The 243,793-nt window shown below is 32.7% G+C and overlaps 6 protein-coding genes and 1 long non-coding RNA gene across 61 annotated transcripts; 3 read left to right on the top strand and 4 right to left on the bottom strand.

Annotated features, from left to right (window-relative positions):
• The first annotated feature begins 544 nt into the window (after positions 1-544).
• nAChRa5 (nicotinic acetylcholine receptor alpha 5 subunit) lies at positions 545-124,502 on the top strand. 2 transcript variants are annotated; one of them, XM_076396602.1, is made up of 9 exons: positions 545-788; positions 70,616-70,761; positions 73,956-74,110; positions 82,427-82,610; positions 104,254-104,470; positions 105,703-105,837; positions 117,393-117,583; positions 117,638-117,797; positions 124,149-124,502. In XM_076396602.1, the coding sequence occupies exons 1-9, from the start codon at positions 722-724 to the stop codon at positions 124,367-124,369; spliced, it is 1,476 nt and encodes a 491-aa protein (XP_076252717.1). In that variant the 5' UTR covers positions 545-721; the 3' UTR covers positions 124,370-124,502. The 2 variants fall into 2 exon arrangements, with proteins under 2 accessions (XP_076252717.1, XP_076252716.1); XM_076396601.1 differs by having other exon boundaries at positions 608-788; positions 117,656-117,797.
• LOC143191479 (uncharacterized) lies at positions 57,174-87,539 on the bottom strand. The gene is made up of 4 exons (XR_013004518.1): positions 87,424-87,539; positions 87,253-87,355; positions 73,099-73,279; positions 57,174-60,064 (listed from the first exon to the last, which is right to left on the bottom strand). It is a non-coding gene; the product is annotated as an uncharacterized LOC143191479 (long non-coding RNA).
• A 2,101-nt stretch (positions 124,503-126,603) lies between the features above and the next one.
• Hipk (Homeodomain interacting protein kinase) lies at positions 126,604-191,408 on the top strand. Of its 50 annotated transcripts, none has more exons than XR_013004516.1 (22): positions 126,604-127,475; positions 154,061-154,357; positions 157,317-157,521; positions 166,465-166,658; positions 167,127-167,357; positions 167,595-167,898; positions 167,962-168,245; positions 168,920-169,213; positions 169,288-169,390; positions 169,454-169,608; positions 169,667-169,825; positions 169,927-170,082; positions 170,143-170,316; positions 170,376-170,570; positions 170,631-170,714; positions 171,035-171,197; positions 174,639-174,822; positions 174,902-175,084; positions 176,303-176,488; positions 184,236-184,403; positions 184,466-184,545; positions 187,464-191,408. XR_013004516.1 is itself a non-coding variant. In XM_076396567.1 (22 exons), exons 2-21 carry the CDS (start codon positions 154,073-154,075, stop codon positions 184,541-184,543), a joined length of 3,735 nt encoding a protein of 1,244 aa, XP_076252682.1. In that variant the 5' UTR covers positions 126,604-127,475; positions 154,061-154,072; the 3' UTR covers positions 184,544-184,545; positions 187,464-191,408. The 50 variants fall into 50 exon arrangements, 46 of the variants coding, with proteins under 46 accessions (XP_076252682.1, XP_076252678.1, XP_076252670.1 ...); XR_013004513.1 differs by having other exon boundaries at positions 157,317-157,533; positions 167,962-168,248; positions 170,631-170,759; positions 176,286-176,488; positions 184,295-184,403; XM_076396567.1 differs by having other exon boundaries at positions 157,317-157,533; positions 174,905-175,084; positions 184,295-184,403.
• Positions 191,409-194,615: 3,207 nt separating this feature from the next.
• Nf-YA (Nuclear factor Y-box A) lies at positions 194,616-198,751 on the bottom strand. Of its 5 annotated transcripts, none has more exons than XM_076396615.1 (8): positions 198,609-198,751; positions 198,019-198,232; positions 197,815-197,962; positions 197,596-197,756; positions 197,255-197,428; positions 197,106-197,197; positions 196,889-197,045; positions 194,616-195,216 (listed from the first exon to the last, which is right to left on the bottom strand). In XM_076396615.1, exons 2-8 carry the CDS (start codon positions 198,214-198,216, stop codon positions 195,151-195,153), a joined length of 996 nt encoding a protein of 331 aa, XP_076252730.1. In that variant the 5' UTR covers positions 198,217-198,232; positions 198,609-198,751; the 3' UTR covers positions 194,616-195,150. The 5 variants fall into 5 exon arrangements, with proteins under 5 accessions (XP_076252730.1, XP_076252729.1, XP_076252726.1 ...); XM_076396614.1 differs by having other exon boundaries at positions 196,889-197,063; positions 198,609-198,748; XM_076396611.1 differs by having other exon boundaries at positions 196,889-197,063; positions 197,578-197,756; positions 198,609-198,747.
• Positions 198,752-199,554: 803 nt separating this feature from the next.
• LOC143191473 (mitochondrial 2-oxodicarboxylate carrier) lies at positions 199,555-201,748 on the top strand. The gene is made up of 7 exons (XM_076396616.1): positions 199,555-200,077; positions 200,129-200,340; positions 200,394-200,456; positions 200,513-200,634; positions 200,757-200,907; positions 201,254-201,435; positions 201,491-201,748. Exons 1-7 carry the CDS (start codon positions 200,014-200,016, stop codon positions 201,606-201,608), a joined length of 912 nt encoding a protein of 303 aa, XP_076252731.1. The 5' UTR covers positions 199,555-200,013; the 3' UTR covers positions 201,609-201,748.
• Positions 201,749-204,953: 3,205 nt separating this feature from the next.
• Positions 204,954-207,581, bottom strand: LOC143192027 (uncharacterized). Its single transcript, XM_076397484.1, has 2 exons — positions 207,535-207,581; positions 204,954-207,147 (listed from the first exon to the last, which is right to left on the bottom strand). The coding sequence occupies exons 1-2, from the start codon at positions 207,579-207,581 to the stop codon at positions 205,002-205,004; spliced, it is 2,193 nt and encodes a 730-aa protein (XP_076253599.1). The 3' UTR covers positions 204,954-205,001.
• A 10,540-nt stretch (positions 207,582-218,121) lies between these two features.
• On the bottom strand, positions 218,122-235,562 carry LOC143192026 (uncharacterized). The gene is made up of 5 exons (XM_076397483.1): positions 235,308-235,562; positions 225,826-226,100; positions 223,454-223,610; positions 223,227-223,400; positions 218,122-218,228 (listed from the first exon to the last, which is right to left on the bottom strand). Exons 1-5 carry the CDS (start codon positions 235,511-235,513, stop codon positions 218,192-218,194), a joined length of 849 nt encoding a protein of 282 aa, XP_076253598.1. The 5' UTR covers positions 235,514-235,562; the 3' UTR covers positions 218,122-218,191.
• Positions 235,563-243,793: the final 8,231 nt, after the last annotated feature.

Below are 243,793 nucleotides of genomic sequence, written 5' to 3'. Positions count from 1 at the left end.
TTATAATCAAAAACAACCCCATATTATTAAATGTAAATGTGGTATAATTAAATTTAGTTTTAAGCCCTTCCATAATATGTACATTAGATGTACAATAATCTTAAAATAAATTACTATGGATAACAGTATAACATATTTGTTTGATAGTTTTTTTAATTAAACCAACAAAATGAACTAAAATGCAGTGTTGATGCGACAACATTACGAGGTTTCGACGTCATCAATTCAGATGACGTGAGTTCACTGTTTTATTGTAGGGACTACAGCTTATTAGTGTAAATTTATTATCATAATAATTCATAAATTATCATAATTATTAAGAAAGTATGCGCCAATTTAAGATCTATTTCTATATCCGCTATAGTTTGTGATAGAACCACTCGACCAACGCTAAAAGAAAACCATCATGACTCGTTAAACATACTTAACAGTCACCATGGAGGACTTGTTGACATGCGTTACGTGGGATACAGTTTCCGACTGCCTATCTCGTCTCGAGCAGATGCCGTAGTCCGCTCAGTTGTTGGAGGGTGCCAGCCACCATCGTCAGCGGTCCCGGAAAAGGGTGAAAACGCGCGAGTTCATCGGCCAGGAACACGATCCGGAGGACGAGAAAGTTTTCCCCGAACATGGAGGTCGACGTCGGCTCTTCGGCGGTGCTTTCCCGACCGTATTAGGTCCGGTTTTTTCGGTCGTTTCGTCGGTTAAGACCGCGGGGACAATGAGACTTTCTGATTACAAGTTGCGAGCCTGGTTCCAGCTGCTGTTCGTGGCATCTAGTCTGAAAGGTGAGTTGATGAACAGTCGCTGTGCGACTTTATCCATTGTTATAATCCCGAAATCCCGAAAATATTTATGGACGTGGTAATTAAACCGTAGTTTTATCTAATTAACAATTTGAATAATTTATAAATTAAATACTCAGAGAGGATATCATCTGTTTATTAATAATTTACAATTAATTAGGAGGGCGATTTTGTACGAAACTTTGTTTTAATTAATAATAGTTTTCGTTAATTAAATTTGCCTATATTTTCCTTTGACCTGATTTAATCTGATTTACATCAGGAATAAACTAATTAGTTTTTTAGGATAATTATAAATGTATACTTATTAAATTTATGAATAATTTAATTTGAATCAATTTTTAACTGAATTTTTAACTGATTAATTATATTTCTTCATCGAAATTAACTGACTAAATTATACTAGTTTTTGTTCATTGTTTTTATTGTTTGAAAAAGTTTAAGTAAATATTACTTTAAGAATAGTTTTCATTTGTAGTAATATATCAATTTGTCATTTAATTAGTTCTACATATATTATTACATTAATTAATATATTACATAATTTTTATAATTTATTATTCCCTTATAGATACAATAAATATAGATGAAACCTTACCATAATTAACATTAGTTTTCATCGCATAATTTCATCAAATTTTGTTTGATTTGATATAGCACTCGTATCAAGTCTTACTTTTACAATTGTGAATTTATATTGCAGTAAATATGATTTTTGTTAATTTGCCGTTCATTCGAAGAGGGGTTTTGTTTTGAAATTAAAGTTTGTATTATTAATTAACAATAGTTTTCGGCGAAATACTGTATGCAGAATTTTCTTCAACTGACTTAGAATTTTTACTAATAACTGGTATATTATTTAAACCGCAGTTTCATCTAATTAACTATTTAAATAATTAATAAATTATATACTCAGATAGGATATCGTCTGTTTATTAATAATTTACAATTCATTAGGAGGAAGATTTTATATGAAATTTTGTTTTAATTAATAATAGTTTTCGTTAATTAAATTTGCCTATATTTTCCTTTGACCTGATTTAATCTGATTTACATCAGGAATAAACTAATTGGTTTTTTAGGATAATTATAAATTTATGCTTATTAAATTTATAAATAATTTAATTTGAATCAATTTTTAACTGAGTTTTTAACTGATTAATTATATTGCTTCATCGAAATTAACTGATTAAATTATACTAGTTTTTGTTCATTGTTTTTAGTGTTTGAAAAAGTTTAAGTAAATATTTCTTTAAGAATAGTTTTTATTTGTAGGAATATATCAATTTGTCATTTAATTAGTTCTACATATATAATTACATTAATTAATATATTACATAATTTTTCTTAATTTATTATTCCCTTATAGATACAATAAATATAGATGAAACCTTACCATAATTAACATTAGTTTTCATTGCATAATTTCATCAATTTTTGTTTGATTGGATATAACACTCGTATCAAATCTTACTTTTACAATTGTGAATTTATATTGCAGTAAATATGATTTTTGTTAATTTGCTGTTCATTCAAAGAGGGTTTTGTTTTGAAATTAAAGGTTCTATGATTAATTTACAATAGTTTTCGGTGAAATACTGTATGTAGATTTTTCTTCAACTGACTTGGGATTTTTATTAATAGCTGGTATATTATTTAAACCATTTACTACTTTGACTAAACCATTTATTTAGTTTCATCTAATTAACTATTTAAATAATTAATAAATTAAATATCATGTGTTTATTAATAATTTACAATTCATTTGGAGGCAGATTTTATAAGAAACTTTGTTTTTATTAATAATAGTTTCCGTTAACTAATTTTGCGTATATTTCCCTTTACCTGATTTAATCTGACTTACACCAGAAATAAACTAATTATTTTTTCAAGGTAATTATAAATATATGCTTATTAAGTTTATAAATAATTTAATTTGCATCAATTTTTAATTGTGTTTTAATCATATTTCTTCATCTCAACTAACTTTATAATTTAGAATAGTTTTTGTTAATTAATTTTAGTTCTCGAAAAAGTTTAAGTATAATATAATTACACACATATCTGTACACATAAATCTTTTGCACTATACAATAACATTAACTACAGTTATAATATATTAATTATATACTCACCTTTACTTGTTTGCACTCTCGTCGCCCTGTCTTAGAAATTGGCAGCATTGCAGCTGCATATATTCAAAAATTTCGTTCAAGTGAATAACTAAGCTGTTAATTTCCAATCTAGCTAATATCTGTTTTCATTTCACATTCCAACAATTTCCATCATTTGTTAATTTTTTCTTCAACGTGTCTTCACATAAAACACACAAATTCACATAAAACTTCATTCAAACCGAATATGTTATTAACCATTCCTGTTTCCAGCATGTAGAACAATATATCTGCAATGAATTATTTATAAGTCTTATGACTAATAAAACCTAATTTATTGTTATTGCAACGTTTACATTTTTGCATCAACTTCTGTTGTTATAAAACTATTTTTATTATCATTTTACTGTGGTGTGACCGTTGGGTATATTGGTCCATTCTGAAATATCCATGTCTCAACTAAATACATAAATTGAAACAAAAAGTCTTTGATCATTTTGTTATATGCTTTCACAAATTGTATTCTTTTAAAAGCAATATCCGGAAGCTCCATTAGACCCCTTCCATTCTTCATTATCTCATTCCTGCTCAAAGTAGCTGATTAGAGACGAAATCTGTTCTGTTTGGGATCGAAATTTTCTATCAGAGTAATAATAAGCAACGATTTGAAATTTATAAAGAAAAAGAAAAGCATTAAAATAACATTTTAAAAAATTTAATATATTCTCTAATATATTCTCTAATCCTAAAACGAATTTACAAATTGTTGCAGACAACACATTAAACATCCTGATGACCAAAACAACGGTACAAAACTTCTTTGGATTGAGTATAGGTTCGTCCTTGCAATAACATGTATTAAAAAAGTAGATAGTAGAAAAACTAATAGATGCCCGCCCTATGTAAGTTAGCAGATCGCAATTTAATTAGTTTTATCTGCATAACATAACAAAAAAATATTTAAACAATAGTTTCAGATCAGTGGGAGGATACAATATTGCGATTTCAGATGATTTATCTTTAACCAGGACGGCAATTTAAAAGGAAACTTCGCCTCGATTAATCTTGCATTTTATTAATTGATTTTAGGTATATTTTTGTATTTGATTTACGAGTTTCGTTAAATTGAAACATTGTAGATGGAATATTTAATTATAAGCAGGAGATTCTGTATTAATTAATTTGCGGTCTATTTAGAGATGGTAGTAATAAACTATGCTCGGATTATCTGGATGGTCTGTTAAGCAGCAGCATTCGTTCAGGTTAATGCGATTTTTGTTGGAGTCCTATAGAATAGTTTTCCTTTTGCTCTTACCAATCTTTTAGGTTTTCACATTAAAAAAAAAACCTTTATAGACATCGATTTATTTCCACATTCCTTTAAAATTTCTAAACCTTGTACCAATAAAGTTATGCTGCATCGATTTCAACAAACGGTTATTAAAAGGTGCATTGTTTGAGATCAGAACGTTGAGTATGAATAACTTATTATTCGAGCTGCAAGGAACAGTGTATCCTTCACAACTTTTGTAAGGTATTACCGAGCGTTGTCATGCAAGATAATTACTTTAAGTATTTTAGTCACTACACTCATTAACTTGATCAACGTAGCACTTAACATGTCCTAGAAATTTGGAAAATCTGAAAAAATCACTAAATGAGATAAAAGCCTATACACCTAACTTGCCCTTATCAATTATATCTATGATATTTGAAAACCTCCTGTGGAAAGGAATAAAAACTATTATAGAGAGAAAAAAACTAATACCTATTTACCAGTCTGGGTTTATTAACAAGCTTTCAACAACGACCGAACATAACGGTAGAACACTGTCTAACACATAAATGGCTCTAGTTTTACTGTATTCACTGCTTTTTCAGTACTTTCTAAGCTTCAAAAGAAAGCATTTAAGCTTTTATGCTTCAAAAGACAATTTCATGATATTATACTCATAAGTTTGTGAGTTATTGAACTAAGAGTGACACTATTTTTGTTATTTTCAAAACCATGGTTGAAAAACAATTTCGTGTTTTAATTTTACACTGCTTCTTGATGGGAATAATACCATTCAAGTGAAGCAAGAGTTGAAATGTGTTACAACGACTCCGCTCCATCAGAAACAACAATGAAATGTTGGTTTTCTGACTTTAAACGTGGTTGTAGAGACATCGGTAATGTAGAACGCAGTGGATGTCCAAATGAAGTGGTAAAACCAAAAAACATAAAAAATCCACAAAATCGTTTTGAATGATCGAAAATTGAAGATGCGCGAGTTGGTTAACATCGTTAAGATATTAAAAGAACGTGTTAGTTTTATATTGCATGAATATTTGACTACAAGCTCTGTTCAAAGTGGCTGCTGCGTTTGCCCACTGTTGACCAAAGAACAAGAACGTGTTGATGATTCTGAGCGGTGTTTGGCCATGTTTAGACGTAACAAACCGGAATTTTTGCGTCGATATGTTACAATAGATAAGATTGAAATGTAAACGATCATCATCTGGGTGGACAGACATTAGTAACAGACCTATTTTGAGGCAAAAGGTTAGAGCGGCACTGGATTATTTTGATGAATAAACCCAATTCTGAACAAAAAAATCGCGTTTTCTTTGTTACATGTAACAGATATGCTTATATTTTATATATATATATATATATATATATATATATATATATATATATATATATATATATATTTCATTTGACAACTTATTTTATGTGTACTAAAATTTGTAAAATCAGAGTCGTTTATAAAAAGCATATACTTACGCATTGGAACTTTCTATGATTACTTTAACTATCATGTCATATTATTTAATATTCGTCCATTAGTGTGGAAATTTACAAATAAGAGTAAATTTTTTTTAATAATTCATTCCTTACCGTATTTTCATATTGTCTTCTCTTAATATTTTGTATTGGATAATTATAGTTCTATTATTTTAACAAACTAATTGAAGAACAATGTAAACATAAAATTAACCTAAAAATACCACTACCATTTCTCTCAAACTACGGTATGTCGCACCCTGCTTATGGGCTATTGTTGGATGAACTCACTTTTTATGAATATTACAAAAAATGTGTTTATTCGCTGTCTCGTTGCCTTTACTTTTGGTCCAACGGCCAGATGGAAAAAAAATAGTAACCAGCGACGTAAATATTTTTATTAAAAAAATATTAAAAAAACTTTTTTTATATAAATAATTTCTGAATGTGGTATTTTATTTTGTATTAAGATTTTGTTTTTAATTAGTCCAATACCTATTATCCAAAACTGATACTCAGATATTAAAAAATATTTTTATCTGGTGAGAATATGCATTGCTTTTGTTTATAAGTAAATAGCAGCTAAAGAAGGAAATTTAATGGCAATAACATTGTAAAATCTGCATATTTTGTTTTACAATGTAATCTCTCAATATCATTTATGTGTCTCGATTTATGTCTCGAAATCTTTATGTGCATCTTGGATTACCATTTTCAACTTTTAACATTTTTAATTCTATTTTCCTATTTTTTTTAAATTTAATGTCTGGACCAACAGTTTAACCTTGGCTCCGAACCACGGCCCTCGGCATTAAGTCTACCGAGTTTGGCGAGTGACAAACTTAGAAATCATTCCAGAAAAGATCCGGTCTTACCCAGCCTGGTTACTGGCATGACTCTTGCCTAGAACAGTCAGAAATATTAAAGAATCACAAACATACATTTACGACCATGCCGCAGCAGGATTCGAACCCGCGACTATCGCAACAGCAGATGGACCGTCTTGTCGATTTTACCACCGCGCCAAGCAAGCGGGTTTTTGTACTATTGCAGTAGCTGATATGTGAGAAAATCTAGATCAACTTCTCCTAGGCCTTAATTAAGTTTTAAGCGATGGGAAATGGCTTGTTGGGTAACATCTAATGAGTGAGTAAGTTATTATTGACCTGGTAGGAATTCTTCCAGCACCTCCTCCAATTTTACGTCTTCAAACTTGTTTAATGCTTTCGGGTGTTCTTCGCCGGATTTTAGTCTTTGAAACTATTCTTCTTTCATTCTATACACGAATACAACGACGGTCTACATTGGCTTCAATATTTGTATTTATAATAAAAGTTTATTGTGGAGTATTAATAAGGATTTTTGAGCCTCATATCTATGGATTAGCATAACTTGAAAAGTATTGATATATTGTTACTAGTCATTTCCCACTACAATTACTACAATATTCCTATATAGTGACTTAAAACTAGATGATTACCTCCGAAGACTTATTGGCTTTTACTTAGCGTCCAATAATATAAAAAATAGTATCACTTTCTAGTGTTTCTACCATTTAGTACACTTCACTATACAACTACACAAGATCAACACTTGGTTCTCTTGAGTTCGCATCCTAGGTCAGTGTTATCTAAAAGTTTTAGCACTTCTGTGGTAACATGAGAGTTGAGTCTTTTCTTAAGTCTTGTTACGAAGATATTAGTTTCCTCTATGAGAATTGGAATCTAAATATATAGATTTAAATGATTGTTGCTATGGATTGTATCCACAATACTTCTCAGATCTGTATTCCGAAATATTTTTATTATGTTAATATGACTTCTCGCAGAACATCATTCTAATTGAACTCCATAATTTCATATAGGGTTTAGCATTAGCTAGTTCAGCAGCGACTTATTATGTATGGATAGTTTAGATTTTCATCCAAATAACCAACGCTCATCTTTTGTCTATCTAAATGATGATCGAGTGAGACGAGTTTGTATGTTTTTACCCTAAGTGTCGAGTTGTATCGCCGTTCAACCAATCCCCTCTTCTTTTATTGAATCAGTTTTTAAGTAAAATAATAGTATTTTTGTTTCAAATTATTTAAGGGAGATTATAAGGCTGTCTTCTTTTGAATTCATCCGATTAAACGGAGTCAAATTAATTATCAAGAAGAGTAGACTGGTTGATGTTGGATTGACAATTGTTCTTCAATTACTCGAAGCATTCTTTATTGTAATTAAAGTGAGTTCGGGCTAAAGTATCACAACTGAAGCTGTAAGGTCATAAAAGGTAGATTGAAAGTGCTCAATGATCTCTAGTCAAAAACTATTCCAAGTAAGAAATGAATTTGGATAGAGGTTTACAGTTCAGGGTGAACGGCTTCCAAAGACGGATTGCAGTAGCTCAGTAGACTGAACTTCTTAGACTGTAGACTAATGGAATCTGGAGTCACCAAAATTTGGAAGACCATTCCTTAGAGGGTTACTATAATATGTAGGTAGAAACAGTGCCATTTTTATGAATGGAGGAAAGTACAATCGATGTAATTAAAAATATAATTAGAAAGTACAATTTTTATAATGACTATAAGCTGTCCAGATGAAGTAATGATTACCTACATCCGCGTAGCCATATAATAGAGCACATACTATCCAGCCATTTGCATTTTCTAACTACTGGTGAACGGGTGACACGGTTTTATCCTCAGTGTAAATTTTAGTTGCTTCTTATTTTTTTCGAATAAATACGTTTTGAAAAATGTAAAAATGTAAGTATAAGTAATATAAAGTATAAGAAAAACAATAGATTTTTTAAATCTAAAACCCTTTCATAAAATATAACTTATATTATTTTGTATATTAATTCGAGATCTGTTCTTTTCTTTTGAAGGGCTCTAAAAAATATAAGCGAATTTAAGCTCTTTAATAAAATTTTCTTCGGCTGTAGGTTAAAACATGTGAGATTTTGTCACGTAAAATTTTCCGTCTAATATTGAGCGCCTCTTGTAGAAATTCTTATTTTATATAGAGATCAAATTTTATTGCGCTGTAATATTCCTGAACTAGTCTGGTGAATGGTAGCCATTAACACCTCTAATACATGTCGATAACACGATAACAACATAAATACGTGCCATAAAAGCTTTGTAGAAAAAAAAGTACAATTTAATCTTAGGCCATAACGGTCCCAGCAACATCCACCATCATAATAACACGTCTTATTGTTTTTATTTCCTTTTTTCCCTGAACGGCAAGTATTAAATTTCGGCTTCGTATCATCGCGACCTCTTGTTCTCTGATATCGTAAAATGATTTAATTAATTTATTGGACATGAGACATTGGGTTTAAAATAAGAATCGTAACTCTTGTAGGGCGCGTATATCTTACCGAAATCATCTACTGTTTTTTAAGGTTTGATTGGCGGGGATGGAAACGGTGGAGAATAAAAACGGAAGTTATCTCGTTTTTTCCTGAAATACCACCGGCATATCGACCTTTATTGGCTTCATAAAAACGAGTAGTATACTAAGAGGACCCGATCAATTTTCATTGATATGTTTTGGGGGTTGAAGTGCATTATTGTCGAGACATGAATGCAAATTTAGTAAAATATTATGACACTGAAATTTTTGCTCGTGTTTTTCTTTCCGTTTATTAAAGAAAAACTGGTAAATTTAAGATGACTTACTTATTATTTACAAAAACAAAACTTAAACTACAAATAATAGACAGATATAAACGATTAGTGACGACAACCTTACACTGTCAAAGTGGCACCAACTGCTCCTGTTACTATTAAATGTTCTCTATTTGACGATTTTGTTTGAAGATTCGTATGTTTCATGCGAATGTTTTTTTTTTGATCTGGCCTAAAATGCCTTGGAGTGACAAGTTGAACCGGGAACTTGTGTTAACACATCACTAGATGCTGTCGCTTGGGGGCAAAAGTTATGACTGCAGCGACGGATGAGATCGTTTCAGCATGGAAAAGGGGCGGTTAGCGGTGACGCGGTGCTAGGCTTTCAGCACGTCAGTTCGCGAACAAGCGCGTTTTCAGAAGAACTTGAGCTGAGTTGTTGTTTGTGCAAGGCTTGATTGAAATGAAGTGCTTGATTTCTGGATTGTCAGTTTCCCTGTGAACTTGATTATTTCTGACAAACCATGGAGCATTTAAGATTCTCCTGAGGAGATTATTTTGGAAAACATTTTCTGTTTCACTGGGTGCCATACATCATCATATAGTTTATCACTGCATAGTTTGTCATTGCTATCCATTATTGCTATTATCGATTATATGCTATTTGTTCGATAATTTCCTTCTACGCGTTGCATGCTCATCATAATCGGAGTTAGAAGAAATGAGTATAAATTAGCAAGAGAGTTGAATATTTATTATTCAGTCGTAACTTTTTACCTATGTGACAGCACCCAGTCGTCTGGTAACTCAAGTTCGCGAATCTATAGTTAGTTCCACTATCTGTTTTCGCCGGCTCCTCGCGCCCAATAACGGCTGCGCGGTTAGCGTGCGCCATATCCCCAAATTTAATGCTGTAGCTGTAGAAACCCACAGGGGTTAAGGTTTCGGTTGTTTCCAAGAATATTGTTTCCGAAATGTGAAATGGTATTCAACTTAGTAATGAATCTACTGTATAAATAGCAATTATCAAAAATTTTAAATTGCCATAAATATAAGCATATATGAAAGTTTAGCAAATATTAGAAATAGCAATCCAAAAAAGATTAAAACAATGCAAGCATGCATATGTATAGCAATTCTTGCTTGCAATATTACCACATGTATATTTAGATCTTAGCCTCTTTGATGTTATACTCTTTTGTTCATATCTGCATGAACTTGCAGTTACAATATGAAATACCTAAAAATGTTATAACATTTTGGGAATTTATATATCGCGCTGTATCACTTCATTAGAGACATCTGATAGTTATTTTTGTTTAGCAAGTATGTGCTTCTTTCAGGTCAGCTATCGATCCATATGCATGTCAAGATATTTCCTTGGCCTGGAGAAGTTGACAAGTTGATTGATAATCAGTAGTTGGCATATTCTTCCACGCAGAGTGAATGTTAAATGGGCAGTTTTTGTTTTATTTCCTTTAATACGCAATATCTTCAGCTACAGTTGTATTTTGTCAATGTGTATGTGAGGTTCTTTAACGTTGTTCTTGGTCTTCGTTAGATGGTAAGGTGACACTGCCCTGCGGAACTTTGCTGAATATATTGAATGTAATTTAGTGAGTTCATCGTTTTGTTTTACAGTTAAATAGCTATTTCTAAGATAAGATTTTAGTAACTGAAAATGGAGAACTTTCTTTAATTTAACTTGCAACCCTTCTTATCATACTTAAAGCCTTACATATGTCCAAGGATATAGCCGCACAGTATATTTTGTCATTTAAATATAGTCCGTTATAATTATAGTCCCGTGCTTATTACGTAACCTAAATTAATTTTTTGGTATTTTTTCTATTATACGATTAAGCCTTTTAATGTATAATTTGTTGAATAATTTAGAAATTAATGATAGTAAACCTATAGGCTGGTAGGAGGTAGCATTTTTTGGTATTTTTCTTGGTTTGAGAATCATTATTGCGTTTGCTTTTCGTATATTCGTAGTTTTGCGTGAAATATAAATGTTAATATACCCTACCCTTGAAAAATTTTTCCGGTTATTAAATCATATCCTTTAGTTTGTTATCTTTCTTATTATTGTTTGTTTAACTTATCTGACTGTAGTTTTTTACGTGGTGGGTCTATTTGAAGTAACAAATATAGGAAGCTAGTAATGTCATTCTCTTCATCTTTAGATAGCTCACTTGGAAAATGTTTAAGTACATTTCTTAAGTGATTTAAGTGATAGTGTCCGCTTTCTAACCCAATTATTGTAATTCTTTTAGTAGGTGGGTTTTATCAAAGATAATCGAAAAAAATCGCTTGTTACTGATAAAAAATTATGATATTAATTTAATTTTACTCAAAAGATCTTTCTTTAACGAGCCATATGCATCATTATATTTAAGATCAGTCGAAATCCGCGATTTTCAACGTCGACAATAAACTTCCTCTTCTTGCAAATTCCCATGAGACTATGGAAAGGATATAAATGACGAGACATTTCACGTAGTATTACTGGGAACGCTCCATAAAAGCCCCCTTTCCCATATCAGTGTCTCTTGATGGAATTATCTTTTCGCATTCTTCATTCTAACGTATACTATTTTGTTCAGAAATATTCCAACAAATTACAGCCGCCATTTAACGCTTTACAGCTAAATTTTGAGCAGAAATTAGTTGGATTTAATTAAAAATGTTTCGTAATCTATAACTCGGAGGCAACGTGGCCTCTATTTCCTTTTTCGGGCAAAGAATATTCGAAATATATATATACTGAGATAGAATCGGCGATAGAACGGCTTTTATAGTCGAGAGGAAGGAATTTCAATAATAAAAATGCTGTACAGGCAAATATGAACTATAATATGAAGCGCTGTTATTTTGTTTTTTATTAAAAAGGCCTTTTTTTCGAAAAAAAAGGGAACTGGTGTGTTTTTCATATCGGGAAATGCAGATATTTGAAACTAAATATTTATTGAAACGTGGATTATCAGTAAATTTGGGTTATGAAATCAAATCTCTTTATTAAATTCAATGTTTACTTTTATTATCATAAATATAACTGAGCTAAATATTAAAATATATATTATGTTGAAGACTATCTATTTTTAAATCTTTACTTTGAGATATATTCATTGTAAGTATCGATTATGCAATAACAAATGTTTGCACCCACAAAAACAAACAACACTTAACTAAGCTCAATAGAGTTGTTTGTATTCAAAAACACAAGCACCGTCTCATATAAAGTATTACTAAGATTGATTGTTAATTAAAATGATACTTTCAAATAATTTTTAGTATTCCTCAATGTGAACAGTGTCATCATTTACCGGGATTCTAGGATGCTGTGAAATAAATTATATGAGTTATTAGGGAAATATATTGGATAGATTAGCAAGATATTAATTACACGCCATTTAACGTAATCGTAAAATGAGCAATAAATAAAACTTACTCCATTCTAAACATTTCATTAAAAAATTCCAACAGTTTTACTGAGCACTTGACCTTTTTATTGTTTATTTTGCCCCTAATAATATGATTGTCAGTAAGTTTGTCACAACCTTTAAATTGGCTACTTTTATCGACCATATACAATTGTTTAGATTTAAATAGAAAATTTAACTAAAAAAGAACTATAAAAAATTACTTATGCGTTATACAACTTTTAAGTAATTGTACTGTATTGTATTTTATATTGTATTTTAAGTCTGCTTTGTCAGCTATGTTGAAAAATTCATCATAACTCGCTCAACAGACGCTTTTAACGAAAGCTTTGTAAAAAAAAATTAAACTGGTTCCAAAAAGGTCTAGCTCACACAGTAATTTCTTGATAATTTTCACACAGTATAAACACTCGTACTGTAGGTCTGGTTTTCTAAAATAAATTTCTGAAAGTTAAATATGTTGAATTTGGTTTTCCTGTAAAATGTATTCTTTTAGCCACTCAGCCTCCAAAAAAAACCCATTTAAGATCCCTTTTGATATTTTCTATACTTTGTGGAATGAGCAAGCATACATTAACATTCATCAGTAATTAAAATCACGCGCATTGTCAAATATTTGCGTACCAGCGTCACGTCTTATTATTATTATAATGAAATTAATTCGTTATTAATAATGAAAGTAGCGGTTAGGTAGTATTTTTTAGGTTAGTTTTATGTTTACATTATTCTATATTTAGTTTATACATTTCTTTATCAATTAATAGAGAAAATTAGTAACTGACAAGACGAAAAAACTTATTCAAGGTAAGAATTATTAGTGATATATTTATAATTTGTTATAATGGTACCATTGAGTAAATGTACCATTGAGTGAAATTTGAGTAAAAGCAATGTCACTTAGAAGGTCATTAAAGGCAAATTAGCATCACGTTTGACAAAAAGCAAAACACATTAAAACCAAAATGAAACAACTATACTGGTTAGTTGGAAGATACTCGCAACTTGATCTAAAATCAAAGAGGTTGATCTACAATACAATTATAAAGCCAATTTGGACCTATGGGGTGCAAATATGGGGTTGCACTAAAAATTCAAATCAGTTAGTCATACAGCGCTGTCAAAACAAGGTTCTTCGATTGATTACCAATGCCTATCGCTATGTAACCAATGAAGAACTGTACGATGACCTGGAAATCAAATGGATTTGCGAAGTTGTGCAGGATTTCGCCTTGAAACATGAAAGAAGATTACTAAATTATACTAACGTGGAAGCAATACAACTGCTGGACAGCGAGCAGGATGTCAGGAGATTGAAACGAACAAAACCATACGAACTTGTGTAAACATTTAGTGTGTATTATTAGTGTAAACTATAGCTGTAAGCTAATAATTAATAAATAATTATAATTTTATAATTGAGGAATACATACTGATGTATTTTCTCGCACTCGTCTAGCTTGTGAATTAATCCTAGTACAAATGAAATGTAGTAATAATTTAATTTATATTTAAGATTGTACTAAGCGTATCTAATAAAGATGTTATAAAAAAAATTAAATTAAAGGCAAATTGGCTTACTTAAAACGATTTTGCAATAAATATGGGCTGTCCAGACGGGACAACGACCATAACAATACGAAAAAACGTGTTCAAGGTAAGAATTATTGGTAAAGTGCTATATTTATAATTTGTTATAATGGTACCATTGAGTAAAAGTACCACTGAGTAAAATTTGAGTAAAAGCATTGTCATTTAGAAGGTCATTAAAGGCAAATTGGCTTACTTAAAACGATTTTGCAATAAATATGGGCTGTCCAGACGTGACAACGACCATGTATACCATATCGCTACGGTTGTTTCTTTAGGAGGTTGATGTTATATCGCGCAACTGCTACATCACTAGCTATGAATTGCGCTGCATTCGAAGAATCCCGGCTGTGTGTTTTAACGCTGAATGGTATAACGAGGAAAAGAAGTTTTATGTTTTTCTAATAAATAAAAACCCTCTATGTGGTTTCGCCATTTAATAAGTGGCCCAATTCTTCAATAAAATAAAATAGTTTTATAAGTAAAATAATAATTATTCTAACTTTATCTTTTTCAATTATTACCAGTTCTTAAGCAAGTAACAGTATTTCTTAGTGGTTCTGATTTGAAATTAAAAATTCGATTGACTGATGTTTATGTTATGAATCTGGAAAAGCTGCTTCCGAAAATATTAATACCTTGTAAACAGAGCATATACAATTCTTGTTATTCTGAAATTTTGTTAGTCTATATTAAGATGAAATTTTTGTATATGTCGTGTTGTTCTTTCACAGTCGAGTATACCTTCCGATAAAACAATCACATTAATTTATTGTCCCTACAAATTGTAACTCCATATGATCATACTTTTCTTAGTCGTTAAATCATAACTACTATAACTCTACAATAGTTCCAGCAATATATGGGAATAATCTCAGTAAAAATCTGAAAAAACAGCACTGCTCAAAATCAAATAAAATTACTTAATAATATCTTAACTCACTGACATTCTGCAGGTACAGGACTGCCAAATTTATGTCACAACGTAAATTTGTATAATTTTGTTGATTTACGTACAACAGAAACAGCGAATAATCTACTGTATTAGATTTGGAACTGTTAACGGGCAGCGAGAATGGCCAGGTCTAATGAAAATAGAGCCCAAAATATTTGTTTATATATTATGTGTCACGGGTATTCCTACTTGCTTGATCTAGACGTGTCTCGTCTTATTATAATTTACTAATTTGTAGGGTATATTACACAAATATTTTGGCCTAAAAATTGTTTCTCGATATAAGCTTTAATCGTGCCAAAGCGTTTTCCTGAAATGATATGTAAAGTTTTCGCTAAGCCAACTAAAAATGAAAATTTAGGGTGTTATATGGCTCGGTATAAAACTCACCATGTTGCGCGTACTCTCCATTTACCAGTCTAAACCTAATTTGCGAAAGATTACATCGGGGTAACCACTTTAGGGTATGTTATATGGCTCGATGAATGGAGGTAAGATGAAATGAAATGGTGGTTGTTTACATGATGTGACCATTATAAATTGAAATTATATAAAAAAGTGGAAAATACAAATATATAAAACGGATGGCAGCGTTATGTATGGCTCCAGGTGTTACCTGGAGAAGAGGCTTGGGTAGTTGATGGTGGCACGTCTGAACTGAACTATGGTCAGTGACTGAAAGATCGAAAGTACCGTTCAATAACAACCCAGATGAGCAGTCTTGAGGTTGCCAGATAATCGTTATCGTGTTCCAGTTTGTGCTGCTGGCACCCCGCCCGTGTTCAACATCTGGGATTATATTTCTGGGTATTTTATAGACCGTTATTGAAACAAAACAATTGATCGACGTTGAAAACAAGCTATTTTTCAAGCAGGGCTCCCGTAATCGACGCTGTGGGAGATTCGATGGTTCGACGACGTGGTAATTTATTTCCTTCGACGACGACATGTTGGCAACTTAGGTACCGCGACGAAGACATGACGAGTCTACGGTGACTGCAATCGGTACGTAGCTTCTGGGGCTCCTCTGTGACTAATCCGTAGCCTCACACGTTACAGTAATCGAGAGAAAACAAATAACGACGGTATCCGACCGAAGCTACCAAAAGCCATTCAAATCAAAATGCCAATATGACTGAGACTGTGAGCGAAGGAGGACATTATGATATAAACATAGCGCCGAAAAAATTGTCTACTTGAAATGCTGATTGTTAAAAAGATTGTCAGAAATAATTAAAAAAATTAAATGAGAATAATGTAATGAATTTTAAAATTTATTGTTGCAGCACTAAAATAAAATTTAATGAGTAACAAATTTTTGAAATAATGTATTGTCGAATGAGGAAAAGTAAAATGGGAAAACAGTATTAAAGTTATTGAAAATTTTGTATATAAAAAATATAACGTTCACGTAAAATTCACCAGGTTGCACATGCTCTCTATTTACGAGTCCAAACCCAATTTTGCGAAAGATCACGTCAGGGTCACCACTTTAGGGTATGTTATATGGCTCGGTGAATGGAGGTAGGACGAAATGAAACAGTCGTTGTTTACATGATGTGACCGATATTTATTGAAATTATGAAATTATGAAAAAAAAGTGGGAAGTACAAATATATAAAACGCATGGCAGGGCAAACCATGGTGGCTGAAAGATCGAAATTACCTTTCAATAACATCCCAGATAAACGTCTCGGGGTTGCCAGATAATCGTTATCGGGTTCTAATTGGCGCTGCTGGCACCCCGCCCGTATTCAACATCTAGAATAATATTTCTGGGTACTTTGTTGACCATTATTCCACGATGCATGGATGCATTTACGGCAAGCATTACTTTCTTACTTTTATCAAAAGTAAAAAGTCGCTGGAAACACTATAAGAATAATACTCCAACTATAAGAACATGCGGAACATGGTTTCGAAAATTCAAATTTGGTAATTTGTTCAAGACAAATTACGTCCTGATGGTCTGAAAATGTTTGAAGAGCCAGAATTGCAAGAGGTTTTCGTTGAAGGACCAACACAAACTCAAAAATAATTGACAGAGAAGTTGAATGTGATCTAAGTTCCAATTTATTTACATATTATTCTATAGATATAATAACTCGCTTAACATGGTAAAATCAGAGTTATCAAGAAACGTGCTATGGTAAAAAAGTCATATTCGGATTTATCACATTTAAAAACATAAATATTAGTTCACAGAACCACTAACCAGTTTGTTAACAGCTAGTAGAGTTTATTTGCAGATCTGTGGTATCGGTTTCATCATAGTAAATCCTATCTATGCTAAGATATTAAAAACAATGATAGGCCTATTTTATTTGAGATAAAGTTACTTGAAATAAGTCATTATGGACTCGAAATAAAGTAAATTATATTTAAGCGTGACAGACTTTTTACAAATGTCATTTTTCATCATTTGTTTAAAATTACTACATTTTGCGTAGGAATACCACCTACATAGAATCACGCGCTCTTTCTGATAAGAATTGGATTCGTGAAGTTGTCAGGATGATGGTAAAATATATTCGTATAAAATGGAGAGTATATATTTCGTATAAAATATAAAAAAATGAGCATTTTTACACAACAAGTAACACAATATTTACGACTTCCAATTATGCGAGGCTGTACTGGAAAAAAACGAAAAGTATCCATTTTGTGGGCTATAATTGAAGGGCGTTTATCTTAATGTAAGAAAATTATACTGGTGCGATTCAGTGAATGAGCTCAAGCTAATAATAAGATATTGCCGGAGAAAATATATAAAATGTAAAATTTTAATTAAATCTTGAGTAATTTTGCCGACAAACGATGCATATCAAAATACAGATCGATGAGCTCTTTTGTCTTATTCTGCATAGGTTTCATGCTCCATGATGTGGGTGATATTTTATTAATGATAGTTTGTATTGTTAGCGTTAAAACGTTGTTAACTTTCTAAAGTTTGAATTATGTTGTTTTCAAGTATTCGTAAAATTTTAGTGATAAAACTTGAACTCATAATATAACATAATATATAATATGATTACCATATCTTCTTTTTAAAATTCTGCCAAACTTAATTTGACGTGGACAATTATAAGAGTAGTTTATATGGTTAACGATTTTATAATAAAATTATTTCGTCAACAATTCAAAAAATTTCATAGAAAAGTTTGAACTCATTATAAAAAAGTGAGTTGTGCTTTTCTGTCTATACTTAAGACAAAACTATTCTTGACAATTTTAAGAGCAATTTATATGGTTAAATTTATGGGTTAACACATAATATAAGAAAATACGATTTGCATTTCTCCTTTTCTTTAAAAATTAGTCGTACTGTTAATAGTTATAGTTAAGAGCAGTATATATAGTTAGCCATACATGATTATAATATTAATTTGCGTTTTTTAGTTACTCCTAAAAGAGTAAAGTTTGTATTCATAATATAAGAAACCATGATTCGCATTTCTTCTTTTTGTTTAAATCTTAAAATCTTAATAAAGTATACTTTATATGGTTAACAATTTTATAATATTTATTTGCTATTTTTAAGCATTTCTGTTTATTTAGAGAGGCTTGATGTTCAGTTGGACAAAAGAGTTTGACATACTTTTAAAATGTTTATAAATTTAATTTAATTTTGACAATTATAAGAACATTTTATGTGTTAAATCATTTTGTTATATCGTATGTTAGTCCTCTAATTAAATTGTTTCCTTTCTTTGGTAGTTTTTTAAACTATGTATTTGGTTTGAATAAAATTTTGAGTTTATTGTATAGGTATTTTTTTAAAACAATTTTTTTTTATGGAGTTGTTGCAGTAGGTAATTACAGTAAATAGTTTTCTGAGAAAGGATAAACTGTAGCAAATGAAAAAAAATTAAAACATTTTTGAAATTATTTTTAAAAATTAATTTAAGTAGACGAAGAGTGGAGAAATATCTCTAGTAAACCTCGGGTACAAAATCGTGAACTTGGGGGACGTCTGTTTCTCTATGAATTTGATTGCTCCTGACGAACCAGGGGGCATTGATAATTCTCCTGAGAATTTTGTTTTGAAACACTTGAAGACGTTCCACCTGGCTAGGTGAGACGTATTTTAGATAGACACTGGAGCCGTAGAGAACGACCGATCGAACCAGCATCTTGTACAGGAGAGATTTTATAGATAGAGGAAGCCTGCTGGCCTTGTTGATAAGCGGGAACAGCAAATTAACAATACCTTGACCTTTATGGAGGGACTTTTGAATGTGGGAATTCCACATAAATTTGCGATCGAAGACAAGACCGAGATGGCTTCTTCTGACCATGGGATTTCGGCGTTCTCGATTTTAAGACGCGAAATGCTCGGTGTAAAATGCTTCCTGTGCAAGAAGATGGCCTGGGTTTTCTTGGGATTGACCTGCAACCTCCAGAAATATAACCACTGGACCGCCTCATCGAGTTGTTTTTGGAGTCTGCTTCGGATGTGCGGTGCTACTCTTGAAGAAAGTAAGCAGTGTCGTCTGCGTAAAAAGCAGCCTCAACTTGTGGTCTCCTAGGCATATCTGAAAGAAAGATATTAAATAGAGCGGGTGCCAGGGGGGAGCTTTGTGGAACTACTGCGTCGATAGTTTTCCGGCTAGAGAGGATATCTTTGATCTTCACCTGGAACGATCGTCCTGACAGAAATGATTTGATAAGAGCTGTTAGGTCATCAGGTAGACCTAATCGGATGCATTTCGCCAGTAAGCCTTCGTGCCAAACCTTGTCAAAGGCTTTGGTTAGGTCCAAGAAGACCGCTCCAAGTCTTTCACGCCAGTTAAAAGCACAGTTGATTTTTGCAGCCAGTCGATGGGCCTGATGAACGGCTGAATGTTTAGCGCGGAACCCGAATTGCTCATCTGGAATGATATTGTTTGTTTTCGTAAAATCATTAGGAGCATAAAGAATTGCTCTTTCAGCAAGTTTGGAAATGGAACTTAGTAGGCTGATAGGTCTGTAGTCAGAAGGTGATGACTTAGCTCCTTTTTTGGGGATAACTGCGATAAATGCATGTTTCCATGTGGATGGAAAGTGTTGCAGCCTCAGAATGGCGTTGATGATATTACTTAGTTAGGCGAGCTGCTTGTAGGGAAGATTTTTAAATTGGGCTATCGAAATATTATCGAAACCCGGGGCCTTCTTATTCCGAATCTTGCTGATCATTTGAGTGAGTATTTTAGGAGTGACTAGATGGTTTAAAAGATAACTCGGAGGCACTTGCGAAAGAACGGAGTTGGAATTCCTAATGATTTCGTCTTTCTTAGCAGCGTTTATATTTGTAGCAGGAGGGAGAATTAATTTAAGTAAGTTAAAATTAATTAATCAGAATTTTAATGAAAGTAAACTTAATTAAATATCTGTCACTAATATTCAATACGTTGTAAGTTTTCACCAGTCTGGCATCCTCACCTACATTTCTCACCGTTCGCAGTTAAATTATGCATTTTAGATAGTTCCTGGCTTGTATAGCCAATAGATCCACGCTACATGTCGACATTGTCCTGGTCTGTCTCAACCGTATGTCTTGCGTGAATCGGTTTCTTCTCCGGACCTCTATTCTTTCGTCATTTCTCTCATAATATTTTGCGATGTTCAGTTCAGATACGCTAACAATGATAAGTACCTTGGTGTGAAACTTGTCGCAAAACTTCGTTGGAATGAGCATATCAGAAAGAACATAAACGAATTGGAATTGAAATATAAAAAAAATGATGGGTTATTTGGAATAAAAACTAAATTTCTCGTACGTAATAAGGTGCTGCTATACAAGCAGAACCTAAAACCCATATGGACCTACGGAATTCATCTTGGGGATGTTCTGCGAGAAATAACATCAATGCAATACAAGTATATCACAATAAAGATATGAGAAGCGTTGTGAACGCACTCAGATATGACTTTGTATTTCAACTGTAATAAAGGAAATTAAGAGATTAGCAACAAGATATGAGGAAATACTCCACTCTCGTGTAATCACGGAAGTGATGCATTTTTTGGTCGACACTGAACTAGGACGTAGACTTAAGAGAACCAAACCGTGTGATTATGCGTAGTTGCAGTAGCGTAGAAGTAGTAGTTGTGTAGTGAAGTGCGCTAAATGGTAATACCACTGGTATGTGCTACAATATTTTATTTTGCTAGAGACTAAACAAAGGTCAATGGAGTTTCCTAGAAGAATTACCTAGTTCTGTAGGGACAAATTGTAAGTTATTCGGCTACGTATAGTAATAATATATTAGTTTTAAGGCATCATCCAATTAATAGATCCTTTAATTAACTATTTGTTGATGAAGTTGCTTGGTGATTTCTATTAAATCCCTTCCTTCTGGATTGCTAGGCAAAATTGTATCGATTATAAGTCTATAACAATAATAATTAAATTATTGTTTTATTCTTAGTGTTCTACTATACATTGATTTTAAAATATGGAGGAACAAAGATAATTACGGAATGTAAGATTAAAGTTTTAAAACTTAAAATATCCAAACAGTTTCAATTTTATGTATAGCGTTAATATTAACCGCCAAATTTGTAACAAAAACATTTTCAAGGACATCAAATGGAAGTCAACATATGTTAAAATTCCCCCCCCCCCCATATAGCTGCAAATATCAAAAAGAAAACAAGAAGAAAAGAAGAAAATTAATATTTTTGTTCAGGTAAGGATATGAGAGAAAATATATAAAATTTAATTAGTAGTAAAGGTAAAGGTAATTATAAGTTTTATACACTTTTTGTTGTAATTAACTATCCATTCGCTCTAGGTTAGTAAATGTACAATAGGTCAACTTAAAGCTAGATAGTCAGCTCAATAGCCAATTCATTAATGAGGCCATTCCATCTAAAATAATAGTAAAATCTGCAGTGATAAACAACAACAATAAAAAAAAACAGCATCTGATAAAATTAGATATTTATTTTAATCATTACATATTTTAACAAAGATTTAATTTTTCTTTTATAGGTGAAGTATTACTAGAAACTGTTCAGAGAAAGTTGCATAAATTTAAATTATATTGGAAAAAATTAGATAGGATATTGCAGGATACAAGTATAGTGGAGGACGATACTTTGAAAAGATCAAATTTAATAATAAGAGTTGAATTTTTTTAATTATTATTTAAGTATTACATTGTTACTAATTGTGTCCGACTAACTTACAATTTGTCTTTATGATAACTAAAATATAGGTATATAACTAGGAGGACACATCGGCCCTATCTCAGTCTTTGGTGAAATAATGTTTATAAATATTTGTGTCCTGTTCTGGTGGTATCCAAAAGCTGCAATACTTCAATATTCTCATGAGAATGGAGTCTTTTCTCATGCCTCTTTGTAACTCTAATGATTCCTTGATTGACTGTGGGTATCTGAAGGTCTAGATGTAGGTAATCAGTCCTATAGTATTTGGGTGCGCCCACAATACCTCTCAGGACTTTGCTCTGAAAGATTTGTATTTTATTTATGTTACTCTTTGCAAAACATCTCCATAATTGAACTCCGTATGGTCATATAGGTTTCAGTATTTGCTTATATAATAGCAATTTATTATGTACTGATAATTGTGATTTTCTTCCAATTAGCCAGTAGATTTTCCTATATTTCAATACCAGTTCTTTTCTTTTCTTCATTATATGTTCCTTGAATGATAGTATTATTTAATGTTATTGGTACTTGTACGGTTTGATTGTAGGTGAACTGCATATGCACAGATTTAGTTTAATTAAATTTATATTCTCACATGCCTGTTCTAATTATCGTGAGGCTTCTTCTCTATTGTCTCCTATAGCTATAATCGCAGTATCATCAGCAAATGTAGGCATCGTAATATTCTCCATTTGTGGTATATCACAAGGATAGAGTAGATAAAGCATTGACCCCAGGGCACTTCCTTGTGATACACCTCCTTTAGCTTCTTTTATTGTAGAGAGAGCTTCTTCTTGTTTCACTCTAAACATTCTGGTTGTAATGTACTATTTGACTAGTTCGGTGTGTTGTTTTGGTAACATTTTGTGTAGTTTATGCACAAGGCCTTTATGCCAAAACTATCGAGGGCTTGTGCTACATCTAAGAATATAACTACTTTTTTACTATGTTTCTTAACATTTTTTTGAATTTATTTTATTTCTTAATTTTTTTTTCAATAACATCAGTTATTCTGTGGACCTGGTGAATTGTTGAATGCTTGGTAATAAATCAAAACTGGTGTGTTGGAATTAGGTTTTTTCTCTCTATGATCGATTTTATTCTTTTCAACATGAGATTTTCAAGAACCTTAGATATTACTGGCGGCAGTGATATGGGTCTATAGACTTTTATTTCATTTGGGACCTGAATCGAATAAGCAAAACATATAACATTAACCATCAATCTCATCCTAATGATCTAATGACTATACTCTGGAGTGGAATGAAATAAACAAGCCAAAAATAATATATACATTTTTGAGAGAGCATAGGTAAATAAGTTATTGTTAGGTAAAAATAATGGATGAATATAATTGGAGACCTCTTTCAGGTGAAAGTACGATGGCCAGCGAGATAAAGATTTTGGTTTGAGATAGATGTATGTTATATGCAAATATGGTATCCGTAAAAAATGAATTTTTGCAAATAATATTGGATAATATCAAGTTTTTATGAAGATATGGTTTACGGACTTTCTGTAAAAATATTTCAATAAGATGTTTTTATGTAAATATGCTGCACGGACTTTTTATTTCAATATGATATCTATATGAAAATGGTGTTTTCCACTCCGTCAAAAGAGGACTTGTTCACTCAATCAAATAAATGAAAATGCGCATGTGCTAAACCAAAATTACATTCTCTTCACTGTATGCCTGTTGTATGCATTGGTTACTTAAACTTGTTGCTCGTTATTGATGCCAGTTTTATCCCACTGTACTGTACTGTTATAATTTCCAACGAATAGCTCAGAAGAGTGTCCGTTAATGGCTGCACATAGATTTTCAGTTAACATTATTTAGATTATTATTAGTATTTATAATTAAGAATTTTTATAATTATACTGTTGTCGTTGAATAGATTAGTTTTTTATTATCGCGAACATCAATATGGCGTCGTTGAACGACAAACAGCAAACGCGATCTGACACGAGAAAGAAGGAACTGGCAAGGCATAAAATAAGATTTTTTTCCCCGATGTGATGGGTGCGGAGCGGGGTTTCTTCGTTCATTAGACGCGTTATTATGTAAAATGTGTATTTTTATAAAGGACGGGCGGTTCTTCGTTCGTCTGACGACATATTTTTGTTTCCGACTGCCTGGAGGAAGTTATAATGTATTAATTTACTTGCAATGCTTGTAATATATTCGCACAATCTTTTTATATACTGTAATATAAATTTTAAATCACTACGCTACGTCAATCAGTTTAACATTGAAGGAGAAGGCTTGATAGAAAGTCCCATTATAAAAAATAAGCGTGTTATCTTGCTTAATAGTCGTTATTTAACATATTCATGGTGAATAACCCATCTTTCTCCACGTGATGTAGTTATTGATGCAGTATGAAACCGACAACTAATAAAATATTTTTAAAAAATTTAACCGATTTCAAAAAATCAATAAGGAAGTAAGTAAAAATTAAAAAATAATCAAATTTAGACAAGAATTTTTACACAAGAATAAATATTTTAAAATATTTTTTTTTCTTTTACTCTTTGTGATTCCACAATCTGTCCTATAGGCAATAAGTATTTCTTATGTCTATATTATATTTACATGGCATGCAGAAAATCACATCATTAAGCAATCTTCTGTATAAAATATTATCTTAATTAATTGGTCTTATTCTAAAGCTTATTCTAAAGTTTATATATGTCCAGTAATCAGATCAGGTGGTGTTAAACGTTTTAGTCTACGCACTTCACTATCACGTCGCATATTTAGCTGATTAGCGAGTACATTGGGATGCACCGACACTCTTTCGAAGTACTTCACACAAACACGTTGAATTACACTGGTTACAGGTTCTAGAGGAATATACTCATAGGACTCATGCAGCAACACCTTGTTATCTAATGATAACTTGAATTTGCGCCCGATGAGCCAATACATTTGATATAATTTCAGACTAAGTTGTTTTCGTTTATAAGGTATGTGTTTCTTCCAGGCATCGATCTAAGTACAAACCAAGATATTTAACTTGCTCTGCTTGGGGAAGTTGACGATGATTGATATTCACTGGTGGACATGTTCTTCTACGCAGAGTAAACGTTACATGGGTGGATTTTATTTCATTGAGTTTAATGCGCCATGTCTTCAACCATAATTGTATTTGATCCAGGTGGGTTTGTAGGTGTATTGATGCTGTGACCGGATCTTCATGGAATGCCAAGGTTGCTGTGTCGTCTATATGTTGCCACAATAGTTATTTTTGTGGTGGGAAGATCGGCCGTATATAGAAGATACAGTACTGGACCCACTACACTACCTTGCGAAACTCCTGAATATATGGGATTGAATTTGGTATGTTCAACGCCTTGATTTACAATAAAATGTCTATCAGTGAGATACGATTTTAGTAACTGATAGTTCGGATGAGGGAGAAGTTTCTTTAGGTTAACCTGCAAGCCTGTATGCCATACTTTGTCAAAAGCTTCAGATATATCTAGAAAAGCAGCCGAACAATATCTTTTGGCATTTAGGTCAGCGTTTATTTTGTTTACAAGTCTATGCACTTGTTCTATAGTCCCATGCTTATTGCGAAACCCAAACTGATGTTCTGGAATAGTTTTTCTTCTTTCTATTATATAGTTTAGCTTCTTGATGTACAGTTTCTCGAAAACATTTGAGATTATCGGTAATAAACTTATAGGCCGGTAGGAGGTCACATCTTCTGGTATTTTTCCTGGTTTAAGAATCATTAGTATTTTAGCTACTTTCCACATGCTAGGGTAGTAACTACTAACAGTTATATTAATTTAGAGTTGTTTTGTTGATAATTTAAAATTATATTATTATTTTTGTATTGTTTGGTCTCAGTATTTGTAAGTAAGGTCAAGGTTGAATTACACGATTTACATATTGCATTGAGGGCTTTATCTGTCGAAAATTGTCATGTTAAAATATACAAGAACAGTTTATGTGATTAACAATATTATAATATATATCTACTGCCTTCAAGTATAAAAAAATAAATAAATATAAAAAAGTAGAATTCGCATTTCTTCGTTTTTATAAATCTTCGTAAACTTAATTTTGTTTTATCAATTGCAAGAATGATGGTACACTGAAACACACATTGTACATATTTTCTGAAAAGATTATTTTGGTGGTTAGTTTTTTTCAACCACACAGTTAATACTACACAAATCTTTTTATACACTGTAGTAATATACAATTTAGTATGTAACCTTACGTCAATGCTTCTCTACTTCTACATTGTAGAAGAAGGTCTGATAGTAAATTGATTTTATTAGTAACAAATTGTTGTGAATCATTTTACAGATGAAGATATAATAGATGATAATAGATTATTTAAAGTTCTTAAAATTGTTATATGTTATATAAATTATTAAAATCAGTATAAAAGTATTTACTATTTAGTATAACAGGTGTAGTTTCCTACAGCAAATATTCAGTATTTCAAAAAACTATTCGTTCGAATTTCAACTTCTAGTCTTGACTAGTTATATGGATAGCTTAATGCAAATTATTAAACATTTGAAAGGATGTAGTATAAGTATGGTTTTATTAACTATTTACGAGACGATATACGACATTTATTTGCGAAAGAATACATGATTCGTCATGCCCTTGCTCTTGACGTATTAAGTTGTAAGTAATTAACATATGTAAGAGCAGTAATTTCAAATCATCTTTACGGCATATGGCTATAGTAGTTGTAGATCTTCGAGGGATTAGTTATATAGGATAATAATGTAGCTGATGGCTAAAATAATAACCGTCCAAGTTGCAAGAAATTCTTCAAAATTAAAATTTTACAGTCGGTAGTGAAATCTGGTCTTCTAAACTTTGAATGTTTTAAATACAATTCTAAATACTTAGTTTAGGATAAATTTTAGGTGTTTCTAAACTGAATTACCCCAAGGACCAAAGCTAATCGAGTAATTGAAGAAATGATAATAGTGTCCGTTTACGTTACAGCACACAGTGTGATTTGTCATTAAATAACATGAAAACATCACTTCATCATCTTGGTCGGCCGTGCTTCTGTTTAACAACGTTTGTAAAATTTGATATATAAACATCAGCCAAGATCATGATTAAAACAAATGTTGTACCCTTTACATAATATATAAATGACTGTTTTGCTAGTTGGTAAGTGCTTCATATTGTTGTACATAAAACCTACCGCGAAGTTCTGTTCAGCTTTTGAATTTTCTAGCTAAATCTCTTCCTAGCTCAATCTCGCAAATCTAGCCTTATTAAGTAAATTTTCCAGTAACAATTCCAGTTGTTCGAGTTTTTAATAAAATACACTTGCATTACGTCCAAGATGTTTCAATAAACTATATTCATAAACTAATTTAGTATTTCTAAAAAAAATTAATTGCTGGGGCTTGCGATGAATGTTTTTTTTTTAGTTGTGGATGTTACGATAAAAATAAAGATTTAATAGACATTAGGTTAGAAACTCCGAAAGGTCATCGAAAACAGACGGATTTTGAAAAAAATTTGTCACTTCTTAATGTTGAAAAACTATCTAAACGTTTGAAAGATTAAATAATGAATTACAGTAAGGCTCTTGGGTTAAAAATGGCCACTAAATATGAAAAAGTATGTCGTCCTGGCGACTTTTAGTAATTTGCAAGAAAAAACTACCTTTCTATATAAACAAATCTATTTCCGGTTTATGTAGGAAAGGAAGACCCCAGGTTCTTTTTAAAGAGGCCTCAATTAAAACAAAAAGAAGATTCCCAGCTGAGTTAGCGGACAGAACTCTAGAAAAGCTATAGTTTACTTCACACGTGGTATCGAAAAGTAATCAGGTTCAATCTACAATATCTTATTCAATATAATATTATCAATATTTAATCAATATATTGACATCAAACCTTACTTGTTGCATACTTAAGGCAATTTTTTCAAGCTTATAATTGGAAAAAAATTCTTTAAAACAACAAAACACCAAGAAAATCATTTGAAATGGATCGCGGCCCTCTGGCTGTTGCGAGATATGAGCGCTGCATATCATTTCACGGCCTATAGATTAAGTAAAAAATCATAAATATCTTTAGTAGTATAGTATATTGTTAGATTATGCATTAAATTATTACAAACCGTTTACAGAATTAGAATTGAGGCTTTTATTTTTCGTCATACTATGCAGCGGCTGAAACTTCAAGATGATTAAAGTTCTGCGTCACTAGCAGCAGCGTATTGATGTGATAATATTTCTAGTAACTAAAACTAGGTATAACTACAGATAATGATATTTATAACAAATCAATCATCAACATTCTCAACTTATTGAGGGGTATAATCGTATTTTTCTTATTTAACGACAATATTTATTGAACAACCTAATATATAATAATACTGGACGGCCAATAAACGTATGAAATATTTTTCTATCTGAGAAGTTGCCTTTTACAGCACCCTTTAATAGTTTCACCCTTATAAATTATGAAGTTTTTTCACGTTAGATGAAAAAGACATTTGTCAAAGTCACAAGAGACGCATTGACACGCTTAGCATATTTTGATGGAAATGAAAAATGAGGAGTGATCTATACGCGAAAACTTTCGGAAACTGCTAATGCCTCCAAATCAATGGATTTAGAGGAAAAATAATACAAAATAATGGTTTCCAACAGTCATAGTTATTTTTCGTACAAATATTCCTTTATAATTTTGTGATGTTGTGTCCCTATTTCTGTTATATTTGACCTCGAATTAACCTTAAAGCTTTTCCTTGTTAATCCAAGGTTTTGGTATGAACAAGTGCATACACTGAGTTGTAAGGAACTGGCGCTTAGTTAAGTGGGTCACGAATAAATGGTATTTGGAGGAAAGAATAACAACAAACTGTTAAATATGGTGTGTGAGCTGAACATGCGTGTAATATAATTTTTTGTAATACATATTGAAAGTGACGTTCTAATATACTCTTGTGTGAAGGTGAGACCATATTAGACGCAAAGTTACACTGGAAGGTTCATGTAAAGAAGTAGAAAAATTATATTAAAATATTAATTGGATATTAAAATTGGAAAAATGTATAGACTATAGGCTTTGAGAGCGAGTTTGTGCTATTAAAATACAGTAAAATGCTATATAAATAATTAGTTAAACCATATGTCCACCATACCTATGGACATATGGGATCCAGATATGTGGTTGTTGCAAGAATAACAATCTGGAAATAATTCAGCGTTTTCAAAACAAATTATTGATGAGTGCGGTTAATGCCCAATAGTGTCGCCATACATACAATGAATCTTATCATGAATTAATGAATATTATTGCATGCGCATCCCAAAATACAGACGCCATAACCTTGCCAGCCTACTGTTGCGTATTCCCATGCTTTGGTGCGGGTTCATCGTCATCGTTCATCGTGTACAGTCCACTCGGATGACTATCGATTGGACTTCGGAGTGAATTGATGGAGCCATGTTTCATCCATTGCCACATATCGACGCAAAAGCTTAGGTTTATGATGCTCGATCATCTTCAGACATTGTTTCGAATAATCAACTAGTCGCTGTTTTTGGTCAAAAGTGAGCTCGCGTGGCACCAACTTTGTACAGAGCTTTCTCATACCCAAATATTCGTGAATGATATGATCTACACGTTCAGTTGACATATTTAGAGTGTCTGCTATTTCATTCAATTTTAATTTACGGTCACTCAAAATCATTTTGTGGTTTTTTTAAATGTTTTCTTCGGTAAGAAATTATTTTGGGCATCCACTGTGTTCACCATCTTCGGTACTCATTTCAACACGCCTAAACTTAGCATGCCAACCTTTGATGGTTGATTCTCCTGAAGCAGTGTCCGAAAACTCGACATCAAGTCAAGTTTTTGCTTCAACTGTATTTTTTTCCTTTAAAAAGCAATATTTTATCAACACGCCAATTTCTTTTTTATCCATTTTTTCATAATAACAAAAGTTGTTTTATTTAAAATGTTATAATTCACAAACTAATTATCCGACAGCTGTCAAATCTATATACGCATCTTTTGAGGCTTAGGGCTAACTAAAAACATATGGAATTAATTCTAGTAGCGCCATCTATGTGCCAGCCTGTGGCTTTTCAATTAACCTGTAGCTGAATTTTTTAAAGATTCATACACGACAGTATCCACGGTGATGACAACAAAAACCAAAAATGGTAAAACATCATCGTTGAACTGGAGTTGATGACGAAACCCAAAATTAACTGTTAGAGACTGATGGAAGCGGAAACTCCATAGTGTTAACATCCTTCTATGGTTGCGAAACCCTTTATAACAAAAACTAACGCTAAGCTGTCAAATAAATGGTGTAACGACATAAATCTGGAAAAGGTTGGAATAATGTGGTAAGGTCCGATTAGTTATCAATTACATTGTTTCCTACACTTGATCAGATTTGTGTATAGAGAATCCCAAAAGGGGCATTATCCTACACTCAAGCATGGGGAAGGTTTCGCTTTTGGTTCTAGTGGTCCTTTACTTTACATCACTTGTCAGGTTATTGGAAATGCTTATCTCGACATCCCCAATGATGAATTCGATATAATCAATAGCATCAGCATCATCAAATATCGTCATCACCCACTACAGTCGCTTGACCTTAACATTGTACCGTTATGGAGAATCTTTTAGAGCAGTGTGACGATTTCATTCTCCAACATCATTGATAGAAATTTCGGATATTTTGGTACCAGAATATTCTGCGAAGAAATACATCTGTTTTAAAGCAAATTATAGCTCAAAATCTAATTAATATTGGCTTGGTTGGGGCAGTGGTTAAGGCGACAAGACGGTCCTCCTACTGCTGCGATAGTCGTGGTTTTCAATTCTCCTGGGGCATGGTACTTTATGTTTGTGATTGTAATTATAAAGGTCCAGTCAATGACCGGGTACCCGGGTATCCATTTCAATCCACAGGTAAAATATATTAACTTCTCCTTAATTTTTTTTTATGGCCGTCTGGATCCCCAAAATTAAAGTAATTTGACCCATTTTTCGCCAAATTTTTTAACAATCAATTAATTAATAAAAGTTATTAACTATCAAACTTGATACCTCGCCCGTTCAATATTCAGGTACCCACTAAGATTAATGTATATGACGACGGGTTTATACACACTTCAGAGACTGCTTATTAAAGTATTTAGTTAATTTAACTTTTAATTTGATAATAGATAATATAGTTTGTATTTAAACAATAATTCTTATAATAAACAATAACAAAAATAGTAAGTAAGAAATATATAACTCCGTTTTATTTTATTTTATTAATATCATTTTTCAATTTTTTAATATTTATTTATTTACATTATTTTATTTTTTATGATACAGTGCCATATAAATATTGAAGTACATTAAATTATTTCGTGCATCCTTCACATGTCGTGGTTGTAATACAGTGTTCGTCACAAATAGGGTTCTCACATACAGAACATATTTTTCTAGTTTTGCAACGTTTTTAAATTCACTTTGAAAGCATTCATAGCATACACCAGAAATCTTTTTCCTCCCAGTTGAATCGAGCTGCGTCTGAGGTGTCAATGATACAGATGATATTCGCTGATGCGCATTCGGATTGATAGCTCGACCAAGAAGAGATTCAATCGCCATTTCCGTTCAGAAATGCCTCATAATTTGTGCATTATTCGAACGACTTTCAATGAATGGAGTACATAGCTCTCTGCCCAATTGCCGACAAAATAATCGTCGTTCATACGATTTTTTAACAATCATTTTATTATTCTCATAATACAGAATATATGATGCAAGGTAGGCAATATCGAGAATATTGTAAAAAAATGCTAGAAGCCACCTTTGAGTTGATCTTTTTGTAGTATATCTACCAAGTATTTTATCCATCGTGTCTACTCCAGCTTTAGACCAGTTATAAAACTAAATAATTTCGGGTTTTTTCTTTGCACTATCACAAATTTTAGCTTCATGATGCATTGATGATAGTATAATTACTACCTTGTTTTTTTTTGGCACATAACTACATAGGGGAACTTTTTCATGAAAGCCAAGCACAGTGCATAATTCTTCTCGCGTTTTTGATACAGCCATTGCTGGTTGAATGTATGCTTTATTTTTTTTCAAGGTACCAACAATTGTCAAGTTCCAAAATAGTAAAAATTTTGCCAGTGGAAGAGCAGTGAAGAAATTACCCATTGTAATGTTTCTACCGGATCTTCTATACGGTGCCACCAAGTCTTAGACAACTCTTTCACCAACGTTTCTCTCACGACCATCTTTCGATTTTCCAGTGTAAAGCTGTCCAGTATGTGGATACGAATTGCACCACATATCCACCGTACTTTAATTCCATATTTAGCTGGCTTTGACGGAATATACTGAGTGAATCTAGTTCGACCTCGGTATGGATAAAGTTGCTCGTCAATTGTCAGGTATTCTGTTGGCTTCCGCTATTGTTATTTCTATGAGGACTATAAACTGTGTCCCTATAGCTATTTCATATGCCACATAACCAGTTTAGACAGACTTTTTTTTTATTCAGTACACCAATGACTTATACATAGGTGGGTACCCGACTATCCGGTAATTGAACGAATGGTGAAAGTTTGGTCAGTGACCGGACGGTTAAATGTCTTTATATCGAATGTCTTCAGAGTCCACGTTAAACAGTAGGTACAGTCTAGATAAACCCTCGTAGGTAAAGATAGATAAACATTGTGTATTTCAGGTATTACATATTACTTCATCCATCCCCTAAATATATATATATATATATATATATATATATATATATATATATATATATATATATAATTATAAATAAAATACGTACATCGTTAGAGGACAAATTTTGGGCGTGTAAAAAATTTAAGCCACTATTAACTTTAAAGGTCAATTCATAAAATAAAAATACGTCTCTGAAAATAACGACTAACGGGACGTAGGAAGAACAAAAAGAAAAATGGCATTTGTGCCTCTGTGCATTATCACATAAATCGCCTTAATCCCTTGTGGGATATGAGGCTGTCGTTTTTTACAATGTCATTTTATTATTCCGTTTGTGTCACATGAGCTACATTCGGCGTTCGTTTTTAATGTTTTATTAACGGACATCTTGCCCGGTGTTATAGAAAAAGTGGCTTTTGAAAAGGACGCACCGGCCGAATGTTAGATAAATTTTCTTTCGTTGGTGATGGGACACTGACCCTAAAAAATCCGCAATTTTTAAAAATAATTTGATTAAATGTTCTTCAGATGCTGGACTGTAACTTAATTATGAGGCATTTGCATTGATTGCATTGCATTGATGACAATTCTGTAATTACATACATGATACATAAATGGTACCTTCCATATATATAGTGTTGTAACCAAGTTATGCGCATTTTAATCAACAGAGCGCTTACCAAACATAAATATCATTAGCGGAAACTTAACAAAAATAATTCTAATAAAATAATACCTTTATATATATTTACGAAAATAGTTTAATTTTAAGTTTACGAAAATTGTAATGTTTTTCTTTTCTATAGTTATATTTGTGTAATAGTAATATAACAGGTCAATTGAAAAGTCCCTGGCCAACCATATTAAACACAGTTTTTTGGTAAAATTAGTTTTTTTGTTCAACATAATTCCCTTCAAGGATGACACAGTGATTATAGCTACCCTCAAACTTTTCAATACCATTTTTGTAGCACGATTTGTCATTTGCTTCAAAATAGACCTCAGTTTCGGAGATCACCTCTTCATTCGACGAAAATTTCTTTCCAGCATTCTTTTGGGATCTGAGAACAGGAAATTGTCGCTGGGGGCCAAATCTGGAGAATACGGTGGATGAGGAAGCAATTCTAAGCCTAATTCATGGATTTTTGCCATCGTTTTCACTCACTTGTGATACGGTGCATTGTCTTGGTGAAGCAGCACTTTCTTTTTCTTTAAATGCGGATGTTTTTCGTCGTTGTTGATCCATTCAATAAGAATTTCGGGGAAGGAAAGGCTCTTCCTACTAGGAACCTCTCACGATGATAGAACGTTACGTTACGGAATATTAAGGAATGCTCGAAAATTCCACGATCTCGAGCCTTCTTGATGTTTATGGTTACATCCACCATAAGGGTTCCTCTACCAGGTCTAACTTCTGACACGTTTCGTCTAGCCTCGGTACCTGAACCGCCATTGTCCTACAACATTCCACAACGGGCCGATTGGTTAGTTTTGCTAGACAAAGATTAAAAACTTGTTTTCTGTTTGTTAGGTGCCTTTATTAACATGACCTATCTCTACCGGACATTCGATATAATGGGATAGTTTATGTTATCTCAATTCATAACTTTTCTCCCACGTCACAATTATTACTTACTATAACATGTCTATTGAAAAGTCTCCGGCCTGACATAGAAATGGCGCTACTAGAATTAAATCCATATGTTTTTTAATTAGCTATAACCCTCAAAAAATGGGTATATAAATTTTACAACTGTTGGATCACTAGTTTGTGAATTATGGCATTTTGAGTGAAGCAACTTCCTTAAAAAATCCACAAAATGATTTTGAATGGCCGTAAATTGAAATTGAATGAAATAGCAGATATTCTAAAGATATCAGCTGAATGTGTACATCATATCATTCACGAATATTTGTGTATGAGAAAGCTCTGTGCAAAGTCTCAAACTCTCTTTTGACCAAAAACAACGACGAGTTGATGATTCGGAGCAGTGTTTGAAGGTGATCAAGCGTAATAAACCCGAGTTTTTGCGTCGATATGTGACAATGGATGAAAAAATGGCTCCATTATTTCACTTCGAAGTCAAATCGACAGTCATCCGAGTGAACTGCACACGATTAACCCGCTCCAAAGCGTGGGAAATCGCAACAGTGGGCTGGCAAGGTTATGGCGTCTTTATTTTGGGATGCACATGGAATAATTTTCATTGACTACCTTGAAAAAGGAAGAATCATCAACAGCGACTATTACATAGCGTCATTGGACCGTTTGAAGGACGAAATCGCCGAAAAACGAAGAAAAAGGAAGTGAAACTTCACCAAGACAATGCACCGTGTCCCAAGTCAGTGAAAGCGATGGCAAAAATCCATTAATTGGGTTTCGAATTGCTTCCTCATCGACAGTATTCTCCAGATCTGCCCCCCACCGACTATTTCGTGTTCTCAGATCTCAAAAGAGTAGCGAGCATACTTTTGAGATCTGAGAATGGAAAGACATTTTCGTCGAATGAAAAGGCGATCGCCGATTCTGAGGCCTATTTTGAAGCAAAGGACACATCGTACTACAAAAATGGTATCGAAACGTTGGAGGGTCGCTATAATCAGTGTCTCACCTTTGGAGGGAATTATGTTGAATAAAAAATAACTAATTTTGCCAAAAAATGTATTTTACTATGGTATGCTGGGGTGTTTACAATTGACTTGTTCAGTTCTCATTCTATATTTCTCTGTTTCCTAGTTAAGTACTTTCGAAGAGTACCCATATACACTGATTTGATTAATAGACATATACAATAGTCTTTAGAATAATTTGGAATAGTAATTAAATTAAGTTCTAGTTTATAAGTTTGTACAGGATTGGTTACTGACGCAATTTATTACATGTCATTATATAATTTAAATCACATAAGATGCTTATTACTCATCGGGCAGGTTGTTGAATATTGGAGAAATAAGAAAATATAGTGTTAATATAGAAGAACAAATCGGTAAACATTAAGTTATACAACTTATATGTAAAAATGGTTAAAGGTTTAAACGCGTCTATAAATTCCGTTATGTCGACGGTCATAAATAATCGAAAAACCCATTAATTATAAATCAGGAGTCTCTCGATAATAGTGGTCGAGAAATGGGACTATTCACTGCGAAGGGTCTTCAGTAAATTATCGGAGATTTTCCTAAACGTGTCTCGGCATAGCGTGAGCTCCCGGGTCTTTCATTTGCCAAAATAATTAATCTTAGAACAATCCTGTCATATTTAAATATCCTAATGCGGGCGTTGGTGCGTCGTATATTTGCGTAAATTTACGAGGGACACTTATAGAGTCCAAAGTGACTTATTCTGGACATAAATTGGTGGAGACGTTGAATTTAAAATTGAAGCAGTAATATATGTTTGGGAGCATCTAACCTGTATCAGAACAAATGGCGATAACAACAATCTAACCTGGGCTATCCAAATAATAATATGGCATTCTCCAGGAGACACAAGCTATTTACAGAATTATGGAATTCAAAACACGAACCTCATTCAATAACCCAAAGATGGAGCTTGACCTATAAAAAGCACAACACCGATACTCTATCATAAATCATAAGCAGTCCAGTTAGTTTCTGTTAATAGTCATCACGTGCGCATCCTCAATTCTCATACGTTACATTTTAAATAACTCAATCGTCATTATGTCTTAGTTAATGCTTAACCAGTACTGGTTCCCAAAGGCATACAATGCTAGTAAATGATCACAGTTTTGTAAACCTTTCTTATGATATTTCTGATTACAGATCACAAGGTTCGTGGTTAGATTTTCGGTTCTTCATATAGTCTACAATAGCCGGACAAATGCTTCAAAATCTATCAAGAAAGGAAGTCACAAAATTTACCAACATAATTAATGCTGCATTTCGAGTAAACTATGTCTCAGATGTTTGGAAGGTGGCTGAAATTCATGATTACAGACCTATTTCACCGGTAATATGTTAGTTAAGGAATTTTAAAAACTGTTAAATATACTTAAACTCATTATAAGAATTAAAAAACTAATGCTTGTCCACCAATTTGATTTTATGAACGAACAAACAACAATTGCAGTGGCATAATATAACAGGTGTCATTGAAAAACCCTAGGAAGATAAAGAAGTTTTCTTAGCTATACACTCAAATGTACTCCAACCCTTGGATAAGGCTTGACATGTGGAACTTTCCAACAAGCTTCAAAAAATATTACCAATCAATTCCAGGGATCAAGAACAAATCAATACACTGAACTCCTAAACTCTTTCCTAAACCTACTCTGCTATAAAATAAGCTAAAGCAGTTGTGCCACTGTAAAATAGGAAATTACCTACTTTACAGATATGAAAGCAACCAGAAAATTACTATTAGTTATATATGGAGATACAACAGAAGTTAACCAAATCAAATTGATGCATATCGACGTATGTCGGACAATATGTCCTTCCAAAATAACATTGAACTCACGTTATCAAAATTTATGACGCATCAGCTTTAACTTCTAATTTATTTCACCTTTAAAATATAAATAAATTATAATGAAACAAAAATTATGTTATCAAATATAGTTTATTTTAACATTTTAACAAATGTCTTTTATTTTTATTGTAGAGCATATTTACCTTTTTACGTATTCTTCTTGTTGGCGACCGCCACGGCCCTTTAGGTCACCACGCATTCACGTACAACAAACTCAAAGGTTGGCATCGCCGGTGGATTGGTACCATACAGTTCCAGGCTATAAAAGACCATCACCACGACGTCTCGCTCTCTCCAAACTTGCCGAAAAAACGATATTAAACGCATTAAACAATTTCACATACGCACATCACATAATCCCGAACGAACAATTCGGTTTCCGTGCTAAACATTCATGCCTTCATCAAGCTGCCCGCGTCGCAGCAACTATCCACCAAGCAATGATAGAAGGTCGAAAAACAGGAGCCATATTCTTAGATGTCTTCAAAGCTTTCGACCAAGTATGGTACCACGGTCTAATATTTAAAGCTAAACAACTAGGTCTACCGAATGACCTAACATTTCTGCTAGATTCATACTTGGATGGTAGGTCCTTTCAGGTTATGATGGGTGACGCAGTCTCTTCTCATAAACAAATCTCCGCAGGAGTCGCGCAAGGCACTCCATTAGCCCCAGCCCTATTCAACCTTTATATGGCTGATTTCTCGCTCTACAAACTTTCCTACACAGCATTTTATGCAGATGATACTGCTTTCTTCACAACCGAATACCGTCCCGACGCAATACGCAATAGACTCCAAATACAACTGGACCAAGCGATAGCATGGTACAAATTCTGGCGGCTTCAGATTCACCCGAGCTAAACTCAGGCTATTCTGTTCCACCGCAAGAAGGTGTTTCGCGTCTATCGCCTCCAAATCAATAAAGTCCCCATCACATGGCTTCAGAAAGTCTCGTCGAACTTGAACTGCTCCAAGTGTTCCAATCCAAAAAAGTCCATGTGTTACTCGGAGCCCCATGGTTTATGAGCAATGTTAATACACACCTCGAATCCGGCATCCCGTTTGTGAAAAATTTCATAAACATGCTCAGTGCGAAGTTCTCCATAGGAAGCTTAGAACACGATAAAACCTTAATAAAATCCCTACCCGTCCACAAATCCCGGTAGTAAACAAATTACGACAGTCCCAGTCGTAAGCCAGGGTCTCTGTCGCCCGCAAAATAATCATATCCCGAACCTGAAGCGACATCAGTCGAAGACCATTTGGTTTTAGCTGGTCATTCTAGTAAACGAAAAAAAAAACGTCTCGTTCTGTTTTGTTTTCTCCACCCCTTGTAACAGTACCACTTCCACAGCGCTACCGTACTTCCTTCGCCTTAACCAAATATCCTATCAATTCTCCCGTCGACCACATAGATCATTCAATAACAAAATAAACAAGTATTTCTCCAATCAGAGTTTTTAGTTCTCGTGCAAATTCCTTCCAAATATAGTAGTGAGTGTTCGGACAAACAACCACATCGACAACTGCACATTTCAACCGACCTACCCTACGAACATTCCTACACTTCGTTTTAGAGTTATAGAGTTTTAGAGTTATATCACAGACATTTATTTACATTTCTCTTTTTATGTTAATCGACTGGCAATTTGAAATAGTTCTCCCTCAGAGAGCTGCATATTCCTGAGGTTTTTTTAAATACTACTTAGATTAACAATTTCCTCTGATATAATTGCATTAAATTATGATTATATCGCGAGCATAATATCGAAAAATTAATCTATTTTTTGATACATTTCATGGAATTAAGCCACCGAAGGTGATTTTGATTCCTAATCCGCTTCGTATGTGAACTGTGTCTCGTTGGCCAATTGTCCTTGATTTTTTGAGATATTTTAGTCTAAAATTGAGTGCAGCTGCAACACTCTGCAAGAAAAATATTTACAATAAAATCGCAGCAACTCAATATTTAATAGTATTAATACTGGTCTTCCTAACGCGTTTTATTGGGTTTCCATGATTTCTATCCTTTTGGTATTACCTGATTAGATACGCAATAATGCCTATTAGTTGGTCTTAACCCTAAAAAAATTCGTGTATAAATTTGACAGCTGTCGGATCATTAGTTTGTTAATTATAGCATTTTGAGTGAAGCAACTTTTGCTGTTGTGAAAAAAATGGATAAAAAAATTACGCGTGTTGATAAAATATTACTTTTTGAAGGGAAACAATACGGCTGAAGCAAAAACTTGAAAGAAATTGAATGAAATAGCAGACACTCTAAAGATATCAAGTGAACGTGTAAATCATTTCATTCTAGAATATTTGGCTGTGAGAAAGCTCTGTGCAAAGTGAGTGCCGTGCGAGCTCACTATTGACCAAAAACAACGACAAGTTGATTATTTGGAACAGTGTTTGAAGATGATCGAGCTTAATGAATCCGAGTTTTTGCATCTATATGTGAGAACGGATGAAATATCGCTCCATCATGTCACTCTGAAGTCCAATCGATAGTCATCCGAGTGGTCTGCACACGATGAACCCGCTCCAAAACGTGAGAAAATGTAACAGTCGGCTGGCAAGGTTATGGCTTCTATATTTTGGAATGCGCATGGAATTATTTTCATTGACTAGCTTGGAAAAGGAAGGATCATCAACAGCAACAATTACATAGCTTTATTGGACCGTTTGAAGGACGAAATCGCCGAAAAACGACCGCATTTGATGAAAAAGAAAGTGCTGCTTCACCAAGGCAATGCACCGTGTCAAAAATCCATGAATTGACATTCGAATTACTTCCTCATCCACTGTATTTCCCAGATCTGGCCTCCAGCGACTATTTCCTATTCTCATATTTCAAAAGAATGCTCGCTGGGAAGAAATGTCCATTAAATGAAGAAGTGATCGACGAAACTGAGGTCTATTTTGAAACAAGGTACAAATCGTGCTACAAAAATGATATTGAAAAGCTGGAGGGTCGCCATAATCAGTGTATCACCCTTGAAGGGAATTATGTTGAATAAAAACACTAATTTTGCCAAAAAATGTGTTTTACTATAGTAGGCCGGGGACTTTTCAATTTACCTATTAAATTAGTGGAAAATAAAGTGAATGCTTTATTATTTACATCTAAGTCTAGTTGAAATCGTCAGCTGTGATCAATCAAGGCAAATTGGAGTTAGCGTCAGTCAGTGAATCGTTGGTGACAAAATAAAAGTGCCCCAAAGGCAGTTTACAACGAAAGCTGTCGAAGAGGTTTTCCGATATCGACAGGAGTGTTATATTAACAACCGCTGTTACTTGATCTTCTATTAATTCCCGTTTCATCATAGTGAGAAATATTGTTTTTACTTATTATTACACTTCCTCCTTTTCCGATATTAGCTAGATGTGTCGTATGGTAAAATTTTGGTCCCTTAAATTTAGTGAAATAATCCTTTGTCGGGTAGGTGTCCCATATTAGGCAAACATCTATTTTTTGTAATAATTATATTGATGATTACAACGCCCCTAAAATAAATGAAAACCTAAAGCACAGATACGGAACCTTGAAATTGTGAAATTAGAGTTGTGTTTGCTTATCTAGGTCAAGGTAAAACGTCATCTTATCGATCGGGATGTCCGATCTGCCTTGGTCATCAAACAGTTTTAACTCTTTTGCTTGTACTTGACACTGCGCTTGAAATATTCAGCCCGTCGTCCTGGGGGAAGCCGTAAATGGACGGATTTTCTCCTCGTTTTGGTGTCCGGATGATTCTTTAATGTTTGTGAAATTTTAATGTTTTAATGACGCGTAAAGAAGAATGTTTATTCTTTGTTCTTTCGAAACAATGGTCTTTCTGGTAATTATTTTGTTGCTTTCTTATTAGATTTATTGTTTTACTGTTGAATGAGAGGAAAGTTAGCATCGTTTTATCCTTTGAATACAAATGTAAAAAGTATCAGGTACAATTTTTCGATAAGGATGTCTCGATATCCAAATTAACTTATTTTTTCACCTACTTCAAAAAAGGAGAAGGTTCTATGTTCGAATTTCTTTTTATGTAAGTTCACGGATTTTTTCGTCAATTATGGACCGATTTTCAAAATTCTTTTTTTATTCGAAAGAATGCACTTTCGAGGGGGAAACTGAGGATCTGAAATCTAAGTGTGGTGCCTTACGTCTCCGTTTCGTGATGCAAGGGTGTTCATGAGTTGATATTATGCATGATGGGCTTCTGTGGTTTTCGTCCATCGTGTTAGTCTCTTGGGATAACGTCGACCATGTGAAGTTGCTGGGTTCAGTTCCTCGTGCTATCCTTCTATGCACTTGTCGAGCACTTGTCGAGTGGCATATGTTGAGCTGGTTTACCTGTTCTAGTTCTGTTCTGGTTCTGTTGGGACTTCTATCACGTCGGGGTCATCAGTTGTAGTGAATGTGTGGCTGTCGATACGATTGTTTGTCCAATCACTCACTACTATTTTGTGGAAAGAGTTCACACGAGAACTGAAATCACTAGTTGAATAAAAACTTGTTTATTGCGATTTTAAACGATACACGTGGTCGGCAAGTACGGTAGAGCTATGGAAGTGGTACTGTTACAAGGGAGTAGAGAAAATAAAAGAGAGCGAGATGTCGTCGTGGTGGTCTTTTATTGCCGGGAAACGCATGGCTCCAATCCAACAGAGTTTCCAACCTTTGACTTTAAAGTAGGTGAATGCGTGGTGGCCTAAAGGATTGTAGCGGTCGCTACAACATATTTTGTCCATAAATTTATAAAGATAAGTTTCTCGGCGTTTCTTCTACACGTCCTCTCACAGACCTCTCAATACTTTTTGGCGCGACTTAACAATTTGGCCAAGGGAGACAAATTCAACCCAAAATATTAAAAAAATTACACCCCAACTCAATCTTTTGCTGTTAATTTCCTCTATTAAATAATAAATAACAATATTACCTCAACAACATTTTTGTAAATATAAAAGTAACCTAAAAATTACTTCCTAATCACAACTCTTGCAAAGAACAACGCGTAGCTGTGAAATATGTGAAGCTAGTTTAGAATAAATGCGTATGAGCAGTTCTTAACAATAAACACGCATTCCGCGGGCCTTTTATTTTCGCCTTAAAAAGTAATCATTAGAGACAGACAATATTTTTAATAATATTGTAGTTTACTTTAGTACATATTTTTTCCAAACAAACTTTTACGATAGATAAATAAATATGAAAAGGTCAATACATTTTTTAAGATAGGGTTTTATAATAAATTAACTTCTAGTTTCGAAGATTGAAATATCACAAAAGCGATCATAATGAATTCGTCGACTACAGCATTGTTGGATATTTTCAAATTTTAATTAGATCTAAAAATACCTCCGATATCTTTCAAGCTCGTTAAAATGCTGAATGTTCGCCATCATGATTGTTCTTCCTCCATTCTGTATGATTAATTATTTTCGTTTATAACCGGGATTTTAATGAAATGTTCTAGTAGTTGGAATAACATATTTATAATATATAATATTTTGTTTTCTTTAATTATCTCTAAAATAGAAAACAAAACAAAATTTTCTCGTTGGTATATTTATTATTCGTTATGTGTGTTTTCTTTAGTAAATTTATTAATAAAATGTTTGTTGTAATTAATGTAAACTAATTTAGATGCAATAAGTTGTAATTAGTAGTATAGAAAAAGGGTTAAATATAGTATTAAATTCACTTCATAAGACTACTTCATCAGTTGGCGATTAAAATTTGGCAAAAAGTTATTGTTTATTGTTAAAATTTTTTAAAGATATATTTCAATGTCTCCTTTTACCAACTAGGGGTTTTTCTGGACTGGACCTACCATTTAACGTGGGTTTCGAACTACGGTCCTCGGTATTAAGCCCATCGACTGGCGAGTGACTAACTTAGAAATAATCCCAGGACATCCGGTCTCACCCAGCCTGGCTACTGGCGTTACTGGGATCATTTTCATTGTCAAGCAATAGCAGTAGCAAAAATATAATCTAATATTACATGTAAATATTTAATATCTTCAGCTGATCTTGGACATCGAACCTTGGATATCGAAGACTTAATAAGCTATTTTACAAATTCAATCCAAATAAATGCAAATAATTGTCAGCCCAATGTTTGCCAAATGAAGTTCTGTATTTGTTATTAATATTTTAATGGTATGTTCCAAAGAAACTGTCTAATTATTTACAAAAGAATTACAATTTTCCGAAGCAAACAGCAGCAAACAGCAAAACAAAATAAAATTAAAATTATATATTAAAATAACTTTCAAGAGACATCAATATTCAAACCATTGCAACTTTTGTCTGAACTTATTAGTTTCAACAAGTTTTCTTGAAATAAGCCCGTTTTGACGATAGCGTCTGAGGATCCGAGATATGCAAATCTAATATTAACTGCAGAGTAAGTTTGAAAAATTTTGTCATAGAACTAATAATTGACTATATATTTTTAAGTCAGTTTTTTATAGCCTCCAATAAAATGATCTTACTAAAATATACTTTTAAGTAAAAATATAGCGTGATTTTCCAGATTTTATTTATTTCTGGCTAAATACTTTGCGTGGTCCCACCAATGCAGGCACTGAGACCACTTAGTTCGTTTAAATTGCCCTACAAAAGCTTTTGATTCAATCATTCCTGATAATATAGACGTTCAGTATTTTTGTGACAACCAAAATCATTATTATTTGATGTATCTTCAGCCTCAACAGTGATGTGTATTCAATATATGTACGGAAATAAAAAACCAGACATCGTTTTCATTGGAAGAAACAGCCCAAGTTAGCTAGATTAGGATGTGTTATTAACTTAGCATTGTTGTTACCTGGTGCGTATATGTTTTTTACAGGAATATAAAGGAAGAAATAATGAATATATTATCCAAAATTTAAACCCAAAATGTGTGTGGCACGGACCCCAAAACGAATAGCAAAATTGCATTGAAGGTAAATGTGATATAGTAATAAATAGAAATGAAAAGTTTTAGTGCAAAACCATTCATTATATATATTGCCAAATTTTGTTGCCCTTTAAAAGGTTGTTTATAAAGTGCCATCAATTAAAACCTAATTATTTTGAAGGGGTTAATTAACTTAAAGAAATGTATATTGGTTAAGATACTTATAATTATTATTTTGGCTTAGAGATAGTAGGGGTTTTTTGATCTGATTTTATAGACAAAATAGTATCTCCTAATTGTTTTATTATATTGTTTATAGATCTTTAAGGTGTCTCTTTAACTGTCCGGTTTTAAAATAATAAGAGCACAAATCATACATTTAAATTTTTTTTTGCTGTTCCTTATCATAAAATTTAACCGTTTTAATTGCCGTTCCACAATTTTCATAATAACATTGTAAAATACTTATGACTATAATTAAATATAACACTCAATACATTTTTGTGTTGAATATGTAAATAAAAATCTACTTTCATTATGAAGATGATCGTCTTATTTAAATGGAGATCACTAAAGATACTAAAGAAAAATGGAAAAGATGCTGTAGAAAAATTTGATTATATTTTCCATAAGATATGTTGTGTTCTCAGTTAGGTTGTAGCCCTTTTATATTTACAAGTAATTATTTTTTATACACATATATATTAATAGTTAATTATTTTTTATTTATGTACATTTATACATATATACCTATATATACGTATGTATACAATTTCATTTTAATAAATTTTTGTGAGATATTGCGTTTAGTTTTATTTCAAATTTAATTCAGTAGAATAGGACGCCAGGTGTTAGTCGTGGGATGCATTTGAAATCGTCAACCAATGAAATGGCACAGAGAAATAGCATTATCAGTACCTTCCTGCTAGGACAAAATAATTGAAATTATATGTTTTAAGTTAACACTCTATGATAGTTATATCGTAGATGGCACATATGTCTCACATATTTTCTCATCATATAAACGTTCAACCTGCAGAACAAGTCGAATCTTACAGGCCTATTTCGGTACTACCTGCAATACCAAAGCTATTTGAGAAACTGATATTTTAACGTGTTAAACATTTGGTAACAATACCAGATTTCCAGTTTGGTTTTCGAAATCACCATTTAACAATCAATCAAGTGCACAGAGTAACTGCGGCTATTGAAAGAGCGTTTGAGGAAAAGAAATACTGCCCTGCAATATTCCTGGATGTCACACAAGCTTTTGATCGGGTTTGACATTTGGGATTAATCTGTAACATGAGCAAATTGTTACCGCGTAATTATTGTTAATTGCTGGAGTCATATTTATAATGAAGAAAATTTAGAGTATCGCACGATATGGCGTTCTCGACATTTAAAAATATCTCGGCTGGAGTTCCACAAGGTAGCATCTTAGGACCTCTCCAGTATCTGCTCTACACTCAGTCAACAAAATTTACAAATAGACGAAAGATTGGAAAATTCAACTTAATAGCTCCAAATCTGTTCACGTTAATTTTTCATTGAGGCGAAATAATAAAAATTTAATTATATCGCTCAATGGATGCCCGATTCCTCAAGCAGAATCAGCTAAATACCTTGAAATCCATCTTGGCAGTAGATTAAATTGGAAACATCACGTTAGACAAAAAGCAAAACATATTAGAACCAAAATAAAACAACTATACTGGTTAGTTGGAAGATACTCTCTATAATACAATTTTAAAGCAAATTTGGAAATCAACTAGTCATACAGCGCTGTTAAAACAAAGTTCTTCCATTAATTACCAATGTCTATCGCTATGTAACCAATGAAGACCTGCACGATGACCTGGAAATAAAATGGTTTTGCGATGTTATCCGAGATTTCGCCTTGAAACACGAAAGAAGATTACTAAATTATACTAAAGTGGAAGCATAACAACTGCTGGACAGCACGCAGGATGTCAGGAGATTAAAGTGAATCAAACTATACGAACTTATATAAAGTGTATACCTTTAGTGTTTAAACTTAAGTTATTACAATTTTATAATTGAGGAATACATATTGATGTATTTTCTCGAACTTATCTTGCTTGTAAATTAATCCAAGGCCAAATGAATAGTAGTAACAAATTAATTTTTAATTAAGATTGTACTAATCGTTTCTAATAAAGATGCTATAAGAATATATATAGCATTCCAAAATATAATGGTACCTACTTTTAAAATTAATGCTAATTTTTTTTTTAATCCTTTTTCAAGTCACTTTCCAATATCTCCATTTTTTTAAATCATTTGTATATAAAAAAATATAGAGTTTCACGAACTTATTGAACAAACCAACGTTGTATCGACGAAGAAAACAGTCGCACTTCCACAACAACATCAGCATAAAACTCATCAGAACTAATTGGAGTTGATTAATATTATTTAAATGAAGCGGCAGAGCTAACGGGGCTCCAAAACTGTATTCAGACCGAAAAATTAACTTTAAAATCAATTAGGAACTGGGAAAAGGTCCGACAATACCCCCATTGACGAGTTCGTTATGAATTTGTTCGCACCGGTGGTCTCGCAAACCGGTGCCCGAAAAGAAAATCCGAAAGTTTTTCGGTTTTATTAATAAAAGGAATTCGGTTTTCGGAATTCGGAGGGAGTGTCGGGTGGCGGTTTCAAGCTTCGATAATACCGTGGGTGGTAAACAAAATTGTTTGTCGAGGAAACGTTGAATGATTAATATGATGTGCTTTTTAAACGTTACAAGCCGTAATTGTATAGGGCGAACCATCTGTTGATTTCTCTTTGATAATGCTGTTGAAATAACAACTGCTTTAGTCAAGGAGATACAACTTCTGGATGAAAAATAATATTGTTACCTTTCTGAACTATTTTTGAAATGCAATTTTGTGCCTTCCATGCTTAGCATGCTTAGTAGAAGGGAGAAATATTTTCCTTCTACTTGAGCATGGCATACATTTTCGTACATAAGTAACAATCAACTAAGGTCAATTGAAAAGTCCCCGGCTTACCATAGTAAAACACATTTTTTTGGTAAAATTAGTTTTCATTATTCAACATAATTCCCTTCAAGGGTGATACACTGATTATAGCGACCCTCCAACTTTTCGATACCATTTTTATAGTACGATTGGTCCTTTGCTTCAAAATAGGCCTCAGTTTCGTCGATCACCTCTTTATTTGAAGAAAATATCTTCCCAGCGAGCATTCTTTTGAGATCTGAGAACAGGAAATAGTTGCTGGGGGCCAGATCTAGAGAATACGGTGGATGGATGGTTTTTCCCATCGTTTTCGCTGACTTATGACACGATGCATCGTCTTGGTGAAGCATCACTTTCTATTTCTTCAAATGTGTCAGGTTTTCGACGATTTCCTTCTTCAAACGGTTCAATAACGCTATGTAATAATCGCTGTTGATGATCCTTCCTTTTTTAAGGTAGTCAATGAATTCCATACACATTCCAAAATACAGGCGCCATGGCCTTGCCAGCCGACTGTTCGGATTTATCGTATGCAGTCCGCTCGGGTGACTGTCAATTGGACTTCGGAGTGAAATGATAGAGACACGTTTCGTCCATTGTCACATATTGACGCAAAAGCCCGGGTTTATTATGCTTGATCATCTTCATGCACTGGTCCGAATCATCAACTCGTCGTTGTTTTTGGTCAAAAGTGAGCTCGCGTGGCAATCGCTTTGCACAGAGCTTCCTCATAGCCAAATATTCATGAATGATATGATGTACACGTTCGGTTGAGATCTTTAGAATGTCTGCTATTTCATTCAGTTTCAATTTACGGTCATTCAAAATCATTTTGTGGATTTTTTGTGATGTTTTGGGGATGTATGGGATGTTTTCGGTAGCAACCTCTTTTGGGTCCACTGCGTTCACCGACTTCGGTGCTCATTTCACCACGTCTAAACTTAGCATACCAATCCTTGATGGTTGATATTCCTGGCGCAGTATCCCAAAAACTCGGTATCAAGCCAAGTTTTTGGTTGAACTGTATTTTTTCCCTTCAAAAAGCAATACTTTATCAACACGCGAAATTCCTTTTATTCATTTTTTCATAATAACAAAAGCTTTACACCAAATGCTGTAATTCACAAACTAATGATCCGACAGCTGTCAAATTTATACACGCATCTTTTGAGGGTTAGGGCTGACTAAAAAACGTATCGAATGGGCGGTAATTTTACTCCACGTTGTAGTATACGCGCATAGATAAGTTTAAAACCTGACTATTGGTGGTTGAATTTAATTCTAAAGTGGCGATTAGAAATATAAATTTTGCGTATCTGGATCATATGGCTAAGTAATTTTTACTATGTAAGTTATGCTAAGCTTGGGCAACTGCAATTATAGCTCAAAAATATCCCTTTTTGTAACAAGGTGGACATATATTTCTGCTTTTAAAAATATATTTTTACAAAATTTATAAATATTGTTGTGTCCTTAATATTTTCAATTAGTGTCAATCTGTTCCATTATAGTTTGCATATTAATTAACAGAGAACTAGACGGTAAAATTAGGAAGACGAATGTTCATCATCCACGACCCATAAGATATGAATAATTAATGATGCAGTAATCAATCACAAGTCTGGAGTTCAGGAAGGTGTAGTTTGTTAGAGCAAAGCGTGCAAAATGGTATCTGATTGGTGGTAAGTTGTTAGTTTACATACATAATATTTCATTTTTCATATATAAAGAAATTTACTACTTTACAAAACTTAAGTTATATATTTCTCGATATTTATTTTCCAAATTCTACCAATAGTTACAATTTTGACTGAATTGATGGATACCACTTTTATTTAAACTGGTATAGTTACTTAATTTCCCTTGTAATACTTTTCCTACTATGTTAATGAACCGAACCTCTCACTCTTACTAATCACTGTTTCAAATCATTTGTTGTGACGCAAATTTATTATGAATGGTTGGGACTGCCCTGTAAAATGTAAGTTACGCTGATTGTAAAATACTTTCGGTTCTATTGTTAGAGGATCTAATTTATTAGACCTTTTAACTGAAGTTTTTAATATATATGACATGGAAAAGAATTATGATCTGATAAAAAACATAACGTTCCTAGTATATTGAACGTCTGGTAAATATAGACAAGCAAGAAGATACCAAGTAAACAGAACAGATGTGCTCAACAAGGATGATTCCTATCAGCTCATTGTCGAGTATTTCAGATAACGAGGGTTCATGTACCGAGGCTAGACGAAACGCGTCGGATGTTAGACGTGGTAGAGGATTCTTTATGGCGCCTCACCATAAATATCAAGAAGACCCGAAATCGTGGAATTTTTGGAAATTCCTTAAGAGTCCGAAACGCACATGGTTTATCAGCGAATTGTTTATTGGTTAAATGGCTCTTGTCATAGAATCCATGCAGTTTGTAGTCGCCTATCGCTGTTATTTCCATCGATGGATACCTCAGAGGATAGACTGCCACTATGGCGATTGTCGCATTTGTTGTCGATCTCTCCATGACAAGTCTACCAAGGCAACATTCTGACTATAGCACTATATTAAATGAACATAAAACTGAGAAATATTCTGAATACCTTTTCATATTCTCGGACGACTCAGCAATGACTACGTGGGGGCAGCATTTACAACGGTGATATCGGAAGGGCATTTCAGGCTCCCCGTTTCATCTAGTTCATTGATGGCTGAACTTTTTGCCATGTATAGGGCCCTAATCTCAGAATGGTTACTTATCGCCTTCGATTCGATGAGCTCCTTAAAGTGGCTCCAACCTCTAAATCCGCTAGGTGTGCTTATTCGTGAATCAACCTCCGGCTCCCTTCTCACTCCGGGAAAAAGCGGATTACTTAGCCAAGATATAGGAAGGACCACCTACTGAAAACTTCCTCTTCTGGAGTCGAGATATGAATCATTACTTTACTAGGATCTTTAGACATTCAAAACAAAGTTCTTTGATTGATTACCAATACCTATCTCTATGTAACCAACGAAGAACTGCACGATGAAGAGATTAAAGCGAACAAAACCATACGAACTTATAAAGTGTATACATTTAGTGTAAACTATAGCTATAAGTTAATAATTAATAAATAATTACAATTTTGTAAATGAGGAATACATATTGATGTATTTTCTCGCACTCGTCTTGCTTGTTAATTAATCCAAGTACATAGAAAAAGTAGTAATAAATTAATTGTAAATTAAGATTGTACTAAGCGTATCTAATAAAGATGTCATGAAAGAAAATATTACATATTCTAATCGCGGTTTGATAAGAGGGATGGTAAAAGTTTTGATCTGTTTTCAACATTTTTAGTTTCAAAATAAATTTCTGAGAGAACCCAGAATTGTTTGACAAATAACAAAAATGTCGATACCTTGTGACAGTGACACTTTGCTACTAAGTGAAGTAAAGTGATGGATCCATTTTTCATTCATTGTCACATATCGATGCAAATACTCCGATTTGTTACGTTTAAACATGGCCAAACAGTGCTCAGAAACATAAATACGTTCTTGTTTTTGGTGAAAAGTGAGACATACGAGGCACTTTGAATGGAGCTTTCTCATACAAAAATGATCATGCAATATAAAACCAACACGTTCTTTTGATATCTTTACGATGTTAGCTAACTCACGCAACTTCACTTTTCGATCAATCCAAAGGATTTTGTGAATTTTTTGGTGTTTTCTGCTGTTAGCACCTCATTTGGGCATCAACTGTGTTCTGCATCATCGTTTGAACGACCACGTTCGACCACGTTTGAAGTCAACAAACCAACGTCTAATTGTTGTTTTCGACGGAACGAAGTTCTTATAACACTTGTCAAGCCATTGCTTCGCTTCAACGGTATGTTTTTTCATCAAGCAGAATCCATTGATACATTGTTTCGAAAATAACAAAAGTAGTGTTACTCTTAGCACAATAACTCACAAGCTTATGAGTAGAATATCATGAAATTTTAACAGCTTTCTTTTGAAGGTTAGTGCTAACCGAAAAAGCAGTGAATGAAATAAAAGTAGCGCCATATATGTGTTAGGCCCCGGGCATTTCAGTACATGTGTTAACGAATAGTAATTTGTTCAATAGAAAAAACAATAGTTTGTCAAAAAGCAATATATTATCAACACACAAAATTCCTTTTTATCCATTTTTTTCATAATAACAAAAGTTGCGTCACTCAAAATGCTATAATTGACAAACTAGTGATCCGACAGCTGTCAATTTATAAACGCATTTTTGGAAGGTTATGGCTAACTAAAAAACATTTGTATTTAATTCTAGTATCGCCATCTATATGTCAGGCCGAGAACTTTTCAATGTGACCTGTTATATTGTAGTATATTAAAATTTTACTTGAATAAAACAACTACTTAACTCATTAAATAAAGTTACTTCGATAAAACGGAATCATATTAGAACTCCCACTATATCCGTCCGTCCTTTATATATTCCAACAAACAATTTTTTCTATATTATCTCCTTTCCTTCCTCTCCTGGTTCCGTTCACGCCGTCTACGCGGTAATGGAAGGGTGCACAGTCATAATTCGGTTTCTAGTCGACTCTACCACCGACCACTATAAATAATTTCGCCCGGTTCTCGGAGAATAATGAGATATTGTCGATACCCATTACGCTAACGAGGGTCCACATGGTTAAAGGCGTCTTAAATTCGCTGCCTTATCGCCATCTCGTGTCAATTCGCGTTGACAGTTTGCTATTGCGTAGATCTAAATCAAATTGGGCCCGCTCTATAGGATAACTTTACCGCTAACTAGTTGTTTTGTTCATTTGATATTATCGCCGAATAATGGATGAATAATGGATTTCATTGCTAGATAATAAATATATTAGATGTATGCATAATTTCCCGCTATTTTGCTGAATATATGGCTTTATTTCAGCAATAACTTGAATGAAAATTTATCAATCGGATAATGTAGATTTCTCTCATCTTTCAAACAATTTTTTATTATCTCTTTACAACATCTTGTTTCTTTTTGTTATTAATCTTTGTAGTTTCACAATCTGCAGAGAGGGCAATAAGTGCTTGTTATATTTACATTATATAACCGGTTAATTGAAAAGTTCCCGGCCTGACACATAGATGAAGCTACTAAAATTAAATTCATATGTTTTTAGTTAGCACTAACACGCAAAAGATGTCTGTATAAATTTGACAGCTATCGGATCATTATTTTGTGAATTATAGCATTTTGCGTGAAGTAACTTTGGTCATTGTGAAAAAATGGATAAAACGGAATTGCTTGTTGATAAAATATTGCTTTTTTAAGGGAAAAATACAGTTGAAGCAAAAACTTGGCTTGATGGCGAGTTTCCGGACACTGCCACAGGAAAATTAATCATCAAGGATTAGTATGCTAAGTTTAGACGTGGTGAGTGAGTGAGTGGTAAGTGAGCACCGAAGACGGTGAATGCAATGGTCGTCCAAAAGAGGTTCTTACCGACGAAAACATTTAATAAATCCACAAAATGATTTTGAGTGACCGTAAATTGAATCTAAATGAAATAGCAGACACTCTAATGATATCAACTGAAGATTTATATCATATCATTCACGAATATTTGGGTATGAGAAAGCTCTATGCAAAGTGGGTGCTGCGCGAGCTCACTTTTGACCAAAAACAACGACAAGTAGATGATTCGAAACAGTGTTTGAATATGATCAAGCTTAATAAACCCGAGTTTTTGCATCGATATGTGACAATGGATGAAACATGGCTCCATCATTTCACTCCGAAGTTCAATCGACAGTCATCCGAGTGGACTGCATACGATGAACCTGCTCCAAAACGTGGGAAAACGCAACAGTCGATTGGCAATGTTATGGCGTCTATATTTTGGGATTCGCATGGAAAACTTTTCATTGACTACCTTGAAAAAGAAATGATTATCAACAGCGGCTGTCACATAGGATTATTCGACCGTTTGAAGTGCTACTTCACCAAGACAATGCACTGTGTCATAAGTCAGTGAAAACGATGGCAGAAATCCATGAATTCTCCAGATCTGTCCCACCAGCGACTATTTCTTATTCTGAGATTTCAAAAAAATGCTAGCTGGGAAGAAATTTTAGAATGAAAAGGTGATCGACGAAACTCAGACCTATTTTGAAGCAAAGTACAAATCGTAGTACTAAAATTGTATTCCAAAGTCGGAGGGTCGCTATAATCAGTGTATCACCCTTGAAGGGAATTATGTTGAATAAAAAAAACTAATTTTGCCTAAAAAAAAGTGTTTTACTATAGTAGGCCGAGGACTTTTCAATTGACATGTAGAAAATAACTTAATCACTAAGTTAAGTGATCTCCTGTACATAATTCTACCTTAATTAATTAGTATTATTTTAAAGCTTATTATAAAGCCTATATATGTCCAATAATAAGATCGGATGGTGTTAGATGTTTTAGTCGACGCACTCCACTATCACTTTGCATTTTTAGCAGGTTAGCGAGTACATTGTGATGCACTGACACTTTTTCGAATTATTTCAAACACGTAGAATTACACTCGTAATTGGTCCTAGAGGAATATCGCGTCGTATCACTTCATTTGAAATATAGTACGGAAACATATCGACAATTCCACCCAACACTTTATTTTGGAACCGTTGTATGATGGAAATATTAGACTTGGTAGCTATTCCCCATAGTTGGATTCCATATGACCGAATAGGCTTGGGTATAGATTTTTAGAGTAAATGATGCGGCTCGGTGAATGGAGGCAAAACGAAATGAAACAGTGGTGTTTACATTATGTGACCGTTATTTATTGGCTATATAAAAAAATGTGAATAATACAATTAGATAAAACGGATGGCAGCGGAGTTAATGGTTGACGAGGCTTGGGCAGTCGATGGTGGCACGTCTAAACCAAACGATAGTCGAAATAACCTCCAATAACATCCCAGATAAACGTCTCGGGGTTGCCGCCAGCTATTCGTTATCGGGTTCTAGTTGGCGCTGCTGGCACCCCGCCCGTGTTCAACATCTGGGATTATATTTCTAGGTATTTTGTAGGTCTTTATTCCACGATGTAAAATTCGACATGCCTCAAGGTCGCTACAGATTTATACAATAATATTTTGTTACCTAATGATAACTTGTGTTTGTGCCCGATAAGCCAATACATTTGACTGAGTTTAAATCCAACTCCGTTCCGTTTGGCGAGTATGTGCTTCTTCTAACCTAGGCATGGATCTAGGTGCATATATTTAACATCCTCTGCTTGTGGGAGTTGGCAATTATTGGTATAGCCTGTTGGGCATGTTCTTCCACGGAGGGTAAAAGTTATATGACTGTATTTTGTTTCATTGGCTTTTATGCTTACTTTTTGAAGAAAAGGAATACAGGATGATATTGTAAAATGCAAGTTTATATCTCTTTTCTTTGAGGAAATTAATCTGCACACCATCGAAATTTTAGTTTTGGTTTATTTTTTGGAAATTAACAAAATATTATGTAAATAAAATAATGAAATAAAAATAACGTTATACAATATAATTTATTTTATCCTTATAGTACATCTAATGCATATTGAAGGACTTAATCGACAGTTAATTAAACTGCTAAAATAGCTTGTAGATTAGAGTAATTTTATTATACTTATATTGAAATCTTTTCGATAGCACTTACGAGGTAGAATTATATGCGCTTTTTATGTAGTTGTATAACCTGGAACCCTAATCCGCCTTATTAATTGTGTATCAAACTACACTCATTAGAAAACATATTTATCTTTTTTTTTTCTTCAGGCTTCTCTCTAAAAAAAGTAAATTATATAAAACGTAAACTTACTTTATATTTCTGGAGTGATCAATCACTAATTCAGCAACAGGAATAAAACTAACATATGCGTGTTTCCATCATGAACCATAATATAACTGCGATGAATTATATGATTAACAAAAACCTAATGAAACGTTATACATAAAATGAAATAATAAATATAACTCAATTTTATTACTTGCTTTTAAAATTTGTATTCTTTTAATTCATTAGACCTTAGTTTTCTGTGGATACTTTCCAGACTAACAGTGTTCTATGAAATAATTGTGTTAAATTGTATTTATATCGAAAATTTCATTTCATAAATTTCATCTCGAACAGCGCGATTTTGACTGTAAGTGTGTATTAATATTAAGTGCAGTTGCAACCCACCAAAAATATTTCCAAAACTGTCACAACTTAATATTTACTAGTGTTAATGTTAATAGTCTCTAATGCATGTTACTGGCAATAGAGGGCCCCATTATTTCGTTCCTGCATGAAGTAACTAATGAGTAAAAACTCTACCACCTCCTGACTCTGACTATTTAATGGCTTTGGCATTTTCCATCAGAGTAATGTCGAATATTAAAGAACAATTAGAAATATCAGTGTCGACTCAAATCGAATTTTATAGACTGTTTGGGTTGCATGTTTGGACTCAACAGACAGCGCTCTGTCTCTTTTCAACTAGGGTAACACTACAACAACATCAATAAAATGTTAACAACATTAGTAACAATTAGTAAAATGAGAACTTGGCATTACGTTCGACGTCATCAGTGACGTGCATTGGTTGTTTTATTGAAAGGGCTATCTATATACTAAATGACATCTACTGCCGAACTAATAAGTCCAATCGGCCTAGGTGCAGTAGCTTTTGCCTTGTGTGAATTAGATATTGAATAGAAATTCTTTGTATGATGGAAGCCAATCATCATCATTTCCGTTTTACCATTATCTAACGTTTATATATACGTGATATTAAAAAAATTATGACGCTACTCCATTTTCACTGAATAATTGTTCTTGTTTCTCGAATATTGATTTAGAACTCGAACAAAATACTTCCCCAACAATATAAAACATCGCGTTATATTTTAACCGATATAAATCACGGCCCAGCATTTCCAGAAGTGAACCATCTTAAGGCAATTAATTAAATCCAATTGTTATGTTGATTAATAAATTGAAATTACCTTAGAAATAAAATAATACCTTAAATCCTTTTTGCGTCGAATTATAGCTTTACGAAATAACAGGATATGTAATTAAATTAATTGTATAAGTTTAAAAATCCTTTATTACATTGGGCCATTGCTTTATGATTAATAAATAATTAGCGTTGGAAACTATCAACTGAAAACATTCGAAACAATGGATAGTCACAAATCAGTCGAAAGAGTCGATAGTCAAAAAACTAGCGACTGAAAATAGTAATTACTATTTTACATTCCTGTATAAATTGCGTGAAAATAAAGGACAGAGATAATTGTTTGAAGCAGTTAATTTTATATGTGCTTATATTTTCCAACGGTAGAATAAGCGAGACATAGATGTACATATTCCTTCACGTACTTTAACAGTACTTGTACACGTAAATTTAAAAAAGTAAAGGAGAAAAATAATTAATTAATATTATTAATCTACAATTGATAATTTTATTTTAAACGAAGTAACGAAGTAGAGTTAGTTTTATATTTGAGTGTTCTGTGGATTGGTAAAAAGGAATGGAATTTTTCTATGGAATGGAATAATACCCCACAAATGTTTTATCGTATTTTAATATGTTAATTGCTATTTCCAAATAATATACTATAATAAATATAGACAATACAATGGAACTTAAACAAAACCTAAAATCTAAAGATGTACAGTAACCATAAATACTAAATAAAAACTAAACATATACCTAATCATAGAAAAAAAAACTAATTCATGACATAATTAAAAATGATCGCACAATGACTACTAGAACTTTTTTAAATAAAGTAAATGCTTTATTTATTACGGAACGAAAATATTTTTTAACAAAAATCGAGAGAATAATCAAAATATTACTGCCATAAAAATAGCCAAATATTTTTAACTGTTTATTATTCACTTTTTTAATCTATTTACGCTATTATATTAACAATCTTGAAAAACATCGTGCCAAAATGCAGCTATATTAATGTATAACATATTGTTATTTACAAGCAAACTACCAAAATAATCATAAAACTATATATATATTACTTATAAACGTATGTAAACATAAATTAGATACATTTTTGTCAATGTCGCAGCTAGGACGACAGAGCCAGAATGTTAAAAATCAGTCGAATGAAACTAGTAGAACCAATTTTTTATTATAATATCTTTATTAGATAGGCATACCTTAGGACAACCTTAATTATACCTTAATTTATTGCTAATTTTCATTTGTACTTGCATTAATTCACAAGCAAGACGACTGTGAGAACATACATCAATATGTATTACTCCATAATAAGATTATAATAACTTATAGCTATAGTCTACACTAAAGGTATACACTTTATATATGTTGGTATGGTTTGGTTCGCTTCAATCTTCTGACATCCTGCGCGCTGTCCAGCAGTTGTATTGCTTTCACGTTAGTATGATTTAGTAATATCCTTTCGTGTTTCAAGGCGAAATCTTAGATAACTTCGCAAAACCATTTGATTTCCAGGTCATCGTGCAATTCTTCGTTGGTTACGTAGCGATAGGCATTGGTAATCAATCGAAGAACCTTGTTTTGACAGCGTTGTATGATTAGTTGATTTAAATCTTTAGTGCAACCCAATATTTGTACCCATAGGTCCAAATTGACTTTATAATTGTTTTATAGATCAACTTCTTTGATTTTAGATCAAGTTGAGAGTATCTTCGTATCTTCCGACTAACCAGTATAGTTGTTTTATTTTGGTTCTAATATGTTTTGCTTTTTGTCTAACGTGATATTCCAATTTAATCTACCGTCAAGATAGATTCCGAGGTCTTTAGCTGATTCTGCTTGAGGAATCGGGCATCCATTGAGTGATATAATTTAGTGATATAAGTTTTTATTATTTCGCCTCAATGCAAAATTAACGTGGATAGATTTGGACCTATTAATTGGAGCTCATTTCGTGTGATACTCTAAATTTTCTTCCGAAAATATATGACTCCAGAAATTGACAATAGTTACGCGGTAACAATTTACAGATTCTTACAGATTATACATTTTACAGATTAATCTCAAATGCCAAACAAGATCAAAAGCTTGTGAGATATCCAGGAATATTGCAGGGCAGTATTTCTTTTCCTCAAGCGTTTTTTCAATAGCCGCAGTTACTCTGTGCACTTGATCGATTGTTGAATGGTGATTTCGAAAACCAAACTGGAAATCTGGTATTATTACAAATGTTTAACACGGTTAAATATTAGTTTCTCAAATAGCTTTGATATTGCAGGTAGTAGGCAACGGCAGTGGCAACTTCCAATAAAGAAATTAGATTTAGATCTACATCGGGTTGATAAACACGCGATGTATCCATGGTGGATTCTATATCATTAGGTTAAAACATATTAGCTAAGTATTGTGTGAACAATTCAGCTTTTTCATTGTCGCGTCGAACCCATTCATTTCGATAATTTTTAATTGGCGGTACTCGAATAATTGGTTTTTTAAATGTTCGAGTTGCTTTCCATAGCGAATAATCTTTGTCTGCTTCTGGGCTTAATTCACTTACATATTTTTAAAAGCAATTTTGTTTATATTCTTCGATCTATTGATTCGTCTGATTACTATTTCTACTAAAAGTAGTTTTGTCTGCAGCATTTCTGGTTCTGTACCATACTCCTCTAGCTTTTCGCCTTTCTTTTATTATTTCTCTAATTTCGAAGCGGTAAATTACTTCATACTCTGATTTATCTCTTGCTATTGGGGTAGCATCTTTTGTAACTGACCGAATTTGTTCAATTATATTTTTGGCTTGTTACTCAAGATCATCTATACTTTTAAGTCTTACTTTTAGACTAATTTGTTCCTGCAGTATTAATTTGAATTTGTCCCAGTCAGTATATTTGTTGGTAAGATTAGGTTTTTTTGCTTTTCTTAGGATTGTCGCGCCCAGTGTTAACAATATTGGAGAGTGATCAGATGTTAGATCACACAAGCTTTCTGTACTAATTTAATTTAATGAGATGCTTTTTGAAATGTAGAAATCCAGCAGATCTGGGACTTACTGTCTGTGGGCCAGTAAGTGCGTTCGCGCCCTGAATGATAATTACAATTTGAAAGGTTAATGACTTTTAGTAATTCGTTTCCTTTTCCAGGTGTTATTATTCGTGAACCCCAGGCTTTACGTTTAACTTTGAAGTCTCCACCAATGATAAACCTTGGGTCTAATTTTGAAAAGATATCTTTATATTGTTCTTGTGTCATTTTAGGTCTTGGTGGACAATATATAGCGCCAATATTTATTTCAGCCCCGTTTTTTTTTACTAATTATCGTAGCTTGTATTTCTTCATTTTTAATCTCTTCTTGTTCGAAATGTTTTATATTTTGTTTAATTATTCAAGCTGTTCCGCCTCGAGCCCGTTCGCTGTGGTGCAGTGTCCAGTAAGCATCATAACCTCGTGAACCAAAAATAGTAACGAAAAGTATACGACTGAAACAGTCAATAGTAAATAGTAACAAAATCAGTGTACCGAAATTATCGGAAATAAAAACTCGGCGACTAAAAACAGTCGACTGAAACACTCACTGGTAAAAAGTGGTAAAATCTGTCGAACCAAAAATAGCGACTGAAACAGTCGATAGTAAAAAGTATTCAATTTCTAAACAGTGGATAGTCGATTTCAGTCGATAGTTCCCAACACTATGTTCCACACACTAAAATTTCGACAACATTCAAAAGTCAGAATGAGGACTTTTTATATTACCATTTCCCTTTCATAAAAATCTTTTTTCTCTCGTAAGATTCCATCCATCGTACATGAAGTGAAGAGGCCAGAAAGAAAAGAAAACAGACTCCAAGTTGTAATTAATTTCATTACCGTGCCACTATAACATCAAAAACAATAAAGCGGTCTTTTTTCTTTTGGCCGTTAAGAGTTCATCGATCTTTTTCGGACGCAAATGTAAATATCATTTGTGTTTGTTGGCCTGAGCCAATTTGTCAGCTAACTTGGGAAATCTTTCGGAAGACCCGGGGACACAACGGAACACGTGGAGAAATCTGAGCACGAAAAAAATTTAATTTTCACTATTCGATTTGCGTCATGGGATATATCCATCATTCGGAATGGCTCTAACTTATCTTACTTACATTTTAGATCACTCGTATCATTCAAATTGCCAAATTAGACTCAGAAATAAACATTGATATGAAAAGGGAAAAATCGGGAAAGTTGTAGGGCCTATAAATCAGTTTTAAAGGCTTTTTTTAATTTGAAACTTTTTTGTCGCTTTTACGGATGTCATCAAATATTTGTTAGTGACTATACAATAGCACGGTGTTGATCTAAAGGGGACCGGTACGGACATAAAAATTTTATATAAAATAATATATTAATAAATAATTAAAATTAATAACACAAAGAGGTCAATTGAAAAGTCCCCGGCCTACCATAGTAACACACATTTTTTTGGCAAAATTATTTTTTTATTCAACATAATTCCCTTCAAGTGTAACACACTGATTATAGCGACCCTCCAACTTTTCGATACAATTTTTGTAGTGGGATTTGTCCTTTACTTCAAAATAGGCCTCAGTTTCGGTGATCACCTCTTCATTCGACGAAAATTTCTTCCCAGCGAGCATTCTTTTGAGATCGGAGAACAGGAAATAGTCGCTTGGGGCCAGATTTGGAGAATGCGGTGGATGAAGAAACAATTCGAAAACATTTCGGTGAAGCAGCACTTTCTTAAAATGCGGGCGTTTTTCGGCGATTTCGTCCTTCAAACGGTCTAACAATGCTATGTAATAATCGCTATTCATATTCCTTCCTTTTTCAAGGTAGTCAATGAAAATTATTCCATGTGCATCCCAAAATACAGACGCCATAACCTTGACAGACAACTGTTGCGTTTCCCACGCTTTGGAGTCATTGTGTGAGGTCCACTTGGATGACCGTCAATTGGACTTCGGAGTGAAATGATCCATGTTTCATTCATTGTCGCATATTGACGTAAAAACTCGGGTTTATTGCGCTTTATCATCTTCAAACGCTGCTCCAAATCATCAACTCGTCGTTGTTTTTGGTCAAAAGTGAGCTCGCGCGGCACCCACTTTGCGCAGAGCTTTCACACACCCAAATATTCGTGAATGATATGTGTAGATCATCAACGTTCAATTCGTATATTTAAAATGTCTGCTATTTCATTTAATTTCAATTTCACTCAATTCGAATTATGTTGAATTAAAAAAAACTAAATTTACCAAAAAAATGTGTTTTACTATGGTAGGTCGGGGACTTTTCAATTGATCTGTTAGCTGTATATAACATGCAATAATGCGAATAAATTAATTTGTTCTCTCTACCAAAAATATAAAATGTAACATTACATGATCATAGTATTCTTAACCTTTTTTAACCAAACGTGTCATAACTCTGAAATAGTGCCAACAATATAGGAATAACTGAACAAAAACAATGTTGTTATAATAATAATATATAGATAAAAATGGATATACTAGGATGGATAAAACTTCCATGGACAACATTATACATAATACATTCATTCATTTTGTTACTGGAGTGGAAGAATATTTTTAAGAAAATTATATAAAATTCTCCTTACAATAACAACAGCCAGACCAAAACTTGATGTGTATTTAAATACATTTTTTTGTTGCGGTTTTCTCTCTGTACTGCCAACGGGTGAAATACAAGTATGAAAAAAGACGCAAGTTTTCCAGTCCTTTTCCATCAGCTCGGTATTTTTTATTTGCCTGAAGGTTCAAATTCCATTGAAACGAGTAAAAAGGTCCTGGGTTACTAAAATATAATTTCGTTTTATTTAGAATAAAGTACTATGTTTACATAACATAAGGGAGTAAAATTGCTTGTCGTAATATATCTATCAGTTTGGTGTGTATTTAATTTGTACAACTGGTAAAACTGGATTAGTATAGTGTAGAGCAAAAGTCCCGCTACCATTTTGATTGCGCGGTTATGTAATGATAAGCTCAGTTTCGCTTGAAACATTGTGTTGTCTAGACGTCCAAATTTTATTATGGATAGATATATGCCACAAGAACGAGCAGAAATAGTGACAATATTTATTGAAAATAATCGTTCCATTATTACCACTCAAAATGAAATTGCGTCAATTGCGTTACGAAGCTCATTTTCTTCTCAATGTCCATGTCAATAAACAGAACAGTCGATTTTGAGGAACACAGAATCCTCAGTTAATTCATAAAACATCATTGCATCCAATAAAAGCAATTGCATTGTGAAGGTATTCATGTTGGAAACATCATTGGTCCCTATTTTTTGAAAATGACCATTGTGTCTTTAATATTACTGCTGAACGGTACCCAGACCTGGTTCGAAATTTTCTTATGTCTGAAATGGAAGAGCAAGGATTAGAGGACATGCAGTTTCAGCAAGATAAGGCCACAACACATACAGCTCGTTCAACAATTCAATTATTGAATGGCGTTCTTCCACGAAGACTAACTTCACGAAGTGTCGATTTAGCATGGCCATCCAGATCTCCGGATTTAACAGCACCAGACATTTTCGTACGGTTTTTTTTAAATCTTTATATTTTAAATAAATTTAAATATATATATATATATATATATATATATATATATATATATATATATATATATATATATATATATATATATATATATATATATATATATATATACTTCAAACCAGATAGATTTAACTTGTAATATTTGTTCCCTAAACATACCGACATAAGCAAATAAACGCCCAGGCCTCACTAATTCTGCTTTCAGTAATCCCTCTAAGCCTTTCCTTAGATGTATTTGACTGCCTGCTTGTTGTTGCTTTAACCCCCCCCCCCCCCACCGTTTTCAACCCAAAAGCTAAATTATCGACAGAAAAACAGCAAAAATAACACCACAGCGGCAAAAACATGCTCCAGATCCAGTGTATTGGACAAGATATTTATTTACAGGGCTAAGTGAGATTTATTAGAAGCTAAATTAATACGAATTATTTAATTATATATAACATAAATTTTGGACTCTAGCAGATGAGAATCATTCTTAATGATTGTGTGTGTGTCAAGATTGGTTCTAGTTTTCGAATTCGCGAATGCCGGCAGCACTGAGACACACTCTTATAACCCGTTAACCGACGACTTTACATTAAATGTTATTTGGGACTTCTTTTTGCGTTGAAAGTGTGCTTCGGAAAGCATGAAAACGCCGAGACAACGTTGCAAAGTTAATTAAAGTGTTTTTGTTACCTTTGTGGGTGTTATATGGTAACTATACGCGGCAAAATCATGACAAATGCACTCAAAGAGTGCATACTACTACAACTAACAAGCCATTTTACCTCATCTTATGTCCTAAGTGGAAACTAACAACTACCACCACTTGAGAAATTAGAATTCTGTGAAGCTATTTTATAATTGTTAATATTCTAATACTCATTATAATTTTTGATGCACAAATTACCCAAACTATTTTTTCGAACAATATTCGGTTAATGTTTTGTAGAAAATATATTTACTAATAAAAGCTGAAATGAATCTAAAGTTAATGACACTAAATTTTACAGAAAAAATGTAAGAACCTTTAAAATCAATATAACTTGCGATAAAGCGAACACATAGTACCAACTAGCGTTAAGAACTATCGACTGAAAACAGTCGATTGTCGCAAAAAAGTCGAAACAGTCGATATTCAAAAAAATAGTGACTGAAAATTTTAAATTAAATGAATGAAAATAAAATGAAAATAGTAATTACTATTTACATATTATACGGTTAATTTATGTTTGAACAGGAAAAACTTTAGTAGTATATATATATATATATATATATATATATTTTTTTTTTTTTTTTTTTCAGGATCCAATTTTAATACTAAAAAAGTGTTTATTTGAACTTTTTTGATTAAATATGTCAGCAAGTCAATTCCATCCAAATTATCGCCAGAATTATGCTGCTCCTGAGAGAAGGCGAATTAATTAAAAGGCATAAAAAACAGAACTCCTCGGATCATCAGGAAAAGAGAGCCAGATTAGATATTTTGAAGAAGCCGAGTGGTAAGGGTTGCCATAAATTATGTTAATTCGACATTATAACTTTGAAATAACCCCATTTACATATTATTGAATCCTGGTAAAGATTGGCATTGCCCATAAATCACATCGAGTTTGTTGTTGAAATATAAAATATAAGGGGCCGGGATATTTTGAGGTTTTAGTAAAGGGGGATTAGTGCTAATATTCTTGCGGTGTTAAAACGTTTAGTAATCTTGGATAAAATCTGGCCAAGTTAATAAGTATACCATTTTGTTTCCATTAACCGATTTCACTAGTATAGTCACATATCATAAATATATATTGTTATCATAGATACTTATACTGGTGATCGCCCTGTGTATCACAATGTATCATTTCGTTTTACCTCCATTCACCGAGCCACATCATTTACCCTAAATATAAATATAAATATATATATATATATATATATATATATATATATATATATATATATATATATATATATATATATATATATATATATATATAAAAGAAAGAGTGTTCTGGCAAGATATCGAAGAAGATATCAAAACACAAAATTTTAATATTATGTTGTGTTTTAATATTGTGATTTTTGGTAATCAATTAATTTCATTAAGTATAGTGGTTGTATTTAGTGGGTATACCAAATATATTAACTTCGCCTCTATTTAGAAAACTACTCTATCACAACTTTTATTATATAGTAACGTGTTTGAAGTATAAAGGAATATGTCTACAAGAAAGTTGTAATAAAATGTTAGATATATATATATAAGATATTTGTAGTGTTGTGTATCCAAATATGTGGTAGTTTAGTAAGTGGTTTATGGTATAGTTCATTGTTTTATTTCCTTTAATTTATAATTAAATATTTAATATTATGCATTATATAACAGGTCAATTGAAAAGTTCCCGGCCTACCATAGTAAAACACATTTTTTGGCAAAATTAGTTTTTTTTATTCAACATAATTCCCTCCAATGGTGATACACTGATTATAGCGACACTCCAACTTTTCAATACCATTTTTGTAGTACGATTTGTCCTTTTGCTTCAAAATAGGCCTCAGTTTCGGCGATCACTTCTTCATTCGACGAAAATCTATTCCCACCGAGCATCCTATTGAGATCTCAGAATAGGCTGGGTGCCAGATCTGGTGGATGAAGAACCAATTCGAAGCCCAATTCATGGATTTTTGCCATCGTTTTCACTAACTTGTGATACATCGCATTGTCTTGGTGAAGCAACACTTTCTTCTTCTTCAAATACGGCCATTCTTCGGCGATTTCGTCCTTCAAACGGTCCAATAACGCTATGTAATAGTCGCTGTTGATGGTCCTCCCTTTTTCAAGATGGTCAATGAAAATTATTTCATGCGCATTCCAAAATTCAGACGCCATAACCTTGCCAGCTGGCTGTTGCATTTTCCCACGCTTTGGAGCGAGTTCATCGTGTGCAGTCCACCCGGATGACTGTCGATTGGACTTCGGAGTGAAATGGTGGAGCCATGATTCATTCATTATCACATATACACGCAAAAACTCGGGTTTATTACGCTTGATCATCTTCAAACACTGCTCCGAACCATCAACTCGTCGTTGTTTTTGATCAAAAGTAAGCTCGCGCGGCACCCACTTTGCACAGAGCTTTCTCATACCAAAATATACGTGAATGATATGATGTACATGTTCAGTTGATAACTTTAGAGTGTCTATTTCATTCAATTTTAATTTACGGTCATTCAAAACCATTTTGTGGATTTTTTTAAAAGTTCTCGTCGGTAACCAACTCTTTTGGGTATCCACTTCGTTCGCCGTCTTCGGTGCTCATTTAACCACGTTTAAACTTAGTCCTTGATGGTTAATTTTCTTGAGACAGTGTCCTAAAACTCGGCATCAACTTACGAACATTAATTTTTGTTTTAAAAATAATACAAAATATATTTTACGACTTGAAAGCAAATTAATATAATGCAGATATCAGTAGAAATTTGGTTATAAAAAAGACAGAGAGTTACTCACAGTGTCACAGATAAGAGTGAGAATATTCACATATTTCTAACACTTCGGACGCGCGCGCCGGCGCAGTAATTTTGAAAGAAGGAAGGTTGGAAGTAATTGTTTGATTCTGTGAGCTGTATAGATCACTTCATTTTAAATAATTTTAAAATGGCATACGGTAGTGTGACAAAAGGAATGGAATAATGATCCCGATTTTTTTCTATTTAATTCCAACATCTACTTACGAATATTATTTGTTTCAACTTTGCTATAACTAAGACGGAGAAATACGTACTCTATGTCGCACTTTCTTTGTGAAAGAAAAGGAAAAAGATAATTAAATATTTATTTAAATATTTTTTTAAGTTAATGGTTTTTTTCAAATCTTTCGCCTTTATTACTTTATTTGAATGTTTGTAATTTCTTGAAATATATACTCTGAATAGCCCAAAAGTCTAATGGCACATTGATAAATAAATAAATAAATAGTATTGCTTCCAAGTCTTAGAACACCATTATCAAACATCTCTTAGTGATACAAGTACCTGTTACGAAAAATAAAACCTTCAAGGTTGATGCTTTTTTTTTAATTAAACACCCTTACTGCTGGAGCATTTTAAAGTATAAAGGAGCGAGTTAGGCCTTCCGTCGTCGTACTCTGCAAAAACAAGATAAATGAAAATCGGTCCCGATATAAAATTGACTTTGCCGATTAACAATCTGATCGCTTCATTTGATCTGGGCCCGTACAAAGGCTCGGAAAAAGGGCCAAATACTAATTTTTACAATCGATTATTTGTTCTCCGTCAGAATGATGAATTACTCTTTTTTTTTGTTCAAGTTTATAATTAGCAGTGTTATATTCGGTGTAATTATTTTCGATAGCATTTTTTAATCGCAAACGCCATCAAGATTTTTGAGGATCTGGCAGATCTTAATATAATAATACAAGAAAGAAATATTATTCCTGAAGCATTAAATGATGACCATTGAATGTCAGGGAGAGAAAACAATGTTGTAATAAAATAAACTTATTTCTCTCTTGTTTGTCTAAGTTAATGCACAAAGACGAGATTCCATTATTTTGTTCTTGTTCTAAGTATGTAATCGAAGACTATCTATATCTTTCTATCTAATAGCTTCGGCATTTTCAATCAGAGTAATAATAAGCAGTGATTTTGAATTTACCAAAGCAAAGTAAAGAGTTAAAACAACGGTTACCAATTGTCCAGGTTGCTGTCGCTTCACTTTTGGAAATCCTTGTATAATGGAGAAGGGAGCTGAACACACATTGTTGTCCCGCACTGTTTAAAAAACTAGATCAACTAAACTGGGACTTAATGATCAATAAGAAATTGTGCGTAGTAAAAGGGAAGTTTTACCAAGGTCTCAATTTTTGTAACTTTAGCAGGCGTAAATTTGATATTTTTTCAGACTCAGAATGGGCCACTGCCAGCTGACTATTGATTTTCTAGACAAAGGAGAAAGTCCGCCCATCTGTGATGTATGCATATACCAGCTGAGCATCAAACGCATCCTGTTTGAATTCCAAGGCCACCAAGACGACTCTCTGACCTAAAGGCATCCATGAAACAACTTCTACAATTGGAAAGCCAACCAGATCAAAAAAATAAATAAAAACGTTATATTTCTTGTAATATTTAACTTGGATTTCTATTTTGCAAATGGCAATTATCGAAAATATATATGAAAAATCTATTTCACAACTGGTAAGAGAAAAAAGGTTTAATAATGGTCTCATATAAAAGAATTATTAACAACATAAAAAATTGAGTTTCCAAGGGTTGTTGGAACATTATTTTTAATATATTATTGTTCAGGACATATATGAAAGTTGTGCAAGTACAAGAAAAGGTAATTGGAAAAAGACTGAAGAATTACAATAGTGTTATATTAGTACTAATTTTATTTAATTTATAGAATGATACAAACCTTTTAAAATTTATCAAATACATTGCCATGTAAAAATAGCCACCCATTACGCACTATACCCCACAGTTGGTTTTTAATACTGTAATTGTAGAAGAGACGCTTGTCTATGTTAACTATTCTTTAGACAGCAGATATCATTTCACTGCGGTTTCTAGGCGTCCCCCATTCATCTTTTCAAGATATGTCTCAAGTCTGCAAGTTTATTTTCTAGTATAATTTGAAAATGTGCTTGCATAATATTTACTTATAAGTAATGTGGATATTCCGCCCCCATCAACTGAATTGTTGAGTTTTTATTATTTAATTCTATTTAAGCGGTTATGCCTAACATCATTTAAATACAGTTAACAAATATTTCACCTTCAAAACAGTAGTTAAATTTCTAGATACCAATGTAAATGCAGTAAATATAAATTCCTACATCACTTCTTGTCGCTATCCTGGTGAATGGTCTCCTGGAGATGGTCATACGAACAGATCGAAAAGTCACTTTTCTTAAATACTAAGGGATTTTGTCTATTAACAGTTCTCAAGCGTCAGGAAGTGGCTAGAGCATTATTCCTTGGATACCGCCTGAGTACGTAAATATCGTTATTTATTTAAAGACGTTTAAATGTGTAAAATCACCTGACAGTATTTAATACTTTCTAGGCATTTGTTACATAATTCCAGGTGTACCGGAAAGTTATTACCGGGTGTTTGAGGGAAAACTGCATAATTTTTAAGAAAATAGAAATATATATTCAAATTGTTGGCCGTTTGATTCTATATATTTTGTCCATCTTTCAGGCAATTTATGGGTGACATCCCAAAAGAAACTATTTTTCCGTTGAGCAATACCATTTATCGTGCCATCACTTCTTCGAAATTGGCGAAATGCTGCTCTGTAAGCGTGTGTTCGTATTCATTTCATTCATACGAGCAGTTGATAGTTGATCAGTCGAACGGGGTAAGGTCTGGAGACTATGGCGGGTGTAATATTAATAAGTACTACCCAAGTATTTTCAACGCTTCCTTGCATGGTTCAAATTGATAATTTGTTATTGATAGCAATCACCATTAACTGTATGAACAAGTTTCAACAGTTCGTAATATACCACGCCACTCTGGTCCCACCAAACTCAGACCATTGTCTTGCGACCAAAACGATTTAGTCTTGAAGCTTCGCCAGGTAATAAAATCGCTTATATTTTGATTTTGCGCTTAGGGTTTTCAAAATAAATCCACTTTTCACCACCCGTCAATATTTGATGTAGAAATTACCTTCGATCAAATCTTTTAAGCAGCACTTAAAGCAAAGGCGATTTTTCGATAATCCATTTACCTATCATTCAGTTGATGTAGCACTAATCTTCCCATCTATTGGCTTTTCTCCATTGCTCGTAATCAGTCGCTAACTATTTCTAGGGCCACATTTAATGCTACTGGCAATTGTTTTTGAGTATAGGTTTCGCACCGTCAACCTTTTTCGATCTACCAATACGTTCCTTGCCTTGCACATTAAAATCACTACTTTTTAATTTTGGAAATCACTCACATGTTTTTAAAGTTTCTACAAGCCAGCAGACGATGACTTTCAGTCATTTATTTTGATTAAATTAGAAAATTAATGAATGAATAATGATGGTATTACTTTCTCAAATATAACATATATAGCTTGGCAGGTTGATGTCAGTATAATAAAATGACGTATGTGTAAAATCATAATATTGCACACTTGACTGAGGCCATCTGTTAAACCAGTAACGCTTTTCCGACACACCTAGTAAGTCCTTCAACATAATATGTTGTACTAAGTTTTTCAAAAAATGGTTTTTAAGAGAAAAAATGATCAGATTACCTGCAAGCACCTGTTGCATCCTCGATATATAAATATGAAATTGTCCATATGATGTTTGAAAAGTTCTTCATGCGATAAGGTTGAATTGAACAACATAACACAAAAAAGGAATAATTTAGTGGATATGTCCATGTTTATAAAGTACATTTACATTATGGTTAATCCACTTATTTTCTTTTCAGGTTGGGGATGTTTTGGCGACGACAACGAGGCCAGACTGATGAGACACCTGATGAACAACTATGATGCGGGAGTTAGACCAGTTCAAAATTCATCTCTGCCACTTACAGTCATCTTTGGCGTGTCACTTCACCACATAATCGATGTCGTGAGTATAATTAAATCAATTTAATTAAAATAATTTAAACAAAACAAAAAATTTAAACCCGTAGAGGCGAGTTAATACTGATCGCTACTGATAACAAATTATCAATTTTCAATTATGCATTAGTCAAAAAACGCCCACAATACGTTGAAAGAAATGATATGGTTCAAAATCAGTCAAAGAAGCGCTGAAATCACTCGAATGGGAAGTTGTAGAAAGTTAAAGTACAAATGGATGAAAGGTTTACCTAAAAAAAAAACCTTCTTACGAAAGGGGATTTTCTAAGAGATATTTATTGAATTTATTAAATTTATTAAATTTAATAATCAATATTTTGCATAAATACATTTTAACCATACATTGTAACGTGCTTTCTTAATTTCAAAAGCCAGAAGAAAATAACCGACATTTCACATATTTACCATTATTATCTCTCATTCCGAGGTTAATACTTTTTATTTGGTTATATGACTGGATTATTTTGGTAACTTTGAATGTCTAATTTGTCCATACTATCAATATATAAATGCTCGCAATCTTCACTAAATTCAACAACAGTCTGAGTAAGTTCGTAAAAATTCAAATTCCTCTTTTTGTTTAATTTGAAAAAATCCCGTTAATCATAATTGTAAGATATATTCTAATATATAAGTTTGATATAAATTTAAATAATACGTTATAATAAATCTTGTCAAAATTCAACTACCAATAACAACAGGATATGCAGGACTTGATGAATGGACTGTCGCTACCAATTATGGACACAGTTTTAAATTATCGTCATTATTTTTACGGAAATGGGGTCTGATATAAATAGAAAGCAACACCCAGAAAGGGAAGGACAATTACGCTATTTTGTAAAGAACAATATAGCTTCTGAATTTGGCTGTATGTTAGAACGAATTAATAAAGTTAATAGTGTCCCCTCTGTTCATAAAGTGACCTACACTGTACACCTAGTAGCCCTCCTGTATTTGGTATCTCCTCTCATCTCTTATAAATCAAGACAAAATTCATAAATCGAGAGGAAAACTTGCAGATATGCACAAAATAGAATAATAAAATATTAATCTTAAATATAATGAAACCTATTTGGGATAATTACTCCATTCTTTTTTCATAAATTCAAAGTAACACTGTCAATTGCCCATTTAAAATGAACTGATCCAGACAATTATCTCCGTCCTTTCCTCTCTCACTATTTATATGGAAAGTAATTCGTACATCTTCACCCGTTATCGCGAATGGGAAAAACAGTCGTACCGTGCATTTGAGTTAAAATAGTAATTACTATTAGTTTTTAGACTATTCATTGTGTCCACTGTTTTGTGACAATCGACTGTTTCGACTATTTTCAGTCGATAGATCCCAACGCTAATTTAAAACATTTATGTCGTATCGCTTTGCTTAACAATCGAATACCTCTTAACTTAGTATGATCTCCACAGTATTCAGGCTATGGATTTGTTCACTAGGATTTAGTTTACCCATATTTCAATAGTCCGTAATTAGAGGTATCTTGAATCATTTCAATTAATTTTTTGGTGGCCTCACATCTGTTATATGACAATCCAAATTCCAGTCGACTCTGGTAAGGGACTAGCGGTATTCCATGTTCGAAATCAAATATTTCACGACTAGTGGTGTAACGAGAAAAATTTAATCTGCGTTCGGTGGATTTACACCGTAAACTCCTACCTTAATTCAAGTAATCTATGTTCAGACATATCTTGAATAAGTGCGAAACGATGACATGACTCTTCTTTTCTTGATAATTTTGATTCTGGTGAATTTAAATGAATTCAAAGGAGAATAACCTAATGAATAAACTAGAAATACTACCGACTACTGCCTTTTATGAAATATAAACTTTCTCTATTGACTCTACAGATGATATTGTCGACACAACTTCCTATGATAAACGATGTATTTTATAAAATCTATTTATTAACTAATTTTTATTTTATAAATCAACGATTTTAATCAATAAACCAACTCCTTTTGCACCAATAAAAACATATACATTTAAAATTACGTCAAATTATGTTATAATATAATGACTCATATGTTTAGATTATTTGATAAAATATGAAGTCAACTTAAACAGATTAGTCTTAGGAAGAGACAAACAAGGAACACAAAATATATATAATATTTAAATAAATATATTACCATGTATACTCTTTCGTTTTAGTTGGCATTAATTTAAAAATTATAATGGCTTGGGAGTACAGTAGGCAATGATATTTCTAATTTACGTTTATGATTGTTTGCAATTAACTATAGAATATAGGGAAAAGAGTTACCCTATTCTATTTACGCAAAAATAAACTACATTACATTGTATATCTTCAGAGAGTTTTAGCTCCAATACTAGAGTTTTTATGCTGAATTTTCTATATCTCTCTGATGGATAATTAAATTCATTTAAAGATCTGGTTCCTGGTTTATGTTTATATGCAGTTATATTTATCCTAGATTTATAAAGAGGAATCGAGCATCAAGTATAGCGAAATCCATTCTACGACAAATACGATTTGGTTTTCTAAACACCATTCTTATCAAATCTTATGTTTGCTTCGTGATACGCAATACTTACATTTTAAATCTTTATACAGTTCTGCTTCTATAATAAAATTTATATGTTTTGTTTTTGTATCATGACGAGAATCATTGAATTAGAATATTTAATGTTGTAGTTCCTGTTCCAAGTTTGTATGCATAAAAAACTATAATATTTTATTCAACAATAATATGTATAAATATATATATATATATATATATATATATATCATATATAAATATATATCATATATAAATATATATCATATATAAATATCATTAACCTTTGTTCGCCTGAATATTATTATAAATTTAATAATATCTGAAATACATTGGGTAACATATAATTTATCATTCTTTTGATCCATATCGCACGGCTAATTTTATTGTAATAAATGAAATAATCTAATATATTTAATAGATATGCATTTACTTCTTTAAACCAGCTATACAATGTATATATAAGTCGACTAACAACATTATTAATTGTGATGTTCTATGCATTTATGTGTATGTTTATTAACAAGCTAAAATAGTCAAAATGGTCTATAATAGCCTTTATCTTCAAATATAATTTATATGAATCGATTTAAATTTGAATTTTTGTGGTATTATTCGGTTTTTGTATATTTCAGGACGAGAAAAACCAAATCCTGACGACCAACTGCTGGATCACTCAGATCTGGATCGATCACCATCTCAAATGGAACGCTTCAGATTTCGCGGGAATAAAAGTAATCAGGATTCCTTACCAGAGGGTCTGGAGGCCCGATCTCATCCTCTATAACAAGTAAGTAAATGCGGGCGACGGTATTAAGAATAAAACAGGGGATGAATGTGCAAGACAAAGTGGGGGATAACATCATAATCTCGTCTGGAACTTTGTTACGTTGATTGTCGGTTTTATAGAACGGTCAGTGTTGTATCCGAAAAGGACAGCGCCGCAGTAAAATTGACGTAAATCATTATATTATAGAGTTTTTCAAAGTTTAAGAATGAAAAGCAACTAGGTACCAAGTGGCGCGACTATGTCGATTATTCAGTTTGGCTTTGACATACAACGAAATACTAGTCTAAATAAAATAATTAAACAAAAGTACTGTTATCAAATATAAGTTATGTTTAACATTATAACAAATCTAATACATATATTATCGAAAGACTTAAAACTACAATTAATTGTACAGTTATAATAGTCTATAGGTTAGGGTTGTGTTTGATTATATTTACAATATTCTCTTTTCCATACCACCTATAAGTTCGAAGAGGACGAATCCATTTAATTAACACTTTTATAAGTAATATATTTTACTTTCATTAGAGAACATATTTACTTTTTACGTTTAGTTCTTATATCCTTTGATACCGTGTTTCCTTCTAAAGATATTTTAGTATCATTATATTTTTCCTTAGTTTGTTCTCTTAATAACTGTATACATCTTTCTTGATAAAACTAGATTTAATCACAATTTGTTAAAAATATTTTATTTTTCTCTTTATATTTATCCAATAAATTACGTTATTTACATTATTTAATATTACAGTGGGCAGGCCAAGTAACGCTACAGCTCATATGAAGAAAAATAGAAATAAAGGAACAATGATCGAAAATAAGGGGCACGTCAGGCCAGGAGGTCATCTAGCTAGTTGATTGGACAAATGTTCTAACTAAACAACAACAAAAATATATTGTCCCCGCCGGGAATCGAACCCGCGCTCTCCGTTTGGGAGCTAAACGCTTTAACCACCATAGAAGAAGTTGTCTGCAATACTTCTACGAGGATTTATATGCTATAGTCAGTGGTTAAAATGCAAACTGAATGGTTTTTGTACTGAAAGACTTCCGATTTTTCTTCATATCAGCTCAGCAATAACATTATATCCAAAATCTGATTATTTTAGATAAAAAATATGTGACAACTTTCTACGTGTCTTTAAAATTTGAGCGTTTCCCTTGATTTCCCCTCCCCTTCCGGCAACAGGTACTAATTTGGTTCCAATGGGACTGCCTCGGAAGTGTTCTCTTTCGCATAAAAAAAATTGAAAATCGGCCGACAATTGGGGGAGAAATCATCGAACATATATTAAAAAAAAATTACATACAGCCGAACATAGAACCTCCCCCTTTTTGGAAGTTGGCTAAAAATATCAAAATACTATAACTACTCAGCAACAGTTGACTTCCCAGGAGGTTGAAGAGGCAGGAAACCTTTGAATTAGAATAGCTAAGCTGTGTATGAAAAATGTCATCTTTAAACTTATGTGAACTGGAAGTTTGGGTCTGAAATATGAGATCTGGACTTAAGATAAGATAAGAACATTCCTTAATTGAGGAAAACTTACTGGATAGTGAACAACAAGTTATAATGAGTGTACAATGTACGTTATTTTAAATAAACAAATAGCGACAAATTCATCCAAATTTCGCTCAAGCTTCGCTCAAAACGGCAACCCTTTATTTCTGTCGAAATTCTAATGATAAAAAGGCGAACATAAATCAAAAAAATAAAAGTGGAAAAAGGCGGCATTCTATATTCAGAGTCCCGCAGAGAATAAGCGCCGAAAGGCGCATTGTCTCTGGATTTCCAGAGATAACGCTAAAAAATGCTTTTTTATCGATATTTCGGTCTGTTGTTGTTATTGTTCTTAATTTGTGTTATAAATTCGTAACAAATTGGGGCCCGATGACTTGGTAGAAAGTATTTTCTAAAAGGAATATGTCAGTGTTTGTGTTCTTTTAGCCTTTTTACTGCGCTTATTTTTGCTGCTATATAGTTGCCATTTATCATCCGGATCAAAACAAACTGAATACATATTGTTTGTTAAAAGATTATTTGATTTTATATATGACGATAAATAAAATGTATATAACATGAAAGCCGGAAAGGCCAAATAATAATTAATAATAATATACTTTAAATTTTTTCTCTTAGACTCTCTAGAAATCTCTAAGGGCGATTTTGGTATATCTATAATCTTTAGATTCCCTGTCCGTGCATCACAGTTCAAGGCGTAAGGTTACCAAAAACAGAGCGAAGGTGCTGTGAATTTAAATAGCCTACTAAAATTTAGACAGAGACTCAGATTTCAGTTTCTTAGCTGCAGGCTGTTGGTATATGGAGTCACTAAAATTTAGAAAACCATTCCTCAGAGGGGTACGATTGAAATTTAAGTATAAACAGCGCCATTTCGATGATCTTCCACGGCAAACTGATGGACGAAGGTACAATCAATGCTCAAAAAAAATTTGTATAACAATTGTAAGCTGTCCAGGTGGAATAACGACCGCTTACATTCCTGAGTCTGCTTCTCTAGGAGGGAGGCGTTATGTAACACGGCCAAGGCCACCCGGTGAACGATTGGTCGAGACCGGTTGCCCCCAATGTCAATATGTATCGCCATTCACATCGTTGCCTTATGCTATCTTAAATAAATGTGTTTTGAAGTAAAATAATGAGGAATTTTGACTACTGATTAAAACTAACGGTCCGTATTCTTAAACCGCGATTAGAATAAATAATGTACTAAACCTTGAAGATATATCCTCCCTCATCACAGATTGTTTAATATTTTACCACGATATATATTTCAAATAAATTTATTTATTTCAATACATACATTTATATATAGAACTCACGGTATATCAATTCAATAACGTAAAAATCAAATGAAAAATAATGATTATTTTTATTTGGTATTAAACTCAAATTTAGTGTACAATAATTTTACTTTTACTATTAACAATGTTATTATTAATAATTAAAAGCAGAAGACGACTTAGGTCGTCTAAATCAATCATAACCAGTTAGAGGCAGACAATGAAAATGGTCGTAAAAATAACAATGGTGAAATTATAGTCAACAAGAAGCCGTTACCCCTGTTTCTATTAACTTTTAGAGTGCAAAAACCACTTTTGGTGTCAAAGAATTCTTGGGGTAGAAATAAAAATCGAACCACACAAAAAAAGTTAAAACTACAATCAAGAACATCCGGTAAGTTACAGAGTTACATACATACTGAGTATAACACAGAGTTGGTTGTTAAAACACTACAAGAGAGAATAAACATCACTCAAGTTAAACTGAACGGTGGCTGAAAAAAAATCAATTCCATCGACGAAATCACACTCGAATTGCTGTTAAAACTCATAGCAAACTTGAACACACAGGAAAATATTATTGAATCGTTCTCTGAAAGAATTCAAAAATTAGATACAATAGGCCCGTAGCCTCAAAAAATAGAAATCGCAAATAAAGACAATCGCAATCACAATTTGAAATTCTAATGGAATCCAGCAACCAGAGGAAGGACCATAATAATAAAAAGAACATTTGCTACTATCAAACACCCGGGATCAATTTAGCACAAAATCAGATAACATCAGTAGCGGTTAAATCAAGGAGATACAGTTACAGGTTACATTAGTTACAATTTATTCCCCTCCAAGATATAATCTAAAAAAGGAAAATTGTTTGAATGTCCTAAATAACCTATGTGAAACATTTATAATTCGTGGTGATTTTAATGTAACAAATACAGATTCCAGATAAACCAGCTGCTAAGCTAAGGTATAGTTACATGTACTATTGGAAAGGGAATTATAACTGCTACCTATAAAAAGCTAGTAATATCTAAAGTTTGAATATTGAAAATCTCTTCTTGAAAAGAATAAAACCGATTCAGAGAGAAGAAATTAAAGCATACACATACACAAGCCTATAAGTTAATAAGGTATTGCCAGACGGCCTTGTTCATAAGCTACAGAAAATGTTACCAAAACAACACACTGAGCTATTGAATGTTTAGAATCAAATAACAGTCAATAGAAAATCAACAAAGTGACAATATAAATTATTGGACCCAAACTTGAAAAATAAAAATAGACGAAAGCAAATCTGTGAATGTGCAGTTTAGTTATAATCAAACAGCACCAATAACAATAAATAGTCATTCCATATAGCAACAACGCTAAGTATCTCGGAATGGATCTTGATTCAAAATGTCGTTAGAAGGAACACGTAAACACGAAAAGAAAAAAGCTGGAGTCAAAATATAGCAAAAAGCGTTGCTTAATTGAAATAAAATCACAATTATCAGTATATAATAAATTGCTATTAATAGAAGCAAGTATTAAAACCTATATGGACATATGGAATTCAATAATGGGGATGTTTCACGAAAACTAACATAAATATAATACAAGTTTTCCAGAGGAACGGCCTGAGAAATGTTGTAGTTGCACCGTAATATTAAAGGACTGAATAATTACATCGAGGCCTTCAGATACCGGCTGATACCCAGAAAGTCAAGAGAACTGCTAGAGGATTTGAGAACAAACTCCATTCTCATGTCAATGTCGAAGTACTACAATTCTTTGATAACATCAAAACAGGACACAAACCCAAAAGTATGAAACAATTTGATCTTGTGTAGTATAGTGAGGTGCATTTAATAGAAAAACAGGATTGTTCACATATAAAAATTATTATACCAGAGATTAAGATACGGCCGATGGATCCTACTAGATATATACCTAGATTTGTAGTCATCAACGACTAGTAACAATGTTATAAATAAGTTAAAATAAAAATAAAATAAATTAAAGTAGACACGTTAAAACACTTCAGATTTCCTGCGAAACAACAACTATCTGCGTCTGCGTACGAAAAGCCCTACTCTAATCAACAGAATGATCATCAATTATATTAATCGCCGAAAGAAAATGGGCCACAAACTGTCAAATTAACAGGCCGACAGAACAATTTGCGTCTGTTAACCAAGCATTCGACGATTGACCAGGTGCATAGATAACAGATACAATTAAAAAAGCCTATGAAGGTAAAAAGGTATGTTCAGCTTTTTAGATGTAGCTCAAGTCTTTAATACGGTATAGTATGACGGCCTTGATCATAAGCTACAGAAAATGTTACTGATACAACACACTGGGCTATTGAATGTTGTAGCCAGAATGTTTAGAGTCAAATAACAGGCAATAGGCAAGCGACAGATAAAGTGACAATAAATCCAATAAATTATTGGACCCAAACCTGAAAAATAAAAATAGACGAACGTAAACCTGTGAATATGCAGTTTCCGTATAATCAAACCGCACGAGCTCCAATAACTTTAGTAACAAATATCTCGGAATGGATCTTGATTCAAAACTTCGTTAGAGGGAACATGTAAAAAAGAAAAGAACTGAAGTCCAAATATAGTAAAATTTATAGGTTAATTGGAAGAAAATCACAAGTATCATATATAATAAATTGCTATTTTAGAAACAAGAAACATATGGAATTCAATTTCAGGGATCCAGTAATATTTTATTATATTTATGTTAGGTTCCTCGAAAACTAACATAAATATAACACAAGTTTTCCAGAACAACGTCCTAAGTATACTATCCAAATATTACAGGATTGATTACTTACATAGACACCTTCAGATATCGACTAATACCCAGAAAATCAAGCGAATTGCAAGAAAATTTGAGACTCGGTCCTCATATAAAAATCGATGTACTATAACTCTTAGATAATATCAAAACAGAACACAGATCCAAAAAAATGGAACCACATGATCTTGTGTAGTGTTCTGTAATAAGGTGCATTCAATAGAAAAAAAGCAGTGTTAACACATAAACATTACTATGCCAGGGACTAAGATAGGGCCGATGGGTCCTCCTAAATAAATATCTAGATTTGTGTTAGGTTAGTCATCCATGACTAGGAACAATCTAATCAATAAATTTTTAAAAAAATTAACTAAATTAAAGCAAAGACGTTAAAACTTCAGATTTCCTGCGAAACAACAAATCTCTGCATCCGCGTACAAAAAGCCCTACTCTAATCAACGGAATGGTCATCAATTAAAACAATCGCCGAAAGAAAATGGACCGCAAACTATCAAATTAACAAGCCGATAGAACGGAACCGAGAAAAACTTCAATCTTCGCTCTATACATCGACGAAGGTAAAGCGCGGAGTCGATTTTTCTTTGTCCGTTCCCTTCCAGTTCATCCGACTGCAGATCGAAATAATTTCGCTTCCCCCGGGGAACAGAAAAACAACGGGAAATTATATTTTCATCTTTTCTATCCATGCACAAACGTTCTTGGTTGATAGATAGATGATGGTTAGAAATTCCTGCGGTCTGCGGGAAAATTGGATTATTATAATCAGGGGTCAGGAGAAAGTTCGCTCGGATTTTTAACAGCAAATTTACCTTTTTCCTGCGTTTAAATCTACTTCGATGAATCAGATCTTTTCCTTTTTGATTGATAACTTTTAACCGATTCTTTGAGGATTTTAGGTTATCATGATATGTAGCCTATAAATTTCAAAGAATTTTATAATTAAAAAAGGTTTTAAAGGATTTTAATTTTTTTAAATATATTTTAAAGTTTCCTTTTATGAACTAGGGTTTTATCTGGGCTGGACCTACAGTTTAACGTGGACTCCGAACCACGGTTCTTGGCATTAAACCTACCGAGTGGCGAGTGAGCAACAAAGAAAGCATCACAGAAGACATACGATGCGGCTATCGCAACAGTAGGAGGAGCGTCCTGTTGCCTTTACCACTACGCTACCAAGCCGGCGTTTTGTTAATTTATTAAAGAACGAAGTATTATAATAACGATGAGGCTATCCACCACTTATATGTCGAAAGAAGTAATAATCAGTAATAATAATAACATGTAAGAATTGTCCCTGAAGAATAACATTGTTTTGTATTTGCAGTCGATATCGATCCCTATTGATTGTTTCATTGGGTTTTATCATCTCATTGCATAAAACAACAAGCTCATCCAACAAAACACAGATAACTAGTATGCAGCCATGGATATTCGGCTTCGCCATTAATGTGATGCATGACCAGGCGGTCCTAAGGATTTTCTCGCCTTGGGTTATCTTAATGAATCAACTTTTCGTCACCAATTACAATACGATTCCAAAAACCAAAAGATTCGAAATGTATGACAGTCGACGCGATTGCACGAGAGCTAAAACACTGGTTGAATCAAACTTGTTTATTTTAACTTATAATTTATACATGTGGTCGACGGGAGAATTGACAGAACATTAGGTTAGGTAGAGGAAGTACGATACCGCCCTCGAACTGGTACTGTTACAAGTGGATAGAGAAAAGAAAAGGGATCGAGACGTCGCCGTGATGGTCTTTTCTAGCCTGGAAGCGCATGGTACCAATCCACCGGCGTTGCCAACTTTTGAACTTGTTGTTGATGAATTCGTGGTGGCCTAAAGGGTCGTGGCGGGCGCTATAATTTATATATATATATATATATATATATATATATATATATATATATATATATATATATATATACATATATATATATATATATATGTAAATTTTCCCTTGTAATATAAAAATAGTTTTAAGTTTCCGCTGTAGTATATGTAGTAAACCCGTTTTACATGCCCTCTGGTGTCTCGGACAAACAAAATTTGGTCACAAGTTTAGTTCTAGACACCCAGAGAAATTAGAGCAGTTTTAAAGAAATGTTTCTCGATTTTCATTGTCTAGTGTCACAGTTTCAAACAGAAAGTTCGGAAGTAAACAACAGTGTTTTAGCGTGTTTCTACATTCTTGTGATTAAATTATAACCAAAATTAATTCTTTATAATGCATATATGTTCTAAGAAGTGTAACTTTATATTTATTAGTTTTTTTTTCCTAGAATCTGTCTATTGATATAATGTCACAGAAAATTTACACATACTTTCTTAAAAATATAAATTTCAAACCTTTTTGTTATATAATACACGATAAAATGTTACAATTATTATGTCAAGAATATGAATGAGAAGCATATGATATATCTCTGGACTAAACATATATTAAAATTATAACAGGGAAGGATGCAAGAATGAAGAATTTGTTTTTAATATAATTAAACAAAAGGACAGAACTCCTATAATAATTAAATTAAAGGCACTAATGAATTTCTAAGTGTTTCTTTCTAAGTGACAGATTCAGAGAGAAGTTGTGATATTCTTTGAAAAATGTGTAAATTATTCTCCATCAAAAGTAAAACAAATCTCGGTGTAATAATGGTAATGTTTCAGTCACTTTTCACTTTCAGTGCCGACCCTCAGTACCAGTCGTCGGTGATCAACACCAACGTCATAGTGTCCAGTAATGGAGAGGTAGTCTGGCTTTCTCACGGGATATATCGTTCGTCTTGCGATATAAATGTGGAATATTTCCCCTTCGATCTCCAAAGCTGTCATATGAAATGGAGTTCATGGACATACGATGGATATCAGGTAAATAATGATTGATATTTATTGTGAGAACTTTTCGTTGAGTTCTAGCCTTCGTACGACGAAGTCTTATTTTATTAATATACTCCTAACTCCAAAAATATACCCTTATAAAAAAAGCATGTTTTATTATGGTGATTTAAATAACAACCATAAACGTACTTTCATCTATATTACATGTCATATATTATTACATTTTTTACATATTACGGTGTCTGGAAACTCGGCATGAAGTCAAGTTTTTGCTTCAACTGTATTTTTTCCCTTCAAAAAGCAATATTTTATCCACACGCGAAATTCCTTTTTATCCATTTTTTTCACAATAACAAAAGTTGCTGCACTCAAAATGCTGTAATTTTTTAAGATTTAATTCTAGTAGCGCCATCTATGTATCAGGTCGAGAACTGTCATTTGAACTGTTATAGGTTTTTTTCAAATTAGGGATCGGCCTAGGGATATATAGCACCATCTGCCTGTGAGAGTGGACAGTTATTGTTGACATTTCTCCATTATATTCAGTTTGCTTTAAATCACAATATTCTGAGCCTTAGTTGTATTCATTAGGTATACTTGGAGGTTCTTTGATTCTTCCATTGCAGTTGTTAGATTGGATTCGGGCAATGTTCATTCCACACTCACTTTAATGTTTTTAAGCAAGTGAAGTGAAAGTGAGTTTTTGCCGAGTTTTTGCATCGATATGTGACAATGGTTGAAACATGGCTCCATTATCACTCCGAAGTCCAATCGACAGTCATCCGAGTGGACTGCACATGATGAACCAGCTCCAAAGCGTGCGCAACAGTCGGCTGGCAAGGTTATGGCGTCTGTATTTTGGGATGCGCATGAAATAATTCTTATTGACTACCTTGAAAAAGGAAGTACCATCAACAGCGGCTATTAAATAGCGTTATTGCCGAAAAACGGCTGCATTTGAAGAAAAAGAAAGTGGTGCTTCACCAAAGCAATGCACCGTGTTACAAGTCAGTGGAAACGATGACCAAAATCCATGTATTGGGTTTCGAATTGCTTCCTCATCCACCGTATTCTCATGTTTTCAGATCTCAAAAAATGATCGCTGGGAAGAAATTTATTTCAAATGAAGAGTCGTACTACAAAAATGGTATCGAAAAGTTGAAGGGTCGCTATAATCATTGTATCAACCTTGAAGGGAATTATGTTGTATAAGAAAAACTAATTTTGCCAAAAAAAATATATTTTACTATGGTAGGCCGGGGATTTTTCGATTGACCTGTTAATTATTGGGGTTCACCACCGAATTCAAAGTCATCACTTGGTAGTAGTTAAAAAAAATAACATTGTAAATAGATAAATAGGTTTAGGTAGATATTAAGCTAAATTGGATATATACAACGGAATGTATGATGTGAATTGTGTGTATATGACGAACGTGGTATATGAACAAACTCTCTATGAAACTGTCAAATAAACATATGAAATTCTCAAAACAACTGAATATTTAAAACGCCCCCATACAAAACTGTATATCACTGGTATTTTAATCAATATGAATGGGATCTTAACAAACCGTCAAAACCTACACGTAATTCGTCTATTTTATATAAAAACGCATGTATATCCTTTACTAAGTTAATACATAACGAATGAGTTATTACTTCGTACATTTCTCTCCTGTCTGTATGGAGTAATAAATGATCCACAACTTTTTCGTGAATGCGTCGAGGCTTTATTATTAAAAGTTACATTTCCATATTAAGCTCCAGACTGCTTTTGAGGTTTCACGTGGATATGGCAGCGGCAACCTTTTGCTTTATTACACTATTTATTAGAAATGTAATTACATGTTATTTTTACCAGTACGTTTAGCAATTAAGAAATACGACTATATTGAAACATATTTTTATGACAAGTAATATAGATACTCCTTAATAGATGACTTTAACATCGCATATCTAGTAATAAGGGTTAACAATGCCTATTTATCGAATTTCCCAATAAACCAAGTCAAATTCTCGGAAATTGTGGCGGAAAACCTGGAAATTATTTTAAAAAATGATAAAATTCTCAAGCAAGAAACATACTAAGATATTTTGCATCCTCAGCCTGTGTCAGTGGACCTTTATTGATATTCTCTGGTGAGCACATTCTTCTGTGCAATTTACATGAATAGATGTTATTTTATTTGCTTTAAGTCGCCATGTACTCAGTCATAGTTATATTCTTTTAGAGGTCTAATGGTCTTCTATTTGGAGGTCATTTGATGCTCTTGTTGGGTCTTTGTGTATGATGTCTGATTATGCGTAAAGTGAGAAATCCATGTTCGTTTTACTCTACGCTCATCGAGAGAATCTACGTCACAGCACATAGGGTATTAAATCTCATTGGTCAATCCTCCGCCGTCCGCTCCCCGTGTTCCAGCGGTAGAACAATGTTAATGCTAGCCCGTGTGCACATGAAATCGTTCACTTGGTAGTCGTAACATCTTCGAGAATTTGACTCTAACATGCATTAACAAAATTCGAGAATAATAATAATCGTCTAGTTTCTTTAATCACAAGGAGTGTAGATTTTCCCAAGTAGCTTTTGATTTAATCTGATGTTTGGTGAACGCAAAACAGCTAAAATATTTTTTTCCTGCTTAGTAATTCATATGCTTCTAAGGTATTCAAAAAGCTAGTAAGATTTTAGTTGTATTCATATCAGGTTTCATTAGTAATTGCATTTCCTAACAACACACTAATCTATTATTTTAGGTCATAAATATGTTAATTTATTCATCAAGAGCTATAATTAACTATTATAAGACAGCATCATATAATTTTTATTCCTCATTTGTTGGTGAGTTTTTAAAAGTTCCCATGTGGGAAGTAAGACAAAGTAGAAAACAGTAGATTAAGAGAAGCCATAGAAAGTAATTCAGAGACGGGTCACCTGCAAGGACAAATATAGAAAATAAGAGGTTGAGACAAACACATCTACAGACAGGAAACCAATTACAGCTGCTATTTTAATGATCGATGAGTGGAATAAATAAACAAAGAGTGATACAATTTTATTAAAAAATTTTGGTATTAAGAAATTATACTTCTAGATAGCCTGGTAAAACAAGCCAAGTGAAAAGTCCCCGGAGTGACACATAGATGGTGCTACTAGAATTAAAATCTTACGTTTTTAGTTAGCCCTAAGCCTCAAAAAATAAGCAACTTTTGTTATTGCAAAAAATTGATAAAAAGGAATTTCGCGTATTGATAAAATATTGCTTTTCGAAGGGAAAAAATACAGTTGAAGCAAAAAATTGGCTTGATGCCGACTTTCCGGATACTGCCCCAGAAAACTAACAATCAAGGATTGGTATGCTAAGTTTAGACGTGGTGAAATTAGCACCGAAGATGGTGAAAGCAGTGGACGACCAAAAGAGGTTGTTACCGACGAAGATATTTAAAAAATCCACCAAATGATTTTGAAGAACCATATATTCAAATTGAATGATATAATAGACACTGTAAAGATATCAACTGAATGTGTTCATCATATCATTCACGAATATTTGTGTATGAGAAAGCTCTGTGCAATGTGGGTGATGCACGAGCTCACTTTTGACCAAAACAACGACGAATTGATGATTCGGAGTAATGTCTGAAGATAATCAAGCATAATAATCCCAAGTTTTTACGTCAAAATGTGACAATGAATGAAATATGGTTCCATCATTTCACGCCGAAGTCCAATCGACAGTCATCCGAGTGTACTACACACGATGAACCCGCTCCAAGTCGTGGGAAACGCAACAGTCGGCTGGCAATGTTATGGCGTCTGTATTTTGGGATGCGCATGGAATAATTTTCATTGACTACCTTGAAAAAGAAAGGTTTATCAACAGCGACTATTACATAGGACTATTACATTGGACCGTTTGAAGGACGAATTCGCCAAAAAACGCCTGCATTTTAAGAAAATGAAAGTGTTGCTTCACCAAGACAATGCACCGTGTCACAAGTCAGTGAAAGCCCCCAGCGACTATTTGCTGCTATTTGAAGAATGCTCGCTGGGTAGAAATTTTCGTCGAATGAAAAGGTGATGGACGAAACTGAGGCCTATTTTGAAGCAAAGGACAAATCGTACTACAAAAATGGTATCGAAAAGTTGGAGGGTCGCTATAATCAGTGTATCACCCATAAAGGGAATTATGTTGAATAAAAAAAACTAATTTTGCCAAAACATGTGTTTTACTATGGTAAGCTGGAGACTTTTCATAAGAAAATACGCAGCAGTTAATATAAAACTAATTTGTATAGATGGAACATATACATCGTAATCCATCACTGTGTCTTTAATTAGCAAACCACTGATTTTAATTAAATAAATTGGATGGATAGTACTTAAATTTTGATTTTTTCATATCAAGCTCATTCTCAAACATTTTATTTATTGATTTTTTTATCTAATTAATTTTCGAATGCCAACAATACGCTCGGTATCATTCAGACCGAAAGTTGACAAAACCAAACCAGAGATGTGAGATGCTGCGCGGTTTTACTATCCGTTTCATCGTTTATTTAATTAATTGTCTTTTTTATTTTATTTTTGTAGTATTTGTATATAACCCGTCTTATTGCAAATTAAATTATAAGCCAGCCAGGTAATTAATAATTAAACATTTGCTTACATTCTTCATAACTTTCGATAATTCTTTAAAAATTCCAGATATGATATTCGTCAGATCAATATCCAATATTCATTTCATCCGCATACATGACGCCACACTTTGTCTAATACAAACTGATTTAAATTACCTTAGAGCCAAATCGATAAGTTTGCTATTGAAATGTCTACATACTCTGTTTGCCTAATCACACATTGGTTACAACATATTACAATTTTGAGCTTAGATTCCTAATCAATCGATAACAAAATTTCATGTGATGCCTCCTATCGGTATAATACATCTCTTACCGGCAATGTAAGGATATTCTCTCCTGGGAAAGCTATAAATATCGTAATGGATTTTTCGGTTAATTTTAGAAAGCGAAAACGGATTGGCGATTCCGTAAGTGCGTCGATATAAGTTGAAAAATGTGAAAGAATTTAAAAGAAAGAAGAGGCAACTTGTTGAATGGGGATACAAGACGACACAAATGATTTTTTTTCTACTAGAAAACAAACCAAACTCTTTGACGTATATTTTTAGACATATCATTCGTTACGCCATTCCGAAAATATATGCTCGAATACAATACAGTCCGTAGCCAGTATCATATCAGTCGCATGATATATTATCTCCCTCGAAAAGAAACGGTCAAGAGGATTGTACATGATTACCAGCCAGAACCAAATGGTCTTTTGCTGATGTTGCTTCGAGTTCAGGATAGTTATGTTTTGCGGGCGACGCAGGCCCTGAGTTACATCTGAGATTCTCGTATTTGATTTCACTACCGGGGTTTATGGATGGGTAGAGATTTGATCAGATTATTATCGTGTCGTAAGGAGCCTAAATAACAGGTCAATTGAAAAGTCCCCGGCCTAACATAGTAAGACACATTTTTTTGGCGAAATAAGTTTTTTTATTCAACATAATTCCCTTCCAAGGTGATAAACTGATTATAGTGACCTTCCAACTTTTCGATGCCATTTTTGTAGTACGATTTGTCCTTTGCTTTAAAATAGGCCTCAGTTTCGGCGATCACCTCTTCATTTGACGAAAATTTCTTCCCAGCAAGCATTATTTTCAGATCTGAAAACAGAAAATAGTCACTGCAAATGCCGTCGTTTTTCGGCGATTTCATCCTTCATATGGTCCAATAATGCTATGTAATAGTCTTTCCTTTTTCAAGGTAGCCAATGAAAATTATTCCATGCGTATCCCAAAATACAGATGCCATAACCATAACCTTGACTGTCCATTGGACTTCGAAGTGAAATGATGGAGCCATGTTTCATCCATTGTCACACATCGATGCAAGAACTCGGGTTTATTACGCTTGATCATCTTCAAACACTGCTCCGAATCATCAACTCGTCGTTGTTTTTGGTCAAAAGTGAGCTCGCGCAGCACACACTTTGCACAGAGCTTTCTCATACACAAATATTCGTGAATGATATGATATACAGGTTGAGTTGATATCTTTAGAGTGTCTGCTATTTCATTCAATTTCAATTTATGGTCATTCAAAATTATTTTGGGGATTTTTTAAATGTTTTCGCCGGTAACAACATCTTTTGGTCATCTACTGCGTTCATCATCTTTGCTGCTCATTTCACCACCTCTAAACTTATAGCATATCAATCCTTGATGATTGATTTTCCTGGAGCAGTATCCGCAAACTCGACATCAAGCCAAGTTTTTGCTTCAACTGTACCTCTTCCCTTCAAAAAGCAATATTTTATCAGCACGCGAAATACGTTTTTATCCATTTTTTGTCACAATAACAAAAGTTGCTTCACTCAAAATGCTATAATTCACAAACCAATGATCTGACAGCTGTTAAATTTATACACGCATCTTTTGAGGGTTAGTGCGTAACTAAAAAACATAGGGATTTAATTCTAGTAGCTCCATTTATGTGGCAGGCCGGGTTAATGTTACTTTTTTAAGGATTGAGTGGTGAAAAAATAGGAACATATGGAACAAGTTAGATTATTTTCGTAACTCTAACAACTTCAGAGCATCAGCTATAAGAAAATGTGAGTTTTCTTTACTTTTATGTTATATACATAAATATAGAATATCAAAGGAAGTAGTACATGTTTGTATATTGAAACCATAACGGTAATCACAATTAGGCATTTTATATGCTGTAATTTAGAAATTATATTAAAGTACTGTATTTACAATAATTCAATGAACTATTGAGAATTCAAAACTTTATAAAGTAAATAATTAAACTAATTGATAAAAGACCCAAATAATAAATTGTAGTATAGTTACATGTTTCATAACATTCATCGTAAAATGCCTTAATATTTATTAGCAGTTTACAATATTTACCGAATTACTAATAATAATTCATAATTCCTTCTACTCCTCCCATGTGTTCCATTTATGCAAATTATATATTTATTCTCCTTTAATCTGCATATTTTCATTACATCATTTATGTATTTATTTTAGGTGAAAATAAAAATTATCTTTTATCCATATTTTTTAAAATATATATTGAAAGTCAATAAACACGCCAGGTTTATTTGATAGAAGAATAATTTATCTACCTAGATTTTTAAATAAAATGGCTTCTTTCTTTATTTTCAAATTATATAGTTATTTACTTTATTGATCAGTACCTAATTGTCTTTGTTATTGTTTTAGTTAATATTCAAATATGTATAGCTTCATTTAGTATTCCATGTTTATGAACATAAATGGAAATAAAAATTATAAAATCTAACCAAAGTTATTTTATATACTTCATCAAGATGTTTAATGTATTATTGCCTGTCGCATTTTGTAAATTCATTTTAGAATCAGACAATGTTTACCTTTTTTTGCCAAATTCGTCAAAACAATAGTGATAAAAGGTTATAAACTGGCAAACGTTATTTTAATACTTTGCTTGTTTTGATAAATTTCAAATAGCTTCTTATTATTATATATTGTATTATATATTATTATTATTATTATATATTTATTATATATATTATAATAAATTGTAGTATAGTTACATGTTTCATAACATTCATCGTAAAATGCGTTAATATTTATCAGCAGTTTACAATATTTAGCGAATTATTAATAATAATTCATAATTCCTTCTACTTCTCCCATGTGTTCCATTTATGCAAATTATGTATTTATTCTCCTTTAATCTGCATATTTTCATTTCCTCATTTATTTATTTATTTTAGCTGAAAATATTTTTTAAAATATATATTGAAAGTCAATAAACACACCAGGTTTATTTGATAGAAGAATAATTTATCTACCTAGATTTTTAAATAAAATGGCTTCTTTCTTTATTTCCGAATTATATAGTTATTTACTTTATCGATCAGTACCTAATTGTTTTCGTTATTGTTTTAGTTAATATTTAAATATGTATAGCGTCATTTAGTATTCCATGTTTATGAATATAAATGGAAATAAAAATTATAAAGTCTAACAAAAGTTATTTTATATAGTTCATCAAGATGATTAATGTGTTATTGCCTCTCGCATTTTGTAAATTCGTTTTAGAATCAGACAATGTTTTCTTTTTTTGCCAAATTCGTCAAAACAATAGTGATAGAAGGTTATAAACTGGCGAACGTTATTTTAATACTTTGCTTGTTTTGATAAATTTCAAATAGCTGCTTATTATTACACTGATTGAAAATTTGGAAGCCTGACAGAACAGATTCGGTCTTATGAGTTACTTTGAACAGGAACGAGATAATGGGGCAGCTTCTTGCCAGTAAAATTCGTTAGAGAGGTAAGCAATTTTACTGTTAAATATTAATTTGCTGCAATTTTTGCTGCACTAAATATTAGTATTTTATTAATATAATCCAAATCAGCTCGAAGTTAGCTCTATCAGAGATTGAAATGGTGAACAAATGTTAGATTGGAAATTAACAGCTTAGTGACTAAAATGAATTATATTGTATAACATTTTTGTTTCATTATTTTGTTTAGACTAGAATTTTATTATATCTCAAAACCGAAATAAAATAAAACTCAGAATTGATGAGGCGACATTGCGACGTTTTGACGTCATAAATTGAGATGCCGTATGTTCACTGTTACTTTGTATAATCTAGAGTTTTAATATGTGCGCAAAAAAACATTGTATATTGCTTCTTTAATGTCCATTAAAGTCCAATTATAAAACTATACATCCACAAACGACAACGATTTCCTCAAAAGACGTGTCGTTACTCTTCAACTAATCTATGAAAGGCCACAAAACGACCCCATTACGCTTGGAGGCTCGGCGATGTTCGCAACCGGAGCCTTAGATTTACTAAACCGTATCCGAACTTTTTGTGTGGCAAACACTCCACTCGAAATCCAAGAATGAATGCTGCACGGCCGAAATCACTTCTCGGCTTCGAAAGAAGAGAAAAATTATCCGTTCCAACCGATAATGAACGGCTTGTTTTTTTTTTCTTTCATTGGGTTGATAAGAACGATGGCATCTCTACCGATCCGTTTCTTGTGCTGCTTAACCGAATCCATACTCGATCGATATTAGGTAAAAAACGTTATATATTACTAAAAGGTTTTAGATACACGTTACACTTAAACTGTTTGCTAACAGTTATTCTATGAAAGAGTACCATTCAATCTACAGAAAGCAACTATAAAGAACTACTAAGGAAATCAATTGTTTCCTATTTGGAAAGGGACTCTCAAGTGTAAAAATTCAACTAATTTATTTACATCAGTACTAGTGATAACCCTGTTGTCAATTTACGAGTTAATTTAAAATTTATTAAGTTAATCATGATATGTTAATATTACCATAAATGGTTTCTGATTCTGATGAACTTGATTCTTCAAATACAATCAGCTAAATACCTCGGCAAACATCTCGGCTTAAAACATGAAATAAAGTTGCTAAATCACAGCAAAATGGAAGCAATACAGCTGCTGGACAACACGCAGGAAATCAGAAGATTGAAGCGAACGAAATTGTTTAGAACATAAGTGTATTCTTAACTTTAGCTTAAGTAGTTTAGTTTTATTTTATTTACTCGTCTTGCTTGTGTTTTAACGCAAGTACAACAGAACAGTAGTAATAAATTAATTGGTAGATTAATATTGTACTAAGCATATCTAATAGATCAATTGAAAAGTCCCCGGCCTGATACATAGATGGCCCTACTAGAATTAAATCCATAAGTTTTTTAGTTAGCACTAACCCTCAAAAGATTCGTGTATCAATTCGACAGCTGTCGGATCATTAGTTTGTGAATTATTGCAATTTGAGTGAAGCAACTTTTGTTATTATGAAAAAACAAATGGATAAAATAGAATTTCGCGTGTTGATAAAATATTGCTTTTTGAAGGGAAAAAATACAGTTGAAGCAAGAACTTGTCTTGATGCCGAGTTTTCGGACACTGCTCCAAGAAAATCAACCATCAAGGATTGATATGCTAAGTTTAGAGGTAGTGAAATGAGCACCGACGACGATGAATGCAGTGGACGGCCAAAAAAGGTTGTTACCACAAAATGATTTTGAGTAATTAGAAATTGAATGAAATAGCAGACACTCTAAAGATATCAACTGAATATGTATATCATATCATTCACGAATATTTCGGTATGAGAAAGCTCTGTGTAAAGTGGGTGCCGCACGAGCTCACTCTTGACCAAAAACAAGGACTATTGATGATTCGGAGCAGTTTTTGAAGATGATCAAGCGTAATAATCCCGATTTTTTGCGTCGATATGTGACAATGGATGAAACATGGTCCCATCATTTCACTCCATCAAGTCCAATCGACAGTCATCCGAGTGGACTGCACACGACCCAAAGCGTGGGAACACCCAACAGTCGTCTGGCAATGTTATGGCGTCTGTATTTTGGGATGCGCATGGAATCATTGAAAAGGAAGGACCATGAACAGCGACTATTACATAGCGTTATTGAACCGTGTGAAGGACGAAATCGTCGAGAAACGGCCGCATTTGAAGAAAAAGAAAGTGCTGCTTCTTCACGACAATGTACCCTGTCACAAATCACCGAAAACGATGGCAAAATCTATGAGTTGGGCTTCGAATTACTAATCCAGATTTGGCCCCCATTTCCTGTTCTCAGATCTCAAAAGAATGCTCGCTGGGAATAAATTTTCGTCGAATTTAGAGGTGATCTCCGAAACTGAGGCCTATTTTGAAGCAAAGGACAAATCGTATTACAAAGATGGTATCGAAAAGTTGGAGGGTCGCTATAATTAGTGTATCACCCTTGAATGGAACTATGTTGAAAAAAAAAATTTACCAAAAAAATTATTTTACTATTGTACGACGGGGACTTTTCGATTGACCCGTTAATGTAAGATGTAATTAGTTTAAAAAAAATGAACTAAAAATCGAATTCAGGAAATAGGCACAATTGATCGCTTGCATCTCGCTCCCCAACGGATAAGGTGAAACTAGCGTACGTAAGACCCAAACCGCATCACCTAATCCTAGATAAACCAAATGGGAACCGATACTCGATCCTCCTCATCTGTCTGAGGTTGTGTAATAATTTCTCGTCGAGTTCCTTGCACGGCCGGTTTAACTTCGGCTCGTATCTTTCCCGTTAGTTGTTTCTCGGCTCGTTATTTAAATTTAACGATATCAGCGTGAGCGAAACTTCCGGGGCGTCACGTAGCGCGAAGAGAAAGAAACGAAAATCCCGAAACTCCGACGACGACTTATTTTTTTCGACAAACTCCCGAAAAAATTATACGATTGCTTTCCCGGTCACGCGCCCTCAGGAGCGAGTTTTACGACGAGATATTCGCTGGAAACAATTGAAATTTAACACAACTTATAAGTAGAATGTCATGAAATTTTAACAGATTTCTTTTGAAGTTTATTACTGAAAAAGTGGTAAAGCGGTGGTCTTAGGCTTTTCAGCCCATGTGTTATGTAGAGCTACTGATATATCTAAAAAGATAGATGTTAAAATACTAACCAAAAGTTCTCCAAAGCGGTGTTTGGTGTTCTGGAAGTGGCCAAACGTGAATTCCTGATGATGACTACAAAATGGATTAATGACTAATGAATTGAATGACTAATTAAAGCTTATTAAACAGTTTATAGAGTGCATAGAGTAGCAGCGGTTAATGAAAAGGGGCTTGAAGAAAATAATTATTGTCCTGCAATATTTTTGGACGTCTCTAAAGTATTTGAGCATTTAGGAGTAATCTACAAGTTGAGCAAATTGCTGCAGTGGTACTATTGTCAACTGCTGGAGTCATATATTCTCGAAAAAAAATTTACAGTATCGTATGAAGAGCCATTTCCAATATTAAACGTGTTTCAGCTGGAGTTCCTCAAGATTATATCTTCGGTCCACTCATGTATCTGCTCTACACTGCTAATGATCCAATAACAAAAGAAACAGTACTTTTATAAACATTTATCGACGACAGAGATATTATAACAAAAGAGTGCTGTCAGGAATCAAATATCAATGTTTCTTTTTATTTTAAAAAATATCTATATGACGATTTCGATATTTTTAAAAAATTTCAATTTATCGATATATCAGAGAAAAAAAAACTTTTTTCGCAATATATACAGGTATTTTTAGCGTTGGCAACTATCTACTGAAAACGACTATCGACTGTTTAATAATTGAATACTTTTTACTATCGACTGTTCCAGTCGCTATTTTTGGTTCGACTGAATTTACTTACTACTTTTTACTACTGACTATTTCAGTCAACTGTTTTTAGTTGCTATTTTCGGTCCGACCGATTTTGTTACTATTTACTATCGGCTGTTTCAGTCGTGTACTTCTAGAGACTACCTTTGGTTCTACTAGTTTCATTCGACTAATATTTAACATTCTGGCTCTGTTGTCCTAGCCGCGATCTTGACAAAAATGTACCCAATTTATGCTTACTTATTTACCTTATTTATGTTTATATGTAATATATATACAGTTTTATGATTTTTTGGTAGTTTTCTTGTAAATAACAATATATTGTAAATTAATATTGAAGCATTTTGGAACGATATTTTTCAAGATTGTTAATGTAATAGGGTAAAATGATTAAAATTTTGAATAATGGATAGTAAAATACTTTTGACTGATTTTATGCCAATAATATGTAATATTTCTATTACTCTTTCGATTTTTGTTAAAACATATTTTTGTTTAATAATAAATAAAACATTTACTTTATTTAATTTTAGTTTTTTTTTTCTATTATTACGTATATGTTTATATTTTATTTAGTATTTATAGTTATTGTTCATCTTTAGTTTTTAGATTTTGTTTACGTTCTATTTTATTATCTATATTTATTACAGTATATTATTTAAAAATAGCAATTAACATATTAAAATACGATAAAATATTTGTCGGGTATTATTCCATGCCATAGAAAAACTCCATTCCTTTTTACAGATCCACAGAACATTCAAATATAAAAGTTATGCTACTTCATTTAAAATGAAATTATTAATTGCATCTTAATAGTATACAGTAATTTTTTTCTTACTTTTGTTTTTAAAGTTAGTACGTGAAGGAATATGTACATCGCGATCTAGCTTATGCTACAATTAGAAAATATAAGCACATATAAAATTAAGTTATCCAAACAATTATCTGCGTTCTTTCCTCTCTCTCAGTTTATACATTTATACATCACGTCTGACGTCAAGAATTGAAAAAAACACACGAACCATACATTTGACTGAAAATTGTAACTAATATATTCAGTCGCTAGTTTTTTGACTATAGACAATTTTGACTGTTTTACGACTATCGAGTGTTTCGACTGCTCAGTTCAGTCGATCGTTCCCAACGCTAGCATTTTTAATAAACAATTTTCGATTACGTTTAAGTACCAAAATTACAAAAAACTTTAATATTAGGTACCAATTTAAAAAGTTTGTTAGTAATAACTGTATGATTTTTTATATTGTTGAAGATATATATTCCATAAAAATAAAGCCAGCCAGATGAGCCGGACGTTGGCCAAGAGAGCGAAAGCTTACGTGAAAGTGAAAGATCAGCTTACCTGAAATTCTCCCTCAAAAACTTTGGTAGCCCTTAGACTATAAACACATCGCCATCCATTTCGATAGTAATAAATTGAAAACATCACGTTAGACAAAAAGCACAGCTTAAGAGATCAGACACAAATCAAACAACTGTATTGGTTAACCGGAAGGTATTCCAAACTAGACCTAGTCAATTTATTTTATCTAGACCCATGGAGTGCAAATATAGGGTTGAACTAAAACACCAAACCAACTAGTAATCTAACTTAGTGCAATTCTTATTAAACAATCGAAATTAAATGTACGAGCCAAATTGAAGAACAAAAATAAAACCAAATTCGAGAATTAGACACAATTGATCGTTCCGGAGCGAGTTTTACGACGGGATATTCGCTGGAAACAATTGAAATTAACCAATCGTCCCCTTGTCCCCTCGAAGGGACGAAAGTTGCGGTTCGTAGTAGGAGGGTCTCGGATCAAGAGCGCCTTGTATAAGATTTAAGGACAAATGTACAATGGGTAGTTTGTCTAGGGTATTATTGTTATAACGTCCATACTTATAATTGTAATATTGAGAGGACCCCAGAAATGTATTTATGCTACTTATAAAAGTAATAAAATATACTCAAATATTTTCAATGAAAACCGCAGAAACTTAATAATTAACATTAAAAATACTTACCCCTTTAAATAATTTTATTGGCTATTTCTTATTTTAATTTTTTACTCCATTATCTCGTACCTCTATTTTTTCTAATTTTTTCTCTATTACGGTTTATATCTCTAGTTATTATAATTAATATTTTGAAGAATTGAAGAAGAAACAACCAGACGACCTTTTCAGGCTGTTTCGGTTAGAAGTTCGAACTTGTCAGACAGCACCCTATCTCTTTTTAAATAGAATAAAATGAGAAGGAAAATATTGTATGACTCTAAAACTAATTTATAATTTGCGAGAGGGACATATTTGTGACGTGAGTTCACTGCTGTTCATCGTGAATAGACTATATTTACTATCGACTGTTTCAATCGACTACTTATAAATCGCTAAAAGAAAATATATCGATATATTTTAGTTGCAAAATAAAATATCGACACGGAAAACCTAGGATATTCGAAAGGTATTGAACTTTTGTTTTGGGCTTGCTTCCCCCATCATCAAGCAACTTTTGTAAGTGGAAAAGTTGAAGGTCCGACTAGCTTTTAACATTTTAATTTTGCAGTCCCAATAGCAATAAATATATATATATATATATATATATATATATATATATATATATATATATATATATATATATATATATACAACGTGAATTTGATTGATTAGTTTAAAATAGTTATGTAGAAACCTGTAAGAAAAATACTTTGCTTTGATTGTTCTGCCATTTCGCCTGATTACTTTGTGACGTCACATTTATTGGCCAATAGTATTTAAATGAAAATCAAATATAATTTTTAAAATTAATGAATTAAAATAAAATCCTATACAAATATACATAAGTGTAAATATATATAAACAAAAAGCAAAAAGAAAACAATTATGAACACTATTCTCGGTAAAATTAAAATATTATAGATATATTCTTCTGTTTAGTGCCATCAATTTTATGGGATCTATTAGACTTCTAACTTATCTTGATATATTGAAGGTAAACTTTAAATCCTTGCCTGTTGATATTACATTAACTTCATTAAACCAAAAATACAATCACACCTCATAATTACTTTTAAAGTAGTATTAAGAGTATTTAATCTGTGGAACTACTTAATATAGAATGTAGACAAATATTCCAAGAAAATTCTTTAAGCAATCTTGGTTAAGATTTATTAAACAAATGTAGTTATTTGTAAATTTAGACAAAATAGATTTCTTTAAGGTAATAAATCCCCTAAAAAAAGCAATTAAATTTTTAATTGATGCCACCGTAACAAATATTTTCTTAAAAAGGCAATCAAATTTAAATATACAATAGCTCCACTATAAAATTATTGAACACTGATTGTTCTAAAAAGTTAAAGTATTACAAATATTTTAGGGATATTTTACAATTAAAAGTAGTATTTATTACTACTAATTATCCAGTTATCTTAATTATTACTTTCTTGTAAGACTTCTTTATGTAGAGACATCACACTGACAGCATACGAACAACTTGGTAGATTAATTGAATTTTATTACTACTAACATCTTCATAAGTAGGTTTTGATTTTCTGTAAACAAACAATATATAAACAGACATGTAGTAGATAGATAATTTTATATGTACCTGATAAAAACAATCTTGGATATGCACCCCAATACCTGTTCGTGAAGGAAGGGTAATGGTAAAATTTTCACTAAAATGTCCGTGACAGACACCATAACGTTGATATATTTGCATTGTTGTTTATCCAGGTAACTTACTACTACTTTCTTGATCAACCCATTTTTAGAAAAGAACGAGATCATTCTAAGATTTCTTGATCTAAACAAAAACTAAAACTATAGTTAAATATACAGCCACAATAGTTTGCAGGTTAGGGTTATAACCTCTTATCACTATTGCTTTCAAGAATTTTGCATACGTCTGACAACAGGACGACTTTGACAGGCTCATTCGTTTACATGTTCCGACTAATCACACAGCATTGCGTCTCTTTTTAACTAGAATAAAATAAGAAGGAAACTGGATTCTGAAACTGAAAAGGTCTGATTTTTAAACGAATTTACAAATTGTGGCAGGCAATATATTAAACGTCTTGATGGCGTATGTACAAAAAAACGTTGAATAGTCTATAGATAAAATGTCATATATTATGCGATAATAGCTGTTCATCTCTGCCATATTTCGCTAAAGACTACGCCATTGTCGGAGAAGTAGGAAGTTTGAACTACCTGCGAACTTAGTTTGGTTTAATTTACACGAATTTGAATTAGCCTTTGTTAGCTCCTAGCTGGATATACTGTTATAGGCCTACCGCGACTAAGTTAGACATAATATGGCTCTTGTCAAGCCAAAGTTACACCGCATATCTTGACAAAAAGTTTAGGAATTTCAAAAGGACTCATCGTGCTATTGTTTTTCGGGTTTTCAGTTTAATATGAATAAATAATAAATTCGGAAACATTTCGAACTTATTTTGGGATTTATTTATGCTATTTTACAATCATAATGAAATATTAACGGTATTAATTTAATAGGAACAACAGTTAATATTCTGTTAGTTAATGTGCCTATAATTAAGTGTTATTATTGAAATTTTCCCCGTCCGTGTCATAAATTTTATTATATCCGGTTTGGTTTTGGCGATAGTAAATTTTAACATAAATAAATGAACACTCATACTGTTAATATAGTTATTACTAGTGTTGGGAACTTTTGACTGAAATTGACTACCGACTGTTAAGTAATTGACTACTTTTTACTCTCGACTGTTTCAGTCGTTATTTTCGGTCCGACTGATTTTATTACTATTTGCTATCGACTTTTTCAGTCATGTACTTTTAGTTACTATTTTTGGTTCTACTAGTTTCATTCCACTAATTTTTAACATTCTGGCTCTGTCGTCCTACCAGCGATCTTGACAAAAGTGTATCCAATTTATGCTTACATAGATTTATATGTAATATATGTAGTTTTATGATCATTTTGTGGTTTGCTTGGACATAACAATATATTGTAAATTAATATAGCAGCATTTTGGAATGATATTTTTCAAGATTCTTAATGTAATAGGGTAAAACTACTTTTGATTGTTTGTATGGTAATAATAGGTAATATATTTTTGATTGACTTTTTGGTTTGGATCTAACTCTCTCGATTTTTGTTAAAAAGTATTTGCGTTCAATAATAAATAAAGCATTTGTTTTATTTAAAATGATCTAGTACTTATTGTGCGATCATTTTTCATTATGACATTATTATGTATAATTAACTGTAGTTTAAATTTTTCGATAATATATGCATTAAATGTACTATAATATTAAAATAAACTATATATATTTTATAACATTTTTGTTTCATTATTTTATTTAAAATTACTAGAATTTTGTTATATGTTAAAGCCAAACTGAAGTTAAACTTAGAGATGGTACGGCAACATTGAGACGTTTCGACAGCATAAATTTAGATGACGTATGTTCACTGCTTCCTTGGATAGACTATATATCTCACAGTATCACTATCACAGTTGGTAAGAAAATTAATAAATGCAAGTAATAACACAAAAAAGTACGCAATAATAGCATAATCGCCAACTATGTGAATATTATTATCGACATCAAGCGTGCTAAATTTACTAAGACTATTAAGAATTGTATCGATGACAAAACAAAAGAGGTTTAAATTAATGATGGATGTTTGATTTTCTTATTCTCAGTAAATGAAAGCTGTCCGTCGTATCGGCGTTCTTTCCCCAGCAGGATAACGTAATAAGCTGATCGAAAATTTGCGGGTAAAAGAAAAGCGTCAAAACATCGCACTCTTATTTACATATGTATACGATTTTATCGGCGAAAAATTGCCGGATATTTCAATAGATTGAACAGCTGTCAGTTCCTTTTTGCCATCTGATACATCGGAAATATTCCCTTTTTATTGTATCGTCGCTGTATTTGATCACTTCAAATGACGTGTGTAAAACAGGATATCGTACGACAGATTTCACTGAAGAGTGGAAAAAACACTGATAATCTATAGGCATCAGACTAATGTTTTTATAGTTTAAATTAAGAAGTATTTTTATATAACATAAAACTAGTTTTGCAAATATAAGATGTCCGAAAATATACCCCAAGATTTTTAATAGTTTTTATTATTATTATCTATCGTAGCAATCTAGCAAATTAGCATTAAATAAGCTATTTGTTTTCATCCTAATTTAAAGGAAACTTTTACAAGGTACTTATTTTGCAATTCACACTTTGGGCTTAACATCTATGTCATCGTTTTTAGTATGCATTGAGTTTTACTTAAAACTTTATTGAACTAGATCAAGTGGTTTTACTCTCCTTAATCTTCTGAGGTAGAGAGGAGCTGGAGAACCTCAACATTGATGTGCTGATGGAGCCTTTGGCCATGTCTTTGCGAATAATCCTTGATTACGTTATCGACAATTTCTAACTTCAGATTCTTTAGCAGATTGTTTTTACAAATGAACCATGGAGCATCAGCAGAACCTCGCAATACCTTGTTTTGTAATCTTCGTATGATATATCCATTGCTTTGGCTAAAACAACTCCAAAGTTGAACACCATATAATAGTTCACACTGGTTTCAAGATTTGTTGAAAAATGAAAGAAAAACTTCTTATATACTGACAAGGCTGAATATCCACTACCAGATAATTATTATAATGAGTAACCAGTACATTTTTTTACTCCAACTTGAGCTCTTCACATTTTTCCTTAACATGTGGTTTCCAACTGAATTTAACATCAAGTGCCATGCTAAAATATTTAGCTGTACTTCCGTACATGGACTTCTTACTGATTTACATAAACTAGCTTGTGCTTGATTCTTGTGCTGGTGAAGTCAATACAAACTGCTTTATTTCTATTAATCTTGATACGCAATTTTTCTGTCCCATACTGGAGCGGGTTCATCGTGTGCAGTCCACTCGGATGACTGTTGATATATCAGTTACATTGCCACATATCGACACAAAAACTCGGGTTTATTACGCTTGATCATCTTCAAACTCTGCTCCGAATCATCAACTCGTCATTGTTTTTGGTCAAAAGTGAGCTCGCGCGGCACTCAATCGTGAATGATATGTACACGTTCAGTTCATATCTTTAGAATGTCTGCTACTTCATTCAATTTCAATTTACAGTCATTCAAAATTATTTTGTTGAATATTTTAATGCATTTATCGGTATCAGCCTCTTTTGGGCATGCACTGCTTTCGCCATCTTCGGTGGTGATTTCACCACGCCTAAACTTAGCATGCCAATCCTTGATGGTTGATTTTCCTGGGGCAGTATCCGGAAACTCGGCATCAGCCAAGTTTTTATTTCAACTGTATTTTTTCCCTTCAAAAAGCAATATGTTATCAACACGCGAAATTTCTTTTTATCCATTTTTTTTTCACAATAACAATAGTTGCTTCACTCAAAATGCTATAATTCACAAACTAATGATCCGACAACTGTCAAATTTATACACGCATCTTCTGAGGGTTAGGGTTAACTAAAAAAACATATGGATTTAATTCTAGTAAAGCCATCTATGTGTCACATCGGGGACTTTTCAATTGACCTGTTGTATTTATTTAGTTATTACAACAATTCTTATGTACATATTTTGTTTTAAAAGCTGTTTTTGTGTTATAAATCTAAATTTGATTATTTTTTGCCTTTTAGTAAGTTCCTTATTTATATTTTGCAGTCGGTTAATTTTTTTATTAAATATATTTTTATTATATTAAATATATATATTATATTATGTTATATTTTTGAATATATTTTATTTTATTATGTTAATACAAAAAATTTACTTACTGTTTTTATACATTTCATATATTTTATCTCTGATAGAGCTAACATGAAGCTGATATTAATTCGTCATCCGCCTCCTATGAGAATTTTTTTTTCGGTGAATCCAAGATTATATGTTTCATTTTTTCAAATACTTTAATAACCTTGCCCATACTAATATTCAGTGCAGCTGCAACACGCTAATAAAATATTATCAAAAAAAATCATTGCAACTTAATATTTAATAGTAAAAATGTTTACCATCCTAACGAATTTAACAAGATGAAGAAGCAATGGGACCACCACTATCTCGTTCCTGTCTGAAGTAACTGATAAGAGAGACAATCTGTTCTCTCTGATTTTGGCATTTTCAACCAGCGATTTGAAATTTAACAAAACAAGCTAAATGTTATAACATTTGCCGGTTTATAACTTGTAGTAATAACTAATATTTTGAAGAATTTTGATATTTGACAACAGAAAGACTTTTGTGGGCTCATTCGTTTACGTGTTCGAACATATCAGACAATATTGTATCTCTTTTTAACTAGAATAAAATGAGAAGGAAAGTATTGTCTGATTCTAAAACGAATTTACAAATTGCAGGTAATAAATAAAACATCTTAATGACGTTTTTTCTGTGCTTCTTTGGATAAACGATACAGGACTTAACATATATAAATATATGAGTATAAACAGTGTTTCCAATAAACAAGAGTTACTATATTGCATAGTGCACTTACAAAATAAATTACAAGCGAAATCATCGAAAATATTTTTATTTATATTAGTAACTTAACAATGCCTTTAATAAATGTTTTAAATCATATAATTATAATCTAATCCTCATAACAATGCTTTATATAAAAATATTTGATCCATTTACCATTAGTTTTAACAAGTTAAATTAACCTGTCAGACAGTTGTTATTAATTAACTTCTTTAATATAGCAAAACCAAATTTTGAAGACTACAGACTATAGTATTTCTTTCAACTGAGCAATATTATTAATTACTGTTTTTCTTTATAGTGAACTTCCCTGGACGTAAATTTGCCTTTTTGCGAAATAATTGGATATTCTGACGTAATAAAAAAGTGTTTGCTTTTTCTTTTATCCAAAATGATAAATATAAAAATCTATTATTGGAACTAAAATATAAAAAATGTACTGTTTCGTAAATTTTCTTTTCTAAAACTACTGAATAAATTTACATGAAATTTCCTCACCAAAAACTACAAAGCCAAAAAATTTTGATCTATACAAAGAGAATTCTATCTATCGATCGATTCTATTCTATCGACTGAAAACATAATTCATTCAAAAGGTCGATTTCACTACATTTCACTAAGTCTATAAGGAATTTATTCACTTTTCATTCGACAAACATGTAATCAAGTTCTCTGACTGTGTTCTTCAAGTGTGCACCTAAAAGAATGGCTGCATGTGTAATATGAGAATCATGAACCATTTGACTTATGTTTTACTATTTAAAAACCTCAAGCTTACAGCTTCAGCTAGACACTAGACATAATGATACATTTTATTATCTCACATGTTTTTTCTTTCAGGTGGACATAGTAAAGCAAACTGAGGAAGGCGACGTCAGCAACTATCAAGCAAACGGTGAATTTGATCTGGTCAGTTTCTCCTCGGTAAAACACATCGAGTATTATTCCTGCTGTTCAGAACCTTATCCTGACATAACTTATATAATCAAGCTCAAAAGAAGACCTTTGTTCTATGTGTTCAATCTGATCTTACCGTGTATACTCATAAATGGAATAGGTAAGATCATCTATATATAATTAGTTAATAATAAGGTATTTAAGTGTAAATAAGTGTCACGTGAACACAACTGAAATGTTGCATCTTTAAGAATATGCCTACAAAGTTATAACCAATTTAGTAAGTCAATGTGCTTTCCAATTTTGAGTAAACTGATTTAACGCCAAATTCTGTTTCAACTTCTTCTCTTTGATTTTTAATATTTTCTTCATGAGATAGTATCAAGATTACAGAGTAATATATAGAGTGTTAACTTAATACAAATAACTTCAGTTTTTTTTTAATATATTTTAAAGTCTCCTTTTGCCAACTATGGGTTTATCTGGACTGGGCCTAAAGTTTAACGTGGGCTTCGAACCACGGTCCTCAGTATTAAGCTTACCGACTGGTGAGTGACTAGCCATTTTCTGCGCCAACATTATAGAGAGTATAGAACACGCATATACATATTGCCACTTTTGCTCGATTAATATCGGAATCGCAAAAAATAGCACAGTATAAATATCTCGACGTATCATCAATGTCGAAGCCAGTGCCATGTATGAACAGTGATCCACTGCCAATTTATCCGAGTACAAATTCAAATAATATATAAATGTAAAAAAATCAAGGATGGAATATTTGTCGGATCTAATATTCGAAAACCAATAGCTGATGCAAAATTTACAAAATATTTAGAATCTGATGAAGCAGCAGTATGGGTATCGCTTCAGAGTGTTGTTCACAACTATCTCAGTAGTCATAAATCACTTAATCGTAATCGACAAATGTTGCAAAATTACCACAAGATTGGAGTTTGAATGCCTCTCCAAATACGTTTGCTGCATTTATATCTTGACTGTTTCCCACAAAACTTGATCGAGACGAGCGATGAGTAAGTAGAGCGGCTACACCAAGACATAGTGAAAATCTAAATGCGATATTAAGGATTTGGGACTAAGTAATGACGAGCGATTAGTGCTGGTCCGTAATGCGTGAAACGGAGCTCCTAATGTGCTCAAACCGTATAAAACACTTAGTTCAACCTCTGTTCATTTCTGATTTATACTTTTAAATTCTATGCATGGCCGTTCAAAGTCAGAAATAGTAAATGAATGAATTTATTGAATATTTCGATAACTAGAATGAATTTTAAAGAAGCGCTGCTGATTTGGTATCGCCAATTTACCTTATAAACACCTTTTGTTTGTAAAACTAAACTAAATTAAAACTTGGTAACTCTTCTGTTTCAGCATTACTGGTATTCTACGTTCCATCTGAATCTGGAGAAAAGGTAACTCTTGGAATAAGCGCTCTATTATCTATGACGGTATTTCTGATGACCATCAGAGAAACGTTACCACCAACGGAAAAGACCCCATTAATCAGTAAGATATAAAAACAATATAATTTTAGCTAACACATTAATCAAATATACATATACCAAATATTTATATATATATATATATATATATATATATATATATATATATATATATATATATATTTATAAAATTTAGAAATTTTGTTTTTGTTTATATCTTTAAACAAATACTTTTGTCAGTTGCCAGTCATCAACGCTAAAGAGCTTTGGAGAGAAAAACAAAAAATAATAGCGATAAACCTGTCATTACATCCACAACTTCGAAAAAAACGAAATTTGTTCAGCTATATTTCTAGATGAAGCCCAAGCTTTCAATAAAGTATGACGTAAGAGCCTATAATACAAAATACATGATGACAAACAAATTACCCAGCCAGATGAGCGAGATATCCAAATACTACATTTCTAATCCTTACTTTAGAATACGATTTGAAACTCACCTAGGCTGGTCCACAACAAGTCGGTGTCCATGGACAAATATTGTATTTACGCTACACTAAAGGTGGAGTAACAATTACGAATTTTTGCTTGTGGTACTACTCTACTCGCTACAAGTAACAACATTCAGATAAATGTAAATAGATTGCAAAATATCTATATCAGTTCAGCGAAAATTATGCCTCCATTTTTTAATCAAAAATGATTAAGAATAATTTGATGACATAAAGTTATATTAGATATAGTTTGCAGAGAAAACAAATTACTGTATATACAGCTGTTCAAGAAATCACTAACCGCGAATACTGTAACTAATAAATACGTTAAATTGTTCATTAAAACTTAAAATGATATGTTAAAATAAAAAGATGATAAAATTTAAAAAGAAATTATTCTTTTATCAATAAATACACCTGATTTATTGATTTTGCAATATATGTTTTAGCCGAGAAATATGAATAAAAGATAAGCACTATATAAATAGATAAATGAAGTAGCAAACATATGCAAGAGTTAAATGTAACTAACTCCATAATTTCCATAGATGGAACGCATAGGACAAATATAATCTATCCAAAGTTGGTGCGAACATACGTCATCTAAATTTATGACGTCAAAACGTCTCTATGTTGCCGTATCAACTCTGAGTTTTAGTTCAGTTTGGCCTTGACATGTAACGAAATTCTAGTTTTAGTTTGTTTTCCACACTACCCATAAGGTAGAGTTCTAGGCGCGTGCTTTATGTAGTGGTATCCCCCTGGAGCCCTACTCTACCTAACCAACAATTCTTTCTATGGTGTGCTTCCTTGTCAAATCATTTTGATATCACTGTATATTTTATGTCTTCTGTTACTACCTGTGTACATTTTTTTTGATAAAATTAGATTTAATCATTGAATTCTCCCCAATGCACTTGCCATAGCTGTAAACAGTTGAAATTTTTTCCCTTCTCGCACCTTTTAACCAAATACTCATGTATATTCTGAATAATTACACACCTATCTAATGGATATAAATCTTTCATAATTTTAGAATACGATTACTCGTATTCTAAAATCCTACAATTATCGTATATTAATTACACATACACCTTTAGATGTTTCCACTCTCATCACCCTCTCTTGAAAATAATCAGCATTGAATAATAATCCAATATCGAACGTTTGCCCACGATTTCCAGCATGAAGCATAAAATATCTGCAATGAATTATTAATAAATATTATGACTATTATTATTATTAAATAAATTAAAATATTATTAAATATTATAACAAAATCTAATTAATTGTTATTCCAACATTTACCTTTTTCTATCTACTTTAGTTGCCTTAACACGCCTTTTATTATAATCTTGACATGATTGACCGTAGGGTATACTAAATACACAAATTGAAATAATAATTTTTTTTATTTTGTTAAAAGCTTTTAAAAATTGTATTATTTTAAAAGCAATCTCTGGAAGTTCCATTAGACCTCTTTAATAATTTTCAGACTAACAGTTTCCTCTGAAATAATTGTATTAAATAATGTTTATATTGAAAAAAATAGTCATTGTTTTTATACATTTTATATATTTAATCTCTAATAGAACTAACATCAAGCTGATTCGTCACCCGCTTCGTATGAGAACGGTTTTTTTTTCGGTGAATCCAAGGTGATATTTTTAATTTTTTGAGATATTGTAATGCCCATGCCCATACTAATATTCAGTGCAGCTGCAATAGCTTAACAATATTTACAATAAAAATCACCATCAACTCAATATTTAACATTAAAAATGCTTACCACTCTAACGGATTTTATGGAAAGAGGGGGCCTCCATCTCGTTCCTGTTCCTAAAGTGTACCTAATTAGGCAATCTGTTCTTTTTGACATCGGCATTTAATCGGAATAATAATAAGCAGCGACTAGAAATTTATCAAAACAAACGAAGTGTTAAGACAACTTTTGCCTATTTATAACCTCTTACCACTTATCGTTTTCAAGAAGTTTGTATACGTTTGACAACCGGACGATTTTAACATGCTGGTTCGTTTACGTGTTCGAACACATCAGACAGCATTGTATCTCTTTTTAACTGGAATAAAATGAGAAGGAAATGTTGTCTGATTCTATAACGAATTTACAAATTGCGACAGGCAATACATTAAACATATTAATGACGTGTGTTCACAGTAACTTTGGATAGACTATATACTATTAGGTAAACTACGACTTGAGATACAGTTAAGACTTTTAGATTGCCAGAAATACGGTTTAAAAAGTTGCTTGTTGTTAAGAAAAAAGGAAAAAGTCCCAAAGTTCGGATAACTTTTGCAACTTTTTATATCGAAGGATACGTATACAAGCAATCGATCGCGTGCCCACTCAATTTGGTAGAGTGTAGACTATTAAAAAATAACAAAAAAATGACTAGAAAAAACTACTACAAACGAATAACAGATCATTTAAAAAAATCCCAAAATGTTTATTCAAAACAAATCTTTCATTTACAATAACTCTCAACTCTGATTTACTAACTAATATGTCAACACTAATAATGTTCGTGGGATATTTTTAAAATTTAAAAATTGCATGGTATATATATTACAACTTAAATTAAATCTGTACTAAAACAAATCTATTTTTATAGGATACTAGCGACCCGCCCCGGCTTCGCACGGGTGCAATGCTGATACTAAATTAAATACACTACAGAAAAAATATGAACGTTGTATATAAAAACATAGCGGCCAGCTCCGACTTTGCACGGGCATAAAATATATATGCCTATGTCACTCAATGAAAACATGATTAAAATCGATCCAGTATTTTTGGTTCATTCATTACTGCCCTTGGCCTGCACGCATTAAATTTGGAGTAAAACAATTCCTCTTTCCCTATACTTACTATGAAGATTTCCTGCTATCTTTGGAATATCTAAATTCATACAATTTTTATTACATTACACATTTTTAAACGCAAATTTTAAATTTGCAATATCTCCGAAAATATTTGTTTAATTTACATGCTGTAAGGAACCATATTGATCTATATTAATTGCACACTGTATTTAAGGTACTTAATTCGATAAGGATTAATGCCGTATTGCTTAAAATAGCTTCGTAAATAAGCCATTTTCTCACGTAAAAAGTAAACAATAAAAATGGTTAATGTGGGTTATCCCTAAAAGATAAACATATACCATCGCGGACTTTTTTGTAGACCTTTTTATGGTGTACAATACTGTAGTACATTAATTTGATCTAACTCGTAGGGTTAGGCAGCGTTTTTGCTAATTGCAAAATAAGCCTAAAAAAATAGGTTAATTTACGACATCACGTTAGAAACCTCTAAAATTAGCAATGTTGCCTTAGTATATTACGCATGTATTACACATATAAACCTTCCTCTTGAATCACTCTATCTATTGAAAAAAACCGCATCAAAATCCGTTGCGTAGTTTTAAAGATTTAAGCGCACTAGGGATATAGGGACAGAAAAGGCGACTTTGTTTTATACTATGTAGTGATGATTCAGTTACATGTTCCGGCGTATCAGATGGCATTTTGTCTCTTTTTAATTAGGCTAAAATGAGAACGAAAAATCTATCCCGAGTTTAAAACGAATTTTACATTTTTACAAACTGTGAATTGGTACTTTAATTTAGTGATTTTTCCGATTTTTTAAAAATAGTTTCTTGGACAGCTGCGTAAACTGTTATATTGAATTTTTTCATGATTTTTTTTTGACCTAGTCGGTTCAAAAAGTCGCCGTAACATCACCGTTTTCCAGTTTGGAAATAAGAAACGAGAAAATTCCTTTTACATCCAAAAAACTCAGAGCTCGTTGTGTCTCTTAAATCTTGAAATTAACTTTAAACCCACTCATAAGTTTAGGGATGTTGTTACGGAAGATTAGCTTGTTGTTCCAGTGTCCCTTGAACAAATTTAAAAACGTAGTACAAAAAATTAAGATGTTTAAAGAAAATTAATACTGTCCTGTAATATTCCTGGACGTCTCACAAATTTTTGACCAGTTATAGCACTTGTGACTGTGAACAATTATTAGTGAAGCCGAAAGTAAGGTTAAAGTTTCACATAAAGGGACATCTTTAAACCTGTTCTTTTATTTGCAACATATTCTTTTATTTCTGTTTATTTCCATTTATTTCTATTAAAACCTATTTAAACCTATTCCGGTTGAAGTTTCGCAGGGTAGTTTCTTGGGATAACTTCTGTATCTGCACTATACTGCTGATAAGAATACCTGAAATATTTTCCAACGATACAGTTACGATGGTAAAAGAAATATTTCTATCTAATGCAGTAGAAAAAGTACAAATGGTAGTCAATAAGATCTACACAGGAGCTAGAGACTAGAAAATACAGGTTAAGAGCCCCGAATATGTTCATGTCGATTTTGCGTTACAGTGAAATGATAAAAACCTTAAATTACAGAAATTATATCACCTGGCAGAATCAGCAGAATACCTTGGCATAAATCACAATATCAGGTTAAATTGGACATATCACGTTAAACAAATAACAAAGCAAATCCAAAAAATTATACTGTACAACTTAATCTAAAATCAAAAAGATTGACTTATCAGTAAATTATAAAGCCAATTTATGGGGTACGAATATGGGGTTACACTAAACCAACCAACGCTGTAAAAACAAAGTTCTTCAATTAAATAATAATGTTTATCGCTACATAACCAACGAAAAACGACATGATAACCTCGAAATCTTCAAATTTATTTACAAGAACTGAAGTCATGCAAGATTTCACCATAAAACATGAAATAAGGGTACTAAATAACAGCACTGTGGAAGCAACAAAGCTACCAAACAATCAGACAATTGAAGCGAACCAAACCACACACTTGTAACAGACTTAAAAAAAAACGTGTATACATTTTTTTTTATTATTATTTAATTAATACATTGTTACTAGTCGTTTCCGTCTAACCTACAATTTGTCTTTATGCTAACTGAAATCTAGGTATATAACTAGGAGGACCTGTCGGCCCTATCTTATTATATATCTTATCAGCCCTATATATCTTTAGTGATATAATGTTTATACATGTCACTGCTGAATTTTTTAATAGATGAACCTCACTACACAATACTATACAAGATCAGATGGTTTGATTCTTTTGAGTCTGTGTCCTGTTCTGGTGGTATCCAAAAGTTGCAATATTTCTATATTAGTATAAGAATGGAGTCTTTCCTCATGCCCCCTTGCATTTCTCTTGATTTCTTAACTGACTGTGGGTATCTGAAGATCTCGATGTAGGTAATCAGTCCTATAGTATTTGGGTGCGCCCACAACACCTCTCAGGACTTTGTTCTGAAAAATTTTTATTTTGTTAATGTTACTCTTTGCAGAACATCCCTGTAATTGAACTTTTTATGTCCATATAGATTTCAATATTTGCTTACATAATAGCAATTTATTATGTACTGATAATTGTGATTTCCTTCCAAATAGCCAGTACATTTTCTTATATTTCAATTCCAGTGCTTTTCTTTTCTTCTTTATATGTTCCTTCCAGCGAAGTTTTACATCGAGATTCATTCCGAGATATTTAGCGTTGTTGCTATATGGAATGATAGTGTAATTTAATGTTATTGGTGCTTGTACGGTCCGTCTACTGAACTAATAGGTGAACTGCGCATGTACAGATTTACTTTCATTAATTCTTATTTTCCAAGCTTGTGCCCAATTATTTATATTGTCACTTGTTTGTTGTAATTTTCGTGAGGCTTCTTCACTATTGTCTCCGACTACTATAATCGCAGTATCATCAGCAAATGTGTGCCATCTTGATATTTTCCATGTGTGGTTATCACAAGTGTAAAGTAGATAAAGCATTGGTCCCAGTACACTTCATTGTGGTACAGTTCCTGCTTTAGGTTCTTTTATTGTAGAGTAAGCTTCTTCTTGCTTAACTCCAAACATTCTGGTTGTAACGTATGATTTTAATAGTTCGGTGTGTTGTTTTAGTAGCATTTTCTGTAGTTTATGAACAAGGCCCTCATGCCAAACCTTATCGAAGGCTTGTGCTACATCTAAGAGTATAACTGAGCACACTTTTTGACATTCGTAGGCTTTTTCAATAAGATCTGTTATTCTGCCGACCTGGTCAATTGTTGAGTGTTTGTTAATAAACCCAAACTGGTGCGTTGGTATGAGGTTTTTTCTCTCTATGATTGGTTTTATTCTTTTCAACAGGAGTTTTTCAAAAACCTTAGATATTACTGGCAGCAATGATATAGGTCTATAGGATTTTATTTCGTTTGGTGACTTCCCAGGTTTTGGGATCATTATAATTTCCACGTGTATACATGAATATAAATTATGGTTTAAACATATAAAACATACTGTCTTCATTCTTTTATTCTTTAAGTTAAGACTGCAGCGTATAACAGCATTTGTCTGACGTTAAACAGACTGCAAGAGCTTTACAGTGAGTAATAATTTCCTGCAATATTTCACGCAATCTAGAGTAGAATTTTATACCGCTGCTTAGCTTGAATAAAGCTCCTTATTATACCTGAAGCTTATGTTAGGAACTTTAGACGGTAATTTATTTACTCGATGAAAAGATGGCGAAGATTACATGAAAACGCAGGGAATATTATAATGCCGTTGCTTCTGTGACGTATACAACAAATAACAGGGATTTTTTTATTCTGCGAAAAATAATAAGCAACATTCATAAAATTATGTGATGTAACATGGAAGTTTTTTTTGGTTTTATAAAGACTTCATATTTCCATTTATAAGGTCCCATATTTCCGCGTTAAAAAAAACAGAGGCCAACAAAAAAATTGTTTGTAAAAACTTTTTAAACCAATTTAGCTAAATCTAACGTATTTTTGGGTGCAAAAACCGTATTTGGTATCAGTCTGTTTTAACACCCACAATTCTTTCACAATATAGTATCGATTATGCCTTTCAAAAATGAGGAAAATTTTATAAATTCATTTTTTTTTTATTACATTGTTATAAGCATTAAATTGTGTGTATAAAACAGGTCAATTGAAGAGTCCCCGGCGTGACACATAGATGGCACTACTAGAATTAAATCCATATGTTTTTTAGTTAGCCCTAACCCTCAAAAAATTCGTGTATAAATTTGACAGCAGTCGGATCATTAGTTTGTGAATTATAGCATTTTGAGTGAAGCAACATTTGTTATTGTGAAAAGAAAATGGACAAAAAGGAATTTAGCGTGTTGACAAAATATTGCTTTTGAAGGGAAAAAATACAGTTGAAGCAAAACCTTGGCTTTATGCCGAGTTTCCGGACAGTGCCCCAGGAAAATCAACCGTTAAAGATTGGTATGCTGTTTAGACATGATGAAATAAGCTCCGAAGACCGCGAATGCAGTGGACGCACAAAAGAGGTTGTTACCGACGAAAATATTTAAAAAATCCATAAAATGATTTTGAATGGCCATAAATTGAAATTGAATGAAATAGCAGACACTCTAAAGATATCAACTGAACGTGTACATCATATCATTCACGAATATTTGGGTTGATGGTTCGGAGCAGTGTTTGAAGATGATCAAGCGTAATAAACTCGAGTTTTTGCGTCGATATGTGACAATGGATGAAACATGGCTCCATCATTTCACTCCGAGTTCTAATCGACAGTCATTCGAGTTGACTTCACATGATAAACCCGCTCCAAAGCGTGGGAAAACGCCACAGTCGGCTGGCAAGGTTAGGGCGTCTGTATTTTGGGATGCGCATGTAATAATTTTCATTGACTACCTTGAAAAAGTAAGGACCATCAACAGCGACTATTACATAATGTTATTGGACCGTTTCAAGGACGAATTCGCCGAAAACGGCCGCATTTGAAAAAAAAGAAAGTGCTGCTTCACCAAGACAATACATTATGTCACAAGTCAGTCAAGACGATGGCAAAAATCCATAAATTGGGCTTCGAATTACTTCCTCATCCACCGTATTTTCCAGACCTGTCCGCCAGCGATTATTTCCTGTTCTCAGATCTCAAAAGAATGCTCGCTGGAAAGAAATTTTCGTCCAATGAAGAGGTGATCGCCGAAACTGAAGCCTATTTTGAAGCAAAGGACAAATCGTACCACAAAAATGGTATCGAAAAGTTGGAGGATCGCTATAATCAGTGTATCATCTTTGAATGAAATTATGTTGAATAAAAAAACTAAATTTTCCAAAAAAATGTATTTTAATATGGTACGCTGGGGACTTTTCAATTGACCTTGTTATAAATATGTTTATCTTTCTATATAGAAAGGCTAATTCTCACTCAATATCCCCCTCTGTTAAAAGTGAAAGGTATATGGTTCGAAAAAAAAGTTCGACGTGTTTTTAAAGTTCCCACATGCATTTATTCTCCACATCAAAAGAGAACGAAAAGTGCGAAAGCGGACGGAGACGTGAGGAGTTACATATTGAAATATTTCACTCTAGAATCGCGGTTATAAATATGAATATTGTTTGAAACTCTTCTTTTCTTCTTCGCGCGTATGTTTATATAGAAAGCGAATTGAAAAGAAATACTTTCTTTTCCCGCGCCTTTTTTGTCACTTTTTTTTCTTTATCTCGTTTAATAACGTACGGAACATAACTTTGCTTTCTGTTTATAAAATTATTCAGTTTCCTTATTTACTAACGTCAAATATGTTTAAGATTGTATCCTATAATGTCTATCAACAGCCTAAGCTTTCGATCAATGTTTACTTGATTATTCCGAACCACGTATTTCTAAATTGATCCGCTTTTGGATGATTGCAGTACAATCAGCTTCAATTACGTACTTATTGTGTTTGTAATGCATGACAGGACTCACACAGCATTAAGATTTATTTACAATTATGACTATTTACGAAACCTGACTATATGTGACTATATGAATATATGTCATTGGTCAATGTATCAGATAATGATATCAATGTATTCACAAAAAAGCACAAAAGCAGGTATTGAGAAAAAAGCTTTTTCCCATCATTTTCTAAAACTTTTTCGACAATATAACAGGTCAATTGAAAAGTCCCTGGCCTACCATAGCAAAATATATTTTTTTGGCAAAAATGTTTTTTTAATCAACATAATTCCCTTCAAGGGTGATACACTGATTACAGCGACCCTCCAACTTTTCGATACTATTTTTGTAGTACGATTTGTCCTTTGCTTTAAAATAGGCCTCCGTTTCGGCGATCAACTCTGTATTCGACGAAAATTTCTTCTCAGCGAGCATTCTTTTGAGATCTGGGAACAGGAAATAGTCGCTGGGGTCCAGATCTGGAGAATACGGTGGATAAAAAAGCAATTCGAATCCCAATTCATGGATTTTTGTCATCGTTTTCACTGACTTGAGATACAGTGCATTTTCTTGGTGAAGCATCACTTTCTTTTTCTTAAAATGCGGCCATTTTTCGGCGATTTCATCCTTCAAACGGTCCAATAGCGCTATGAAATAGTCGCTGTTGATGGTCCTTCCTTTTTCAAGGTAGTCAATGAAAATTATTCCATGCGCATCCCAAAATACAGACACCACAAACTTGCCAGCCGACTGTTGCGTCTTCCGACCCTTTGGAGCGGGTTTATCGTGTGCAGTCCACTCGGATGACATTCGATTGGACTTCGGAGTGAAATGATGGAACCATATTTCATCCATTATCACATATCGACGCAAAAACTCAGGTTTATTACGCTTGATCATCTTCAAACACTGCTCCGAATCATCAGGTCGTCGTTATTATGTGAATGAATGTGAAAAATATTATGTGAATTATATTAGAGTGAATTATATATTATACACGTTCAGTTTATATCTTTAGTGTCTGCTATTTCATTCAGTCTCAATTTACGTTAATTCAAAATCATTTTGTGGATTTTTTAAATGTTTTCGTCGGTAACAGCCTCTTTAGAGCGTCCACTGCGTTCACCGTCTTCGGTGCTCATTTCACCACGTCTAAACTTAGCATACCAATCCGTGATGGTTGATTTTCCTGCGGCAGTGTCTGGAAACTCGACATCAAGCCAAGTTTTTGCTTCAACTGTATTTTTCCTATCAAAAAGCAATATTTCATCAACAGGCGAAATTCCTTTTTACCCATTTTTTTCACAATAGCAAAAGTTCGCAAACTAATGATCCGACAGCTGTCAAATTTATACACGAATCTGTTGAGGGTCAGGGCTAACTAAAAAATGGATTTAGATCTAGTAGTGCCATCTATATGTCAGGCCAGAGACTTTTCAATTGATCTGTTATATAGAAGATTATTATTTATTGTGAAATTATAGCCACTCCTCCACTATGATACGCCACTGATTGATTCACAAAAATTAATTTAAAAAAATTAAATTAATTACCATGAATAGAGCATATCAAGACCTTTTGACCATTGAGACTCTGAGTAGCTGGCAGTGGCGTAAAAACTTTCGTGCCCGAAGGCTATCGACAGATTAGTAGAAATGTTGGACAGAATTCTCCTATTTACTTATTCTTGTCCTGAAAATTGATATATAACCGCAAAATATACCTTTTCATTAGGAATACTATAATGAACAAGCTCTTTATAACGAATGTTTAATCATTGCAAAATATAGATAGTAAGTGTTTTTAAATTATTTCACTTTTGTATTATTTAGTGACTCTAAATGTATATTTATTTAATTAGGACTTCGGTATACATAACCTTTTCAAAGTAGCAGTGAACTCACGTCATCTCAATTTATGACGTCAAAACTAGGGCCGTTTTGTTGCCGCTTTCAACGTTGACATTTTACGCAATTTAATTAATTTTACTCGCAAACTAATAATCGGACAGCTGTCAAATTTATACACGCATCTTTTGAGGGTTAGGGCTAACTAAAAAATGGATTTAGTTATGGTAGCGCCATCTATGTGTCAGGCCAGGGACTTTTCATTTGATCTGTTACATAGAAGACTATTATTTATTGTGAAATTATAACAACTCCTCCTCTGCGCTACGCCGCTGGTTGATTCACTAAAATTAATAAAAAAAATTAAATTATTCACTATGAATAGAGCATATCAAGACCTCTTGACCACTGAGACTCTCAATTACCTCTTAAAGAAACCTATTTTTTTAATATAAATATCTTTCAGGTATGTACTATGGTGCTAGTATTTGTCTAGTATCGTTCGCTTCCGGTCTATCGGTAGTAACCCTCAACATCTACCATCGCGGAGTCAGAGGCCAGGCGGTGCCCAACGTCGTCCGCTCCATCGTGCTGAAACGTATCGCTCCGCTCGTCTTCATCAAGTTCGACAACAAACCGAGAGAATCGAAAATGCAGGTAATATAACGTCCGGTCCCCCAGGTCCCCCCGGCGTCCTAATGTAATCGATAGGCGTTTTTACCTTCGCAGGAAATAAATCCCAGGACGGGCACCAGGCTGGATTGCCAATGGCCGTGGCCGGACAAAATGCCTCAGGAGGACGGCTGTTGTTTGCAGCAACGGGCCCAGAGGTCCCCCAGGTTCGCATCGAAATCCAGAGGCGACGACCTAGGTGAGTCGATGATGTAGGCAAAAAATCGAGTTTACAAAAATTGCAAATGAAATTTATCGTCGATAAAGAACACGCCATCAGTAGCCGAGAGTGGCGTAAAAGCTTTCGTGCCCGAAGGCTATCGAGAGATTAGTAGAAATGTTTGACAGAATTCTCCTATTTACTTATTCTTGTCCTGAAAATTGATATACAGTGTAACCTCCAAAACCAAAACCGCAAAATATACCTTTTCATTACGAATACTATAATGAACAAGCTCTTTATAACAAATGTTTAATCATTGCAAAATATAGATAGAAAGTGTTTTTAAATTATTTCACTTTTGTATTATTTAGTGACTCTAAATGTATATTTATTTAATTAGGACTCCGGTATATATAATCTTTTCAAAGTAGCAGTGAACTCACGTCATTTCAATTTATGACGTCAAAACTAGGGCCGTTTTGTTACCGTAACGTTGACATTTTACGCAATTTAATTAATTTTAACTTCGATATATAACAGCATTCCAATATAAATAAAATAATGCAACAGAAATATTATTAAAAATAATGTATTTTAACATTACTATGGTATCCCCTAAAGGCTTAATACATCTAATAAATAAGTGTACATCCGAGTAATGTATTTTATTTTCATTAGAGAGCATATTTATCTTTTATTTAATTCTTGTTTCCTTCGTTGTTGTGTTTTCTCATATATATGTTTTTGATAACATCTTTATTAGATACGCTTAGTACAATCTTAATTATAAATTAAGTTATTACTACATTTCTTTTGTAATGGATTAATTCACAAGCAAGACGAATGCAAGATAAATACATCAATATATTCCTCAATTATAAAATTATAATAACTTAAGCTATACGTTACACTAAAGGTATACACTTTATACAAGTTCGTACGGTTTAGTTTGCTTCAATCTTCTGACATCCTGCGCGCTGTCCAGCAGTTGTATTGCTTCTACTTTAGTATGATTTAGTAATCTTCTTTCGTGTTTCAAGGCGAAGTCTTGGATAATTTCGCAAATGCATTTGATTTCCAGGTCATCGGGCAGTTCTTCGTTGGTTATGTAGCTACAGGCATTGGCAATTAATCGAAGAACCTTGTTTTGTCAGCGTTGAATGGCTAGTTGATTTGAATTTTTAGTACAACCCCATATTTGCGCCCCATAGGTCCAAATTGGCTTTATGATTGTCCTAAAAATCAACCTCTTTGATTTTAGATCATGTTGAGAGTATCTTCCGACTAACCAGTATAGTTGTTTTATTTTGGTTCTAATATGTTTTGCTTTTTGTCTAACATGATGTTTGTTTCATATATATGTTCTGAAGAATTACACACATACCTCCGCTGTTATCGCCCTGTCTTGGTATTACCGGCATTGAATCATTATCCCACATCCAGAAAGTTTCCTTCGCTCACTGTCACATTATGAGTCACTATTCGAGTCTTTCGAGTATTTTTCTGCGTGTCTGATAGGAGTTCATCTATAACGAAAGGTGTTATTGTAGAGATTGTATTACTTGCCACATATCCAAACAGTTCTTGCATATATAACCTTTCTCGGCCTGCATATCTACTACAGTAATTCTTTGCCACATCCCATAACAATTAGATTTTATTGAACATGCAGTGATAGGAAGAAAGACGTTACACTCTCTTTTAAACTCTTTTTATTAGCATGTTACCAAGCGTCTTGTCACCGTTTTATAAACATTTCATAAACTTAATCTTGAGCTAACATCAAGATATGTATAATCTGTTCAAAGTTATTTTGTACGTGTGTCATTTAAATTTGTGACATCAAAACGTCGCAATGTTGCCGCATCAACTCTGAGTTTTAGTTCAGTTTGGCTTTGAAATACAACAAAATTCTAATCTAAATAAAATAATTGAACAAATATGTTATCAAATATAGTTTATTTTAACATTCCATTAGCAGTTAATTATACAGCCACAATAGTTATCATTATAAGTTCCTATCACTACTGCTTTCAAGAAGTTTGCATATATCTGACAACTGGATGATTTTGACAGGCTTATTTTGTTTACTTGTTCGAACTAATCAGCCATCATTGTAACTCCTTCTGACTAGAATAAAATGAGAAGAAAAATATTGTCTGATTCTAAAACGAGTTTACAAATTGCGGCAGGCAATACATTAAACATCTTGAAGTCATATGTACAAAAAAACATTGAATAGACATAGATATAGATACTTTCTCCTCGGTGAATCCTAAATTATATTATTTCTTTTTAATTTGAGAGATTTTAGTTACAGTGGCCATACTAATATTCAGTGCAGCTGCGACACAATAAAAATATTTGTAATAAATCTCCAGTAGCTTAATATGTAATAGTACCAATAATTTGATGTTTATCAAAACAAGCAAAACGCCAAAACAACATGTGTCGGTTAACCTCTTATTACTAATATTTTGAGGACATTTGACAACCGAGCAACTATAGCAGGCTAATTCGGTTACATGTTCGAAATTATCAGACAGTTTTGATCTCTTTTTTACTGGAATGAAATGAGAAGGAAAATATTGTTTGGTATTAAAACGAATTTACAAACAGCAATAAGCAATACAATATACATTTTGATGACGTATGTTCTACTGCTACTTTTTAACTTATGCTTACAGGACAAATACAAAACAGAATACATATTTATAAAATAAATATACTATACAAACATAAATTGTATAAAAAAACGCAATGGTGAAATATAAAAAAATAGACAAAATTTTTAAAAAATAACATAAAGGTAGATATAATATAATAATGATGTAAAAATTATAGTTCATAATACATGATATATTAATATATATAGACAAAATATAACGTAAAGGTTATAAAGATAAAATAGTCTGTTTTATCTAAATTAACATTAGATATGAGATAATTCGAATTAAATAGAATATTGTAAATATATTTTATGTAAATAATATATATTTAGAAAAGTTTGTTAAGGTGATTTGTAGTAAAAAGTCTATCTCGAGTAGACTTTGGAGATTCGCATGATAGCAAAACATGTCGAACCGTATTTACTAGTCCATAATAATCACATAAAGGAGGAAACTCGTCAGCCATAAGATAGGAATCTGATATCATACATTTATTTAACAGGGTCTGCTCATACCTTTTAGTAGACAATATTAAAGAAGCAAAAAATCTTGCTTAATGAACCATAATTTGTTATCGCCACGCAGCAGGGTTCATTCCAGTTGTACAAGATGATTTATTTTAGTTGTAATAATGGGATATAGGTCCATGTAATATGGGAAACTGGAAATATATCTGGCACTTAGAGTGGCTTCTTTAGCTGCGAGGTCGGCTCTCTCATTACCTTCTATATCCACATGACTAGGGTACCCCATACAATTTTTGAATTTTCCAACACCAGACACTTTCGTCCAATAAGAATGTGGTAGATGTTATAGATGCGGACGATATGATACAAAGTATTATTGACCTTCTTTAACAACTTTCACATCTTAAATTCTAACACGTCAATTGAAAAGTCCCCGGCCTGACATATAGATGGCGCTACTAGAAATTATCTTAAATCCATATGTTTTTTAGTTAGCCCTAACGGCCCAGTCTAATCATTAGTTTGTGAATTTATATATAGAATAGCACTTTGCGCGAAGCAACTTTTGCTATTGTGAAGAAAATGGATAAAAACTAATTTTGCGTGTTGATAAAATATTGCTTTTTGAAGGGAAAAAATACAGCTGAAGCAAAAACTTGACTTGATGCCGAGTTTCCGGACACTGCCCCAGGAAAATTGACCATCAAGGATTGGTATGCTAAGTTTAGACGTGGTGAAATGAGCATCGAAGATTTCGATGAACACACTGGACGCCCAAAAGAGGTTGTTATCGACGAAAACATTAAAAAAACCACAAAATGATTTTGAATGGCCGTAAATTGAAATTGAATGAAATAACAAACACTCTAAAAATATCAACTGAACGTATACATCATATCATTCACGAATAGTAGGGTATGAGAAAGCTCTGTGCAAAGTGGGTACCGCGCGAGCTCACTTTTGACCAAAAACAACGATGAGTAGATGATTCTGACCAGTGTTTAAAGATGATCAAGCGTTATAAACCCGATTCTTTGCGTCAATATGTAACAATGGATGAAATATGGCTCCAACATTTCACTCCGAAGTCGAATCGACAGTCATCCGAGTGGACTACACACGATGAACCCGCTCCAAAGCGTAGGAAAACGCAACAGTCGGCTGGCAAGGTTATGACGTCGGTATTTTGGGATGCACATGGAATCATTTTCATTGACTACCTTGAAAAAGGAAGGACTATCAACAGCGACTATTACATAGCGTTATTGGGCCATTTGAAGGACGAAATCGCCGAAAAACAGCCGCATTAGAAGAAAAAGAAAGTGCTGCTTCACCAAGACAATGCACCGTGTCAAAAATCCATGAATTGAGCTTTGAATTGCTTCCTCATCCACCGTATTCTCCAGATCTTGCCCCCAGCGACTATTTCATGTTATCAGATCTCAAAAGAATGCTCGCTGAGAAGAAATTTTCGTCGAAGGAAGAGGTGATCGCCGAAACTCATGCCTATTTTGAAGCAAAGGACAAATCGTAGATCGGGGACTTTTCAATTGACCTGTTACGCAAGAAAGTCCTTGTTGTTTGATGCTAAGTAATATAAAGGCTGCTTATAATTGTTATAAAATTGCAATGACTGAAAAACGAAAAAGATATTTATGTGGAAAGTGTAGTGAAAAGAAAAATAATTAAGTATGTAGACAAAAATTCCACAAAAAAATTCCATAAATACAAACCTAAACCTCCCATCGTTAGAAAATACAGAAAAACACCATCTTTAAAAAATATCAATAATTTGCCAACAGTGTATACATCAAACACTAAAGCTTCAATGACTTGTGATGGTTTTAACAATTGGTTTAAAAATCTTGGTAATAAGATGAAAGAAAGAAAAAGAAAGTTTCTTAGGTTTTTCCAAAATGGTACTGCATATGAAGACCTAATTCCTGATTCTTAATCTAACAGACCTAAAAATACAGTACTTGTCTGTAAAACTCTCTTCAAAACTTCAACCACTAAATCATCATTCAAAACTTCAAAATGCAGTATAGAAAGGAAGTTGTCAGATGTTATCCAGATATTGAACACCAAGCACCAACTACAACTAACGTGTTACAAACCTTGTGTATTATTACAAAAAGCTTGAAGTCAAGCCACTGAAATAACAATGACAAACTATTTTAAGAAGAGAGGATTTAAAGTTCCATGTGATAATGAGAACGACTACTTGCCATTCATCGAACTCTGCTAAGGCCCGGCAAAGAATTAAAGAGGAATTCAAACTTCAAGAGACAAAAAGTTCAAAGAGTTTGTTAGCTTTTATGATGATTTAACCATCTATGGAGAACTTACTGATTGATGCTAAAATTGTCACATCTGTATTTCCAGTTGCCAATGAAGAACCGGAAGAAACCGAGGAAAAAGAAAGTAAAATGAATCAACATGATTTTACCATAAAAAATGTTCTCAAAGCTGTAGATGTAATAAAATATGTAACAAGTACATATTTTAGGTGGTTTTAGGTACATAAAAAAGGTGTTTTAAGTAACCAAGTTTAAGTAAGAGTAGGGGTGTCGACCACCGAGAATAATATCATATTATAAACCTTCAAAAAAACAATTCCAACACACTAATTTATAATTTATTAAGTAAAATTAATTAAATGGTTTTACTTAATGTTTAAGAAACATATTTAATTTTTTTTAGTATCGAAAAATTAAAAAAAAATATCACGGTATATATCAGATATACCTCTATATCGATATTTTTTCGGCATCTCTATAATGGTGCCTTAGCTTTAACAAGGTATGCAGAGAAGAGTATCTACATAATGTTTAGGTAAATAAACAGGTTTTCTTACCTTGTTAAAACGAATCGTAGTTCAACCTAAAGTCTACACATCTCATTGTAACCACATTGTAATAAATAATTTGGTATAAAGAATATTTTCTACTTTCTTTCGGTTTCGCTATATGGAGGTTGAACTGTACATAAAATTTATATTTTGGCGCATTCACCATTTACTTTCACCATTTTTTCTCAAATATATAATAGAACACATGGTTTAGTCTAATATCAAATAAAACTGAATGAAATCTACAATCTATTTTCCGTTTATTGGATTAGCCTAATTATTTTGTGTCAAATATTGTTAATATATTCGAATATAAATTAGTTGGTATACATTACATTCGCCATTTTATCATGACCGACGCCACGCATTCGCCATTTTAGTGATAATTTTATTGTTTTAGATGTATTCGAGAAACATGTCATGAAAATTCTACAACGTGTGCATCAGAATATCGATAAGACAGAACTCAGAGTCATCGAACAAGAACGAAAAGAGTTAACCGAATTGGAATGGAAGCAAACGTCCATCGTCCTTGACAGACTGCTTTTAGCCGTGTTCTTCTGCATTACCATCATTACGTCTACTACAATTTTATGTCGCAGTCCTCAGGAAACAGCCTAAGACAATTCAATAATTAATGAAATACCCACAGTTCAAATTAATGATTTTTTATCAAACAAAATAGACTGGATTTTAGGCTACTAAATATTATATTTATTATATTTCTTCTTATTACATATAGACTATTTGAGAAATATAACTCTTATACCATTTTAAATAATAAAATAAAAGGTTCCTGTATTTTTAACTACAGTCCAGGCAACCAGAAAAACACTACCACTATGGTTGCTCAATAATATATTATATGTAATTTTCTGTTTATAATCGGATGTATAGCATATAAGATATTCAAAATAAATGTAAAATTACAGTTTACTAATAACACAGTGTGTATATATTATTAGGTGATGTAGATTAGTGTTTATATAGACAAAACTTCAAAGGTTGTACCACCTACAGTAGCAATACAAAATTCGTCAATTGACACATTTTATACATTAAAAATAAATGTCTTGTTCAAAAACGATGAAAAATTTGGAAAACTTTTAAACATTTAACGTATATATTAAGAACTAACCTCGATGTCCATATATTCAAAAACCTATAATCATATTAAGTATGATTTTTTTTGTAAAAATGCTGAAAGAACTTTTCAAAAATGTTGTTATAAATAAGATAGTATTTAATTTCGTCTTCCTATAATATATTTTCTTAAAAAAATATGTTCTTCTAACTCAAACATCAGTATCATGTTTTTCCACCTGCAATTTCTTAATTGGTGTTATTTTGTTGTAATTTGTTTAATTTATTTTTCTTATTTTTCTATAATTTTAAGTTGTATTTTTAATATATTTTTTTTGTTTCAATATTAATCACACAATGCTGGATGCACTTTTTTAACTCATAAAAATCGTCAATTTTTCTTTTTAGGCTTATAACAAAAATATATCGCTTAAATATGGAAAGGATTATATCAAGTTTTCAAACCTATAAGATTTCTATTAAAAACTATATTGGTGTTTCTATATTTAAATATTTGGTTGGTGATTGTTAAATAATGCTATAATATTCAATAATCTATAATAATTTTTAACTGTAATTTATTTTTTGTGATCGTTCAATAATGTTCCTGTGATTTGTACATTTCCTGTAAGCATAATATAATTTATTGTACATATATTTTATTTATACGTTATGGTATATATTGTCTATGTTTAATGATAAAATAAATGTCTCATTATGAGAAATATTGTTTTTATATATATTTGTATTTAATGAATTATTCAATAAGGAAACCCTGGACCCATTCTGAAAACGAATAAATGTATTTACTGTAAACTGGCGGAGGTGCGGGTAACAAAAATTTGTTACTATAAATTTCCTTGAACAAAGATATTTCGTACGAAAACTTAAAGCTATTTTGCAAAATTCTGGAACATATAAAATTTGCGTTAATAATTTAAATCAATGTTTATATATTCCCAAAACTGTAATGATATTTATGTAACAAAAACTTTATTGTTTGGTAAAAAAGAAAATTTTTCAATAAATATTTGTTTGTATTGACAGATTAAATATAGAAATTGTAACTTGTATTATAAAAACTAATTCTTTTTTATGTTTTTTATTGCTCAATAGCTCGAAGTTCATTAAATTGGTGAAGGTGTTTTAATGGCTGAAATTCAAATTTTTTCTTTAAAAATATAGATCAAGACTTTGGGTTCGAATCATTCGGATGTACGATTAAACCTGTATTCATTTACTAATTATAACAGGATAATTCGATCTGAAATTAAATTTCGAATCATATCGAATGTAGAAATAGTTTTATTTAACCATTATTATTAGTATCAAATTCGAAGCGTTTATAAATCGAATGTAACTTTTAATACATTGTTTAATTGCTTGTTAATGATATACGCTACTTTACCCGAAAAGCTATAAAAAACATAAAAAAATAGTGTTTCTTTTAATCAAAGTATCAATTTTCCGTTTTGATGCTTGCAGTGACGTTTTTGTGTCTATTAGTTTTACGATTTCATACAAGTTTCAGGCATTACAACATATGTGTTGTTAAAAAATAAAATATTGTTCGATTGAATCGCCCTGTAAAAAGCAGTATTGACTTTTTTAATGTTTCACCCTATTCCAACCGCCTACACGCCAAGAATGAGTCCCTGGGCTGTCTGGGAAAACAGTCATGAATCGGCTGACGTCACTGGGCATTTCCACGACTACGTGATTCATAAAGTTGAGCCCGATTTGCTGGTTGCCCGTGTGCCAGGCGCATTTTCAATATAGCGTCGTCAACAACGGCGGTTAGGTGCGTTTTTACGTTGCGGATTTCGATTCCGAAATAGACCGGTCCCGTTTCGTCCCGGCAACTTGTTGCTGGATTTAGGCGTAATGTAAAAATAGTCCGTGTCGAATTTCACGGCGTTCTTCGTCGAAATCCGATCGGGGAAGGATTCCAGGCAAGCCAACGTTAGCAATACGCCAAGCCCAGGTATATTGAATATAGAATAACGCCCTGTGATAACAATTGTCAGGTGAAATTTCGATTTTCGTCCCATTTTCGACAGCGAGCCGACAACAGTGCGCACACAGGGCGTAATGACAAGTACATCGATGTTGCCACATACACCTCTAATTCCAAAACCATGTGATTTTTGCTAGAGTTTCATCGTGATTGCGTTATAATTATACAAAATTAAGGGTAATTGAACTCATCTAACAAGATTTTATTATAAATGTGTCAACAGAATATTTAATCTTTCTTCACAAAGTGATATATAAATATCGTCCGGTCAATGCGAGTTATAAAAAAAAAGGTGTGACAACAGCGTCGCATATCGAAATCGAACGAATACGTAGACTTATAACGTCGCCGTGAATAGTGCTGAGTAGAAGTGAAGGGAAAAAAACGCAACAAAATGGCAAACAAATAGTGGAAAAAACGGTTTTTAGTGCGTTCAATGTTGTCGCGAAATGTTCGGGATGTGCATTTGATGGGACAACATAAAAATAAGGCGCGGATCCGAGTGGTGTAAACATACTGTTTGTGTGCGGAGGTACGGCAAAGATGGCTGGACGTTAAGACTTGTCTTTGTGCGTTTTATATCAGCATGAGAGAAGATTGGATTCGGAAAGGAGGGCGGATCGAGAGGTAACTGTCAGCTAGAGGGTACAAAAAAAACAATCGAAAACAACGTACTCTTTTAACTCCATAACACAATATGGACAAGAACTTGACGACATATTTACTTTTGGGAGACGACTCCCAAACCTTACTGTTTACTCGTTGCCTTACAAAACTTACAAACTATTTTTATTCCATCGTGAATACGTGTACTTTTAAACATTTCCACCGACCATCTATTAATATTACACCGCAAGTGATTACCATTTCACAATACAAACGCATGGAAAATGTTTAAAACAAAAAGTTTATTTGGCGCTCCCCAACAATATTTCAACAATTAGTAGATGGTATCTGGCAAACATTGAGTCCTGTTCTGAACCCACATTGTGTAATTGATTCATTTAATAATTATTAATATATTTTTATCAGTATTATTTGTCGCACTGTTCCATGTTGTTTTATAGTCAACAGAACACATCAGTTCGTTTGAAAAATGTTCTAAATATACATCATAATGCTTCATAGAACCATATAAGATAAATTAAATAATATTGTATTGTAGTTGATTAGACTTTTTAATAGAAATTTTTATCAAATTATGTTTTGTAATAATAATAATTAATACATTTTATCAGTCTTATCTATTAAGTCGTTTTATAAACAAGATATATATATATATATATATATATATATATATATATATATATATATATTTGTTTCAATTTTAGTTTGAATATATTCCGTATATTTTCATAAATTAAGTACTTAACACATTTCAAGTTATAACACATTTACTGAGATATTCTAAATACGCTTTTATTTTAATATTTTTTGGTGTTAAAATGGTAAACAGAAATTTTTAGGATATCCTGATTAATTTTACCAAATTAAATCCGTTCTAACACACAATTAACTGTAATCATTAACTAATTATACATACTTTATATGTGCATGTATTATTTGGGATTGGTTCATTTAATAATAATTTATATTTATTTCTGACCTTGTTTAACAGTTGAAATCATAGAATAGCTTTCAGCTGTATAAATACAGTAAAACATTATATTGTTTAAAGCAACTAGATCAAATGTAACGAGAAATGGAGATGTAACGGAATTTTTTGGGTAATTAGGCGTCGTCGTTAATACTTTAAATGTTCTTGAGCTCATCACGGAATCTTTTATGCAAATTGGTGTGTTTTGTTGCCTGTAACAGTTTATATTAGCTGTGTCGTAGATAACATACGTGTCAATTATTGGTTTTAATTGAAACAGACAGAGATAATTAAAATCCTTTGTATCGTATGGTTTATTTTTGACTGTGTATATAAAATGAACCGTTAAATGTTATAATGTTTGAACCCATGTTATCTCATTTTTGATATTGAAAATGAATTGGTTTAGAAATCAGCAATAATATTAATAATTATAGAAATCGAATATTTTTACTAAAAATGGCTGTTGGAGCTGAGTAACTAACGGTAATATAAATAAGATACGTTGAAATAAGTTGAATTAAAATTTCATTGAAAATTGAAATTCTTGAAACAATAATTATGGAAATGTATATAATGTTTTCACATTTTTTGGTTTCACATGGTTCTTTTTATATAAATCGCATCTACGTAATAAATACTATAGCAAAACTTGAAGAGCTCTTTGGAGTTTTTAGTTTCTATGGAGATAAATTTCTTCTATGTTGCATCGAAAATGTAAATAAGCACCTTTTTTGTGGTATTCGTGGTCCAGTTATGCTTGTTTATATAACTTTCTAAACGGAAATAAAAACCTTCATTATTCTTTTAGCACATTTTTTTCTTATAACATAATCATTTTCCATTAAGGACTTAGGAATACCCAAAGTAAAGGATTGAGTGAATTAAGTATTTTCAACAAATCACAACAATTTCTATTAGATTTCGATACTCATAAACAATTCTCTCTTCTTCATAAGTAATTCAGTATTATTTGGTTTATTAGAAGTTTATTGCTGACTGAGATCCGGTGTAACTTATTCTTCTGCGAATCCACTTTTATAATTTATTTATAGTTATTCTCATTGTTTCTAGATCTATTTTAACAGTCCTGACTTAATATGGGCGTTTTCAATAACAGCAGGTCGATATTGAAATGGAGTGAAGCAAGCTGTGTATTCGGTATTAACAAAATTCTGTTTTTATTTAATTTATAATGCTCATATATGGTGTTACGTATGGAATATGACGTCATTTAAATGTCCTCTACGACTTCTCAAGGTGGCACCGGCCCGGGTGAACTGATTTTCTTTAATTTGAACCGGGTGAATTTGAGCGATGATCTGGATTATTGTAATTTTAAGGACATCAGTCAAGTTACGGCTGATCACCCTCAAATCGTTCATACATCTACTATGATGTCCATCCAACCAAATGTCATTCACTTTCATGTCGTTCAGTCTGGACCAGAAAAAAATATTTATTATAGTTCTGGAAAAAAACCACTTTACTAACTTTTTGTCGATGCATTGTTCTCGTCTGTAACTTGGCGTTGTTCCATATGCGCCAATTATTCTTATTCCTCTAAGAATGCGCTTCGTTGCTGATGATGATATTTCTATCAAAATCAGTCACTCATTTTGATTGTAAAGTTTTATTATTTGGTGCTGATCAATCGCGTATCTTACCATGGCGACTTGGCATTAGTGACTGAGTAATAAGGAAGAGATCAAACACACGTCGCCAAAATGACATAACCGCAACGGGCTAGAAACGTCCACCCGCCTTTATTAGAAAAAAATGTATTCAGACGAATTTGTATATGACTGGCAATGAACGTTATCAAAATATATGATGTCAACACGTCGCAATGTTGCCGCATCAAATTTGATTCTTACTTGATTTTGACTCCAACATTTAATACAATACTTGCAGATTAGAACAATAAAACCAAGATAATGTTATCAAATATAATTTATTTTAACATTATAATACATGTGTTGTATGTATTGTCGAAGTACTAAAACTACAGTTATTATATTTACAGTTAACTGTCTTCCACACTACCTGTGAAGTAGAGTTCTAGGAACGTTTTTTTATGTAACAGTATCCTCTGGAGGTATAATCCGTATTTCCCTTTAGGTCTTGTTTCTTTCATTGTTTTGTTACTTCCTGTGTATATTTTCTTAATGCATTTATCTTTGGGTCTATAGTCTATTCAAAGTTTTTTTAGTAATGCATCATGGATATTTGTGACGTCGAAATATTGCAAGGTTGCCGAATTAACTCTGAGTTTTAGTTCAGTTTGGCTTTGACATACGACAAAATTCTAATCTAAATAAAATAATTGAACAAAAATATTAAGATATATAATTTATTTTAACATTATAGTAAATCTAATACATATATTATCGAAGGACATAAAACTACAATTGAGACACAGCTATAATAGTTTGTAGGTTAGATTTGTTTTATTTACATTTAACTCTTTTCCACACCATCCATGAGGTAGAGTTTCTAAGCGCGTTTTTTTATGTAGTGGTATCCCTCTGGAGGCCTAATCCACCTAATTAACAGTTGTATATCTGAGGAACGTATTTTACTTTCATTCAAGAGCATATTTACTTTTTTCGTTTAGTTCTCGTTTCCTTCAATGGTGTGTTTACTTGTCAAGTCATCTTGGTATCACTGTATATCTTATTTCTTCTACTTTCTGTGTACACCATTTTTCATAAAATTAATCACTGAATTCTGTCTAATGCATTTACCATATCTACAAAACAGTTAGTATTCATTCTCTCCTCATATGTTGTAACCTAATGCTCATGTTTAATTTTGAACAATTACAATCATATCTGTGCACACAAGTCTTTCACGCCCTACAATACCATTTTCTACAGTTATATTCAATTAATTATGTGCATACCTTTAGTTGTTTCCACTCTCATCACTCTGTCTCAGGAATTTCTAGCATTGCACAGCATTATCACATATCCTGAGAGTTTCCTTCAGTCACTTTAACTTTCCCACTCATTGTCCAATTTAATCACTAAATTGTTAATTTCTAATCTGCCTGAAACATTCCTGATAAATTCCACCATTTATCAATTACTTCCTCTGTATGTCTAATCGATTCCATCCAAACCCAAGGTGTTATGGTTCACAATGCTTCCTTCCACATACCCAAACAGTTTTAGATGGAATATCCTCCCTCGACCAGCAATATATCTGCAATTAATTATTAATAAATATAATGATCAACAAAACCTAATCGAATGCTATTGTAACTTTTACCTTTTTCCATCAATTTTTGTTGTCATTACACTTTTTTTGTTACCGTCTTGCCAAGAGTGCCACAATAAACCATTCTGAAGTTTCATCAAGATACACAAATTCAAATTTATCTTCCTTGGTCTTATTTTATGCCTTTAAAAATTTAATTCTTTTTAAGGTAATGTCTGAAAGTTATATTAAACCTCTCCGAGGGTTATCTTTTCACCATTTAAACCCTATGCCCTGTAAGAGTGTATAAAAGGATGTCTTATATCCCTCAAAAAGCTTCATGTCCCTAATTCTTTTATATATACTTTTCAGACAGACTATTTTCTCTAAAGTAATCTTATTAAATTATGTTTATGTCGATAAAATAGTTTGTGTACTTCTGTTCTTATACATTTCGTACATTTGGTCTCGAAAAGAGCCAATATCAAGATGGTCAAGATTTGTCATCCACTTTGTATGTAGACGGGTTTTCTTGGGTGAATCTAATTTCCAACCAATCTCTAAATTGTTAGTTTTCAATCTATGTAACACTTGTTCACGATTCCACCATTTATTGATTTCTTCTTCCGCTTCTTCTGATGGAATTCATACAGACTGAAGGTGTTATTGTAGACAGTACTTCTTTCTACATATCCAAATAGTTTCATCCCAAACTGTTTCAACGATTCATTTGAAGGCGTGGTAACATTTTTTTCTTTAATCATCTTTAATAAAAGTAAAATTAACTGACTTTCACTTAAGAACTTACGAGTATTGCTATTTATATTTTGAACTTTTGGGAATTAGGCCGGGTGAATGGAGGTAAAACGAAATAAAACAGTGAGGGTTGCATTATGTCACCGTTAGTTATTGATGTTAAATAAAAACAGAGAAGTACAAACGATGAAAGTGAGGGGCGTAATTTTACCTGAAGAGACGCTTTGGCATTTGATGGTGGCACGTCTGAACTGAACGATTGTCAGTGACTAAATGATTTAAAGTACCCTTCAATGATATCCCAGATAAACATCTCGGTGTTAAAAAGGCAGTAAATTATTAACGAACATTGTTTTATTGCTTTTCGAAATATTCTCCATGATGATTTGCATGCCCTTGAAACAATCTTTGTAACTGTTTTTCCACTCTGACTGAGGTCATGATCTCCAAAACATGATTTTTTGAAGCATCACCCCCAAAATAGGTGGTTGTTTCAGCCGATGTATGAGAGCTTGTATTGTCCATATGAATAACAACCATTGTTTCACCATAAACGTCACACAATTTTCGATGAACCTGCTGCCCTAGAAAAAGCAAAATATGGCGAAAATGACTCTCTGAAATCTCCATTTTCAAAGCGCAATAACGTTGGACTGAGTAAACAAATGACGCTGCCTTTATATTTAGAATATTCTATGGAAGGTTACCTTTCAAACGCGCCATGGCGTTTACATGGCCAATTACTTTTTCTCCAATCGCTTTTCTTGTGATTATTCTATATAAACAACATCTCAGCCTTCAAATAATTATTGCAGTAAAAAAATCAATCCAGCCCAATTAAACCTCTTCCAAGGACACCGTAATTCCAAGGAACGAACAAACGTCGATTTTTCTAACCTCTAAAGTGTTTCCTATTTCGATTATAAGATTGAAATATCAGAAAGTGATAAAGTAATTTATGTGATGAGTAATAAGTAATAAAGTATTTAATTAATTCATGTTTTATAAATAGAGCCGTATCTAGCATATATTATGAGCATTTCAAACGCAATACATTATTTTCTACGCAAGTTATCTTACCAAATATGTATATAGAAAACGTTATATTGCATAGATAGAACTTATTTAAAGCAAATTAACATTGTTTTTAATCAGTGAAGGTTTTAAATATTTGGATGTGGGATACGTGCTATTGAAGAATAATTTTTAAGGAAACTAATAAATATATTTCTTATCTTGTGATTGGTAATAGTTATCAGCTAACAATGTTTGACTAGGCTCAGAGCTTTCTCAGTCTTTCTAAGGGAACTATCTATCTAAGGATAGTATGTTCATTTTTTCACCTTAAAAGGGCATTTATTAAATAATTGATACTATATGTATTAATCAGAATATATCATTTTATAAAAAAATCTTTCTGCGACGTGGTCATGCTGAGTCGAAAATGTAAATATAGCCTATTCAAAACAGTAGTGACACGGGAGACCTGTCAGAACGTCACAATGTTGCCGCAGCAACTCGGTGTTTTAATACATTTTGGCTCTGACATATAACAAAATTTTAATATATATAAAATAATGAATCAAATATGTTATGTATTATAATTTATTTTAACATTATACAATTACAATTAATTATACAGCCACAATAATTTATAGGTTAGAGTTGTTTTATTATATATACATTGAACGTTTTTCCACATTAGTATAGGTAGGATTCGGGGCGTTTTTTTTTATGTAGTGGTATCCCCCGAAGGCCTATTCCACCTAATTAACAATTGTATATCTGAGTATTGTATTTTACTTTCATTAGAAAGCCTATTTATGTTTTACGCTTAGTTCTTGTTTCTTTCGATGCGATGTATCCTTGTAAATTCATTATGATATTACTATATTTCTCTTTAGTTTGTCCTCTGAGTACCTGTATAAATTTTTCTTGATAAAACTTCATTTAATCACTGCATTCTCCTTAATGCATTTGCCATATCTGCAAAACAGTTAGTATTATTTCTCTCCTCGTTCATGTTAAACAAATCTTCATGTATATTCTAAACAATAACACACAAGCTCATAAAGCTTTCACACTGTATAATACAATTTCCTACAATTAAGTATATTAATTGTATATTGACCTTAGTTGTTTCCTTTTTCATCACCCTATCTTGGTAATTGTCAGCATTGAATCATAAACCAATATTCATTAAGTTTTATTCAATCATTGTCGCTTTCTGAAACACTAACCAAGTTAACTAAGCTATTTATTTCCAATCTATTAAAAACTTGCTTAAGATTCTACCATTTGTCAATTTCTTCTGCAATATGTCTGATCGAACTCACACAACCGAAGGTGTTATTTTCGAAAATGCCTCTTTCCATAAATCCAGATAGTTCTCGTTTGAATGAATATCCTTCTCAATCTAAATGTCTATTGCAATACCCCATATCAACTTAATTGGATTAAATATGCAGTGATAGGGAGGAAGACATAATAGTCTGTGGTCATAACGTTCAGTAGTCTGATCTACCATGTATCTTTTCTCAGGCTTATTTCTAAAAAAGTAAATTACATAAAATGCGATTAAATAGTTCATATATATTTACCGAGGAACAATTTGAAAGAGTTCATTCTTTAACATAATTTCCTCAAAACTTATTTTATGTACTTTAAGCCATTCCTTAATTGCAGCCTCTGCTGATGCACTTGTTGGGATTTTATTAATTTAAAATTTAAAATAATTTTAAAAAATTATTCCATTAAACCCCTTTGTGGATTATCTTTACACCACTTAGATCCTATATTACTGTTTTTTTTATATTCAACAAGCTGATCTTGATTCGTCACCTATTTCGCATAAACACGGTTTCTTTTTGGTGAATTTAAGGTTATATTTTTTTTTTGGGATATTTTAGTGACCGTGTCCGTACTAATATTCAGAGCATCTGCAACGCGCATAAAATATTTTCAATAAGAACCCCGGAGATTTGCAATTTATTACAACAAAGCGTTAAAACAACGTTTGCCGGTTTATAATCGGTAATTATAATATTTTGAAGAATTTTGCAGACGTTTGAACGGGCAACTTTTGCAGGTTCTTTCGGTTACATGATCGAACTTCTCTAGCAGCATTCTATTTCATTTTAAATAGAATAAAATGAGAAGGATAATATTGTCTGACTGTAAGACCAATTTACAACTTTGGATAGACACATATTGAAGACAGAAGGTCTGGTGGGTCTGCTGGGTGCGGCTGAACCATCCATGATCCAGGTGCAACAATGTATCATTCAGAGCTCTTGCTGAGCGTTGTCATGCAAGATGATTTTGCTTTCATCATCTGCAGTAGTAGTTTAATTAGATTTTTTTAGCAGCTTCTAATACACCACCCCTTGTTGATTCCACAATATACACAGAAATACTTTATACCCATGAATATTCCGTTCCGTTTCAGTATTTAGTTTCATGTAGATGGCCATCTTGGATTAATCTATCGCACATAAACATCTGGAAACAGTCGATTATTCAACTGCTAAGCTGTCTGAAAGTTTTTTGATAGTTTAGACTGGATTTTCATTTTGTATGTCTTGCAACTGTTGTTTATGCATTCTAGTTTTTTTTGCCATCAAACATCTTCGAACATCAATATAACCACTTTTGAATTCTTGAAACAAAAATAATAAATATCGAATATGAAATGTGCGTGTTCCATTTTTGTTTCCATTAACATCTGCATACAGTGAATCATTCAATAATACTAAATAGGAAACTGTTATTTTAACACGTGGGCTGAAAAGTCCCGGGTCTAACATATAGGTGGCGCTAGTTTTTTTTCCATTCACCGCCGTTTCAGTTAGTACTAACCTTCAAAAAAAAACTGTTTCATAATATTCTAGTCATCAATTTGTCAGTTTTTGTGCTAAGAGTGTCACTACTTTTGTTATTTTCAAAACAATGGATCAAAAGTAATTTCGTGTTTAGCGTTCAAGCGAAGCACTGGCTTCAAAAGTGTTATAAAAACTCCGCTTCATCAGAAACAGCAATAAAGCCATGATGCAGAATGCAGTGGTGGTCCAAATGAGGTGGTAACACCAGAAAACATAAAAAAATCCACAAAATCGTTTTGGGTGTAGTTTTTGGCCAAGTTTAAACTTAAAATCTGAGCGGATAGCAACTGGTGACAGACCTATTTTGAGGCAAAAGATAAATCGTTTTACAAAAGTGATATTGAAATGTTAGAGCAGCCTGGAATGATTGAGTGACTCTTGATGGAGAATATGTTGATGAATAAAGCGAATTTTGAACAAAAAAAAAGTATTGTGTGTTATATAGAGAAATGTGAAATCTATCGGATTGATAACAGTTAGGCTAAGTTGTTTAACAGTTGTGAACGTTAATACTTCGCATTTTCAATATATATATATCGATGTTTAAAATATATGCAAGTACCTAATAGATCCTCATTAATAATTGCATTATTGGAATAAAATTAATTAGTGGTCGATATTGGACCTAAATTCATTAAGTTAATTGTGTCAGTTTCGTAAAAAATTAGAGATGAACAAATGAAACACCACTAATGATATTTAGTCAGAATAAATTGAAAAATAGTATGTTAACACTTGACCTATCCCTATCTTAAAATAACTTCAAATTCTGGAAATGTTATGAACAATGTGTTTTTTTTTTCGAAACTTATTTAATTCCCGGTATTTTTACTATCAGAACTAAGTTAAATATCAATTTCTATGAACCACCAAAATCAGAAGGCGCTGATTAAATTATAATAATTAGTAATAGTAAAGAAAAGAAGTTATTTAGCTATATTATTAATATTTTTGACTAACTACATCATACATTAGATATGTTTTGTACAATTTTAATTTATAAAACTAATTTATTATTATTGTCGTATTGTTCTTGCAACAATATATAAACAGGACAAATGTGGGATAAATATCATATATCATCAGGCATTTCTCTCATATTAAAATTAAATTAGACTATTTAATATAATATTTATACACTATAGAATTTCAAGTGGATTCGCTTCAATCTTCCAATTTCCTGAATGTTGTCCAATAGTTTCTACTAGCGTTGGGAACTATCGACTGAAAACACCCGAAACAGCCGATAGTCAAAAATCTAGCGACTAGTAAAATAGTAATTACTATTTTCAGTCAAATGCACTGTTCGACTGTTTTTTCTATTCGTGATGTCAGACGGAGATGTACGAAAGGATTATAAATTGTGAGAGAGGAAAAGACGGAGATAATTACTTGAGGTAGTTTATTTTATATGTGCTTGTGTTTTCCAACGGTAGTATAAGCGAGACGGAGATGTATAAATTCCTTCACGTCTTAACTTTAAAAAAGAAAAGGCAAAAAATAATTACTGAATACTATTATAATAATAATACATAACATGCAATTTATAATTTAAGTTTAATCGAAATAGAATTACTTTTATATTTGAATGTTCTGTGGATCTGTAAAAAGGAATTTTTCCTATGGAATGGAATAATACGGCACAAATGTTTTATTGTATTTTAATATATTAATTGCTATTTTCAAATAGTATACTATAACAAATATAGACAATGCAATAGAACTTAAACAAAACCTAAGCTATTACATTAACAATCTTGAAAAATATCGTACCAAAATGCTATAATATTAATATACAATATATTGTTATTTACAAGCAAACTACCAAAAAAATCATAAAACTAAATATATTACATATAAATCTATGTAAGCATAAATTGGGTACATTTTTGTCAAGGTCGCGACTATGGCGACCGAGCCAGAACGTTAAAAATCAATCGAATGAAACTAGTAGAACCAAAAATCACCAAACACCAAAGTCACTGATAAAGTAGTAAAATCAGTCGAATTAAAAATATCGACTGAAACAGTCGATAGTCAATTACTAAACAGTCGATAGTTCCCAACACTAGTTTCTATATTTCTGTGATTTAGTAACCTTATTTCATATCTTATGGGTAAAATCTTGAATAACTTCGTAAATCCATTTGATTTCGAGGTAATAGAGTAGTTCTTGGTTAGTTATGCAACCATAAGCATTGGTAATTAATCGAAGAAAGCTTTGGTACCGTTAGATTACTAGTTGTTTGGATGATTTAGTGCAACCCCATAAGATCAAATAGGCTTTATAATAGACTGATAGACTACTTATACAATTTAATCTATCATAGGGATGGATATTGAGGTATTTCGCTGATTCTGCTTGTGGAATTGGGATTTTAAATGAAAATGTATTGTTTTTGACTATTTATTATACTTTTCCACCGTTAAGGTAATTGCTATAATTTTTCATTAAGTATCTTCTTCATTAGTTCTACCTTCTTAACAAATTTATTCATTTCAAGCTATTATTGTGGCATCTTGCCCATACAACTAACTGATGATTTATTTTAATAATTAATTAATGTAATGATCATAAAGCAAATAGACTTAGGATGCAATCTCCCTTGTATAAAATTGTTGCGTGTCTTAACCACCTGAGGTCGCGCTAATTATAGGATATAGGGAAATTAATAAATAGAATTTTAATAAAATATTTTATTTAAATACTAGTTAAGATTTGTATAGAACATTTTCAAAATACATTAAAAACCACTATCTAATCGGACAACTGATAATTCATTTAGTTAAACAACTAAACAACAGGTCAATTGAAAAGTCCCTGGCCTACCATAGTAAAACACATTTTTTTGGCAAAATTATTTTTTTTTATTCAACATAATTCCGTTCAAGAGTGATACACTGATTATAGCGACCCTTCAACTTTTCGATACCATTTTTGTAGTACGATTTGTCCTGTGCTTCAAAATAGGCCTCAGTTTCGGCGACGAGGAAGCAATTGGAAGCCCAATTCATCGAGTTTTACCATCGTCTTCACTGACTTGTGACACGGTGCATTATCTTGGTGAAGCAGCACTTTCTTTTTCTTCAAATGCGGTCGTTTTTCGGCGATTTCGTCCTTCAAACGATCCAATAACGCTATGTAATAGTCATTGTTGATGGTTCTTCCTTTTTCAAGGTAGTCAATGAAAATTATTCCATGCGTATACCAAAATACAGATGTCATAACCTTGCCAGCCGACGTACAGTCCACTCGAATGACTATCGATTGGACTTCGGAATGAAATGATGGAGCCATGTTTCATCCATTGTCACATATCGATGCAAAAACTCGGGTTTATTACGCTTGATCATCTTTAAAAACTACTCCGAATCATCAACTCATTGTCATTGTTTTTGGACAAAAGCGAGCTCGCGCGGCATTCACTTTGCACAGAGCTTTCTCATACCCAAATATTCGTGAATGATATGATGCACACGTTCAGTTGATATTCTTAAAGTGTCTGTTATTTCGTTCAATTTCAATTTAGGGTCATTTAAAATTATTTTGTGGAGTTTTTTAATGTTTTCGTCGGTAACCTCTTTTGGGCGTCCACTGCGTTCGACATCTTAGATGCTTATTTCACTACGTCTAAACTTAGCATAGCAATCCTTGATGGTTGATTTTCCTGAGGTAGTGTCCGGAAACTCAGCGTCAAGCCAAGTTTTTGCTTCAACTTTATTTTTCCCTTCAAAAAGCAATATTTTATCAACACGCGAAATATCTTTTTTCCATTTTTTTCTCAATAACAAAAGTTGCTTCACTCAAAATGCTATAATTCACAAAATAAATGATTCGATAGCTGTCAAATTTATACACGCATCTTTTGAGATGAGATACTAATCCACCGGCGTTGCCAACCTTTGTAGTTGTTGATGGTGAATTGGTGGTGGCCTAAAGGGTCGTAGCGGTCGCCACAGATTTAATTCTGGTAGCGCCATCTATGTGTCAGGCCGAGGACTTTTCAATTGACATGTTATTGTTATTATATGATAGTTATAATAATACATTGTTATTGCCTTAAATATTGTAAACTAAAAACTATATATTAAAAACACGTTTTCCAATATAAACTTAAAAATACAAGGTTTAAATTTACTGAATTTAAGAGTTACATATTTGAATTTCGATTACGAAACCTCGTTTTTTTACAGGTACATCATATAATATAAGACAGTATCCATATAATATTGCAGCCAATCAAACTTTTTAAATTTTGCGCTTTGTTATATATATATATATATATATACTTATACTTGTTTTCAACCATCAAAACAAACAACCCCTATTATTACTTATTATATCGTCTTACTCGGGATGTTGCATAGTTTAGATAATATAACATAATAACAATAGCAGAAGAAAAAATATGTAGTCTATCCACAGTAGCAATGAACTCACGTCACCTCAATTTATGACATCAAAACGTCGCAATGTTGCCGCATTTAACTTTTGTCACTTTCTAACTTCTGATCCATTTCAGTCACATTTATTCTTTATGTTTTGTGATAATGATGAGAAAAATAAATGTGAGCAAATGTTTTTCATATCAAATTTTTGTTCCACATTTTTGGCCACCGTTTCCCTCTGGCGCCATCTTTTGTTTGTAATTAGAAAGTCTCTTCAAAACTCCTTCGGGCCATTCCTCTTCATGGATTAAAGGAAATCCCTGCCCAGTATACATTTTACCAATAGAAAAAAATGCAAGCATATTATTATTAGTATAGCATACGTGTCTAAAAAGATGATATTTGCAATTTTTTATTACCCTTAATAGTTCCACAATAAGTATTTGTTATGTTTATATTATATATACATGGCATGTAGAAAATTACTTCATTAAGTGTTCTGCTGTATAAAATACTATTTGAATTAATTAGTCTTATTCTAAAGTCTATATATGTCCAATAATCAGATCGGATAGTGTTAGTCTACGCACTATGAGTACATTGGGATGCACTGACAATCTTTCGATGTACTTCAAACAAACACGTTGTATCGCTTCATTTGAAACTTAGTACGGATCATCGACAATGGCACGCAATACTTTATTTGTAACCGTTGTGTAGTGGATATATTAGACTTGCTAGCGGTTTTCCATAGTTAGATTCCATATGACCAAATATGTTTCGGTATAGATTTATACAATAATATTTTGTTATCTAATGATAACTTGGATTTGTGCCCGATAAGCCAATACATTTGGTAGTCCAAGTTGTTTCCGTTTGGCAAGTATGTGCTTCTTCCAAGTTAGGCACCGATCTAGTTACATACCAAGATATTTAGCATCCTCTGCTTGAGAATTATTGATATAGACTGGTGAACATGTTCTTCTACGGGGCGTAAAAGTTATATGACTGGATTGTGTTTCGTTGGCTTTTATACGCCACCTTTTCAGCCACATTTGTATTATCTACATTTGTACTGTGTGTTTGTAGGTTAATTGGTGCCATGGCTGGATTTTCATGATAGACTAAGACTGCCGTGTCGTCGGCGTATGTTGCCACAGTGGTTATTTTTGTTGTAGGTAGATCGGCTGTGTACGAAATATATAGTACTAGACGTACTATTGCATGTAATTCGGTATATTCATCGCCTTGTTTTACAGTAAAGTGACGATCTGTGACGTAAGATTTTCGTAGCTCATAATCCGGACGGAGGAGAAGTTTCTTTAATTTTAATAACCTGCAATCCGGTATGCCATACTTTATCAAAGACATCTATTTGAAAAAAAAATTTCCTCTACAAACCTTACTAACAAAGGAACGATTTGCAAAATATAGCTTGAAAAAAAAACATATTTTTTTCACGAAGCTATTGATTATAGTCCATAGGAAATGAGATGTACATTTTTAGCACAATAGGTTGCCTCCAAATAAACAAGTGATGAAATAAGTTATTGTTATTTTTTTATTATTATGTAAATCAATCATTAGACAGTTGTGATACAAACCTGTCGAGTGGAGCCTTGACGCGGTGATGTCAAACTGACGGCGTGTTGTCTTTTCGCCACATTTTTAGATTGAAAACCGCGTTATGTGATGAGTATTTATCCCATAATATAATTTACAAGTAAGTTAGAAAATATAAATCTAGTATGAAACGAAGTAGTATAAAATATGTACGAATATGTCGGTAATTCCTTCCCGTTTTTTTTTTCGTCTTAGAAAACATTATTTATAGTGGAGTTTTAATTACTAATTACATTTTGCCCATCTCCTAGGTAAGTTATGGCTGCCATTACAAAAGAACTGTTTTTCATTTGAGCTATGCCCAATCGATGCGAAAAGGTGGTAGTCGGATGGAGTCACGTCTTAAGGGTATGGCGTGTGCGATAACAAGTTCCTGTTCAGTTGATTTTAACTACTTCTTTGGATCATTTTGCTGTTTGAGACAGCGCGTTATCAAGCTGCAAAATAACCTTATTATGTGTTTGAGCGTACTGTGAACTATTTTGGTTGGAACTTGATTCCTCCAGAGACAAAGTAAAAAGTGTGGCGTTGCAAAAGATGGACCGGCTTCACCAGATGATATTTCTCGCTTGGGATTTTTTAAATAAATCCATTTTTCATCTTCCGTTACTATTCAATACGGAAATAACTTCCTTTTATACCTTTGGGGCAGCATTTCGCTGATGATTTTTCGATTTTTTTTATTGCATGTGATTCAATTGATGTAGCTCTCTCGCCTTACCATCTTTTGAATCTTTCCCACGTCGCTTGTAATCGTTCATAAATTGCGGCTTGGCTCAGATCCAACGTTTCTGCCAATTCTGAGTTTGTGTGGAGTCTCCTCCTTTTTTAGTCCAGCAGGACGTTCTTTGTCGAACGTTAAAATTACTGTAGTCCGTTCATTTAAACAGTGAACTAAAAAAAATATATCTAAATTGTTGGCATTGACTGCATTGACTTTAAATTTTAGTTCATTTTGGCTCTGACATCAAGATTCTAATCTAAATAAAATAATTAAACGAAAATATTATCAAATATTATTTCTTTTAACATTATAGTCTAATGCATATATTACTTAAGCTACAAATAATTATAAAATCAAAATAGTTTGTAGGTTAGGGTTGTGTTTTACTATATTTACATTCAACTCTTTTGCACTCCTGCTATGAGGTGAAGTTCTAGATGCGTTTTTTTTATATGGTAGTATATCCTGAAGGCTTAATCCACCTAATTAACAACTGTATATCCAAGTAATGTATTTTACTTTCATTAGAGGTCATATTTATCTTTTACGTTTAGTTCTTGTTTTCTTCGGTATAGCATTTTAAGTTATTTTTATATCACTGTATTTCTCCTTAGTTTATTAACAGGTCAATTAATCCCCGGCCTGATACATAGATGGCGCTACTAGAATTAAATCCATATGTTTTTGAGTTAGTCCTAACCCTCAAAAGATGGCGTGTATTAATTTGACAGCTGTCTGTTCATATTGGTTCTGTGTTACGCTCGGAATCCCCGTGTGAGGGCGCTTACGCATGCGCCGTATGACAGTTAGTTACAGCGGGAAATTTAAAAATGTTTAGCGGGAATTTTGAAAATTTTATCGGGAAATTAAAAAATAGATATATTTAAATATATTTTATTGATATATTACAATTACATTAATTTTCTTTGACCATAAAGACATTGACATAATCACAGAGATATCTCCACTACCTAAAACAAACATTAAAATAAGATAATATAACTATTAATGGTTCTGTTGTATTATTTTTTAGAATCAACTAAATTAACAACCTACCTAAATTGAGGTATATTTTATCAAATATGACAACTGCAGTTCGGTCTATACAGTAAAGTTTCTGAACTAACGACCAAAATTAGAGGTTTGTACTCCAGCGGCAAAAAGGAACCTTCTTCTAGAAGGGAAGCAGAATATCTTTGATAACAGTTTATATCCTCTGTCACTGCTTTTCAATAAGGATAAAACCATTAGTTTTTCATCCAACCCGAAATGAAACTGATGGGACAGGCTGAGTTATCTGTAAATGAACATATAAATTTAAAGTTAGAACCTCCATTCTCTAATAATAAACATAAGTTTCTTATCATATACTTACTTCTGGGTCTTGGTGGGGTAGAAGAATCTCCTATATATTTGTAGCGACCTTGATGCATGTCAAATTTTACATCGTGGAATAAGGGTCTACAAAATACCGAGAAATATAATCCCAGATGTTGAACACGGACGGGGTGCCCGCAGCGCCAACAAGAACCCGACAACGAATAGCTGGCGGCAACCCCGAGACGTTTATCTGGGATGTTATTGAAGGGTATTTCGGTCATTCAGTGCTCAACCCTCGTTTGGTTTAGACGTGCCACCATCGACTGCCCAAGCCTCGTCTCCAGGTAACACCGCTGCCATCCGTTTTATCTAATTGTATTTTTCACATTTTTTTATAGAGCCAATAAATAACGGTCATATAATGTAAACACCACTGTTTCATTTCGTTTTACCTCCATTCACGAGCAACATCATTTACCCTAAATATCTATCAGCCTCAAATAACGTATGTGATTTAATATTACCATTAGGGGTATATGTTCTGTAGGAATGTTCGTCGGGTCGATCGGTCGGTTGAAATGTGTGGCTGCCGCTGCGATTATTTGTCAGAACACTCACTACTATATTTGGAAGTAATTTGCACGGGAACTAAAAACACTGGTTGAATCAAAGTTGTTTATTTTAAATTACGATTGATACATGTGGTCGATGGGAGGATTGACAGGATATTAGGTTAGGTAAAGGAAGTACGGTAGCGCTGTGGAAGTGGTACTGTTACAGGGGGACGGTGATAAGAAAAGAGAGCGAGACGTCGTCCTGATGGTCTTTTATACCCTGGAACTGCATGGTACCAATCCACCGGCGTTGCCAACCTTTGTAGTTGTTGATGGTGAATTGGTGGTGGCGGTCGCCACAGTTCCTTATCTTGTAGTAAAGGTAAAGAATAAAGTGCTTAATTATTTGAATGCAATAAATCATTATTATTTAACAAAATACTTATTATTTAAATTACTAGTAGGAAGGAATTACATCTTATTTCAGCCATGGCTTTCCACATTTTGGTCTATAGTCTTCATCTTCAAAATGATTACAAACTTCCTGGTCCTACATAGGAGATCATAAGAGATCCCCTTAAGGTTTTCTTTTTAGTACACTAATAAATTAAAATACACAGAATAATCTAAAGTAATTGTTAAATATATATAAAAACACATACCGAAAAACTTGACATAAATAAACAATACAAATTATATCACCTACAAATGGCCGTTAACTGCTTAGGTTGGAATTATTAATACTGATGCCGAACGAGAGAGAAACACACATATAGCTGTTGCATTTTTCATTTTCATTTGGCCGCGTAAAGGGGATTCCGAAAAGCTTAAACGTGGGACCCGATTTTTCCATATAACTTTCACTTCTAAATTTCCTTATTCTATGGTTATAGCATTGTGAGTGAAACAACTTTGTTATTGTGAAAAAATGGATAATAAGGAATTTCGCGTGCTGATAAAATATTGCTGGAAAAAATACAGTTGAAGCAAAAACTTGGCTTGATGCCGAGTTTCCGGACACTACCCCAGGAAAATCAACTATCAAGCATTGGTATGCTAAATTTAGACGTGGTGAAATAAGCACCGGAGGCGGTAGACGCAGTGAACCAAAAGAGGTTGTTATCGACGAAAACATTTAAAAAATTCACAAAATGATTTTGAATGACCGTAAATTGAAATCGATAAATTGTTATTTCATACAAACACTCTAAAGATATCAAATAAACGTATACATCATATCTTTCACGAATATTTGGGTATGGGAAAACTCTGTGCAAAGTGGATGCCGCGCGAGCTCACTTTTGACCAAAAATAATGACGAATTGATGGTTCGGAGCGGTGTTTGAAAATCTTTAAGCGTAATAATGTATACAATATGTAACAATACATGAAAAATGTGTTTTACTATGGTAGGCCGGGGACTTTTCAATTGACCTGTGCACTTCTTAGATGGTCTTATTGGGGGGTCCAAACCAAACCGAACCAAAACCGACAATAATACTCGTTTTTATAACTTAATAAAAATAAACAAAACCATTTTTTAACCTATCTACTATAAGGTCTTTATTCTACAATATACACACAATTTAACGTAATACCTACCTAAACCTTTTATGAATTTACTACAATATTATTTACCTACTACCAACTGATCATTTTGAAGTCGGTGCTGGGCCCAAATAATACAAAAATAACATTCTTATTAATTATTGCTCGGCACCGACTTCAAAATTGTCAGTTGGTAGTAGTTAAAATAATATTGTAAATAGGTAAATATGTTTAGGTTATCCTATGCTTTGGAGAAGCATTAATTGTTAACAGTAAATATCTAATTATAGATCTTTCTCGTAACCTTGCCAGAAATTCTATAGTATCGTTCTTGATGTAATTAGTCAGTTTTCTAATATAGGTTTTAAGCACTTCCAAAAAGTAGTGGAGAAATAATATTGATTCTGATTTTTCACAATACAAGAGAATCGTATTATATATTACGGATGAAATGGAGAGTGTTAAAGTAGTAGTCAAAGTCAGCAATTTCTGTCATTTTCTATAACCCTCTAAAAATATTCCCTTAAGAAGAGTTTTACATCAAATTATTTTTAGGGATATAGCTGCTTTAGTGAGGCGATATCTAAAAACGAAAGTTTGATCGCGTTCTTCTCAAAATAGCTGACCTTATATATAAAGTTCTACCAAACTGATTTACCGGGTGTACTGAAAAGTCATTACAGTTTTTTTGTCGAAAAAAACTACATTATTTATTCAAAGTATTGGCCATTTGATTCTATATAGCGTTGGGAACTATTGACCGAAAACGGCTATCGACTGTTTAGTAATTGACTACTTTTTACGGCTATCGACTGTTTTAGTCGCTATTTTTGATCCGACTGATTTTACTACTATTTACTATCGACTGTTTCAGTCATATACTTTTAGTTACTAATTTCGGTTCTACTAATTTAGACTGATGTTTTAATATTATGAATTTATGCTTACATATATTTATATGTAATATATATGGTTTTATGTTTTTTTGCCAATTTGCTTGTAAATGGCGATATATTGAACATCAAATATCAGTATTTTGGAACCCAAATAAGATTATTAATGTAACAGGACAAAAGAATAAAATTTTAAATGATAGATAATGTAATAGTAAAATACTTCACTGTTTTTATGTAATAGGTAATTTTTTTATTAACTTTTTTGTTTCTATCTAACTCTCTCAATTTTTGTTAAAATTTCTTTCTTAAAATCTTGAAAACTAAATTTAGATTCGAAAAGTTCCAAAAATCGCATCGATTCGAAAGGATTTGAAGAAGTGTTTATAATAGCAGTTGTAAAATGTCGTAAAAAATATTAACGGTAAAGAGGCGATAAACTATATCCAATATTTATACTAAATATTTCTAATAAATATATTTTCTGATAGATAATTTAGAGATTAGATTTAGAATTAGAACAATTTATTTTCATGGCTATTAAAAATATAAGAAAATAATGATGGTCGCGACACTTTTTGGTTAAAAGAATCAAGAGTTAGAGTTAGAGTTAAAAAAAATTAGAAGGTAAGACACAGAAATCTTTCTTATAATCTATTTTTGTTATAATGTTTCTGTAGAATGATGTCTTCAGTGAAACGTTCTATGGTTTGGGAATATTTTGAAAGATAATCCTCAACTCTTGCATCTGCAATTAGATGTCATCGATAAAAGACATAATTTCTTATTTTTAGAACCTGGATTTAAAAATGCAGTATTTGATATTACAAATACAGTTCTGCAACTCAAAATTCAAGACAATTACTGATGAGGAATGTATTGATATCTGGAGATATTTTGATAAAAAAGTAGCTAGAATGAAAGAAATAATATTACACCAGGTACTACAACAACTCAACAAATTAAGCAGTATTGGAAAATGCCACTTATTGGGCATTTAGAAAACCCATTAAATGTTTGCCAAGCTCATAAGATATTATCTGCATTATGTCACTTATTAATATTTAAAAATGTTTCCCTTCAATAATAAATGAAACTTTTATTTTATTTCAAAAGTGTCTGGTAGTTATTGTGGTTGTTATTGATTAGTTTTTTATATATATAGTATATTTAGTTTAGGTATACCCAACCTTTTTTTAATAAGTTTAATAAGTTTTTATTTAATATTTATGGTTATTGTACATCTTTAGCTTTTATGTTTTTTTTAAAGTTCTATTGTATTATTTATATTTATTACAGTAATTTATTTCGAAATAGCAATTAACATATTAATAAAATACGATAAAATATTGGGGGGTCATTCATTTTTGCAGATCAATAAAACATTCAAATTTTTGATTATCGACTGTTTTGCGACTATTTTCAGCCGATAGTTCCCAGTGCAAATTATATACATCTTGCCCATCTTTCAGGCAATTTATGGGTGCCATCCCAAAAAATATTTTTGTCCTTTGAGTAAAACCATTCATCGGGCCATTTTCTAACTTCTTCGAAATTGGTGAAATGCTTATCAGCAAGCGCGTGTTCCATTGATACGAACAGTTGATGGTTTGTTGTCAGTAGCGATCACTATTAACTTGTTAAGGTGACAACCATGATTTTTTTGCACTTAGGGTTTTCAAAATAAATCCACTTTTCATCAGCAGGCACCATTCGATGTAGAAATGTCTTCCGATCATGCCTTTAACGCAGCATTTCACAGACGATTTTTATCGTCATATCGTCATTCAATTGATGTGGCACCCATCTTCCCGTCGACAAACCAGCTGGCGAAATTGTTATTAATTGACGCTTAAATTTAGTTGTCAGCCGGCTTGGTGGTGCAGTGGTAAAGGCGATGGGACAGTCCTCCTACTGTTGCGATAGCCGCGGGTTCGAATACTGCCGGGGCATGGTCGTAAATTTATGTTTGTGATTGTTTAAAATTTGTTAATGTTCTAGGCAAGAGTGTAAAATCCAACAAGGAAAATGATCCCAGTCACGCCAGTAACCACCAGGCTGGGTAAGACCGGATGTCTTCTGGGATGATTTCTAAAGTTGGTCACTCGCCAGTCGGTAGGCTTTAATGCTGAGGACCGTGGTTCGGAGCCCACGTTAAACTGTAGGTCCAGTCCAGATAAACCCATAGTTGGTAAAAGGAGACTAAAAAATATATATAAAAACAAAATGTAGTTGTCGAAATACTAAATTTTAAAAATGTAAACCGTATCCAACAAAACAAATTAGTAAACAAGAAATACTGTTATTACTGACTACAGTAAAAAATACAAAATTATATATTAAAACAGTTCAATGTAATTTAATTAGATTATATTCCTTTATACCCCCAGCAGCATGGCTATTTTTACCATTAAGGAAAAACGGTATTCTACATACACACGCACCTAAAAATCAATGCTGACCTTTGTCCTTTTCTGGTATTGAGCTAACAAAAAGATATCTACAATATATAAAATGAATATGTAGTCTATTCAAAGTTTTTTTAGTAATGCATCATGAATATTTGTGACGTTGAAATATTGCAATGTTACCGAATTAACTCTGAATTTTAGGTCAGTTTGGCTTTAACATACAAAACATTTCTAATATAAATAAAATTATTGAAATTGAAAAATATTATGAAGTATAATTTATTTTAAAATTATAGTAAATCTAATACATATATTATCGAATTACTTGAAACTACAATTGGGGGGGGATCCACCTATTGTATATCTGAGAAACGTATTTTACTTTCATTCGAGAGCATATTTACTTTTTTCTTTTAATTCTTGTTTCCTTCAATGGCGTGTTTACTTGTCAAGTCAACTTGGTATATATCGATAAAATAGTTTGTGTACTTACTGTTCTTATACATTTTGTATATTTGGTCTCGAATAGAGCAGATATCAAGATGGTTAAGATTAAGTCAAGTCAGTTCACCCACTTTGTATGTAGACGGGTTTTCTTGGTTGAATCTAACTTATTATTCTTCATTTTGTAAGCGATGTTATTCAGAGTACTCACAGTAATATTTAGCCCGGCAGCAACCCGCTAAAAAAACATTTTCAATAAAATTGTAGGGACTTATATTATTTAATATCATCAATAATTACTTCTCTAACGGAATTTACCGAACAAAAGGGGCCCTCCATTATCTCGTTCCTTTTCGAAATAACCTATTAAAGCCGCAATCAATTTGTGACCCTGAATAGCTATTGTTTTCGGCATTTTCAAAGTCATATGATATACTAGCGACCCGCCCCGGCTTCGCACGGGTGCAATGCTGATACTAAATTAAATACACTACAGAAAAAATATGAACGTTGTATATAAAAACATAGCGGCCCGCTCCGACTTTGCACGGGCATAAAATATATATGCCTATGTCACTCAATGAAAACATGATTAAAATCGATCCAATATTTTTGGTTCATTCATTACTGCCCTTGGCCTGCACGCATTAAATTTGGAGTAAAACAATTCCTCTTCCCCTATACTTACTATGAAGATTTCCTGCTATCTTTGGAATATCTAAATTCATACAATTTTTATTACATTACACATTTTTAAACGCAAATTTTAAATTTGTAATATCTCCGAAAATATTTCTTTAATTTACATGCTGTAAGGAACCATATTGATCTATATTAATTGCACACTGTATTTAAGGTACTTAATTCGATAAGGATTGATGCCGTATTGCTTAAAATAGCTTCGTAAATAAGCCATTTTCTCACGTAAAAAGTAAACAATAAAAATGGTTAATGTGGGTTATCCCTAAAAGATAAACATATACCATCGCGGACTTTTTTGTAGACCTTTTTATGGTGTACAATACTGTGGTACATTAATTTGATCTAACTCGTAGGGTTAGGCAGCGTTTTTGCTAATTGCTAAATAAGCCTAAAAAAATAGGTTAATTTACGACATCACGTTAGAAACCTCTAAAATTAGCAATGTTGCCTTAGTATATTATGCATGTATTATACATATAAACCTTCCTCTTGAATCACTCTATCTATTGAAAAAAACGGCATCAAAATCCGTTGCGTAGTTTTAAAGATTTAAGCGCATAGGGATATAGGGATAGAAAAGGCGACTTTGTTTTATACTATGTAGTGATTATGCAGCAACTTAAAATTTATCAAAATAAAGGGCTAAAATAATGTTTGCCGGTTTATAACCTGTAGTAATTATAACTAATATTTTGAATAATTTAGCGTGCATCTGGCAACCAGACAGCGACCGGCTGTCAGATGTATGAAAAATTCTTGAAAGCAATAGTGATAAGAGATTTTAACTCTTACCTATAAGTTATTGTGGCTGTATAATTAACTGTAGTTTTTACATTTACTATAATGTTAAAATAAATTATGTTTCATAATATTTTTGTTCAATTATTTTATTTAGATTAGAATTTTTTTGTATGTCAAAGCCTAACTGAACTAAAACTCAGAGTTAATTCGGCAATATTACAATATTTCGACGTCACCAATATCGATGATGCATTACTAAAGAAACTTTGAATAAAATATATACTTTATAAATAATTATTTTCCATTGTAAAGGATCATTTATGGTATAGCAATTATGTCGTAGTTTTACTTCTTTAAGTATTTTACCTTTTTTTAAATTTTATTATGCCGTTTAATAGTATATAAAAAGGGCTTGCCTATCTATGGTATATATCTAGTACCGGGGTAGTACCGAGTTCAGTTTTTCGGCAACCCGTCGTGGTTAACATCATTTTTGATGTTAAGTGAGTGTTTTGCGAAAATGTATACATTTATCAGTTGGAAGCGGGTGAGCAATACAATACTAACTTTGTATAATAGTTTTTTAGTTAAATTTCATTTAATCTTTAAAATTTCTTGTTATTTTATCTTATTATCCTCTTTTTTGTCTTACTTCTATTTAAGTAAGTTTATTTGTTCTTTTTAATGTGTTAGACCTATAGATTGTAGCAGAAATTTTAATTTTAATGGAAGTTTCTATTTTCTATTCACAATTTTGGAATTTAGATTTTGAAATAACGATAATTGATTATCTGTATTCTTGATATATTTTTTTAAATTTCATCCAAACATAAGGTATTAATTTTCCAGTTATTTAGATGTTTATCTTTTATTTTTTCGCATGTTGTCCAAAGGAAAATAATTAGCTCGTATTATTTTTACTGTTTCAATGTTATCTATTATATTTAACAAATTATTGTAATCATTTAACATTGTCTTCATTTTCTTTTAACTATCCATTAACGATTAATTACGATAAGTAAAGAAATATAATTGGAATTTTAAAATTCATATTTTGTGATTGTGTTATCAATATGATTTTTTATGTTTAAAAAATACATTTAATTTTTTTGAAAAAGTATCGATATTTTTTCAACATCCCTACTTAGAGAGTTATAACGACATATTCTTACTGATATATTCTATGAATGTTTTTGTTTTAACCTTTATTAATATTAAGAGATTTAATATCTGTTAATGTTGGTAATTAGACTGTCGTCATTGGGGGATATTGATGTTCTTAAAACACATTATGTAAATGGATGTGTTTTGTTGACTATATTTACGGTTTCGTAGATTACAGTCGTGTCAGTTATCGTTATAAATATAAACAGAGATAAGTTCTTTGTTTAGCATAGTTTATTTTTAATTGTGTGTATGAAATGGCGTGTGTGTCATATTAAGTGTTACACTTACACTAATTAGGTAAAATGTATTCGAACGACTGGATAACATTTGATAGACAATGGTCATAGGAGTCATACATTAAATACATACATTTGTTACCACTGTTTCGTTGAACTTGCATTAATACACAAGCAATACCGAATACATAAGTATGTATTTTCCAAATTAAAATAAAACTAAAGTACTTAAGCCAAGTTAAGAGTAACACTTATACACTTTCAAGTCCCCTTGAAACTTCTAATGACGCGTGTTTGTAGTAGCTGTATTGCTTCCATGTTGCCATGCTTTACTTCGTAAATCCATTGTAGCGATAAGCATTGGTAATTAATCGGAGTGTGTCTTTGTTTCAGCAGTGTTAGATTACTAATTGATTTTAGTGCGACCCCATATGTCCCAATTGGCTTCCTGGTTGGCCCATAAACCAGTATCTTAGATTTGGGGTCAAGTTGAGAGTTATTTCCGACCAACCAGTGCAGTTGCTTGGTTTTGAGTCGGATCTGCTCTGTTTTTAGTTTTACATAAATCAAATCTTAGTTGATTGAGAATATAATTTAGTGTGCTTCTTAACAGTTAATGTTCAGGTGATAGATAACAGGATAATAAATAAGAATTACATTAGAAAATGTATGCTGTAAGTAATGAAAATGTTAAACCGTTTCAAAACTAATATTCCCACCGTATTTTAGTACACTATAGTAGCATCAATTTGTTTCGTATTATTAGCGTTATTGCACTAGTTCTGATTAGAAGTGTAGACTGCGGAAAAATGTATCAACAAAATATTAATATATATATATATATATATATATATATATATATATATTAATATTTTGTTGTCTTTTTGTTGTGTTGTGTTGTTTGTCTCCCCCCCCCCAAGAACAAATTAAATTTATTACTGATCATTAAATTTATGATTTTTGGCAATATTTTTAACGCACCCTTAAAATTAAGTTTGTTTGGTTAATGTTTTGCATTTTTGCAGAGATTGTGGGACATGTACATTCGTTCCCAACTGCAGGGCAGAAGTAATAGCGACGTTGACGCTTCAAACGATTGCAGTTTTAACACTAGCTCAAAAAAGCGAAGAGCCACAGACCACTGCAACGGCAACGCGCCCAACTCCGTTGCGCCTTTCATCGCCGACGCTGCTCCTGTTGCTTTGAACACCGTCGATCATCGACAGGACGACGATACGGTCCAGGAAAGTTCTAATGGACAGTCATTTGTGCGGACGTCTACAATCAAACTATTAGATACGTATCAACGTTGCGGCCAGAAGGTGAGTTGTGTTCTTTTGTTTTGATGATATTTTGTTGGTTTTATCGTGGTTACTATGAAAAATGATATATAGTTTATTCAAAGTTTTTTATTAATGCGTCATGGATATTGTGACGTCGAAACATTGCAATGTTGTCGCATTAGTTCAGTTCAGTTTGACATAGGTTCAGTTGAACCTAGGTATAATAGTTTGTAGGTTAGATTTGTTTTGTTTACATTGAACTTTTTTCCACACCATCCATTTAGTTAGAGTTACTAGGCGCGTTTTTTCATGTAGTGGTATCCCCCTGGAGGCCTAATCCACCTAATTAACAATTGTATATTTGAGAAACGTATTTTACTTTCATTCGAGATCATATTTACTTTTTACGTTTAGTTCTTGTTTCCTTTGATGGTGTCTTTACTTGGCAAGTCATCTTGGTACCACTGTATTTTTATTTCTTCTGCTACTACCTGTGTACACCATTCTTGATAAAATTAACACTGAATTCCCTCTAATGCATTTACCATATCTACAAAACATACCGAAATACACTGCAATTTACATGTCTGTTAATATTCATCCTCTCCTCATATATTTTAACCTAAAGCTCATGTATGATTCTGAACATTTATACACATATCTATGTACTTACGTTGTTTGCAATTGCAATACAACTTCCTACAGTTATCATATATTAATTTTATACTCACCTTTAGTTGTTTCCAATCTCATCACACTGTCTTGGCAAATTGTCAACATTGAATCATAATCCCATATTCAGAAAATTTAATTCAAGTGAATAACTAAGCTTTTAATCTCTAATCTATCTAACATGTGTTCAGGATTACATGTTTTGTCAGTTTCTTCTTCAATGTACCTGATGGAGTTCATCCAAGCCAAAGGTATTAACCATAACATTAACCATTCCACCTCAACAATTCTAAGAACAAGAACAATATATTTGCGATGAATTATTATTAAATGTTATGGCTAAAAATACCTAATCAGTTGTTGTTCCAACATTTACTTTTTCCCATCAACTTTTATTGTCTTAACACTTTTTATCTTGCCATGAGTGACCATTGAGTATATTGGCCCCATTCTGAAATATCAATGTCCCATCTAAATACACAACTTGAAAAAATAAGTCTTCCTTGATTTTATTATATGCTTTCAAAGAGTGTATTCTTTTAAAAGCAATGTCTGGAGGTTCCATTAGACCTCTTCGTGGGTTATCTTTACACCATTTAAATGCTGCATGCCTCAAAAACCATATCCCATAGCTCTAAACTATGTTTCCGATACTTTCCAGACAGTATCTCTTGAAATAATTATATTAAATTATATTAATATTGAGAAATTTACTTTTACTTTACTTTTTTAAACATTTCATATATTTTATCTCTGCAGCGATTTAAAATTTATCAAAACAAGCAAAATGTTAAAATGTTTGTCGGTTTATAACTTAATAAATATTTTGAAGAATTTAGCGTACATCTGACAACCGAAAGACATATGCATGCTCATTCGTTTACGTGCTTGAACGTATGAGACAGCATTGTATCTCTTGCAAATTGAAATAAACGAGAAGGAAAATACACTGTGACGTTAAAACAAATTTACAAATTGCATTAGGCATTATACATTACATAGTCAATTCAAAATAGCAGTGACACGGGAGAACTATCAAAACGTTGCAATGTTGCCGCATCAACTCTGAGTTTTAGTACATTTTGGCTTTGACATATAACATTTTAATATAAATAAAATAATTGAATAAATATTTTATTAAATATAATTGAAAAAACTACTTACTGTTTTATACATTTCGTGTATTTGATCTCTGAAACATCAAGCTGATCTTGATTCTTCACCTGTTTCGCATAAACACGGTTTCTTTTTGGCGAATTTAAGGTTATATTGTTTTTTATTTCTTGAGATATGTTAGTGACTGTTCGTACTAATATGGGTACTAATAGTACTAATAATACCTATACAGTGCAGCTGCAAGGCGCAAAAAAATATTTTCAATAAAAAACTGCGGCGATTTGAAATTTATTAAAACAAAGCCATAAAACAACGTTTACCGGTTTATAACCCGTAATTATAATATTTTAAAGAATTTTGCAGACGTTTGACAACCGAACAACTTTTGCAGGCTCATTCGGTTACATGTTCGAACTTCTCTAACAGCATTCTATCTCCTTTTAAATAGAATAAAATGACAAGGATAATTGTCTGACTGTAAAACGAATTTACCACATTAGACAGACACATATTGACACTTGTGTCACTGCTATTTTGAATTGACTGTATATTTTATGTGTGTTAAAAATTATTAAAAAGTTTTTTATATGTTTAAAAAATATCTTTTATCAAACATTTTTTTTTTCAATAAGTACTATTTGTCAATGATGTGCGATTTGTTTCTTTTTCCATACTCTATTCTAAATTTTCATGAATAGTCTTCAGTTGTTATGTCTTCTCATATTTTATGTATCTATAATGATAAGATTTTTCTCCTCTAAGTTTTTTAATACTTTGTAAAAAAAATAGATTTTCTTTACAATTTCTATCCATCTTTTGTCCAAATTTTATCCATGTTTTGACCCTTTTATCATTCATTTTACTTTTGCTCTTCTTTTTCTGTATATTCCCTGGTTTTCAGATTGTTGCTCTAAGATTTTTTCTTTTGTTTTTGGTTAGATCTTATTTTGTTAATACCTCAGGAAAATTTTAATAACTACGCGGAATAATTAGTCAATTATATGTTGAGGCCTTTGTTTTGTATCTAACACCAACGTTATTATTGATATTTGTTAAAGATTATAGAATTCGAATAAGATGACATGGTAAGCAATATGAGCCACAACATGCTTGTATCTTCAATTTACACTCCCAGAGCAAGATTTAATATTTTTTTTACAAACGTAATTTCTTCTTAACCCACTAATGTTCTTTTTTCTTCTATTTCCAGCGCAAGACCTGGTCGGTTGGTGGTGGTAGTGGTAATGCGTCAGAGCGGGGGAACAGTGTCGCCCCCTCAGACTCTAACCCAGTTATCACGGCGCACCACGGCAGCAAGACGCAGGCGACAGCCCAGCCGGCGGCTCAGGGGGCGCAGGGGGGCGCCAATGGCCCCCCTGCCGCACAGGCGCAACAGCCTAACCCCCAGCCGCAAGGTAAGAAAAAATGTAATGATCACTTTCAATTTTACTATCTCGTGTGTGTATGTAGTATAAAAAAAGTCTTAAGCGGAATAACGGAGATCTTTGTTGTTGTCGAAGACTTTGGGGCGCCTGTGATTTCAGCGCTGGGCAACGGTAACCTTTAGCCGACTCTAAACTATTACGATTTGCGTTATTCTGACCTGTTGAGCGTATCGATTGAAATTAATTCAGATTCCAAGATTCAGATTTCCAAAACATTTAATAATTCATTTTATTTGAAGTACCATTAAATGTATAAATAATCGATTTGTAGTATAAGAAACGGCGGCAATTTCACTTTAACTAGAATAAGTTCTGAACATCTAACATAATGATAGTTTTTTAAGACCTATAAATTGGAAGAGAAATTAAGTTATAGATTTTTTGTTGAGAAGAACAACTATACAACTTTGTACAATTAAACAGCTTTGCTCCTATTATAATAAATTCTAAACGAAAAAAAGTTATTGCTAACAAGTTCAAAGAAAAAGTCCAAGAAAAAAACATTTTTACAACAAGTAGAGTTTATAGAAAGGAATAAATTATCATCTATACAAACAAACAAAAGTACCTTTAAATTTCTAGATAATTAAATTAAATATAACAAAACGCAACAAATTCACTTTAATTAGAGTAAGTTCTCAACAGTCCTAATAATAATAGGTTAACAAACAGTATAGATACTTAATTATAAGAAAAATTAAACTATATTTATTTTTGTCAACAAGGACAACTCTCCAACATAGCAAATTAAACAGCTTCGCTTCTATTATAATAAGTTCTAAACGAAAAAAAGTTATTGCTAACAAGTTCAAAGAAAAAGTTCAAGAAAAAAACATTTTTACAACAAGTAGAGTTTATAGAAAGGAATAAATTATCATCTATACAAACAAACAAAAGTACCTTTAAATTTCTAGATAATTAAATTAAATATAACAAAACGCAACAAATTCACTTTAATTAGAGTAAGTTCTCAACAGTCCTAATAATAATAGGTTAACAAACAGTATAGATACTTAATTATAAGAAAAATTAAACTATATTTATTTTTGTCAACAAGGACAACTCTCCAACATAGCAAATTAAACAGCTTCGCTTCTATTACAATAAGTTCTAAATGAAAAATGTTACTGCTTGCATAAAATCAGAAGAAGCATTCTAAAATTAGATATATTGTCAATGAGAATTGAAATAACTGCTAGTTTGCCGAAAGGAAGAAATTGCCATTTATACAAACAAAACTTCAATTAAATGTCTAAGTAATTAATTTAAGTTGTCACTCAATAATGCTAATAATGATAGTTTTACTAAAAGTACCTATAAACTATAAGATACATTTTGTTGTATTTATTTTTGTCAGCAAGAACAACTCTCCAACATAGTAAATTAAACAGCTTTGCTCCTATTATAATAAGTTCTAAACGAAAAGAAGTTATTGCTAACAAGTCAGAAAAAATATTTTTAAATTGAATATATTGTGAATGAGAAACGAAATAAGTAGAGTTTATAGAAAGGAATAAATTATCATCTATACAAACAAACAAAAGTACCTTTAAATTTCTAGATAATTAAATTAAAAATAAAAAAACGCAACAACTTCACTTTAATTAGAGTAAGTTCTCAACAATCATAATAATAATAGGTTAACAAACAGTATAGGTATTTAATTATAAGAAAAATTAAAATATATTTATTTTTGTCAACAAGGACAACTCTCCAAGATAGTAAATTAAACAGCTTCGCTTCTATTACAATAAGTTCTAAATGAAAAATGTTATTGCTAACATAAAATCAGAAGAAGCATTCTAAAATTAGATATATTGTCAATGAGAATTGAAATAAGTGCTAGTTTACCGAAAGGAAGAAATTGCCATTTATACAAACAAAACTTCAATTAAATGTCTTAAGTAATTAATTTAAGTTGTCATTTAATAATGCTAATAATGATAGTTTTACTAAAAGTACCTATAAACTATAAGATATATTTTATTATATTTATTTTTGTCAACAAGAACAACTATCCAACATAGTAAATTAAACAGCTTCGCTTCTTTTATAAGTTCTAAATAAAAAAGGTATTGCTATCATAAGGTCAGAAAAAAGTATTTTTTAATTGAATATATTAATGAAAATTGAAATAAGTGATAATTTATCGAAATGAGGAAATTGTTATTTTCATGAGCAAACAAGAATATAACTAAATAACAACTGCATCAATTTGAAATTAAGTTCTAGACATCACTCTTTGGTAACAACGAAAGTTTTAGAGTGCCACGATATTTAAATAGTTTATATACTGATTCTGAGATGTACTAATGTTATACTAAATATATTTATATGAGAAATACTAGTATTGACATAATAGTTTAAATTGAATCAAACTTGATATTAACTAATATATATTTCAACATCGAAGCATACCTTCTAAGTTTCAATTTTTCTCTTACAATTTTATATTCTTGATCAAGTAACTTCCGTATAGTATGAATACTTCAAAAACTTACAATATTATCTACAACAGTGTCACAATTGATTACACAAGTATAAGAATACTGAATGAATTCTGAAATGTCTTTCTCACTTTGTGACTAGTACACATCTTGATAAATGTATTGATATTTTATCATTTGAGAACAATATCATTAATATTGGTGCACACACATCGGCAATATTTTAACATAACATAAAATTGACGGTGAAGAGCCATTTTCATTTTATTTAGAATAATTCTAGACGGCACTACCTTTTAACAATGTCAGTTTAAAATAAGTACGAAATTATGCAACAAATCGTGACAGTACAATAATAATCAACTGTACCTCATTCACTATGAGCTTTAGACAAAAAAAAACATAATTTCAACCAAACGATGGTACCGAAAGAGTACTACTTCACGGTCGACATCGGGAATTTCACCGAAAAGAAAAACACAGCAACAATCTCTTTTACGCAACGCGGTTACCGTTCTAGTGCGACACCTTTAGCTCGTCCGTATCGAATTGACGACGCCCAGTTCGCGAAACCAGGCCACCCAAAGCCCCAGAACCTTTAGATGGCGCATACATTTTTTGTTTTTTGAATAAGAAGGTAAAACTGTTGATATATAACGTGCATTGCTCTCTCTGTTAGTTGAAGGTGAAGGGCGCGTATCAATACAGACACTCGTAGTGTTCAGAACCAGAACTATCCAAAGTAACAGTGAACCGCGTCATCTCATTTTATAACGTCAGAACGGTACAGTGTTGCCGCATTTAACGTTGTCATTTTAGTTTATTTTAGCTTCGATATATAACAATATTCTAATATAACTAAAATAATAATAATTACAGTACCTCTAATGCATATATTATCGAAGGACTTACTACTTAACTACAGTTAATTAAAGAGCCACAAAAGTTTGTAGGTTAAAGTTATTTTATTCTATTTACATCGAATTCTTTTCTAAATCACCTATGGTGTACCCTAGAGGCTTAATACATCTCATGAATACTTGTACTTTCAAGTACTGTATTTTATTTTCATTAGAGAATATATTTATATTTTTATTTTTAGTTCTTGTTTCATTCGTTGTTACAGAAAACGCAAATTATTCTGATATCACTGTATTTCTCCTTAGCCTCCTCTGTTACTATCTGTGTACATTTTTCTCAGTAAAAATAGATTTAATCACTGCATTCTCTGCTTTTACCATATCTGCAAAACAGTTAGTATTCATTATTTTCTCGTACATTTTAACCAAATGCTCATATATATTCTGAACAATTACACACATATCTATGCACATAAATCTTTAATACTCTACAATACGATTTTCTACAGTTATTATATTAACTATATATTCACCTTTAGTTGTTTCTGCTCTAATTACTCGGTCTTGATATTGTCAGTATTTAATCATAATCCCACATCCATAAAATGTAATTCACTCATTGTCACATAGTTATAGTAGCATAGTAATAACACTAGTTCACAATTCCACCATTTGTCCATGCATTCTTTTGTTTGTCTGATGAAGTTTATCCAAACCGAAGGGTATTGTAGGAAGTATATTGCATTCCATGTATCCAAATAGTTCTTGTCTGTATATCTTTCTCGAAATTAAACATTTCGTTTATGAACAATATACCTGTAATGTATTATTAAAAAATATTGTTATATACAAAACCTAATCAAATGTTATTCTAACTTTACCATTTTCTATCAACTTTTGTTTTTTACACTCTTTTATTAGCATTTTGCCAAAGGTGTTCCGTGCCAATGTTCCGTTTTGAAATGTTTATACACAAATGATGACTTCTATTCCTCAAATAGTTGCATATCTCTAAGTTTTCTATGGGTACTTTCCATACTAACAGTTATCTCTGAAATAATCGCATTAAATAGTTTTTATATTTAAAAAAAACCTGGAACGACTTTTGCATGTTGATTCGGTTACATGTTCGAACGTATAGTATCTCTTTTTTTAACTGTAATAAAATATGAAGGAAAATATTGCCTTATATTAAAACGAATTTACAAACTACATTATATACTTGATGACGTAAGTTCACTGCTACTTTGGATAGACTAAGATAGACTATATTATCAGCTCGAGATACGCCAACCATTCATTTTTCAACATTGTTAGTAATAATACGAGCGAGGCCATACGATAATTAACATCAATGTCAGATAAATTTCGTTGAATGGCAAACGATTACGAACGTACGGGCTTTTCTATTGATACGCGTGGTTCCACCACATTACCTTATTCTTCAAAATCCGTCCGTAATCTAACTGGAACACCTGGGGGATCGTGCTCGTAGCTTCTGCATGTCTGTGAAAGGCTTTCGGTTGTAATTTAAGGGTGGAGGGGCGGCTTTGTTATAATAATTCGCGTGTTCATTTAGTCAGTATACCGTTTTCAAGACAGTATTACCAGAAAACAAGCGATCCTATTTCCGTATTTAAGTAGAATTGTTCCTAATATGTATATATGTTTGTATGTGTGTCTGTACCTATACGTGCGATTATTAGAATCTTGTATTATTAACTAACTTTCTCCATGAAAGTAGTTTAATTTATTTAAGGTTTTTGCGTTATTTGCTGTTGAGATCTGTATATTACAGATGCGTCTCGCCAGTCGAAACCCGATTTTTTTCAACGATTGCAATAATTTCAAACGAAAATAACAGATAATTTATCGAAACAAACAGCAACGTTTTTAATATAAAACCATAATCGACATCAAGAAAACTATGTGTTCTCAAGTTATAGACTTTTATCAATAAGATTAATAACTTTACGTGACATTTCTCAATAGCGTTGATAATAATACATAAAAATCCACACGGCGGCTAAAATAAATAACAATATCTCCAAAATTTATGTTTTAAGTCATATTGTCATCACTTTGCCATTTAATACAATAACTTTACTAAAATGTCAGTCTTTCGAAACAATAACTATGTAGATAATATCTGAAACAGTAAATTAAAATAAATAGCAACATTCCCATAAAATAAATTGTATGACATTATCTTATATTTGTATTGAAATAAGTGCCAACTTATCAAAACTGCTAATATGAAATGTGATATTTTGTTGTCTTTTATTTAACATCTGCTATTTTACGGATTTGTTTAATTTAATTAATTTGTTTTTCACGAAAATTATGATTTTAGATAGATAAGTGAGATAAGTAAGATCAAACATATTATTAATCCAAACACACATAAATTCAACCCGCAAGAACGTGCTAAAACAAAAGTAATTTATTTGCTAACCCAAACAGTTTAATAATGCGTGCTAGTTGTTCCAAACAGACAACAATGTTATTAATATAGAGACAAACATATCTAGGTTTAAAATGGACATTGTTTATCAACAACTTTATTAATACGAATATCACCGACACCACAAAAATAATGTTCCTACTGGAACAAAAGGGGATAGAACATCGAGTGCCAATTTTTTCGAAATAAGTTTTCTCCATATATTTAATAAGATAACGTGGATTTGTACGCACAAAAATATCCGTTTCGGTTTTACGAAAACAAGTTTAATACGGTTGTTATTCCGATCGGTTATGGCGCCATCTGTGGACACTCGCCAGCCCCGGTTGTTTTCGGTGTACGCGTATACCACGAGGATGTGTGTCGTATTTGCAGAAGAAAACATCTGCGGGCGGCATCAAAACAATCAGGACGTCGCGTCGTTACCCAACAGAAATCAACCAACGTAACGTCCATGTTTTTGCAGTACGCATTATTTAATGTTCGTCGATTCAAGGTCACTTTTTTCAAATGATAATGAACAGTCGTCGCCCGCATCGTCGCTTTCGACAAATCCCGGTCGGTCGAGCTTGGCTTCGACCGACCAATACGCGAACTGTTTGCTAAACTGCTTTCCACATAAATTTCGCCTTGTGCTACTTCGGCATAGTTCTTCCACCGAAATGACGATATTTTGTCGTCAATATCATGATCATAAAATAAAGACGCCCAGAAGGCGATCTGTCATATGTAATTCACCATTATATAATCTCATCTGACAATTACTATTATTATATCACTTCATCATCATTCAACATTGACGAACATTTTTCTACAACATTTAATATATGTAAAATTGTCCTTTAACATTCATAAGAGTCTAGTTCTGGAGAATCCCCGCATGCGCACAAGGATTTGAATTAGCAGGGTTGCCAATTGTTGAATATTATACGCACATTTGAAGAATATAATATAAATAGCATAAATTATTTTGAATTCACAAATTAAATTAGTAATTCTGTTGGGACTCAAGTTTTTCATCTCATGTATTGTAAAAAATATAATATGAACAACCTTTTATAAAATAGAAAAGTTCTCATATTAAAATAATTTTGAAAAGTATGTAATTATTAATCAATATAATAACTTTAGCGAACAAAATAACATAATAAAAATATAAAAAATAACAAACCAAAATTATATTCTAAAATCTAACTTGAAGCTCAAGTTCATACTAGAAGTTTACTATCTAGAATTTTAAGTTTATATATTATGTCTAAGTTATTTAATCTTTTATAGACATCTTTAATTTTAAAAGGAAAGAGAAAATAAAACAAATTATGATTGTGGTTTATATAACAGACGTCCTGTATTTTTGGCTTCATTTAACCAAGCACCCGTAGCGTCACTTTTATGTTTTTATCTGTGGAATTCAATTGGTTTGCTTGATGATCAATATTATTTAAATTTGGGTTATTCCAAAATGGCTGTTGGTTCTTTTGATTCTATCTCTCCATTGCTCGTAAATGGCAATATCGCAAAATCAGGCTGAAACTGCCGATGTTTGCCGAATACCGGTTAGGATTCTCCAGAAATAGCCACTACAAAAATTGAAGGCACGGATTAGTTTTTTTTTTTGTTCAAAAGAAGACCTGTGAAAAACACTTGCTGTAACCCCAATTTACTTTCTTTGAAAAAATATATTAGTATTTTATAACATTTTTTTGTGAGACTCTAATGTAACAATTGTGCTGATTCCAATATTGAACTTGGCCTTTTTTTTTTCGAGGGATTAAGGTAAAGGTTCTGCTAATAAATACATGTTACGTGTTTCCGGTGCTCTAGTGATTCATAAGCATAGTAAGTCGATTGGGCTATAAACTTTCTGTTCTTCATAATGTGGGACTATAGAATAACGAAAAGTGTCGATTAGAAATACTATAAAAGTTTAATTGAATAAAATCGAATAAATCAACCGGTGGATATCATCAGAAAAATTACGCTATGGTCTCTTAATCCGCCATGCTGGCCGCTAGACCTTACTGATCATTATATGGTACCAATTTAAACAAGATATTTTGCTTGGAGTCGAACAAAGTCGGTGTTGGCTGATGCCTGAGGTGGTCTAATAATACACCAAAGAATTTTTGATGTGTGTATTACCGCGCGTAAAAATAAGCGAAGAATGCACTATAATTCAGTACGTTCGGTGCGGATGCCAACGACTCTAGGACGTGGCCGGACATATTTAGTTGAAAGCTGTTTTGTTTTGGAACGATACGCTTCTGTTTTGATTACTAACTCGTCGCTCGATTTTTCATCTCCTGTTACAAAGTTTGTAACAACGGCGAACTTTGTTTTCCCGAGTACCTGTACCTAAAGACATAGACGGCATTTTCTGGGTATATTTTTTCAACAATCAGGTTACAAAATAACGATAAATAGTACAAAAGCAGTACAAAAACAAAACAAAGATGGTAATATTTGCTTTAAACGTTTTCTTCAACAAATGAATATTGCTAGATGTTTTTCTAATCTTGTTTTTAGTTCTGAATATATTTTTCAATTTTTATATCTCTGATAACTTTTATACTATATATAATATACAGAAATTTTAAAATTAGAACGGTAACATCCCATCTCAATAGCCAGCAATATTTCACCATTAACATTTCTGAATTATTTAGTAAAGCATTTAGCATGTTTTCCCAAGTTTATGGTATATTTTTTTATATGAATAATATAAAATAAAAATGTAACATATTGATAAGGTCTTTAAAATTAGTATGAAAACATGACGTACTGACAGTGACGTTGGAAAGAGTTTTGTCAGGTACTGTCGATTTCAAGACGATATATTAACTATTTAAAGCGATATTGTCGATAAACGAACGTTTCTGTATTTGTTACTCCATTTTAATGATTCAACGTTATAATATAATGATTCAGTCCTGTTAAATATAACGCCACTTCCGTTCACTTTTCACCCAAAATATCATTGATGAATGAAAAACTCGCTTAATGAAACTGCTGTGATATTGATTCGACTGGCGAAACGTGTGTTTTCTGGTGATAGTTACTACGGTGGTAGTTTAGTTCTGTACGGCTCGTTTTTATAGCAAATAATGCAACCGTACTGACCAATTTTTTTTGTTTCATGCAGGCTCGGGTAGTGGAGCTGACGGCGATTACCAGCTGGTCCAACACGAAGTTTTGTATTCTATGACTAACCAATACGAGGTGCTCGAGTTCCTGGGACGTGGTACCTTCGGACAAGTTGTCAAATGCTGGAAGAAAGGAACAAATGAAATTGTTGCGATTAAAATCCTAAAAAATCACCCGTCATACGCCCGTCAGGTGAGTTCATTATCATAAATAATAATAATAGAGATATGTTTATGCTAATATAAATTCTCTTTGTCACATTAATTACTAACAAAGTTATTAATCATAGCGGTCTTATATGGAGATCCTGTCTATATTTATAACCCACGAACTAACGGATATCGTTATTTAGATTGCCTTTAACAACCACTGTAGAATATCAGACAGTCTAAAATAACTATGATTTGTCACCAAGTATATCTTACAATCAATATTGAACTTCCAACATTTACCCAAATACAACTAATATGAATAACACATCGTTAATTATGCCAAAACACTGGGTTAGTTCTTCTCCCTTATTTAATATACAAATCACATCCAAAGGTTTAACTACTTAACTCCTATAAATATGACTTGCTAGTATATAAAAACACAAGTTGTGATCGATTAATATTAGTATTTAAACCAAAATTGCTTTATTAATGTCTTGATATTTAGGGCCAAATCGAAGTGAGTATTTTGTCACGATTAAGTCAGGAAAATGCGGACGAATTCAACTTTGTGCGGGCCTACGAGTGCTTCCAGCACAAGACCCACACCTGCCTCGTCTTCGAGATGCTGGAACAAAATTTATACGATTTTTTAAAGCACAATAAGTTTAGTCCCCTGCCGTTGAAGTTTATCCGGCCTATATTACAACAAGTATTAACGGCATTGCTCAAACTCAAGGTAAGTTGAGACTGATCGACTGATTATTACTTATGTATAAAGTACTGTTATGTGTTATCGATAATGATTGTTTTCTTCCTTATCAATTGAATTTGGTAGACATTTTAATGAAGCTTTGCGTTTAAGTGATTTAATATATTCAATGAAAATATGCTTTAATAAAATGTAATAACACTTTACACACGAAAAAAATACAAAATCTAATTAGTACGATTTTTAATTATTGTCCTATTGCAGCAATTAGGACTGATTCACGCTGATTTAAAGCCAGAAAATATTATGTTGGTGGATCCAGCCCGTCAACCTTACAGGGTAAAAGTCATTGATTTTGGTTCGGCTAGCCACGTTAGTAAGGCAGTCTGCAATACATACCTGCAGTCGCGCTATTACCGAGCTCCGGAAATAATCCTGGGTCTACCGTTCTGCGAGGCCATCGACATGTGGTCGCTCGGTTGCGTGGTGGCGGAGCTATTCCTGGGATGGCCACTTTATCCAGGCTCTTCGGAATACGACCAAATTCGATATATCAGCCAAACACAAGGTGAGTACAACAATTACGCATAAATATGACTGTTGACTAACGTTTGTTATGTGTTTTCTACAGGCTTACCCACAGAACATATGCTAAACAATGCGTCAAAAACTACAAAGTTTTTCTATAGGGACATGGATAGTACATATCCATTCTGGAGGTTGAAGACGCCCGAAGAGCACGAGGCTGAAACCGGCATTAAATCGAAGGAAGCCAGGAAATACATCTTTAATTGCCTGGACGACATTGGTCAGGTCAATGTACCCACTGATCTAGAAGGTGGTCAACTATTAGCTGAAAAAGTGGATAGGAAGGAGTTTATCGATCTCCTTAAACGTATGCTGACTATGGACCAGGTAGCAATATTATATTTCGATCTAAGTCATAACATTAAAAAAGTTCAGTAATTTTCCACTAGCATATAGTGGTGAATGTGTTTTTTTTTGTAATTTTAGATAATATATTTAATAGGTTAAGAAAAGACCTTTTTTCTAATAAATTCGCATTCATTTAAGCATAATACAGTAATATTCACCAATTCCACTCTCATTTTTGTTGTTATAGCTATGCTATATATATCTTAAAAAACATACGTTACAGTTTTGACACACTATATCTTTGTAGCTACCGCCACTCGACAGTCCTTTTCGCATATTGCATTTACCACAACCACCTCATATTAATCAGTGTTTTTATATTATTTAACATAAATAAAATTTTGATCCTTAGCAATTTACAAAATTAGTGTTACTAAATTATATCATTTTACTTATAATTCAGACACGCGTGACTCAAATGACGCTTTATATCTAGAATGTTTTATAGACTGGTAATTTTCGAATTTGCCATAGTATGACTTTGAATGGGTATTATGAGATTTATATAACTATAAAGCAATTTTGAGAACAGTAAATCTTATGAATTTTTAATATCTATCTATATTCAGCTATTGTATTTTGTTATATAATTGCTAATAAGAAAGCGATGTATGCAGTGTAGATCCTGTGCAACTTATATTTACATGTTACAGGAGAGACGTACGACGCCTGGCGAGGCTCTTAATCATCCCTTCGTTCGACTTGCGCATTTAATTGATTACGCTCACTGTAACAACGTGAAGGCCAGTGTACAGATGATGGAAGTCTGCCGCCGGAACGATTACAGCACATCATCTACAGCGTCGCATCATCAGCCAGCCCAGCAACCGCCATCTTTGGTTAATTTTGTGCCCAATTCTAACGGAAATGTAACTTTCACTATTAACAATCAACTGACAAATCAAGTTCAACGATTGGTCAGAGATCGAACGGGTTACGACAACCTGGTAAGCAGATCGTTTTTTTCACTAAATTGTTGCATCAATAGAATCTTTATTTATGCTCGCGTCGTATTTTCCAGTATCCCATCTACAGTAGCAGGACAGTGGGTCGTCAATATGCCACCAGCACAAGAGCAGACCCTTTCCAGCACCAATTAGTGTCTAGTATTCTGTGTCCAGCAGGTAAGTTATTTAACAATATCCATAATTAGTCTCAGTCTCTAAAAATAATGTTTTAATCTGCAGGTTATCAGGGAATGGGAGGTTCTCCTGCGAAACACGTGACTGTGGTGCAGCAACCTCCGTTACAAATTCAGCCGCCCATCCTGAGCCAACCCGGACAGCAACAATACGTGCCTGTTAGTGTAGTTGAACCAACAGGACGTCAGATGTTATTAACGGTAAGTCGTTGAGGTGTTTCTGATATCAGTCCCTATTTTACTGCGATTTTTTTTCCAGAATGCTGTGCAAACATCCTGGCCAACAAATCGCCAACAGATGGCTATAGTACCTTCTTGGCAACAACTACCTCCTCAACATGCGGCTATTCAGCAGCCTTTAATATCTGAGGCTGATTGGGGTAGACCTCTTTTGGTGGATTCCTCAGCAATTTTACAGGTAAGAAAATGCACTAGGCTATGGTTTAGCTTACCATCATATACATCATATACTTTCTTTGAATACATCTTTTGTAAATACTAATTATAATAAATCTTTAGGACCAGAGATCCCTGTTTCCAGTTGATGTGGCCACTGAAGTGTATAACCCAGCTATTGTGGAACATAGTGCGTCATGGAGCACGAGTAAACGTAGCTCCAGAGCTCATCATGCCCAACAAGCCGCGACTACTCACCATAGTCATCACCACCTTATGGTAAATTAATTAAAAAATTCAAAAACAGTGATTTTTATAATCTTTGTTTATTTGTTATAGGTACCTACTCACCATAGATCTCAGCATGATAAAAAAGAGCAGACACAGCTGTCGCCTGTTAAGAAGAGGGTAAAGGAAGGTACTCCTCCATCCGAACAGTTATACAGCGCTGGAGGAAGTAGAAGAAATCACAGCCCTAACTCATCTCACTGGCCCAACGTCGGACATCATCAAGTATGAGTAGAATTTGTTTTTTTTTATAACCGTATTACTACTGTTTGTTATTTCTCTAGATATCGTCCCAAGACCATCATACTCAGACCCATAATTACCATACGACGTCGCACCACCACCACAATCACCATCATAGCAACGTAGCGACTAAGAGTCAACACACAATCACCATTAACGATACGCCTTCCCCAGCAGTCAGTGTCATCACCATATCTGATAGTGATGACGACGATAATCACGGAGGCAAAAAGACGGTAGGTCTTGATAGAAGAATGCAAACCCTCCATCTAACGTTTTGAAATTTATTGTTTCAGGTTCATACTAACACGGTGGCCACCCAGCAAGGGCAAGTGACTCATTCGAACCAAACATCGAGCAGGAAGAACGTCATTAGTTGTGTGAGTGTACAAGACAGTGATACTGATGATAGAAGCTCCTCAAAGGTAAGCGTTCAATACGGTTTGATGCCTTGACGATGGGTTAGCTTCTATCTTTGAACAGTATGTACCATGGAGAGTAACTAGTCAACTTATGTTTCGCTAATCGAGCTAACATCATTATAATAATTTGAGATTTAGACATATACCGTTAATACATTTTTAAAGCTTTTTTTTATCATGATTGATATGATGTTTCGCTCGATTAACAGAACCTCTAGTAAAATCGATGGTAAATGAGTAATGGTGAGCATAGTAACTAATACGTATTTTCTTTACAGACGCATAACCAGCAACAGCAGCAGCCTGTCTACAATACTCAGCCGGTTATTAAAAATGAACCATCCTGTCAGGGCACACCCAACTATGCTTCACAGAAGAAGCGACTGTTGGCCAAGGCACAGTCCGAATGCATGCTGAACGTTCCAACGAAACAAGAACCAGGTAAGTGAATGCTGCACGAAATGTCATTTCCTGCTTTGCTAAAAGCTTTTACTAAAAGGAACTAACATGAACAAGTATTGGCAACTGACTCGTCTTCCTGTGTGTCAATACTTAAACCATCCGAATTTGTTATGTTTAGTTTCATTTTATCCTGATTTGTAATATCTATTGAATTAGACTCTAAAGGACCCTATTCTTTTCCCTTATAGAGGCAAGGGATAATTATGATGTAGAAGCTATGGATTTATCCAAAGGTTTTTACGTGTAATAATGCCCGTGTGCGTAACCTGCTCGTGGATTGTCGAGAGATGTGCCAATTAGACATCTGTGTTTTGTGTGTATGTGTGTTTGTAAATATGTTATTTTTGGAATGTTTTAATCATTGTTAGTTTGTAAGGGATTAAATTTGGGTTTTATTAAATATATGTAAATAGTGTTGATACGAGTTTAATTATTTTAAATGTTTTTAATTAACCTGACATTAAGCCATGATTCATTCAGAACTGTGACGTGAATAAATATTAGAAAAAATTTAATTGGATATAAAAAGAATTAAAAGTGTATTTGTTGTTTTGATTTTATATCGAAGCAATGAAGAGGAACGTACATACTAGTACATGGCAAAAAAGGCACGGGCGATATTCAGTGGATATTGAATGAAATGTGCTGCATTAAATAAATCAATGTATCAAATATATTAATGTTATTATAGTTGCATTTTTATTTCCTGTTAGGCATTTATAGTAAATTTGGAATATCTAAATAAATTTAAATAACACTTAATGGTGAAGAAAAAAGAATATTGTGTAGAGAAAAGAGAGTTTGTGCTTATTCAGCTTATCGTTTTGGAGCCTCGTAACATATCACTGTTTTCTCTATGGAGCGTTTTTCCGTAGAAAAAAACGGTGATTGTTTTACTAGATTTATGCTACTTAAATGATACCCCATCCATTCGAAAATCAAATAATTTGAAGTGACTGGCATCATCTCTGAATAAATTAGTCTGGATGAAGCCACCAAAATTCGTTGAAAACTAAGAAAGTGACTAGTATATTTGTGACGATCTATGTATTTCAATTCATAGATTTCCATGGGATGTCAGTGACTTGACTGTGTAAACCATCTTAATGAACATAATAAATTAAGCTTTAAATCGGATGACATATCAGCAGTGATCAAAGGATCAGTTCGAAAAGGTGGTTTTGGTGGATATGTCCGGGGGAAGTCCCACATAACTGAGTAACACCTGCCTACAGATGTGGTCTCCCCCCAATAAGCATTCCTTTACAGCATTTAGTTAGAAGATTATTGTGAAATACAAATTGTATAAGTAATAAAAAATGTTTTAGTGTATGTTTCAATGCACTAAATATAAATTTTACATTTAAATATCTTATTTTGTAAAGAAAATGATCTTTTGAGTATGCAAATCTATTTAATTTGAGGCACATAGGTGCGTTAAGCATATTATATGTCCAATATACACTACTTAATAAAAAAAACACTCTAAGATCTACTCTATCCTTTTAACTAAAGAAAACATTCAATAAGATTAAACAGAAAACCAGAAGTATTAGTGTAATTAACACAGAGGCTGAAAAGTCCCGGGCCTAATGCCTAAATGGCGCTAGTTTTATTGCATTCGCCGCTTTTTCAGCTAGTACTAACCTCTAAAAGAAAGCTGTTAAATTTCCATGATATTCTACTCATAAGTTTGCGAGTTATTGTGCTCAAACTTTTGTTATTTTCAAACCAATGGATCAAAAACAATTTCGTGTTTTAATTTTACACTGCTTCCTGATTGGAAAAAAATACCATCCAAGCGAAATACCATTCGAAGAAGTGTTCGCTCCACCAGAAACAACAATAAAACAGTAGTTTGCTGACCGTGGTCGTAGAGACACCAATGATACAGAACGCAGTGGACGTACAAATGAGGTAGTAACACCAGGAAACAAAAACATCCACAAAATCGTTTTGAATGATCGAAAAGTGAAATACGTGAGTTAGCTAACATTGTAATCATATCAAAAGAACTTGTTGGTTTTATATTGCATGAGTATTTGACTATGAGAAAGCTCTGTTCAAATTGAGTACCGTATTTGCTCACTGTTGACCAAAAACTAGAACGTGTTGATGATTCTGTGCAGAGTTTCGTCATGTTTAAACGTAACTCACTCTGGAATCAAGACAATCGTCATCTGAGTAGACAGCAGCTGGTCACAGGTCTATTTTGAGGCAAAAGATAAATCGTTCTACAAAAGTGGTATTGAAATGTTAGAGAGCGGCACTGGAATGATTGTGCAGCTCTTGATGGAGATTACATTGATAAATAAAACCAATTTTCAACACAAAAAAAACGCGTTTTCTTTGTTACACCCGGAATTCTTTAGCCCATGCGTTACTATATTTATTTCTAGCTGAAAAATACTGCTATATATGTTCAATATTGTCTATGATCCCCTACAATAGAAAGTAGTATCAAAATAATGTTTAAAAAAAAAGAACAGCAATATCTTTTAAAATTTAGAACATAACACATATATAGCGGAAGTCAACAATATTTAATGCTTTTTAAAGCTTACTATTTAGCGTTTACATCAACAATTAACACTAAAGCATATTAGTGGAAAATAACGGTTATGGTATATTTAACATTTAGCAACATTATATTTATTTCAAAATATATAAAGAAAAAAATAGTTACAGTTTAACAATTGTTATTTGTGGTCTACTTGATTTAAAAAACACTGATTTGTTTTGACTTACTACCACCTGTTACCTTTGTACATATTTCTTTCATCATTTGACTAAATAAAATAAATGTCAATAGAATTCCTTTAAAAATTGATTAATTTAAATTATTTGAAAATAATAATAAAAAATAATAAATAAATGAACCCAAATCCATGTAATTCTGACATTCATCTGCATATGGCCTGTTAACAAGACAAGTAGAGGAACGTATTTAGAAATGAGCAGATGTATTATCTACATCATTATATGAATTAATATAATTAATATCCTTGGAAATTATAAAATTTCCTATAAACATACAAAAAATACTTGCTCAAGTAGAAAGGGGTGACGACGAGAAAGTAAACATTCTTTAATTTAATAAAGACCATTTAGACGTTACCAAAATTGAACTTGAAGGGCCAGACTTAGCACTAATTAAGGTTGTGTTAGATGATTCTTTGATGGGTTAAAATTAACATTAAATATTATGTATATAAAAAGGGATGTTAAGGTTGGTTATAACTAGAAGACTAAAAATTTCTTTAACTTATTACAGACAATTTAGGTGCATTGTTTGAAAAAAAAACCACACTGGCTTAATTAGTAACCTACTTAACTAGAATGTAAAAGTATCAAATAGTTTTTTATTTGATGATAATTGTTTTATTCAGGTTCAGGTTATTTTAGATGCTCTTGTTTCAGGCACCAATGACTTTTACGGTCAGCAATGCAGTTCAGCCTGCAAAGAACAACCTGGTTCGGCCCAGTCCTACGGTCACTATTCGAGTTCTGCCATTGTCCACGACCAACAGAACTTCCCTTCGTCCGGTGGTGCTGAAAAACGAGTAAGCTGGGCGCCTCCAGTTGCTCATAATCCTTCATCGAGGTAAGTAGATACGTCGTTTATTACATTTCAAGTCAATTTGTCGTTGGAATGTGTACTTCCATGAATATTCTTATTGCAGCAGCCATTCGAGACGTCATTCAGCTGTTCCCGTCGTCAATCTCAGGGAGTACAACGTAGCTCCGCAAGCTCACGGCGATTACATACAGCCGCCGGCAGCGCACTCCAGCGGACGCGACCAACACTTACTGGCGCCCCCCGCCAAAGGTTGGGGGCCACCACAAACTATCCAACAAACATATAGGTAAGCGGAGAGATGTTTGTCAGGTTCGAGGTTATCAGCTAGTGTATCAAGAATGCCAAATGAATGGGATCGTACTAAACTTTTTAGATTTGAAAGTGATCAAGAATGTTTTGTCGTCTACAATTTGTGCATACAATATCAAATACTTCAAAATAAAATGAAAGCAGCTGTATTAGATTTTAATCTAGGAATTAATAACGTGGTTTCTTATATTTTGAAATAAATTTTCAGGTTTTGTCTTTATTTGTACCATTTTACAGTTTTCTTATCAAGACATCTTCTTATTATCTTTTCAATTATTTTTTGTTATACAATTACATCTGCTTTTCTTCTTCAGAGATAAAATATCGATTATCTATTAGATAGTTAACATATTTAAAGTCCTTGTTTTAATCAGTGATGTTTTTCAAGTACTATAACATTCAAAAATTTTTACATCATGGACCCAGTTTCAATTACACTATATGCTGCATTATAGGGAAGTTAGAAATAACGCGTGATTTAATGTTCATTCAATTGACTGACAATTGATTTTCGTTTACTTATTAAGTTGATTTAAGTTCCATAATTAATACATTTTTCCCCACTGTTTATGCTTATTATATTTCATATTTAATTTCTAATTTTTTTACATAAGTAATATGGATCCAAAATTGTAGAGCTTCATTTAAAATTATTTTTAATTTTCCAAACAATCTCTGAGGTGTTAAATTTTCCATTCATCAAAACAACACTGTAAAGAGATTTTAGAAAAAATTATGGACTAGGCAAACTTTTATTTCAATATTATTAGGACTAGACGACAGAGCCTTCATATATCTAGAGATTAGAACTGAAGTGGTTAATAGTTCAATATTAATGAGTTTAAAGTATTGTAATGAAGGATAAATACCATTAAGTTCTAAAAAACTGCATGGGTATTGCAATGGTTTCATCACTTATTTTAGTTCCAAGTACTGTGTGGTTGAATGAAAAACCTAGTATCATTAGGGCATTATATACATGGATTTTTATGGGCTCTCAATATTGTTCATTTTCATACAACTCAACATAAACGTTCCATTGTCAAAGACCCATGAAAACAGTGATACTGTATGTATGATGTTCAAAAGGCGTGAGGATTATGTATATTGTTTGAATCTCGACCAACATGTGATCGTTTTGAATGTAAAATGGGACAGTGGATTGCAGCCTGTTAAAGTTGTGTAATATTACCAGACATAGTACGGCGCACCTGTCCCCTCAGCCCCTGGCTACAGGTCCTCGCCTATCGCCCCAGCATCCTCTGGCGGCAGCTGGGCAACCGCTCTACCACCAGGCTGAGCTGTACAGGAGACCAGTCTACGTCACCACTGCACAACCGGCAGCCTATTTGTCTGCCACTCACCAAGTGGCTCCAACCGGGTAAGTTCGTGGCCTGACCCGGTAGGTGGCGCTGCTCTCCATCTCCCGACCGCCTCGCACCAGCTTGCCAATCCCTTTCGCTTGCTTGGCCTTCTGTGTTTGCCTTTGATGTCGATTTACGAGAATTTGTATACCTTCAGTCTTCCATGATAGCATCCATACGCAGTTTATTTATTATTTGTATACAAATTCTCTTAAGTTAACCACGCTTACTATTTTAAAGCACATCATCAGTACATACGAGAGCGTTATATTTAGACGATGATATAGTTCGAATCGTATCGGATTATCAATTAGTGGCCCGTAAAAGAATGGTCAGTTATCATTAAGTTTATTGTACATATACGTTAATTAATTATTGATGACTGCTGATACATAATTGGGTCATTGTGGTATACCATAGCAAGATGTATTATAGAAACATGCTGTCAATTTGAAGACACAACAGTGATACGTATTTCGAGTTTCTTTTAATAGATTCATGTTATCAGTCAAACTTACTGTCCAATACAATTGACGATCCGTGTTGAGAGTTGCAATAGCGATTTTTTTTTCAAAATTGGTATTTTCGGAACCGATCTGGAATATATTTCGGTATTCTCAATATTTTCGACATCTGAAGAAGTTAGGTGTGAAGAATTTTTTGATTTGAGGAGAAGGCATTTGGTATAATTTTTATCAAGATAAGCACTAAAAAAGAGAAAAATAAAATATTTAAAAAAATTGAACCGATCAAAAAATAAATAAGGATCTCACTAAAAAGTAAAAAATAATCAAACTTAGAGTTTTGACACAAAAAAAACGTTTTAAAATAAAATATTTACATAATTATCGTTATAATAACTAAATAAAAATAAACAAAACCTTATTTAATCTATCTACTATACGTACACTCTACTATATACACGCAATTTAGCTTAATAACTACCTAAACCTTTTTACAATAATATTTTAACTACTACCAAATGAAGAAGAACTTTGGAAGTGGGTGCCGAACCGAAACAGTTATATTAAATTAGATATGTTTTGTTCCTAGTTTAAGTTTGTGTATATGATAAAATTATATCGTTATTTTTGCATTGTTTGGGCTCGGCACCAACAAAAAGAATTTTACAAATCGGTCCACGGAGATATCGGTGAACATATATAAAAACAATACACATTCGAACATAGAACCTCCTCCTTTTTTAAAGTAAGTTAAAGTTTTATTCTACTTGACACATAATAACTTCGTTAGTTTGTAGACTGCCAGATGTAGTTTTGAGCGTCTTATGGATTCGTTTCTCATAATGTTGTGCTGCTGCAGTTAGTAATTAAATTGGTAATTGTTAGTTAGGTTAGTTATAATGAAACAGTAAGTTCCCAACGAAAACCTATATTTTAGCAAAGTTTTACCGTGCGTGTCATATTTCGACGATTTAGCGACGTAGTAAATTTGAAGGGCCTTTTGAAGTATTAAAAAAAAACAGGATGGAGGACCACCCATAAAAGAGAAATAGTTTATAATAAGCTATTTATAGTAAGTTTGAAAAATAATATGTATCTCGTGTGTGTTATTCTATTATTATGTTGAATTACCATTGTTAGAGCATTTTACTACAGCTTATAGATTTGATTGAGAAATTATCTACAGGTTTTTATTTATTTATAATTTATTTACACATATAACTTATTGGTGTATTATTTTTACTATTTTTTGGCTAAATTCTTAAAATAATTTTTTAAAATTAATACCTACCTAGTAATTAATATTTTCGAAATGTGACTCCTAACACATGTTCTATAATACATAAAAAGTTTGTTTTGCTCCAGATTACACGGTTTAATTTTTTCCAACATAGTATGAAGCATAGGTTCATACATAGAATCCTAGAATTGTTTTGTGTGGTTTTAGCAGAGAAGGCGCTGAGAACGTCATTTCGCTGCATTTGATTGGTTAGTTTGAATTAGTGTTATAGGCATCTCTTCATTGATTCGGGATCTTATTCGGTATCACGTGACATATATCTGATCACATTTTAGTGGGCAATAAAATTTAAAATATAATCCAAGTATAATTCCTGATAAAATCTATTAAAACAAAATTACATAAATCTATAAAATATATATGTAAATATACTAAAATTTAAAATATTTGTATGGTTAAAAAGTAATTAAATTTAAAAACATTTATCCTTTTTGATATTTTTTACTGCTATCAATATAAATAAAATATACTAAAGTTACTGTCATTTTGTTCCCATCAACTTTTCTTGAAACCAATAGTCACTTATAAGGGTTTTTTTTTTCAAATTAGCTAGAGACTAGACACCGGCAATAAAATATGAAACATTGGCCTGCCAGAGGGACCCAAAATACCGCCATAAAGCTATAAAAAGGCAAATGTTATAAAACTGTATTTTGGAAAACTAATATAAGAATTTTATAAACATATATAGCAATTGTACTAATTTATCATCTCCCTGTCATCCTAAACATGTCGCCGGTCTTGAAAGGATGCAATATACTTTCAAATAAAATCTACAAAATACCAGAATGTCTAGATATAAACAAAATTATATAACTTATGATAAACTTATGACACTTAGAATTATATGAATACATACACTATTAAATAAACACTATAAAATACACAATATTAATTAATTAACAAATGGCACCATTTTTAGAATAAACATTTGCGATTAACATACATTATCAATAATATTTAAACAGTAAAGTGATACAACTTACAAATAAAAATTCTACATAGTGGAATTTTTTGGTTTTACTACATATCTAATCGCACCTTTGCGAAATTAAAGGTCTTGGAACTATGCAATGAGCACACTTTACATTTGATGTAAATATATTTATATATATGTAAATAAAATTAACCAACTAAATGTTTCAGTAGGGACAATGCAGACGAACCAATCAAGCGCCTGGAAAAAAAGGTCTCATTGCCTGCATTGGCGGGATCATAACAAAACAATTCTCCGGCTTTTTCTGTTTAGGTTAATCCTTTATATAGTCTATCCAATAAAACAGCCAACGTACATTGTACACTAACTTAGAATTTTTGTTTGCAACTTTTACCGGTTCGTAATCTCTAATTACTATCACTACTTAATTTGTGGACATTTGACAATAGGATCATTACCAACAGAAATCGAATTTTAGGATTAATGTCTTTACGTGTTCCGATGCATCAGACAGTGTTCTGTCTCTTAACTATGGTAAAATGAGAGGGAAAATATGCTCCGAGTTTAAAACGCAAGAGTTTAATTCTAGAGAATGATGGCATGCGCACAAGGATTTGAGTTTGCAACTAAATATCATATTTCTGTTCAGACCCAAGTTAAAATATTTTGGTATATTTTTTCATGGCTATATTCTTTTAAAATTTCATATTGGCCTTCATTTATTATGATTAGCATAAAAGATTCTTTCTTTAAAGTTGAGTAGGTACCAAGAAACTAAGATTGTGGCTTTTATAACACAGATCCTGTATTTTTGACCTCATTTATCCATGTTTCAAAACTAGTAGCATCACTTGTGTTTTGTACCCGTGTAATTCAATTGGTTTGCTTGCTAAATATTATAGAAATCATTATGAATCAATAAATCTAGTCAGATCTTTTCAGATTTCTACTACTTAAATTAGTTCGTGTTTCATTATAGTGCCCATTGAAATTTTATCAGCTAATTTCGCTGAAATCTGTATTTATTATCTGATTTTAATAAATATCACCCTTCCATTCAATTCCTGATCGATTATGTTCAATTTTAGAAGTAGTAAATATTTTTTACCAAAATAGGATCCGCAGCCTTAAAAATATTCAAGCGAGCCAAACTTCTATATTTCTTGTTCAATTCTAATGCTCTGGATTAACTATGTGATCAACGAGCTATGATTTTGATGAGATATACTGACATTAATGACATCGAGTCATATTTATCTGTATTTTTATTTTCGCAGGGTCAAATATGCCTAAATATAATGAATTTGGTATAAAATTGAATCCAATTTGTAAAATTAAAATAAAAATTGAATTGGTACGCATCTGGTCAGAATGTCCTCATATGTCTGTTCGGATTATAATAAATAGCTTTTTGACAGTATTCACAAATCGATTATTATCTAGTATTCCCTACCATTTACAATCAGAATATGAACATTATAAGAACAAATAAACTATAAACAACAAAATTCTTAACCTTGCAAAGCAGAGCTCTTACCGGTGCCAAAATAGCTGTTGCAGTACATTGGATTCTACCTCTCGATGACTTATAAATATTAACGTCGCAAAATCAGTCGGAAACTGCCGAAATATACCGAAACCGGTTGGGATTCTCCAGAAATAGCCACTATTATAATTCTCCAAAATTAGCCAGTACTGTTTAAAGCAAACTTTATATTTTTACAGACCGCATTTGGCAGTATATTCGACGTTATCTATGACGTGCATTGGCTGTTTTATAGGATGGACTGTATATGACTCGATGGTTGTTCAGTAATAAAGTAATATTTCAATTAGCAGTCAATGAATATAACCCATAAGTTCTACGTTCGACCTGATGATGCGCGTCCTGCACGAGACCGCCGCATGCGCCGCCCCTCGCACACCCGTTGTACCGCTTTGTTTTCAGACGCTCACCCATATTCCCCCGGTTTCAAGACGATAGTTTGCCGCTGGACCATCTCGATGACTACCTCTCCGATTTCGCGAGTTACGGTTCGACCACCGCCTCGGAACTGCCATTGAAAAAGCGCAAGCTCAATCAGTCCTAAACGGTCTCTTTACTTAACGAATCGGGATTTGGTTTTTTTTTCTCTCTCTTTTTTTGAATGTAAGGTTTCTGTTTTATCGGTTATTGTGAATATTTTTTTTATTAAGTCATTATCATTAAGTGTCATTAATTTAGTTTGTAGATGTTAGGCTTTGTACAAATGCATTTTTGTATATATCCATATATGTATTGATTTATTTATTTTTTTGCTTTTTGTTTGTTTATTTTTAGAGTGTTTGCCGAATGAGTGCGAGCGAGTGAATGAGATGCAAGTGGGTGTTAAGATATCCTGATGATGTTCACGCAAAATTCTTTGCTGTAAGCTTTACCACTAGTGCCGTTCTGTTCTCAAAAATATAACGTTCTCCAGGAGCAACGCCCTTTTATTTTGATAACAAGGATCGCTTTTACCCAGTGGTAAAGTAAAAGTAATTCTGTCCTGAAGAACAATGTCAAATAAAGGTCTAGACCATTTATTTACTGTTGTGTTATTAGCGCGACCTCCGTTCCTCGAATCCGCGTGACTAACCGGAGCCGCATGCTTTTGTGTGATAACTCCTTTCGTTAGCCGTAGTAAATGCATGAATTAAAATAGATTGACGGAGCGACATCTACGCCAAGAAGAAGGACGCATGTGACCAATATTGTAGGGGAGTCCTGGTTTTGGGTATAGTCCAGTCATATCAGGTTTTCTCTTGGCATGGGAGATAATAAGCTGTAAGTTCGTATAGTCCTTTATTTTAACCTTCTAAAAGTTGTCTCAAAACATATCAAAGCTCAAAAATCGCGAAAAATCGGTTTTTTGAAAATATCTAGCTTCCTATGAATTCCTAAAAGTTATAGTCTTTTCTTGCACGCATTTAGTGGGTGCTAACGACGTAATAAGGTGATAACGACTGCTATGTGATTTAAAAAAGGAATAAAAGTCTAATTAGAAGACTAGGGAAACTTTCCAGTTTAGATCAACCAACTCAAGTATTTTAATAAGTAAACACTGTACAAACATTATAAGAACATGGAACACGCATCTTGATGGCAATATATATTGTTCGGAAATCGGAGGACAGTATCGGTCATCTTCGTTACGCACAATTCGTCAAGTCAGCGAAGCCCAATAAACCTGTGGAATTATCCAATCTTCCACCATGTGCCGTGTATATTATCGAACTCAGACTTGGCTAGGAAATGATTTAAAACCCCAAGAAAGGGGTTGAGTACTACGAAATGAATTCCTGTAATCGATTATGACTATGTTATTACCAGCTCGAGATGAATAACTAAACACAGTAGTAGAAGTCAAATAAACACTCCAAAAATGGTTGTAGATCATGTAGTGAGTGCCGAAAATCGGAATTGTAATGTTCGTTCTCTTGTGGCGAGTGTAATGAACAAGCTTGCCTCAATACATCACCGTGTCAGATACTAAAATAGAAGTGAGATCGGAAAACGATAAAGAAGAAGAAGAAGAAAATTGATAAAATAAATGTATAAAACAGTATTTCTAAGTATAAATACTTTTACTTTTTTTCTACTAAATATGTAATTAGTATATATTAGAATATAATGAAAATATAAGTATTTCACTGAACAGTGTTTTAATTACGAATATGTAAGAGTTATTACACAAATATTATTTGATTAATGGAGAACATTATTAAATATACCATAATAAGTAACAAAATATGTTTTTTAACGATTTATTTATCACGACAAACGAAGCGCTCGCCACCACAAAAACGGTTGAATCGATAAAAGGTGTTTGAGACAAAAGAATTTTATTTTATATAACATTCATAATAAATGTAAATAGTATTAAACCTAGGAAGCGAGATATTTACAGAAAAGGTTTTTGTGACCTTTAATATCTTAACGCACGGACATCAGATTTTTGAGACTTGAGATAACTTTTAGAAAGTCACAATAAAGGTTTATGCGGACTTTCAACTTATTATCTGTCAATCTGAGGCTGGCCCTCTTTTTTGGCTTACGTGGCCAAATTATTAGCGACAATATTAAGATTATTTAATTTTCGGGTTTAATTGGATTTTTGTAACAAATGATTAGATGGGAGTCTCATATATAATTTTTAGTTGTATCTGTAATCTGTTGGGATCATAAAAACTTAAAAAAAAAACAGTTTTATAATCTTTGGTTAGTTCCCACATATTTTCTATGGAACTCATGTCTGGTAAACCTGGTCTGATCTGACCGCCAAATATGCAGTATCACTTCTGGCTTTGTGATAGTCTTCAGAGAACTTCAGGAACATCGGGGTCATTCATTGTTCCTTCTACAATGCATAGGCGTTTCATGTCTTTGGCCGAAATAACAGACCATGAAACTAACTGGATGTTTAACCCTCTCTACAAGGCCATCAGCGTGGAGTTGTTCACACAATAACTTTTGTGACTCAAAATTTGGAAGGTTGGTTCGTTGAAAAAGCATACATGTAAATTAGTAGAATTAATATCAGAAAATCGTTATTGACCAATTGTATTTTTCAAAAAAGTTATACTTTCTCAATACCAGTCTGCAACAGTCAAATTTCGATGTGGCCTAACCCATTGGAGTCATTTCTTTTTCATGCTGTCGGTTAGATGTGTTTTTTTTGAAAGGCCGCCATCCGATCAGAGTCTCTTCCGCATAGTCCTCTCTGAAATCTTTACTCCCTCGTCGCTTATTACCGTAGTCAAATGAGCAATGCTCTTTTTATGACTTTCAAGGCACATGTTTCTGATTTTTCGATCATTTCGATTAAACAACATAATTTATTCAAACAAATATAAACTATAAATAACATAAATACGAGTACTGTCGCTAATAATCTGGCTACCTACTGGACTAGGAATGATAAACAATATACCCCAATTTTAAAAAAATCATCATCTTCATCGATGCGTATCTTAAGCAAAGCTTGGTGTATGGTGCTGTGCGGAATTTTGCACGATTAAATACAACAGCCTTAGTATTGTAGGATCATCATCCATATCGTGCCCCTGGGGTTTTGGTAATATTTTGAATTTATGTGTATAGCCGTGCCATTCCTCCGCCGCCAGCTCATCATTCATCCGCCAGACCGGTGCTGACCAGTCACACCACTCATCCGCTGCCAGCCCATCTACAATTTCCTTCCCATGCACCGGTACGTAAGAAAACCGTCCAACAACCGTCCCCTCACCGACTAACTTTCTTTTGTTCTATCAGGTTACTTCTTATGGATTTGCTCCGATGAGTCCTGGGAAAGGACACCAGTACCAGGCCAGCTTGTGGTTCACGGAATAGTGGTGAGTATGCCGATCTCGCCAATACTTATTCATTCAGCCAAAATACTAAAGATTGATTTGTGGAAAAAGTAATCTATAGCCAGTTCAATAAGACGTTGAACTCACTTCATCAAAATTTATAACTAAATGACTGATTAAATAAAATAATGAAATAAAATTAATGTTGTTAAATATAATTTATTTTAACATTGTTGTATATCTAATACATATATTACACCGGTCTACAAAAAAATACACATTTCTTGCGCACGGGGGTTTAATATATTATTATACATGATATATATGATATTATATGAAAAGTGCGATTGGACAACCAAAATATTTGCTTTTAAAACAGTTACAGCGATGTGACCATTCATTAACTTATGTGTTATGCCTTATTGTAGTTTTCTCAGAGGTGAAAAAAGAACAATGAAGTTTGCATTGTAATTCCATTTAGAGGTAAAAATTCAAAGAAAACTTCTTATCCTGGTCTACCATCGACATTCGCTTCAATACTTAATTCAGAAAGATATCCTGTACCTGCTCCTCCTCTATGAGAAAATCAACTACTCTCTCAAGGTAGCCATGGAATTTGGTATTAAATCTGATTCAAGAATACTACATCTTGTTAACTCTGAAGATCTTAATGGCTTAATAAGATACTTGGAATGAAAACAATGGAATTTACTTGATTCTGATGTTCGAATATCCAGTACACTGAAAGCATAATGGGGGTTTATAAAAGAAACTTCTGTCGAACATGACAGGAAAAGTAAAGCCGTTAATTTTTAAACATTTGAACTCTATTTTAAGACAAACGAACTTCCATTTATGATTTAAATGGAAGTGTGTTATATTTTAATAAATTAATTTTATCTAAAAATTTTATGTATTTTTATTGGGTTGGTTTTTAGCATTTGTCCACATATCAAAAATTCAGAATTATTTCTTGTTTTTATTCTTATTCCTAGGTATAAAAGCAACAAAAATGTATACGTGTATCCCACCGCAAAAGTGCTGTAGACCGGTGTTATAGAAGGACTACAGTTAAGTATACAGTCAAAATAGTTTATAGGTTAGTTTGTTATTGATAGATGATTCTGTTTTATTATATTGACATGGAACTCTTTCCTACACCATCTATGAGGTAGAGTTACATGCGCGTTTTTTATGTGATGGTATCCCCTGGAGGCTTAATCCACCTAATTAACAATTGAATATCTGAGTAATGTATTTTACTTTCATTAGAGAGCTTTTTATTTTTAGATACCTTTTACGTTCTTGTTTCCTTCATTACAGTGTTTCCTTGTATATCTTTATTGGTAAAACTAGATTTAATCACTACAGACCCCCTAATGTATTTGCTATATCTGCAAAACAGTTAGTATTCCTTCTCTCCTCATACATTCTAATCAAGTGCTCATGTATATCCTAAACAATTACATACAGTTATCATACAGTCACCATATATTAATTATATACGTACCTTTAGTTGTTTAGACACTCTTCACACTGTCTTGGTAATTCCCAGCATTGGATTACAATTTCACATTTAGAAAGTTTCATTCAGCCACTGTAACTTTCTGGGTCGCTATTCAAGTCAATATTTAAGCTCTGAATTTCCAATCAATCGTTGTTCATGACTCCACTATTTGTTAATTTCTTCTTCAGTGTGTTTGATGGATTGAGATGGGCCTCAATTATTTCGTTCCTTGTCATAGTATCTGATTAGATATGCGTCCTATTTCTGACTATCTTAATAGCTTTGTTATTTTCAATCAGGGTAATAATAAGTTACATTATCAGACAGCATCGTATCTCTTTTTGCTATAATAAAATAAGGAAAAGTTCTAAAACGAATTTACAAGTTGCGATATGTAGGAACATTCAACATGGTGATGATGTTCTTATTTTGAATAACTTAAATAAATAAATACGTTATAAATATAAAACAAGTTTATTCAAAAAGTATTATTCATCAAAGTAACCTTAATTAAAGAAACAACTTCTTGTCCAATATCCAAATACCATTAACATTTTACGATACTAGAAGTCATACAGGTCTTTAGAAGCAAATAATCTCCGTTTTGACCTTTCTTAAAAATTGTAGTATATAGAAAAACCGATGCAAACAGAAATGTTTAACAATATCCTTTTTATTGTCCGGTATATTCAAAAGTTTCAGGTATTCATTGTCAGGTATCTTGAGGAATAAAGTTGAATTTTTAAAAAGTTATTTTATTAGTTAGGCCTGATTTTATTAGTTAGTTAGACAGTACTATAGTCAATTCAAAATAATAGTGAAGTACGTCATCACGATGTCGGATGTGTTGCCTATCCCGGATTGTAAATCCGTTTTAAAATCAGACGCAATTTTTCTTTCTCATTTTATTCTAGTTAAAAAGAGATATAATGTTGTCTGACGCGTCCGAACATATAATCTAATCAGCTTATAAAATTCGGCCAATTTTGAAATGTCTGCAAAATTCTTTAAAATAATTACTCTAAGTAAAAATGCTGAGGTTTAAAAATCACACCTAGAACTCTACCTCATAGAATGCGTGGAGAAGAGCTCAATGTAAACATGATAAAACAACTCTAACCTACAAACTATTGTGGCTTTATAATTAATTGTAGTTTTAAATATTTCAATTTTAAATGCTCTATAATGTTAGAATAAATTATACTTGATAACATTATTTTTGTTTCATTGTATTATTTAAATTAGAATGTTCTTTATATGTCAAAGTCGTTCCGTTGACAAAGTTGATGCGGCAACATTGCGACGTTTGACGTCATAAATTTAGATGTCATGACTTCACCTCTAATATTATCGTCCCACTATACTCGATGATTATTTAAAATAATTGGGAGACAGTTTATAGACTCAAAATCTTAAACTTACTGTAAAATTGTAAATTATTTTTTCTTTTCAGGTATCTTGTTATGGCAATCACCCCTCTAAAATTAATCCAGGGACATAGTTTTACTTCGTATTTGGACAAGCAAGGCTGGCCCATACAATTCAAAAACACGTCCATAAAGAATCGTTCGGCTAGTGCGAGAATTAACAGTTTTGCTTTAAGTATTTGAGAAATCTTCTGTTTACTGCTTTTATTTTGGATTTTTTGGGTTTTTTGGGATATAACCAATGATTTTGCTATAGAAGTTGAAGACACAGATATGTTGTGTACGAAACTTAGGTTTCCTTAGATGTTTAGTGACTTTTTGATGTTTTCGTTTTTTATTGACGTTTTAATTGAATCCAAATCAGCCCATACCCGTGCAATAAGGTGGACTATTTGTTTCTTTTAATACAAAAGTGAATATATTATGTATTGAGTTTAAACAAAAAATGAAAGGTCAGGATTTATACGCCTTTCGTTATCCAGGGACTGAACTGGAAGGGGGTGTATAAACCAAGCCTTTAGTGATAATAGGTGGTAAGTTTTATGGAGGCTCTTCTTAGTATAGTGATCTTCCTGTGTTATGTATGTATTGTCATTGTCATCTCCATGTTTCGTGTGTAAGGACAGGAAATTTTGCTTTACTTAGTTGGGATATTTTAGAGATTCAGTTTTTGTAGTTTCCTAGGTACTTATTTTAACTCTCATTTAGTTCTGTACATAGGTAGTTCTTCACATTTTTATTTCATAATTTGTTAGGTTTAAAGTTATGCTTATTTGTCTGATATTTATGTTGGTTTGGTTATAATCATTCTTCGGCATTTTATTCAAGATGCTAATAATACTTTAGATTTTTATACATGTTTGAAAATATACTCTACTGCTTTCAATGAGTAGATACTAATTGATTTAGTTAGTGTGCCAAAAAAAAATAGAGAGATAGATTTGGGCACACAAACATTTAAATATATATACATAAAGATATATATATACATACTATATATATAGTAAACAAACAAAAAATTTTTTACTGTAGCTATATTAAAAATAATAAAATTGATGTGCCTGTGAAAAACATTAAAAACAAACTAAAAAAAATCTATAATTATCTGTGCTCTATTGTTCAAAATATTTACGTGAAATGTTTTAAAACGAAAATCTCGTGTGCACATTAGATGTTTTTAAATGTTATTAATCAGCAGGGAATAAACATTTAACATCAATAGAGTAACATGATATATATAGTTGTGATATTTAAACAAAAATCTTACAAAAACTTTTCCTTTTGTCTTTTTAAAGAAATGTACATATTCAAACTTTGATGCTTTTTCAACTGGTGATCGGACTTCACAAATAATTATCAGCGCATTCGCCCTTTTTTGTTGATACAAAAATAATTTATAATCCATAATTGTCTTTATACTTTAACGCGATATATACTACGTCCACTACCAGAAAATATAGTTGTTTAAAATAACAAATTACAAAGACTGTCACTGAATTGAATTTAAATCAGTTAAATATATATTTTATCTGCACTGACGTTTTAATTTATTTGAATGTACGATTTGACATTTGACACTACTTAATATCAAGAGATGTAACAAGTATTTTTAAATTTGTCAAATAGTTGTATTAATCTGTGATCGTCTGATGCCCAAGAAAAAGCGCGAGTGTGCTTGATAGAACTAGATATGAATCCGCACTGTTTTGAAACTAACTAGATATTAGATAGATGTGTAATATAATTAAATATTTTTGGAATTTTCTTAGAATAGAAATTTTTGGGAGTAGTTGAAAATTTACATTTTTCATCCGCATATGATAGTTTTTAATGTCATGATTGACAAGACAATTTCTCATCAAAAGCGATATATGTGTACATAGTTTCCACTAGGGTCTTTTTTCTGTGATCAGAGGTTTAAAATTTGCTTTTTGAGACAAAATTTAACGTCTATAGATATATAAAATATATCCGTTCAAGGAAAGTGAGATGTGTACGTCTTTGTTAAATTTCTAAATGATATAGAGGAAGCCTTAAGCGAGAACAATATTCGTAGAGATGTCATCGATGTGGGATCGCACTTAATAGTTGTTAATTTTAGTCGACCTCCATTGTTCTTCATTCAATTATTATTACTTTTAAGTAAATAAATATATAAATATATATATATACTGCACAGGGTTTTTAAATACTAATAATTGTAACAGCGAAATAGGGTGTAGTTTATTAATTAAATAAGTATCATATGGGTGTACCTAACCTTTATCGCGTTGCTTTGTTTTTCAGTTTTGTTTTTTTCATATAATCCACCGTTGCTTAGTTACATTTTGACATTTACGTCAACAATAGAACGCCGTCATTTGGTTCAGTATTATTTCGCCTTTACTTTACTCCGTGGCCCGCGACTAATATCAAATATATCAAAATATAAAGCACAATAATATATTACCTCAAATTTTGTATATAGGAAATTTAGATCTCTTTTCGTTCTATACTGTTATAATTCATCCTCAACACAGACATTTTCAAGATATCCAATATTAGTCAAATAATTTAAGGAATTCCTATTACATGTAACTATTATTATAATGATTATTATTATGCCTATATTATTATATGATTATTATTGTTTTAGTATTTTTGGGTTTTTGGTGTAATTTAAAAGAAAAAAGGTTAATTGTAATCAGTTACCATATGTTATGCGCTTATATATGTTCCCCATTTAATATACTTACGATACGTTGCACTAAAAAGGAGAAAAAAAACTGTCGTTTTACTATCAGATCTAAAGGCTGCACTATAATAATATAGAAGAATTTTTGGGACACGTTCTGTGGATAATTTGTTCACGTTTATTTTGATTTTTTTTTTCCAAATCGAGTTTTAATTTTTTTTCTTCTTTTTCGTCGTCGCCTTACAGGACGTGTCGTTTTTAAACTTAGAAATACTACTGTTACAGAAAGACTGGGTGTAGATCATGTCAATATAAATAAATATAAATATTATTATACATATAGCTATAGTAGTGGGGTCGAACCCCGATTATTTGGTGATAGGCGTTAGTAAATGTATATTGATTATTATGATAGATTATATACCGTAACAGGTAAAGGAAAAGCCTTTAAAAGTGGCGAGGTGGGACGAGGATATCGGTGCATGCGCACGCTCGAATTTGTTTTCGGTGATGGCGCGTGTCGCTATCCCGCACCATCCGACAAGAGAAAAAATTATATTTAATTGTGGGTGATTAATATTTTTAGTTTGTAGTACAAAAGAATACATTTTATTGTTGTTTTGTATTTTGCTCGGGATAATGCGAATCTTGGATGTTTTTATAAAATCGCCGAGTAGGGTAATAGAGAAAAAAGCCACGGGAAGCATTTGTGATTAAACAATTAATTTCACGCGACACGTCCATAGTTGTAAAAGTTTCAGAACGAGCGTTTTTTTCTGCCTGTCTGTCTGTCTACGGTGGCTGTAGGCGAGCAACAAACGTAATCAACCGACTGTAATTACTAATTAAATAGAACTAGACTAAAATAAAACAAAAAGAGAGTAAGAGAGAGAGAGAGAAAGAGAACCTGCCATAATAAATCTGTTTTTAGCTGGACCAAATTCGTAATACAATAGTTTAGGTGTTAACTTAAATGTGGATTTTCGTTCTGTGTTGCGACGAAGCAAACTTTACTGTTGTTTAGGTGTGCGAATTCAATACAACAGAATAGTTGAAATAATATATCTAAATGTTTAGAAAGCTTGCATAGACCGAAAAGTTTTTCCTTAACGCAAGGGCGGACGGGGGTTGCTCGGCTATCGGCTGCCCTTCCGTCCCCTGTTGTCACTCTTATATTATTGTCCATTACAGATTTCTCTTCGTTGTAATTAAAATAAATAAACACTTGTGGCCTATGTTTTTTTATTATTTACCGCTTGGGTGTTCCGTAATATTGATTAAATTTGTTCAGAAAGTATTGTGTGTGTTTTATTCGATCATAGACTTGTGTCATATTCTATTATATATAATATCTATATTTATATTAATTCCCTCCCCCTCATTTTCCCTACTTGAGCATCAAACAAAAAAAGGCGTAAACACTGACAATTTTTGTTACTGGTGAAATGTTCCATGCGATATCATAGCATAAAATTCAATTTTATCGTAAATCATTTCTAGATATATATAGAGTGGAAAGACCTACACATTAGTTTGGGCTTATTAGCGAACATTCAACTAGTGACCAGGTGGTTAGGATCACAGATGTCATCGGAAACGCCTATGTAAATGAAAAAAAACTATTGAAATCTTATAGGCAGAATGTTTCGAGTCAAATATGAATAAACCTACTCTACAACAAACTAAGGTAGGTATAGCAGAAGAAAGAGTATTGGTAAATATCTCGATGGCTACATTTGCTGATGACACTGCGATTATTGCTGTCGGAGACAGTAGGGAAGGAGAAGCCACACGAAACTAAAAATTAACAATAGCAAATCTGTACATGTGCAGTTCACGTGTAATAAAACCGCACAAGCACCAATAACAAACATATTATTCATTATTGTAACAACGCTAAATATCTCGGAATGGAGTTAAGATATGGGAAAATGTATTGGTTAATTGTAAGAAAATTATTAGTAAATAATAAAATGCTATTACACAAACAAGTTTTGAAACCTCTATGGACATATGGTATTCAATTATGGGGATATTCCGCAAAAACTAATATAAATGCAATACAAGTTTTCCAGAAAAACGTCATGGGCAGTATTGTAGGTGCACCCAGATAATACAGAACTGATTATTTAGATAGAGACATAGATACCTTCAGAGACCTACTGTCACTCGAGAAATCAAGAGAATTGCAAGGAGACATGAGGACAGACCGCATTCTCATATCAACATCGAACTAATACAACTCTTGGATAATACCAGAAAAGGGCACAGACTCAAAAGAATCAAGCAATTTGGTATTTTGTAGTGTAGTTAGGTACATTTAATAGAAAAACAGTAGTGCTACTATATATAGATTAATACATGAGAGACTTAGATAGGGCCGGTGGGTCCCTCTAGATATATACTTAGATTTAAGTTAATCTAAAGGCAAATTTTAGGTTAATCGGCAACGATTAGTAACAATGTAGTAAACAAATTAAAAAATTCTGGATATTACATGAACAATGTAAAATAAAACCGTTTCAAGTAAAATAATAGTTTTTTTTGTAAAACCCTTTAACAAAGTTAAATATTAGGATTATTAAATCAGTTGCACATAACATAGAATTGTTTGACAAACTATAATAACAAATATATTAAAAACAACTGAACAACTTCGGATACAATTTCCAAGGAAAATTTATCAAGGCCTTTAAGATTATTTTATATTTCATTAGAATGGAAATTTGCCAACATGAACTAACATATAGATTAATTTGTTTTTTTTTGGGTTGCGTCACGAATTTATCATAATTTTAAATAAACGATTTGATATGTTTTAACACGATTAGATTACCACGATTATAAGTATAGAAAAACATGCGTTATATTACCTATGAAATTGCCTTGGTAAATATATTAAACGCAGTCTTGATTATTCTGCTTTATTAACTACTAGCGACCCGCCCCGGCTTCGCACGGGTGCAATGCTGATACTAAATTAAATACACTACAGAAAAAATATGAACGTTGTATATAAAAACATAGCGGCCCGCTCCGACTTTGCACGGGCATAAAATATATATGCCTATGTCACTCAATGAAAACATGATTAAAATCGATCCAGTATTTTTGGTTCATTCATTACTGCCCTTGGCCTGCACGCATTAAATTTGGAGTAAAACAATTCCTCTTCCCCTATACTTACTATGAAGATTTCCTGCTATCTTTGGAATATCTAAATTCATACAATTTTTATTACATTACACATTTTTAAACGCAAATTTTAAATTTGTAATATCTCCGAAAATATTTCTTTAATTTACATGCTATAAGGAACCATATTGATCTATATTAATTGCACACTGTATTTAAGGTACTTAATTCGATAAGGATTAATGCCGTATTGCTTAAAATAGCTTCGTAAATAAGCCATTTTCTCACGTAAAAAGTAAACAATAAAAATGGTTAATGTGGGTTATCCCTAAAAGATAAACATATACCATCGCGGACTTTTTTGTAGACCTTTTTATGGTGTACAATACTGTAGTACATTAATTTGATCTAACTCGTAGGGTTAGGCAGCGTTTTTGCTAATTGCTAAATAAGCCTAAAAAAATAGGTTAATTTACGACGTCACGTTAGAAACCTCTAAAATTAGCAATGTTGCCTTAGTATATTATGCATGTATTATACATATAAACCTTCCTCTTGAATCACTCTATCTATTGAAAAAAACCGCATCAAAATCCGTTGCGTAGTTTTAAAGATTTAAGCGCACATAGGGATATAGGGACAGAAAAGGCGACTTTGTTTTATACTATGTAGTGAAGATCATTAAACAAACCATATATCGTGTACATGAATTACTAGTTCTCATCATATACATACATATCAAAAATGATATCTAAAAAAAAGGTTACTGGAGAGGCTAACAAGACTTTCTTGGTGATGTTATATGTTGTTGACTTGAAACTTTATTAATATATTAATTTGTTCATTTTTAACTTTGCACTTCCTATATTTATCATTTTAATTTGTAGTATTTTGACACATTAGATTACAATAATACATTTACTATATTTAAACAAATACAAATAAAGTTGCCGGCTTGGTTGGCGCGGTGGTGAAGGCAACAGGACGGTAACTGCGATAGACGCGGGTTAGAATCCTACTGGGGCGGGGCATGGTCGTAAATTTGTTTGTGATTGTTCTAGGCAAGAGTGTAAAATCCGACAAGGAGAATGTTCCCAGTCACGCCAGTGACCAGGTTGGCTAAGACCGGATGGTTTCTGGGATGATTTTTAAGCTGGTTACTCGCCAGTCGGTAGGTCTAGTCCAGGCAAACCCTCGTCGGTAAAAATAAGACTTTAAAATATAAAAATATATATAAAAAAACAAACTTGGCTTAGAAATCATACTGAACATGTATCAAGGCATTTTTGACGTCTCATTAACGTCGAATAAAGTGCTGTATATTTTACTTGGGGACTACTTTAGTATTGTTACTAAATAAAACACAACATTTGTAAAAGAATTTCTAATTGTAATAGTTACACCAAAAATAATAATAGTAGTTCTTCAGATTAACTGGATATGTTCCAAAATACAGAAAGAGAGTATTATCACAATATATAAAAGGCTATCTAACGAAAGTATCGTGCTGTTGTAGCCTTCGAGGGATAAAACTATCCCCCGTCGTCCGACTTTTATACATCCTAACTGCATTTAATCAGAACACAAATTTAACCTAAACATAATAATAACCAAGATAACAACAGCAAATAATCAGGTTCCTAGCAGTAAGTTCAAGAGCTTCAAAGGATAATCATAACCATTTTTTTTATATCTATAATATATATACAAGACTCGTTCAGATTCTCAATCTACGTTCTACATTCGATTAAATTTGCGTAATAAAAATAACGATTTTTCACTTTCATTATAAATAATACAGTAAATACCCTCTTATGATCATTCTATATCAAGAGGTTTCGTTCTATACAAAACGTACAAAAATAAATTAACAAAAAAATCAATAGGTTCGCGGTGGCTTGTCTTCAGAAAGTGATCTCCTTCTTAAGGTCCCCCGAGAGGGAGTCTGACTTCATCATGCCGGGTAAATTCTGAAACAAACGTCAGGATTACTGAAATTGTCGACGAAAAAGACAAGTTTCCTCTAATGTTACAAAACACCGAGTCAATGATGCGCTTCTAGTGACCATAGGATTAGGTGCTACTAAAAATGCTTAACTTTTTATTTGTTATGTATAGGATTACTCTGATATGTTGGTAATTTTAGTGATATTCAATCGTCTGTTTTGACTGATTTCGTAGAAAAGTCATCAAGTTTCAACGAAATTATGTGTTTTTAATTATTTAATTGTTGTTAACGATCTTTGTGTACATCTCTACAAGAATAAGATCAACAGATGTTTAGTAAATCCCCTGAAATCATAATCAGATTCAGATATTTAATAAAAACAAAACCTATTACACTGCAATGCAATCATGTTGTGTAATTTACAACACTTAACGATATAATCACTATATTATTACAAAAAAACACTTACAATTGACTTTGGAATGATACTGAAGTAAGACCAGTAAGCCATGACAGGTCTTACGGGAAGTAAGACCCGTCATGGCATTCTTGACGTTTGTAACATGACGTTCATGGCATTTGTAATTTAACTAGAAGATCCAGGTACTTTTGTTTTGGAAGGGATACAACAGACAGTAGGTTTAAGCTAAACAGACGTACTCATAATTGATGAAAATTGTAGTATAAGTAGTGTACTAATTACTACAAAGTTTAATTATTATAATAATAATAAGTTTAATTTCGTTCAAATTTGTCAAGGGAGGGCTTAGTTCTCCAAGGATCCGTTACTGATAATTGATTTATATGGTTATTGATGTTAGTTCAACATTAGTTATTAATTAACTTATTAATGTATTATAATGGCAAGTAGTCAAGATAAAATCTAGTTTCTCATAATTTTTGCTACGTCAATTGATGCAAAATGTTCTCTCCAAAATATTTATTATAAATGCTAGTCATTTTAGAGTAAAAATCACAGAAATCAACTAATAGGTTTTGAAAACTTCTTTCTAGAGAAAAGTTCATCTGATGTCTAAAATCTAAACTGATTGAAAACTGTATAAATAACCACCTTTTAAGAAAATCTAATAATATACCTAAAGTAGCAGTGAACAAACGTCATTAAGGTGTTTAATGTATTACCAATCTCAATGTACTCAATTAGACATACTGCAGAAGGAATTAACGAAGGCTTGAATATGAGGAGAGGATGAATATTAACTGTTTTGTAGATATGATAAATACATTAGGAAGAAATTTAATTAATTTTAATTAGAAAGAAAATTAATTTTATCAAGAATGGTATACACAGGTAGTAAAAGAACAAACAAAATAAGACAGTGATGTCAAAATAACATGAAAAGGAAACAAGAACTAACTGTAAAAAGGCTCTCTAATGAAAGTAACTACTTGAATATACAACTGTTAATTAGATGTATTAGGCCTTCAAGTGATACCATAGGTTATATCAAAGAGTTAGAGGTAAATATTATAATACTATAATACAACTCTGACCTATAAACTATCGTGGCTATAAATATTATGAGATATAGTATAATGTTAAAATAAATTATATTTGATAACATCTTTGTTTCATTATTTCATTAGGTTCTCTGTTACTTTGGACAGACTATATTAAAGAGATTAATAGAGTTTCGACTCAGTGTTAAGAAAATTAATGTTGGCAGACTTACCTCCAAGATAATGGGAGTATTCATAGGTATACTGCCATAGGTTACATTTATCCTTTGAAGTTCTTGCTGTTGCTGCTGCTGCTGAACCTGAGTGAGTTGCTGCTGCACTACCTCCACTTGCTGGGCGGCGTGTTGAGCCTGCCTCTCCATTTCCTCCCTACAAAATCGAGTTGTTCTGTTAGGTATTGTAGACCGCTCTACACAAAGCACCACTTACTTAATTTTTTTGACTGATCCGGAATGAAAACGACCGCCTTCACCCCTAATCCTATTCATGGCATGCCTGTGCCGAGATTCGTGAAGATATTTCTGTAACGAAACCAAAAATAACACTATGACCTAGAAATGGGTGAGCTCGGGCCATACCGGTCGTTCTTTTGGAATTTTCCCCTCAGCCTCCAATTTAGCTCTGGCCTGACGTCTCTTCAAAATGCGTCTATACTGTTTCGCATTTACATATAAAGGTTCCTCTTCAAGGAACTCTTGGCCAGGTATGGGAACTCTTTGAAATTGGGTGTTTGTACCGTTTGCTGGAACCATCTACATTTTAAGGAGAGACCTGTTTTAGACTTGTAAACATGCCAACCATTTAGATTTTTTTGTATTAATAAATATGATCCAGAAAAATTTCTTGCCCTTTAACCAGAAACCACAGGCATGATAATTTTCGGGATCTTTGGTTTACGTACGTCTGGATTAGTCCTCACCATCACAACATTGCCATTGGCCATTGTCAATTGAGCATTAGGAGCCTGTTGAACTAACGTGGGAGTTGTAGATGATGTTACCGTTGACTGAGGCACCGTCTGAGTAGCAGCTGGTGGAGCTGTATTAGCGATTTGTACTAAATTCCCATTTATATTTAATACTAAAAAAGGAAACAGGTTTTTAGTTTCTGTTAGTGTTGATTTTCATGATTCACTTACCTGTTGGAGTTTGTTGTATATTACCACCTTCTATCACAGCCCCAGGTTGGTATATAAAAGTTTGACCATCAATAGTTTGTACAATTTGTGGTTGTTGAGCTTGCTGTACCAGTACCTGACCTTGTTGTAAACTACTTACTGGTAAAACCTAAACCAAGGATGTTTAGTTAAAATATTCATTTTATTAGCATATAAAGAACTAACCTGGATTTGTTGGAGCCCTTGTGTCCCCGCGGGAGCAGCCACCTGAATTGGTCCTCCAGAAGGGACAGCGTGTACCATGATTTGTTGTCCATTGGTCCCTTGAATCACTTGTCCAGGATTCATTTGCATTACTTGAACTTGTTGTGGACTGACTCCCATCACCACTTGTCCATCAGCGGTGGTTGCTATCTGTTCCATGATCACTCAAATTCCACTAAAAACCACATCGTTCGTTATTTATTGAAGTTAGATAACTTTGAGAGCCTTGTCCGTCATTTAGAAACAATGGTTTATCATTCATTACCGAATTATCTTTCAAATAAACACATTCACTGCTTTTCATTTTAATATAAACACTATTATATTTGTATTTAGTCGATGCATAACTCGACAAGGTTATAGGCAAGAAAAAGGTAGAAAACATCGTATGGAGTTTCGCCATGTTAAAACGACGTCACAATATAATTTTACAGTCAACTCAACGTGTCAAAAATGTGTTGTTAATGGACAAAAAACGATTGTTTCCCAATCAGAAGTCGGCCTCTCCACTGTCGTCAACGACAAACACATTTGATAATTTGTGAACTTACATTGGATATTTTGCCGTAAGACTTTTCCGTCGATTGGTCGACAAATCGTAGACCAATGGCCGAGACGCACTACGAACCGTATTGGTGCTCGGATCCACGAACGATTGGTCGAAGATGGCCGCGACTACCACTCCCTGCGAAGCACGCTTCGGTCGATGCCCCTTCGACTTATCGACGAACGCCGACACGCTAAGCGCGGGAAAATCGGGCCAATTACAAATTTACCATCCCTGCCTGACTGCCAATAGCTTTGAAAAGTTCGACATGTGAATTGGATAAATTTTTGAGCAAAATTAGTTATAAGTTACAGGTGTACACTTGGTCTGGTGGATTTTCAGTGTTCACCATAAAATTAATTGACATTACACAACAAAAAATGATATTGTGATATATCTGATCAAAGTTCTCTTTTTCACTATAAACTATTTAAAAAGGCATGAAAATGTGATAAATCTTAAAATAGGTCGGCAGCACAGGCACTAAAGTAATTTTAAAATGAAATTTTAAAATTGCTCTACTCAGCTGCCATCTGTCCGTCACCAAGCACACTATTATATTTTTAGGTTTCATCATATGTACACATAATTCATAAAACAGAATATAATAAAAAGAAAACAAAAGTTTCTTTCATTAATACACTTATTTTTATTTTATAATTGTGATTAATAAATTTATGTTTGTATAAAATATTGAGATATAAGTTTATGACACGTATTACTGAATGCCTATATTTAACTTGTATTCAATCAATGAAAAACAACTTGTTTTTGTACATTTACAAAAAAAATTATGAAAAAATAATTTTTAAATTTTTAATAATTAATAATTAATTTACCATCACTTCACTTGTCAATAATATTAAATTTATTAAATTATTTTAGTGGTATTTATAAATAATTTATTTTCAGGTTATATTGCTGGTGGTATATGTATTAATACATATATTATTATTTTTTTAAAATAATAAAGTGTTTTTACGTAATTACGGTTTACTTGTAATTATGTGTACGGTTTTCACTATTAATTTCCTATACTAACAAGTTTGTAGTAAACTAAGATTTCAGAAACGATACTTTACTGATTACCTGTCAGATGATTATCAAAATATTTTGATAGTGTTTATAAAGGATTTTTCCTTTACCTACAAGATGATTAGGAGATGTCATTAGAAACATGACTAGAATTCGATAAGAGCAGTGTAATTTACATAATCATTAAGTAGCACCTTTCTCTTTTCTTAAAAGTTGTGGACTTTATACCCAGATTAAAACAATGCGGTTATGTTTACGTTTTTGAATCCCGACCAAATATAGCGATTAAATTTCGCACTCACTTATGCCCAGTATATTTTTAACCGTTTATGAATTTGCACTTTAGTAGTAAATAGTTTAGCAATAAAGACGAAATGCGCGACATCAAAGACATCCTTAAAGAAGCGGCTATTCAAATAGGTTCTGGAGGGTCTGCAGGTTGGTATGAGAGAGTTGTGGAAGTTGTGTTTAAAATTTGGCTTGTTATAGGATTTGTGGAAGTATGTATTATGCATCCGTTGGATTTAGTAAAGACACGATTGCAGATACAATCTGGAAAAACTCTCGCTAAGACAGATCCCAAATATTATAATGGGGTCTTTGACTGTTTTCATAAGATGTACAAATATGAGGGTATCACTTCATATTGGAAAGGGATTATACCTCCTATATTAGCAGAAACTCCTAAACGTGCTGTGAAAGTAAGTTCATTGAATCTTGTAAGTTGAAGTACATGTATAAGTATTTGTTTCAGTTTTTTACATTCGAACAATATAAACAATTTTTTATGTTTGGTTCACCTATAGCTACTCCACTGGTAAGACTAATTGCAAACACGTCTTATAAGCTATAGATATATGTAGATTTTTTCAGACATTCTCCTTAGCTGGCTTGGGTGCAGGTATAACAGAGGCAGTTTTAGTTAATCCATTTGAAGTCGTTAAAGTAACTCTTCAAGCTAATAGGGCTACTGGAAAAGAACTTCCTAGTACTTGGTAAGTATTGCTTGCAGTTTTGTGACTAACTAAGATATCAATATTTTGATGGCTATATACAACATTTTTCAAATGTAGCAAAAGTGGGGAGTTTATGCCTGTTTCTCTTAATTTCAATATAGGGCAGTTACTAAACAAATAGTAGAGAAGCATGGCTTCGGTTCTAGAGGTTTAAATAAAGGTGTTACAGCGACGATGGGCAGGAATGGTGTTTTTAATATGATCTATTTTGGTTTTTACCATTCCGTAAAAGGATATCTACCTAAAGTTGAGGTAAACAATCACCTATATCGAGTTAACATAGGTGACTGGGCCGAATTAACTATCGCTTCCATCCTACTAATGAAATAAACATTATTACCCAAGCTTTTTAAATTAGCTTCTTGTGAAATATCAAGTGTGTCAGTTCTGTACAAATCATGTTTAATACACTAAGGTCACTAGGCTATGGTATTATTAATGTATTATATCCATCAAAAACACTATATATTATTTCTTGTCGTCCATGACTGCTTTATTAATTTTTCGTCTTTTGCCATTTTTACAATATGTCATTAAGGTTTGTTCTACAACATTATGCAGTTGTCATATGTGCTTTTTCTTTTGGTGTTTTCTAAAGGAACCATGGAAGGAGTTTGCGATGAAAGTTGGGATCGGTTTCACTTCGGGTACTTTAGCTTCCTGTGTGAATATACCTTTTGATGTTGCCAAGTCCAGAATCCAAGGTCCTCAACCGATACCTGGTCAAATTAAGTATAAAGGAACCATGAGAAGCATCTTTATTGTCTACAGAGAAGAGGGGTAATAAAAGGTGGAAGGTCATTGATGCTATAATTATTTATATTTTCCTTTTCAGATGGTTAGCTCTGTATAAAGGTCTGTTACCAAAAGTTATGAGATTAGGACCAGGTGGTGCTATTATGCTTGTGGTTTACGATTACATGCACGAATTTCTGACCGCAAAGTTTAAATGACTGACTTGATTTGACTGATTCTTCACTCATATAGTATTAAGAGTATTTTTTAAAGCTTTTTAATTTTATGCCTTCAAAGCGGTTTGTATTTTATCGAATATTGTACAAGTTTCTACTAAAATAAAATTTGAAGAGCTGCAGTTGTCTGGTTTTTTACCTGTTATTTGAATTGCAATGAAACAAATTCATGAGTTAATTTTTAATCGACGTTAGTATGAAGGTAGGTAAACTAATTTTTAAATTATTTAAGAATTCAGAAGTGTTCGAAATCTCTGTTGAACCATATTTATGCATAAAATTAAACTATATTGTGGGATTTGCGTTGTTTCTATATAAATTTATTATTTTCCATATATTTTTATTATTTCGAAGTTTTAACTAAAACCGAACGTTTGAGCGTTGACATAACATTTGTCAATAGTTACGTTGCCATGGTAATCGTCAAGGATTAGATAAATACTTGATTATTTGAAAGCCAAATTAATTAGAAATGATTCCCTATTGACGAATGTGGATTAAACCATTCTTTTATTTACTGCACTCATAATTAATATCAGATTGAGACATAGCAAGACGTGTTTTACATAATGTAATTAATAATAGAATAAATAACGAGTCTGTTGACAAGGGTAGTCGAAATAGAACACACGCAAATTGGGTGTGTTATATTACGTCCATAAAGTTTGAGATATTTGTGTTATATATTTTTAGCGCCTTTGTGATGGTCTTTGATATGTGAGTATACCACTCTAGTGACTCACTTGATACTAGTGACTCGATATTAAAATTGTTATCTCTATCTATAACTGAGATGGTTACCATCTATGATATATTAAGGGCTGAGTTTGTGACCGGAAATACCGATAATGATGGTTCCATCTGTTGGGATAACCTGTCTAGGTAGATTTTCTTCTAAGAATGGTGCGATATTATTGATTTGTTATTTTTTTTATTACGCAGAAAGAAAAACACTATTATATATTGAAGGATATATCTTACAATTAATTCAATTTATGCTTTTTATTAGTTTATAGTGCCTTTAGCTAAGCATATTTCGTTTGTTAAACCAATTAAAACAAATAAAACGGATTAATATTTTTTAGATACCCCTGGCGATCTGGCGTTATTTAATTTTACTGTGGGGCGCTGAATGTAATTTCTGTTTTTTTCCGCGGTAGGAATAATTATTTTTTTAAATTAGTCTTCTAATAGACTAATTCTTATTTTACTTCAATTAGAATGTTTATTTGCCAATTGTGCATTTTTATGATTTAGGCTCATATATTTGGTTCAATTGAGGTATATATTTCTAATTAAAGGGATCTTCAAAGTTGTACATGTATATATTTTTGATGAGTCTTATTGTTCTGTCGTACGGTGAGTAATTTAAAAGTAGTAGGGATTGTGGTATGTAAAGGCATTTGGTAATTATTAAACACAATAATACGGGAAAGAAATGAAGATCTTTCTTCTTTTTGAAAATGGAAATCTTTAACATGCTTAGTAGATATTTTAATGTAAGTAAAGCATATTTTAATATCTCATATGTTCTATAACTATTTCTGTGAGCCTTTTGGCTTGATCTGTCCAATGAAGCCAAAGGACACGATAACTAGAGGAAAGTATACACTATTGACTACTCTATAGTATTACTCTTTTGGCTATTTTTGGTAATGATCTTAAGAGATTAATTGTATAGTAGTTAGAAGAAGTTGTATTTTCTGATAGCTGGAAATTTCAACCTAAGGTTGGAATTTAAAGAATTGAAGAAAAGTTGACCATGAGGAAGATTTTGAAATTGTTGTATGATTATATCGTCGGGACCTGAAGCTTTTCAGAATGTGTTTTCATGATAAGGTGTAAAGAACAAATTCAAGAAATATTTGATGTACTTTTTGTATCTAATAATACTCCTTACAGCATCAAAAGCAAAATATCAGATATTTAGTCAATACTATCAAAATAGGTAATTGTTTAACCTTGCGTAATATCTCAATAAGTAAAAAATGCTCGAGGAGAAAGTGTTTCTATATATATTTGTCAAAATCGTATTATATAATTTGTGTAGAAGTAATGCAACCAAACATACAATATATTAAATATATAATAAAACAATTTTATGACAGTCTTAGGTAAATTATTTATTAAATATCGAACAAAAGACCATGAACATAAAAGATGAATTGGCATTGTTTATCCAGAATGGCAGTGTGATAAATACCTTAGGTGACTTATAGTCTTTTTGGTTGATTTAAAATTTCATCTGTTGCTTTTCAATGTGCGTGTGTAGATCCTGCAACTCGCTCTTGAGCCTATCAAATATCGATGTTAAACTGAAACGTGAATGTCATTGAAATAAAATATATTAACACTACTAATTAGAAATTATAACTAGGCCAAAATAAAAAAAAGAAATCGAAACTATTTTATTCAATTCTTAACGCATTTCTCACTTTTTGTTGCAATAATCATCCAAATCCTCCTTACTCGTTACTGTTTCTTTACTTGTCATTTGTGTACTGACTTGGACACCAACAGATTTTTTGCTCTAAAAAACATTTAATTAATTAGATTCTAAGTTAATTTATTTTAATCTACACAGGGTGTATATAAATACATGCAATTATAATTTAATTAATAATAATTTCTTATTAAGTAGGTAATAAAAAAAACAAACATTATTTTTTTATTTTTTATTTCAAATAATTTAAAAAAATAGATATTTTATGCGATTTTAAAACTGAGTGTTTCTGAAAAGCAAGTTTATCTATGCTACAGCAATTCTACAAAAATAAAGAACACTCATAATATACATACAAATACAATATAAAATCACAAACAATTCATCAGAATATTAACTAGTTCGCTATAAACAATTCAACAAATAACAATAAAAAAACAACAAATGTAATATTTCTACGTACAAAAATAAAAACTATAGGCATAATAAGGGATTGAGTCATGTTATTTGAACAGCACTCGTGTTATGTATGTTGCATAATTAATACAAAAACTTAATCTCAACTAAATAATATAATAGCGTGTAATTTATTTAGAGAAAAAATTAGAACTTTTATTTACGTAAACGTAATCACATTTTAACGATAAAAACATTATTAAATAAATAATGACTTTATGGAACGTTCAACATTGTTATTTTAGCATTTTGTTACAGAAGAACACAACGAAAATGTTAATTTTGTTCCTTTAGTTGTGTTATTTGGGTGGCATAACCATAGCAACGAAGATTTGAAAATAATTTTAACAATAAAATTAAATAAATATGGAATATCGAAAGAAGTCGAAAATAAATTAACAGAACATTCTTTAGGTTTTAAAATAAATATCAACGCGAAATTAATAAAAAATCTAAGTAAGAGCATATTTAACTATTCATCCGTATAATTTTTCTTCTTTCTGGTTAACTCGGATATAGGTCTTTTTCCTGCCACTTTCATTTTCCGTTACAACTGCTTTGGGACTTAATTCGTCATCCTTGTAGTCTTTTGTTTCGTATTTTCTCACGTCTGGCGTGACTGGTTCTGGAATGTCATAGGAAAAATGGGGGTCGTACCGTTCTGGTTCATAATGCCATGAGGTTTCGCGTTTAGTTCGCGTGGCTTCTTCTTCTTTTGGGGAGGGTTCCTGGACTATGGATTTTTGACTGCTGCTATAGTCGTAATCGAATGGAACCGTAACCACCTGCTGGGAGTTGTCGAATACCTTCACCTTTCCAGAATCGAAACCTCCGGTATGCAGAAGAGGTTGAATCACCTCGTGAGTCTGGGTATCTTGGGTTTCGGGCGATTGAGCACTATCATCACTCTTCTTTTCTTCTTCGGAATTTTTGGCTGGTTTTTCGCCATCTTCGACTTTTGGGCTATCGTTTTCCTTTTCTTCCTCTGTTTTAACTTCGTCTAATGATTTTAGCCGGTCCTGGAACTTTTTATCAAAGTATTTGTCTAGATTGAAGTCGTCTTCGTTGAACGAGGTATACCGAGACAAATCTTCAGGTTTTTTAACTTCTTCCACAATCTTTTTGTATTCGTCTGTATCCTTGACACCGTTTGGTATGCTTAAACCATCGATATCATCAACTACAAAGTGTTCGCTAATCAGTTCTTTAATCACCCTATCATTTTCCTCGTCTAGTGATCGATTTTTGGGACTCTCTTTGGCGGCTTCGGTCTTTGGTGCGTCTTCTGGTAATTCCTCTGCATTTCCTTCTTCTTCTTCGGCTTCTTCAGACTCGTCTTCTTCGTCGTTTTCAGATGAATCGTCGTCATCTTCAGGAGACTCGGGCGTTTCTGGGCCTTTACTGTACTTTTTGTCATCAAAATCGGAGTATACCAATTTTTCGATTCTGTCCAGTTCTTTGTGTAGATCGATGGGTTTGAAGAAGAAATGTTCGTCCGATTCTTCGTCGGCCTTCTGCGACTGTAGCGATTTTTTATCTTCGTCTTGAACTGGCGATTCTTCGGCCTCTTCTTTTTCAGGTGATTCGTCTTCTTTCTCGTCTTCATCGGATTCATCGTCCGATTCCTCGTCATCGTTTTGTTCTGGTTTCTTATCGTCTTTTTCTTGTTCTGACGATTCCGAATCTTCTGTTGACTGATTTTCCTTGTCATCAGATTCCTCATCATCGTCTTGTTGAGCTGGTGCTTGTGCTTCTTCTTTTTCTGGCGATTGGTTTTCTTTAACTATTTCTTTATTTGTATTGTCTTCTTTCTTTGACGAATTATTTTCTTCTGAGGAATCTTTGGGTTCTTGTTTCACGGTTTCGTCTTCCTTGATAACATCTGCATTTCCTACTTTAACTTCGTATTCATCAGCAGATGCTTTTTTAGTTTCGGGAGATTCTTGTTGTTTAGCGTTATCATCTTCTACTGTTGGCTGTTCTTTGTATTGAAACTTCTCGGTTTCCCGGAGAAGTTCAAAGACTTTATTTTGAGTCTCCGGTAGGTGTTCTTCTTGCGGTGTGGCCTCATCGACGAGCCTCCCACTCGGTTCATCTGAGTCGGCCAGTGGTTGCGGCTTGTCTTCCTCGTCGGTGTTCGCTGCCGCCGGACCCTTGAAAGAGAGATAATAGGGATCGTCAGACTCATCCAACGCGTATTTCGGTTCGTTAATGACATGGGGACGTTCGACGGCATCATGCTTGATGATGGCATCATTCAGAAACCTGTTCCCGTGGTTATTCATGAGGTGATTGTTGATGGCGTTGCTGGAAGCGATATTCGAGTCGCGGATGATAAGCGGCTGGATTATTTGGTGAGCGGGACTGAAGCTGGAGATGCTTCTTACCGAACGATGCAGCTGATGGAGGGTGACCAGTCTCTCTTCCGGGAGCTCGTCCTTCAGGCGGTTGATGAGCACGAGCGGCGCCGGCAGAGAACGGGCCTGGTTGTTCACCTGGAGAACTAGCGGTCTCTTGTTCAGCGACTGCTTCACCTTTTGGCGGTACATTTTCAGTTGTCGATCGGCTTCCCGTTTCGATTCGGACGTGTCCTCCGAGTAGTCTGGGAACTCGAGTGATACCCTGAAAATAATATATGGGGGTTTCAGAGGCTACTGTTGTCAAAACACAGTTCATCACGCTATCTATGATCATTATGCAGTACCAGTTGCTCTATTTATTGATTTTGCATTGATTTTCTGTATTATTTCATTAAATATAATACGAGGGGAATGAAATACAAACGGTAATTTTACTACTTAGCTTAGCAAGTAATTCCGATTTAGAAGATTCAATTCTTGAGTGTTATTTAGTTTATGAGGAGAGGGAAAAGTGGTGTGGGTAGCAGCTATGCTTGGTTCTGTCCGAAATACATCCACAGAGAAATAGAGATTTAACTTTACGGGAAATTTTGGAGAAATGTTTCGAGACGTCATGTGCTATGACTTTTAATATATCACTTGTTTTAACCACTGTTCTATGAGCCACAACGGGATCCGATTGGTGAGGAAATGCATCATCATTTTTCGTTAATAAAGTACTTGGTGATCTTTAAGAGATGGGTAGAAAACATTAAAAAACTTAAACTGGTTGGGTTAAAGATGAAATAGATTTATGATCGTTACCGCGTGTCATAGACATTTTTGTGATACATTTAAACATTCCTTTATGTACTTTAAACAATTTAGTGATGGTTAAAAATACCACGACCCCAGAACATGTACAAATGGAGGAGGATCAAAATCAAAATGATATAGAAGGTAAATTGAAGGAGTCAGTCACATTTCTGTTCATAATTGTTACAATTAATTTCTAAAGTGTCTGTCTATATTTGTAATGTCTATTTCCATTGTTCCAGGGTCACAACTAGGATGTTTGAAGCAAGTGTTATTGATAATTGAATAAACTCCAGAAGGTAATGGTAAAGTGTGTATTAATTCAGCCAGTACCCCTTTTTTTGCTCATTCTTACCATTAATTGCTTGACTCTATAACTTCAGTTGCAGATGTTCGTAGAGGAGGAAAAAAAGTTTTATGTTGTACCGTACTGTAACAGGTCAATTGAAAAATCCCCTGCTTACCATAGTAAGACACATTTTTTTGACAAAATTAGTTTTTTTCATTCAACATAATTCCCTGCAAGGGTGATACACTGATTATAGCGACCCTACAACTTTTCGATACCATTTTTGTAGTACGATTTGTTCTTTGCTTCAAAATAGGCCTCAGTTTTGGCGACCACCTCTTCATTCGACGAAGAATTCTTCCCAGCGAGCATACTTTTGAGATCTGAGAACAGGAAATAGTCGCTGGAGAACACCATGGATGAGGAAGCAATTTGAAGCCCAGTTCATGGATTTTTTACACGGTGCATTGTCTTGGTGAAGCAGAAGTTTCTTTTTTTTTAAATGCGGCCGTTTTTCGACGATTTCGTCCTTCAAACGGTCCAAAGTCCTTCCTTTTTCAAGGTAGTCAATGAAAATTTTTCCATGAGCATCCCAAAATACAGACACCATAACATCCGAATCATCAACTCGTCGTTGTTTTTGGTCAAAAGTGAGCTCGCGTGGCACCCGATATGCACAGAGCTTTCTCACACCCAAATATTCGTGAATTATATGATGTACACGTTATATATCTTTAGTGTGTTTGCTATTTCATTCAATTTAAATTTATGACCATTCAAAATCATTTTGTGGATTTTTTAAATGTTTTCGTCGGTAACAATCTCTTTTGGGCGTCCACTGATGAACGCAATCTTCGGTGCTCATTTCACCGCATCTAAACTTAGCATACCAATCCTTGATGGTTGATTTTCCAGGTGTAGTGTTCGAAAACTCGGCATCAAGCCATCATCATCAAGTTTTTGCTTCAGTTGTATTTTTCCCTTCAAGAAGCCATATTTTATCGACACGCGAAATTCCTTCTTATCCATTTTTTTCACAATAACTAAAGTTGCTTCACTCAAAATGCTATAATTCACAAACTAATAATCCGACAGCTGTCAAATTTATACACGCGTCTTTTGAAGGTTAGGACTAACAAAAAATATATGGATTTAATTCTAGTAACGCCATCTATGTGTCAGGCTGGGAAGATTTCAATTGACCTGTTACATCTCAGGTTATTTAGTAAAACTTTTGAAAAAAGAAATTAATTGTAATTTTTGTTTATATACAATTATTAATAAATCAGTAGACCTACAAATTGAGACTGATTTTATAGAGGCAAGACAATATCTCATGTCCCAGACAAAATTGTTTTATTATACTGTTCGTAGGTTTTTGAGCCATCTCTTATTATATTCCGTCATTTTCTCGAGAATATAAGAACATTTTTGTCAAATGTTTAAAAAAAAGTAAATTTAAAACCCTTCAATTGTATATTCATAATGATCTTTCACATAAAATATTAAAAGTAATAACAAGGTGCGCTATATACTTTTGGGTAAAGTTTGCTTTCAGTATAAGAAAACAAAAAGACAACTCTTACAGATCTTATTAAATTGGTGGCACTAAAGAAATATGAAAAATTAGAAAGATGTAAGAGATTTTTGGAGATGGAGAGAAAGTTTTTTCTTTATGATTATATATATATATATATATATATATATATATATATATATATATATATATATATATATATATATATATACATACAATAGTTATAAACAGGCAAATGCTCTCTTAACATAGTTATGAAATGTATAAACAGAGTGAGTAGTTTTTTCAATATAAACATAATTTAATAGAATTATTTCAGAGGAAACTGTTAGTCTGAAAAGTATCGAAGAGGTCTAATGGAACTTTTAGACATTGCTTTTAAAATAATACAATTTTTAAAAGCATATAATAAAATCAAAAAACTTGTTATTTCAATTTGTGTATTTATATGAGACATGGATGTTTCAGAATGTCAAGATGATAGTAAAAGTACTCTAAAGACAACTAAAGTTAATGGAAAAACGTAAACGTTGGAATGACAATTGATTAGGTTTTATTAGTCACAACATTTATTAATAATTCATTGCAGATATATTGTGCGTCATGTTTAACACCTTCTTAGTTCGCACCTTCGGTTTAGATGACCTCTATTAGACACAATGAAGACAAAAAATGAGAGATGATGGAATTGTTGAATATATGACTTGTCTCGATACAAGAGCCAGTGTAGAAAAGAGGAAGAAGAGTTAATAGAGGGCGCTGTAACTTGTATTGAATTTGTATAAAATATCAGGGATCAAAATAAAGTTTCTTCTCTTTTGTTCCAAGGCAATAGCAGAGCACTCAAGTATCAATGACCACTTGAAGGAACACCAGAAAACTAGAAACATGTGATCTTGAGTTATCAGTAGGATGGAAGGAAACATTGTAATCAATGTAATAATTAGTAAAGCAGAAGAGTTTAGAAAATCAACCACGTATGATTTACAGGGACCAGTGAAGAATTAGGAAAATTAGATACACGGCTCAACAGAATTATCGAAGAGTTTAGAAAATCATCCGCGTGTAATTTACAAGGACCAGTGAAGCATTAGAAAAAAACTAGATACATGAGGTCCAACAGAATTATATGTAGGATAAACAGAACCATTGTAACCAATGGAGAAGAGTTTAGGAAATCAACCATGTGTAAGTTGTCAGTAAGGACCAGAGATGTATTGAAAACTAGAAACATGAGGTTTGACAGAGCTACATGTAGAATAGAGAAGTTATTAAAACCAATGGAGAAGAGTTTAGTTGTAAGAAATTAAAGCAACCAGGACTCCTTTCTACAGAAAAGAGAGGAGAACAAGTGCAATCCGGAACTTCATTCATTCGGATATTTATGGGCTAATAAACCCAATATCTGAAGATGGAGGAAGATATTTCCAGACAATACTAGATGATTTCTCCCATTTTACCAGAGTAAAAATCCTGAAGACAAAATATAAAGCTGAAGAGAATGTGAAACAATACATTAATGAATTAGAAAGACAGCATGGTTAAAAGATTAAATATGATTAGAACAAAAATACTTGAGTGAGAGATTCCAAAATATCTCTTGGGAGAAGCACTTACGAGACCAACAGCATCATTCCCGAGAGGAAGAACACCATCAGGAATATGGCACCGGCGAAATTATCTAAATAAACTTAGAATCTTGGGATGTCGAGCATGGTGCACTATCTTACCAAAAGGCAACAAGCTTGGCCCAAAAGCAGCAAAAGCCGTTATGGTGGATTACACAGGAGGAGGATACAGATTGTGGCTACCTGAGAAACAAATGGTCATAATGTCGTGAGACGCAAGGTTTGATGAAAGTACATTATATAAGGCGTGCATAAAAAAATCCAAAGAAGAATCTGTGAGTAAACCGATGCAGGCAGTTTTGCAAGAGGAAAAAGGAAACAAGAATATGAGTGATGATGAAGAAAGCATTCAAGAGCAGATAACAGACATTGATGACGAACCTGATGAAAATCAACATATCTTGTCTAAATTGGAGAAAACAAATTCTAGAAAAAAAAACATCTCGAGACCAAGGAAATTAGACGGCCATGGGTTATATGTTGCCTATTGTCTGCTTATTTCAACAGAAAATAACACCAACACTTGAAGGTGATACGTTTTCATTAAAACAAGTTAAAGATAAGAGAAATTTAAATAAAGTAATGGATCAAGAACCTCATTAGTTAGGTTCATCCGAAAACGAAGAAGAAAGCACTAAGCAAAAATATTTAAGATATGATAAAGATGAACAGCATTTAGACAGTTCTGGGTTATATTGCAAAGTTTCTGATTCCGAGTTGGAAATGGAAAGTAATAATGAATCTGATAGTAATAGAAATAATACAGATGGATTAGGATTTGATTCTGATGAATTTGATGTTGAGGAAAATAATAAAATAAAGTAAAAAATGTGAAGTGCGAAGAATGTTAAAGGAAAAAGACAAAAGTGAGCACCCATTAATAATTGATTTAGAGTATAGAGATAAAGAACAGAAGAAAGCTCATAAAACAGAATTATGGTTTGAAAGAGATGTAGTTAAGGATTTAATTTATGATAAAGTTGAGGATGCCGATTTAGAAGAAGTAAAAAAAACTGGGGAAAATAAAAATAACAAAATCAAGTACATTATTAGAGGTAGAAAATGGGGCTAGTGGTAACCACTTTTTATGATACCTAAGTGATACCAGAAGACCATGGACTAATGTAAGGCGGAAGTTGATTTGAAGGAAAAAGTTAAGAAGACTGGGGTGGTGACCAATTAGTATCATACCTCAGTGATACCAGAAGACCATGGACTAATGTAAGGCAAAAGTGGACTTGAAGGAGCAAGTTATGAAGACTGGGATGGTAACCAACTAGGAAGTTTTAATGGATTCATACCATTTCATAAAAGCAACCCAGTGGCATGGAATAAATTCATTTCAAGGCAAATACATGTATATGTTTGGTAACCCAAGTAAAAAACTAAATATTTGGAATTAAAAGTGGAAGACCGTGTGAGTGGAAAAGTTCTTAAAAATGTTCAAAGAGAGAATTATATGTAGTAAAGAAGAGAATTAATCGTTACCGTTGTTTATCACGTAATTGTGTAATATTAATTAAAAATAAATTCTCACCATGTAAAAATAGAATAGTTGTAAGTTCAAACAAATTTGTATGTATAATGTAATTTTTGTTTTGTTTTATTAATAAATGTTTTGTTCTGGCAATTTAAATGTATTTTTGTAGTTTTTGTTTATAATCTTAATTAGGTTAAGTTGTTTGATACATTTAAATTGAGATGGGGTGTTAAATACATGACTTGTGTCCATACAAGAGGCAGTGTAGAAAAGAGGAAGAAGAGTTAGTATAGTGCGTTGTAACTTGTATCGAATTTGTATAAAATACCAGGGATCAAAATAAAGTTTCTCGTTAGGTGTTATTAATTACGTCCGAACTTGAATCATAAGTGATTCGTAATAGTGTTAACTAGTTAGTTACTGCTACTTATTCACTTCAGTGAAATATTCTGAATATGGGATTATGATTCAATGCTGATTATTTAAAAGGCAGGGTGATGGGAACAACTAAAGGTGTGTATATAATTAATATACGATAATTGTAGGAAATCGTATTATAGAATGTGAACGATTTATGCCATTAGATATGTGTGTAACTGTACAGAATATGTATGAGTATTTTATTAAAATGTGAGAGGAGAGAAAAAATACCAACTATTGTGCAAATATGGCAAATGCATTAGGGAGAATTCAGCGATTAATTTTATCAATAATGGTGTACACTTGTAGTAGGAGAAGAGATTAAAATACAGTGACATCAAAATAACTTGACAAGGAAACACACCATTGAATATGCAATTGTTAATTAGGTGGATTAGGCCTGCAGGGCTACATACCATCACTACATAAAAAAGCGCTTGGAACTCTACCTCATGGGTGGTGTGCAAATATCATAAATTAACTGTAACCTATAAATTATTGTGGCGGTATAGTTATCTGTAGTTTCTATAATATATGCATGTTCTCAACTTTGGATGGACTATATGGTTAATAGTTTGTAAATAAAATAATATTTTTCATGTAGACTTTCTATATTAAGTTTAATTATTATTAATAATTTAAACTCTAATTCGAATTCTTTATATTTTAACGTAATAATTCGTTTAACATAGTTACCCAAATTATCAAGAACGACAAGAAGGAAACGACGGATTCATCATACCCAAAAACATGAAGTCTGCTGTAATCATTTGTCGCTCTATAAATAAATATAGGGTTAATGTTCTTTATAGGAATGTCATTTAAGGCGTGTAAAGTGGTTGAAATATATATAATAGAAAAATAACCAAAAAAAAAACACAACACCATAATGCAATAGTGTTATTTGCTTTTCGAATATACAATTGATTTTTTTGGTACCGTTAATTCGGTTCGATATAAATTCACTTCGATATTACACAATGAATTGTCCGTAAAAACACTGGGTTGTTGCGTGACTGAAAGTGTTTGCTTTTATCTCGAACGATCGCGACCGCAAAATTCTTAAATATTTTCGATAAAATGTGGGTATTGAGAAAAGTTCATTCAACCTTACGCCCGCCACTGTTACATAAACAAAAGTTAGTTAGATACAACGTCGGTTTTCTTAAAGTGAAGTCGAAACTGATCATGGAATATTGAATGCTTGAACATGTATGTATTTTAATCATTTTTTAGTAGCAGCTATTAAATGACACCGTGTGTGAATCTGTATGAACTTGCTAATAATGATTGTGCTGGGTATTCACTGTGGAGAACAGAAATTTAAAAGGACCTATCAAGCAAATGTACTGCTGATCTAAAATTAGAATTCCAGCAGGACCATAAATAATCAGAAGGCTACAAGATGTTCAGACCAACTTGAGAGACTGTTTCAACGTTAAATCTACCATTGGCCAGCAAAGGACTAGAATTCCATTTGTCACTTTGATCCAGTTTAAGAAAGAAATAAAAAATGACAATAGAGCAGAAAAGGCTTCTGGTTTAGACCCTATTAGCGAGAAAACATTATAAGAAAAGTATTAATTAAGATCATTAACCTAATAAATGTTTCGTTCAGACTACAATATGTTCCATAACTGTGTGGCTGAAGTAATTATGATTCCTAAACCAGGAGAGCTATCTCATGAAACAGCCTCATAAAAGTCAATATCACTATTGTCGATAATGTCAATATTATATGAAAAACTCGTATTGAAAAGGATAAAACCATTCAATGACGAATAGCATCTTATTCTGAATTATCAATATGATTTTAGGAAATAATATTCGACGATTGTTCGAATCACTACAAGAAAATAAAATTTGTTCTGCGATATTTTTAGATGTTACTCATGTGGTGTCACAGGGTACATTTCCCTTGTTACAAGTCTTTATCTGTTGTTGACTCGGGACTTGTCTACGGGCACTGCAATTTTAGCAATTGGAGATAACAACACTGAATTAAACGAAAAGTTGCAAACAAATATTGCAGAAACATAATGTTGGACATAAAAATGGTGCATTAAAGTAAATAAAAATAAATCAGTACATACTGATTTCACCAACAATATAATCAATCACAAGCCAATATATATAAATCAGCAAATAGATGGTACATATCTTGTAATGACCTTTGATTTTAACCTCAGGTTTAAGCTCCATATTAAGAAAATATTCGAAGAACTCATAAAAAATTTATTGGTGTTTGGGTAAACATTCAGCCCTGTCAGTATATAAGAAGCGTTTATTTTACCAACAGGTCTTGAAACCAGTGTGAACTCATGGTGTTCAACTCTGGAGTTAGATCAATGCAATGCAATAAAAATATCATACAAAAATTCCAAAGGTACTGCAAGGAATTGTTGATATTTCATTGTTCATTCGTAATGACAATATGCATAAGGAACTGAAGGTAGAAACTGTTAATAACATTATCAAGAACTATGTCATTCATTTCTCGTTGATACACCATAGAAAACTCTTCTTTTTTTCGAAATGGTTTTTCAATTAAGTCGTGGACTATCCATTTCTCCTTTTTTCAATCATCCAAGCTGTCTGAAATTGCTTTAATAATTTGAGCTAGGTTTTCGTCCAGCAAGTGTTACAAGTTTTGTCTTCGAACTTTTTTGGTCCTCTAGACCGTCACTACATATGGATCGTTGAATAGCATCGTCATTAATTTTCAAAAGTCTTTCATCGGTTGCAGCAGCAGATTTATTCACCAAATTACTCAATACGTCTAAATGGAAAACTGTTATTTCATTTAGAGAAATGCCGGAACTATATAAGTTAAGGGTTTAAGGGTTGGTTTAATGTTTCATTTTGTGAAAATAAATCTCTATTTTTGTTCAATTTTTAAACTTTCTCAGAAATATACTCTGTAGTTATTTCGCTCAAGCTTCCTGCAAAATTTGACTTCCAAGACACTATATATAGAGGAATTAATATTTTATATGTTAAACAAGCTCTCGGATAGACTGTTGAAAATCAAATAGTGAGACGTATATTAAAAAGGAAAACGGATAAAAGTCAGCGCTCTTGACCAGTATACAGCATTCGTAGATGACACAGTGGAAGACTTATGAATGAAAGGGTGTTATTTAATATATATCACCTTAAAAAACTGAAATAAGGTTATTAAATGACAGCAACGTAGAAGTAATACAACTACTGGACAACACGCAGAAAACCAGAAGATGGAAGCGATCCAAACCATCTTAACTTGTATTGTGATTAAGAGGAAAATAATAATAATAAATTTTATAAATTAAGAATGTATTAAGCATATATACTATTAGATATAATTAAAAAAGAGTTGATACAATTCGCCAAAAATTGCTTTTGGATCGAAATATCTACTATTTATTTTTGTCTTGTCAAATTAAGCCTTCAATTTAGAAGAAGAGAAGTTTTTTTTTATTTCTTAGATCATTTTTTTAATGAATACGTGATGAACTCAAGTCATTCTGAGGAAACCTATGATTTTGTAAGCAGAGTGGGCCCAAATAAAGTGCACTTTTACTTATTAGAATGACAAAATCGTACATTAACTTAGTTTTTGGGTCCAATACTTCAAGAACTAAAAGAATACCGCGATTTTAACAAATCGAGATTGATTGTCACACGTCCAGTTCATGCGTGTTCGAACAGAATATAGTTTTCAAAATATTTATTACTGTTCATTAAACACACATTAGAGGTATTACGTCTGTTTACAATACAACCTTTATTGAATATTAGTTAGTAGGTATATTTTCTTACACTTCTAATACAAATTTGTTTAATTTTTTTAGGTTCGAGTGTTGAGTGGAATAACAAAATTAATCTTTCAGTACTGTACACTGTTTTATTTTTCCTTTTTGTAAAGAGAAAAACTTTTACAGTGATTCTGTTCGATGGTTATACTTACTTTCTTGGCTTGTTTTGGTACTTGTAATCCTGGTTTAACACGTAGGCTTGCTCTTTGGGGTCGCGCGTTTGCTCTTTGTAGATTTTGGTCTCTGGACCGGTTCTTAGTGGTAGAAGTTGCCCGACTTTCCCTTCCAGGTATCGTCCTTGTCGCGGATCCGCTTCTTCTTCTTCGGACTCATAGTCCTCGTCTTCTACATCGTCTTCCTCGTCCTCCTCTTCATCTACATCGTTGTTGACGTATCGCTGTTGATGCTGCGGCCTTTGGTATAGAGCTTCACGGGGCGGTGTGTCTAGTTTGGGTGGAGGGCGTTGCAAGGGTTCAGCCACAGGCTGTCCGGAGTCTTGCGAGGATTTCTCAGAAGCAGTCCTGGGCGCGTCCGATGATTGTTTTTGCTGTCTTTCTTGACCAGACCCTTGGCGATTGGCATTTTTACGTGGAATGACGAGCACTTTTTCAATACGAGGTTTGTCGTTGTTGTAGTAAATCCGTTCAATAAGAGCAGGCATCGGGGCTTGTTGTAGAGGCAAAGGTCTTGGTGGAGAGGCCAGAGGCATAGGAGCATTTAAATTAGCAGCTGGTGTTGCGGCTGTTGGGGTAGGGGCAGCCTGGGGCTGAGCCGGTGCAGCTGGTTCTGCTTGACGTTGAGCAGGAGCTGCTGGACCCGCTTGTGGCTGTGCTGGCGCAGCTGGAGCTGCCTGAGGTTGAGCCGGAGCTGCTTGAGGCTGTGCTGGAGTAGCCGGAGCTGCCAGAGGCTGGGGCGAAGCAACCGGAGCTGCCAAAGGTTGAGCTGGGACAGCTGGAGCGGTCTGAGGTTGGGCGGGGGCAACTGGAACTGCTTGAGGTTGAGCAGGAGCAGCTGGTGCTGCCTGCGGTAGGGCTGGAGCGGCCGGAAGTGGTGCCGGAGCTACCGGAAGTGGAGCCGGTACCAGTACAGCCCTAGGAGCCGGTGCCGGGGCAACAGCGGCTGGCTGCTGTTGAGCTGTTCAACAAAAATATCGTCTAGTAAGTCACCAGTCACGTTATCGTGGCGATTCTTAGCGTTTCGCGTATGGTACTGTAAGTATGCAAGTAAGTCAAGTCGAAGGGACCGAGCAAAGGAAAGAAAAATAAAAGAAAACCCGTCTTTGTTGTTTCAGGCACGGTTTAATAACATACAAAACTTACATTCTTACAGCATATACAATTTATTCAGCATAAACTAGTATCTACAACGACTCCAACAGTGATAAGCACGATCTCATCCTACGAAAGAGAGAAAAGAAACAGTTCCAATTAATAATCGTGATCTAGTCGATGTTCTTACAAGCTGGAGGGGGGAGTTTATCAGAGCGGAATCAAAATCTAACGTTGATTGAGCAAGGAGAGAAAGGAGAGTGGATTGTAATTGAGAGGGAAAAAATCAACAGGATTGAAATTGTGGATGAATTTATTCAGCTTTTGGTTACAGAGGGAACTGTGCAATTGTTGGACTGAATAATAAAAAAGCTCGAGTTTTTAGTTCTTTTTTGTCAATAATTGACTTTCGTTGCTTTTTATATTCTTCAGTCGATTAATATACATCTAAATAAATATAAATACTTGTGCTGGTTTCTTTCAATATAATACTACATTATGTACACTTATTTTTCTAACAACATTGTACATTATTCTAAACGTGCATAGCGGAAATCGATCACTATAGCTATCTAATTAAAACAATACATGTTTTAATAATATCTTCTTATATTTAGTTAAATATGTGTTCTGATAACTGGAATGGTTCTATTACTAGAAGCTTTCTTGGTTTGGTTGTATAATAACTAAACTGTTAAATCGTTTCTTAGTATTAGCTATATTGTTTATGCAATATGTCAGGTCTGAGACTTGAACATAAAACTATTTTTATCGAGCAAATTTACTAAAACGTTTTGGTGAACACTGCCAATGACAGTGCTAATTAATAAATACACTAGTACTTGTGTTAATAATGTCCACTTATACTTTTTCACATACAAAGTAATGTAATTTCATGACAAAAGTAATTCAACATGAAGGATAGATATTTTTGCGGGAGAATTACTGATTAAATATAGGTCAACGTCTAAGGATAAAAGAAATTATTGGTATGGAGTGAATTGTGTAATTTTGTTTTAAATATAGTACAAATGATTTTGAAATCGAACACTGATAGGTGGTAGTCCTATATGGAAAAGTAACAGAAGTTCTAATAGAATATTGTCTTTTTTCTGTTAATAACACATTAATTTAAAAGTAGTACTCTAAAAGCCTTTCACTAATTAGTGAATAATCTAAGTTATAGTGTCAGCTAAAGAGTATAGCTTTTACATTTTTCTATCAATATTTGAATTATATTATAAGGAAGTTAAATAATTAGAATTGTCACAAAATTACTAAATACGTCATCCCCCAAAATATGAAATATTAAATTGACTTAAACCAATACTTTATGTAGACATGTGATTTAAGTTACATTTGAAAATTATTATTTTAATATTGATTACAATTTACAGTTTTTACTGGTTGGAATTGGGATTTTGTAAGGAAACCCAAAGAATGAGTTGAGGGCGTTCGTTAACTTCTGTATGAGTTTAACTTAGGAGCGGTTAGAAGTAGTTTCTTAAATACAAATTGGTATACTCTTTACAGTTTTCAAGGTTTGAGCCATTTGACTGTACTATATAGTGGCCCTTGGAGTTTGAGGCACATATTTTTGAATGTATAATAAGAAGGCAGCATCGTCCGCATAGAACATACATTTTCCATGGAGAACACCAGACTAGATGAATTCGACAGTCCTAGTCGAAAAAGAATCACCAACCTTGACTTGGAATAATCAGTTTTCCAAATATGAATGTATCAGGTTTACAAGATCACTGGGAATACCAAACTTTAATGTCTTGAATGTTAGGCCATGATGCCACACTTTGCTGAAGGCACTAGTGATTATACTTGATAATTATCTGGTTTACTGTAGATGCTGCAGGAGTTGTGGTTAATTTCAAGTTGTGCTTTGTTAATGGTTTAATAAATCTCTTAATTTGATTGATTTTTTAAACATGTTGTAATTATTGACAATAAATGTTGAATATATAATAATTTGATGATATTTAGTTCACAGTATAAATGTGAATTAAGATCGGATATCAAATAATAAAATTATAAATTATTATTTGAAGTTGGTTATACTGATTATGTTATTTTTGGTCGTTTTTGCATATTTTAAAGTCTACAATTTTGAAACTGAAACTCTTTTGTAACTAGAAAGAAAATAGAGATTTTAGATTTTATTAATTTGCTGAAATGTAGCGTTTAGCTTTTTTAGAACGTTAACTGAGATTTTAACGTCGAAGCACCTTAGACAATAGATATATAATAAAGCTCGACCGTCTGGTTGCAAACTATATAAATTAATTTTTCTTTAGACTACTTTTTTTAATGTAACTGATATTAATACCCTATACTTTTTAATTGGCTTCCTTCATATGTTGTAACGGCCTTTACGTGTTACTTTCATTACTTGTATGTCTTTATTACACCAATTATTGTAAAATATTTTATTATTTAAATATTTAAGTGTTTTAAGGTCGTTGATATTGTAGTTTAAATTTAAATATTGATGCCAAATAATGATTTGAAAAGCATTATGGAGATCAACTTTTATTGAAAAGCGTGCATGTAGTACAGATTGATGATGCTCATCGTTTTGGTCCAAAATGTCCAAAATCGCCAGTTACGGAAATATAACAAAGCTCGAATTGTATATTAGAGTTACGTAAGGTAAATTCCACCTTAAATATATCAAAATGATTTGTTAGTTTAGCAAAAAAACATAGTGATATTTTTCAGACACTACAAATAAACTATTTAAATACAGTTTCTTATATTCTCATAAGAAGATTTATTAGCCATATATTTTCTAAATTTACCCTCAGATAGACTGAACGGTTGCAAATTATAACAATAAGACTCTTGTTTTTACTCGCAGTTTCACCAGCTTTATAATTTGTCTAATCAGAATACCAGTATGTTATTATATATTATATTATAGTATATTATTCTTTAAGCCATTTAAAATTAATTTTCTAATGATATTAATAATAATAATGTATTTTTCTATTCACATATAATGTTTATCTATTAATGATAACTTATGTTATATGAAAAATTGACTAGTTAACTAAGAAATAATTTATGTATCGATAATATGTTTTAGCTGACAAATATATACAGTGACGGTCATATATGGAGGAACATTTTGAATTTCTACAATACTATATTATTTAAGATAAGCTTTCTATATATCTTCTTCTTTATATGAACTTAAGCATTTAAATCAAATTATTACAGAAATATCCAATTTGGGGGTAAGACAAGTTGACATTGCCAAGTTATTGAATTTAAATGAAGCTGTTGTTTGCAAACAAGTACAGTTGGTTGTATGTTGAGGATCTTGATCTATAGTATCAATTCTAGAATATCTCGGAAAATAACTTCCTTTACTGAGAAATCTAATTGAGTTGAAAATATATGGTATTAAACATTAAAAATGATTCATGTAGCGCATGGTTATGGTTTTGGATTGAAATTCTGTAACATTTAGTAAGAAAACGAATTAATTGAATTAATGCCCTATGGATGTAGACAGTACTAAGAATGAAAGTATTAAATAATAATAGTTTTTAATCAGACTATTCTTGAGAAATATTTGCTATTTATCTTAAATGAATTATTGCTTATATTTACTTTAGACATGTTAGACACCAAATAGAGCAGATAAAACTCAAAATAAAGGATTTACACTAGTTACTTGGGAGATACTCCCAATTTAACTTGAGATTAAAAAAACTGGTTTATCAGTAAATTATATAGCCAATTTGGACTTATAAATATGGGGTTGCACTAGTAATCTAACATTGTCAAAACAGATTATACAATATATATATTATACAATGATATTTATTATGATTATTAATGCTTATTTATGCGCAACTAATGAAGAACTTGTTAATAAAATTGTTTTTATGCTGATATTGGGGAACCTTTTCGATACCTCCGTAATATAAACTGTCTGGATGCCTTATAGGTTGTTGACACGCAGTTGACTATTTCATATTACATGGGTAAATACAAAGCTAAATATCTCGGAATGAATCTTGATGCAAAGCTTCGCTGGAAGGAACATATAATGAAGGAAAGAAAAGAAGTGGAATTGAAATATAGGAAAATGTACCAGCTAATTGAAAGACAATCACAATTATCAGTACATAATAAATTGCTATTATATAAGCAAATACTGAAACCTATATGGACAGACGGAGTTTAATTATGGGGATGTTCTGCAAATAATAACATAGATAAAATACAAATTTTTCAGAACAAAGTCGTGAGAGGTATTGTGGGTGCACCCAAATACTATAGGACTGATTTTCTACAGATAACCACAGTCAGTCAAGAAATCAAGAGAATTGCAAGGGGGCATGAGGAAAGACTCCATTCTCATGAGAATATTGAAGTATTGCAGCTTTTGGATACCACCAGAACAGGACATAGACTCAAAAGAATCAAACCATCTGATCTTGTGTAGTGAGGTGCATATAATAAAAAATATAGCAGTGACATGTACAAATATTATTTCACCAGAGACTGAAATAGCGCCGATGGGTTGTCCTAGTTATATACCTAGATTTAAGTTATCATAAAGACAAATTATAGGTTAGTCGGAAACGACTAGTAACAATGTAATAATCAAATAATAAAAAAATAAATATCTTTAGGCATTCAGGTAGAAGAAAGGGCCCCAAACAGAATTATATGATGACTTCAATATCAAGTGGATTAACAATAAAATTAAAGTTACTAAATCACAGTAACGTAGAAGCAATAAAGTTAGTATATTGAACAACGACCAGGAAATCAGATGATTGAAGTCAACCAAACCATACGACCCTGTGTAGTTTATGGTATAAGTATTACTTTTAATTTTAGCTTAACTAGTTTAAGTTTATCTAATGTAAGACGTAATAAGACACTCTATACTTCTTTAAGTTTCTTCATTTATGACCGTTGCTGTACGTCATGAATATTGTTAAGTGTACATTTGTATCTTGTAATGGCACTACTCTTCTACTCTACTAACACTACTTATATTTACAACAAGAAAATAATTAATCTATCATTAAGGTGGATAATAAACAACGTCTATATAAAAGCGTATATCAAATAAATCTACGATAATCGTACCTAAGTTCTGTTGGCTCCGTGAGAAATCGAACCCTACTGAATAAGAACGTCGCTCTCCTGCCATTCCCGGACCGGCTGCGGCTTGTGGAGCCACTGGAGCCGGTGCCGCTGGAGCTGGGGCTGGGGCTGGTGCTGGTGCTGGGGCTGCGAGAGCTGGTGCTGCTCCGGCTCCGGCTTCATCGAGTAACCGTGAATGAGTGATAATGCAGGTGTTATGTTGATGTCACTTACTCAATTGCTGTCTGAGATTTTGCCAGTTGAGTCCTACGCTGTAGGCACGTCTAATACCTTGTAAACCTGGGGTAGCGGGCGCTGTAGGTGCGGCAGGTGCTGCTGGTACCGGAGCGGCTGGTGCGGGTGCTGCTGGAGCTGCCGCCGGGGCACCTACACAAATAGACGAATTGAACGAGTTAATTGTATATTGTCTAATGTTCATGGTGATGTTATTTGTAAAACCAGAGTAGAGTAAAGTAATAATAGTCTAAGATATTGAGTTTAGGAGAAGATACATCAATGTCACATATTTATCTTCAAAATAGTGATAAAATTTTCGATCCAAGTTCAATAAATAATACAGGGGATGGACAAAATAATTTGAACGCCTGGCATATACGATATTTATTTATTAATAAAGTCTTGAGCCATCACTTTCTTTTAAAATAGCTGGAATTATGCACGAAATAATGACTGTTATGCCATTCTTTTACTTTAAAACTCCCCATAATGGTTCAATTATATTGAGGTCTAGCGATTGTGCTGGCTAAGCAAGAGGTTTTATTAAATTCTGTTGCTCTTCCATTCCAGTCTTAACCTTTTTTGGATATGTATATGGATGCTTATATTATGGCAGTATTTAGCAACAATTTGCTAGTTATAATAAGAAGTTCATCCTTGAGGATGTCGAGATATTCATTCGCAGTTATGCGGTCGGTGATGTGAATGAGAGGACCAGTTGAATATTACGATATTACTGCCCGGACATAAGCTTTCTTCGTTTGTAGGAAACAATGTAAAGGACGATTCATCGCCCTATCCGACATTTTTCCAATCGTCAACTGTCTAGGTTTTAGGATCGTTGAACTACTTCTTTCTCACCTTAGCATGGACTTTCTTTATACAAAATTTTGTAATCACAGCATGAATATTAGCTATGTGGAGCTTCCGTTGTAATCTTTTTGTCGGAATAGCATTATTTAAATGAGTGTTGAGTTCTGCTGTCACTGTTCACGCGATATTTTATTGCCTAGCCACAAACCTTCTTAATATTGGTCGGTCTCTGTCAGTTGACTTTGAGCTTCGACTACTATTCCTCTTACTCGACCATGTTTTACCATGTTGTATATACTGTCACTACCGTGAATACTGTCGCTAGTGAAATATTAGGCAACATCGTATAATATACTAAGACATAACCTAGGACTTGGAATGTAAACTGAGTAATACATACGCGTCGCATTATATACACAGAGCAGTCTTGCCAACAGGCAACAAGATGTACTATATCGCATGGTGTTCATATTATTTTGTTTATCGCCTGCAGATAGTAACAGTTTGGTTTGGTTTGGTTACTTAAAAGAAGAATTAACGAAATTAACTGTAAAAATTATTTTCTAGCTCAGAATTCATTAAATATTATAATAAATATGTTCAAAACGACAGAAGAAAGAGATATTTGACGAATTGTTCAAGACTATATTATTAAGATCGAGCCTAAAAGGTTATTACACTTACTTATAATTAAACTTTTCTTTTGATATTTCTATCGTTAAACAATTATTTGAAGATAAGGTACATAGATTAGCTCCAAAAGTGACACGAAGATTAATGATTGATGAAAATATTGAAATAGGCTTTAGAAGAGTTTCGTATGCAACTACAACAATATATTTGGGTATGACACTGAACAGAACTTTCTATAAGACTCAAGAAAATAGTGGTTACTTGGATGACTATTTCAGCCCAAGAAATTGTTAATTATTTTAAAATGAGAGATGTTTATAAATGTTTCGTCATATTACATTTTTTATATTATAGAGAACCAAAAATACTTTAATACCGAAACATTTGAATTTGGATCTCAACAGAAATATTTGGTTCTACGATATTAGGTTAACTTGAGAATTGAAGATAAATTATTTATATTATATTCTTCAAACATACGTATAATTTTCAAAAACTGGCAACGTCGCAAACTCAAATCCATATGCGCACGCGGGGATTCTCTAGAACTAGACTCTTTTTTGGAAATGCTGTAGTGAAGTAAGCGACGTGCGAAAAAATTATTAGATTTTGAAGATATATGGAGTATATCACTGGGAATATATCCATCAAAAGCTATTTGGGTTATCTTAATTTAGGAAATGCAAATGTATTAAGGAGAATGCAGTGATTGAATGTAGTTTTATCATGAAAGATGTATACAGGTAGTAACAGAATAAACTAAGGAGAAATATAGTAATATCATAATGACCTTATAAGGAAACCTGGCATCGAAGGAAACAAGAATTAAGCGTAAAATATAAATATGCTCTCTAATGAAAGTAAAATACTTTACTCAGATATACAATTGTTAATTAGGTGGTTATTTACATATACTCACCTCCTAATAGTTGTCGTTGGTTGCTTAGATTAATTCCAAAATTGAAGCTACGTCTTACGCCATCTGTCAAGGTTGATGGTGGTGTAACGGGAGCGGCAGGGGCGGCTGGCGGTGCTGGAGCAGCCGGTGGAGCTGGAGGTGGCAACTGCCTACCGCCAAAGATGCTGAGAATGCCAGCCACTGGACCGGCAGGAGCCGCAGGCGCGGCAAAGGGAGCGACTGCGACTGGGGCGGCAGGAATGGCGGCGACCGGAGCTGCTGGTGCTGGCGATTGCCTTATAAATGGAAGTTGAGAAGGCCTCCTTTGTACATCATAGCTGGGATATGTGTAAAACGTTTTTACATTGTTCGTATGTATCTTTATATTCTCTTTGCCATTTTTCTACTAGAATCACTTTTAAACTACATACTACGCAACAAAATATAAAGCTACATATTGTGAAAAGGTGTTGATAGAATTTAAACATTATTGTAACTTATGAAACTAGAAGAACTAGGAAATGTTAACATTACTAGCAGTACTACTTTAAAGAAGTGCATTTTATTATCAATAAAATAGGCAATAGAGCTTAGTTTGTTGTCTATGAGAATTTGAACAGAAATACTTGTCGCAGAAATAGCTACACTCTACAAAAGATACCATAACATATTAACATTAATTGTTACGAAAGTTAAAAAGTATGCTCAGTTATATTCTTAGATGTAGCACAAGCCTTCGATAAGGTTTGGCATGAAGGCCTTGTTCATCAGCTACAGAAAATACTACCAAAACAACACACCGAACTATTAAAATCATTACAACCAGAATGTTTAGAGTCAAACAAGAAGAAGCCTACTCTACAATAAAAGAATCTAAAGCAGGTGTACCACAAGGACGTGTACTGGGACCAACGTTTTATCTACTTTACATTTGTGATATACCACAAATGGTGGTATATCACAAATGGAAAATATCACGATGGCTACATTTGCTGATGATACTGCAATTATAGCTGTCGGAGAAAATAGTGAAGAAGCCTCACGAAAATTACAACAGGCAAGTGACAATATAAATAATTGGACACAAACTTGGAAAATAAGAATTAATGAAAGTAAATCTGTACATGTGCAGTTCACCTATAAACAGACCGTACGAGCACCAATAACATTAAATAACACAATCATTCCATATAGCAACAACGCTAAATATCTCGGAATGAATCTCGATGCAAAACTTCGCTGGAAGGGACATACAAAGAAGACAAGAAAAGAACTGGAATTGAAATATAGGAAAATGTACTGGCTAATTGGAAGAAAATCACAATTATCAGTACATAATAAATTGCTATTATATGAGCAAATATTGAAACCTATATGGACATACGGAATTCAATTATGGGGATCTTCTGCAAAGAGTAACATAAACAAAATACAAATTTTTCAGAACAAAGTCAGATTACCTACATCGAAACCTTCAGATACCCACAGTCAGTCAAGAAATCAAGAGAATTGCAAGTGGGCCTGAGGAAAGACTCCATTCTCACACGAATATTGAAATATTACAACTATTGGATACCACCAGAACAGGACACAGACTCAAAAGAATCAAACCATCTGATCTTGTGTAGTGTTGTGTAGTGAGATGCATATATTAAAAAATTCAGCAGTGACATGTATAAACATTATTTCATCAGAGACTGAGTTAGTGCCGACGGGTCCTACTAGTTATATACCTACATTTAAGTTATCATAAAGACAAATTGTAGGTTAGCCGGAAACGACTAGTAACAATATATTAATTATATAAAAAAAATATTTACAGGGTATTTCGTTAAGTGCACTCGATTTCTAAGGAGATTCATTTTTAGAATCTTGTTGCAACCATATTTCTTTGAGATTCATGTCTTCTATTTTAGATTTATTATCAAAATTTAAAAGTTGTAGATTTATCAACAATCTCTATGAACCACTATATTATTCTACCCGTCTGGCCGCATACATACATCATGCTCTTGAACAACGTAAAAAGCTTGGAGCAGTCCTTCTGGGCCTAACCAAAGCTCTCGACAAGGTCTGGCAAGACAGCAAAGCGCGTGCGGTGAGGGCTCCCAGAACATCTAACCGTTCTCATCAAGTCCTACTTATTGGACAGATCGTTCCAGGTCAAGATCAGGAAAACATTTTTGAGTCGAAAAAAAATCAATGCTGGCGGACCCCAAGGTTCCCCGCTGGTCCCAGCCTTATTTAACCTTTTTATTTCAGATCTGCCGAGAGAAGAGTACATTGACGTCGCGTTTTACGTTGACGATACTGCTTTCTTCACGACCTCCAGGTTCGAGGTTACAATTCAAGAAAGTTTACAGAAGCAGCTCGATCATGCCGTCAAGTGGTTCAAATTCTGGGCTTACAAAAACATCGTTCTTTTGGGCACGGTGGGAAAGAATGAAGAAAATAATGGAAAATATCTTATTTAATATATGTTTTACCAATTTTTCACAATAAATGCATTTTAACCCAGATATGCCTACTGTTCCACCGTATTCCATAATGAGAAATAAGGACCATAGAGTATATATAAAGGTTTTACTTAAATAGGCAAAACCGAGGAAAAGTTCCCGGCCTGACACATAGATGGCGTTACTAGAATTAAATCCATATGTTTTAGTTAGCCCTAACCTTCAAAAGATGTGTGTATAAATTTGACAGCTGTCGGATCATTTGTGAATTATAGCATTTTGAATGAAGCAACTTTTGTTATTGTGAAAAAATGGATAAAAAGGAATTTCGCGTGTCGATAAAATATTGCTTTTTGAGGGGAAAAATACAGTTGAAGCAAAAACTTGGCTTGATGACGAGTTCCCAAATACTGCCCAAGAAGTATCAACCATCAAGGATTGGTATGCTAAGTTTAGACGTGGTGAAATGAGCACCGAAGACGGTGAAATTAGTGGACGCCCAAAAGAGGTTGTTACCGACGAAAACATTAAAAAAATCCACAAAATGATTTTGAATGACCGTAAATTAAAATTGAGTGAAATTGCAGACGCGTTAAAGATATCAACTGAACGTGTACACCATATCATTCACGAACATTTGTGCCTGAGAAAGCTCTGTGCAAAGTGGGTGCCGCGCGAGTTTCCTTTTGACCAAAAACAACGACGAGTTGATGATTCGGAGCAGCGTTTGAAGATGATCAAGCGTAATCAACCCGAATTCTTGTGTCGATTTGTGATAATGGATGAAACATGGCTACATCATTTCACTCCGAAGTCCAATCGACAGTCATCCGAGTTGACTGCACACGATGAACCCGCCCCAAAGCGTGGGAAAACGCAACACTAGGCTGGAAAGGTTACGGCGTCTGTATTTTGGGGGCGCATGGCAACTATTTCCTGTTCTCAGATCTCAAAAAATACTCGCTGGGAAGATATTTTCGTCGAATGAAGAGGTGATCGCTGAAACTGAGGCCTATTTTGAAGAAAAGGATAAATCGTACTACAAAAATGCTATCGAAAAGTTGGAGGGTCGCTATAATCAGTGTATCACTCTTGAAGGGAATTATGTTGAATAAAAAAAACCAAATTTGCCAAAAAATGTGATTTACTATGGTAGGCCGGGGACTTTTCAATTGACCTGTTATTATGATCAATATCCACCGTTGTGACAATAATTCTCTAGATAAAAATGGCCGCTGTGCTAAAATTAAATCTTTATTCGATAAGATGAATATAAATTATTTAGGAAATGCTCCTCATATACCATATCACCATAGCATTGATGAAGCCATGGTCTCTTATTTTGGCAGACATCGGGGTAAACAATTTATAAAAGGGAAACCTGTTCGCTGTGTGTACAAACTCTGCCTGGGTACCACATATTATGGATATATAGTCTGGTTTGAGCCATATCAGGCGGCAAAATCTACCATACTACAAAATATTTTTTATAGATATTATGACGCATTTTGTTATATTTTTATAATATAATTTTTTTATAGAATTAAATATTGTTTCATATCTGTTTTTTAAAATTTATTTAGTATGGTGAAATGCCTACTCTCTCCTGTTATTGTCCTATAAGCCTCTTACTTGTGATAATTAAAATTTTTGAGAAAGATATAGATTAAGAGACTCAAAAATAATCGCAGAAGAGAGAAATATTATTCCAGACCATTAATTTGACTTCCGTCATAAACACGGAACAACAGAACAAATACACAGTCAAAATTGGTCAACCAAATTAACAAAAACCTAAAGGGCAAAAAATATTGCTCCGCTGCATTTCTCGATATATCTCAAGCCTTCGACAAGTTGTGACACATCGGACTGCATGTTAAATTGAAAAGGCTTCTACCCCATACGCACTTTCAACTACTCAAATAATACCACACAGACAGACGATTTATTGTGAAACTGGGTGACGAATACACTGACCTCGGTCCAATATATTCAGGTGTTCCGCAAGGCAGTGTTCTTGGTCCACTGTTTTATCTATTGTATACGGCTGAAAACTTCGACTTCATCTTAACAAAGTTGAATTGTAGTTGAAAACATGGCTTATCAGAGCAAATCAGACAAAATCTACCCATGTGACATTCACTCTTTGTAGAAGAACTTGTCCCTCAGTAAAAATAAATAATTATATACTCCCACAAGAAGACAACATTAAATATCTGTGAATGAATTTTGATCGACGACGACCAACATGGAAAAAACATATAGTGACAAAACGCAAGCAGCTTGGGCTTAAACTAAATCAAATGTATTGGCTGATATATAAATATAAATCTCAATTATCCTTAGATAACAAGGTTTTGCTGTATAAGTCAATACTTAGACCCATTTGGACCTATGGTATTGAACTGTGGGATACTACTAGAAAATCTAACATAGATATCCTCCAGAGGTTCTACATTAAAGTGTTACCAGTCATCGTCGATGCCCCATATTACATCTCCAACAAACTAATTTAGCGTGATATCTCCTTAGAATCCATAATGAGTATCAGTCGAAGTGTTAGTGCAAAGTACTCTGAAAGACTGTTAGTGCATCCCAATGTAGTTGCCAAAGACTTAATGTGCGCGATGACAGTGAAGTGCGTAGGATCAAACGTAAACTACCATACCAATTCATTCACATGATTGATAACCCATGGTGTGAGATATAATAATCTCTAGAATAAGTTAGATTAGTGTCTAGAAGAACTTAAGATAGAGTTTAGAATAGTATTTAGAAATTTGTACAGCAAATCACTTACTGAAGCGATCTTTTATATGTCAGGATAGTTATATTGTATAACGTGTTCTAAGAAGTTAATAAAAAATGCCTACTGTACGTTTAAAAGAATACGCATCTTTTGCTAGAAAAATCTATTTTTTTAGTACTTATTATAATGCAAATACTATGTGATTTGCTCTAGTATTTCAAAAATTTAAAAAACTTCATAAAAATAGTGTGAGGCATATCTGGGTTAATGTGAAAAAATTATCAGAATAGATCCAAGCGCGTAATTTTAACTCGAGAATCCCAACGTAGGTGTCAGTATTGAGCAAATTTGGTAATATTGTTATTCATACCACAGATATTCTGCTCATGGATGGATGTCTAACACCTTTTTATGATCTTATAGCCAGCGGCGGTTTCTCAATAAGTGCACATGTGCACGTGCACTCCGTCCAAAATGCGTCCTCTTGAAAAGAAAAGTAATTAATTTATGTCCTGTCATTATTTTAATAATTCTTTTTGTTTAAAAAACGATTCAGCTTTTAAACGATTCAGTTTTTTCAGATCTAAACGTTCGCTTTTCCCTGCGCTCGTTGTGGGAATCTTCGTCACTGCACATGGGAATATTAAATCTGATTGGTCAATCCTCCGCCGCTCGCATCCCGTGTTCATCTCGGCAGTAAAAGGCTTACGCTAGCCCCTGTCACGTGAAATCTGTGCACCTGTAGCTCGGCAATGTAATAATCTGTGTCAAAACGGGGATTTTGATAAAATGACGGACAATTTTCTTTTTTAACGTTGTGCACCTCCAAAATATTGAACCACACGCCGCTACTTCTTAAAGCTTCTATTCTTATGGGAAATATGCAACTCTGGTACCTAAAAATTCGTAAATCGAGTTGTTTTTTTCGTTTTTCAGCCATTTCTGACTCATTATTCATCGGATCGGGCGAAATAACAATGGAACAGATGGCGTCAAGCAAAAACCAAGCGACAAAAACGATTCCATCGCAATATTCCCAAAATTTACGGCTCTACTTAAAATAATAATTTCACCAGCGCCATTCGAAAAATCGATTTAAAGTTTGTTAATAATATCCGATGACACAACTGGATTGGGTAACGATGAATATTATATCGACGGGCGTTGTCCACGCTTTAAAAGGGTTATGATAACTTTAGATCGGTGCAATGCTGCGGTCTGTTGCAATATCCTACTGACTGAAATCCAATTAGAAATACTACGGAAACAATGATCAAGATCCCGGCTTGTTGATTCTTTGTGCAATCGTGCCGTGCATGACAATTGACCTGTTATAGTTTTGATATTGCCGAAATTGTGTAAAACTGACAACAGTTATGGATAGGAATATGGTAAAATTGTAAAGAAATGAGTAGATTATAAAAGGCATGGTCATAAAACAACTTCTAATTCATTCATCCTCAAGACAATAGTTCAAGGAGTTTTTAGATTATTATATTGATTAGATATATGCAACATGCAAGCCACATCATATAGAGCATTATTGAGAACAAAACGGTGATTGGTGCAATTTCTTAAGATTTTCTACCCAAAATTAGATATTTTTTATTACAAGGGGTTTACTAAAAGAAGTCATTAATGTACAATAATTTTTCAAATGTATTTTATTCTCAAATTCACACCACTTTTATAGAACACAAACTGGTAGAATATAATTCAGATTTTATGATTTGTTTATACGTTATACGTAATATAAACATTGTTACAAGTTTTCGCTACAACTTGCTAATGAATGAATGAATGAAAATCTTTTCTTCCTTTTTGTTGGTTGTTTTATTATTTTTACTCGTTGTTTTATCTTATCTTCTCTATTTCTTCCGTCAATTTCTTTCTTTCTATCTTCTCTTCTTAAGTAACATTTTAATCAATTCTTCTGTAATTCCGATTTTTTATTTGCGGTTCCTTTAATTTTATTGTTCTTTAATGTTTTTATTCTTTTCAGTTTTGTTTAAAAAAATTGGTCTATAATTTTCAATCACATCTGTTTTGCCTTTTGTTACACCTTATTCTTTATTCTTCTTGCACAATATTCTCTTCCTTTTCATAATACTGTTAAAATTTTTAACACTATCAGAACATTATAAATAAAGCAATTGTTAACTCATCTTTAGTAATTGAGGAATTGAAATTTTCATTGATTATTACCATTAGACCAATAGTAATGTTGTTAGTATTACTCATTAATAAGACTTTTTAAAACTTACGGATTATTTCATTGTCATTATCATAAACAATGGCGTTAAAAGGAATTTGATGGTTATTATGTTCTTCTATTTGATTATGTTTTTATATCTATGATTAAAATAATTTGGTTTAAAATGATATTAGGATATTAAGATCCAGAACCCAACAACACCAACCAAATGGTTACCAGAAGTGTCAACTTTATTGCCTTTTTGTGTTATCACCATTTATTGAAGATACATATTGTTATATATAACTATATAATATAGATAAGTTTTGGCTAATATTAAAACGAACGTAATTATTGTTGTTTCCAATACTGTTTTTGAACATTGATAAAGCAAATCTCAGTTGGTGAAATTTAAAGGTTATAGTAATTGTTATGGGACAAATCACCATCTTGGTTGCGTCGATATACGCGTCAATTGTCAGGGTTGTAGGAAACCTTGCTGAAACAAATTAGAATGTCCAAAATAACTTAAAACAGATTATTTCTTATGACGCTTAAGAAATGAGTTTTTCGCGAAATTCAACTTGATTGAACACCAGTAGACAAAAATAAATGGTTACAGCCCGCGTAGAGTACTAATTAACAGAACTTTTACCTGTTATTGTTAATGTGTTCAATTCACTGCCATTGGCAAAAGGCACAGGTCAATAATGTCTAATTTGTAACCTAATTTGGTAGATTTGAATCCCAAAGTTATGTGGTTTTAATAAGAATTCTTTAGTTACTGCACAGAGCACGTAGCAATAGATCTTCTGTGATGATAGAACTGTTTTATTATATTTTTGTTGCTATACATTAATATTAATTATATTAATGAAACCCACTTTCGTCTAAAAAACAATGAAAACTAAGAACCTAATGCACGGTTTACAAATAGAAATCATTAATTTCATAAAAATATTGGCGTTATAATCTATTCGAGAATGAAAATATTTACTCAACTTGTTAAACCAACAGAACTATTATTAATAATGTGACAATCGAAAAAACAAGATTTTGGATCATCTGTAGAGAAAATACTAGAAAATGCTATTGAAGATGTTTTGTTGCAACTTCATGTCTTGTCTTCTTGATATAAGGTGAGCTATTGGCTAGTTTTTTAAAACACATATTATTGTGACACTGATCATGCTATAGTGGTTGAAATTAATAAATATGTTAGCATAACTATGTCGTGAGAAACAGTTCATTATAATGTTGAACAATGCTGATAAACATTGAAAGGCGTTGATTATTCAATTATTAACAGAACTGATTGATATAAGAATAATTGAATTCTAACAAATTAATGATTTTTTGGAGATTTTGGAATTGCTATTCAGTATAAAAACGGTAATAGTGCTGTGGTAAATACAGAGCACCACAAAAAAAGAAACAGTCTAACTAGTTTCTTGCGGCCGCCAATAGGCTATTTAGACTTAAACTAACTTTGGTTTGGTTGACAAGATGGCGCAACGTACCAAATCAACCGCGAAGCAGTTGATCTTTTCGTATTGAGTTTGGTAATCAGTCGTTTTGTAGGAGTTCATTGGTTAGCATGTAATCACGACTTGATGGCACACATTAAGGTATATAGTACTCTAGGAACAGTACTAAGATTGATACGCGTACATATTTGTGGAACTATTCATTAACGAGAACTACAAACATTCGACAGTATGCCTTGAATACATTTAAATTACATTATTTTATGATAAATAATCACTAGTTAATCTAGTTAATAAGTTAAATAGTGCTCAATAATTTAAAAATAATTGCAAATATATCTTTAACTTCATTATTAAAAAACTAAATGATGATTGTGTTTATAATGGAACCTACAATATATGTTGTCTAGAAGGCTTTTCTACTAGAACTAGACTAAAGGAGGATGATGCTATTTACTAAGGTGTATGGTGACGAATAATGATTGATTAAAGTTCAACTGATAATGTGCTTTGTGTTGTCTAGTCAGATTAGGACTAAGCTTCAACCGCGCTCAGCATTCGGTTTGATAAACCGAGTCTAAGGGTTGAAAGTTATTCCTCATACATTGATATCCTACCCAAATAGATCAGCAACGCCTCCTAGGATAGTCCCGATCGTTCTCTTGTCTCGAGCTTGCAGCGTCAGGTCGGCTTCGTAGATCAGGTCACTAGTATCGGCCCGTTTCAAGTCCTTTAGCGTGCCACCTTGCCGAACATTGTCCTCACCCAACACCAGCACCACCAACACTAAGATTATGAAACTATTTCCTCTCGGAGGCAACATGGTGCATACTCCTCCGGAACTATGATGCGGCTCGTGCAACTTCGCTCGTACAACTGATTCTTATCTAGCTTGAAACCATTATCGATCTTTTGGGAGACAGAGAAAGCCGTCCAGTTTTTTTCGATCGTCGACGGTTTGCGACACATTTTCTCGGTTTAAAACTCTTTTTTTTCCTGTGCCCTCCTTATGAAACCGTCCAGTTGTTACGCAAAAGATAAATACATTCTAGTCGAAATGCACCGCTGGTTCCTCTAGCGAGAAGAATCGGATTTGGCGGCGAATATCCACGCTCGAGTGCCGCCAGTCGAGATCATGTTTGTTTTCGGCCATTTGGGAACGTGTGGTCGATCACCTTCACATATATTTTTGGGCTGATCAACGGCGATGGCCTTCAGCCGACTCGAACGACATTCAAGGCGAATTCGTCCAAAAAAAGATGATATCGGTGTGGAGTAATCGATTAAATGCCGATTACGAAATGTGACAGTTCGGAACAAATCTGATTGGTGTTTACTTGATGAATGGTGTTTAAGGCAGATAATCTTATTGTTTCATCATGACAAATTACAACTCAACACATTATACAAGTTGAATTACATTCAACATTAAACAAATTTTGTTAAAATTGTTTAATGTAAAGGGTCATATCGTAAGTTTGGATATTCTGTGAGTAGTGTAACCTTAAAATATTAGATGCATTTTTATTATTTAATTATACGTGTTGTATTTGCTGTCATTGAACAAAATCTATATATATATATATATATATATATATATATATATATATATTTATGTATTTGTTTATTAAAGGCCCTTTAGCCTCATTGGCTATTTAGGATCTAGTACAATATAATGTTACAGAATACGGTATAAATAGTGTAAGAGACAAGATAGAATACTAATATAAATAAGAGTTTTTGATACATAAAATGCAGGAGCACTTATAAATGTAGATACAAATAAATAATTTAAAAACAAGTAAGAGCATAAAATATAAACGGATATGTGGACAGTTTGCATAAATTAACAAGTTACGGTACAAAGAAATTAGTGTATAATTTTAATTAAGGCTATTAATATACATAATAGGTAGGTTTTTTCTCATAAGAAGAAACTCAAGGGTCAACTTGCATTGGCCTATTCGACGTCGGAAGAAGATACTTTTTTTAGTTCACATATTTTATTATTAGCCACCAAATCCCAGTTTCATTCCAGATCTAATTTTTTTAACGTGCCGTATAATGTGAATTTAGGTCTCTCGGTCTGTCTGGTCTCTCTTCATTTGGGTATTTAATTATTTTATTTAATTATTTTATTTTATTTAGTAGTAAATTAATTTACGAATAAAACTAATCTAATTTGTTGTTCTCGGCTGGAGTTCCACAAGGTAGCGTCTTAGGACCTCTCCTGTATCTGCTCTACACTGCTGACATTCCAACAACAAAAGAAACACTTCCTGGAACCTTTGCTGATGACACAGTTATTATGGCAAAAATATATCTCGGCCTAGGGCAATAGAAAAAGTGCAAGTGGCAGTCAACAAAATCTACAAATGGACGAAAGATTGGAAAATTCAACTTAATAGCTCCAAATCTGTCCACGTTAATTTTGCACTAAGGCGAAATAATAAAAACTTAATTATATCACTCAATGGATGCCCGATTCCTCAAGCAGAATCAGCAAAATACCTTGGAATCCATCTTCACGGTAGACTAAATTGGAAGCATCACGTTAGACAAAAAGCAAAACACATTAGAACCAAAATAAAACAACTATACTGGTTAGTCGGAAGATACTCTCTACATAATCTAAAATCAAAGAGGTTGATCTATAATACAATTATAAAGCCAGTTTGGACCTATGGGGTGCAAATATGGGGTTGCAATAAAAATTCAAATCAGTTAGTCATACAGCGCTGTCAAAACAAGGTTCTTTGATTGATTACCAATGCCTATCGCTATGTAACCAATGAAGAACTGCACGATGACCTGGAAATCAAATGGATCTGCGAAGTTGTGCAGGATTTCGCCTTGAAACACGAAAGAAGATTACTAAATCATACTAACGTAGGATGTCAGGAGATTGAAACGAATAAAACCATACGAACATGTATGAACATTTAGTGTGTATTATTAGTATAAACTATAGCTATAAGTTAAGAATTAATAAATAATTATAATTTTATAATTGAGGAATATATACTGATGTATTTTCTCGCACTCGTCTTGCTTGTTAATTGATCCAAGTACATAGGAAAAGTAGTAATAAATTAATTGTAAATTAAGATTGTACTAAGCGTATCTAATAAAGATGTTAAAAAAATTGTTGTTCGGCACCGACTTCGAAATGATCAGTTGGTAGTAGTTAAAATAATATTATAAATAAATAAATAGGTCTATGTAGGTATTAAGCTAATTGTGTGTATATAGTAGAATATAAAATATGTGTAGTAGATAGATAAATTAAGGTTTTTTTTTATTTTCATTTAGTTATCACAACGATTATTATGTATATATGTTATTTTAAAATGTTTTTTTATAAATCTAAGTTTGATTATTTTTTAATTTTTAGTAAGTTGCTTATTTATTTTTTGAAGTCGGTTCAGTTTTTTTGGTTAAAAATATTTTATGAGTAACGACTTTTAATAATTGACTCTTGCAATATACCTGCCTATGTAAAGTCTTGCCCCCATGAATACTTTGTATAAATAATGCAGTTGAAAGTGAGAAGCAGCGTCAAAGATACACAGTAAAAGAGAAACATATTAGATCTCATAGATGGTGTGGAAAAGAGTTCAATGTAAATATAATAAACTAATGAACGATAATCTATACATTATTGTGGCTTCATAATTAACTGTTGTTTAAATTATTCGATAATATATGCATTAGATGTGCTATAATGTTAATATAAACTATATGTATTTGATATCATTTTTGTTTCATTATTTTACTTAAACTAGAATTTTGTTTTATGTCAAAGCCAATCTGAACTGAAAAAATTATATTAGCAACGCCATAGTAAATTGTAAAGTTAATTTAATTGCATCTTGATCAGGTTATTATTACATCTGTTGTTAGTTAATCATACAAAAAATGACTACGTAAAATTGAAAAGATGCTTGTAACTCATTTTCGTAACATTTATGAACAATATTGTTTAACTTCTGGTCCATATCCGGCTTTCTATACATGCAAGTAAACCTTAAAAACCGACTAATAAAACACTTTCTATGTCGTTTCTTAGAACCCACTACATTTAGAAATACTCCAAAAGCCGAAATGTAAACCATTGCTATGGCTTATTACTCCAGTTTCTTCGCTTTATTTCTTTTTCCGTTACTTTACAGTTTGTTTTCTGCCAATTAGAAATCGGAACTATTTCAAAAACACCGATTTTGGTTTAGAAATTTGACAGGGTATTTATTTTTAAATAAACATCCCTAAGATGTATATTTTTCTGATTTAAGGAAAAAAGAGCTATTCATGAGTTTTGTTATGTAAAAAAGTAATTTAAAATAGACTTTTTGCTTACAAATATAACTACCACAATGAAAAACATTTAGTGCATTAAATTAGTATATAATAATGTGGCAATTGGTTTATAGTTACTAGGTCGGATAAAAAGTATTGCAGTGTTATATCTCAAAGTGTTAGGGTTTTATAATCCCATTGTAGTTAATGTTATATTATAACAAATAAATTACATTTTGACTTTGGAAAGTATTAAATTAAAATGTTTTTGAATTTACATAAGAATGAAGTTGTTTAGAAAGTTCAAAAGAGTTGCAACAGTGGTGTTAAAGGTTTTTATGTGATTCTTAAGGAACCCAGAACAATGGGATGGTGAACATGAGGTTTTTATTGTTTTTAAGTTTAAATTTAGGTCAATTCAATATACTGGTCTTGGATGATGTTACGGGTCTATTTCCTCCCGATTATAAGAGAAAAATTACAACAGTTAAAACGATTTTATTTATAATAAAACTACATTTACAAAGATTAGGCGGATATAAATGGTTAGTGACAACAAACTTTGCACTATCAAAGTGGTAGCAATTGTGCACTCCGTTGGCCAGGCATTTAATTTTTTTAATTATTATTTAATTATTGCATTGTTACTAGTCGTTTCCGACTAACCTACAATTTGTTTTTATGATAACTTAAATCTAGGTATATAACTAGGTAGACCCATCGGCCCTATCTCAGTCTCTGATGAAATAATATTTATACAAGTCAGTGCTGTATTTTTTAAAATATGCACCTCGCTACACTACACTACACAAGATCAGATGGTTTGATTCTTTTTAGTCTGTATTCTGTTCTGGTGGTATCCAAAAGCTGCAATACTTAAATATTCTCATGAGAATGGAGTCTTTCCTCATGCCCCCTTGAAATTCTCTTGATTTCTTGACTGACTGTAGGTATCTGAAAGTCTCGATGTAGATAGTTAGTCCTGTAGTATTTGGGTGCGCCCACAATATTTCTCAGGACTTTGTTCTGAAAAATTGGTATTTTGTTTATTTTACATTTTGCAGAACATCTCCATAACTGAACTCCGTATTTCCATATAGGTTTCAGTATTTTCTTATATAATAGCCATTTGTTATGTATTGATAATTGTGATTTTCTTCCAATTAGCCAGTACATTTTCCTATATTTCAATTCCAGTTACTTTCTTTTCTTCTTTATATGTTCCTTCCAGCGAAGTTTTGCATCAAGATTTATTCAGAGATATTTAACGTTGTTGCTAAACGGAATAATAGTATAATTTAATGTTAGTGGTGCTTGTACGGTCTGATTGTAGGTGAACTGCACATGGATAGATTTATTTTCATTAATTTTTATTTTCCAAGCTTGTGTCCAATTATTTATACTGTCACTTGCCTGTTGTAATTTTCGTGAGGCTTCTTCACTATTGTTTCCGACAGCTATAATCGCAGTATCATCAGCAAATGTAGCCATCGTAATATTCTCCATTTGTGGCATAGCACAAGTGTAGAGTACATAAAGCATTGGCCCCAGTACACTTCCTTGTGGTACACCTGCTTTAGATTATTTTATTATAGAGTGAGCTTCTTCTTGTTTGACTCTAAACATTCTGGTTGTAACGTACGATTTTAATAGTTCTATATGTTGTTTTGGTAATATTTTCTGTTTATGAACAAGGCATTCATGCCAAACCTTATCCAAGGCTTGTGCTACATCTAAGAACAGCTATATTCTAGTATACAGTAGTATACTTTTTACTTTCATAGGCTTTTTCAATAACATATGTTATTCTGTGGATCTGGTGAATTGTTGAATGCTTGTTAATAAACATAAACTGGTGTGTTGCTATTTATACTTTTCATTATTTTATTCTGTTCAACAGCAGTTTTTCAAAAACCTTAGATATTACTGGCAACAGTGATATAGGTCTATAGGTTTTTATTTCGTTTGGTGACTTCGCAGGTTTTGGGATCATTATAATTTCCGCCATCTTCCAAATGCCTGGGACATGGTTTAACCTAAATGTTGTATTGATCAAGTCGTATTAGGTATAATACTCTTTCTTGGTAGTTTTTGTAGTAATTCTCCTGTTATTAAACCGTAGCCCGGTGATTTCCTGGGCTTATATCAGTTTTAATAACTTTGGTTAACTGTTTCGGCGTGACTAATTCAATCATCGAATTTTCAGCTTCTATGTCCGGCAAATTATATTCAATATTAGTTTCGTTGTTCGCTTTCCAGAGTGAATAATCAGTTTCTTTATCTACTGTAAAATTTCTCAGATAGTAATAGGTACTTCAATGTTAAATGTGTATTTTAATGTTATTGAAGGCGCGTGAAGACTTGTTTGAAGATTTTGTATTCCTTTTTACCAACAAGGGTTTATCTGGAGAGTACCTACATTTTATCGTGGGTTCCGATCCACGGTCCTCGGCATTAAGCCTGCTGACTGGTGATGGGGATCATTTTCCTTGTCAGATTTTGCACTTTTTTCTAGGACAATCATAAATAGAAAACAATCGCAAACATAAATTTACGACCATGCCCCAGCAAGTTTCGAACCTGGGACTATCGCAACAGTCGGAGGATCGTCCTGTCACCTTCACCTTTGTTCCCGATCTTTATTCTTTCCAGGTTTACCTTGCATTCCTGGCTTGTTAGGCTACTCTTTTGTACAAAAGATGCGTGTATTAAAATGACAGCTGTCGGATAATTAGTTTGTGAATTATAGCATTTTGAGTGAAGCAACTTTTGCTACTATGAAAAAAATATATAAAAATGAATTTCGCGTGTTGATAAAATATTGCTTTTTGAAGGGAAAAAATAGAGTTGAAGCAAAAACTTGGCTTGATGCCGAGTTTCCGGACACTGCCCTAGAAATATTAACCATCAAGGATTGGTATGCTAAGTTTATACGTGGTGAAATGAGCACCGAAGACGGTGAACGCAGTGGACGCCCAAAAGTGTTTGTTACCGACGAAAACATTAAAAAGGTCCACATAATGATTTTGAATGACCGTAAATTGAAACTGAATAAAATACCAGATACTCTGAAGATATCAACTGAGCGTGTACATCATATCATTCACGAATATTTGGGTATGAGTAAGCTCAGTGCAAGGGGGATACCGCGCGAGCTCACTTTTAACCAAAACAACGACAAGTTGATAATTCGGAGCAGTGTTTGAAGATGATCAAGTGTAATAAACCCGAGTTTTTGTATCGATATGTGACAATGAATGAAACATGGCTCCACCATTTCACCCCGAAGTCCAATCGACAGTCATCCGAGTGGACTGCACACGATAAACCCGCTCCAAAGCGTGGGAAAGCGCAACTGTCGGCTGGCAGGTTATGGTGTCTGTATTTTGGGATGCTCATGGAATAATTCTCATTGACTACCTTGAAAAAGCGACTATTACATAGCGTTATTGGGTCGTTTGAAGGACGAAATCGCCGAAAACATCCACATTTGAAGAAAAAGAAAATGCTGCTTCACCAAGACAATGCACCATGTCAAAAATCCATGGATTGGGCTTCGAATTGCTTCCTCATCAACCGTATTGTCTAGATCCGGCCTCCAGCGACTAATTCCTGTTCTCAGATCTCAAAAGAATGAAGAGGTGATCGACGAAACTGTACTATAAGAATGGTATCGAAAAGTTAGAGGGTCTCTAAAATCAGTGTATCAGCCTTGAAGGGAAGTATGTTGAATAAAAAATACTAATTTCTCTAAAAAATATGTTTTACTGTGGTAGGCCGGGAACTTTTCAAATAACCTGTTATATAGTACATTGGTGGGGAAAATCCCAACAAGTGCATCAACAACTAAAGTACATAAAATAAGTTTCGAGGAAATCATGTTAAAAAATGAACTATTTCAAATTATTACTTTTTTAGAAATAAGGCTGAGAAAAGATACATGGTAGATCAAATTACTGAACATTATGGCCACAAAGTATTATGTCTTCCTCCCTGCATATCACTGCATATTTAATTCAATTAAGTTGATATGGGGTATTGCAATAGACATTTAGATTGAGAAGGATATTCATTCAAACGAGAACGATCTGGATTTATGGAAAGAGGCATTGTCGAAAGTAACACCTTCGTTTATGTGAGTTCGATCAGACACATTGCAGAAGAAATTGACAAATGGTAGAATCTTGAGCAAGTTTTTAATAGATTGGAAATAAATACCTTAGTTAACTTGGTTAGTGTTTCTGAAAGCGACAATGATTAAATAAAACTTAATGAATATTGGTTTATGATTCAATGCTGACAATTACCAAGATAGGAAAAAGGAAACAACTAGTCAGTATACAATTAATATACTTAATTGTAGGAAATTGTATTATACAGTGTGAAAGCTTTATGAGCTTGTGTGTTATTGTTTAGAATATACATGAATATTTGTTTAATATGAATGAGGAGAGAAATAATACTAACTGTTTTGCAGATATGGCAAATGCATTAATGAGAATGCAGTGCTTAAATGTAGTTTTATCAAGAAATATGTATACAGGTAGTAACAGGACAAACTAGAGAGAAATATAGTAATATTATAATGACTTTACAAGGATACATTGCTCGAAAAAAACAAGAACTAAGCGTAAAACATAAATAAGCTCTCTAATGAAAGTAAAATACATTACTCAGATATACAAATGTTAATTAGGTGGATTAGGCCTTTGGGGGATACCACTACATAAAAAACGCGCCTAGAACCCTACCTATACTAGTGTGGAACAAAATATTTTATAATTATATATATTAACAAAATTTTATG

This window comes from Rhynchophorus ferrugineus, unplaced genomic scaffold (genome assembly GCF_030347505.1).
Source record: "Rhynchophorus ferrugineus isolate W39M unplaced genomic scaffold, kcgeb_rfMv2 rfM2, whole genome shotgun sequence".
Classification (NCBI taxonomy): Eukaryota; Metazoa; Arthropoda; class Insecta; order Coleoptera; family Curculionidae; genus Rhynchophorus; species Rhynchophorus ferrugineus.
The sequence above is the reverse complement of the archived record's forward strand: the minus strand, read 5'-3'. Positions and strand labels throughout refer to the sequence as shown.

Excerpts from the sequence above, each read along its gene's own strand:
- nAChRa5 (XM_076396602.1), top strand. The coding sequence starts at position 722 with ATGAGACTTTCTGATTACAAGTTGCGAGCCTGGTTCCAGCTGCTGTTC. Across the intron at positions 74,111-82,426 it reads GATCTCATCCTCTATAACAA|TGCCGACCCTCAGTACCAGT; the intron begins GTAAGTAAATGC and ends TTTCACTTTCAG. Across the intron at positions 105,838-117,392 it reads GGAAAAGACCCCATTAATCA|GTATGTACTATGGTGCTAGT; the intron begins GTAAGATATAAA and ends AATATCTTTCAG.
- Hipk (XM_076396550.1), top strand. The coding sequence starts at position 154,073 with ATGTACATTCGTTCCCAACTGCAGGGCAGAAGTAATAGCGACGTTGAC. Across the intron at positions 154,358-157,316 it reads ATCAACGTTGCGGCCAGAAG|CGCAAGACCTGGTCGGTTGG; the intron begins GTGAGTTGTGTT and ends TTCTATTTCCAG. Across the intron at positions 170,317-170,375 it reads CCAACGTCGGACATCATCAA|ATATCGTCCCAAGACCATCA; the intron begins GTATGAGTAGAA and ends TTATTTCTCTAG.
- Nf-YA (XM_076396611.1), bottom strand. The coding sequence starts at position 198,216 with ATGGAACAGATAGCAACCACCGCTGATGGACAAGTGGTGATGGGAGTC. Across the intron at positions 197,429-197,577 it reads TGGTGAGGACTAATCCAGAC|ATGGTTCCAGCAAACGGTAC; the intron begins GTACGTAAACCA and ends CTTAAAATGTAG. Across the intron at positions 197,064-197,105 it reads GGATCAGTCAAAAAAATTAA|AACAACTCGATTTTGTAGGG; the intron begins GTAAGTGGTGCT and ends AATACCTAACAG.
- LOC143192027 (XM_076397484.1), bottom strand. The coding sequence starts at position 207,581 with ATGCATTTCCTCACCAATCGGATCCCGTTGTGGCTCATAGAACAGTG. Across the intron at positions 207,148-207,534 it reads TTGTGGCTCATAGAACAGTG|GGTATCACTCGAGTTCCCAG; the intron begins GTTAAAACAAGT and ends TATTATTTTCAG.
- LOC143191473 (XM_076396616.1), top strand. The coding sequence starts at position 200,014 with ATGCGCGACATCAAAGACATCCTTAAAGAAGCGGCTATTCAAATAGGT. Across the intron at positions 200,078-200,128 it reads AGGTTCTGGAGGGTCTGCAG|GATTTGTGGAAGTATGTATT; the intron begins GTTGGTATGAGA and ends GGCTTGTTATAG. Across the intron at positions 200,635-200,756 it reads AAAGAACTTCCTAGTACTTG|GGCAGTTACTAAACAAATAG; the intron begins GTAAGTATTGCT and ends ATTTCAATATAG.
- LOC143192026 (XM_076397483.1), bottom strand. The coding sequence starts at position 235,513 with ATGTTGCCTCCGAGAGGAAATAGTTTCATAATCTTAGTGTTGGTGGTG. Across the intron at positions 223,611-225,825 it reads CCAACGACAACTATTAGGAG|GTGCCCCGGCGGCAGCTCCA; the intron begins GTGAGTATATGT and ends CTATTTGTGTAG. Across the intron at positions 218,229-223,226 it reads ACGGAGCCAACAGAACTTAG|GATGAGATCGTGCTTATCAC; the intron begins GTACGATTATCG and ends TCTCTTTCGTAG.